General features: G+C 34.5%; 5 protein-coding genes and 2 non-coding genes across 20 annotated transcripts; 2 read left to right on the top strand and 5 right to left on the bottom strand.

The window, feature by feature from the left end:
* Positions 1-2,536: 2,536 nt before the first annotated feature.
* On the bottom strand, positions 2,537-3,011 carry LOC124983464 (60S ribosomal protein L27-like). The gene has a single exon (XM_047550759.1). The coding sequence runs from the start codon at positions 2,990-2,992 to the stop codon at positions 2,582-2,584; it is 411 nt and encodes a 136-aa protein (XP_047406715.1). The 5' UTR covers positions 2,993-3,011; the 3' UTR covers positions 2,537-2,581.
* A 7,651-nt stretch (positions 3,012-10,662) lies between these two features.
* Positions 10,663-134,011, top strand: Slco1a2 (solute carrier organic anion transporter family member 1A2). Of its 14 annotated transcripts, none has more exons than XM_047550884.1 (18): positions 10,663-10,908; positions 25,193-25,350; positions 67,969-68,051; positions 71,516-71,622; positions 72,016-72,136; positions 76,922-77,063; positions 81,410-81,542; positions 85,264-85,370; positions 87,571-87,717; positions 90,944-91,042; positions 91,872-92,093; positions 94,501-94,665; positions 95,888-96,083; positions 100,118-100,283; positions 101,291-101,463; positions 113,679-113,743; positions 114,269-114,386; positions 130,729-134,011. In XM_047550884.1, exons 5-18 carry the CDS (start codon positions 72,077-72,079, stop codon positions 130,946-130,948), a joined length of 2,013 nt encoding a protein of 670 aa, XP_047406840.1. In that variant the 5' UTR covers positions 10,663-10,908; positions 25,193-25,350; positions 67,969-68,051; positions 71,516-71,622; positions 72,016-72,076; the 3' UTR covers positions 130,949-134,011. The 14 variants fall into 14 exon arrangements, with proteins under 14 accessions (XP_047406840.1, XP_047406848.1, XP_047406844.1 ...); XM_047550892.1 differs by having other exon boundaries at positions 71,516-71,707; XM_047550888.1 differs by lacking the exon at positions 67,969-68,051 and having other exon boundaries at positions 10,663-10,896; positions 25,193-25,364.
* Iapp (islet amyloid polypeptide) lies at positions 28,761-33,489 on the bottom strand. Its single transcript, XM_047550897.1, has 2 exons — positions 33,410-33,489; positions 28,761-28,950 (listed from the first exon to the last, which is right to left on the bottom strand). Exons 1-2 carry the CDS (start codon positions 33,487-33,489, stop codon positions 28,761-28,763), a joined length of 270 nt encoding a protein of 89 aa, XP_047406853.1.
* Positions 110,763-110,948, top strand: LOC124984117 (U2 spliceosomal RNA). The gene has a single exon (XR_007108577.1). It is a non-coding gene; the product is annotated as a U2 spliceosomal RNA (small nuclear RNA).
* A 21,833-nt stretch (positions 134,012-155,844) lies between the features above and the next one.
* LOC124983261 (solute carrier organic anion transporter family member 1B3-like) lies at positions 155,845-236,387 on the bottom strand. The gene is made up of 15 exons (XM_047550403.1): positions 236,258-236,387; positions 232,283-232,431; positions 204,616-204,757; positions 201,750-201,882; positions 198,835-198,947; positions 197,567-197,710; positions 197,274-197,372; positions 178,726-178,968; positions 175,576-175,740; positions 174,968-175,163; positions 173,242-173,407; positions 170,784-170,968; positions 165,590-165,654; positions 162,740-162,857; positions 155,845-156,593 (listed from the first exon to the last, which is right to left on the bottom strand). The coding sequence occupies exons 2-15, from the start codon at positions 232,364-232,366 to the stop codon at positions 156,383-156,385; spliced, it is 2,064 nt and encodes a 687-aa protein (XP_047406359.1). The 5' UTR covers positions 232,367-232,431; positions 236,258-236,387; the 3' UTR covers positions 155,845-156,382.
* On the bottom strand, positions 193,961-194,067 carry LOC124984057 (U6 spliceosomal RNA). The gene has a single exon (XR_007108531.1). It is a non-coding gene; the product is annotated as a U6 spliceosomal RNA (small nuclear RNA).
* LOC124982156 (small lysine-rich protein 1-like) lies at positions 214,414-216,981 on the bottom strand. Its single transcript, XM_047548421.1, has 2 exons — positions 216,959-216,981; positions 214,414-214,863 (listed from the first exon to the last, which is right to left on the bottom strand). Exons 1-2 carry the CDS (start codon positions 216,979-216,981, stop codon positions 214,725-214,727), a joined length of 162 nt encoding a protein of 53 aa, XP_047404377.1. The 3' UTR covers positions 214,414-214,724.
* Positions 236,388-243,793: the final 7,406 nt, after the last annotated feature.

The raw sequence follows: 243,793 nt of genomic DNA, 5'->3' as shown, positions 1-243,793 counted from the left end.
TCATTCTGTTCAGGATTTGCTCCCACAAGTCAGTGAAATTGATTTGTCTTGTAATTGTTTATCCCTGGTCAGAAAAATGTCCTCGGCAAGAGCAGCATTGCATGATGGGAGAGAAATGCTGAGAGGAAAGAGAAATGTTGCTCCAAAGTTTTTGGCTTGTGTAACCAGAAGGAATGCCATTCTTTTCACTGAGATGGAGAAACCTATAGATGTAATGAGGAACAGGACCTGTTGTCCTTTTTTCTCTTCCTTATTCCTTCTCTCTTTTCTCCCTTCTTCCTTCCTCACTCTTTTCCTTCCTTTGGAGATGAAAGAAAGGGGCTATCAGTTCTGCTTTTTATGTTGTTTTATATGTCCTTTAAAGATCGATTGGAAACACTGAGTAGGTATGTATCTGAAGTTCAGTAGTAATGTCTGGACTTGATATATCTTTTTGGGAATGGTCAACCTAAAGGTGCTATTTAAAAGTCATTAGACTAAATGAGATCACCAAGGGAGTAAGTATAGATGGAGTAGAGAAGAGGACTAAAAACTGAACCAGTTTTCCAGCGTTAGCAGATCATGTGAAAGAGGAGAGTCTACAAAAAGATTCTGAAAAATATAACCAGTAAGGTAGTAGAAAAACCAAAAGAATACAACATCTTGGAATCCCAGCAATGAAGAATTTCCAGTGGAAGGGAATGATAGACTGTCAAATGCCACTGATAAGTCAAATAGGATAAAACTGAGAAATGTTCATTGGATTTAGTAATGGAGAAGTCATTGCCAGGTTGACCTTTAACTTATCTTCTACTCTTGGCCTTTCTGAAACAGAAATAGAGGTATTAAATATGACATCAGAACAATAAGCATAAGCCATAACTATCCTAGGCAAAACTCAACAAAAGGTCACCCTAGTCATTAGTGACCTTTAAAAGTACATTTCTTTCCCCTTTATAAAAATGTTTCTTCTTTTTTCTTGAATTCGTTATAGTCAGGATTTTGTATCACAATACACAGAAATGAATCAGTTTTGTGATAGTTTATCCTAGAAAGTGTCTTCTGGACCAAAATCACACACACACACACACACACACACACACACACACACTGAATGCTAGAATTATATTTCCTTTGTTTTCTGATTAATTTTAGTCAATAAATTGCTCATGTTTAAATACATATGTATGTATGTGTACATATAAGTATGTGTGCTTTTCTGTTGATCAGTGCTTTTTACTACTTCAAGTGTGAATGTTGGTCTGATTTTATTTAGGTAGGGTAAGCAAACTTTTCTTATTAAGACCCTAAGAGTAAATATATTTTTACTTTGAAGGTCATATGTTCACTTTCATAATTATACAACTCTCATCGAAGCACAAAAGTAGCCATAGACAATAAGTAGATGGAATTCGTATGGCTTTATTCTGAAATAATTTTATTGTGGATGATGAAATATGAATTTCACATAACTTTTTTGTGCTTTTTAAAATTTAGCTTTCTATATTGAGATAATTAAAAAAATTCCTTTGAAGTTATAAGAAGTAATATAGAAAAATCCATGTACTATTTACCCAGTTTTCCTTAATGGTAACATCTTGAAAACCTGTGGTGCAATATCACAGAGAGAATATTGACATCTTACTTGCAAGGTACAGAACGTATTCATTGCCATAAGGAACTCCTCATGTTTCTCTTCTTATTCACACCCACTTCCCTCCCAGTCCTATCCCTTCCTTAATCTCCCTGGTAACTACTAATCTGTTCTCCATTTCTGTAACTCTGTCCTTTAAAGAATGTTATATAAATGGAATCAATTAAGAAGTAACCTTTTGGAGTTGGACTTTTCAGTTGGCATAGTGATCTGGAGATTCAATTGAGCATTGATAGTTAAACCTGTTTTAGCCAGTTTAATTTGATGACTCTTCAGGAGAAGAAAAGATTGTGCCACCTCTTGCCTGCCAGGTGAAGGTGGAAGTCCAAGCTTATCATATGACCTTCACTGGTAGCTGGGATGGAGGCAGGGGCTCTCTTTACTGTTGGGAGAGGATGAGTATTCTGGCTCCCCATATGGTTTCCTCAGTGGAGATTGCCTCATTACCCCTGGGAGATGGTGAAAGTCCTGATTCTTGACTGTTTCTAATGATACCACTTATTAGGGAAAGGAAGGGGCACCTCATTATTCTTGGCTTGGGTGGATGTTTAGACTGTTGATAATCATGGGCACTGACTTGGAAACTTCCTCCAAAGTTTTGGCTCTGTGTGAGTTTCAGGTGAGTTTCCTCTGCTCTCTCTGGCTAAGGTATAATGTCTACCTACTAGTATTTCTCTTCCTTTAAACAACCTAGGTGCAGTGTGGGCATAGGAAAGGGGACATCAAGTTGTAAACTTCTGTGGGAACACATGGTGTGTTTAAAAAAAACATTTTTTTCTTTCCAGAAGCTCTGTATTCTGTGGTGGGAAGGGCTCACCTTGTTCTCCTCTGATCTAACGCTGGAAGCAAAGGTCAGTGTTCTCTCTCTACAAGTTAATTGATTATCCTCACTTTTTTTTTTTGTTTTAAATTTTTATTTTTAATGATGGAAATGACAACAAAAAAAATCTAAAACCGAAGCTTCTGGAAGAACCATTTGTTCTTGCCTGTCTTGTGCCTCTCTTCAAACTTAACCTTGGCCTCCCGACGGGCCTTACGTTTAAGAGCAGGGTCTCTGAAGACATCCTTGTTGACAACAGTTTTGTCCAAGGGGATATCCACCGAGTACCTTGTGGGCATGAGATGATTGTAGTCATAAACTTTCACAAAAGACTTGATCTTTGACCTTTTGGCAATTTTCTTCTTGCCCATGGCAGCTGTCACTTTCCGGGGATAGCTGTCAATTTCAGCCACCAGAGCATGACTGTAGGGACGGTCTGATGTGCCATCATCAATGTTCTTCACAATGACAGCTTTGCGTCCAGAGTAGCGTCCGGCCAGGACCAACACCACCTTCCCGGGTTTCATGAACTTGCCCATTTCGACAGCAAACAGCCCAGCCTACAGCAGAAAGCTATCCTCACATTTTAATACATATATTCATTCTATTTTTCTAATAATGTCTAAAACTTGGAAGTGTTTCCATCATCTTCCCAAAGAGTTTAAGAAATGTAGTGTGATTTATCTTTTTGATATCCTCTGAATCCATCTTCCACGTGTTTTTGTCATTGAGTATATAATTTCTATTTATCATTGTTTTGAATTTATTTTTTTAAAAATCATACATAAACAAATAATCAAATAATTTTTTAAAACTTACAACCAAAATAACACTGTTTCCAATTTCCAAATTCCACTCCTTAGAGTCAACTATTTCAACATTTTTCACAATTTCTCCTGATATTGTCACCTACCTTAAAACACACAAAAAACCCAAAACTCGATGGCCTTCTGTTTTTTATTTTCTTCTGGAAGATGTAACTTTTTGAAATAGTCTATTCTGCATATCTTCATGTACAAACACACACGTCCATGTGCACGCGAGCACACAATTTGTTTTGATATATTCCAGTGGAGCCTAACACAATTTTGATTAAATCAGCATTTGCTATTTAAGAATTTTATTCAATTTGGATCTCTTATTTCCAAAATCCCATGACATCTTTTTTTGGTTTATTCTTTCATATATGTGATGAGTCTTTCCAGTGCAAACTGAAAATGTAGGCCCCCCCTTGTTCAAATTTTGGATACGGACAGCAGACTATTAAACCAAGCACAGGGCCTGTAAGATCATGAGGTCCTTGCTGAACCCAAGAGCTGACTGCATAGGTTGCACATCCATACACTGCCTAGATTGCTCTGTTCTTAGGTTTGGGGAATTATAATCTAAAAAATATCTACCCCAATACTATTTCTTCTGGGGGAACAAATAGAAATGTGACCTGGTACATTATTTTGTGGGAGGGAATTATTTACTGTGTTTCTTATACCTTGGATTCTACATCTGTGATACGTCACTTCTCAATGCTTTAATTGTGACACATAATAAACACAATGTGGTAAAAGAGCAGGATAGATAAATTGACAGGTGGAATTTGGGATTTTGGTATACAGTTGTGGTGGTAAGAGATAGCAGTGGGGAAAAGAGAGATTGTCCAATAAATGGAGCTGGAAAAAAGCATCTCCACATGGAAAGAGGTAATAATGATTTCTTGTGTGTACAAAAATCAACTCCAGATGAATTAAAGATTTACATATCAAAACAAAATTTTAACATATCTTCTATAAAATATAGTATTTTGTTTTTAAAAATCTTTGAGCAGGTACAGTTTCTTAAACAATTCACAGATAAGCATTAGCTATTAAAAAAACTTGAAAAATTTACCATAATGAAAGGAAGAGTTTAGGGCTATTTTAAAAGTCAACCTAAAGAATCAAATGACAAATAACAAAGTAGGAGAAAATATTTATAATATTCACTAACAGAATCAATAATATACAAAATAAATATCCCCTTTAGTGAGAAGAGGACAAGTAACCCAATAGAAAAATAGATAAGAGGAGTGAGCAGGCAGACTAAAGAAGAAGAAATACATATATAGAATAAACAGAAGAAAAATTGCATTCTCTTTAGTAGTCATGGAAATACACATTAAACAATGAGATTTTATTTTATGCCCATCTTTTTGAGAAAGTCTGAAAATACCAATACATTAAAAAAAAAAAAAAAAAAAAACACTGCGCATTGCTGCTGAGAGTGTAAATTGCTTTAGCTACTAGAAAATGGTTTGGATTTATATCCCCAAACTGAACTTTTATATATTTTTCCAATATACCATTCATGTATAAATCTATTCCCAAAAGAAACTTTTTTTTTTGCACTTGTACTAAACAAACCTAATGTTTATCAAAGGGAGTGGATGATTAAACTGTAGTGACTGAATTCAGTCAATGGAATTTTATATAGCACTAAAAGCAAATTAATGATTAAGATATGTGGCAAAGTGGATCAATTATAGCAGTAAGTAAAAAAAAAATTAAGTCCCCTCAAATTATATATAGACCGAAACTCTCTTTATAAAGCTTAAAGCAATTAAATATAGTTTAAAGCAATTAAATATACCCGTGTATGCATTTGCATTCTTTCTGAGTGTACATAAATGCAAATCAAAGCTATAGAAAACTGGAAGAAAGGGAATGATGGCCAAACGATACCTGAGAAAACAGATTCAGGTGGATGGTTACCTGACAAGAGGATGGGCAAACCAAATGGTTAGATGTAATTTATTCACCAAATTCTAAATTGTATAAATAAAATACCATGCATGAACTATGATACATACAAGTCGTGATCCAAGGATTACGATTAATCCAATTCCGTGTTTCTGAGATTCATAAAATAAAATGTTCTCCAAATGAGGATTTCCTAAAACTTTTATCTTCCACGCTTTAAAAATAGCACATAAAAAATTATGAGACCTCACCTGACTAATCAGTGTTTACTGAGAGGAAAGATCTTGTGCAGTGGGATGAAGAGAACACACATAATGTGTTTGATGTTTATAGTGATATAAGCAGTGTGTGCAGATTCTGAAGGAAGCCTGTGTACTGTACAACTCACAGATGTGGTAGTGATCTCAGAAGTTGTTTGTAAGGACGAGATGTGTAATGGTGTCATGATCCACACATGAATTCAGCCCAGTACCTCACATTGTTGCTCATCTCTTGGCTATAAGTCCCAGTTTTTAATAGAACCTCTAAGATTCTACTACAAACTGGCCACTATTGCTTCCAGAAGCATTATTCTACAGCAGGGGTCAGCAAACCCTTTTCTGTAAAGGCCTACATAGTAAATATTTTAGTCTTTTTTTTTTTTTTAGAAGTTTTTACTGGTGCATAATAGTGGGATTCATTGTGATATATTCATATATACATGCAACATAATTTGATCAATTTCATTCCCCAGTACCTCCCTTTTCCATCCCCTTTCCCCAGTCTCCTTCCTTTTCCAGCTATTCAACTCTGTGTACTTCTGTGAAACAGTCATAGACAAAATTTAAATGGATGAATGTGACTGTGTTCCAATAAAACTTTTAATTGCAAAAGAGGTGCCAGGCCAGTTTTGGCCCTATCTTATACTGTCCATCTGTTGATTGACCTGATGTCTATTTTATTCTATCCATCCAAAATTGATCTCTCTACTTTATATTGGGGGAATGAGAATACACCATGCTTCCCAGCATGGTGAGATGGTCTTCATTATATACCCTGGGTTTTAGAAGTGGTCCCATCCTCGTCCAATGAGAAGGAAGAGAGCCCCATGATCCACACTGTAGGGATCCCTACAATGGAATTATCATCAAGTGATATTATCTCCCTAGTTAGCAAATTTGAGATGAGAATTTGAAGGAAAATAAACAATAAAAAAATTTTGAAAGGAAGTATTTTTGTTTTCTTTGTAGAGTGAGATTTAGGAGTACTTTTAGAACCCAGGATACCTTTCTGAGGGTGATGTACACCCTGTCTGTGTACACTTTCACTGCTTCTGTATTTATGAGTTTGAACCAGTTTGAAAACAGTAATAGCCTTTATTTTACCAGTTACTCATTCAGAAGTTCTTTTAGGTGAGCTTTGGAGTTCTTTGGTGGTCTGTGGACATTACTTTCTTCATTCTGTTTTTTAGGATGAATAGCAGGCCCACTTTTGCAGTGATTGTACAAACACACACACACACACACACACACACACACACGTGCACATGTACTTAAAAGGGCAGCCTAATAATCTTCATAGCCTGCTTCCCTGATTCATATGCTTACCTAGAACTTTTATTTGACAGATTACAGAACAGTGCCTTCAACATGATACTGACAAAGGTGTATACACGTGTCTTTGGGTGTACCATTGTATGTGGTAAGACAGTATTGTAAGAAATCACATTGAATATTGGGAGCAGAGCAAGAGACAACAGTGACATGTTAAAGGACTATTTGTTGCACTGTCCGGAGTAAGGGATAATGACCTTGGGTAGACATTTATTCAAAGAGGAAGCATTGTTTCTGATTAAAAAAACAGAGGTAACTGATAAAAACTAAGAAACAGGAGAAGAACTCATTGTTTATGACCAGTGGACAGTTGTCAGTGTTTTAAAGATGATTTCATGATGGTTATTGAATCTATTCATCATACACTAAAAGTTGTTTCTGTGCATTTTGAGCAAGCCCATCACAGGGGAAAATACTTGTCAGAATAACTGAGGCACTAGAAAAAATAATCTGGTGACCTGACTACTGGGAACCCTTGGAGTTGCCACAGAGTTTTCTAGTCATTTCCCTCAAGGAAAGTCTTCTGAAAAACTTCTGTCAATCAATCCTTAAGGTATCTCTCAAATATATTCTGAATGTGTTCAGATCTCTTCATCACCAGTGCCACAATCCTTATCCAAGCCATTAACAATCTCTTTCCTGAACCTTTCCAGTAACTTTCTGGCATTGTACTTCCTTCTGTTAGCCTGCCTTTTCTCTACCTGGCATTATGTAAACCCAAATTTGGTCATGTCATTTTCCTGCTTTGTACTGTCCATGGGCTTCACATTTCCAAAAAAGTACAGTCTAATCTCCTCACTGGCTTAAGAGTTATTTTGGATCTGTCTCTGCTTAGTGCTCCAACTTGTCCCTGTTTGCCCCACTGAATAGAGATCACCTTTCTGCACCTATATCAGTCTTCAAACATGTAATGCTATTTTTCACCTGCCCTGGGGATTTTGCACTTGCTGTTCCCCATGCTTGGGTGACTTTGTCTCTAGATACTTACACAATTGCTCCTTGTTACACTTTGAATTTCCATTTGAGCATTATTTCCTCAGAACCTGTCACGACCATTCCCCACAACATTGACCCTTGCGTGCTTTGAATCCCATCACTCTGTTTGATTTTCTTTAGGGTACTTGTACCTTCCTGAAGTTATTTTTGTTAAAATTAGATGACCCTGGGGGAAGGTGAAATGGAGAAAGGGTTGGGCAGCAGTGAGGATGTCAGTTATGGGACAGGAATACTTCTGGAAAGAGGCAATATGATTATATCTTCTTTTGAGAAAAGATGGACTATATAATTATGTACCATATTTTTAAAGAAGTGTGGTTCTCCAAGACTTTGAATATTCTAAAATTTTATAAAAAGTACAATAAAAGGAAGGAAGAGAACATGCAGTTCTCTGCAAAATTATTTTAATATTCCTATCTGTTTGCTAATTAAAAGTGAACTACAGAGAGGTAGCTCAGTTAAATGTTCTTAAGGTGAACTGATCACCTGCTCTTCTGCTTACCAGCTGTGTGATCTTAGGTTAAAGCCCCTCTGTATTCTCATTTGTTAAAGTGGGTAATAATGGTAGTCAACTTTTTGTAAATTTGTTGGGAGGATAAAAGTATGTAATATATATACTATGCTATTGAAATGGCCAGTAGCACATAAAAAGTACTTATGAATGTCTTCTGTTATGCTTTAGTTCTAGGAATTTCCCCTGAAAATCTCCTGTTTTGAAGGTATGTTCTCCAGCACATCAAAGTCAGAGGTGGGGCTTTGAGACAGTGATTAGGGCTCTGACTTCATTAGTAGATTAATTCATTTGATGGTTTAATAATTTGAAAGGGCTATTGAATGGTAACTATAGGCAATAGATGTGACTGAGAGAGTGAGTCACTGGGAGTATGATCTTGGATTATATCCTGACCCCTTCCTCCCCAGCTTCCCAGCTGCCATGAGCACAGTAGTTTTCTCTGTCTCCCCCTTTCACCACAGGCTAAGTGATGGAATTGGACAACCATGGACTGAGACCTCTGAAACAGCAAAGATGAACTTTTCTTCCTCTAAGTTGTTCTCATCAGGTATTTTTGTCACAGCAATGAAAAGCTGACAAACACACATATCTATCATTACCACAGCATAGAAAACAACCCCTATCCCTTGGATTCCTCTCAAGAGAAGTGAAAGGTTGGAATTTCTATTTCTACTCTGGATAAGGTGATAGGAGGAATTGAGGACTTTTGAAGCAGTTCCCGAGTTTTGTCCACAAAGCTTCACAATGGAGAGTCATTTTTGTATTTCTTCTTCTGGAAACAATGAAGGAGACCTCAACAGCAGTTGCTGAGGAGTGGTGCAAATATGTCATGTCTACCACCCAGTTTTGCCAAGGCAGTGGGATAGGTTGCAGAAAGGAAAAAAAAAAAAAAGTACCCAAGATGGCATGTGATACATATGATTTATTGGGGAAAGCTTACAAGAATCAGTGAGTGCTTCAAGAAAAACACAACAGGCTGAACAAATAGCACTTACATCCCTCATTGTTCTTTGCCAAGTAGCCCCTTCTCTCCCTCACAGTGTTTTATCCAGTGGCAGCTGACTGGATGAGTGACATATCCTTTCCATACAGTGCCTTCAGATCCGCCTTGTATGGTGGACTGTAAAAGCAGTGATGTCATCAGATTAGCTTTCTTAGTTTTCTTGTGTGACCAGCATCCCAAGAAGCAACTTTCTTAATGTATGCAAGAAAGTAGCTTTCCATAGATAACACTAATTTGCCTTAGTTCCCAGTGTGCAAAAGCGAAAGTCAGTGTCCTTCAAGATAATAACTATCTGGACATTGTCTCCTTAACTTGTCTACATTTTTAGGAATGAAAGGGGGGCATTTGGGAACATGATATTCTACTGTTCCCTTTTTATCTAGGGATGATATGAAGGAACATCTGAGAAATACTACACAGTTACTATCAGTTAGAAGAGTGTTCTAACTGATTTGATTAAGTAGACCCACACACTTCACTACCACAGCATCTTAATGTATTCATTAAATAGATGTAGCAAAGTAGAAGAATTCCCTCTCATTATTTTTTTGTTGTTGTTGACTTATTTTCTTTCTTTCTTCAATCAGAACAGACAAAATTCATGAGAAGGAATCTGGACTGTTTTGGTTATTATAATATCTCTAGCACCTCGAAAAGTATTTGACAGAATAGGTACTCATCAGATATTTGTTGAATGAATAATCTCAGCAACCCTTCCAGGTTGGTGTCATAAGTATCCCCTGGTATACATTTAAAAACTGAGACTAATTATCTTGTCCAAGATCACAAGTAGTCACTGCTGGAGCTGGGTTCAATCAGTGCTTTTAAATATCCCATACCATCTTATCACGCTTCCCTTTTAAGATTATGGATCTGTCATTTTCATGATAACCTAAATTCCTCCCAGATATGAATAGCTGATTGCTTGACACAACCCTTACTCTTTCACTCATCCAGTCCAGCTAGCAAATTGGTGGGGGAATGATCTATAAATATGGGTTGTTCTTTATATCATTCTGTTAAAAATGTCAATGACATCCTCTGGAAATGAATATTCCTGCTTACATCAATTCTGTGCTTCCATATTTATTGCTGTTTTGGTATTATTTTTCCTGGTTATTCAGGTACACTGAATTCTCTCTCAATATATACACATCTTAATTTACTAAGTGAGTAATTTTTTGATTCAAGAGAGTTGTTAAATTCTTCTTAATCACAAAAGAAAAAAAATTCAATCACCAAAGTTATGTAGACTTTTGACAAGATATTGTAGTTGGAACAAAGTCCACATAAGAGTTAATTAAAAAAAAAAAAAAAAAAAACAGTAAGGAGGAGCCTCTGGCTCCAAGTGACTGATCTTGGAACCTGTTTCCAAGATTATAACCTGCTTTATGCAACTCTCAGAGCCAAAGAAACTTTACCAAAGGATTAAAACTTATGTAAACAAAGATCCCTTTATTTACAACTCTGCTTCTGCTTCTCTGAAGACCAAGAAGCTCCAGCTTACATATTTGCAGTGGTTTGTTCATATTGGTTACACACTATGTAATTTTTTTAAGAATTTACTAATCTTACAAAATAGAAGCAACAGTGAGCAGAGATACTGGTGCGTGTTAAGGTAAAAATTGTTAATTTACTTGGATTGTTGTGGGTTGCAATCTTATCACTTATGATTAGAAAAATATAAGGTAGATTTAATATTTAGCTAAAAATTGAAGATTCTTTGGGTTTTCTGGTTACATTATCTATACTTTCCTGATAGCAATGGCAACTCTATTTAATTCAGAATTTATTTCATGCAATAATAACGATAATATTGTTAGTACAAAAAAAAAGAGATAGATACTTTGAGTTTTAAATATGTAGTTACAATTTGTTTGGAGTATTAGAAATTAGCCTAAATGATTCTAGATAACATTGTTTTCTTCCTACTTTGTCATTAACCTGAAAGGACCCCCTTTGTTTATTTGTTACTTCCCCATTTAGCCTTCAAATTCAGATCAAGTTCACTTTCTTCACATCTCTCTCTTTCTCCCTTGAAATCCTAGTTATCTATACTTCATGTGTATACACACTTCATTGTAGTTTTCATTCAAAATTCAAAAATGAGAACATATTTAAAAAAAAAACTAATAATATGAAACATAAAAATAAAGAAGTCAATGTGGTGCATATTTTTTATATTTTTCTTTACTCCTGAAAAACACATAAAACAAATATATGTAATTATATACATATGTTCCTCTGAAATTTTATTCACAAGCATATGATCATCCTTATATCCATGACTTGTTGCTATAGTCACTTAATTCTGTCCTATGGAAATCTCTTTAGGTCAGTATGTATACCTAAATCATGCTTGGTCCATCTGTCTTTAAACACCCATTTCTGCAGAGTAGATTTCTAAAGATAGAATCACAGAAGCACTATCTGCTGAAATTCATGAGTCCACTGCATTATTTTGAATCGCATTTGCTTGGCAACTAATAAGATTTAGCATATTTTATAAAAATATTTTCATTCATTTGCATGTTTCCCCTTTTTCAAAACCTGCTTCATACATTTTAGCCATATTTACTTGTTTTTTTTTTGTTTTTTTTTTAGTTTTCAATTTGTAAGTCCTTTTCACATTAGAGTTATAAACATTGCCTTCCATATATGTTGCAAACATTTTTTCCATGACTTTTTAAAACTCTAATTATGTTTTTTTTGGCTTTATGTGATGTATATTACTATATAGTAGACTCTAAACTTCATTCCACTATAGTTTCTTTTTTCTGTTGCAGTCTTTTAAAAGAAAGTTTTCCTCATTCTACCATTTTCCTAATTTAAAAAAAAAATCTTTTAATTTTTTTAAATTAAAGTCTTTAACCCCTTACCCTTTCTATTTTTTAATATGGGGCCAGGAAGAACTATCATTTTTTTTTCTTGCTAAACAGAGATCTAGTTATGATATTAAGATCATTTATTGAATAAGCTATTCTTTCCCACTGAACTTTTATTATTTATCATATATTTTCATTTATAATGATGCCAGTTATGGACTTGGTTTTGTGTCAGCAACTTGTTTGTTTGTGCTCATAACATGCTGTTTGTTTTAATTAGATTAGTGTCACAGAAGTTTTCATATCTCCTATGTAGGTAATACCTAACATCTTTTTCAGTTTTTTAGGCAATTTAATATGTATTGCATATTTATTCTTTCATATAAATTTAAAATGACATTTTTTAATATTAAAGGAAACCCTACATTAATACCTATTATGATTAAAATTGTACTGTATATTTATTTAAGAAAGATAAAGATATTAGTATATTTTTGATACACTAAGCATGGAAATCTAAAATTTTTTTCAGAGGGTCCATTGATATAAAATTTTGCATTCTTTCTTATATAATCACTGCACATTTTTTTCAGTTTTCCAAGGTGTTTTATAGTTTTATTATTATTGTGAATGGAATTTTATTTTAATTTCATTATGATACTACCTTAGTTTTGTACATTTATTTTGCATCAGGTCACTGTGTTAAATCCTTGTCTGAACTATAATATTATACAAACATTTTTGTGTTTTGCAAACATCATCTGCAATTAAGGAAATTTTGTTTTTTAATTTATAATGCGTATTTATTTCATTTTCTTGTCCTAATTAGCTAAAAATACCAAATAATTATATTGGCAGGCAAATATTTATTTGCTCCTGTTTTTAATATGACTGGATTACTTATTTCACAGGACATTTATGGTGCTTAGTAAATTCCCTGCTATGTTACTGCCGTTGTCTTCCTCCCAAGATAAGAGCAATTTCTAGCATATTAGTAAAGGAATTGTTATTTGATGTGAACCAATTTTCTCAGTCAGTAAATATCAGGGGCCTGAATGTACTATTCACTCTCAGGTATTAGAAATATCTAACTATCTGAAGAAAAAAATATTGTGTTATATATGTCTTTTGCTGGGATAATTTACAGTTCCCCAGGGACAGTATTTTAAGCACTTTTTTCTCCTTTGTTCAGAATTGAATTTGTGGAGGTGGCCAGGCCACGTTGTTCAGGTATAACTTGCTCTAGTTGTAGTTTGTCTCCCTGAAGGAAGGTAATAATTTGTGATTTTGCAGAGCCACTAAGACAAATTAATCAAAAAGGGAAGGAAGATTCCTGTAGACTCACTCAGACAGAACTGCTTCAAAAACTCCTAAAGATTGCCTCACTAGGCTTTGAAGCATTGTCCTGTACAGCAGTTTCTGCTTCTCCCTTGAAATGGACTAGTAACTGATCTAGAGAGAGAGCTACTACCTTTAGAAACCCTAGATTCATCTTTTTCTATGATCACTGAGCAACTATTGAGCTATGACTGTGTTCTCTTTATTACTTCATAGATATGAGGTTCATTATCATTTCCTATTATTTTAAAGATGTAAGCACTAAGAAATACTGTTACCATGCAGATGTAGTAGAGGGAAGGAAATTTATTATAGTAATATCATTTTATTGGAACTCTTAGTTGTATGTAAAAAATCAAATAGTAATCAAAATCAAATGAAGTCATGTTTTCTTTTTTAAAATTTGATTCATTGTACACAATTGGGATACAACTTTCATTTCTCTGGTTGTACACGAAGTAGAGTCACATCATTTGTGTAATCATACATGTACATAGGGTAATGATGTTTGTCTCATTCTATTATCTTTCCTTCCCCCCACCCCTCCCCACCCCTCATTTTCCTCTATACAATCCATCCTTCCTCCATTCTTCCTTTCCCCCTGCTGCTGTTATGTATCATCATCCACTTATCAAAGAAATGTTTCAGCCTTTGTTTTTTTGGGATTGGCTTATTTCACTTAGCATGATATTCTCCAACTCCATCCATTTACCTGCAAAAAAAAAAAAAAAAAAAAAAAAAAAAAAGAAAAGAAAAGAAAAATCAACAGTAATCAAAAATTGAAGGTCATCAAAATTTTTACAGAATTTGTTAGTTACTAGAATCATTTACTTTGTTGATTTCTGAGACATTCCTGTCAATTTTATCTAGACTTATAAAAGAATCACACCACCTTTACGCCATGTACAAACAGAGAAACAACATGTATCCCATTTGTTTACAATAAAAAAAAAAAAAAGAATCACACCATATCTTTTTCTCTTTTACTTATTGGCACCTTATTTTTGAGGTCACACTTAGATGACACTAATGATAAAACACAGCAATGATCTATTGCAGGACTTTTTCTATAAACTGAATAAAGATGTATTATCTTTGCCAAATTTTAATTTTTTAATCTGACTGGACTCTAAAAAGTTTAAAAGTTCTTGACAGGTAGATAGAGACAAAGCTTTTTGAGACTGTTATATGTAGATTCATTAGAAATTTCTTTGTGATTGAAAATGGTTGAGTTTCCAATTATGGATTTAATAGAATGTATAAGTCTATCATCCTCTGAACAGGAGTAACTTATTCTAAATAAAGGAAACTTGTTTTCTAAGATTGCCTTTTTAGATTTTTCTATTCTTCATCTGTGTGAAATTGGCCAACAGTGCATAGGAAATGTCTAGAAAGTGTGGTCTCCTGAGATTCTTTCCCTAAGGAATAAATTCTTTGATAATATTAGGGGACAATGGAATGACCATAGTGACATTTCAGATAGGTGAAAGGTAAGCCCGCCTTATATATTGGAAAAGGAAATTATGCAAGAGGTGGTTGGAGAGGACTAACATGATGTCTAAAGTATAGGTACATTTTCAGGTAGATTGGTTTTACAAGAGTTTGTGTGGGTGGTGAAGAATTGAAAATGATTTCTCTTATTCATGTCCATGTACTCATTGGAAAATTTTATGCATCCTAAATATTTCCTTACCTTGGTTTGGAGAACACTGTTCTAGACCATCTATGAACTTGTGAAAAAGATGGGTAAAAACATGTTTATGAAAATGCTCATTGTTAGCATGTCTAACAGGTTGTATTGGTAGAGAAATTCTCTGGAGATAAAAGGGAAATATTTTCGGAGAGAGTTGTGCTGTGAGTCCTTTCCCATCTCCATGAGAAAGAGGGGCATTTCTCCTGACCTCAAGCCCAGTGAGCACAACTTTGAGAAGTTTGCTTTGTGTGCTTTCTATTTATCCTCTACAGATTGAGGCACACAGGGGACTGATGCTTAAGAAATGTAAAAACTAGCTGAATCCGTCTGCCCCTTGAACCAAGGAGGGCTATATTTTAAGAAGGAGCTGTATTCAGTAAGCTCTGGGTTAACCAGAGGTAGTTTTGGGTTGTCTTAGGTCTCAACTGAGTGTATCATATGGAGCAGTGATGAGGCCTTAGTAGAAAGAGTTTAAAGGTGTATGTTGCTTAGCTAAAGTTGCAGGTAGAAATTGTGTAGGACCAGTCAGGAGATGCATTTACCCTAACAGGGTTACTGCAGGTGACAGATGATGAATGAGAGGTGAGCTCTCCAAACAATCCATACAAGTAGCCATGAGAGAGAGAAGGAGAGCGAGAGCGAGCGAGCGAGAGAGAGAGAGAGAGAGAGAGAGAGAGAGAGAGAATGAATTAAATAATCTGCCCTGGCTGAGTTAGGCTACGATGACATTTCCTGCTTCATTAAACCCTCCCCCATAATTTGCAACTCTAGAAGAGATAGAGAAGCTTTGTTCCACTGTGGGGGAGGAATTCAGGATGAAGTGGGTGAGAGAAATGGATAGAGAATAAAGAAACAACCTTGATTCTTTTTCTCCAGTGCAGAATTTGGAGCTACCATAGTGGGAGAGAAGGAGCTTTAATTTCAATAAAGTTCAAAGTAAACTAGATACTTTGATCCAGAACTGAGCCTAATTTTTGAGTACTAAAAGTGACTACAGGACTCTTTTCTTTTGGAAGTCAACATAAAGTAGTGCGGCATGTCTGAGATTTCATTTCATTTTAGAAAAAGAACTAGCACTATAAAAAAAATTTGATATGCAGTGAAGGGAGAAGAATAAGACTATTTTCTAATATCACCACATAAATCCCATTTGTTCAAGGTGGTTGCACTTGCAATCCATTTCTAATGTAAATACTACTTGGAGCACGAGAGTGAATTATTTCAACTTTAAAGTATTTTTAAATAGCATACCTCTTTTAGGGATTATGTTTTTCCTTCCTGCAATTCTCCCTTCTCTTCAGCATCCCATTGCTAGTTTTCCAGCTTATAAGTAAATATTTCACGGTTCCACCTAGAGGTTTTTTTTATGAAACTTGGGAATAAAATTGGTCTCAGAGGCATGGGTAAGGACAGGCAAAACATTTGAGTCAAAGTTGGGCTAGTCTGTATTTTTAAAGTAGAACTTATTGTTTATAGTAATGATACTCAAAATCTTTCAAAAGTTATTTATTTATTGTAAGGCAAGGAATACATGGGATTTTATGTCCCACTTTTGAAATTAGAATAGAAGGTAGAGTATGTCTTAGGGAATTCTTAATATAGCTTCTTAGAGAAGGAACAAAGATAAGACAGAGCTCAAATTGACAAAATTTTCAGTTATTTTGCCTAGCAAAAGGAGCTGCCAATTATTAAAACTTGCAATATATCAGGTTCTCTGAGAAGCACTTAGCATTATTTATTTAATTTTTAAAATTGTTTGTCATGCGAATATTTAATCTTTTGGGGATCTGACAAGAGATTTAGATACCTCTTGTTTGAGTCAGTTCTAGGAAGCCCAATGAGATCAACCTACATGGTTCTGTAGTAATCCCTAAAGCATTAGGCATATTTAAGTTATTTGGACATATGAATAAGGATTAACTCAGATTTGTCAATTTTTGTATGCTTCTTGACCCTCCACATTTCTTTATGAGATTAAAAATTTCTATAAAATTCTAATTACACATAGCTTGATAATATGTGCACCAGTACTTATTGATATTGCATATATATATATATGCCTTTTTTTTGTCTTGCACATTATACATTTTTTATAGTAACAACCTGTGAATTCATCCACTGTTTAAAGAATATAATATGATCATACTGTTGCAACAGGATAAATATTATTTGTGTTTATTTTATTTATTTTATTAAGAAATGCTATGAAAAGCCCATTGGAAGACCTCATTTTTGGCAAAGGAACTGAACAGGTCCTTCACAGAAGAAATACAATTGGTCAACAAATATGTGAAAAAATGTTCAACATCTCTAGCAGTTACAGAAATGCAAATTAAAACTATACATTTAAACAGTAAATCTGGGTTTAGACTAATACAAGTTATAATGGCAATTATCATGAATACAAGTAACAAGTGTGTTGACAAGGATGTGGGGGAAAAGGTACATTCATACATTGCTGTTGGGAGTGCAAATTGGTGCAACCATTCTGGAAAGCAGTATGGAGATTCCTCAGAAAACTTGGAATGGAACCATTTGACCCAGTTATCTCACTCCTTTGTATATACCCAAAGGACTTAAAATCAGTATACTACAGTGACGTGACCACATCAATGTTTATAATAGCTTATAATAGTTCATAATATAATAGTTTATAATTGGTTTGGTCAATGCCATAATATCCCAGAATTTTAGTTAATCATAATCTGAGCTAAAATTTACTAAGTGTTTTATTGCCAAATATTACATACTAAGTACTTTTTCCTGCATTATTTTTTATCATTATATATCTGCAAGACACATATTTTTTTCCATATGTAAGCTAAGAGAAGTTAAGAAATATATACAAAATTTTGTTAACAGCCAGGATCCTAACAAAGGTCTGCCTAATTCCCAAAGCACTCTTTTTCACTGTACCATTGGCCTTACTTGTAATAGTTTTCAGTGTCCTAGTGAGTGTTTACTCTTTAACATCTTGATAGGAAATCCTGATTTTACTTTAATATTATGCAAGTTGAATACATTTAGACAGTAAATCTGGGTATAGACAAATACAAATTATAAAATCAAAATCAGATAAAGCTCTAAAAACTTAGGTTGGATTTCCAGGAGTCAAAGGGTGTGTGGTCCTGTTTCCCAATTGTTTTACTTTGCAGTGGCATTTCTACAGGAAGGGTTCTCAAAAAAAGAGGGTTCCTTAAGCACTTCCTAAGAATCAGTCTGAGGAAGCCTAAGAAGGCTTCAGAGAAACAAATTTGCTTCTATTGTCTTGCTCCTTTCCCTGTCTTATGCTGCCAACCTTTCCTTCCCAGGTTAAAATTTTAGGATCTTCAAGACTAGATTAGGAGAGGGACTTTAAATCCCAATCGTACCTAGTCATCGGAAAGAAACTGCCAATATGTGGGGTCAGAAATCTGACCAGAGACCTTGTAAGGTAAAAAACTCTTTCATGCCTTTATCTTCTATTTCTTCTCCTTTTTATTTTCCTTACAGTTCACCTCTACTCTTCCTCCACCATTTTTCTATTACTAGGTGCCTATCACATTCACTTAGGACTTTGCTCTTAGCTAGATGTTAACTAACTTCAATATTAGTTGATAGGAATTTCTTCTTCAAGAGAGATTTGTCTTTTAGTGAAGGACTCTTGAAACTAAAAAGTCCTATGATACACCAGAATGAAATTCAAATGCTAGAACATTGTGGGAGTTGATTCTGGACAGGGTTTCTGGTCAGGACTTGTTCCTTGATCACATTATTTATATTTATGAAAGTAGTGGCACATGTTCAATAGAATGAAGTGAATTATGAGAAATCAGAGCACAATTTTGTCACGGTTATAGCTGTAGGGGAACATAGGTTTCTAGTCTTCAGGTAAGCTCATACTAATTAATCAGTATTTCAGTTCCAGAAATCCCATATCCATGTGTTTATAAGGGAATTATACCCATGAAGATGAATAGTGTTTCTTGATCTAAGTGTTCACATTTCTGATGGATTTAATTTTCCTTTTCATAATGCCTGTTCATGATTTCAACATTAAAAGTGTTTAGTTTATTGATATTTTGTTTGTTATGTGTATGGTAAGATTTCTGGCAACTTAAATTCTATTCTTTTAGAATTTTAGACTTTCCTCCTACTCTCCTAATCTATTTACAATACAGATTAACTCTACCAGATGTGCAGTTTCTGGTTTGTCTGCTATTTCCTTTTAAGGATTTGTGTGCCTCTTACTGATCACAACCTTTGTTCTAAAGAACAAAAATAATGTTCTCACGGGGAAGAGGTTGGATTTTTAGAACCTGTATCTTGTATGGTTCTGTCAAAATTTTGTAATTCTAGATGCCATTATGTAGTCCAAGTGACTTTGCATCATTTGGTTATTGGAGCAGGGAACAAATCCTATTTAGGATGTGGGTGGATTATTGTCATTATTCTATTTCTGCATTTGTTTATTTTTGAATACTTCCCCACATTGTTTTGTATGCACTTATGTTACCTACTTTTATCCCCCTCCCTTTTTGAATCCTCCCAGTTAATAACAAAAGTACCCATGGCAATACTACACCATTCCTTTGTTGATGAAGTTGTTATCTTGGCTAAAATTGCTATAACTGATGGAACACTAAAAGCATGGCAGGCATTTTGCATATTTTATTCCTATTCTTTAATAAAACTCTACAATGCCTGTGTAACAAAGAGCACAAGATGCCATACTCTATCAAACTAATTGCACTGTATTAAATTACTAAGTTATGTTAAAGTCCACTTATTTATTTGCTTATTCATCATTCATGGAATGCATTTATTCAGTCAATATGTACTGAGCACCTATTATGTGCAAATAATGAACTTAAGTGCTGTGGGAATTACAGAGATGACACATACATTCTTGACCATGGGTAGTTTACAGGCCAGATAAGGAAATAACACCTGAGCATATATAACCAAAATAGAAGGTGGAAACTATTAATTTCTCTGAGGTAGTCTCAAAATGCACCCACTAAACTAATATTAAATACAAAAGTAAGATACATTGACATTTGATCAGTGACTGAGTGAATGTTTGAAAAAAGCAATATTAGAAGAGTTATGCAGATCAGAATATATTCCACAGAGAATGTAGCATTTGAAGGGAACATGGGTATAGAGCTCACAGTGGGGAAAAGACCTTTTTTTTTTTTTAATGGTGCTGGGGATTAAACCCAGGGCCTTGTGCATGTGAGGCAAGCACTCTACCAACTGAGCTATGTCTGCAGTCCAAGACCTTTCTTTTAAAATTTTTTTAATTTGTTCTTTTTAAATACACTTGACAGTAGAGTATATTTTGACATATTATACATATATGGAGTATAACTTATTCTAATTAAGATTCCATTCTTATGGTTTTATATTATATGGAGTTTCACTGGTGGTGTATTCATATATGAACATAGGAAGGTTATGTCCAATTCATTCTACTATCTTTTCTATTCCCATCTCCTCTCCCTTTCCTTCATTCCCCTTTGTCTAATCTAATGAACTTCTATTCCCCCACCCAATGTTGTGTGTTAGCATCCATATATCAAAGAGAACAACCGACCTTTGGTTTTTTGAGATTGGTTTATTTCCCTTAGAATGATAGTCTCCAGATCCATCCATTTACTGGCAAAAGTCATAGAGTCATTTTTTTATGGCTGAGTAATATCCATTGTGTATATATATCACATTTTCTTTATCCATTCATCTGTTAAGCAGCACCTAGGTTGGTTCCATAGCTTAGCTATTGTGAATTGAGCTGCTACAAACATTGATGTGACTGGTCACTGTAGTATGCTGATTTTAAGTCCTTTGGGTATATACAGAGGAGTGAGATAACTGGGTCAAATGGCTCCATTCCAAGTTTTCTGAAGAATCTCCATACTGCTTTCCAGAGTGGTTGCACCAATTTGCATTCCCAACAGCAATATGTGAATATATCTTTTTCCCAACATCCTCGCCAATATTTATTGTTACTTGTATTGATAATTACCATTCTGACTGGAATAAAACTACACTGTGAAAGTATCTTTCAAGTGAGAAAATTGATAGTTTAATAAACAAGGGCAGCAGTAGTGATGCAGATGGAAATGTAGTTTAAAGACCTATGGGAAGGACTTTGAGGGATTAAGTGTAGCATGTGGGCCAATTCATTCAGCAGTTTCCATTGAACCACAGAAGAAAGTTTTCCTAGTTGTATAACAGAACAGAGGAATAAAAGTCTCAACAGAAAACTGAATCCCAGTTGATTTGGGGAGGAGAAAAGTGTATTACCAGCTGTCTTTCAGTGCAGGAAATATTTAATAAGTGTGTTAGAATTTTTTTTCCTCCATCTTTTTCCAGTTGAAACTTAAAAAACAAAATAAAGTTAAACAAAACTATCTCATACTGGTTAGAGTAAAGACTGTTATTTTCAATTTCAGTTTTTCACATTTTGAATAAATATTTTAGTTCCATTATTCTTTTGTCTGACCTATTTGTCCAGTTCCAAGACAAACTAATTTGGCATGGCTCCAGGTATTATAAACCACAATGAACAGTGGAAATAGAAGAAGAATGCTTTAGTTTGAACATGATGTAGAAAAATGACCTGGAGAATTGGTCCAGAATCTGATAAACCTGAGTTTCAATCCTGGATCCATCCTTATTTACTGTGTAACATTTACTAGTAGAAACTAAGGAGTAAAAATGAGCTGTATTAACAATTATGTATATGGATATACATACATATAAAGTACATATAAATGGTACGTAGAAGATAGGAACTATTTTCTTCTAATTGTTCTGATTTCTTGTTCTGCTGAAAATATTTGTGATTTAGTTTATTCAACTAAGAAGGAAGAAGACTAATGTCTTCTAATATATATAATTATATATAATTTTATAATAATATATTATATTATATCTTAGATTGGAGGAAATATTTAAGCATAGTGACTAAGAGTACATCTCTGGTACCTACCTTCACCCCAAACTAGAACATAGCTTCCATGAGGATGGGAGATTTTGTCTGTCTGGTATACTGATGCATCTCAAGTACTTCAATACTATCTGGCTGAGGGTAGGTGCTCAGCAAAGATGGAATGATGAGTATTTGGGTTAATATCTTAACTCTACTATGCTAGCCATTTGACTTTGTGCATATCACTTTGTCTTCTGCCTCAGTTTCTTTTATCCCTACAAAATAGGGATAATACTCGTTTCATAAACTTATGAGAATTAATTCAAGGAGTACATGTGAATGAGTTTAGAACAACATTTGGAAAACATATATAAGCATAGCATAAATATAGCTGTAAGTGAGAAGGTGATGGGTACCAATCACCAAGTATGAGGTGGGTTGGGTAAACATATAGGGACATTCAGGCATAGAATAGAGTCTCTCTCTTTAAAGAGAGTCTCTCTTTAGAGTCTCCCTCATCACCTTCCCAAACTCTGCAGTGAATGGGTACCTCCTCCATATCAGGTATGGCCCAAAGCCATTCTACTATGACAAGGTGTTCCTTGTAAGGCATACAAGGAGAAAGTTTCCTTCCACAAGGGAAAAGGGAAGGAACCAGAATTTATTTCAGGGAAGATTTGCAGCCAGAATCCCAGATATTTTCATTACAGAGATGATCTTGTTTAATCTTCACAATAACTCTCAGTAATTTATTATTATTTTTTATGCCCCATATGGAAAACAGGTTCAGAGTAACTTGATATCTACCCAGATAAGTGTATATCTTGTTATTAGTAGATGCCCAAGTGGCCTTGGAAGCACCGTAGAAGAAAATCGACACTGCATTATAAAGGTTTCCTCTGCAGGTATAATGAAAGACCTTTATTAAATAATTATCAGATAAGTAGAAGCATTTGTCTAATGTCCAAATATTGGTATTTCCCTAAAACCATTCTATGACTTTTCACTAACAGACTTATACTTTTAGATGTTTTTTTCATTATTTAACTGAAAAATGATACCCGTTCCTACCCACCACAAAGATCTTGTGACCTAACTTGTAAACTGTAAAATGCATATTTGTATTCTTATCATCACTTGGTCTTATTACAAAATTCTAACAGAAGGTGTCTGGACAATGGAGCACAGAAATCACTATGCAGAAAATATTTCTAAGTCCCCAGAGGAAAAGTATGAGCTACTATATGAATAACTGTCACAGCACAATTGTTTTTTAAGAATATATTTATTAGTTATATATTAGTTACCCTAATCCCAGTCACTTTATATCCTTAAGCCAAATAAAATACTATTATATTAATTCATTTATTGCTCCACTGAAAAGTTATTTAGCTGTTTCTATGTAAAAATTTTATCTTCTATTTGGCTTTTAATTGATAAATTTACTAAGCACAAACTATTAAACCGTTTCTCTCATGATTGACGGGAGTATTTAGTTTCATTGTCAAAGTCATGTCTGAGCATCATGGATAAATGTCTAGGTGTTTTTGTATTTTTGTTTCTTCTATTAGAATGCCACAGGACTGTGACTCACTATGCTTTTTAACTTTTCATTATGTACTATTAATAAATGTTTCAAAGTAAAGATATTTCAATCAGTATATATATTTTCCAAATAAGCTAAGGAACTGCATGTAAAAGAATGACCTATGTAAACTAGTATGGTTTCACCAAAGTGATACAAAATTAAATAGTTTTCACAATTTAAGCAATATGTAAAGGTGTAAGTTTTACTTATGAAACTTGCTTATGAATTCAATGTATATTTTAAATCAATGATAAGAATAAAGGGAAGCATACTAAGGTATATTATCATTATTCAGATGAAAGAACATTTTTTTCTTCAAATAAATTGAGAAACATGACCATTTTCTCCTGCTTGCCCCATGCCACCAGAAACCCATTTTAGTGAAATGTTTTTAATTATACTTTATTATGGAAATATAAGGTTTTAATTCAATAATTATTTTATGAAATTTAAATATTTAATTTGTAATGCTATGTCTGTTTCATTGGGAGATGGGATTCATTCCATAAAGCATTTAGTAATTCAAATCAATGCAAAAAAAATAATTAATATTCTCTGAGATAATGATACATTATACATATTATATATTATATTAGATTACATATAATTATATATTATATATATACTATAGCGATTTAGTTATTATATTTAGTTACATGGCAAAACAATATCTGCCATAAAATGTTAGGTTCCAGCTTCTTCCATAATGTATATGATGTATTTAGACAGGAAGTTGCTTAATCCACTGTCAACCAAAATATGCTGGTGATAAATGTCAAGTCATTTTCAGAAGATCACTATTAAGCTCTATGCCAGTACAATACAAGGGCAGAAGATGGAAGCTGTTCAAGTAACCTCCAAAATGTGTAGGTAGGATTAAGTTTCTTGATTGTACACCAGGAAATTTGTAGAATGGAGAAATAATTAAATTCTAGTTTCTGCTTCAGGCACCTAGCAACGTTCAAGAGTGGTGCATCAAATACACAAATAATACAGCAATAGTATAACATTATATACAGTACTTTAAATGTAAATAAAATAGTAACAGTATAACTCTCATAAGTACATGAGGTGAAAAGATGTGAGGTAAAACTGGAAAAGAGGACTGGGGTTAATTTTTGGAGGGACTTGAATGTTGGGTTAAACAATTTCACAAATTGCAGTAGGTAGGAATAAGCCTCTGGAAACTTCTGTGTTGAAAACTGACAGTGAGAATTGTGCATTTGGAAACTTTTTCTGCTATTGGTGTACAATTTTGCAGAAAAACTGGAGGTAAGAGGATAATTGGCAGGCTATTTCATTGGTCCTGGCTTGCAGTAAAGAGGGTCAAAGTTACACTTGTAACTTTGGAACGCATGGAACAAAGAGCTTTAGCAATTGGAGATAATTCCTTGATTTCAAGGTTGAATTACAGAGGAAAAGAATGGTTGTGCTATTTTTTTGCAGGGTCTGGGGGGACTGGGTTTTTATCCCAGGGGCATTTTACCACTAAACTATTTTCCCAGCCCTTTGATTATTTTTTTTTTTTTAATTTTGATACAGGATCTCACTAAGATACTGAGAACCTTGCTAAATTGCTGAGGCTGACCTCAAACTTGTGATCCTCCTATCGTAGCTACCCAAGTTGCTGGGATGTGTGCCATGATGCCTGGCTGGTTGTGCTATTCTTAAATGTATTGAACAGTTGGCAGGAGAAGCAGGTGAGGAAGGCAAGGTGAGAAATTTGATTTTGGTTTTAGTATTACGGGTAGGCTGTAGATTGAAACCATGAAGGTTTATTTCTTAGTCATACTGTATGTCTAAACAGATCAATAGGAATATTCTTCATGAAGTTACCCAGGGACCCAGCTTCCTCATCAGAACTACCACAGCACAGGAAAGAGAAAAACCGAAAAAAATACATAGGCACTTTACCAATTTAATCAGACTGGAAGTGACCCACATTATTCCTGCTCATATTCACTGGCCTTTAGCCCCATGTGAGTGCAAAGGGGCTGAGAATTATAATCTCATGCAGGATATTGGTGAGCAATAATATTGCCTATTACAGATGCATAGACTGTAGAATGAATCTTTCTTTAGCTCTGAGTAGGAAGAATTAATGGGCAGGAGGAAAATGCTTTGTCTTACTTTGTGTGAAACTCCCCATTCTGCACTAAGACACATTAACCGAAAGAACTGTGGACCCCTAGGTTTTCCTTCTTTTAAATATTATACTCTGAGTATAATTCTTCTGATGATGTTATACAGAATGTAGAGAAGCAAGAGGTTCATTACATAACATCCTCTTATAGTACTCATGTGACATTCTAGAAGTTTTTTTTATTGTAAACAAATGGGATACATGTTGTTTTTCTGGTTGTACATGAAGTAAAGGCATGCCATTTGTGATATCATACATTTACATAGGGTAATGGTGTTTGATTCATTCTGTTATTTTTTCCTTCCCCCACACCCTTCCCACCCCTCTTTTCCCTCTATATAGTCCCTCCTTCCTCCATTCTTGCCCCCCTCCCACCCTCCATTATGTGTCCTCATCCACTTATCAGTGAGATCATTTGTCCTTTGGTTTTTTGAGATTGGCTTATCTCACTTTGCATGATATTCTCCAATTTCATCCATTTGCCTGCAAATGCCATAATTTTATTATTCTTTATAGCTGAGTAATATTCCATTGTATATGTATACCACAGTTTCATCAATATAGGTTGGTTCCACAATCTGGCTATTGTGAATTGAGCAGCTATGACCACTGATGTGGCTGTATCTCTGTAGTATGCTGATTTTAAGTCCTTTGGGTATAGGCCAAGGAGTGGGATAGCTAGGTCAAATGGTGGTTCCATTCTAAGCTTTCTGAGGAATCTCCATACTACTTTCCAGAGTGGCTGCACTAACTTGCAACCCCACCAGCAATGTATGAGTGTAACTTTTTCCCCACATCCTCGCCAACACCTATTGTTGCTTGTGTTCTTGATAATCGCCATTCTAATTGGGGTGAGATGGAATCTTAGGGTAGTTTTGATTTGCATTTCTCTTATTACTAGAGATGTTGAACATTTTTTCATATATCTTTTGATTGCTTGTACATCTTCTTCTGTGAAGTGTCTGTTCATATCCTTAGCCCATTTGTTGATTGGATTATTTGTATTCTTAGGGTAGAGTTTTTTGAATTCTTTATAGATTCTGGAAATTAGCACTCTATCTGATGTATGAGTGGCAAAGATATTCTCCCACTCTGTAGGCTCTCTCTTCACAATACTGATAGCTTCCTTTGCTGAGAGAAAGCTTTTTAGTTTGAATCTATCCCAGTTGTTGATTCTTGCTTTTATTTCTTGTGCTATGGGAGTCCTGTTAAGGAAGTCTGGATCCTAAGCCAACAAGTTGAAGATTTGGACCTACTTTTTTTTCTATAAGATGCAGGGTCTCTGGTCTGATTCCGAGGTCCTTGATCCATTTTGAGTTGAGTTTTGTGCAGGGGGAGAGATAGGGGTTTAATTTCATTCTGTTGCATTTGGATTTCCAGTTTTCCCAGCACCATTTGTTGAAGAGGCTATCTTTTCTCCATTGCATTTTTTGGCACCTTTGTCTAGTATGAGAAAATTGTATTTATTTGGGTTTGTGTCCATGTCCTCTATTGTGTACCATTAATCTACCTGTCTATTTTGGTACCAATACCATGCTGTTTTTGTTGCTATTTCTTTGTAATAGAGTTGAAGATCTGGTATTGCGATACCCCCTGCTTCACTCTTTCTACTGAGGATTGCTTTAGCTATTCTGGGTTTTTTATTTATTATAGGAAGATTTTTAAATAAACCTAAGAAATTATAACTTAGTTGAACCTTATTCAATTTGAAATGTTGAGCATGAGTCTACTTTGAAAGAACACCAGTTGAACATCACAAGTAGGAATTTATATGCCCATTTATTTGTTTCAAAATGCAATTCATGACATAAAATTCATTACAAATATCTTTTCCTATTTCTACACACTCACTAGAAAAACAACAAAAATCTCAATAATTTATTAATCTAAGGCACACTTCATGAGGGAAATTTTAACATAGAAATCAAGTCAACAAGTCAGATTCTAAGACTGAGATGCTCTTTTTTTCTAAGTGCATTTAGAAATGGCATAATGCAGTATGGTAATTGTTTATACAAATTAATATTTCTTCCAAAGGTCCTGACTCATAGGGGAAAGAGGACAGCCCATAAGATCTGACTTACAGCAAAGCATTTCATTCCATGTCCAATACTGCATTTCCCACCAAAAAAAGTACATCACACTCATAAAACCCTGCTAGAAGCATCCAATTAGTTTAGCCACGAAAATAAGTTGCTATACAACACATAGTTTCCAGAAGTCTCTGGTCTTTTAATTGAAGACATGATTAATAGAACACAAGTTGCTCCTGGAATACCCTGCATAAAAATATGACTGAAGTTTGCTGAAAGTCACTTTTTAAACAGAACAAAGTGATATATATTTTATAAAAACTTACTGCTGACAACATACAATAACTCTCATGGTTACAGATTGCTTTTATACTTTAAAATAACCTTTAGTATTGCCACGTACAACAGATGTTAGAATTTTCAAAAATATTTTGACTGAGTCAGGAGTAGTAATTTCCCACATCTTTCTAATGAGAGGTGAGCAGTAGTTTTTGCACTTATTTTTTAAACTGCAACTTATTTCAGAAATCTAGTGCAAAAAGGGATTGTATAACTAGTATACCTACAATGGCTGGTATTCTAATGCTCACAATCAAAACTTGACTACTAGTTGTTTACACTTTACCAAGTTTCAAACTACCATTTTCTCCTTTGTCATTAAACTCAGATCTTAAAAATTTAGTTTTAAAACAACTTTAAAAAATAAAGCTGTATAGCAAGAACATATTATTTTTAAAGATATTATCTTTTTATTATGGAACCTTAATTAGTACTAAAGCTAAGATAAATCTAAACAATTTGCATGTGCTGCTAATAAGCAAGGGGAACGGTCATACATTCACTCTTGAAATGAAAAAGGCACTCTTAAAGGATACAGGAAATCACAAGAATGTTTATACAAAACACATTGAGAACCATAGAGGTACACTGACCTTTAAAGGGGTAAGTAAATGAGTGGTTCCCTGTTTAAAACCTCATCTGCATTCCTCTTGCCATATGTATTGGATCCCACATTGGTAGGTGAGAGAATGGCACCAAGGTTGTTGCTGGAACGAACTAAGAAATTTGCCAGGCGTTGTGTTGCACATGTGGCCGTGTTGCATTTCCGTTTGTCCACCTGGTGACTGGTAATGCTGAACAAATATAAAAGGTTAGAGGCTTAGAATTGGATTGGATACAGCTATGTGATTCCCAAATAACTCAGACTGATAAAAACAAAAGGAAATATTTTTACAGAAGTAACTCAGTTTTTTTGATTTGCAAACATTTGGATGACAGATCCTTTTGACACCTTGAAGATGTAACAGAATCAATTAATTTTTGACTAGGAAATGATACAGCATCTTTCATTGTTATCAATGTTTCATTTCCCAGTACAATTCTTCCTTTGGAAATTCAGAATACATTTCTAATGATGATGATGATGATAATAATAATAGTCTTTCTTTTATAGTCTTCTAAATCTTATTGATGACTTTCTTTTCTGATATATAAAAGGTATTTAGAATGTAAAATTTATATCTAACCCAGAATATATGAAAACCTGGAATGAAAATAAATATGTATGTTTACAGATATATATACATACAGAATTTTATATTTATATAATTTTTATATACATATAACTTTAATTTCCCACATCTTTCTAATGAGAGGTGAGCAAGATTAGCTAATTTTTGTTAAGTTCCTTGAAATCATGAATCAGAAATGACAAGAAAAAAATGTCAGAATGAAGTTTTGCAATGTGCAACAACATGGATAAATTTTAAGGCTATTATGCTAAGGTGGAATCAACCAGTCACAGAAAAACAAATACTGCATCTTTACATATTTATGAGCTCTCTAAAATACTCAAATTTGGTAATGGGAGGTTGTACTTCATGTATGTATAATATATCAAAATACATTCTATTGTCATGTATAACTAAAAAGAACAAATAAAAAAATAAAATACTCAAATTTTGAGAATCAAATAATGGAATGGTGTTTACCAGGGACTGGGGGATGGAGAAATAGGGAGTTGCTAATCAATGGACATAAAGTCTCTGTTAAGATGAATAAGCTGTAGAGCACTGTGCCCATAGTCAACAATAATGCATTAACACTAAAAAATTAAGTGTTCTTATCACAATAAAATAAAATAAAATGGATAATTTCAGATATTATAAAGTCAGGTGTTATAAAGGGAAATAAAATTGGACACCTCTTCAGGCACTCTTTGCAGTGCGGGAATTTTACTCTTAGCACAAATACCTGAGCATTACCATCTTTTTGGCTACTTACTTAGATCTTATGCTGTCAATAAGTTTAATAAAAGGGCTAGGGTAAATGTTAAAAACAAAATCCCGCTAGGCCCCACCTCTAAAGAGTCTACCACTTCATGATAGCACTGTGGCTTAAGGATCAAGCCTTTATACTTGGGCTTTTGCGGGTACAGTTCCAGATACAGACTATAGCAATGTGCTTTCAAAATGGTATCTTACTTATTTACTTATTTACTTATTTACTTACTTATCATAGTGGTGAGGCTTGAACCCGGGGGTTGCACATGTTGAGCTTTATCCCCAGTCTTTCAAAGTGGTATTTTAAATGGATACAGAATAATAACATTGCTTTGCTCATTTGGGAATCTTTAGAAAAACTATGGAAATGTTTTAGTTTTCAACTCCATAGAAACCAAAGTATTGCTGAAACTTTAGATAATGTGTAGAGTAAAAAGTAATAGTTTTGGGGCTAAAAGTTCAATGTCCAGATGTGAATAAATATGCATAATTTGGACTGAATGCAGTGGATTTATCTCAGTGCATTTACTTTGTATGAGGGAGTACTTCATTATATTTCTTTCTGTACAGAGATAGCCTAAATGTAAACGTTTTAAAATTTCATGTGAAAAAAAAATTATTTTAACTTTTTTACCACCTTATTTCCTTCCAAATATAGAAAATTCTTCAGACAGAATCAGGTGAACTAAATATTTGTTGACTGTAAGTACGCAGACAAAGCAATTACTCAGGCAAAGGAAATCCAGGTTGAGATCTGGTTTTTTGGTCTATTTCTTATTCACACTATTCTATTATTTTTCTTTGAAGGTATAACTTTGGCCAATGTGCATTTGAAAAGAATGGCTTAATGCTTTAAAAAGTTGCCCTGCTATTTCCAGACATTGGACATTAAATTCTAAATAATGATTTTTTTTTTCTTGAAAAACAACAGGAATTGGAATTTGGCCCTGACACCTCCAACTAATAAATTTAAAGCAGTAGGGGAAATTATCAGTCACATTAGGAAATTCAAAGGGGATATCTGTCCCAAGATATGTTTAGCCAGTGCCTAGAGTATGAGTTTACTAAAATGCTGAGCTGAGCTTTGATAATAGGTTGGAAGGTGAGTAATAGAATTTTAAATTATGCTAGGAAAAATGTTGTCTTAATTGAATTAGCTAGAAGGACCACTATTCTCCATAAAACAAATAGTAAGAACTTTCATATTTGTTTCATAATTGTGAACTGTTTTCCTATACTAGACCCTTAATCTAAATATACTGTTTCACATGAACAAAACTATCCAAAACAGTCATTTGGATGGAAAATTATGCCTGAAATAGTCAGTAAAAGGCACGGCACTTCCACACTCAGACATTTTTTCTCATTGACTACTTGGGCAGAGATGACTTGTCTGCCTACCTAGCTACTAACAAAATTAAAAATAAAAAGGTTGGGGATGTGGCCCAGTGGTTGAGGACCCCTGGGTTTAATCCCTGGTACAAAAAATAAAAGTAACCATTTTCTGGTATGGTTTGTAAAGTCAGTTTATTACTTTTTAATCTTATCTCATACCTGTAAAAATGTTGCAAAAGTCTCAAATGAGAATTGAATTTTATGAGGCAATTAACAGTGAGTAAAAAATCTATATGAGCGTCATTTTAAAATGGAGTTTAAAATTTGAGACATTTCTACAAAGGTTTTCTTAGCTTTTTATGAGATTTATGGGTATTATATATTATAATAGCTCAAGATGATAATCATTCACCCTTTAAGAAATGACCAAACATACGGATTTCAGGAAACACATTAAAAAGCAATTTGAAGAATGCCTTATAAGTATACCTAAGAATAATTCAAAGTAAAAGACTGTGAAACCAGTATGATTTAATTTGATAATAAGTAATGTCGTGAATTATTCTAATTCTGAATGAAGTTCACATCATAATAAGCACATTTCCATGAAGGCATATTTGTAAAGGTACTTAGGAAATGTCTGTACCTAATGAAAGGAAATATCAAGATATTAGCAGATACACTAGGTAATACTGTTAATTTTCCTGTCATCATTCTATTGTTCTGCTTATCAGAAACTTTATGTCAGTTTTAAAGTTATTTTTATCCATGAAAAAGCCCTGAAAATTATAGTCAGTTCTGAGAACATTCTGTAAACTAAATAAGCTTTGAAATGACAAAGAAAATCCTCTGATGATTCCTGCTGTTTATTATGAGTAGGTACTGTAGAGACCTTTACATGTTGCAATGAGCCTCCACCCAACAGAAAACACCCCAAAGAAAATAAAGACAAGATGATAATGTTTCTAATGAGAAGAGTTCAAATATGACTAAAGCACACACTTTTCAAAGACAAACTGAATTCTTCTTCTTCTTAAAGAGTGTATATGTTCATTCTCACAAGAATATATAGGCAAAACTGATTTAGACACAAACAAATCCTCATAACATTATTCATGTCAGATGCGTGGATTTGGACTCAAGAATCTTTTAATTAGTGGAGAATTCACTAAGTTTTAAAGGGTTTCCATTCATAACTTTCAATTACTGCTAACCATTTCACCTGACATAGTTTTTAAGCTTCCTTAAAACTACCCTTTAGATGATATATATATTTGAATAATAAGCCTTCCTAGGAGATCTTGATGCACAGGCTATATAATGAAAATATTTCAAGAATTATTATTTTACCTTTATAGCAGCTCAGAAGTAATCCATTCTATAATTGTTTCACTAACAGAATAGCCAGCAATATAAAATGAATCCCAAAATAGCAAATGGCTTTTTAATTAATTTTTTAATTTTTCAACTTCTGAAAAACTTGAATTTGCCCCAATTATTTATATATACTTTAATTTCCAGAAGGAAATGTAGAAGTTTGCATATTTCCAAAACCCTTTAAGAAAAAAAAATCTATGTAAATAGACACAAAATTCTACTTGATATAAAATATATGCTTTACTTAATTTCCAATTTGTTTCAATATCAGGTTAATATAGTAGAAATGACTACCTTTTAGTTTTTCCTACTTCATGTTCTGGCTTTGACCCTCTAAGTTCCAACAGCATATTTCTTGACCAGACTGGAACTATCCATTCCTGTCTGTTAGAGTTCCAGCAGAAAGATTTATCAGTTACTGACATTATTCTTTAAAGAACACAGAATTCAAGGAACAACTGAAAGACTTTAAGTACTGTTTGTAGCATAATTTCACCAGAAATGGCACAAGGGCTGTTAGTTATGTAGCAGTATTAAGTTCTAATTTTTCCACACTCTACAAAAGAAGCAGTATTTTAAAGTTACTAACCTTTCAATGGGGGTAGCTTTCAGATGGTTTAATGCCACAGACAGCACAAGGAGAACTGCTGGCAGCTTTAGGATGAACATGGCTTCTTGAATTTTCTGAAAGAATAATCTAGCAGTGAAATCAGAAAATTTCTTAGAGTTGAGATTGATGCAATTTTAAATTATAGCCTAAATTTAAAATTAAATATTTTAAAACTTAATAATTCTTATTGATAAAGCCCTTAAAATACTATTCAAATTTCAAATATTTTCAAAATGTTCATTTCTCCAATTTTCTTCTCTAAACAATCTAATAATTCACATTATAATACATCAACTTTTAGACTTTCTTTGAAATAAACCATATATTGAACACCAAATCTTGTTTGTTTTTTTTTACTAAATAATACTTTCCCAGAAATAAGAAATTCCTTACCTTTTAATGCTTCAGTGTCAGCAATATCAGAAAATGCCTTTGATAGCAAGAAAGCTGCATGAAAACAAGTCCAAACTTGCATTCACTGGAGTATTTGCCCCCTACTTGCTTACCAGTAATCCAGCTCTTATATACCCTTCACACCTTTCTCAGCTTTGACATCAGACAGCTCAGAGAGACTGTCATTAATTTCCATCCCTATGTAAAAAGTGCTTCATAGACAGCAGAAGCAGATGGGTATATTACATTAACACATTAGTAAATATTAACACAGCAGATACAGAGTGTCTTTATGCAGTTAATGATGTGTAATATATAGCAGAAGTTTGAATTTATCATCTTTGTGAAATGTAAGCGAATTTTCAAGAATTAAATGTAGTCATAATAAGAACTTAATAAAAAATAATTAAGAATAACAATAAATGGGGTTATATGTAAAAGAAAAGACAGAGACAATGAGGAGATATAACTAAATCCAGATGACCCCTATGACTTAATCCCATGGGCATTCAGAAACATATTGAATATAAGGGTGAGGTTTGTTTTTAAAAAAGGAATAAAAACAAGTCATTTACAGTGAGGCGGAGGAGATTTAAGGCATAAAACAATGATTTTTACATCTAAAAATTCATTTGTCCACATGTAAATAGAGTTGTATATATATGTATACATATACACAAACATTATGTGTGTGTGTATATATATATATATATATATATATATATATATATATATATACACATACACACACTCAAGCATTTTTTCAGGGACTTTTTCCATTAATTAGTATATAGAAGTATCACAGTTATTTTGAAAGAAGATAAGTTTTCCCCTTTAACTTCTTGAAAATTATGAATGACTTGGCTCAGCAGAATACTCTTTAGTTTGCCTTTGAAATATTTATTTTTATTTTCTCCAAATGTTCTTCCATTTTTCTCGTATTTCTTTTTTTTTATTATAATTTTTTTAAATTACATGTAGCAGACAGTAGAATGCATTTTGACATATCAAACATACTTGGAGTATAACTTCCCATTTTTGTGGTTGTACATGATGTGGAGTTACACTGACCATGTATACATACATGAACATAGAAAAGTTATGTTCTTTTGTGTTTCTAAATTATATTTAACTTATTTCTATGTTATAAAAAAAAGTATGCACAGCAACTAAAGGAAATTCAAACTGTCAGTGAAACTGTGTAAAAAAGATGGAAGTTCTCCAAGTTAAAAAAAAAGTAAGCTTATTGATTTCATGTACTTCTTTAAAGTTTAGAAACACCATTTCAGGGTGTTGGCAGAAATTTCAGGAGAAAAAGACTAACTTGTTTCCAATACTTGTTTTAATATTCTATATAGAGGCCTAGAAATATTAAACATTGTTCAATGTCAGACAACTAGTTAATGCTAAAACCTGGACCAATTCTCAGCTTTTCTTTCTCATAGTTGAGCATTCATTTAGACCCAGATCCCTGCCTCTAACCTACATATTTATTTATTTTACTTTCATAACTCTTTTTCACTCTGAGAAGTTAAGAGTGCCAGGACTAATATGTGTCAGGCATAGTTATTTAATTGATACGTGATACCTCCCTCATCTTCACATCTTTAAGGTGGGCATAATTTTTTTCCAATTTATAGTTAATGAAACTGAAAATCAGAGAATATAACTGGTTTGCTTAAGGTTACACGGCTACTGAAGAATCAGAGTGAAGTTCAAATTCTCATCTGTTATCCCATAATATTTATTTCTTTGTTAAAAAGGATCTCTGTTTCCGTAGATTGAATTGCCAATTGCTTTCTCTGGATTGGGTACCTTATTACAATACCTGGAGAGATCTGGTTATAACCAGATGTGGCCTTATGCTGATTGATCTCGTAAAATTTTTAGGAAGATCAACACCTGTCCTGATATCAAATAGCTTCGGGTTTTACATACTTCCTGTATTAATGGGAGTGAAGTTGGTATGTGATCATTTAAATCCTCTTTACCTGACATCTTCATTACTGTATGGAAAGCTCCTTCCTACAGGACAAATACCATCATTGCTCACCTTGTGTCTCCTAGTCAGAATGTGAAAAAGGTGTTGACAACATTGTCCTCCCATGAGAGTTTCTTAAAAATGCAAAACCTCAGACTCACTGCATCAGAAAGTGAAGTTTTAAAACTTTTTGGTTTAATTAATTATACATGATAGTAGAATGCACTTTCATACATCATATGTAATGGAATATAATTTCTCATTCTTCTAGTTATACATAATGTAGAATCCCACTGCTTATATAGTTATAAATGTATACAGGGTAATAATGTCTGATTCATTCTAGTATTCAGAATGTGCATTTATGAAAAAGCATCTTCCCCGAGTGATTGTATATACACTAAGGTTGAGAAAAATTGTCCTGTAATATATTCCATTTATTTATTGATTCAGTAAATGTTTGTTGAGAACCAATTCTGTGGCAGGGATTATTCTGGGTAACAAAGATATTACAGTAAATAAAGCAAATTTCTTCTCTTGCAGCTTAGAGTCTGTGGAAGAAACAGAGTGGCAAGTGAACAGTTAGCTATGCAATTAAAATGCGAGTGCTGTGAAGAAAAATAATATAGTGGTATGAGAAAGAAGAATGGTGACTTTAAGTTGAATCTCAAAACAAAAGAGCTAACCAAAGAAAGAGTGAAGGGAAATTGTCCAGAACCAGCAAAAGAGCATGTGTAAATTCAACTAAATAAGGGCAGAAGTGTTAAAAGATGCTGAGGATGTAAGCAGGAGCCTGAAGGGGCAGGTTGCTGAAAGGCTGACTTAAGAACCTTGGGATTTCTAGGTGGCAATCTGAAGCTACTGAAGGGTCTAAGGAGGGTTGTGAAGTGTTCTGCTTCGCATCTTTAAAACATCACTCTGACTACTGTGTGTGAAATGATCCAGAGGATTGCAAGAATAAAACTGGGAACTCTATTAGGAGACTATGTCAATGTTCCCAATAAGGAACAATAAAGGAAGTCTTAGACTCAGGGGATGCAGCAAAGTTGGAGAATTAAAATGTGTTCAAATTATATTCAGAATAATAACATGATTTGACAATGAACTAAAGGGGAAACATGAGAGCAGAGCATATTAAACTGAGTGTGAGGTTAGGATATAATTCATCATATAGAATAATGGGCTTTATCATATCAAATTTTAAATAGTAAAACATTTTTGTATATCTTTTTAAAAATAACTTTTACTTTCTCATCACATTTGTATATACTCACAGTTTTAAAAAGATCACACAGTATTACAAGACAAATAATTTATTACAGCGTTCTGTCTCACTTCTGCCTACTGCTGTTTTCTTTTCCACAGGCACTCACCTTTGTTTCTCCATATTTCAAAAATATTTACTTCTCTGGATATTCTTGATTTAAAATGTTATAAGTTGATAACCTGTCTTAGAGGATAAAGGTTCAGCACTTAGCACCATACTCACTTTTCTCTACCGCCATTCTAAAATACTTTACTAAATTTTGGATCATATCAATATTAGGTGTATAATTTTTTGGATTTATATTTAAAAATTTTTTAATGACAACTTTTGAATGTGTGTAAAATTTCAACAATTATCACCACATAGTCTATCTTGTTTCCTCTTTATTCCTATCTACTTTCTTTCTACCCTAGACTGAATTACATAGAACAAATCCTAGAGATCATATAATTTTCACACTGACTTTATTTAAAAAAAATCTAGCAAATGTGTAATGTTACTTGTTTATGTTATAAAAGATAAGAATGCCTCAGGATCCTGATGAGAGTACCTTTGGTTGCTCTGTCTCTTCTGACCCCTTTAATATAACTCTCTGTTCTTTCTTATTCTTTACCATTTTTACTTAAATAACTAGGTCATTTATTATGTAGAATTTCTCATTTCCTGGATATTGCCAGTGGCATACTTGTGATATCATTTCACATGTTCCTTTCTCACTTGTATTTCTTCTCTACTGGTAGTTTGTTCCAGAGGCTTGATCCGATTCAGATTTCATTATTTTGGCAAGGATACTTCTCATGTGATGCCATTTGTTTCCTGTTGTGTCATATCAGGGGGCACATAATATCTGCTTGACTCTTTTATGATAGTTAAGAACGATCTGGCTGTTCAGATGGCAGCCAGACTGTTTATTCTGAGTTCTCCATCAGCCTTTCACCTATTGGTTTCATAACCATTGGTGATAATAGTCTGGAATCGTTGTAGTAGGGGTTGCAAGATAATGATAGTCTAGTTATATCATTTGTTTGACATTTATTGGCTGAAATTCTTCAATAAAAGAGAACATCCTGCTTTAACTATTCTATGACCTTTAGGTAGTTTTAAAGACAAGGTAATTATTTTTGTCTTCCCCTATATTTGCCAGTTTTCAGAATGTAATCATGAACTGGTTCCTTAGCATCCTACAAATATTATAAGAGGATTTTTGTTTAGTCTCCTGAACCTATGTACTTTAGTAATATGATTTTTGATTCACTTTGTCTTTTTGACATTCAGATAATCCCATGTTGGACCAATAGGAGTCCCTTCTAGTGTCCCTTTGTGCCTTTCTGACACGACGTCAGTACTTAGGCAACCTCATTGTTTTCTGGTGGGTGTGCATGCTTTCATGTCGGCGTTAGCACTGTTCACTCTGGGACCAAGTAGGATAATATTGATTATGTTTGCTTTCTTATTTATCCTTTTTTTTTCTTCTAATTAATATTTGCCTCCTTTTATTGTTTAGTTTTAGATCTTCAGATTATCTCAGAGAATGGTAAAACCACCTTTAATATAATATTTGCTTTATTCCCAACCTTCTCCCTGTCTACTCCTCTGCAGTCTCTCCCACAGCCTCGGTCCTTCTTTAATCTCTGAACTGGTTGTTCTCTACGTTGCAACACAGTTTTTCCTCCCCTTTTTGTCACGTTGAGAAATACTCCCACCATTCTTCTGCTTTGAACAGCCTGCTCTGGCTTTCTTGGTCTGGTCCCTTATTGTGATGGCACTTGTCCTGCAGTAGCTTCCTGAGAATGGGTATGTGAAAGATTGAGACCTTCTGTTCTGAATATATCCTTATTCTCTCTTCACTCTTGCTTGAAAATGGATCTAGACACATGATTCTGAACATGTAATTCAAGCTCAGAATTATGAAACCATTCATTGTAACCTAATCAATCATGTGGCTATAGAGAAAAGAAATTTTTGATTCTTTGAGTGTGACTTAAAAATCTCTCCTTGGAAGCCCTTAGGGTCTTCTTTATTCCTGGCACATGAAATTTCATGCTAATATACTTTAGTGTGGGTTTTTTCATGAACCAAACTGAAAACTCAATGTATCTTTTAATATATAAACTCTTTGTCCTTCACTTCTGGGAAACATTAGAATATGTCTTAATAATTTTCTCTGCATTCCTTCCAAAATGGCTTTTCAGAATTAGATGTATTAATCTTGTATTTAATTATATTTTCTCACTATTTTTTCATCTCTAATTTTTTAACTTCTTGGAAATTTACTAAACAATCTAACTTTTAAATTAAAAATTAATTTTGATGATCATATTTCAAAATGTCAAGAGCTCTTGCTTTCTGAATGTACTTTCAGAGCATTCTGTTTTTGTTTCACGGATGCAATATCCATCCTTATTTCTAAGTATACTATTTATAACTTTCTTTTTTATTGTTCTTTTAAAAATTATCTTCCCTTTGTGAGTTTCATTTTCTTTAGGTTCTTCTGGCCTTTCCTTAAAAAAAAAAAAAACACAAGATTTGTTTTGTTCTTTTTTTTTTTTTTTTTTTTTTTTTTAATGGTGGTGGGGATCAAACCCAAGGCCTCAGCACATGCTAGGCAAGTGCTCTACCACTGAGATACATCCCCAGCCCGTTTGTTTTATTCTTGATATTTTTTAATTGAAGTTTCCATTAAATGTCTGTTTATCCTTAGCTCCCATTTATTTATTATTCTACTGATGTTGTTTTTACAACTTCATGTAGGGATTATCAAAATACTATAAACGTACATATTTAAAATATACAATTTAAACAGTTTTAACATATGTATGCACCCATGAAACAATCACCATAATCAATATAATGTGCATTTCTATACTCCTAATTTTTTTCTTGTGACCTTTTGTAATGTATCCCTTGCTCCATTCCCCCATCCTCTCCTCTTACCAACCCCCTCCTCTGGCAACCCCCCATTTGCTTTTTTGTTCTTATAAATTTGTTTACATTTTCTAGATTTTTGTACAAATGAGATAATGTAGCCATGTCTGGTTTTGAAAATTCAGCATAATAATTTCTAAAATTTATCTGCATTCTGCATCAATAGATATTTGGGGTTTTTTGGTTGTTTGTTTATTGCTAAGTAATAATATTCCAATTGAATATGCCATAAAATGTTTAGCTGTTGACCTATTAAAGGACTTTTGGGTTTTTCTATTTGAGGTTATTACAAATTAAGTTGCTACACACATTCCTATACAAGTCTTTGTGTTGGCATATACTTTTCTCTTAATTTTTGTTAGTGAGTTACTACAAAGCTGATCAGATGCTAGGTGTGTGGACATGGCTTGCCAACTGGTGGATTCACTGCAAGGTTATTGGGTAGGATTTGATCATTTATCTAGCAGAATCCCAAATTTTACTATTTGTGGTTCTTTTCTCTAAGGACTTTCAGTTTTAAAAATTTCTTATATTTTCCTCAATAAGTGAATATTCTTGGTTGATAATTTGGGAGAGAGGACTAAGAATTTAATTGATTTCTCAATTTTGAATTTGGTGCTTCCCATCTTCCCTTTGGGGTAGCTGTTTTCCACAGATCCAGGGTCTGTTTATATTAATTTATTCAAATATTAAATTGTTGGGGCAAGGAGAGGTATTTACCTGGATGCTTGGAGGGAAATATAGAGGAACCTCTCTCAAAATCCATTGTCTTAAAGCATATAAAATTTTTCTGAGTCCTATACTATTCCCTTATTTCTGAATTATTTTGGAGTCTAGAAATTCCTGGACTTTCAGAGACACTGTAGACTAGTTCAGCTTGTTTCATGTTAACATCATCTTCTTAACCAAGTGTAGGAGTGTGGAAAGTCAGTTCTTATTACTCATATAGACCATTGGATCTTGAAATATCAAGAGCCATGACCCCTTTTCAAACTATGATTGGAAAAAACATTTTTTTTTCTGGAAAATACTCATGTACACATATAATCTAAATTTTGAATACTCTGTTTAGGTGTTTATACTTCCCATGACAACAATCTTTATATGAATTCTCCTACTGTGATCTCAATTAGGGGTTTGCATCATATGATGAGAAGGAGAAAGAAAGACCCATACCTTAAGGAGAGTTTAGGGGTAGTTAGAATAATACATAAGACATATCTGGCACTTACTAACCACATGCTTAATAAACGTTTATTGATTTTTCAGTTGCTGGCAGAACAGAGAGTTTGGAGACAGAAGCCAGAAAGGATAATTGGTGGCATAGTGTTCCCAGAGAACTGGGAGGCTCTGGGATCACAAGTGTCGCAGAGAGGTTATCTTGTAGGGAGGAGGGGAGTTGACAGTGGAATGTATGCTTATTCAGAATCTGCTTGCATCAAGCATTGTGTTAAAACACTTTTGTATAATATTTTAATCTTCAAACAACAGTAAAAAACGTTGCTTTACTGATTAGCACGTGTATGCTTAGAGAGGTTGAGTGACTTCTTTAAATTCATATATGAGTGGTAAAGAGAAAAAATTAACCAACATGTGCCACACTGCAGAGTGGTCCTCAGCTGGAAGAGTTTAAAGAAGTTAAGCAATTGATGATTAAAACTAAGATTGGAGTTCGAAGAGAGGTAGATTTGGGAAATTGAACTGTCAGTTTTCATTGGAAAATGGCAGAAAATAGTCAGCTGAGACTGGCCATTTCCTTCCTCCTCACTTGCCAGCAATGTCCCTCTTCTCACCTGGAGGGATGTCCACATGGATCTGCAGCCTCTTGGGCTTCCTCCTTCCCTCTAGTATTGATGACATTGGAAGCTGGGGTTTGGCCAGGCCTCTGGGAAAGATCCAAGTTGTCCACAGAAGATTTTTCACATATAAGGTAAATGAAAAAGGAGAATAAAAAGAATTTAATCATATCCATCAGAGCAATGGCAAGTCACCTTCTACTAAAGCCACAAAGCTTTGCTTTTTCTTTCTTTCCTGAGGACCATACAGAAAATACAGAAAGAGGTCATGAAACTTCCTTGTATAATAGAAGCCTCAGACTATATTTCACCTTCTATGTAGTATTACTGCTCATTTTGGTTTAGGTTTTAGCTCTTTGAAATCATATTTAAATCTCTCTCTCTCTCTCATATATATATATATATATATATATATATATATATATACATATGTAATTTATCTGTATATTTAAGAACATTTAAAAAATACTGTTTCTGTTGCTTACATTTGAGTTATTTTGCTGTTTAATCTCATACTAAGTAACTTCAACCTAACAAATAAGATAAAATTACATGACTTCAAATACTCATTTCTTTATAAATGCTGGTTAGGAATGCTGTGGTTGGATCTAATCATAGATAGACATTTGAAGTAGTAAGGTGAATAGTCAAAAGAACTCTGATTATGATTTGATTGTTTAAATAGATACTATAATAATTTAAGAATAATTCTCTATGATTATGTTTTGGCATGGTTCAGAGAAGTAGCGCATAATTAAAGTTGAAATCAAACTATTTTTAACTACTGTTAAGAAGTGTATAACAAAAATTACTTTAAAGATTAGTAGTTTCACTTTAAGTATAAATTGTTCAATGAAACTGCCAAACTCACAGAAAGGAGATACTTTTACATGTCCCCTTGTCTTCTTCCCTCAGCTCTGTCAGGGACAAGCAACCAACTCACAAACTAACTGAACAAAAAAGAACATTTTTATTTTAAAATAGTTCAGCATAAGTTGATTAAAAATTTTTGTTGTATTATGTTTTGGGCTATGGTGGTAAAGCCACCAATATTTTGAACAAATATTATGAGTTTCAGAGACTCACAACAATGAAGTTTTATCTACAAACAACAGATTTCAAGCAAAGATGTATCTTCACATATAGGCAATCTTGATTGATGGCTGATATTTTTACACACACGAACACACACTCTTAAGTAACTCTTAAGTAAGTAACTCTCTTAAGGGTTGAATTTAGAAATTCCCTCAATCAAATGACCTCATGAAATCAGGTTTAGGGAGGGAAATATTGTAATCCAATTACCGCAAAAATACAATGTCCTTGGTATTTCACTGACATTGGAATTGGACTTAGAAAACTAAAACCCTACAGGGCTTTTAATGGCTTAGATCTCTTAGAATTTTGTCTAATTGCTACCATATATCCTTCCTAGTCTTTCCTCCCTTTGTGTTTCCAGAAATTGAATCAATTTGGGGAATGAAGGTCTAGACTGAAGTGCTTGGTGAGATTCAATTCCAATATATCAATCTATGAAAAAAAAAAACAGCACATCTTCTGAGGTAGTTCTGATACATTTGGAGGCCTGATATTTTCAACGTGAACTTGATATCTGGAGGCATTTTGAATCCCTCTCAATGGGTCCTTCATATTTATTTCTCAAGATTTTCTTTAGATCACAAATTGACTAGCCTCCTTGGAAACCCAGGAGTACACCTCCAAAGGGCAATTTCAGATCTGTTGCCTACTGGAACCCAAAGGCTCAGCAGATAATGGTGAACTTGTATGGTATTTAACTGACTGGACAGTTAATTTATTCCTTTATCAGTGATTTATTCCCAAGTTTTAAAAATTTTACTAGTAATGTTCAGAAGTTTTGTAAGGCATTAAGAAAAGAAAAAAAGAAAAAAAAAATCAGGCATAGTGACACGTGCCTGTAATTCCTGAGGTTGGGAGGCAGAGGCAGAAAGATCCAAGTTCAAAGTCAGCCTCAGCAACTTAGAGAGGCCCTAAGTAACTCAGAGAGACCCTGTCTCTAAATAAAATCTGAAGAAAAAAAAGGGGGAGATGTGGCTCAGTGGTTAAGTGCCCCAGGGTTCAATCCCCAGTACCAAAAAAAAAAAAAAAAAAAAGGCAAGACAGCAAGTATATGATGCTTTTGGAGATCATTTGAATGCTTCTGAGCTGGGTGGAATTTTTCTTTAGCAAGTCCGTGATTGGGTACAGGAGTATGTTGCAGGTGAGCTATAGACCATGTGTTAAGAAACTATACTAATAAACTGACAGCTTACTTTCTGTTTCCAGAGCATGCTGAAATTTGTGATCCCCATGCTTGTATATCTCATGTAATGGACCACATTTTGCCATATAACAGCCTGTTACACATTTGCAAATTCTGGATATTAAGTATCTAATGCTGTATTTCTTATTTCTTATCTATTGGCTTTTAAACTGCTTCATAGTGAGTACTTTTAGCAGCTAACCTCTTATTCATCTGATGTCTTCTTACAATATCTCATGCATATTTAGGCACCTCATTATTCCAGCATGTGGTTAGAGGTAGGACTTTGGAGGATGACAGATTGGGTTAGAATACAGGCTCTGTGTTGGTGAGCAAATTAATATATCTAAATTTCTAAATATTTCTTCATTTATAATACTGATTTTAAAATTCATTCTCAATTTAGCAAATTCTAACAGGCATCTCTTTTGTTCCAGGCGCTGAATTAAAGAATAGTGGAAAGGGGAAGGTGATTCAGAGATGAGTAAACAGATGGAGTTTCTACTTGGATAGAGCTTCAGGTCTAACAAGTTGATTTAGTTGAACTCTCTTAAATCCATGTTATCATACTACCTAGCATTAAGTATGCAATCCACATTTGGCATTTGACATTACACTAGGAATCATGGTTATAAAAATTAGGTAGAGAAATAGAAGTAGGCCACAGGGAAACTTAAATATTTCTATACTGTTGTATAGGAGAAACACACACTAGAAGCCACACTTACCTGACCTGCTTGAAAACATGAAGTAGCCCAATCAGGCAATTATTGAAAATATTTAGAAAAATAATGAAATAACGTGTTTCCCACCACGTAGGATCCAAATAAGTTGCACTTGAGTAAGTAGATTGACTTGTGCTAATTTATATACCACTGACAATGAAGTTTTAAGCAGTTTTCTTTTAAGTTGTTCCACTTTTGACAATTTCCTTCTCATTCAGGTTACCAGGAGAATGAATGACATCTTCACTTTTTCTTACAACATGCTTCATCTTAAAAAATGATAGTCTTGACAGATAGGCTATAAATACTGGCTTTTTCCCTCTAGTTTGCAATTATGTCTGAACTTAGAATCAGTCATGTTACTAAGAGCTTCACTCAAGGAGGGAAGGAAATGCTGTTCCTTATGTGGGTGAATTTACTTTGGCAATTATCAAAAAACACAAATGAACCTACTATTAATGGCACTATGGCTTGTGAAAACTTGCTAGCTCATCTTGTTTCCAAATAAAGTGCATGGAAAATGTGAGCATTTGTTTCATAATGGGGTAGAGCCATCAGCCTGTTATACATTTGCAAATTCCGGATATTAAGTATCTACTGCTCTTGGAGGTTGGATCACACAACAGGTCAAACAGGTCAATTAAAGAGAAATTGGTTTCTGTAACTAGGTATTTACTGCAGTGAAAGTGACTATGCCAGTGGCTTTTATGGAAGCAAGAAGAAGAGATAATCATTGTTCCACATGTTTTCTTTCTCAGACCTTATCTTCTCAATACAAAGTTACATAGATGGCAATTATAGTTTGATGTGACCTGTGTCTACTCTCAATGTAAATTCTTCTGAACACAATAGTCCACCCTTTATCTGTATCCTGTGCTCAGCAAAAATTCATGTGTTTGACCTATCTTTAACACAACTCTCTCACTACATTTCTGTAGAAACAGATAAATTCTTCAAAGATCAGAGCACTAAAAGCCGTTCATGGATAGCCTATTCACTAAATTTACTAGTTTACCAGAAATATTGCTTAAATGACTCATCTATTTGCATGAGCATATTAAATGATTCTGTGTACGGTTTCCTATAAACATACTTGATTCAACTCTATTAAATGAATAGGAATATTTTCTTCTTGAGAAAAATCAAGAACCTATTGAAGAGTATATTCTATGTGAATATATTCTCTATGAATGCATTCTTCCTAATTGTATTCCTCATGAATATATTTTTCACAAATAAAATAAATTTATTCTTTTTTGTATTCATAATATTATCCTATTAGAACTTCTTTACTACTACGTTTATACTCTAGAATATATTAAAATACATGCTTTTATACATGTTAGAAAATAATCTTTGAAAGACTAATAAGCCCAGAAACCAGGTTTGACAAACTGAACATTGTTTAAAATGTATTTAATGAGAATATGTATCTTATAATATAATATATACATATTAAATCAATATAATCATGTAATATGTAAATATTAAATCATTTTAACACAATAAATACATGAAATGTTTTAGTAAATTTGCAAATTTGATAAATTTAACAAGTTTTTCATTTGGTAAATTGATGTGACTGACCTCAGGTATGATTCTTTCATCAATTTATTTATTTAAGAAAGTATAATTTGTGTTGGTCTTTCAAGATTTGAGATGGAAAATGCTTTTTAATTTTACAACTTTCATTCAGCCTTGTCTGCTTGGCTTCTGTTGTGATATAATAAACACTAATTGAAAGTCAATTATATTTTTTAAATGATGCTATGAATGCACTCCCACAAATTGATAATGATCCTGGATTTTTCATGATTACCTCTTTACATAAGATAAATTAGCAGCATTATTACTTTCCGTGCCCAAAGCAAATGAAGATATCGAGGCCCTGAATTCAGATGAACGCCCTTTCTCTGGTTCTAGCATTTTAGACTAGTCTGGACCAATCTTAGTGTCTAGACTATTTTGATCACATCATGAACATTGATTTACAGATTTATACCTTTCTTATTGCAAGAAGGAGGAGAATTCCATATGAATATGCTACTTTTATTTATATTTGGTCTTTTTTTTTTTTTTTTTTTTTTTTTTTTTTTTTTTTTTAAATTCAAGAATCACATGATTATTTCAATACATGCAGAAAAATCATTTGATAATATACAGCACCCCTTCATGCTCAAAACACTCGAAAAAATAGGGATAGTGGGAACATTCCTTATCTTTCTAAATGTTATCTATGCTAAGCCCATGGCTTATATCATTGTAAATGGTATAAAACTGAAAGCATTCCCCCTAAAAACTGCAACAAGGCAGGGATGCCCTCTTTCACCGCTTCTTTTTTTTTTTTTTTTTTTTTTTAAATTTATTTATTTATTTTTTTTACGTTTACATAGGGTAATGATGTTTATTATATTTTTCCCCTCCCCCCCACCCCTCCCACCCCTCCCACCCCTCTTTCCCTCTACACAGTCCTTCTTTCCTTCATTCTTACCGCTCTCCTTAGCCTAACTCTAAACCTAACCCTAAACCTAATGCTAGCCCCTCCCACCCCCCATTATATGTCCTCATCCGCTTATCAGCGAGATCATTCGTCCTTTAGTTTTGGTCTTAATTATCTGATATTCAAGTGAAGAATGAATTAAATTTGTATTGTGAAAAATCAGTGTTAGAAAATTTTTCAGTTTTAATTAATAAAACCAAACATAAAACATATCAAAATCAAAGCAAAATTTTCAAAACATGAAGATTTAAAATTAAACTTCTTCTTTGAGTATGTGGTCATAACTTTCAAGTTGCTTTTTTTTTTTTTTTTTTAATGAAAAGTTCCACTTAGTAGTCACTTTCTTCTGTGGAGTTCCCACTTTCTCCTCTGGAGTTTAAGTTAATAGACACTTTCCCTATAGTTATATGAATATGGAGTAGGAAAATTGTTCTGTACGTATGAGCTAGGGATTTTGAAGAGTGTTTATTCTCAACATTGACTTTACTAAGAAATACTACAAGCAGTATTGCAGCTAGTTATTTAAATAATAGGAGATAAAATTTAGTAATGTGAATTCAGTGTAAAGAAAAACTCATTCTAAAACTATAAAATCTCAAACTTCTCTTTTTTTAAAAAATAAAATCTTATATTAATTTAACTTGATGAATTAAATGGATTGTTAGTTTTTCATGGGGTAGCCTTTAATTAATTTGCTCACTTTCTCTTTTCTCTTATGTATATCATTTTCTGCTACATTTATTCAGATGAAAAATTACAATATTTTATGAAAGACCTTAAAACCTCTCCCAAAGCAAATATATTTATACCTTTGACTTTTAATGTGTTAAAATCCTAATGAGTGAGCCAGTTGGTTCTTTTAAAAAACTAGTAAAAGGCTCCTTTTAAAATATGTTTCTGTCTGAGAGGGGCAGATTACATTCAAAATTAAAAGGTAGTATAAAATATTGGTATTAACTTATTAAATAGTTTATCTTTTGGACAACTAGAAAAAATAGAAACAGAGCATGAGAAGCTGTGGAATGTGTGTCAGGCAGAGCTCTGAATCAGACCTCTGTGAAACCAAGTAGTGGATATACCATGGATTTATCGTCTGGTCAATGAGGGATCACACCTTCTGTCAGCCTTCTTAAAATGCTAAAGTTTTATGGTTCTGTCATTATAAAACTTCCTAAGAGTCAGCACATACAATTTTTAACATCAATGCTCTATGCAAATGATCATTTAATAAGTGAAGTTTATCTAATTTTTGAAAATACATGACTTCATTTATGAAAGTGCCAGTGTTAACTACACAGCAGTAAAATTATCATATTTAAAGGACATTGCTCACCAGGAACAAATTTGATACATATGGTTCCTTTCCTTTTCTTCAGCCATTACTAGAATTCCTCACACCTTCTATGTAGGAACCAGTCGAGGGTAGACAGAATAAGGTCCACCTAGTGGATGGGGTTTAAAAGAGATTACAAAATTTTTTTCTGTTTTACCGTATGTGCTTGTCAATGGAAATGTCTATTATTAATATTTCCCCCTTACATAAGATAACCAAATTCAAGCCTCTCTCTTGTGTTTTATAAACACATTTTTTTTTCTAAGAAGGATGAAGAGTTATGCTTTAGTCAGAAGGGTGTCTTAGGTTAACTGGTGTTGCTTTGAAAAGAAGAAAAGTGAGACTCTCATAGGATATGTCTGAGAAGACAGGGAGTGAAGAGGAAAAGAGAAAATATGATTGAAAAAGTGTGTTCATAGCAGTCAGTCGCCTGTTGTGTATCTTACACATTAAGGAGAGAAAAATAAATGATGAGAACAATTTGACTCTTTGAAGATGACAGGCATATATCATGTGGGACTGTGCATGCACATGTGCTTGTGGTTTTCTCCTGGTGAATGTATTTGGGTGTCTTAGCCTGATTAGAGATACAGGATGCCGACTTCACCAAGTGTCTTGCTATGCAGAAGGTAATATGATTGTGTCCTGTATGATGTTAGCCAATCTACACATATTTATTGAGCCTCTTTTATATATAAAAGTACATTTTTAACAGGAACTGTTCAGTGCCTTTAAACAGAGGATGCAGGAAATGTTAACCTTTTGAGGGTGATATTTTGGAGATGGTTTAATTAAAATGTCATTAGGTAGACAATTCCTTAACCGTAGCCCAATTGTAACCAAAGCATTAACAGACACCAACAGATGCTTAATTAATTCTGTATGTTGTCAAGGTCAATGTTATTTCAAACAAAAAGTATATGAGTAGGTTACATCTATTTGCTAGTCTTCTAACCCAGAAACTTTTTGTCATTGTTTGATGAATATGAAGATAGACACCCTTCCACAAACTCAGAATTATGGCCTGGTGAGTAATAAAAGTAAAATATTATCTAGTTAAAGAAGCCAGTGGTTGATGAATCATAATAGTTAGTGACCTTTTGTGAAAAGCTCAAGGAAAATCAACCCTTCAAGCTGTAGCCAACCTGCCTCACATTTCTTTCTTTCAGTTGTGCTGATCAAAACCTTTTCTCTAAGATAACTAATTTGCAAGCAACAAAATGATTAAATGAACACAGAAGAGTTTCAATTCATGTTTTAACATACAATAATATGGCAAAAAGGGGCTAATTTAACATTTTTTTAATGAACTTGCCATAATACTTTGACTACTTTAGATATTGATATCAACTCTGTGCACTTCAAAGTTAAAGGCAAAATTGGCAACTATCTACCAACCTAAAGGTACAGATAGTTGGTTTGAATATTTCAGAGGTAATTATTTTTCTAATTGAAATGCTCACTTGGCTTTCTCTGTAGTCAAGCACTGTTAACTGGTTTATTTGCCTCATTTTTGGGTGCAGTCTGATCTTTCATCAACTCTGATTTCTCTTTTATGCTGATAGTATTATCCACAATTGGATCACATGAAAGAATTCTTTGTGGCTCTACAGCTATTCTAAAACGATGGCTTTCATAGGAAGCGACAGGACCACTTTCTTCTATTAGTGTCACAGAGACAAAACAAGGCAGCATCTCTCTAGGACCAAATATGAGATACAGCACAACCCATTCCCTACACTTTAATCATATTTTCTGATTTCCATCTTTGTCACAGGAAGAATCAGATCACTGGAGATTCAGGTTCAGATAAATGGACACATGGAAATTAGTTTGTATCATAACTTAACTTGTCATGTTTTCATCAGTCCTAAGAAAATATCATTTTCTTCTGACCTGAAAAAATGAGTTAGATAGTTTTTCTTAGGAAAACTTATGTTTGTTACCATCTGACATATTTATGTTGGTTGAATGTTAATATATCCAAAACAGGAAAGAGTTAGCAAAATTGCCTTTTTTGCATGTTATTCAAGCATGTTGTTTTTATATAACTTTCACAATATATATTTTTCTATGAATTAAAATCATAATTGAGAAATTCAGCAATAGCTAATTTTATTTCTGTATCCTGAACTCCAAAAAAGTGTGACTTACACTGACATGTAGTATATTTTGAATATAGATATTTGCTTATCAGTGTATGATTTTAAAGCGATAATTTATTTCAGAAAGGATATTGTTCATTCATGTATTCAATGAGCATGAAGTAATTATTTACCAACAGAGCAATGCTTTCCTAGGTGCTTTGGAACTTTTCTGTGGCACAAGTAGAAAAGAACTACTTGTATTTCATACTGAAATAAACAAAAGTTTATCTGTTGCTCTTAAGGGAAGGTGAACAATCTAGGGGCTCTGGTTGGTAGGCTTAGATTGGTCATCCTTTGGCTTTGATATTAATAACCACAGTTTAATCTACTCAGTGAATGAGTAGCACACAATTTCGGAAGCTCGGTTGTAGAGGTGAACAGTGAACAAAATATCATATCTTCCCTCTACAAGAAAATAACTTTGTTAGACATGTCTATGTATTTATAGCAGCTATGCTACAATGATAAGCAAGAAGTTATGTAAATTCAAGGGCAAATGAAGCTGAGATGGGAGGAACTTCAAAGAGCATGCTTTTAGTGTTTGATCATCAAGAGTAAGTGGGATTATAGCAGAGAAAGCAGAAAGGCATTCTAGTAAGATGGAAGAGCATGGGGGAAGATGTACACAGATGAGGTTGAAGAGTAATTAGTGGGTATAGGAATGAATATGTGGTTGATGATTAGGGTCATGTGATCTTGCAGAGTCTGTGACTGTGGGCAAATATATTTCTTTTTGCACACCAATAATTGACTTGGCTTTTTGGCATGCTTTGGCCAGAACAAACATCATGTAGTTGTGACATGAAGCACAAAGGGAATTTCATATTTCTACTTGTTTCACTTTTACTCCTCTAATGCAATAGGAGCAGAATAACTTGCGTCCCTCAAAGGAAAACATATGGAATAGAATCAGACCTTGCTAGAAGTCTGGTGTTTAACCTGACCAGGTAAACACAGTCTCTTTTTGACCCACTGTCAAACAACAGAGCTGTAAAAATACTTGTTTTAAGGCTGTTGAGATTACTGGGGTTGTTTGTCCCATAGGATTATTGTACCAGAAACTCATAAAAACAGAAATTGTTACTTTATATGTGTTTTTTCCTGCAATGAAAGTATGAAATACATGTCATTGGTTTTGGAACCAGATAGCAAGAAACTATAATGTGAACTAGAAAAACAATGACCCACATTTATATGGTGGTTAAACATTGGTCAAACAGTTTATCTGAGATAACCTAGAAAATAAACAAACAAAATGATCTAATGAGCTTGTGGCAATAGCAAGGAGGCATTTTTTTATGCTTGTTTATTTTTTAATTGAAGCATAGTATTTGTGCATCTTTATGGATTCATTATATATTTCAATACATATATACAATGTACAATAATCAAGTCAGGGTAATAAGCATTTCTGTTTTTTCAAAGATTAATCATTTTTATGTGTTGGGAATTTTGTATTTTTCTAGTCATTTTGAAATACAGGTAGATTGTTCTAATCTGTAGTTACCTTACTGCACCAAAGAAGAACCATAAGTAACTCCTCCATTTTAACTGTTTTGGTGCCTCTTTTTGAACTTCTTTCTACCCTCCAACCCCCTGCCCTTCCCATTCTCAAGAGACCAGTATTCCCTTCTATTCTCCTCCAAGATTGACTTATTAGTTTCCACAAATGAATGAGAACATGTAGACTTTTCTTCCTGTGTCTAGCTTAGTTGTCTTAACCTCCAATTTCATCCACGTCACTGTAAATGATAGAATTTCATTATTTTTATGACCAAAAATATTCTATTATGTGTATATACCACATTTTCTTACTATGTCGATCTGCTGCAGGGTATCTAGACTGAAACCATATTTAGCTATTATGAATAGTGTTACAATATATGTGGGAGTGCAAGTATCTTTTTGGTGTACTGATTTCATCTCCTTTGGGTATATATACCCCATAGTAGAATTGCTGTATCAAATGGTGGTTCTATTTTTATTTTTCTGAGAAATCTCCATACTATTTTCCATGATGACTATACTAATTTACATTTTGACCAACAGTTGAGTTCCCTTTTCTCAGCATCTTTATCAGCATTTGTTTGTTTATGTTGTTTGTCTTTTTGAAGATAACCATTATAACTGGGGTGAGATTATATCATATGGTGGTTTTGATTTGTACTTCCCTGATGATTAGTGATATGGAGCATTTTTTTCATGTACTTGTTGTCCATTTGTATGTCTTCTGTTGAGAAATGTTTAGCCCACTTTTTACTTTTTATTGTTGTTGTTGTTGTTCAACTTTTTGAATGCCTTATGTATTCTGGATATTAATTCCTGTTTGGATTAATATTTTGCAAATATTTTCTACCATTCTTGTAGGTTGTGTCTTAATTCTATGGTTATTTTCTTTGCTGTGTATAAGCTGCTTAATTTGATATAATTCCCATTGCTTGTTTTTACTTTGTTGCTTGTACCTTTGGGGTCCCATCTTAAAAAAAAAAAAAAAAATCACTGCTTACACTAATGTCTTGAAGTGTTTTCCCTATTTTTTTGGTAGGAATTTCATAGTTTCAGGTTTAACACTTGGTCTTTGATCCATTTTGAGTTGATTTTTATGTCCAGCAAGAAGAAGAGAATCTAGTTTTATTTTTCTACATGTGTACATGCAATTATACCAGCACCATTTATGCAAGATACTATTTTTTTTCCATTGTATGACCTTGGTGCTTTTATCAAAAATCAATTGGCTGTATGAACATGGATTAATTTAATTTTTTCCTTTCTAATTTGAATGCCTTTTCTTTTTTCTTTTCCTTAATTTCTTTTGGTAAGACTTCTAGTACTATAATAAATAAATGTGTTGAAAGTGTACATCCTTGTCTTGTTTCCAGTCTTGAAACAATTTCTGCTTTTTCCTATTCAGTATGATATTGGCTATGGGTTTCCCATATAAAGCATTAAGTATTTTGAGGTATAATCCTTCTGTAATTTGTTGTGAGTTTTTATCACAAAGTGATATTGAATCTTATCAAATGATTTTTCTCTATTGAAATAATCACGTTTTTTTGTCCTTCATTATGTGGACATGTTGTATCACATTTATTGTTTTGCATATGTTGAACCATCCTTGCATCCTTTGGATGAATCCCACTTGATCATGGTGCATGATCTTGATGTGTTGTTGAATTTTATTTGCTAGTATTTTATTTTTACATGTGTATTCATGAAGGATATGTGTCTGCACTTGTTTTGTTATATTTGTCTGGTTTGGGTATCAGGGTAATGTAGCCCTCATGAAAAGTTTGGCAGTTTCTTCCATTTCAGTTTTTTAAAATAGTTTAAGAAGAATTGGAATTAACTCTTCATTAAATATTCTATAGAATTTAATAGTAAGTCCATCAAGTCCTGGACTTCTTTGATGGAAGATTCTCAATTACTGCTTCAATATTATTATTCATCATTGATCTATTCAGATTTCTTATTCTTAGTTCAGTTTTAATATGTTGTATGTTTTCAGGAATTTATCCATTTCTTCTAGGTTTTCATTTTTTAGCATATAATTGTTCATAATAGTTTCTTGCAATCTTTTGTATTATTGTAGTATCCGTTTTATGTTTCCTTTTTCATCTCTGATTCTCTTTAAAGGTTAGTATTTTTAAAAGTTTGTCAGTTTTCTTTATTCTTTCAAAAAACTCTTTCATTGATCTTTTCTGTTTTTTTTTTAGTTTCAATTTTATTTCCACTCTGACTTGTATTATTTCTTCTACTAATTTTGAATTTGGTTCATTCTAAGTCTCTGAGTTGCATTGTTAGCTTATTTATCTAAGGTCTATTTTTTAAGTATGTATTTATTGCTATAAGCTTCCTTCTCAGTACTGCTTTGACAATATCTCACATATTTTGGTATGTTTTGTTGTTATTTTCATTTGTTTGTAGAATTTTTTGTATTTCTCTTTTATTTCTCATTGCTCAGTGATGAGCATGTTACTCAGTTTACATGTATTTTTTATATTCTTATTTTTGATTTTCAGTTGTATTCCATTGTGGCCTGGGAAGATATATAATATGATTTTCAATTTAAAAAAAAATTTGTGAGACTTGATTTGTGGCCTAACGTATGATCTCTCTTGGAGAATTTTCCATCTGCTGATGAGAGGAAATTATTTTTCTGCTGTTAGATGAAGTGTTCTGTTAATGTCTTTTAGGTTCATTTGCTCTACAGTATGGTTCAAGTTAGATGTTTCTTTGTTGATTTTCTGTCTGAATGATCTATCCATTGGGGAAAGTGGGTATTAGTGTCCCCCACTATTATTGTTTTAGAGTCCCTTTAGATCTAATACTATTTGCTTTATATATTTGGGTTGTCTTGTGCTGGGTACGTATACATTTATAATTGCTATATCTTCTTTTTAAATCATGATTATTAACATATTAATTGTGCAGATTAATGAATTTCTCCATGACATTTCCATACATGCATATATTGTGTTTTGCTGAATCTATCCTTTTACTAATATTTAATGCACTTCTTCAGTTCTTTTTCCAGTTTTTTTAATTTAAAGTCTGCTTTATCTGATATGAGTATAGCTAATCCTGTTCGCTTTTAGTTTCCATTTGTGATACATCTTTTTTTCAACCCTTTACTTTTAGTCTATGTGTATATTTACCAAAAAAGTGAATTTCTTGTAGGCAGATATAGTTAGATCTTGTTTTTTATCCACTCAGCCAGTCTATGTCTTTTGATTGGTGAATTAATCCATTTATACTTACAATTATTATGGATAGGTGTGATTTTCCTTCTGTCATTTTGTAATTGTGTTCTGCTTATATTGTATATTTTTATTCTTTTCTACCTTTCTTATTAATTAGTTTTGTGACTTGGTAGTTTTCTATCATGCAAATTGTTGGTTTTCTTCTCTTTTTCTTTCACTTATCTGTTTTTCTAGTTAGTTTTATATATTCATTTTTTTGTATATTCATGTAGTTAACTTTTTTGTTTTTAATGTAGGCTTCCCTTAAGTATTTCTTTTAGAGCTGTTCTGGTGGTGATGAATTCCATATTTCTATTTATCTGGGAAAGATTTTATTTTTCTTTCAGTTTTCAAGGATAATTTGGGTATAATATTCCTGGTTGGATGATTTTTTCTTTTAGTATTTTGATCATATCATCCCATTCTATTCTGATCTGTAAGGTTTCTGCTGAGTTATCTTCTGCAAGTCCAATGGGTATTCCCTTATATGTGACTTGACACTTTTTTCTTGATGCTTTTTGAGTTTTCTTTGTCTTGTACATTTGACATTTTTGTCAAATTATGCCTTTTTGCAGTTATTTTGGCTGATTCAAGTTGGGGGTTTCTTTGAGCTTCTTGTATCTTGTGTGTCTCTTTGAGGATTTGAGAAGTTTATGGCTCTTCCTTCATGAAATAGGTTTTTTATACCTTTTCTTCACCTTCTAGAATTTCCATAATGTGACTATTTCTTTGAGTAACTATGTACCACAAGTCTTATAAGCTTTCTTCAGTCTTTTAAGTTCTCTTCTCTCTCTCTCTCTCTCTCTCTCTCTCTCTCTCTCTCTCTCTCTCTCTCTCTCTCCCTCCCCCCCACTCTCTCTTCTACTGGGTTTATTGAAAAGATCAGTTCTCGAGTTCAGAAATTATTTCTTCTGCTTGTTCTAGTCTTCTGTAGAAGTTCTCCGTTGCATTTTTTATTTCATTGATTGAAGTTTTAAGTTCTAAGATTTCTGATACTGATTCTTTTTTATGATTTCCATCCCTGTTGAATTTCTCATTCTTATCCTGAATAGTTTTTCTCATATTTATGCATTGTTATTATTAATTAATTAATTATCTGTATTCTCATGCATCTCACAGGTTTTCCTTAGGATCATTATTTTAAATTCATTTTCAGGCACCTTATAGATTTTCTTCAAATTGAGATCAATTTCAGGACAAATACTTTCTCTTTTGGAGATTTTGTTTCCTTTCATGTTTCTTGCATTCTAATTTTGATGCCTACAAATCTGGTGTGATACATTTTTTCCACCTTTATGAAGTAACTTTTGTAGGAAAAATATTTTTTTTCCCTTTTAGATGGGATATAGGATATCAATTGGATAGATGCTTTGGGTTTAGTTATAGGGCACTCAAAAGTATATTCTTTCGGGGTGCAGTGGCGCATGCCTCTAATTCCAGCTACTTGGGAGGCTGAAGAAGGGGGATAGCAAGTTTGAGGCCAGCTTCAGAAACTTATTGAGAACCTGTCTCACAATGATAAAAGATAAAAAGGGGTTGGGGATGTAGCTCAGTGGTAAAGCACCCATGGTCTCAATCACCAGGAACCACAAAAAAAAAAAAAAAAAAAAAAGAAAAAGAAAAAGAAAAAAGAAAAAAAATGTGTATTCTCTGTATGATTTCTTCATTTTTAATTGATGTCAGCAGTATCTATAAGTACTGCAATAGTTTAGATTGCAACAGTTCATGAAGATAGTTGTATGATTGTGCAGTGGATGTATATTTCCAAAAACCTGTGTTTTCAGGCTCCACAGAGTTGAGCCCTGAGGGCACTGGAACTTGTGGTGGCAGCTGCCACAGTCTTGATAGTGTGGAATGTGGACAATACACCCTGCAGTTCCCTAAAGGCAAGCACAGGGGATGCCAAGGGTTGTGACACCAGCAGCCATAGTCCCTAAGCCACCTTCTCTAGGACTCTTAGAATGAATGCAGGAGACATTCGGGTCAGTGACACTTGCAGCAACAGTTTGGGAGCCACAAATGGGAAGGGGCCTTTCGCAAATTCCATAGGATGAGCCCAGATCGTGCTAGGGAATATGGCACTGGTAACCATGGTCTTAAGGTTTTAACCTTCCCCAGGTTCTATGAGGTGATTACAGACGGTACTTGTAGAACTGGTAGACGTTTTTGTGGAGCTGTAGGACTGGTTGATACCTTCTCCAGGTCTTGGGGAACAAACACAAGTTGTACCAGGGCTTTAGGCACCGGCAACTGTGATCTGAAGTCTTTGGGTTATGGAGAAGATGTTTCCTAGGTCTTCTGGGGCATATGGTTAACTTTGGGGCTTGTGGCACTGGTATCCACACTCCTGGAAGTGTATGATGTCAGGGAGATCATCCCTAGGTTCCACAGTTTGAGCACAGGTGGTGCTGGGGCTCATGACTTAGGTATCTGCAGTCTGGGAGCTATAGGGCATGGATGGGAATGTCTCTAGGTCACACAGGCACTCTACATACGATTAGATAATGGCCCAAGCCCTGCGAGGAGGTAAGGCATTTTCACATATAGTACATATCAGTTACAGTGTACATGAATCAATACCTTTTTCAGGGTGGAAAGGGTGCAGTGTAATCAATTTCCCATCAAATTACTGAATATTTTTCTCAAATGAACTATGTTGGGGCTCAGAGTTGGTCTCTGTTCTTAAAAAAATGGGCAAATATCGTGACGGTAGTTGGATTAGCCTTGGTTTGTAGGAATCCTTTCTATTTCTCCTAGTCATTACCTCCTTGCTTCCTTATCATTATTGTGTTTTACATGCTCAATATATCTGCCCTAGGGCAACCCCACCGAGTAATACCAACTGGTTGGATCATTCTGTTTATTTTTGTTAGCATTTCTTACATGGTAGATGCTCTCTTATAGGCATTAACATGCCATACAAAGATCTTCATGTTATGTGTGAATTCCTATAAATCCATCCACTTATCTCAGACCTTCTCTTAAAAGTTCGAAACAATGCCACTTCCCTTGAATTTGCATATATTTGGACTACTTCTTTTTTCATGTGAAGTAGATGACCAGATATACCTTATGAAGCTCTGGTAACTAGAAAGATTGCCTGTCATCAATGTCTCTCAGGTAATCACTGAGTGGGGCTGTAGAGCAACAACAGTTCATTTTGGTCTTGTACCTTTGAATTGAACTCTTATCTATGAACCAAGCTCAGTCTTTTTCTGCTTCCTCTGTCAGCTGATATTGAGGAACTTTGCGGATGCTATTGATGTGATCTGAAGGAAAGATGCAGATAACAACCTTCCTGGATGACTTGGAGTCTGGCCCATCTACTGCCACTGCTTACATGTGCCCTCACCCTGTTTGTGCCTAATCCAGAATATGAATATATTACTACTTCTTAGATATGCAAGGCCTACACATTCTATGACTTGGAGAGTCTGAAGGAACCTAGAACATTGTGGGCATCTCTCACCATATGATCACTTGATGTACCCTGATCTGTACTCCATTTTTTCCAGGACCTAGTAGCTACAGACTGTATTGACCTTACATCCCTATGGATCTCTGTTGTGATTCTTATTTTGGGACTTGCCATAACCTTCACATACTGTCTTTTCCCATCATAGATATCTCTATGTATTCTGTTTTCCTCCCACATAAATATGAATAACTTCTGGTTCCTTTTTTCACTGATTAGTGTAGAAATGAATACATTTTCCATATCAAGGTTGTATAACATGTATCTGAAGTCATGTTAATATCTCCTAGAAAAGATATCATATTTTTCACAACAACTGCAAAGGGGGTAGATTGAGTCTGTAGTAATGTACTGTCATCTTTCAGGGTTTGTCTATTTATTGCAGGGTACATTAAATGGAGGGTAGTAAAGTAACACTTCATCTTTTGGTCTGTTAGGGTAGCTTTAATCTCTGATGCTCTGTATTTATCACCATGATAGTTCTTACCTCACAAATTAAGGAACAAACCATTCTAATTATTGGGAACCGCAATGATCATTGTGTGTGTGTGTATGAACCTATTGAATTCACTGTGAGCTACACCTAGAATAGGACATTTATTATTTGCTCACATATGGCCTCAGAGTCACAAGGAGCTATAGTAACTAATACGGTTTCCAGGTATCTGTTCAACTCATAGCCTGTGTACCAGTCCTTGAGATATTTCTGTATAAGATTTATCCCACTATATTACCCTAGTATAGGAACATACAGCTCTGTGCAAGGAGTGGAGGAAACCACGTAACCTGTTAAGATGTCATCTTCTCTTCCACTTGGGGACATGGTCCTTCCTTCAGTCAGTAGGTTCCAATATGAAAAATGATTCATACTGAGAAACTGAACAAGGTATTGCAACATTTTATTAGAGAAAGTTCTCAGCCTTCTGATAATCTATTCTTGGTGTCTTTTGGTTATGTGGATTGAATAATAACTTTGTTAGGTACCCATCTATCTTGCATCTAAAGATGTCATGGTTTGTTAACTATATTCAGAACTTTCTGTAGTTCAGATCCTGCTGGTTGCTACCCTAACTGCTATGGTTTGGATTGTTTTGTCCCTTCCAAAACCCATGCGAAAATGTAATCATCGTTATGAGGTTTTAAGAGGTGAAACCAGGTGGGATCCTTTAGAGGTGATTAGGACCCTGTCCTCATGAATGGATTAATTCATTCATTTGATTAATGGGTAAATGGGTTAAGTGTGGTTCTACTATAAAAAATAGTTTGGCTAGGTTTCTTGCGCCATCCCTATCTCTTGCATGTGGTGCCCTGTGCTGCCTCAGGACCTGGCAGCAAGAAGGACATCACTAGTTGTGAGCCTTTGCCCTTGGACAAAATAAACCTCTTTTCTTTATAACTTACCCAATCTGTGATATTGTATTATTAAGAATAAAAAAAATGGACTAAGACTTGATGTTTATTATAATAACTGTACTCATTTTACTTGTATTCAAGTGTTACCAAATTGACCTCTACTGTTTTGCAGTCTTAAGACCCCTGTCCTGAAGTAGCATCTCTTAATGTTATCCATGGCCCACCAAGAGCTTGGTTCACTGAGATTCTCAACAATGCTCACCAGTAAATTCCATATTGCTCTCAGAGAGGACTATCCTCTGGACTCTTTTATGACACAGATGGTGGGGTTCTGGCTTATGTGTTGTATCAGGGAAACATATATACATATTTTTACAATGTTGGCCAGGGGAATTTTTAATTTCTTATTTTTTTTTAATGACAGAAGATTCCACAATCTTGTCTAACTATACAACATGTTGGAAATTTTTCGGAATGATAAACTAGAAAAACTGTTTTGCTTAGTCTCAATAAGTTTCATAACCCTGAATAAGGGTTTATGGGTCAACTAGTTGAACCCTGGTATTGCCTTTCTGAGCACTCTTGCACTCTTGCATTTCAGTGATTTACACTTAAATGAATAGTCTAGATATGTGACTGTTCAGTAGCCTTGTAACCTCAAGAAGCTACTTCCCATCTATTGTCTTCCACCAGGAAATCCTTGAGTATTTTCTCTTTGACAGTACTGTTTTATTTATCTAATTCTTTAATCTTTTTAATGACTCAACTTTTCACGTGCATTATATTACTCATCACTTGACCCTCCCTGTGATTTTAGTATCACTTCCTTTATTCTTCCTTCCTTTCTGTCTACATACTTGACTTCATGGTCCAGAATTTCAATTATACTTACTGGCCTCATACGTAGATACCTTTATTCCATTACCCCATGTTGAATACACAGTGCTAACTCTCAGTTCTAGGTAAGCACAAATACCTACTTATTTCCTTTTTCTTTCTTGCCTATTAAATATTTCTGTCATAAATCACATAATGCTATTGATAAACATCTTTAGAAATTCTTATTATTTAATCTTGTCTAGTCTAGCAGTCAATGCTATTCACCAGTTCCTTATTCTCTTCCTTTCAACTTTTTATTTTAATTTTCATGATAACTATTTTTAATTTTTTCATTCTTCTTGGGTCTGTTGAACCCAGTCTGTAAACTAACCTACTAGAATAAAAACACAACCTAAAACAAATAAACAATAGCAACTAAAAAGTACAAGAAGAGTTTTCCAATGCTACAGTTTAGAGAACACAGCATCTGGTCAGAGGACAGAGTGCTCAGAACAGATACACATGAGCAAATCCCAAGGCAATTTCAAATACAGGTAATTGCCTTCCTTGACTAATATTTAAAAGTAGCAAAAGATCTTTTACAAGATTAGTTTTATTTTAATGAATTAAGAAAGGGCATGAATTTATTGATAGGTGCATGGAAAGATAACACAATGTTGTTTTAGATTTGAAAGGCAAATATACCAGAGAAAAACAAAATCTTTTTGATATAAGAACCCAATATCCAAAAATTATCTGAAGTTGATAATAAAGAGGAAAAAGATTTTTTTCAAAAAGGGGAAAAGATTATTTTAGTGCAGATCAATATGGGTTGCCAAGAAAGGTGATTGAAATAATCTATAAGAAACATAATCCATATGGGACCTTAATTTACAGGCTAAGGTAACAAAGGCTAAGGTTTCATTTCTTCCTTATTTTCTCACTTTTGGAAAATGAACACATAACCTTGTCACAAATTGTTTTTAACTAATTGTGTGTATATTCCACTGTGTGTTCAGTCATTCTTAATTAACTTTTTTTTTTTTTAAGTTCTAAGTTAAAGCATTCCTAGATACTACTAAAAAATCTACTCTGATAAAAAAAAAAAAAAAAACCCAAATGACTTCAGCATTCAAAACTGTGGTATCCTTTCTGGCATGATTGAAATATTCTGTATCTTGATAAGATAGGAACTATACAGGTATATTCTATTGTCAGTACTTGTTGAACTGTGTATTTACAATTTTTATGTTTTACTATATGTTAATTTTATCTGCAAATCTGTAAACAAATGCTGAATTCTTGTTAGTAGGTTTGCTTTTCAAAGTGGTTTGGATTAACAATTCTGAAAAGTGTTTTCTATATAATTTAACTTTGAGCAAATAAATCAATATGTTAATGATAATGGGAAGCAAAGTTTTCATAGATAGAAATTATAGTTACAGGTATGGAAAAAGGGAAGGCTGGATGTACTCTAGCACTGAATTGGAACTGGAGGCATCAGTGTGAACTCATGTATAATATTTGTATATTTACCTATGTCAATCTGTATTTATTGATACACATGTGCATTTCCTAGGTGTACAAATGTATATACTCATATCTCTCTTAGTCTCATTAATTGAATGTATGAAGCAGGTATGCCTAAGTGTAAAGGGTCAAGCTTTTATCACAATGGAAATTCATTATCTAATGTAATTGTGGAAATCTAAGACAGAAAACACATCTTCCCTTATTCTATATTTGTTGATCATATCAACAAATTCAGAGAATATTATCTCCTTTTCTTGCTTGGGTCCTATATAATAAATGTTATAATAAATGTTATAATCCTATATAATAAATGTTATAATCCTATATAATAAATGTTACAATCTGGTGATTTTTCAAGAGAAGTCCTAGAACTTCAGTGATCTTTAAAAATGATATTCTACTTCCATTCCGAGAGCAATTGGATTTTATTCCAGTAACAAATCTTTCAGGCTTGGTGATTCTTCTACACACACATACACACACACACACACACACACACACACACACACACAACACTGCTAAACCACTCGACAGGAACAAAGCCTAGTTTGTTCTCATTTTTAGTGACTCTTCTGCACCTATTTTTCAAATAAGCAAAATGTGAAATTCAACCTCTATCACCAGCTGGAATCAGGAATTAGTCACGCCAGATACTATAATCCTAACCCTCTATGAAACCTCAGCTGGATAAACTCCATGGTCTTCCCTAAGATGAGAAATTGATGTTTTCAAATCCTGCAATAACTAAAATATGTAGTGATGATGAAAGAAATGATTCAGTCTTGATGATGCATGGGAGATAATTACCTATTAAGTACTGCTGACATATTTTAAAATTAGTCTTCAAGTAGTCTTTGGAATTTTTAAGTTCAACTTGAAAAGCAAAAATGAAATTCTTGCAGGAAGCATAAGTTAATTTTTTATACAGAGATTTAGATGACTTTAAATAATAGAAATGAACATCTATTAATCAACTGCTATGTACATGATCTTGCCATGTCTGCTATTATGTAAAGAGATAGTATGTGCCATACATAATCAGTTCTCAGTGCAGGAAGAAATAATCATAAAACTAGGATTATTTAGTTTAGCAAATGTTCTAAGGAACTATGAAAGAAATATCTCAGAGGCCTGAGAAAATAGGGACTTGATAGGATAAAAAGGTTATCTATAGAACCCTAAAGATGCAGGTCAATGAAATTGCTCCCCATTCAGATTCATTGTCTCTACCTTTCTGCACCTGGATTACAGAGTCCTTTGTCATGCTGATGACCTGCAAATGCATTACTCTAACCTCTGACTGTCCACTGAACACATCTACCTGGATATGGCCTATAGGTACCTCACACGTCAAATTCGGAGATTGAATTTGCTCTTTTCCCATAGTACTGCTCTTTCTTTGTTCTCTGTCTCAATTACTTTTACCACCAAGATAGAAACCTAGGAGTCATTGTTAGTTCCTCTTTCTTCTTTATTCCATATATTACTAAGTTTCTAAAGATTGGTGTTAATTATAAATATTGATTAAATTTTTAAAAGTTTATTTCAAAATAGATGATTCTATCTAAAATGCTTTATTTTAGATCAATATGTAAGCAATTATGAAGTTTATTTTAGCATGGTATTAAGTAATAATATTATGAATACAAATTTCTTGTCTTTTGTGTATCATTTTAATATGTGCTATGTGCTCGTTTTAAATTGATATTCTGAGAGAAAGTATGACCTGATAAGAAATAAATTTAAAAATGACATTATGTTGAATTAGTCTTTGGAAAGTCATACATTAAAGTGTAGATTGGAGTTTGTTATGTTAAATTGTTAAAATCTGGGAAAACCGATGTGATGGTTTTGGAATTTTTACACTTAAATATTTTTATAATTTTAAAAATAAACTTTTATAATATTTAAGTTTTCTTTAAAATTGAGAAAATAACAGAGTAGATTTTGTATCATTATTTGTAGATATTCTCTGAGTATAAAAAGCCCATCTGGAAAATTTTTTCTGCTATTATTTATTTTCAAAAGTTGTTTTTGGAACCATAAAATGAGGTATTAGTTACAAATTATAACTAGAAATATGAAATATCCTGATCACATGAAAGTAATCTCAAAGGAAGTTTATAACATGATTCTTATTCTCCTCATTAGGTTATACTTTAACATCAGTGTTCTTTATGCTTCCTGTCTTTACCTAATGACCCACCAGAAGTAAAAATAAAACATTGTATGACCTCAAGTAAAAGTTTAAAATTGTCTAATGACCCAAACCACCATGCTGACTAATGATATTCAGCTGAGTGGTAAACAGAGAGGTGAATTGTAAACACACACTGATTAAAACTAGACCCCGAACATCTCATTTAATATTTATTCAGAGCTCCAAATGGTTCCCTTTGCAAAATTTAAACAATTATCTTATTTACCAATCCCAAAGTAGAAATCTGGATAGATATTCTGACATTTAAACATATGCAGTCAGTTGGGAAGATCAGAACAGCAACTCTAGTTGCCTCCCAGCTGTAACATCCATTGGTTCCCTTGAGGAAGGTTATAGCTGCCCTAGGCTTGATTTGCTGAATTAAGCTCTGAGTCGTCAGAGAAGGAAGAGGAGACTGACAAAAGTTCCTCATTAAAGCAAAATAATTAGAGAAACATGAGAAAAAAAAAAACCCTCAAAAGTAATTAAGAACAGCATTAATGTAGATCAGAAGTGTGATATATTCTTGTAACATATTTAAAGATTCAGTTCCCATGATGCTAGTTCTTTTTCCCTTTGTCCTTTTTAACTGGAAGAAATGACCCTTGTAGAAAACAGTACATAAATTTATAAAGGAAAATCAAAACAAGATCAACCATAGTCCCATTCAGAGATAACCATTCTTAAGATTCTGGATCTGGTACTCTAGTATTTGGCTTAAGTTCTCCATACACACACATACCTGTGGAGGGGAGATTAGGAATGAATAATAATAATAATATCATCATTATCATCATTATTATCTTTTATTCTTTTACTTCTTCCACCATAGAAACATTTACTGTTTACTTTTATGTACCATTTTTAAGTCTGTCTGTTTAAGCATTCTAACAAAGCACTTAGGGGTAACCGAGAACATGTATATACCATCAATTTGGTTCTTTGAACACTTTACTCACATACATAACTTAAATAAGAAAACCATATATACCTTGCTGTGTGAAGATTTGGTGACTATGGTGTTCATATGATGTAAATGTGTTCAGTTCATATATTCAGGTCAGCTGAAAATCCATTGATCTGATGACAAAGATTTCTTTTTATTTGGTATTGCACAGAGATTACACATATGTGAAGTGGAGAGCTGGCTAAATAAACAATAGTTAAGTTTCCTGAATGTTTTATTACTGAGAGTAAAAAGAATATTGAGAACTTAATTTATATTATTCAATAATATAAATCGCTATTTATTGAATGCTCATTGTGTGCTAATTTTATATTAGACATTTAATATATCTTATTGAATTCTACTGCAAGGATTATGGTTGTGTTGGTAATTGTTATTCTGGTCTCACATGCATTCTCCCCCATCTTCTGGTCTTCTCTGTATCCCAAGAGACGAACTTCTGAAAACTAAGTTTCCCAGGCTCCATTGACATCTGACTTCCTGTTAAGTTGTCTTATTGGGAAATGTTTGTGTGACATTGGAATTGTAGACAAGAGAAAGGCACATGTGGCCTCTGATAGTGGCTTGTGTTCTCAAGGACTCAAGCTTCTGTAGCTGAGCGCTTTCTCCTTCTGGTACAACCTTTGGTTTGGGAGCGACTTTCCAGTGTTATAAATCTCTGAACTGCCCACTGTTCACAGTTTGACTTTTTGACTTCTTTTGACACCTTTGTAACTAGTTCCCAATATTAAATTCCTTTATTACCTGTTTATTACCTGTCTGGACATTGAAAAGATAGATGCTATCTTCATTTTATAGATTTAAGTTACTTGTACAAAGCTCATAACTAGTTTAAAAAAAAAGCTTTCAAACTTATGCCTAATTTCAAAACCCAAGTCTTTAAATGACTCTGCTGCATACAAATGACAGCCCAATTGAATTATACAAGTGAAGAGTTTTCATTAATCTCCTCTTCCTACTACTGAGCTAAAATTGTATTATGGCAATAGCTAGCTATTATCATCATTTAATTATCTCTCCCAATAGTTTATGAGGGGCTGGGAAGATAGCTCAGTCGGTAGAGTGCTTGCCTTGTAAGCACAAGGCCCTCGGTTCAATCCCCAGCAACACCCCCCCCCCCAAAGAAAAAGAATAGTTTATGAGACTTCTTAGGAGCAAGCACATGGTATTCATCTTTGTATCCCTAGCACCTACTACTGTGCTTGGAATGTAGTAGAGCTTAATAAATATTTGTGGAATGAATGAATAATAATCACTATCATTGACTGAGTGACTGTTTTATTTCAGCACCACACTAGGGAGCTGATGTGAATTTTATAACCCAATCTTCATAACAGTCTTGCAAGGTAGACATAAATATTCTAACATCACAAATAAAGAAAAATAGGCTGAAAGAGTTTATAAACAACTCACTGCTAATCAGGGATTAAACCCAGGTTAACTAATTCCAATGTGACATTCTGACTCTAGCTAGCTACCTCCCTGTATTCATTAATGTGAATGAAAAAAAAAAATACATCAATAAGTAGATTGGGAAAAAGTCAAAACATTTTATTAATTTTCATTCATTTTTGGAGTTTCAGAAACAGATAAAAGTCTTTATGAGAAAAAGTTCAGTATTTGCTTGCAGAAAATTAAATGGAAATACATATTTTGGATCTAAAAATGTGTGCAGATAAAGGAAGAGAAGATTTGAGATCATAATCTGAAGAAATTAAACAGTTTCTGTCTCTCTCAGAAGAAAACCAGAGCTGACAGTAAAGTGGTAAAAACAGATTTTGTTTGGATAATAGAAAAGCAACTTCCATATAGAACTAGGTTTAATTTTGAATGCAGCACAGAGCAGTGGGACTTTATAGACAAGAAGAGTGAGGGTCAGTGGAAGGAAAATTACGAACAGGAAATATCAAGACTATGGCAGGGAGTGCAGATTCTGGTTAAATCAAACCACAGAATTCTTGTTGAAGAAAGGTCAGAGTGATCAGATAACACCTGGGGACGGTGGGGGATAAAAAATTTGATCACATATTCAGACAATCAGGTATTAATTGTGAGGGATTCTCTAAACCGACTTCAAGATTCTTGTTCTAACTGGAAAATGCAGGATTGGACATCAAGGTCAGCATGTGGAGGATTTAAAGGAGCCTCAGAACACTTAGGTCAAAGAGGATGTCTCGTTATCACAAGGTGAGAAACTGGTTATTCCCATAATTATCCAATCATTCTCTAGAATTGCTGGGTATGGGATATAACATTAATGTTATTCACAACCTTTTCAGTTTGACTTTTCTGTTTCATGATCTGTTATCTAGAGGTAGTACATAAACAGAGCAACAAAACAGGTGTTTTTACTAGTAAACTGATTGCTGATGAAGAATTTTGCTTGTGTTCTAGCCTTTGTTTTGCATGGTGAGATCATCTGTATGAATAATATTCTAATGCCAAGTTCAGTTTCTTCCTTAGTTTTTCCTAGAATTATGCATTATTGATTCCTCCTCTGAAGGTAGAAAATAAAATATTACCTACATTTCTGAGGTCAAAGAGCAGGGTCCATTATTTTCTTCTTCATTTTCTGATGAAAATGAACAAAATAGAAGTAAAACAATTTGCTAGGCATCATACAAAAAGTCATTGTTGATTCTACACATACTTCCTTGGCATGCACTTGCTTGGTTTGGTATTGGTTGAAATTGTTTCAACTGGATACCACCCAAGAGGCTGTTCTCAGAGAGCTAAAGGCTATTTGTAGATCCTGGAAATATGTGATTTTCGTAAGATTTTTGCTGGTTTGATTCTCTTTTTTTCCCATGGAAAGGATCATCTCCTAAGGCTTCTTCATGTATGTACTTTGCCATGATAAAGTCTTTATTTCATTAATTCAGTAGTAAAGAATAAGGTGAAATCAAATGCATGCATTTTTCCCCAGCTGGTTTCTGATATCACAAACTATGTCAACATAGAGCATAAATGAGTTGTATTTATTTTTAAGAAGCGTATTTTCTTGTAATTGAGACATGTCATTAAGGGCTGGCAACCAAAAGGTGTCAAAAACCCCAGAGTGTTGCTGTTCAGTGGCAGGTAGAGTGTCAATCATGCAAGATAGAAAAAGTTCCAGAGATCTGCTATATAACAATGTGTATACACATAGTTAACAATTCTGTACCATATTCTTAGAATTTTGCAAGAGGTTACATTTTGTGTGTGTGTGTGTGTGTGTGTGTGTGTGTGTGTAACTACAATACAACAAACAAAACAACTCAGAGTTGTGACTGGCTGCCAGAAGAAACTCAATCACATTTGACTGAGAAGGTATTACCTGTTCCATTACTTGATTCTATTACCTGTTCCCATTTGAATGCTGAAGAGTTAGAGAAATAAAATAATTGCCACTTAATAAAACTTCAGCAAGTTGTTTTTGTTAACAGTGATGATTGATAGGGATTTGTCAGTGACACTCTGTGATCCTGGAAGCAGAAGTCACCATGTAAACAACTGTGCTAACAAAAGGGGACTATTCACATGGCTGAAACTTGCTCTAAATGCATTCCTGATTGAGGGTCAAAGTGCTTAACTGTGATTGTGAATTAAGAATTGGATTTCATGAGTTTTGTTGAAAAAAAGAGATAGATTTTGTTCATTTATTTTCCTCCAGGAAAATGTTTAAAATGTATCTGAAAGGATAAAACATTTTCATGATACAAGTTGGAAAATTAGAGAAAGTTTAGGGTTAATTTATCTACATTGAATTATTTCCATGTGTTTAACTTTATTTTTTTTAAATATTTTTTGGTTGTAGATGGACACAATATCTTTATTTATTCATTTATTTTCATGTGGTACTGAGGATCAAACCCACTGCCTCGCACATTCAAGGCGAACACTCTACCATTGAGCTATAGCCCCAGCCTCTCCATGTTTAACTTTAATTATTACCTCTTATCCCATTCCAGACAATTGTTCATAAAACTTTTCTCAATACCATAAAAGCATTTTGAATCAAATCTTCAAGGTATTGTGGAAAAAAAACAAAACAAAACAAAACAAAAAAACCTGTTCTATATGGTTAGGTAGTGACATAATTCATGGAAGGAACTACAAAATTCCCTGTGTGAGGATTTTCTGGGCACCAACTCCAGCTTCTGTGCCCCTCAGCTACAATATGAAAAATAGACCTTTAGAATAGTCATGACTTTAGCCATTTAAAAAAGTGAAGACAACTTTGACATGGAAGAGAAATAAATTCTCTATCTCATTGTTTGGTAGAGTAACTATATTGGGGTCAAATATTGTTAAATAGGGTCAGAAGGCAAAAAAGTCAGGTGAGAGAGATTGGATTCTAAATGCACAAGAAGAGATGGGGAAAGTTGAGAGGCTTATGATTAAATCATATTTGGTACATGATTAAATCACATCAGTTTCTATTCTGTTGAAAATTATCTCTTCCTATCATTTTTTCAATACCAGCGTTGCATTACAGTTAAGGTGATTTGAAATATTTTGTGATTTAGAAATTTCAGCATGGTTTCATTTTTATGGCCATTCAGATTACCAAGAGCATTTCTATAACTTTCATCTATAACCTATTTTTAACTATTTCTAAACCAACAAGTTGTAGTTCATCATATCATGATTTTATTCCAATGTTTTATTTAAATTTTATTTTCCTAATAAAAGTAAAAGCTCCTAAGAATCTGGGCCCAAGTGCCTTCCCCAAAGACTTATACCTCTTTAACTGGTTTATATTTTCCATGGGTCAACTTGCCTGTCTTGTTCACTGCTGAATTGCAGTGCTTTTGTCTGTGAGGGTATGAAAAAAGAGAACTAAGCTCATACATAATTGCTCAGTGGTGATTGTTTTATGTGTGTGTTTGGGATTCAGCAAATTTAGAGAGGTAAAACACAGATTTGTTAAAGTAAGTACCATTCAGAATCACTTATTAAATGAACATTATTCTGAGAATTTTAATATATTAATGCTGGGGATACTGTTAAGATATTTTTCTTGTAAGTTGATATCAATTACTAGAATAAATATTATTGAAGTAAAATATTTTCCTTTTGGTACAAAATATTGTCCTTTCTAAACATCAAATAAATAAAATCTTTGATAAAAGTTATTACAAATTAATAGTTTAAGTCCTCTTCCTTTACTACATATAAAAATCTATGCACAGTTGGTCATGGTGGTGCATGCCTACTCTGGAGGCGGAAGCAATAAAATTGTAAACTCAAGGCCAACCCGGGAAATTTAGGGAGATCTTGTCTCAAAATAAAAAATAAGAGGGGCTGAAGATGTAGCTAAGTGGTAGAATACCCCTGAATTCAATCCCCAGTATTGAAAAAAAAAATCCGTGCCTGTATATTATGTATACATGTAGATACACATTTATCTATCTATACCTATTACACATATGTCATATATATAATGTTATGTTATTCATGTGTATCTCACACACACACATTCGCGCGCATGCACACGCGCACACACACACACACACACACACACACACAAACACACACCTCCATTTATTTCTGGTCTCTATCACACCTTACATCTTCCATTGGAATTGTAGTATTCTTTCCCGGATTGTAGAACTATTTGTTATTTTTATTGAGGCTATTTCCATGATTAAAATTCCTTGTCTCCCCAGGTTTCTGTGAGTCAACAGTGCCCCAGAAAGCATTTCTCTTCCTGAGACTCCAGGGAAGTCTTGGAATGCAAAGAACTTGAGGAGGAAGCCTGGCCAAGTAGAGATTTGTAAGCCTTTGTGTGCTTGCTGAAGCAGGTTTTTGGCATTAACACAAACCAAAGTGTTTGTATTATTAAAAGCAGCACTTTTCAAGTGAGTCCAGGGAGATCACTTTGGTTCTGTTGGTTTTGGCTAAAGAAGAGAAAAAGCTTTATTTTAACCACATAGTCATTATTTGCAAGGGACCATAACACATTATGCAAATAAAGAATGATTGTAGTTAAAGTAACTTTTTCAATAGAAATCAAAAACTATATCTTCTCTAATCCTACTATTTTCTAGATCTGAATCAAAAACTTCCTAGGTAGATTCCAAGTATGTTGTTCAAATTTAGTGCTTTTTCAAAAGAATGATGGCATGATTTTGTCAGTAATTTAGTAAGTTTCTGTTTTCTTAAAAAGGTAGAACTAAGACATATCAAGATTTAAAACTTAAATATCTTGGAATAATCAGAAGAACAACATGGGAGAAACTGAGAAAAGGATGGAAACCAACAGAGTAAAATGTCTTTCAAAGGTGAAGGTATGGTTTGCTTGGTTTTTGTCTTTTAACATATGTATCTGTATATGTAAAGTGTTTTTCTTAAACTTAGTTGGTTTTATAACCAAGGGTATGTCTAAACAGAATTATTGATATAGGCAATTTAATCAGAAATGGTTTTGAGGAACTTAAATAAGGACAGGATTTTTAAAACTTTGAGGCACACATTATATTTTTCCAGGAATTATTTTCTGGAATCAGGCACTGATATAATGCTCAACCTTCAGGGGTTTCTATTACAGAGAAGTGTGTGGGTTCAGCACTAGAAAATAGTTCATTGGACAGAAATGCTTTGTTGATTAGTATGCTAAGATTAGTTCACAATGACCCAGTAAAACAAATGTTTTCTTCAAGCTTTGGCATTATAACATCATTGTCTACAAGAAAAATACTCATTTTGTTAGCTGTTCTGATGGTTTTGACTATTTCAGAGCAAATTCTTTCTTTTAAGCGCCAAAAGCATCTTATATTCACTACATTTTGAATTTATCTTCAACCTGGGGATTTGAGCATTTGTCTTAATTCCACAGCTATTGCCTGAAAGTGGTTTCCCAACTAAGAAACTGGTACTCATTTTCTCCCTATCAAAAGCTCATTTTCCCTTTATATGTGTGTGGGTCAAATCTCTGTAAGTGCACAACAGTGGAGAGTAATAAAATAGATCTAGAAAACTACTTTTGCCTGAAATGCCATGTTAACTATAAAAATATCCTCTTAAATTATTCCTCAATTCTCATGATCTTGTGTAATTGCATGGTTAAAAAGAAGAATCTGAGTCTGAATTCTCTAGGTTCCTTTCTGCATCCAGATGCTATTTTCTGTATAAAGTTGTATAACTTATTTAACCTCTTTTGCTTAGTTTTTCTCATCTGAAAAGGATAATAACAATCATCCTATATTTATTATTACTACCATTTGTGAAGAAAAGTGGTCAGGCTTATTTATAAACCATAGGTCTTAAATTTTATTTTTGATTACTTTGGAGTTTAGCAAGATCATATACTGATGTGAATGTTATGGCAAAATATTGCAACCAAATGTATATCAAGTACAAATGATAGGCAAATGCTTAATAATCCATTAGATTTCTCTACTTTTCTGAACTTTGAAATATGTTCATTAAACAAAATTTTTTAGGAAGCATCAAAGGACTGTCGTTAACAAATTTGCTTCAAACAGAACATTGTTGTTGAAAGTAGGAATACACACACACACACACACATACACATACACACACTAGGACTAGCTGTATATACAGGTTAACACTAGACTTAGAATGCCATTACTACTTGTTTCTTTCACTCTGTGAATAGAATCAATTTAGCGAACCGATCTAATTGTTTTAGGGAAAGAACACTAGGATCATGATCCATCTAGTTTTCTTTTTTAAAATAAAAAAATTATTTTCCCAAGTTAGATTTGTACTTGATTTGGTAGACCTTGATTTTAAATATGAGTCATGTGAAAATTGTATAGTCTCAGTAATATGGTCTGCAAAGATTTATAATGAGAAGAGAGAATTTCCACAAATGATACTTAATATTAAAAGATAAATAGCTAGAGACATAGCCACATTATTTTGCAGCTATATAATAGTTGGGGTTTATACTAAGCTTGATATTCATATTTCCCAGGTCTTTTTTACCTTAATTTCTATTCAGATTTCACCAAACTAATTGGTACAGGTACCTTTTGGCCTAGGTGTATGCTGTGATCCGAATGTTTGTGATTCCTAAATTCACATGTTGAGATCCTACTCCCAAGGTGATAATGGTAAGAAGTGGGGCCTGTGGGAGTTAATTACATCACATGGGTGGAGTCCTCATGAGTGGAATCAGGGCCCTTATAAAAGAGACCTTTTTCCCCTTCCACCATTTAAAGACATAATGAAAAGATAGCCATCCTTCAATCAGTAAGTGGATCTTTTCCAGACAGCATATTTTCAAGTGCCTTGATCTTGGACTTCCTAGGTTCTAAGACTGTGAGAAATAAAGTTCTAGAGTCTATAAAAGCCATCAAGTTTATGATATTTTGTTATAGCACTTGAAATGGATTAAGACAATGTGTTTGACTCTTAAGAGTTCATCTTGCTTTCAGTCAGTACTGACTGCTTCTTTGGGATGTTTTTGATATTCTGTTATTAATTCAAGAAGCATGTCTTAGGTGCTTACACCAGTCACTTAATAGGCATAAAATATACAAAAGTAAGTAAAACATGACTCTTATCTCTGTATTATTCACAATACAATGAGGGAAGAAGTTATGGACATCCAAACGGATAAAATGCACAGTGATAGCAGCTCTAATAGAGGTAGGCACACAGTTGGAGCTCTGGAGTTAATATTTCTTGGAAAAGCATGCATGGTGGAAGGAGTAGAAAGTATAAGACTAAAGTTTGAAAGTTTTAGCCAAAGAGAAGACCAAATAGAATCTAGCAGGTAAGCAGAGATTTAGGTATGTGTGGGAAGAGGGAATTTTGGGAATAAAAGAGAGATTAATGGTAACAACTTGGAGACATCAAATAAGTCAATGATTGAGAAGCATCTACTGAATTGGGAAATTAGGAAGTTGCTTCTGATTTTTTACATAGTACTTTCAGGAGACACCAGACTATCGTAGCCTGAAAGCTAGATGAAGGATAAATAACGTATGCACTGAGTATTTATTATTCTTTTAAACAACTGTCATCAGGCATGAGGGAAGGTATTTATTTTTAAAACACAAAAGTACCTTCAATACATTATTAAGCTACAGGGGACAGAGGCAGTAATAAGTGAGAAGAGAGGGGGCAATAATTGATGAATCAGGAGTTCAGAAGTGGGAAAAATGGATTTAAGAGCATGAATGGAAGGATGCTATTTTATAGGAGAAAGAATACTTATTCTAGAACTAGAACTAGAAGAAAATTAGAAGGGATAGGGATAGAGCTAAGTTTTCCAGTAGAGTTGCTATAATTATTTTCTGTTGGTGAAGAACATGTGACTGGGTTGGATCCTGAAAAACAAAATAAAGTTGTAAGTAATTTTGAAGGGAAAGCAGGAGACAGCAGATAATTTGTAGTTTGACTCAAGAGTGGGTGTGTCTAGCAAGGATTTTAGGTATTTGAAAGTGATGGTTAGAGTGGGTCAGTGCTGTCTGAGAATGGAAATGTTATCAGGTAGTAACTTTAAATATGGTCAAGGAAAGAGTCCGATGGCATGTGACTGGAAACCACCTTTTGACTTGACAGAAATATAGCCATATTCTGTTGATTTTGATGCAGGAATTAATCTTTCTAACCATAATAGTACCCATGATACAATGCTTCCATTTTCAAATCCTTGCTAAAAACTGTCTTCTTCATTTTGATTTAATAAATCTATCAGAAATTTAATACATTTTAAATAGAATTGTTCTAGCTCTGTTAATCACAATGGTTCGAATTTTGAAGTTATCCTCAATGTTGTATTAAAGGCATCAATCCCACTCCCTACCTCCTCAGGCATGGTGACACACACCTGTAATCCCAGTAACTAGGGAGACTGAGGCAGGAGGATGGCAGTTTTGAGACCAGCCTGGGCAACTTAATGAGACACTGTCTGAAAATAAGATAAAAAAGGGTTGAGGATGTGGCTCAGTGGTACAGCATTTCCCTAGTGTGTGTGAAGCCTTGGGTTTGATCCCCAACACTGAAAAACAAAAAAAGCATCAACCTCACTTCCTTTTGGAACTAAATATGTAGAAGATATGATTGATTCAGTATGTAGAAATTTGTAGTATGCACATTTGTTTATCATAACAGGCACCTGTTCAATTTAGAGACATTTATATATGGTTTGTAATTAAAATATTACTTTAAAAAATTTACTACCAGTAAGTAGAAATCTAACATCATATAATTTGCATATTACTTTGAATAAGAGGCTACAAAAGTTCCTAACTCTGTCAGGAAGTTTTGCACAAATCCAGCTGCTGGAGTTGAGTTGGTGTGAAGAACACTCAGATAACACATCAGGAAAAGCAAATTTATTACTCACACGTAGGTAGTAAGAATAAACAGAAGCCTAGGACCTGTAGTGAGCTGTTCCCCAATACCCAGAAAACCACCCAGAGCAGATGGAGTCTCATCTCTGCATAGGTCTCTCTTTGTGCCACACCTGAGAGACCCCAAAAGTGCTCGACCTTGGGATTATATACTATGGACAACACTTGGTTTGCTGAGCTCAAGTACTATAGAACATCCTGTGCTGGGGAAAATGAAGGTATACTTCAGATTGTCCTGGACATTTCCTGTGTTACTGAGTTGCAATAATTCTGCCCCAAAATTTCAAACAAGATAAGAGGAAGAGCTGGATTGGCCAAGGTCATCTGGGAACCTATACTGCTGCAGGGAAAACTTGAGCAGATTTGCTACATTGACAGTGTCTTTGTTTGATTCTGTATTTCTTCCTTTCACCAAAGTATGTGTATCCATTTGTACAATAGATAGCATTGTAGTGCTGAAGACATTTAAATCAACAGTTGTGTCTTAGAATAACTGCTTGTGCCTATGAAATAATGAGACTATAACTACTACAAAATTCAGTGTCACATGTCAATTAGTCCCACTTTGAAGTTTTAGAGAGAAAACATGCCATGACAGACCAGAACAAACCAGATTTTAAAGTTTTTTGCAAGCTTAAGGATTACTTAAATTGGAAATAATCTAATGACAGAGGACTTTTTCTCAATAGACGATGAACATACAATTTAAAAATGTTATCTGTTATCTTATTTGTTTCTTTCTAGATGTTTCTGTTGGCATTAACTTGTGCATATGTATCCAAAACACTATCTGGATCTTATATGAATTCCATGCTCACCCAAATAGAGAGACAATTCAATATCCCGACATCTCTAGTTGGATTTATTAATGGAAGCTTTGAGATTGGTAATGGATTATTTTTGCATTACTTCTTTTTATATTTTGTTTTATCTGTGGAGCTGGTCTGAATTTTATTCTCCTTATGTACTGTTTTAAGTCATTTAATCTGATTGAGTTATATGTTTTCTAAAACCGAATAGCCTGGGTAAGTTTATAATATGCTTAGAAACAATCCATTTAAATACTATCTCACTTTACCACCTAAATATTGCCACATATTGCACCACTGTCTTTTTCTAATAGTTTCTTGGCTCTCTGGCATGAGTAGTGGAGTATTTATATTTAAATCTATCATTTGATAATCCTAAGGGAAACAAGGTTGTCATCTTTGTATTTAGAATGTATTGTGGGAGACCAAAGGAATTTGTTTTCCAAAGGAAAACACAAATATTTTTTCTTTTCCTTTTATGTCAGGGAGGTTGACAGTTCTCCTAAGTTCAAAAGGAAGAAGAAACTAGTTTCCTGTCTCGCTCTAAATTTATTTTAGAAACAGACCCTGGGGAAGAATGCAGTTTACTTTTAGGTTCTAATTTTTGGGATGATTGGGAATTTGTGAGAACAGAGATAAGGGAGAGAAAGATTTCTGTAAACAAAGCTACATAGACATATTCATGCCACTCTTTTCTAGTTTTATAATAGCTTCTTCTTCTTTCAAGATAAAAAATTACCTTTAACAGATTTAGCCAAAATGGAAATAAAAACCAAGGTTGAGGAGAAGCAAAATGGAAATCACTGATGATTGTTTCCTGTGGTCAGGTCCTTCAGATCTTACTCTGAATCTCCTGTGTCCTAGTTCCTGGCAAAAGAGTTAAAACTAACCTCTGCATAGATTTCTGGCATAGGCTCCTTACATAGACTCAGCTCACAGTCTAATGGAGGGCCTAGGTACAAATTAATAATTTTGAAAGTAATAAATGCTGTTCATAGGTATATGCATAGTCTGATAGAAACAGGAAAGGGGACACAACCTCATTTGGGGAAGACAGGCTTTTGAGGGATAAGTAAAAGTTTTCCAGGTGAAGAAATGGTATTAGGTAAATGTGAAGGGAGTTTCAATAGAAGAAGCAGCACAAAGGTGAAGCAGTACAATAGCTTGTGTGGGGAGTAACCTTCAGCCCAGTATTATTGGTTAGTCAAGTTTAAGGTGGAAATTGTTAGGATGCGAATCTGGAGAAATGGATAAGGGTGAGAAATGGGGAGAGACTTGTGAGCTTGTTACGAGTATATCTTTTAATCTTGGGTGAGAAAAGTCAATAAAGATCAGAAAAGGTGTTGTTGGTCTTCTTCCATGTTAAGCATCGTGTTAGCAATCTGATGAATAATATTGTAATTCCACAAAATAAACTATAGTAGTAGAAATGAAGCCAAATATATTGAAATAGCATTATATCAAAATATGAAAACAACTTATTAAGTAATGGTCCTGGCTTTTAACACATTAAATAATATCTAGCACTAATTTTCAAGTAATTATTAGTGTTACTAACATTTTGGGTATCTGCAAACAACTGTAATGTTACATGGAAATATCTGTACTTTTGATGGTGACAAAATCATAAGAACTGTTAGTACTACATTTTGTTATTGCCTGCTTTTTACCATCAGTGGAAAAACTAATGGAGATTAGTGAAAATAAAGATGCAACTTTTTTTTTTCCTCACTCAAGTTCATGTAATCTGTGATTTCTACCCATGAACTCCTTGGAGGTTTATAGACTGCAGGTTAAGAATCCCTGTTTAAAGCCAGGGTCAGATTCACTTTTTAGAAGGGCCATGCTTGTGGCTGTGTTAAGATAGATCTGAAGGTATAAAATCAGACAGAGGATAGAGAAGTTCCAGGAGGCTGATGCTGAAGCCCAGGGAGAAGTATCTGGGCCTGAGCCAGGATCATACTGATAGGAATAAAGAGAAGAAGAGTGACTTAAAGTAATCTAGGAGTTAAATTCCAGGGAACCTGACAACATATAAGAGGTAGGTGAGGGCAAGGACTTCTGCAGGTTACAACTTGGACAATGAAAAGGATAATAGTGTCAGGGCTGAGAATACAGGAAGAGGAGCAAGATAATAGTGGTGATTGTGGAGATGGTGATGATCTCTATTTAGGCAAATTTTTTGTGGTGGTATCTGTAAGACCTTTGGGTATTGAGTGATATTTACAATGCTGTTGCAAGTCTAAAGCACTGGGAAACTCGTGGATTGGAGCTATTGATAAGTGAGTAAGTAAATGCTTAAGACTAGAGAGTAGATGAGGGGATTCAAGGAAAGGATGTAGGATAAGAACAGTGGACAGGGGCTGGGGATGTGGCTTAGTGATAGAATGCTTGTCTGGCATACATGAGTCCCTGGGTTCCATCTCCAGCACTGTAAAACGAAAGCACCAAATGAATAAGTACAATGAACAAAGAATGGATCCTGTAGGTGTACCAATGTTTAAGGCAGAGATGGGAGAAAAAGAATCCATGAAAGTGTTAAGAGAAGGAATGGTCCAAGAAATAACAGAGGAACCAAGAAAGAATTGGTACTATAGAGGCCCAGGGAGTAGTAATTTCCAGAAGAAAGAAAGTCTTTCAGTTTCATGTGAAAAGATGTGTCAACAGTGTTGAAATCATTGGAAATATCCAATTAGGATGGAGAACTGTTTCCAGGGTTTCAAAGTACTGAAGTAATTAATGACATTTGCCAAGTACTTTTAGTTGGATAGAAGATTTAGCAACTAAAAAGTAAGACTGGGGATGTAGCTCAGTGGTAATAAAAAAGCACTTGCCTAGCATGTGTGAGGCCTTGAGTTCAATCCCCAACACCTCCAAAAAAAAAAAAAAAAAAAAAAAAGAAGAAGCTAAAAAGTAGTGGGGACAGCAGTGACTTCAGGAAAAAATGGGAGGAGGGAAATGGAATCTGTAACTATAGATGAATGTTCTTGGAAAGTTTGGAGAGAAACTAGAAGACATCTGTAGACTAAAGTTCAGTGAGAGGGAGAGGTTTAAAAGACATGAGAGAGATTTTAAGTGTTGGTATGAATTGCTGGAGAAAATGAATGTTGTGCTTGGACTGGGATGGTCAGATGGGCACCAATACCTTTGAAACTGAAGGAAGGCACTAAGGCCCCAGGATGGGAAAAACAGATACTGTTACATTTTTATTGCCCCAAATTTCTTGACAAAGTAGAAAATATTAACTATTTCTACCACTAATAGGTGCTGATAAGTGATTTGAGAATGATGAAGACCCAAGATATATTGCTGGGGGGTGGAGATATTTTACAGATGCCTGTAGAAGTTGACTTCACTTACATTCCCCATTGGTTATTTTTACAAGCACCATTCTCCATAGCCTTGTCCACAACTTTTGTCCTATGTCCTCATGGCAATTATTTTACTGACAGAGCAAGGCCATGAGCAAAGTCGAACTCAACCTTAAGTGTGGAGGGAAAGTTCTTCTTTTACAAAAAAAAAAGAAAGTTCTTCTTTTACAAAAACAACAGATTTCAGTGAGCTTCCAGAGACATTACCTGTAACTAGGATAGCATTTGTGCTGGAAATTTTAGAAATGTGGAGAGACCACTGTGGCTGATGTGGCTGTAGATGTGGGGCACTCTCAATATAAAATATTGTAGATACTAATTCTCTTCTTTGTACAAGGCAGACTTGAGAGAAACAGAAATCCAAAGAAAAGTCTTCAAAATATTCAACACTACTTAGAAAATTAACTCCTTGAGGAATTTTTTTTTGAAACTTTTATAATCCTTAACCTCATTATAGAGGTTTTCTTTTTTTTTTATTTTTTATGTTTACAAACTGCATTTTGATTCATTGTACACAAATGGGGTATAACTTTTCATTTCTATGGTTAGAGGTTTTCTTTATACATAGTGGAGTAAATGTTCATTGAATTAAAAATGTGTGGTTTGCCAAGAACCTATATTTATATTTTGTTCTTTCAACTTTTAACTCCGTACTCGTTTTGTGGAACAGGCATGAAAGGAGAGGCCAGAGATCACACATAAACTGTCACCTACTTTTATGTCCCATTTCCCAAGGTCGGATAATCACAGAGCTATAAAATTACCTAGAACTATTCTTCAGTTCCTTTCACTGACTTCTTTTCCTCTGCCCTCTTTAAATGGTGATGTTCCACAGAGATCTGTTTATGTATCTGTCTTAATTGTGAAATGGAATCCTCCTTTAGGACAGAAGTTTTGTCTTATTCATTTAAAAGTTTTATGCATCCTGAGCACCAATCCCAGTAGTTTAGATGGTTGCTATATAGTCAATACTAGTGTATAAATGATTGGGTGAAGCTGTTAAGATTTTGTTAATACCTGTTTAAATAAGCATTCTCAATTTTTCTCCCTAGGAAATCTTTTGTTGATTATATTTGTGAGTTATTTTGGAACTAAACTACATAGACCTATAATGATTGGTGTCGGATGTGTGGTTATGGGATTAGGGTGTTTCTTAATATCGCTACCTCATTTCCTCATGAACCGGTAAGTAGTCCAGTCTTTGATGATATTTTAGGTCCAATTTTTATCTGCAAGAACTGAGGCTTGGAATTACCCCTCTGGGAGTGATACTTCCTAAAAAGCACAGAGCACTAAAGTAGGAACTGGAAGAAATGGATTCTGTTCCACCAGTCTGTCCTGTGCTCTTGGCTTGCCTCACTTCCACTCACACAGTCACACATTGTCAATCTGTGAAATAGGGATTTGGGACACCTCTTCCGTGAAGTTGGATCTGATGAAAAGATACTTAGGACCTGCCAGAATTTGGATTACTCCTTCCTCAGGACTATTTAGACACTTCTGATTGCAATAAGGTTCTGTTTAATTGTATGTCACAAAGAGAACAGTCTAAATGTTGATTTTTATTTTAATTTTTACCTAAATAGTTTATATACAAGATTGTAAAAATAAAATTATATTGGAAGATTTGTCCCCTGCCCCTGATTCCTGCTTTCCAGGATAACCTCTCTAACCTTGTAACTGCCTTAACTCTTTTGAGGGTTTGCCTTTGTATCTTGTTAGTTTTTAATACCTCAGTGTTCTGGATGTATATTGAATTCCTATTATAAATTCATATTCAGTATTTACATTTGTATGATTTGAAAATACTTTTCACCACTGGATCATGCTGTTATTTTTTTCTGTTACATAACTTTTATTTTTCCCGAATTTAATAATTGACTCATTTTTTTCTTTTGATTAGCTTTCTTTATATCTCTCACTAATTCCTTTCCATTTGATAGAGCAACCGTCCTCTCAGGGCAAGTCAGAGGGTTCCATTTTTGTCTGGGAGATACTTTCCTAGCACCATCTGTACTGCTGTTACCCACTGCATTCTAACTGGAAACGGCATTGCTGTTCCCTTGGAATTGTCCACCATTTTTATCCTTGGGCATTTGCTTTCCTCTTTCTTATGTTCAGTTACTCATTCTCTGGTATCATGGCTTCTACTTTCCTTTTTACTCTCTTCCTTTCTGTAGAGAAAGTAATTTAGTAACTTTCTGAAAAAGTATAAAATTTAAAACCTTGTACATCTGAATATGATCTTTTTTATATTTTTATTTTTATTTTTTGATTCATTGTACACAAATGGGATACAACTTTCATTTCTCTGGTTGTACATGAAGTAGAGTCACACTGTTTGTATAATCATATTCTTATTTTACTTCCACTTTGATTGATAGTTTGGACACCATTCCAAAGTGTGTTTTTATTTTTTGTTTTCAGTGTTATTATTATTGAGAATACTGTGCAATTTTAATCCATGTGACCAGATTCTTTTCTCTGTTAAATATTGAGTTTTTTTAAGCTCTAGAGTCAGAAAAATTCATAATTATCTTGACATAAGTTCTTTTCCTCCTCTGTGCTAGGTGCTTTCAGTATGGACATTTGGGAAAATTACTTGCATTTTTTTCTCTTAGATAATATCTTCCTTCCCTTACCCTTCTATTTTCTCCTTCTAGAACTTCCACTATTTGAATATTGGCTATCCTGGATTAAATTCATGTTTTTCTCATCTTCTTTCTCTAATTTTATGGCTTATCTTCTTCTACTTTTGGGAGATTAGTCTTCCAAACCTTCAAATGGGTTTCTAACTTGCACTATCATACTTTTCATTTTCAAGGACTCCTTCATTCTTTGAATATCTCTTTTTGAGGGACATCTTATTCTTTCAAGAAGGCAGTATCTTTTCCCATCTAGCTTTTCTTCATCTTTGCTGTCTCTGGCTCCTCCAAGTACAGTTTTATGTTTGTCTCTGTTTTCACCATTATAGGTGTCCCTCGTATATCTTGTTCTTGGTTATTCATATTTAAGAAAGAGGAATAACAGCAACAATAAACTAATTAGAAATTCCATGTTTGTGTTTAGGACCTGGTTAATGGATGACTTTTTCATAGAATGATTAGGCAAGGATTGGCTGTTTTCAGATGACTCAGAACTGGGCATCATCTATTAATTTTCCTAGGCAAGGATTCTACTTTCTGGGCTTGGGAGGTAGAAGCTTGGCTACCAGCCAGTGGGGATGGTAACCTCATTTTTTAGTATGCAATCTTTCTATTTTCTTTAATACTCAGTTTTTAGTATGGACTCCCTGTCCTCAGTATGTCTAGAGCTAAACGCACTAGACTCAATGGACATTTTCAGTGCGAGAGGCAGGGGATGTCTTTGTAGGTTGAACTCATCCTTATGTATACTTAAAACCATAGTGTGTAAGTCATTTGGAATTTGGATCACGCCCATTCTACATTTTAAGGAATCTTGCCTGAAGCTTTCTGGGGATATAGAGCATGTGTTTGGGTGCTTCTTGTAGACACTTATGACTATGTTTTTCATTCTCCAATTTAGTCACCATCAACATATCTTCTTTCTTTCCCACTTTCAATATTTCCTCAAACTCCGCCTTATTGTCAGATCTCCCAGTCTTTTTACCCTTGTGGAATTATGCCTTTTCATTTTTCATTTTAAAATCCTTTTACTGTCATTTGGTTGGTGTGTTATAATAAGTGGACTTTGAATAAGAGACTCAATTTTAAATGTATAAATTAAATGAATAAAAATTATTTTATCTTCTCAGGTATTTTTGAAGGGATCAAACATTTTTAGGCAAAGAGGTTTTACTGCTCTTTTATTTTTTATCTTATCCAAGGCAATATCAAGTAATATCCAACTATTATTTACATTTATTCCACCCTCTGCCAAAGGTGTTAATTCTTTGAAGCTGTTATGTGTGTGGGCTCATGAGTAGGGAAATAGAAACCTTTGTTCACAGTTCACAGTCATGTTCTATGGGCATGACTAAGCAATTGTTCTAAGGAGAGGGCATTTCAACTCTTTATATTATATCCTGTAGCATACAAATTAAGACTATTGAGGGTATCCAAGCATAACACTTGAGCTCATATACAACTAAGAAGGACAAGTTTTCTTTTGGCTTTCTCTTATCTAATATACACATAGAAAGAAACCCAGAATAATTTCTAACAAAGAGAGACTCAGTTAGATATAATTTCCTATAATCTTATAGCCTGTAATTCATTTTCTGAGAAAGGACATTTGGATCCTGTAGTAATTTGCCTAAATTAAATGACCACAGTCTATTAACCCTTTTGTTCTTGTGAGAAGAGGAAAAACCATTACTTTAAGCTGTTCTGATAGTCAGTATTCTCTCAAGGCCCTTCATTATGATGGGCAAATTTTTTTTCTTTTTTTGTAGTTAATGAACATGTTGGGTAATTATTTTTGGATTCTCAGAAAGGCATGGTTATGCTTCTTATGAGCAAACTTCAGAGAATCCAAAGTTAGAGATTGTCTCCTTCCCAACAAAGCCTTTATCTTCTTAATTACATGTTAAGTCTCTTATTTTATTTTAGTTCAGTTTTCGTTCCTTGTTCCACATTAATTATTTCTAGGAAATGGTCACTTAAAAACCACAGATGGTTGATGTGAGATCATCTAAAAGGCATGTCATTAACATGTAGAGACTTGAAAGCTAACTGTAAAGGAAGTCTACATTTTCAATGTGTAGCTGATTGTTTTGATGATATTAATTTATGGTGATTAGAGTAACAAAGTTGAAAAGACATCTTTATAGAATTTGGATGTTGTGACTTAAGTGAAGCAGGAATCAATAATCTGCAAAATGCCCACATTGTCCTCAATAGTTCTTTAACATAAATATGTTTTCCCCATCTATATCTTCATATAGATATGAATATGAATCTACAGTTTCAGTTTCAAGCAACTTGTCCTCAAACAGTTTCTTATGTATGGAAAATGGTACCCAGACTTCAAGACCAACACAAGATCCATCAGGTTGTCTACTTCATTTTATTGTATTCTGTCCAGTGAATTTGTAACTGAACACTTTCTGCTGAAAAGCTTTTGAAGAAAATATTGGATTTAGTTAAGTGACTTTGGTAAATGAACAGAAGATATTTTTTCTCTTCTAGGATCTTTGAGAGGACACAAGAGAGGAATAGGAATGTCTAATAATATAGAATATTATCCCTCATTCAATGTATTTATTAAGATTTCCTTGTCTGTTTCTTAAAATGGTTATTTTAAAACAAGTCAAAGAAGGGTGAATATGTCGCTCAGTGGTAGAGAGCTTGCCTAGCTTGCACAAAGCCCTGGGTTCAATCCCCAGTATGAACAGGAAAAAAACAAACAACAACAAAAATAAGTCAAAGATAACCATCCCAGAACCATGGTAGAGTTAATCCCACAAATAAAAATGACTCTGAAGGATGGGTTTATGCTTATTATTTGTTCTGAACAATTACATAAATAGCAAATAGGAAAAAGTTCAAAATGTTTGTATTATATCCCTGATATTCTATAGCCAGGAAAGCAGCAAGTATACTAAAGTTTGGAATTACTTTATTCCCTTTCTATTAATAGGGACTTGTTTTTCTGTCTCCTTTTCCCTCTCTAACAGACTTGACTTTACAGTTTAGCACAATAATGGTGCTTCCTCTAGTTTCCTGTTGGTCCAGGCAACAACATAGTGACCTCTGCTCCTTCATATGCTAAGGGATCTAAATAATCTTCTAGTGATATTTAGTCTGGAGGTGGCTCTGCTGACTTACCTCAGGCCAGAACTTCTCCTGTGATGGGGACATTTTTATGCTGGATTCTTGACAGTACTGCCATTATGGAATTAGCAGGAACCAAAATAGTTTCAGACTATGTGTCTCAGAAGAGCTAAGTCAAAGAAGTCACTCAGGGGAAAAGGGGGAAACATCAGCAGTAGCCTGAATTCACTTCTTGAGCTGGCTTCGCAGAAGGCTTGTGCAGGCACTAGTCTGCATTGCAGTGGGTACAGTAAAACCTCCCTTCTCTCGGGCAATTCCAGGAAAGTGCATTCATTTTTTCATCACCTCACATTTTCAGTTTTGCCCTAGAGTAGGCCTAGGATTTGTTTGTGATCTCTAGACACAAATCATTGTGCTCATCATTGGGAAAAACAAAACAAAACAAAACAAAACAAAAAAACACTAAAAAACAAAACAAAAAAAACCCTCCAGAAATGGAAACTATGATGTTTTTATACTGGGAACGACTGTGAGATACACTTCGCAAGAAACTGCTGGACTCAGCTGTGCTCAGCACCTCACATTTGTGGGCAACACCTGGCCAATTTACAGGAGGTGAAAATACCTTGTTTTTCACTGCCCTGAAACATGATCCCACAGTGTTTCCTTAAGGTTTGACAGTTTTTTTTTGTCACAGAACAAAAATGGCAAAGAGGTAGATATGTCTTCAGAGAGCTCTCTTTTTTCCTTTCAATTTCCTTAGGCCTGGTCCTTATTATTCTAATAAGAAGCTGTTGCTCCAAGGATTGGGGTGGTTTTATTAAAAGTTTTTTATTTTTATTTATTTATTTTTTGATGGTTTCAGTATACAACAGGCCCTATAGAAAATAAAGTGATTATTATGCAGTTAAATATTTTTAGTTTTTATAAAGTAATTAACTATAGAGAATTCAACCTTGAATGGAACTTGGGTTTAAATCTTATAAATGTGATATGAATTATGGGGAGATATATTTATGTATGTGTGTTTTTTCTCGCCCCAAAGTTGTGTAGGAATGGGGTAGTACTCACAGCTGTTAACTGGGACCAGTAGTTACTGGTAACCTAAATTTTTTTGGATAGGGGTAAGCCTGATATTCAGTGTTTGCCAAATTCTATGATGTAAATGCTCCCATCAAACTTACCAAAAGAATTGCCACTACATATTGAATTGGGAAGAGGTACATAGTGTCTTCTCTCCCAGTCCAGCAGAACTGGTTCCAGCACACCACTTATACTTGTCTATACCTAAGCCCTGTCTCAAAAAAATGAAAGAAGGGTGACCCAATGATTCATTGCTGGCAAAGTAAGATAAATTATTGACCAGATGTCATGGGTATATAAAAACTATGAAATGCTTAGAGAAAACTTTGAATTAAGTGTCACTAACTCTTTCAGAGCACTAATGCAAATTTTTTTGTTTGTTCATTTTAATGCAGAGTGTGTGAAGGAAGTTAAGTCATTAATGTGGGTATATGTACTGGTAGGAAATATTATACGTGGAATGGGTGAAACCCCCATCATGCCTTTGGGTATTTCCTATATAGAAGATTTTTCCAAATCTGAAAATTCTCCTTTGTATATTGGTAAGTTTAAAAATCTGCCTTAACTCCTTTTCAGGACAGTAAGTTCCCTGAGGTTAAAAATTATTTGTCTACATAGAATCTTAGTGATTTCCAGAATGATGAGCAGAGTGTCTTGGCATAGTTAGCCATAAGGTTTTTGAATGTAGCAATCAATTATATACTAACTTCAAGTAAGCCACCTTGTAAAATCTGCCTTTTCTTTTTTTTAACGTACTGAGGATTGAACCCAGGGGCATTATAGCACTGAGTTACATCCCTGGTCTTTTTTAATTTTTTATTTTGAGAAAGGGTTTTTCTAAGTTACCCAGTCTGGTCTTGAACTTGCAATCCTCCTGCCTCACCTTCCCTGAGTCATTGGGATTACAGGTGTGTGCGTTTGCCCAGCTGCAAAATCTGCTTTCCACTATTAAAAATACTACTATTCTAGTGCCCCTAAAATCCTCTGAATTCTCTATTTCTCTGACACTACATTCTTTCCAATCTGTTAAGAGATTTACCAATATTTTCTCTAAAATTTTGCTTAGATTCAAAATCTTCTTTGCTATTTATGTTTTTGTTCAGGTTCTCATTACTTCATAATTTATTATAACTTCTTTTTTGGTCATTTGTTTCTATATGTTCTTTTATCAATTTCTTATAAGCATTCTTGCAGTATAATCTTTCTGAAATATTGTTTTAATCAGGTCTTTTTTACCATGTTCATGACACCTGCTGACTTCTTGTTTATTAACTCTGATCTCTTACTTATCAATCATGACTCTGATACCCTATGTATAATATTTAATTTCCTTAATAGTTTCCCTTCATCACAGTCTCAACCTACTAGTCAGGATTCTTCACATTTTTCACAAAAGCAGTTTTCATAATTACCTTTTAAAATTCATGCATTACCTGGTATAATAGTCAACCCAAGAACCACTTTCTTATATTATCTCCCAATCTTCTAACTAGTCTTATTATGTGACTTGCTTATATTCCTTAGCTGCTCTATCTATAGTTGGCCAAAAACTCATAACTTTAATATAGGTATATTTTCCTATTAATGTATACATATCTTTTAGAAAATTTGAAGAGAGTGAGAGAAAATAAGAACAGACCTATACATAATCAAGATGGACTAAAAATTTAAAAACTATTGAAATAACTTTTGGCACTTTTTGGAGACTCACTGATTTTGCAATAATCTCTTGAAGTGTTTTTCTTTTCAGTTCTTTTAAATTTCATCACATACTTTTATTGAAAGAATGCATACACATTTCTAAAATAAATTAGCAAACAGTTTGCTACAATATGTATTTTGAGATTCATGAAATACTGTGGTACTGGTTTAGTTAGCCTTTACATCACTGTGACCAAAAGATCTGACAGTAGCAGCTTAGAGAAGGAAAAGTTTATTTTAACTCACAGTTTTACAGGTTCAGTCTATGTTCAGTCTGCTATTCCATAACTCTGGGTCCAAAGTAAGGCAGAGGAAAGCAGCTAAGGATCTGGCAACCAGGAGAGAGAGAGACAGAGAGAGAGAGAGAGCAAGAGAGTGCAAGTGCTCTGCTCACCTGAGACAAAATATAAACCCTAAAGTAATACCTATCTGCCTACATTTACTACCCAGTTAATCCATATTAGTGGATGCTTTGCACATTCTTGCACTATCTCACACGTGAGTTTTTGGGGCACACTTCAGCTCTAAACCATAACATTCCTCCTCTGCTCCCCCAAAATTCATGTCTATCTCATAATGAAAAATACATTTAGTCCAATTCTAAGAGTTTCCATTGTCTTAACAGTTACAGCATTGCTCAAAGTCCAAGTCCAAAATCTCATTTGAAACTCATAGCAACAATGGCACAAAGTAAGTATTTCCATTTAACAATAGAGAAATGGGGGCATAGAAAGAAGAGAAGGAACCAAAATAAACTAAAATTCAACTGGACAAACAAGTCCTATAACTCCACAACTAGTATCTAGGGAACATGGCATCATGATGTTACCTTCAAAGGACTTGTGTGACTCTGCCCCTAAGGCCTTGCTGGTCACAGTCCCTGTGGTCTCCCTCTTAGGCTAGCTCTGTTAAATTCCTGCAGCTCCCTTGGCAGATGTCATATGTTACTGGCATCTCTTAATTTCAGGGGTGTCTCCTTTGTAGCTTTGGCTTCTTTCTTACATCTTCATGTATCACCTTTCAGGGACAGCCCACAGGGACTCTGATCCTGCTACACTTTTCCTAATCTCCCAAGTCTTCCTATGAAATCTTAGTGGAAAAGTCCTTGTCCCCCAACTTCAGCATCTTACATTCCTGCAAAATCAAGGCCATGTGGTTGATGCCAAGGTCTACCACCATCTTGAGCAGTAACCAAGCCTCTTGGGACCATGGCTGCAGCAGCCTCTGAGTACCTGGATGACTGAATATAGTGAAACAACTTCCTAGGCCCCGCTGTGCAACCAAGGTGCCCCCATGGTCGCTTCTCAAAGCAATTTTTACTTTTACACCCTTAAGCCTGTGATGGGCATTGTCTTGCCCATTCATGAAATGCCTTCAAGCCATTGTTTCTGGGTAAGGTACTTAGCACTTAGCATCTCTTTAGTGGCTATAATGAATAATCACAACTTCCTTGGCTCTAGTTTTATTCACAATTTTCTGGTCAAACTGCAAGTTTTTCAAATGTTTCTACTCTGCTTTCTGCTCCTGATTACCATGCTAAACTTAGCTAAAAGCTGCCAGAAATGGCCATGCCACCTTCTGAATTCTTTGCTGCCTTGAAATTTCCTCCACCAAATTAATTAGTTTGACATCTTTATATTCATTCTCACAGAATGTCTCAGGACATGGGAAAATTGTAGATGACAACTTTGCCAGGATATAACATAAGTGGCCTCTAGTCCAATTTCCAATTTAGTCCTCTTTCTCCTCTGACAACCTTATGATCTCAGTCTTTACTATCCACAGCAAGATTTTTACTCAGCATGAAAGATAATTTGGAAGTATTGAGAAAATGACTTTAAATTATGAGACTTCGATGTTAGTCAACTTTGTACTACTTTAACAAGTACCTAAAATAATCAATGTTTTGGTAAGCGTTTTTGTCCCTGTGACCAAAAGACCTGACAAAAAACAATCTGGAGGAGAAGTTTATTTTGTTTCACAGTTAAGTCTTTTTAAAAACTTAAGTCTTTTCACAGAACCAGAACTCTCTGTGAGTATATAACTTTATGTTTTGTTTATTTTTAGGGTTTATAGAAACAGGAGCTATCATCGGTCCTTTGATTGGACTTTTGTTAGCGTCATTCTGTGCAAACATTTATGTAGATACTGGATCTGTAAGCACAGGTAATTCAACAAAACTATTTGAACAGTATCTAGAGTATGCAAAGTATCTTATGTATGTAGTCACATGTAATCATTGCCCTATTTGACCTTCACATTGATAGATTAATTCCACTTTACATAAGCCAACCAAAGTGGAGTAAATAGTAGAGAAAGACAAAGTGCTGATCTTCTGACGAAAATCCATTATGCCTTCTATTGTATCCCAACCATGTTTTGGTTTCAAAAGATTTAAACACATAAGTTTTACTTTCTTTTAGTCAAGCAATCACTTGTGGATAATGAAATAGACCTTTCAGTTATTTATTAAGTACCTTGTTATAAATTCTTTATGTGATAGGATAGATAATCAAGGCTAATTTATTGCTGAATAATATCATAACTCTACACATTGTCAGATAAATCTTTTTAAATTAAACTTGTAACTGATAGATAAATACAAAAAATTATACACATTAATGGGATTCCATGTGATATTTTGATACATGTGTACATTGTATAATATTCACATCAGGCTAAGTGTGTCTATTTCTCAAACATTTATCCTTTCTTTATGAGGAAAACTTTCAAAATCCTTTCTTTTAGGTTTTTGAAATGTATAGTACACAATTGTTATTTATAATCATCCCACAGTACAAGAACTCACCAAGTCTTCTTGCTCCTAACTTTAACGTCATACCCATTGATCAACCACAGACAAGTTTATAAATGTCTAGATTGTATGAAATTTTTCTATTTGAATAAAATCTGAGAACTATAGTTTTAATAATTTTCTCTATTTTGTACAGGAAATATGACATAAGCTAATACAAATGTGTACATTTCTTTGCAGATGATCTGACCATAACTCCCACTGATACTCGTTGGGTTGGTGCCTGGTGGTTTGGCTTTTTGATCTGTGCAGGAGTGAATATCCTCACTGCCATTCCTTTTTTCTTTTTGCCCAAAACGCTTCCAAAGGAAGGACTAGAGGAAAATGCTGACATCATTAAAAATGACAAAGAAGAGAAACAGAGCGGAGAGGTCAAGGAGGAAAAACATGGAATCACTAAAGGCAAATATGAAATTTTAAACACTCTATAATTTACCTTTTATTTTATATAGATGTATCTGTATTTTAGCTTAGCACTATACTATATTATGCTGTTGATATATGCTATTAAGTTTGTTCCTACTAGTCATTAGTCAATAATATCTAACTATTATTCTAATAATATTCAAATAATATCTAACTATCCTGTGCTACTCCTTGGAAACAAATGGTACAATTTGAAAACTAATTTATCTCATCCTTTATATAAAAATTGAAGTCATTCTTAGCATTACAAATAAAGTGAATATATTTGGTCCCATCTGCTTTAAAACAATCTGTTCTACAGAAAACATAGGTCTAATTAAAAAAATGAGCAAGTAGAAATTCAAACTGAGAACAACAGAAAGAAAAATATACACTAATCATAATAGGTAGTATAGTTCTATAACCAAAATTTTAGCTTAACTGTGAGCTTCCTGGAAGTTAAGGCAGAAAAAGGAAACATAGTAGGTAATATGATTCTTTATATTTGATAAAGGGGTGATAAAGGGGTGATAATTTTTAAATAGAAATTGTTCCCTGAGTAACAAAGTGTAAACATGTAGAAAAAATTATCATCATATGATGTATGATAGAAGTAACATTGAGCCACATAGTGAATTTCCAACAAATGCAGGGACATAATTCATGTAGCATTTTTTAAATATAGTTCTTTAATTTAAGTTCAAGGCAAAGTTTGCAAGAAGATTTTTTGGTGGGAAGCTCAGTGAAGACAGTGTTAGTATTTAGTTTTGTATCCCAAATGTGGCATGCATTGGAATTAGTTAAGAATTTTAAAAGTTACTGATGCTTGAAAGTTCAGTAGTATTTTCAAGAAGTCTGGGTTAATTCTTAAGGAACGTGCCCTGGGCATTAGAATTCTTAAAGAGTATTTATTTGGAAGATGGGGAGAGGTAAAATGGGAATAATAATAGTACTTTATTATAGGGTTATTGTGTGAAGGTAAAAGGAATTCTGGCATATATTACTATTATTATTTCTATTAATACTAATATTTTCATTGTTGATGTTGCTATTCTACCATTATTCACAAGTTCCATACCACTTACCACAGAATTTTTATTAACAATTACAAATTCACTTAAAGCACGATTAAACACAATTTAATACTTCTTGGAAGATTAGGTTTAGTTCAGAATCTTGAAAATTCTCAGAATCATGATTATAGTAACAATTCTTCTAAAAGGGCTAATATGGACTGGTAGAGAATATTAACACAGAATATTTTTTATAATCTGCAAGATCAACTTTCAAATTTAGGGAAAAGCTTAGCACAGGATAAAACATAAGTTCCAATAAGTTGGAACTACCAAGACTCATCTATTAGGATAGATATGTTAACAAACATAGGTAATTTAAAAAGTGCCAAAGAGTTCTGACCACATCTCCCTCCTCTACATGAACCTTATTCCTAAGCAGGAACTGCGCGAACCTTATTCCTAAGCAGAAATTCTACAAGTGGAATTCATTTCTTTGCATTACGCTGTGCTTCCTTCTCTACCAAATGGTTTATTTCTTGATACTTCATTCTCAAGTAAGTTTCAGGCAGTTAATATTAAGTAAACTGGAATAGTACAAAATGAGGAAATTGAGACAGAGAACATGAAGATAGGAAAGGTGAAAAGAAATTAGAAATAAGAATTTGAGCCAAAATAGCTATAGTGTTACTCAACTTACTTACCATAGATAGGCCACAAATTTGGCTCTGAGATTTTTTTAAACAGGGAAAAAATTTGGTCAAATCATTTATAAAGTCTTTATTATGTACCAAATGAATTAAAATCTCTGTGAGTGGAACTTATATATGATTTAAAAAATATCTCCAGGTGGTTCTAAAGTACATCATGTTGTGAACTATTGACAGAACCACTGAAATTTGTGTTCTGAAGAAGTAGAAAAATTCCTGGTACTTAAGCAAATTTTTATCCCATGAATTCCCACATCTTCATTTTAAATATTTGGGGAGTGATAGTTTCGATATTTGAGTGCATTCTTCTTTATCAAAGTAATTTCTTTCTAGACTATAAAGAACAAGGATCTTCCATTCTAGGTGATCTATAGAGAAGAGAGGATATTAATAGAAGAAAAAAGAAATGGTGTGGACCCAGATGCTGTACTTGTCTCTTTATAGTTTTGCTTAAGTAGTGACTTAGGGAAGGTAAAACTATTGTTTTCTAATTCTACCCAGTCAGGTATATTACTGATTTCCAGAAGTGATATATAACTTTAGCTTTCAGGCAGTAAAAATGATTAACAGGCACATATGCATTACAAAACATAATTGGGGAAGGAGGTTGATGTTTCAGGAAAACACTTGCTACAAAATGCAAAGCCAAGTTGGTTTGACACTGTCGTTCTTTCATTTCAGATTTTTTACCATTCATGAAAAGTCTCTCCTGCAATTCAATTTACATGCTTTTCATACTTATAAGTGTATTACAGTTCAATGCATTTGCTAACATGTTCTCCTTTATGCCTAAATATTTGGAACAACAATATGGAAAATCAACTTCTGATGCAATCTTTCTCATTGGTATGTTTGTTTTTCTCTACTTTATTGGCACACATTTTTCCCCCATGAAATGGTGAACAATGTGACGATGGGATTAGGAAACTCCTAAATTGAAGTCTTTTAGGATATTCCTGTCTCTGCTAAATATTCTCTTTCTACTCTCCAAGGAAATCGAGGAAGTGTATGAAGGGAAAGAGGTCAGAAATTGTTTTTTTTTCCTCTCTTCTGCCCTCTCTCAGAATGGAAATTCATAATGTTTATGGAAATCTTGGGAAATGCAGACAATAAATTTTCAGATAGGTAGTTCACTAATATATAAGGGATTAGAGTTAATATATTAGGATTCTGTGTTTTGCTGCCATATTTTACTCTTTTGCCTTAAATTCTTGGATTCCCTATTCCTCCTAATGTAGTTCCCTGGTCCCGCTTATGACTTTAGATATTTCTGCATCTACATACATTCTGTCTTTCCCGTAACTACCCTAACTCCAATGATTCTACCCTGCCTGGGTTTTTCCCTGAGATCTTTTTATTCTTCTGAAAAATGACTGTCCCAGGCTATGTTCGCCTACATGCCCTGAGTTTTAACAGGTTCCCTCAAGAGCATGATTCAGTGAGCTGGATACAGATAATATACAAAGAGGGCTGTCTTGACCTTTTGCTTTTTCCTTTTTGGGTGGTGGGAGAGGGGTGAAAAGCTGGGAAAGAAGAATGCTGGTTAGCACAGTAAAATATGATATATAACTATACTCAACAGTCACAGTTTCAGCAGAATGACTTTCTGAAATACCTTTAACTGAGTCAAATTCTTAATAATCAAAGTGGGAATAAATAACTGAACTGTCATATATATGATACATATATATACATATTTGAGACATATATATGTATATATTCCCATCCCACACACTGGAGAGTAATATAATGCATTAATAAATTACTGATCAACTCTGACCTACCTATATCTTAATAAAAGAGATATTGACCATAATACCTGATCACAAGAAATTGACAACCTATTGTGAATAATTAAATGAATGATAATAACAGTTTTTTAAAAATATATTCAACATTATGAGTCATTTTGAAATCTCCCTATATATGATGTGTAACTAAGTAGGGTTAAAATCACCACTACTTGAACTCAAATACTTTCTTATGTAAGACGTATTAGACAAAAGTGATAACATATTTGTTCTTTGCTGTTGTTAATTTGTAAATAACATTTTACTTGCATTTATAGGTATTTATAACTTACCTCCAATATGCATTGGATATATTGCTGGTGGTTTAATTATGAAGAAGTTCAAGATTACCGTTAAACAAGCTGCCCACATAGGATGTTGGTTATCTGTGATTGAGTACCTTCTCTATTTTTTATGTTTTCTTGCGACCTGTGATAATTCTCCAGTTGCTGGCATAACTACCTCTTATGAAGGGTATGTTATTTTCTACTAAATGCCATATTCTTTCAACAGATTGTTAATAGTATATTTTCTCTAATGGTTGTACAAAACCAAATCATTTGCTTAGGAGTTAATGGTAGTGATCCATTGTCATCCTGTATCTTTCCTTTACCCGTCAATCATATACCAATCCATTCAAACTCTTTAAAAAGTTGAGAACATCACAGGGTGAATGAGTTTATGATTGTGTGCGTGTATGTATAGTTGGCTGTCTTTGTGATATCCTAATGAACATTAAAAAGTACAAGAAGGAAGCGACCTATAATTGTAGATTAGGATATGTTATCCATATATTTAATACCCTTGTAAATGTTAAAATTAAGAGTTGACTATGCAATCTAAATATCCTTTAGATGATTCCATGGTGGGCTTAAATTTAGCATCATTGAATCCTAATTCATGCTAAATGAATATATATATTTATGTACTTCACTGATATAGTTATGTCTAAAGTATTGAATAGTTTTAGATTTTACATTTTGAGGGTTATTTGGGTTTACAGAAAGATTTTTCAATAGTGATGTGAAATTTAAAAAATTACTTCAAGTCATCAGTTAAAATGAAATGAAAGACATCCTAAAATGCTCCTTTTAAAACCATCAAAGATGTTGAATAGAAGTGGTGAAAGCAGGCATCCCTGCCTTGTTCCAGTTTTTAGGGGGAACGCTTTCAGTTTTTCACCATTTAGAATGATATTGGCCATGGGCTTAGCGTAGATGGCCTTTATAATGTTAAGGAATGTTCCCACTATCCCTATTTTTTCTAGTGTTTTGAGCATGAAGGGATGCTGTATTTTATCGAATGCTTTTTCTGCATCTATTGAAATAATCATGTGATTCTTAACTTTAAGTCTGTTGATATGGTGAATGACATTTATTGATTTCCGAATGTTGAACCAACCTTGCATCCCTGGGATAAAACCCACTTGATCATGGTGCACTATCTTTTTAATATATATTTGTATGCGATTTGCTAAAATTTTGTTGAGAATTTTTGCGTCGATGTTCATTAAGGATATTGGTCTGAAATTTTCTTTCCTCGCCAGAGCAATTAGACAAACCAAAGAAATTAAAGGGATATAAATAGGAAAAGAAGAACTCAAACTATCCCTGTTCGCTGATGACATGATTATATATTTAGAGGAACCTGGAAATTCCACCAGAAAACTTTTAGAACTCATAAGTGAATTCAGTAAGATAGCAGGTTACAAGATCAATGCTCATAAATCCAATGCATTTTTATACACAAGTGATGAATCTTCAGATAGAGAAATTAGGAAAACTACCCCATTCACAATAGCATCGAAAAAAATAAAATACTTGGGTATCAATCTCGCAAAAGAGGTGAAAGACCTCTTCAATGAGAACTACAGAACACTAAAGAAAGAAATTAAAGAAAACCTTAGAAGATGGAAAGATCTCCCATGTTCCTGGATAGGCAGAATAATATTGTCAAAATGGCTATACTACCTAAAGTACTATACAGATTCAATGCAATTCCAATTGAAATCCCAATGATGTACCTTGCAGAAATAGAGCAAGCAATTACGAAATTCATCTGGAAGAATAAAAAACCTAGAATAGCTAAAGCAATCCTCAGTAGCAAGAGTGAAGCAGTGGGTATTGCAATACCAGATCTTCAACTCTACTACAAAGCAATAGTAACAAAAACGGCATTGTATTGGTACCAAAATAGACAGTAGATCAATGGTACAGAATAGAGGACACAGACACAAACCCAAATAAATACAATTTTCTCATACTAGACAAAGGTTCCAACAATATGCAATGGAGAAAAGATAGCCTCTTCAACAAATGGTGCTTGGAAAACTGGAAAACCATATGCAATAGAATGAAATTAAACCCCTATCTCTCACCCTACACAAAACTCAACTCAAAATGGATCAAGGACCTCGGAATCAGACCAGAGACCCTGCATCTTATAGAAGAAAAAGTAGGTCCAAATCTTCAACTTGTTGGCTTAGGATCAGACTTCCTTAACAGGACTCCCATAGCACAAGAAATAAAAGCAAGAATCAACAACTGGGATAGATTCAAACTAAAAAGCTTTCTCTCAGCAAAGGAAACTATCAGCAATGTGAAGAGAGAGCCTACAGAGTGGGAGAATATCTTTGCCAACCATACTTCAGATAGAGCGCTAATTTCCAGAATCTATAAAGAACTCAAAAAACTCTACATGAAGAATAGAAATAATCCAATCAACAAATGGGCTAAGGAAATGAACAGACACTTCACAGAAGATGATGTACAAGTAATCAATAGATATATGAAAAAATGTTCAACATCCCTAGTAATAAGGGAACTGCAAATCAAAACTACCCTAAGATTTCATCTCACCCCAATTAGAATGGCGATTATCAAGAACACAAGCAACAATAGGTGTTGGCGAGGATGTGGTGAAAAAGGAACACTCATACATTGCTGGTGGGGTTGCAAATTAGTGCAGCCACTCTGGAAAGCAGTATGGAGATTCCTCAGAAAGCTTGGAATGGAAACACCATTTGACCCAGCTATCCCACTCCTTGGCCTATACCCAAAGGACTTAAAATCAGCATACTACAGAGATACAGCCACATCAATGTTCATTGCTGCTCAATTCACCATAGCCAGATTGTGGAACCAACCTAGATGCCCTTCAGTTGATGAATGGATAAAGAAACTGTGGCATATATATACAATGGAATATTACTCCGCAATGAATAATGATAAAATTATGGCATTTGCAGGCAAATGGATGAAATTGGAGAATATCATGCTAAGTGAGATAAGCCAATCTCAAAAAACTAAAGGACGAATGATCTCGCTGATAAGCGGATGAGGGCATATAATGGGGGGTGGGAGGGGTTAGCATTAGGTTTAGGGTTAGGTTTAGGGTTAGGGATAAGGAGAGCGGTAAGAATGAAGGAAAGAAGGACTGTATAGAGGGAAAAGAGGGGTGGGAGGGGTGGGGGGAAGGGAAAAAAATAATCAAACATCATTGCCCTATGTAAACGTATGATTACACAAATGGTATGCCTTGACTCTATGTACAAATAGAGAAACAACATGTCTTCCATTTGTATACAATAAAAAAAAACCATCAAAGATTATAAGATTGAAATCATTTCAAATATAAAATCATAAAGTAATTTTTGTATACTTTATCTGATTTAAGTCTTGCAGGCTCCTTTTAATATAGGCATTATTATTTCCTTTTTATAGATGAAGAAATGGAAGATTAGAGAAATTCAAAAAACCTCTTCAACCATATCAATATAGAAACATGGGTGGTTTTATTTATTTATTTTTTGAAAATATTTTTTAATTGTGGTTGTCAATGAACTTTTATTTTTTTATTTGTTCTTTTAATGTCATGCTGAGGATTGAGCTTAGTTTTAAAATTGGAAAGAATCTTAAAGATTGTCTCCATCTCCAATCATGCTGATTCCCAGAGAGAATGAGTGGAAGGCCACATTGTGGTCTAGTCACAGTTAGGATTTGAATTCATTCTTTAAACTCTTATACTAGTTAATGTGTGATCACAATTATAAGTACTTGGTACTAAACTAGAAGAATTAATTTGTTTACTCCAGTGACTGTTTCTGAAGCTAAAAGTATTATCTACATTAAAAATGGAAATAGCAGCTTTTGATTTTCAAGTTAGCTCTCTCATTACCTTCTGCCACATGGATCAACCTCAGAGATTAGGACATCTTCGTTTTTTAGTTCTAATAGTATCTGGAAAAATGCATCCCACTTGGTAGGCACTTAGTGCTTGTTTATTGACTGTTTTCTAAAATGTCATTGAAAAAGGGGTTTTGTGACACTAAACCTGGTTATCTTTTACACCAGAACTTTTTACCTACAATGTGTAGGCAAACCACACATTGATAGAAAATTTGTTTCTATTTTTTTTTTTTTGGGGGGGGATACTTAATTGGTAATTAAGACAGAAAGAAGAAAAACAAATCTTGAATAGTGCTTCAATATTATTTTAAATCCTTTCAGAATCCAACAAGATTTATATGTGGGAAATAAGATCCTTGCTGACTGCAATACAGATTGCAACTGTCCAACTAAAACGTGGGATCCTGTATGTGGTGACAATGGTTTATCATATATGTCAGCTTGTCTTGCTGGTTGTGAGACATCCTCTGGAACTGGACTGAACATGGTAACACATCCCATTGGATTTTTGACAGAACTTCTGTATACTGTATTATCATTGTCTAACTTTGAACTGAATCTATACCTGATAAAAGCAAAATTAGTCTTTTCTTAAAACCAGATTAATTTTTTGTGTGGATAACTTACTCTCTATATGCATACTTTGTTCCCTTTTCGTTTCTCAGATCTATGTAAAGCCTTCACAGTGTCTGAGTACTGGTTTGTAATTTTAAACCAGTTTATATTATTATTCAAATAATTTTGGTTAAAAATATGCTGGACAGAAGAAAAATTACCATTGAGATAAAAGTTGGCAGTTTTGATCTCACTTATCAATTAACAGCTGTGTTTTTTCTTCCCTTTTCTCTGTATATGTATGTATGTGCTTTTGTGTGTTTTCACATGAATATAGCTTTTTAACAAGATAGACAGAGTTAGGCATGTCTTCTTGCCTCAAAAATGTTCAACCTCACCAAGTTGGTTGGTGATCAAAGTAAAATACAAATTTTATTCTTAATGAGATCTGGAAACATAATAAATCAAAAAGGGATGATTTTTATTGAAATAAACTATATTTTGGGAGGATGCAGTTTTGTTTACATGTAAGCATCTGAACAGTCGAATAGATTTTTGTTCATACTTTGTGTTGTGGCGGATAAGTATTTTTTTAAAGTATGCATTTAGAATAGCTGAGCTATTGAAGATTTACTCTATGTATTTACATAAAAATGCCATTTTTTTTGAAACTACATTTCTATGCTTTGTTTTATCTACAATCCTGAAAGACAACATAAAGGAGATGGGAATATAGGAATAAGCATTCTCCATCCTTTTTTCCCTTGGTGTGTGTGTGTGAATAATGCACAGTCTCACACATGCTAGTCAAATGCTCTACCATTGAGCTAAACCCCCAGCCCCAGAGATCTCCATCTGGATCCAACTGACTATGTAAAAAAATTTGAGATTTGTGTTCAAAATTCTTGTTACTTAAATAGTATCTATTATTTTTGACAGGTGTTCCAAAATTGTAGCTGCATTCGAACATCAGGAAATTCATCTGCAGTTCTTGGGCTGTGTGATAAAGGCCATGACTGCTCCATGATGCTCCAGTACTTCCTAATCTTGTCGACAATTAGCAGTTTCATTTATTCTTTAGCTGCCATACCTGGATATATGGTTCTCCTGAGGTACAATAATTATTCTCTCTCTTTTTTTTTTTTAATAATTATTCTCTTTATTTAGATTTCTTTCTGGTAATTTATTATTGTAACTTTTTCCAAGTAATTTGGAGCTTATAATATCTAAGAACTCTTGTGTTTCTATATACGTTTATTAAGGGTCTTGTATTAAACATTGTTGAATCTTATGAAATTTTAAAGTTATAATATGAATGTTCAGCTGTTGGTGTTTCCCTCCCTATTCTTTGCTATTTTCCTTCCTTATTTCTTAGAATTGAATGAGTGAATCTCTCATCGTGTAATGCCCATTTCAGGGTTAGCCTTATGAAATATTTGTTTTGATAGGTAAAGAGTGGTTGTCTAGCAGCCACTTCATCTGGTTCAGCTTATAGGACAACAGAATATAAAACTATCAGAAGCCCCCCTTTCACCAGAGTCCCTGGATCTTTCTGAGCTCAATTTTTCTTTAATAAAAAAATGGGCATAATAGTAAATGCCCAACTCTTTTACAAGGCTACTGTGAGACACAAGTAATGGTTTTCTAAAACCAGGAGATTGGCGAGCCGCGTTCCACACTTAGGTATATGAAACATGTGCTCTTTCAGTTACAGCACTCTTCATGCCTAGTAAACAGTCCTGAACACAGTTAGCCACCTGCTCTCTTTTCTTCTTGTCTCATTGTAACTTAGAAGCAGAGTTAAGTTAATCATAGTTCATGACCGTATATCATTATGGGCTGGGGCAAGCTTTCTCTCTTGGTTTACTTTATTTATTTATTCATTTGTCTTAAATTTCATTGCCTACTTTCACTCACCATAGGCACCCACTTAAGTAGAATAGATATGTTTCCTTCAATATGCTTTTTCCTTTGGGTGTGTTTATATTCACACAGATGCGGTGCTCTATGCCTTAGTCTAGTTTTTTAAGGTTCATGCATAGATAAAGTAAGTCACCAAGTACTGCTAGTGCTTAAGAGTTGTTCTTATACCATCACTGCCTCAATGTCCTGCCCCCACTTTATAGCCTCCATAACACTTGGAATTATCTAACTTTCTAATGTAGACTGTTCCAGCTGGTGTAAAATGGTGGCTCATTGATGTTTTGTGTAATTTTTCTGGTGAGCAAAGTTAAGCATCTCAACTAATTTTTAGTTATTTGAATTTCTATATCAAGATGCTTATTCTTTGTTTTCCCCACTTCCTATTTGCCTTGTCTCCCTTTTGCTGATTTGGATGATTACCATATAAATTATAGATATGTAATAAATGATATAATGATATAATAATATAATGTAATAAACAATGATATAATTGAAACAATGGTATAATTATAATTCATATAATGATATGAACATGATTGATATAATGACATAATTATCTTCTGGTCTTTTATGTTTCTTTTAACTTTCTATAGTATTTATGAAATGAAATCCTAACAATTGCACTTAAGAATAACAATTTTTTGCCTTATGGTTTGGCTCTATGGTGGTGAGTGGTTACATTTAAAAGGCATTTCCAAATTCTAAATTTATAAAAATATTCCCCTAAATTTTATCCTAATAGCATTTCAGTTTATTTTTTGCATGTAGTTCTTAAAACCATCTTAACTCTATTTTTATATGTGGTATAAGAGAGAAAGATGTCCAATGCTATTTATCTTCATATAATGAAGTAATTTTATCAGTATCATAACCTAAATTACAGGTTCTTTGGTGGTGGTGCCACCTTTAGCATATCTTAAGTTTTCACATGGGTCTATTTTTCATATTTTTGTATTTCACAAATTTGTCTATTCTTAAATGTGTCATATTGATTTAATTACTTCAGCATTGCAAATGTTAAAATATCATATAGTAACTTCCTTGCCCACTCATCTTGTCACCTTTATTTTGCCTTAATCTCTGCCCAAATTGATTTAGCTATTTATGGATCTTTATACTTACATATGAATTTTGATTTGGTTTATATGGGTTCTGCAGATCAGGTGGAGAAAACTGGACATGAAATATTGGTGAAACTGCAATATCCATATCTTTTATGTACTTGAATAGAATTTTAAAAGATTCTCCATGTAGGTGATATTTCATTAGGTTGCTTCCTACATACACACACATACGTACATATGTATACATGCATACATACTCTGAGAAAAAGTTTCTCTATTCACAGAGAAGTCTTCTGATACCAGACTGTGTTTTATTTCACCACAATCATCGATTCTCTGGCATTCATTTCTGACAGTATCAACCTAGAGTTAGCATCAGATCCCAAAAGTTAAAGGACTCAGTTTCCACAAGACTTCCATTACCTTTGATGAGAGTGGGAAAGCTGGGGCTTTTGACCACTAATGATAGTTTGGAGATTCCCACAAACCTTCAGGTTAGGATATTTGCTATAATGGCTTATAGAACTCAGGGAGGCACTTTTATTACATTTACTGGTTTATCATAAAGTTTACCATTCAACCCCGGTGCTGCAAGAACCCTGAGACTGTTTACCGGTCTCATAAAAAATACTTGGAGAATTAAGAAGAGAGGGTTCGGCCATTTTATTACTCACACCTTGGCAGCAGCAGGCTGAGAGACTATGTAGGTCTACCCCATGGTGACAAGAACAGGGAATATATAGAATGGTAGCATGCCCATTGGGCAGACGGAGTTCTTCAGATGTTTTATTAGTATATTCTTTTACTTTCAACCAAGGTCACTCTTCTTTGATCCCTACCTAAAGATTGGAGATAAGGGAAGTGGCTGGTTTCCCTTCTCTGCTTCCTTCATGATTGTATTCCTTATTGTTCTTCTATCTCACCACCACGAACAAGTCTTCTAAGGCACTGATTAGTGTTTACCCCAACGCTCCATCTCTTCAGTGCCTTGGAAGCCCCTTAATGTCCCTCGCAATCTTATACTACCCCCTGTCTTCCACAAAGCCCTCAGGACAGGGCTCTGGAGGCACATTGTTTTCATATCCTACAAAAGCAGTGCAAGGAGCAAAAGTCTTTCAGCAATTATGCTAAGGTTATTAAGATAACATAAAAGGTAAGGCGCCATGTCAAAGGAAGGGAAGTTAACCAGAGAATGAGTCAACTGAAAGACATCAATGGCATTTTCTTTTAGACACTTGGGGTGAAATATGGGCAATATTGTGTTCATTACCAGGAATATACACACAGCATTCTGTCTCCAAGTCTGCACATAGTTCAGCTTGGGCAGTCATAAGCCTAACTGGTACTATCCTATTTTGTAAAACCACCTTTATAAAAAAAAATCTGAGTAGTTTTCTCAGTTTTTAAGGATATGACATGTTTAGTCTGACTGAGAGCTTGAGCAGTATGGGGGGCTAAAGCTGAGATCTGAGTCTTTCCATAATCATTGCAGCTTGTGGGGAAAGAAGAGCTAATGGATAGAACCACCAGGAGGCACAGCATAGCACTGCCTTGTGTGATGCACCTGGATGCTATCCCAGACACTAGGTATGCATACTAAAAGAGACAGAACTAGGGATGGGCTATTAGTCTGCCCCCGTGTACATCATCCTATCCAATGGGAAGGAAGGCAAGGTCATCCACAGGCCCACATATCCATAGTGCACCCCATGGCAGGGGGAAAGTCCATGAGTTGCATGGGATGATGGGGTGAGGGTATCTGCTGCATTCACTGTTCTTACCAGAGTAAGGCATAAAGCTCAGTGTCTGGTTATCGTTAATACATTGGGTGACACAATGGAAAGCTGTCTTTTTAACTGTAACCTGAATTGCGACATCCCCTGAAGCCCATTCCATACATAAGTATGCCAGGTACTTGAGAAGTATTCAGTGTCTCTCTAAGTAAAGCAAAATTCTTGTTTAGTGTAATCATATGATGGTCATTTTGGTAAGTATTTTCAGTGCAGTTATTTTAACCAAGTCCTTTCTATCTCATTTGTAGGTTGTATTACCCAGGGAAGTCTTTGTGCTGCAGTCACAGGGAGTTCTGAGCAGATCTAACAGTCTGTTGGCATGATATGCAATTTCTGTGGCCCAGTCCAGGAAAACTTGTTGCTAACCTATGGAGAATATGACAAGTGTTTAATAGGCACCGGAAATGGCAACATAGCTCCATGAGGCAGTATACAGGCCACTGTACTATATTGTGTTAGTTAAGTAACTGGCACAATAGGCTTGCCAATCCGTTTGCACTGTGTGGGCATAGGAAGAATAAGACACCTCTGAAATACATAACTGTCATAACTGATACAAGTGCTCCTCAGTTGGTGACACCTGAGGGTAATACCACTTGTACTTGTGAGGGCCAGGTTCCCATCACAGTAGGCTTTACTTGTAAATTTAGATGTTCCCTCTCCCCTCAAGGTGTCAGTAAACTGAACTACTGGGTGCCTACTTATACAATCCATGACCAACTAATGCTTCCTTCTGAGATGTGATGTCTTGAGTTGGCAACAGTAAATTGTTGCTCATGCCCCAAGCAAGTTTAAGAATATGTCCAGTAGATGTGTCATTTATTTGTAATATTAATACTGGCAGCCACAGGGTGTGGGAACATAAGAAATGACTGCAGGCAAGTGATGTCTGGGTTTTTCATATAATGTCCTCAGTGACTCAGGCACATGAATATTCCACCTCTGTATAGAGTTATTTTTGATCTTTGTTTTAGTCAGCTTTTTCATCACTGTGACCAAAAGACCTGACCAGAACAATTAGTGGAGGAAAAGTTTATTTGGGGCTCATGGTTTCTAAGGTCTCAGTCCATATTTGGCTGACTTCATTGCCCTGGACCCAAGTGAGGCAGAACATCATGGCAGAAGTGAGTGGTGGAGAAAAGCAACTCAGACATGGCAATCAGCAAGCAGAGATCTCCACTCACAAGGGAAAAAATATAAACTCCAAAGTATGTCCTCAGCGACCTATCTTCTCTAGCCACACCATACCTGCCTATAGTTACCACCCAGTTAATCCATTCAAGTGGATTAATGCTTTCATAACCAAATCCTTTCACCTCTAACTTTTTTTGCATTGTCTCACACATGAACTTTTGGGGGATACATCATATCTAAGCCTTAACAGTCTTTAACCCTTATTTTAGCAAACCATTCATTATTTTAAATTAACCCAGCTCTTGTTGCACCGTATGGTAGGTAGAAAATCCATCATGTGCCCTGGTCTTTAGTCCACTATTACATGCCATGGCCTGTGAAATTGTTCCTTGGTCAATCTCAATTACCTGTAGTGTGCAATATATGTTACTCAATTGGATCAGTCACTGAAACAGCCTCTTAATAGCAGTCCTTTGGTTGACTTTCTTGCAGAGTAATGCTTGCATTAAGCCTACAACTGTATCCATACAAATCAAAGTATATTTGGTTTCTTAAGATAACGGAAGAGGGTTAATGTAATCTATCTGCCATCTCTAAAGAGTGTCACCTTGTTTGACATGACCCCTGGTGACATCCAGTCATTATGGGTAACGCTGAGAGCAGGAAAGACAGTTCTTGCATGCAGCAATGATATCGAACATCTTTGTGGGCAGTTCCCTGCATGTTGTAGCTACCCACATATGCTTTTGACCTGTACGCTTTAACCTATGCTGAAAATAAGTAGCAATTTTCTGTTGGAGCTTCCTTGAATTATCTTATCTTCAGTTGTTGAACAGCCTCATCACTGCCTGGAAATTGGGGAGGGCAGTAGACAATCATATGGTGCGTTGTGATGACTTAGGCTTGGACACAACACCAAATGCCTTCCCATAGCTGTTTTCCACTATTTTTGCCACTGGACAGCCACACTGCAAGTCCTCTGAATATGGCCCAGATTTTGGTACAGATAGTTAATGTCTCACTTTAATGAGCAATAACCATCCATACCATTCACAATTAAGCCCAATGACTGTTGTGTTCTTGTCCTTTGATGATCCAGTCCCTGGATGATAGACTGTAGTCACCAGGAATCTATCAGTATTAGTCACTAGCTCTTTAGCTGTAGCTCTGGGGGTTTCTTCTTCTGATATTTCAGTGTACCAGGCTGACTATGGTATTGGAGGCTGTCCTTCATGTATGGTTGAAGGGAGCAAACATGTGTCTTCTGGCCTTTTGTCCTTTCCTGCTCCGTATGTGATTGGTCCCAAGAGCTGTTGACATTCTAAGTGAGAGGTGCGGTGGCATTTATTTCTTGCTGTCAAGGTGTTTTTCCCATTCCATAGTGGTTGCCATCGGAACTAGGCCTTGGCCATTTGCTGTTGCCATCTGCTGATGGTGTAGGTGGTCACAACCTTTACTGCTGCTTCTCTGGTGACGAACTCCATGGTAGGTAGGGCAACATCAGTAGCACACAATTGTTTTCCAACAGGCTATGACATTCCTTCACCCCCCTTCCATAGCTGTGACCAAAATCCAGTGGGGGTCTTATGACCCTTAATCCATGGCCATAAACCCCATCTAGAGCCTTCTGGAGTGACATGGACAATAAGCTCAGCAGGTTTTGATGGTCATCCCCAGGGCTTGTACCTGTTTCACTGCTCATTTGACCTGTGTTAAATGCCTCAGTATGCTAGTCAGTCCAGTCCTGTACTGAATCCTCCTATACAAATTATGTAGGGATTGTAGTGTCCAAGCCAGATAAGAGATGAAAGTCCTCCAATATCCCAGTAGCTCCACAGTTTCTCATATTTGCTACTATATTGGAAAGCAGAAAACTTGAACTTTTTATCTATTATAGCCTGAGGCATAAGCTTTGTCTTTCCTAACCAGACAACATTCAAGAATTTCTCTCGTAAGCCAGGGCCCTACAATTTGTCAGGTTCATAGCCCATCCTCTCCCTTGCAAATAAGTCAAAAGCATGGGTGCAGCCTCATTGAGTACTGAAAGATAATCGGAAGCATCAATATAATGAAACATGTTCACCAGTGGAGGGCAGGACCAGGTTTCTAACTCTTAACATTATCATACTGTGACACATGGTGGGATTTATGGAGAGATCCTTTGAGGTAGGTAACATGGTAAAAGTTCATTGTCTGCTTTCCTACCTGAAGGCACATGGGTCTTGACTCTCAAAGGTTATATCTATGCTAGAGAAGACATTAACAAGCTCTAGAACAAAATGGTATGTTCCCAATTGAATACTAAGCTCTTCCAGATTGGTGCCTTTGCTGGGAATGACTGCATAAAATAGAGAGATCACCATATTTCCCTATTATATATTGTCATGTGCCACATTCCATATGACTTTCTTACCAGCCTTTTTAACAGGGAAGTTAGAAGAATTATGGGTTAGATGAATTATGTTTGCTTTAGCCAATTCATATATGGTCTCTGTTACTTTTTGTGTCCACTGGAGAGCTGGTAAATTTTGGTGGTGACTCTCCAGCCAATGGGAAGGTGTTCTCTATGCCCCCTAATATTGCCTTAAAGCTGGCACATGCTTAATCTCCCAGCAATGTAAATTGAACTCCCCTATTGTAGTTGTGGACATTTACCTCATAAGATATCAACACCATAATATATTCAGGAATGGAGCTATGAATATCAAGTAGTGGGTGAGTGGCAGGCATCCCAGCAGTGTGAGTGTTACAACTTGAATGCTCACTGATTTTCCCCCAGATCCATCAATAGCAGTTAACCTGCTTAGTAATTTGTCAGGATTACCTTATATCAATGTGCATTTAGCTCCGGTGTCCACCAGTGCTTTTACTCTATGAATATTTTTTGAAGACCAGTCTATTGCTAGTTCTATATACAACCTCCTGTCGGAGACATGGCTCAGGCCCTGGTTTCTCAACCTTCCTCTAGTCATTCCACAACCATGAGCTGCAAGACTCAAGGGAAACCATGGGCTTTGCTTTTATTATGTCTCCTAATAGGAAAGGTTTGTCTTTACCTCTTTTTGGAGCAGGAGTCCATTCTGTATTTCTCACTGTATCCTTTTCCTTTTTGTTCTTGGGAAGTAAAGGCTGAAATCTTTTGTCCTTTGGCAATTGCTTTTATGATTGTACCAGAGCATCACTAAGGTGTTTATCTATTTTACTTTCATCTACTCCTACTGCTACTAAATCCACCTATATCTGTTTATGGGAAATTTGAAGAGGCCCTTCCAGCTTTGGTTGGGTTTTAATCTCCCCTTTTCAGCGGTATTATTTCCTTCTCCCCTAAATCTGTTATAATTTGCTCTGCTGACTGAAGGTGCTGCCCTGCCAATGGGGATAATATTAATACCAGGGCACCATAAATGGATGGATGGGCTGGGGCTGTGGATAGCACTGTGTCCCTCATTCTGGCAGTGAAGGTCATACTGTCTAATTCTGTAAAAGACTGCTTGTAAACAGCATGTTTCATCCCCAGTTCCTGAAAATAGGTCTGTAATTCTTCCATAGAGGTCCAGGTGCCTTAGAGCATAAGGAATGTCTCCTGAATTTGGTCACATATAGCAAGTAGTGAGAAGCAGCCAACCCTGCTAAGGACCCCACACTTCCCCTAGCTGCTTTGGAGTAAAGGGACTGATGTAAGGTAGGGTGAGCAGTTACTGAAGCCATTTTAGGCAATTCTGTAACATTCAACGTTATCGCATCTGCTCCAGTGTCCCACAGGTGGAAGACATCCCAATATACTTCCTTTCATTTTCTACCTGAACTTGAACCCCAGCTCTATCAACTCTGCTGAGGTACATGGTGATTGTAACTGTCTCTCTGGGACAGTGAACAGAATTGGATCAGTTCCCTTATGCCACTCCTGCTGGGTCTTTCGTTTTGGACATTACTGGTCTAGCTTCCGTTGTACTTTTGTCCTCTACCTCCACCTCATACACTGGAGCTAGTTGTCTCCAAGTGGGTCCCACATCTGAGAGTTTTGCTGGGATTTCTATGTAAATTTTCCATGTTTAAGTATGAAGTTTTCTCTTCTCACTTCCGGATTTTACTCATCTCAGCCTTAAAATCTTATGGCATCAGCAAGGACCCCCCAAACTATACTGAACAATAGTTTAATGAGTATTCTTAGTGAATATTCTTACTGTTTTCCAAACCTTATCAAACTACTTCATTGAGTATAATGCTTGCTCTAGACTTTTAATATGTAGTTTTCATCTAGTTCTGATAATAAAATAGGTGGTAAACTTTATCAAATATATTTTTCTACATCTCTGAAAATGAAATACGTGATGTTTAAATTCAGGACATTTGCTTAGTGAGGTAAAGTGATATATTTTTTATGTTGAAATTTATTTGCTTATCTGATGAAACACCATTTATTCACAATGTATTTTAAAATATGATTTAATTTGTCCAAATATTTTTTTTTGAATTTTTCTTAAAATTCTTGTAGTTATTGCTTCTTGGCATTTTTGCTAAGTTCAAATGCACTATCTGTTCTTATCAGTTTAATTTCTGATACATTCTCTATCTGAGGAAAACATGTTAAATAAATTTTGGGGACAGGAAGCCATCATAGACAATGCTCTGTCCATTCTACACATTGATCTGGTATTGACCTCCAAGAACAGTGCACCTCTTCAAATAATTGTCACATCTGTGTTCATAAGTAAAATAGATTTATTATTTTTTATTCTTTTTCTGACTGAGATCATGGCTCACAAAAAGAACTAATAAATGCTTTAGTTTTTCAATTCTACGATTACTTTTGTTAAATATCTGACTGTTGCTTTCATCACCCAGTTTGTTTGCATGTACAGATATGTAAAAAAATAATTATCCTATTATGTACAATTATAATGCACTCATTTGTAAAAGCTCTGAGAAGTCTTTTTAAAGGATTAATTTTTGTTTTAAAAATATCTGATTGTTGAAAACTTTATAAACTCACCTGTTAAAATATTTGTACTTTGGGCTTATTTTTATGGTGGGATTTTCTTTTCTTTATTTACTTTTTATTTTCTTTTCATATATTTTTATTTCTGCTTATGCATGTTGTATGTTTATTAGTATATGTGTTTATAATATTCCTATTATTTATTATTTATAATATTCCTAATATTTATTATTTTCACATTCTCTGATGTGTCTAAAAGACAATTTCTTCTTACTCTGTATTTTACTTATCTGTGTCTGCATCTAGTTTCTTGAACCATATTGCCAGAGGCTTGTCTAACTTTCTTTTTTTAAATAATCAGTTTATGGTTTAGTTAATAATCTTTATTTAATGTATTTCTGCTCTTTTATTATTCCCCAACCCTTTTGAGCTTTCTCTGTTGTTCTTTGGCCAACTATTTGAACTTAACACTTGAATCATTTGTTTACTTTGATCATTATACTTCTATTGTACTGACATTTATTCTTTATCATTTAGTCTTTTAGGGAATTCAATTTTTTCTTTTTAAAATTATAGTTCTAGCTTTCTTATGGTTCATGTCATACCTACTATGTCTTTTATCTTCTCTTTATTTTCAATCTTACATTTTACTTCTTACACAACTTGCTAGATTTGCTTTTCTGAGATTGGTGAATTTAACTCATTCGTATTTATTATAATTATTGTGGTAGGACTCTGCACATTTTTGTTTTTTCTTCCCTTTGTATTGATTGGATTTCTTTCTGCTCCTTTGGAAGTTATATAAATCGTGTGTGTGTGTGTGTGTGTGTGTGCACACGAGCACTTGTGTGTGTGCATGCACGTGCACGTGTGTGTACAGGGAATTGAACCCAGGGTTTCATGAATGCTAAGCACATGCTGTACCACAGAGTGCTGAAAGTTACACTTTTCAAACAGTTGACCTGAATATTGAGATTCTTAACTGTATTTATTCTTTGCTCATCAATTTAAAAACTTTTAATTATTAATATCTACTCTCTGATAAAACAAGTACTTAATCATGCTTTCATGATTTCTTTGTTTCTACTCTTCTGTCATCTCTTGCCAAGATCATATTATGAAGTTTAACTCCTGGATTTTTTAAATGACACATTTATACCTGTTTTCTATTATTTTCTATTAGAGGATTTTGGAATCCTCTACAGTGATGGTGAAGGGATGCATTCTCTACATTAGTTTGCCATTTTAAAATAAAAATTTAAATTTCTTTCAGCATTTTCTCCAAAATTTACATTCTAATTTTTTCTTTTTCCTGGACTCTAGAAAATGATGCTCTTATCAATGTCAAGTAATAATAAAATTTGGAGAACATTTTAAACTGCTTTAACTTCTCCATCAGATAGATGATCTCTTGATCAATGACATCTCATTTTTTAAGGTTGTAGAATTATTGTATCTAGTATAATATCTGTACCAAGAAAATACCAATAAAATGTGGTTTTTTGCTAAAAATCTGTTATATTCTATTGTGAAGGAAGAAGCTTTTATATTTTTCAACTTTGAGTTAATCAGAAAAGGAAACATAGCACAGGAGAGTTCTTAAAGTGAATTTTTTGAGCACATAGCCATGTTAATGCAGAGGTGAGTGGGACATCAAAAATACCTTTGGAGTATAGTCTTCATTTACCCTCCAATGTTGTCCAGAGTGTAAATTTCCACAAATGGGTATTTCAGATGACAATGAAAAGGTGAAGAAATTTTTTCAGAGAATGGAGAAATCTCTATTCAACTCTTGGAATTATGCCAAATCACTTAGAATATATTTGCTTTGAGGTTTTTAAAATCCCTTTCTTTGGAAAGTTTTTATTATTGCTTTTTTTCTTTCTTATATTTACTCACATAAGTTGTATTTCCTTTATCTTAAATTTCCTATATTTTATTAATGCAAATAATTTTAATAAAGCTAGGGATGCACTGTTTTTGCTTTAGGCTTATGGTTAACCTTTCAAATCAAGAACTACTACTATCAATATGAAGATACTGGGATGAAAATTAATTGAAATGAAATATATTCTTCTGAGAGTGAATGAGCAAGTTAGGTATGGTGGCACAGGCCTGTAATCCAAGCTACTCAGAGGCTGAGGCAGAAGGATTTTAAGTTCAAGTACAGTCTTGATTACATAGTGAGAACCTATCTCAAATTTAAAAAGGACCAAGAATGTAGCTCACTAATAAAGTGTCCCTCCACACATCTGAATGAGCAAAAAGTGATGGGTGATATTCCAGTGGCCAGAAATGGGGCTCCTATTTGGGTACAAGCTGAATAATCAGACCCTAAATAACCAAGGCATGAGCATGCAAGTACATTTTTCAAATATTCCGTGTTTGTTAGTAGCAGTCATAATCTTTTTCAGAAACTATAATAGGCTTAAAATCTTTACTTTTGCTTATTTATGAATTTCTTTTTTTATTAGGTGTATCAAGTCTGAAGAGAAGTCTCTTGGTGTGGGATTACATGCATTTTGCACAAGAATATTTGGTAGGATTAGTTATTTTTCCTAGCATCATACATAGTAATAAACAATAAATGAAATAATTCTCTCAGAATAACAGTCTAGGAATATGCCTTCTGTTTATGAGCAATTCTTAATTAGAGTTGAGAATGAAGTATATAAGAAGATAAATTCTCCCTTTCATTTGAAAGGATCCCATCTGAACTTAATTACACCTTTCTTCATTAATATTTGAAAATAAATAGGAAATGTTTTGTTAAAATGAAATGTACACAAGATTGACCCAAAACATTTCAGAAAATACAATTCACTTTAATTTACTGTCTTATTCTATCAATAATTTTGTTGCATTTTATTCATCCTGGCTTATCTTCTATAATCTAGAAACTATAGTATAAGTAACTGAACATTTCTAAAAATAAAATTTAGAGTATTTGATTTATATTTTTATACCATGTTTGTTATTCATATAGGGAGAATTGAAATAATTCCCTAAAAATAATGTTTCTTAAGTCTTTGTTGATGAATTTTTCTTTCTCTGATAATTGTAGCTGGCATTCCAGCACCTATATATTTTGGAGCTTTAGTGGACTCTACCTGTTTACATTGGGGAACTTTGAAATGTGGTAAGCCAGGAGCATGCAGAATATATGATTCAACAAACTTCAGGTAAAGATTATTTATTTTTTTAAGTGTACATATTTTTAATATAAATGTTAATTTGTTAATTATACAAATTAATCAGCTTAACTGTGACATTTCCATATATGCATATATTGTGCTTTAATTTTATCTTCTTTCCCTATTACCCTCACTTCCCCTCCACCTTCTGTAATAGTTCCTTTTTTAAGATTTCCACATATGAAAGAAAACATGCCATACTTTTTTTTTTTTTTTTTGGTGGTTTTGGGAATTGAAACATGCCATACATGAATTTTTGTTTTCAGCTGATTTCACTTAACATGATGACCTCCAGTTTCATCTGTTTTCCTAAAAAAATGACATGATTTCATTCTTCACGGCTGAATAATATTCCATTGTGTATATATCTTATATTTTCTTTATCCATTCATCTGTTTATAGGCACCTAGTTCAGTTCTATAACTTGGCTATTGTGAATACTGGTGCAATAATAGGTATGCATGTATTTCTTATGTATACCCAAAAGTGGCATAACTGGCTCATACAGTAGTTCTATTTTTAGTTTTTTTAAGGAACCTCATACCATTGCCCTAGTGATTGTACTAGTTTACATTGCCACATTCCCATCAACAGTGTACAAGGGTTCTTTTTTCTCCATATCCATATTAGAAGAGTTCTTTGTTTTTTGCTAATAGCCATTCTGATTGGGGTAAGGTAGAATCTTAATGTAGGTTTAATGTGCATTTCCACAATGGCTGAGGATATTGAGCATTTTTTCAACATATTTATTTGACCATTCAGCCTTCATCTGAGAAGTGACGGTGTTCAGATTATTTGCCCATTTTTTTCAGGTACTGAGGAATCAACCCAGGGCTGCACACATGTGAGGCAAAGCCCTCTACTGGTGAACTATACCCTTGCCCTTGTGTATTTTGAGACAGTGTCCAATTAAGGTGCCCAGATAGGCTTTGAGTTTGAGAGTCTTCTCCCTCAGTGTCTTGAGAGGCAGAGATTATGGCCATTTGCCTTGTTTTGTTTTGTTTTTTTAACTCTGTGACTTGATTTTTTTTTAGTTCATTATATTAATTTGGTCAGATGAACAGCTAGAAAAGATTTTCTTCTATATGTTGTCTCTTCATTCTGTTGATTCCTTTGCTGTGCAGAAGCTGTTTAATTTATGTAATCCTATTTATCAACACTTGCTTTTATTTCTCGAGCTACTTGAACCCTATTCAGGAAATTGTTACCTGTGTCTAGATCTTTAAATCTTTCCCCTATGTTTTCCTCTAATAGTCTCAGATGTTCAGGACTCACATTAAGGTCTTTGACCCATTTTGAATTGATTTTTGTATAGAGTGTGAGAGAGTGATATAGTTGCAGTCTTCTACATGTGGACATTCAGTTTTCCTAGCATTATTTACTAAAGAAGCTGTCTGTTCTTCAATGTGTTTCGATGCCAATTTTGAGGACTGCATGGTTAGAGATGCTTCGGTTTATTTATGGGTCCTCTTGTCCATTCCCTTGGTCTGCATTGTTGTTTTTATTACTCTCTCTCTCTGTAGTATATTTTGAAATTGATTACTGTGGTGTCTCAAACATTGCTGTTTTTGCTCAGGATTGTTTTGGCTATTGGAATCTTTTTTGCTTCATTCGAATTTTAGGATTATTTTTTCTAGTTCTTCAAAGAATAGCATTTGGTATTTTAATGGGGATTGTATTTAATCTGTAGATTTCTTTCAGGAATATGGCAATGTTACCAATGTTAATTCTCCCAATCTATAAACATGGAGATTTCTTCATCTTCTAGTGTCTTCTTCCATTTCTTTCTTCAGTGTTTTATAATTTTCATTGTAGACTTCTTTTGCTTCCTTGATTAGGTTTGTTCCTAGGTTTTCTTTTAGGCTATTGTTCATGGGATTGTTGTGCTGATTTCTTTCCCAGTGAGTTATTTATTGATGTACAAAAAACCTACTAATTTTCGTATGTTAATCTTGTAGCCTGCTACTTTGCTGAATTTGTTTATCAGTTTTAAGTTTTTGGTGGAATCTCTAAGTACTTTCTAAGTATAGAATCATGTCATCTATAAACAGGTGATTTGATGACTTCTTTTTCTATTTATATCTCTTTTATTTCTTTTTCTTGCCTGATTGCTCTGAAAAAAATTTTTCAAATACTATATTGAATGGGGTGGTGAGAGTGGATACATTGCCTCATTCCTGATTTTGGGGGAAATGCTTTGTTTCCCCCCATGCAGTGTGATGTTGGCTATGGGTTTGTCATATAGAACCATTATGTTGACTTGTGATCCTTATATACCTACTTTGTTCAGGACTTACCATGAAGAGATATTGAATTTTATCGAAGACTTTTTCTGCATCTTTTGAGGTGATCTTGCAGTTTTTATCTTTGATTCTATTTAAATTGTATATTATGTTTATTGATTTGTGTGTATTGAATCATCCTTGCATCCTGGAATGAAACCAATTTGATCATAGTGTCTGATCTTTTAAATAGATTGTTGAACTTCTTTTCTAAGTATATGACTGAGGATATTTGAATCTATGTTTATCAAGAATATTTGTCCTCAGTTTTCTTCAGGATTTGATAGCAGAGTAATACTGGTTTTATAGAATGAGTTTGGAAGGGTTCATTCCATTTCCATTTTAAAGAACAGTTTGAAGAGCATTAATGTTAGTTCTTTAAAAGTCTGGTAAAATTCAACAAGAATTCAACCAGTCCTCTGATTTTTCTTTTTTGAGGAATATTTTATTACTGATTCAGTCTTATCACTTGTCATTTTTATGTTTAGGTTTTTAATATCCTCTTGGTTCAATTTGGTAGGTCATACATATATAGAAATTAGTCAATTTCTTTTAGATTTTGCATTTTATTGGAATATATTTTTTCAAAATAGTCCCTCATTATATACCCCATGGTATTTCAGTGATATCTGTTGTAATATCCATTTTTGTCTCTAATTTTATTTATTTTGGTTACTTTGGCTAAGAGTTTGTAGATCTTGTTCATCTTTGCAAAGAACCAACTTTTTGTTTCATTGATCCTTTGTATTGTTCTATTTAGTTTATTTATGATCTTTTCTATTTATTTCTTTCTATTCTGTTTGGTTTTGTTTTATTCTTGCTTTCTAAGACCTTAAGGTTGCATTATTAGGTTATTTATTTGAAAGATAACTCACAGTTGTTTGTTTTTTTTAAGTACACACCCATAGGTAAAATTAGCCCTCTTGGTACTGTTTTAATTGTATTCCATATATTCTGATATGTTATGTTTTCATTTTCATCCAATTCTAGGAATTTTTACATTTCCCCTGATTCTTCAATGACTCAGTTTTTGATCAAAAGCATATTCTTTAATCTCCATGTTTTTATATAGTTTCTATAGTTTATCTTGCTATTAATATCTAGTTTATCCCAGTATAATCTGGAAGGTTGAAGGAAATTATTTTTGTTTTTTGTTGGTTTTTGTATGTGTTAAGACCTGCCTTATGGTTTAATGTATGATCTACTTTGGAAAAGGTTCTAGGAGCTGATGAAAAGAACATGAATATGGTAGTTGTTGCATGGTATATTCTGTTGATGTCTGTTAAATCAATTTAATCTATGGTGCAATCTAGCTCTGATGTTTCTTTGTTAATATTTTTGTATGGATGATCTATCTATTGATGAAAGTACCATATTAAAACCATGGTATATCATTGTATTGAGGTCTATTTCTCCCATTGTGTGTAGTAGTGTTTCTTTTATAAAATCAGGTGCTTCAAAGGTCATTACATATATATTTACATTTGTTACATCTTCTTATGGATTGTATCTTTTATCAATATATAGTGATCTTCTTTGTCTCTTATGGCTATTTTGACTCAAACTCAGTTTTTTCAATCTGAGTGTAACTACTCCTGCTTGCTTTTGAATTCCATTTGCTTGAGATATCATTTGGATCCTTTCACTTTCAGTCTGTGCATCTTTGCCAAAGTGAGGTGAGTTTCTTGCAGGAAGAAAATTGTTGAATCTTTGTTTTAAATCTAATCAGCCAGTTTGCATCTTTAATTAGAGAATTAAGACCATTTACATTCAAGATTATTATCAAAAGGTATGTACTAATTCCTGTCATCTTGTTGTTTTTCTTCTGGTTTTTTTGAATACTATATGTTCTTATCTTTCTTCTATATCCATCTTAGAGTTTTGATGGTTTACTGAATTACTAATGTTTATTTCCTAACTCTCATTTGCTTTTCAACTCTTCTAGAATAGAAACTAAATCTTCTAGTGAGATTTATTCTTTCCTGTGTTTTTGTGATTTTGTTTATCATGCTTCATCTTCTGGGTACAGAATTTCTTTAAGTATATTCTTTAATGCTAGTTTAGTGGTCGTGAATTTCTTTAGTTAATGCTGATCTTGGAAGATCTTTATCTAGTTTTTCATTCTGAAGGATAATTTTGCTGGAGGCAATAATTTAGGTTAGAAGTTGTTTTCTTTCAGGCTTGATACATATCATCCCATGTCTTCTTGGCCTTTAGCATTTCTGTTGAGAAATCTGCTGTTATTCTGGTGGGTTGGCCTTCATACATGATCTGGAACTTTCTCTCTTGCAGTTTTCAATATTCTTTTTTTTTATTTTGTACTTTTGGCATTTACATTATATTATAATGTTGAGAGGTTTTTTCCTCATCATTTTTATTTGGGGTTCTAGATGCCTTCTGTTCCCAGGTGTCCATATCCATCCCAAGATTTCAGAAATTTTCTATTATTTCACTGAATAAATTGTGTATGTTTTTAACCTTTACCTCTGCTCCTTCATCTCTACATGTGATTAATACATTAGTTCTTTTAATCATAACCCCTTTGTCTTTTGTGTTCTGTGTATTCTTTCTTATATTTTTTTCCTGATTACTGTCTGAATGTGATAATTTATCAACTTTGTCTTCAAGCCTTAATATCCTTTATAACACTTGATCTAGTCTGTCGTTGAGGCTTCCAACTAAATTTTTTATTTTTTAATTTGTTCTAACAAGTTATATATGACAGTAGAATGCATTTTGACACATCATACATACGTGGAGTGTAATTTCTCATTTATCTGGTTGTACATGACGTAGTTATACAGGTCATGTAATAAAATATGCACATAAGGTAATAAAGTCCTATTAATTCTGTCATTTCTTCCCCCATGCCCCTTTCCCTCCCTTCATTCCTCTGCATCTAGTCCAAAATACTCTATTCTCCCCACCCCCTTATTGTTAATCAGCAAATGCATATCAGAAAAAACATTCAGCCTTTGGTTCTTTGGGATTGGCTTATTTCGCTTAGCATAATATTCTCTAGTTCCATGCATTTATGAACAAGTGTCATAATCATTCTTCTTTAAGACTGAGTAATATTCCATTGTGTATATATACCACATTCCTTATCCATTCATCTGTCGAAGGGCACCTAGCTTGGTTTCATAGTTTAGCTATTGTGAATTGAGCTGCTATAAACATTGATGTGACAGCCTCACTGTAGTTTGCTGATTTTAAGTTCTTTGGGTATAAACTGAGGAGTGGGATAGCTGGGTCAAATGGTGGTTCCATTCCAAGTTTTCTGAGGAATCTCCGTCCTGTTTTCCATAGTGGTTACATCAATTTGCAGTCCCACCAGCAATGTATGAGTGAACCTTTTTCCCCACATCCTTGCCAGCATTGTTGCTTATATTCTTGATTGACATTCTGACTGGAGTGAGATGGAATCTCAGTGTACTTTTGATTTGCATTTCTCTAATTGCTAGACATGTTGAACATTTTTTCATATATTTGTTGACCAATTGTATTTTCTTCTGTGAAGTGTCTGTTCAGTTCCTTAGCCCATTTATTGATTAGGTTTTTTTTGTTTTCTTGGTGTTAACTTTTTGAGTTCTTTATATGTCCTGGAGATTAATGTCAACTAAAATTTTTTGTTTGGCTTTTGACACTTTACCTTTCTACAGTTTCTGTTTTTTTTTTTTTTTCAGAATCTCTATCTCTTTTTTTAAATTGCTCTTTCATATCCTGCATTCTCTTCTTTAATTTGTTAACGTGTTTATTGATATCTTATTTGAATTCAATTATCATTTTAACATCATTTTTTAGATTCTCTGCCATTTCCTATACTTCAGTATCTTTAGACTCAATTAGAGAGTTACCAGATTTTGGAAAAGTCATGATGTCTCATTTTCTCATGTTTCATGTATATCTAAGTTAATATTTACTTACTATTGGAATTTATTTATTTTTTAAGATGCAGTTGTAGTTATTTTTGAAAATATTTTTAAAGATGTTGATAGACTTTTATTTTACTCATTTATATATATGCAGTGCTGAAAATCAAATCCGGTGCCTCACACATGCTAGGCAAGTGCTCTACCACTGAGCCACAACCCCAGCCCTCTTTTGGGATTTATATATCTTCTATTTTTATGTGAGGGCCTTCTTAGAGAATAACCTTCTCTTAATCATGTGTCCTGGGTTATCAGTTTGTTGTGTACTATTGAATTTTATTACAAATGGATTTAGTAGTGTAGTTTTCCTGTGGCTTATCTGTGATGGGTGAGTTTTAACACAGTGCCTGCTATTGGAGCTTGTAGGACCTGCTTCCTCTGTAGGTCTTGAAAGAATAAGGGTCCCTCCAGTAATATAGATAGCATAGTATATAAGGTATGCCTTCTGTGGTAATTCCTCTTGTCTTATCAACTATATGGTGTCCATAACAATTGTGTCATTATTCTCTACTGTTGCTAGAGGATTGAATTTCCAAAAGTGGGACCTCAGTGTCCTTCTCGTTATATATACAAGAGGCTGAGTCATTGGCTCTGGGGTTTATATCTCTCCTGGTTTTTTAGTTTAAAGTATTCATTAAGGTTTGAAGGCATCTAGGTCATGGTTGGAGTAAGGCACAATTTCTCTCAACTGTGCTCTGACCATATGACAGAGACAAAACACTCACCCACATGCTTGGGATGCCATACCTGATTCACAGCTCCACTCACAAGGAAGAAAACAAACAATAGTAATACCCGCAATATAAAAACAGACCAAATATCAAAATACAGTGATAATAAATTGAAAACAACTACAATACCAGTAATCATAGAAAAGAAAGGGACAAAAATACTATAGAATAAACTGAAAAGTTAAAAAATAAAAGAAAATTTGAAAAGAGGGAAAAGGAGAGAGTAGAAGACAAGGGAAAGAGAAAATCCTATTAAATATAATAAAAATAAGATTAAAAAGAAAATGAAAAACATCTAAATAATACAATATAGAATAGACAGAGGAGAAAATATGAGTGAAAAATTCCTCCTAACAGAGATGTGTATTTGGATTGGATAGATTTCTAGACATGTGCCTACTCTCTCCAGAGGCCCTTATCCTTCGTGCCTGGTGGCATGGTTGATGCCTGAGCCATAGAAAGCCTTTCTTATAAGCTAAGCTTTGGCATTATATGGGCCATGCCAAGTGGGTGTATATTTAGCCCCATGGTTTAGTCTTTGCTCCCAACAGCATGGGAAATGTCCAAGGCATGGTGTACATCCAGGATGCTTCAGGGTATAAGCAGGGAATAGTCAAACTAGCAAGTTCTGCACTGGAGGTGGAGCCACAGAAATTGAGCGGTTTGCCACCATTGGTCTCCATTAGCACTCTCAGACCTGATTCCTTCATGACACCACTTATTACTGGTCTAATTTCTTATCACAAAGGATAGGACCATTAACCACTAGGCACTCTATTCTCCATCTCAGCCTGTATTCCCCATTGCTCAAAGTACTTGATGGATTCATGTCCATAACTCCCTCCAATACTGACTGTCCTATTAATTGTGGCAGAATGCCTGCATGAAGCATGAATTGTGAGTGCAGAGTCTTCTACTTCCTAAGAGCAGTTAGTTTCTAACAATAGGACTTCCTTCAGGATGGCTCCTGGCTATAATATGTATTTGTGGAACAAGGTATTGAATCTCTTCTCTAAAGTTAGCTTGCTGTGCAAGAGAAATCACTCTCAGAGCAAATCCCCAAACTGGTTTCTGAGTTTGTATGAACCATGGCTTTCTCCTGCAGTTAAGTTTACCAGTGAGCAGTTATTATTGGGGTTGATTTTGCTTCACCTTACATTATGTGTATGGTGTCTGGTTTTCCTCACTTTGCTGGGGCGCCCAGTGGTTGTGACCTGCTTTGTTTTGCCTTTCTGATTCTCTGTGATACTTCAATTTCCCATCACTTCCTTACTGATTATCAGTTTTTCCTTAGTTTCTCTCCTTAGAATATAGTGCCTCCTTTGTCTCCCTGACTCTTCTTACTTGCAGAGTTGCACATATACCTCCTTCCTCAAAATAATTTAGAACTACCTTTTAAATATAGACCGGGTATAAAATAGCACCACTCCTATCTAGCATTTCCTTTGACAATTGAAAAAAAGTACCTTCTGCTTTATTTTCACAACATATAGTGATGTTTTAACTCCATTCCTCATTTATGCACTATAATTCTATTTTCCCATTATTTCTAACTGCTTGATAATTAGAAGCATGAATGAATTCCCTAGTCTGGCCTTTTGAAATGTTTGTTAAGAAAGGGAGCAAGATATGTAAATAAAAGCACTCAGCACTTACCTCCTCCTCCACAAAGGACAAAAGCATTTGGTATATAACTGCTAATTGAGGTGAGTGGCATGGAAGAACACTGGAAATCAACAGGAGAAAAATGTAAACCTTGTAAGATCCAGAGAACCGAGAGAACAGCATAGTAGGAGAAACAGACTATCCCAGGCCCTGGCACCCTGGCTCTCAGCCTGGGAGGGTGAATCTCCCCTCTCAGAGGTACAAATGGAAGAGTCCCAGCAAATTCAGTGCAGAGACTGACAAATCCTAGCTACTTGAAAGTTTCATAACTGTTACAGGCTTACAGCCTAACTATATAAGTAACAAGAATATGCACAGTATATTGCTTTGGGAAAGGAATTCACATTATCTCCCACTGAACCCCCAAGGTGCTCTAACTAGAATATCTCTTAAGGAGAGACCTGTCATCTGAGACCTGTCATCTGACTTTTGTTCACTCTCGAAGTCAGAATCCTCTGCATAGACTCACCTTTAGGAACGCACAAACGTTTCAATGCACTAGCTCAATGGGTAACTGCCCCAGAAACTAAGGTTGGCTGAATGATTCTGACTAAAACCTGCTGAGAGTGCTTCACCATAGGTGTCCCTGGAGTCCAGAGGCATGAGCAGCCATGAGCAGTTTCACACTGGTTCTGGGACTAAAGGCAATTTACCCATTAGGTTCCTGCCATCCCTTCCCATCAGTGCTGTATACGGGCATCTATCAGTAACAGAAAAAGAACTCTGTGGTTCCTCTGCTGTCACACCTACAGAGGCAAGCCATGTGATCTTGAGTATTACCTTGTTCTGACTGTTATCATCAGTACATACAGCCTAAGAAGATATTTAACTAGTATGTTTTCGAAGCACCAAAAATGTTCAAGTCTTGCTCATTCTCACAAGCATTACAGTTGAGAGGAATTTCTCCCAGCTCTTGCCAATAGCCACCTGTCTGATTCCTGGTGGACGCTACAGCTGGCAAAATTCTCTAGCCTTTGCTGCACTCTGAGATATGGATGGCTGGGAGGGTGGCTGAGGTTCTGCTCCTGGGTGGGCATGCCATCAGTAGCAGCAGAAAAGAATGCAGTTACTGTTGCCACCATACCTATGTGGGTCCCTACTATTGGTTGCAGTGTCTTTTCTGATAATGCATTGCTGAAAAGACTGGTATGAGTACCACATATGGGGCACTATGATTGTTATCCTCATTCTTCCCCACAAAGAATCTGTGCCTGCACTGCTCCTTAGTCAGAGGTCAATAATTTTAGGTCTCCACTATACTGGTACAACCAGTGCTAGAGATTCTTACAAATAACAGAACCAGTATCAATAGTACAGAAGCAAACTCTCATCATCTGATAGGATCCTTCACTCCCATTGTAGCAGTAACCATACAGGGTAAACCTCACTCTGCTGTCTATATATACCATACCTTCCCCAAGTGATACACTGTCCCTACTTTTGCATGATCCACAGTGGGCCTTTCTGATTTGGATATGTTATACATTATCCCCAAACTCACTAAGCACAGCCAAGGAAGCAACAGATTACACTATGATGCCCACAGAGATTACACTATGGTGCCCAAGTGGAACTAAACTCAACATTCATAACAAATGGATATCCCAATGCACATCTTCAGAAGACGACCTCTTACTAAGAGGGCAATACCATAAAAGTTGCATAGATATACAAATATACAAATGTATAGATATATTTGTATACAGATATTTTGTATATAGATATACAAAAGTACAAATCTCAATGTAGGATCATAAGAAAGAGGAAAATCCAAGGTACTGTGACACCTCCAAGAGATCATCTCTCTCTAGTTACAGATTCCAAACATGTAGAAATGGATGAAATGCCTGACAAAGAATTCAAAGAATGATTTTTAAAAATCTCAGTAAGATTCAAGAGAATACAGACAAATGGTTCAGTGAAATTTGGAAGATATGAATGTTAAATTGAATAAAGAGAGATGATGAAAAAGAATCTAAGAGAAATCTTAGAAACAAGGAACTCAATAAACCAAATAAAAAGTTTAGGTGAGAACCTTAACAACATAATGGAGAAGTGGATGAGCAAATATTGAAGCTTGAAGACAGATCTTTTAAAATATCCTGTTCAGATAGAAAAAAAAAAAAAAAGAAAAGAAAAGGAGAAAGCATTTACCTTTGTTAGGACACCATGAAGTGATCAAACTTTCACATTACTGGCATACCTGAAGGGAAGAACATAAAGTGTAAGAATAAAGAAAACCTATGTGAAATAATATGAGAAAAAAAAAAAAAAACAGTCTTAGGAAAGATGTGAATGTCCATGTACAGTATGCTTACAGGACCCCAAACAGACTTGAGCAGAAAAGATCTTCACCACAACATATTATAGTTTAGCTGTCAAAAGTTCAGGAAAAGAAAGAATTTAAAAATTTACAAGAGGAAAGTGCCAAGTCACACATAATGGCAATCCAATAGATTAATAGAAGATTTCTCAGCAGAAACCCTGTATATCAGTAGGGAATGGAATGTCTTATTTCAAATAATGAAAGAAGTAATTGCCAACCAAGGTCAGTATATGTGGAAATGAAGAAGAGAGAAATACTTTCCAATATTAGCAAAAACTAAGGAAATTCATGACCACCAGACTAGAGTTATAAAAGATGCTACAGCCAGAAGGGAAGTAAGATAACTATCATGATAATATTTTGTGAAAGTACAAATCATACTAGAAGAATAGATCCCCAAAATAATAGAATAAAATATTATCAGCACAGTAAATCAGCAAACATCAAAGATGCTGTGGTTTAGGTGTGCAATGTTCCCCCAAAACTTGTGTTTCGAAAACATGATCCCCAGTGCAGCAAGGTTCAGAGGTGGGTCTTCTAAGTAATGATTAGGGCTTGGACCTCATCATTATATTAATCCACTTACTGGATTAATCCATTAATAACTGATTAGGTTATTGGGTGGTAATTTAAGGCAAGTGGAACATGGCTGAAGGAAGCAGGTCACTGAGAGTGTGGTCTTGAGGAATGTTTCTATCTCTGTTCCTTCCTCTCTCACTGCATCCTGGTTTCTAGGAACTGAGAAGTTTTCCTCTACCACTCTTCTGCCTAATATTTCTACCTTGGAGCCAACTGACTATGTAATGAGATTTCTGAAATTATGAACCAAAATAAACTTTTCCTCCTCTAAGTTGTTCTTATCTGGCATTTTGATCACAGTGACAAAACATTGACTAACACAAAGAATAATAAAAAGGAAAAAACAAAGAATATTCAAAGCAACTTAAAAAAATCAACAAAATTACAGACATAAGCTTGTACCTTAATAATAACTCAATGTAAATGGACCAAAATCACCAATTTAAAGATACTGACTTTCTGAATGGATTTAAAAAATAATACCCAACAATATGATGCCTATAATAATCACATCCCATCAGTAAACATGTGCTATTAGCTTTCCATCACTGTGACAAAATAACTAAGAAAATCAACTTTGCTCATCTCCATGTTTGGGAAGAGAGTCTTTGCACATGAAATTAGTTAAGATGAGGTCAGACTGAATTATAGTGGGCCAAAATCCAGTTACTGCTCTCTTTTATTCTGCATTATTGAAATGTTTCACGAAAGAAAATTTTAGAAGTAGAAAGATGAAAATAAAGAGAAAAAATTTGTAATAAGCCTATGCACTTCAGAGAAAATTAAAAAATAAAAAGTTGTGTTTTCGAAGTGATGAAAATATAATGATAACAATAACTTGGAAAGGTAAATAAAGAGGCACAAATAAGCACTATTAACTATATAAAAGGGATATAAGTATAGATAATTATAGATTTCAGATATCAAATATAGAAATATTAAATATAGAATATTCTAGAGACATATAGATTGCCAAATTACTAATAAACATTTAGAAAACATGAATATTTTTATAGCTATTTACAAACATTAAAAATGTATATCTCCCCAAGGCACAAAGTCCAGATATTTTCAGGTAAGTTTTATCAAATGTATAATGAATTGATAATTTCAACATTATAAAAAGTATTCCAAGAAATGGCAATAAACACCATTACCCTATGTACATGTATGATTACATGAATGGTATGAATCTACATCATGCAAAACCATAGAGATGAAATGATGCACCCCATTTGTGTACAACGAATCAAAATGCAGTCTGTAAAAAATAAAAAAATAAAATAAAATAAAATAAATGGGATACTCCAACAAAATAGAAAATCTCGAAGACATCAACAGGTTTCTAAAGACATATGAATTACCTAAACTGAACCAGGAGGACATACATAATTTAAATAGATCAATTTCAAGTAATGAAATAGAAGAAGCCATCAAAAGCCTACCAACAAAGAAAAGTCCAGGACCAGATGGGTTCTCAGCCGAGTTCTACAAAACCTTTAAAGAAGAGCTCATTCCAATACTTCTTAAATTATTCCATGAAATAGAAGAGGAGGGAACCTTTCCAAACTCATTCTATGGCACCAATATCACCCTGATACCTAAACCAGATAGAGACACATCAAGGAAAGAAAATTTCAGACCAATATCCCTAATGAACATTGATGCAAAAATTCTCAACAAAATATTAGCAAATCACATACAAAAGTATATTTAAAAGATAGTGCACCACGATCAAGTGGGTTTTATCCCAGGGATGCAATGTTGGTTCAACATCCGGAAATCAATAAATGTAATTCACCATATCAATAGACTTAAAGTCAAGAATCACATGATTATTCCGATAGATGCAGAAAAAGCATTTGATAAAATACAGCATCCCTTCATGCTCAAAACACTAGAAAAAATAGGGATAATGGGAATATTTCTTAACATTGTAAAGGCCATCTATGCTAAGCCCATGACCAATATCATTCTAAATGGTGAAAAACTGAAAGCATTCCCTCTAAAAACTGGAACAAGGCAGGGATGCCCTCTTTCACCACTTCTATTCAACATTGTCCTTGAAACACTAGCCAGAAAAATTAGAGAGACCAAAGAAATTAAAGGGATATGAATAGGAAAAGAAGAACTCTAACTATCCCTATTTGCTGATGACATGTTTATATATTTAGAGGAACCGGGAAATTCCACCAGAAAACTTTTAGAACTCATAAGTGAATTCAGTAAAGTAGCAGGGTATAAGATCAATGCTAATAAATTGAATACATTTTTATACATAAGTGATGTATCTTCAGAAAGAAAAGTTAGGAAAACTACCCCATTCGCAATAGCCTCAAAAAAAAAAAAATAAAATACTTGGGAATCAATCTAACAAAAGAGGTGAAAGACCTCTACAATGAGAACTACAGAACACTGAAGAAAGAAATTTAAAAAAACCTTAGAAGATGGAAAGAGCTCCCTTGTTCTTGGATAGGCAGAATTAATATTGTCAAAATGGCCATACTACCAAAAGTGCTATACAGATTCAGTGCAATTCCAATTAAAATCCCAATGACGTACCTTACAGAAATAGAGCAAGCAATCATAAATTCATCTGGAAGTTTAAGAAACCCAGAATAGCTAAAGCAATCCTTAGCAGGAAGAGTGAAGCAGGGGGTATCGCAATACCAGAACTTCAACTATACTGCAAAGCAATAGTAACAAAAACAGCATGGTATTGGTACCAAAATAGACAAGTAGATCAATGGTACAGAATAGAGGACATGGACACAAACCCAAATAAATACAATTTTCCATACTAGAAAAGGGGCCAAAAATATGCAATGGAGAAAAGATAGCCTCTTCAACAAATGGTGCTTGGAAAACTGGAAATCCAAATGCAACAGAATGAAATTAAACCCCTATCTCTCACCCTGCACAAAACTCAACTCAAAATGGATCAAGGACCTCAGAATCAGACCAGAGACCCTGCATCTTATAGAAGAAAAAGTAGGTCCAAATCTTCAACTTGTTGGCTTAGGATCAGACTTCCTTAACAGGACTCCCATAGCACAAGAAGTAAAAGCAAGAATCAATAACTGGGATAGATTCAAACTAAAAAGCTTTCTCTCACCAATGATCAGCAATGTGAAGAGAGAGCCTACAGAAGAGGAGAAAATCTTTGCCATTCATACTTCAGATAGAGCACTAATCTCCAGAATATATAAAGAATTCAAAAAACTCTACACCAAGAATACAAATAACCCAATCAACAAATGGGCTAAGGAAATGAACAGACACTTCCCTGAAGAAGATCTACAAGCAATCAACAGATATATGAAAAAGTGTTCAACATCTTTAGTAATAAGAGAAATGCAAATCAAAACTACCGTAAGATTCCATTTCACCCCAATTAGAATGGCAATTATCAAGAATACAAGCAACAACAGGTGTTGGCGAGGATGTGGGGAAAAAGATACACTCATACATTGCACTAATTTGCAACCACTCTGGAAAGCAGTGTGGAGATTCCTTAGAAAACTTGGAGTGGAACCACCATTTGACCCATCTATTCCACTCCTTGGCCTATACCCAAAGGACTTAAAATCAGCATACTACAGAGATACAGCCACATCAATGTTCATAGCTGCTCAATTCACAATAGCCAGATTGTGGAACTGACCTAGATACCCTTCAATTTGATGAATGGATAAAGAAACTGTTGTATATATATACAATGGAATATTTCTCAGCCATAAAGAATAATAAAATTATGGCATTTGCAGGCAAATGGATGGAATTGGAGAATATCATGCTAAGTGAGATAAGCCAATCTTAAAAAAATCAAAGGACAAATGATCTTGCTGATAAGCAAATGATGACACATAATGGGGGGTAGGAGGGGGGCAAGAATGGAGGAAGGAGGGACTGTATAGAGGGAAAAGAGGGGTGGGAGGGGTGGGAGGGGGGGGGGGAAGGAAAAAAATAACAGAATGAATCAAAAACTATTAATCTATGTAAATGTATGATTACACAAATGGTATGCTCTACTTCATGTACAGAGAAACAAGATGTATCCCATTTGTTTACAATATAAATTAAAAAAAAAGAAAGAAATGGGAAAAAGGAAAATTTCCCAACTTTATGAAACCAGTACAATCACACTAGACAAACTGAATGTGAAAAAGAATTATGGTCTCTTCTTATAAATATACATGCAAAAATTGTACATGAAAATTAACAAATTGAATCTATTAATAAAGTGACTAATAGAGTTTATTTTAGGTATGCAAGGGTGATTCAATGTCAGAAAAATCTATTGGTGAAGCAAGACTATACATATATAATAAAGAAAGGGAAATAATTAGATACTCCTCTATGTACGGAAATGTGGTTTAGTTTATACATTAATAATTTAAACTTTGATCAAAATCAGAATAGAAAAGAGATTCCTTAACCTGAAAAAGATTACCTAAAAACTCCCCTAAGAGAGTATATCATAATTAGTGATTCTATGGAAGTGTTCTTATTAAATACTAGAATAAAACTGCTATTACTCTGAGTATTACATTTAAATTGGAGGTTTTATTAAATGTGAAAAATAATAATGAAAATAACAAATGATTAGATATGAAGAAAATAAGTTTGGACTTTGCTGGAAAATTTAAAAACTTAAACATTGGAATTAATAGAAAAATTGCTTCTATAACATTGACATGTAAAACAATTTTTATTTTTAGGGTAATAAAATATCTATAATATTAAACAAAATTAGTTAGAGCTAATCACATTGTCTGTGTAAGATTTAATATGAATTAATATTTCTTTAAATAGGCACATCTACCTTGGATTGCCAGCAGCATTAAGAGGATCAAGTTTTATTCCTGCCTTTTTGATCCTAATTCTTTTGAGAAAGCATCATCTACCTGGTGAAAATGACCCTTCGGGAACTGAGCTTGCAGTGATGAAGGTTACAGAGAAAGAAAAAGAGTGCAAAGATGTTCACCAAAATTCCAAGGTTTTGAATGATGAAGAAATGAAAGCTAAACTATAATGTCCTATTCTACCAGCCTTCCCAGAGGTGGAAAACACAGTATAAAACTTAATTTTTTAAAAATCATTAGAGGTACTTCAGGTAACTTTTTCTTGTCTCTAAGAATCTGCTCATGATGAAAGTGTCCACTGTATGTCTGAAGTATCAGAATGGCAGTTGAGATTTTCTAGAGGAGACATTTATAACAACCACTACACAGGATTTTAAAGCCGGCTTTACTTTTTATGTTAAAGCAACAATTTCTTTTTTAACTCATTCAAAGAAAGGGTCTATTTCTTACATCTCCTTTTCCAAATAGTTCTAAAATTTTTCTATTCTAAAAATCTATTTAATGCTATCAAATTTGTATATTGGGGTTATTCAGAGATTGAAATTTTTTTCCTTCTCATGTGAACTTGAAATTTTTTATTCATATTGATTACTTCTATGTGAAAGAAGCCTATATGTTCTTATTCTATTCAGTAATTGTTCTTTGATACTCCTATTCACTCCAGACATGAATTTTTAAAACTAGATTGCTCATTAATATGTCATCTCTTGTTATCAATTCTCTCCTTTATTACTGATGTCATATATTTGCTCATTTTGTTCAGGACACTGACAAACTTAATCAGGTTATTAAAAATCACGTAGCAAAGATGGTTGGAAATTTTTTCAGCAATTTAAATCCAATAACTCCAGTCTTTCTTAAAAACAAGTATATGAATCAAAGGATAGAAGGACAATATGAGAGAGACAGCTCTTACAGACCACTTGTAGTGTCAGATATTATCAAAGGACCATTTTCCCAGGTTCAGGAGGCCTCTGTAGATCATTGTTTATGTTATCCATTTGGTCCTAAGTTAGAACACAAATACTAATTTCCCAAAAATCATCTTGGAGAATGATACTTTTGAAAAGTAGCCTCTGTTATGAAACTGAAGTCAATAAAATTCAAGATACGTATGAAAAACTAAATCTATTAATATTATTTTAAATTTTTGAGTAAAAATAATCAAAAGAGTTTAGAGGTACATGAAAACTTATTATAATATAGAGTTCTGGTTCAGGACAGTAGAATGCTCATATTTGTCTACTCATTCTTCCTCCATTTGAAATGAAAGTCAATATATAAAAATCATATAAATCCCTAATGGTAGAGGAAAGAAGGGTGGGAGAAGTGGTCAATACACTATGATCATTTGTGTGCCATATAAAGGAAATGAGAGTGTTCAGAAGGACAAAATAGAGCAGAAGAAGGTCTAAGAATCTTAAATGCACTTAGAAGGAAACTGGAACTTAGGTGGGAGATTCTGAGATGGTAGCTGGACAGTGTGTTAGTCAGGTTTCTGTTACTATAACAAATATCTGAATAAGCAAACTTAAAAGGATGGAAGGTTTGATTCACAGAATCAGGGATTTCAGTCCAGTTTCAACTGATGCTGTTGTTATGGGCCTGTGGCAAGGAATACCTCAGGGAGCATGTTGAAAAGAAGCTACTTACCTTGTGTTAGCTAGGAAACAGAGAGGCAGGAAGGGTTTAGGGTCCTAATAGCTCCTCCAAAGGCACAGCTTCAGTGACCTAACTTCCTCCCACTAAGACCCACCTCTTTAAGGTTCTACCATTTACTAACAGTATTGCATTCAGGACCACATCTTTCACACATGGGCCTCTGTGGGGCATTCCAGATCCAACTATAGCAGACAGAAAACAAGCCTCTTAATTGAAGGACTTTCTATAGAAATTTGTAGGCCAATATGAGTCCTTGAATGATTAAGTGTGTCCTTTAGAAAGAAAGAAGTTGAGATGAGAAAGACTGAGTAGAAAAGGTTAAGAGTTAAAGTTTAAGCGTGTGATTTCAGAGACTTCACACACCTGATGTATTAAAAGTGCCCAAGATTCAAGACAGGGATAGTGTTGAAACATGAGAGAGGAGCTAACATTATTGGAGAAGAGGTGTGTAATCTGGGGTTTGTATGACTACAGCAGTAAAGTGTACTCTTTCAGGCTTATGACATGAAATCTGGAGTAGCTTCTTTTGTGTGGGGGAAAATGGTCTGGAAGCTGAAATGAAGAGTAAGGACTTTTACCCTTTTAATCTAGAGAGTTGTGAGAAAAAGGGAATAGCCACTGCATGAGGTTTTGAAGGGAGAAAATTTTGCTTACTGTGGTCTGGTAAAGAGAGCATTCATTCACAAGTCTGAGGACATACAGGACTGTGAGATCCTGAGGATACAGTGAATATGAACTGATATCAGGACCTGGAGTCTTATAGAAAAAGTGAAGACTATGAGGCATATGGAAATTAGACTTAGGGAAAACAGGAGTGAGTACTTAGAATTCTGGTTGTTTATTTTTTTAGTTGAGTCACATGAACAGAAACAAAGAATAAAATGAGATTAATTTTGACGGATTCAAGGCAGATAGTGTTGGTGACACCATGAGTGTCAAAATTGGGAGGAGTGGTGTCTGGGCTCCCTCATGACCCTTCATCATGGAGGCAAACTGAAGAATCAGAAATTTACTGGGAACACCTTGACCCCTATTGAGAAGTTTGACATGATCAAAGAAAGCTGAAGCTTACTCTGCCTCACAGTTCACCCACTTGAACATCTTCATGGGGAATCTCAGAGAGACATGAATCTAGACTTAGTGCTTTGGGTTCCTTCCTAACCCCTCATGTGGGAGACATAATTCCACTTTTAGAGCACAGGGTTCTCCTTGACACTCCTGTGACACTTCTCTCTTTGTGGGAGAAAGCAGGCCAGAGAGAGTGGATGTAGGAGTGCTTGGGGATCTCTCATGACCTTTGCTATGGCATCTCTGAGGCCTCAGGAGACTAGTTCTTGTCCTAAAAACTGACACTCTCCTGTAAGGACAGAGACTATGTCACAGCAGACATATATGGGGTAGAGCTACAAGAGATCAGGCTATGAGAAGTCTAGGGTCATAATTCTTTTATTTAATATTGTAGAAAAATCTAAGCTTAAATAGAATTAGAATTAGTATTTTAATGTATCTATCATCTATCACCTATCTATCTATCTACATATCTATCATCTTTCTATCATTTATTGGTACTGGGGACTGAATTTAGGGGTGCTTTACCACTGGGCTATATCCCCAGCCCTTTTCATTTTTTGTTTTGAGGCACAGTCTCACTAGATTGCTGAGGCTGACCTTGAATTGGCAATCCTCCTGCTTTAGCCTCCCAAGTCTCTGGGATTACAGATGTCTGATTAATGTTTTATTTATAATTCTAAATGTAATATAACCAATATTTACAGGATCTTGAAAAATTCACTTTGAAAACAAAAGTTATGAAAGGAAATACAAAAGGAAGAAGGAATAACCATTCCTCATAATTTATAGCATGGAGTTAAATGTTTCCTGACAAATTAAAATTTAATGGGTACACATGTTAGAGTTATGGAGTTCACTAGTAGAGGAATTAAAAACAAAACTACTTATAAGTGGTGTCTTTGGACCATTGGACTCATCATGAAGAGGGTCAAAGAATAAAGCCTTTATCTTTCAATTTAGTTTCCTATAGGCTCTTTGATGTTTTGAAATAATATTTCAAGAAGAAGTACACAGAGTGAAAACAATAATAATAAAATGAAATTGAGTCCCCAAATTATTAGATTTTGAGGATCTCTGATGAGTGTTTAGGGAACAATTACTTTCTCATTTCAATACTTGGATCTAGAGGATGTGTGTTTTAATGGTGTGTACATGAGGAATGTAGTAACCATGCTTCAGGCCATAAAGTTCAAGTACAATTCAAGTTGGTGTCATTTCATTAGTGTCAATAAATATACATTGAAAACAGCCACAAAAAAAAAAAAAAGGACTAGGTAATTTCATACACTATGTACATGTGGTGAGTTACTGCTTTTGCATAAGCTACCAATGCAAGTCTTGATGGGAGGTGATGGAGAGAAAGAAAAAACTCCACATCTTTTTGAGGGAATAATAGAAGAAAATACAAAATGTTTTCTTGGCTGGTGACTGTAGTTATAGTGTTTATAGTTGATGCCAATGAGATATTGGCTGAAGTTTGCTAATCGGGAAGGGATTTCTTTCTAATCTAAAAAGATTAAGCTTTCTGAGGACATATTTTGGCATTTTTCCTTCTTCTTTCCTGAACTGTGGATGTTAGCCTTTTAGGAGCAGCAACCACTTTGCAACCAGGAAGCAATAAATGCAGGTATGAGAGAACAACCTGAGGAGGAGGTACAGGGAGACAGCCAGAGACTGGATACCCAATGCAGCTCTAAACTCTTGCACCAAGGCAGTACTAACTATTGTGGCATTTTAGGTTTATAAAATTTGAAGGGAGAACTTATACAAGAAAACAATTCAAATTATGAATATAAAATGGAGTTAAAAAGCAAATATTAACTTAGAATGAGAAAAAAATGTAACAAATTCCATGTGATATGTTTCAGGACCTGATCATGACAAAAAAAAAATCCTACAGCAAACTTAAATAGGCTGTATTAGAAACTCCTATTGATATGAGAGAGAGTATCTGCTATACATTTCCAATGTATATGTTATACAGGATATCCTAACCAGGAACCAAAAGGGAAAGGTATTAAAATTTGTGAGGAAAAAAAAAGAAAAAGTAAAATATCAGTGACATTACAGTTTGAGTATGTAGAAAATTGAAAGAATGCTACAGATAAACGATCACAATCAGTAAGTTAATTTTAACAAGTTAACTAGATACAAAGGCATACAAAATGAAATATACTTTTGTCACATATCAACACTTAGAAAATGATATTAGTAAATCATACTACTTATGTAGTATTAAAAAAATATCCCCCCCCAGAAACATCAAAATACAATGGATAAATCTCACAACAGGTGTATAGTAAGTCTATCATCAAACTATAAAACATCATTCAGAGAAATCAAGACCTATATCATGTTCCTTAGTTGAGTAACCAACATATTGAAAGGATATCTGTTCTTCAAATATTCATTGATGGGTTCAGTGAAATTTCAAATAAAACTCTATTTTTTTAAATTTGTTACAACTGATATTAACATATTTTCACTGAAAAAAAAATCTGTAGGTTAGATTAGAATTCCCCCTTGGAATTATACATTCTGTGGGTTTGTACAAATTTATAATCATACATATCCACTATTACAGAATCATAAAGAAAAGTTTCACTGCCCTAAAAATACTCTGTGCCATGACTATCATTTTTCCTTCCCAGAGTCCCTGGCAAGTACTAATATTTTTATGGGCTCCTTAGTTTTACCTTTTTCATAATGTCTCATGGTTGAAGTTAGTAGTCTTTATAGATGAACTTTTTAAAGTTTGTTCTAATGAGTTATACATGACATTAGAATGCACTTTGACACATCACACATAAATGGAGTATAATTTCTCATTCTTCTGGTTGTACATGATGTAGAATCACGTTGGTCATGTAGTCATATATGCACATAGGGTAATAATGTCAGATTTATTCTACTAACCTTCCTACCCCCATTCCCCCTCCCCTCTTCACTTCCCTCTGCCTAATCCAAAGTATCTCTATTTTTCTCTAGTTAACCCACCCCTATTGTGAATTAGCATCAGCATGTCAGAGAAAACATTGGCTTTTGGTTTTTTGGGATTGGCTTATTTTGCTTAGCATGATATTCTCCAACTCTATTCATTTAGCGGCAAATGCCATCATTTCATTCTTCTTTAAGGCTGAGTACATATACCATAGTTTCTTTATCCATTCATCTGTTGAAGGACATCTAGTTTGGTTACATAGTTTAGCTATTGTGAATTGAGCTACTGTAAACATTGATGTGACTGCATCACTGTAGTTTGCTGATTTTAAGTCCTTTAGGTATAAACTGAGGAGTGGGATAGCTGGGTCAAAAGGTGGGTTCATTCCAAGTTTTCTAAGGAATCTCCATACTGCTTTCCATAGTGGTTGCACCAATTTGCAGTCCCACCAGCAATGTATGAATGAACCTTGTTCCCCACATCCTCACCAACATTTATTGTTGCTTGTACTCTTGATAATTGCCATTCTGACTAGAGTGTGATGAAATCTTAGTTTTGATTTGTATTTCTCTAATTGCTAGAGATGATGAACATTTTTTCACATATTTGTTGATCAGTTGTATTACTTCTTCTGTGAAGTGTCTGTTCAGTTCCTTAACTCATTTATTAATTGGGTTATTTGTTTTCTTGAGTTCTTTATATATTCTGGAGATTAATGCTCTGAGGTGCATGTGGCAAAGATTTTCTCCCATTCTGTAAGCTTTCTCTTCACATTATTGATTGTTTCCTTTCCTGAGAAGTTTTAGTTTGAATCCATCCATTTTTTGATTCTTGATTTTACTTCTTGTGCTTTAGAAGTCGTTGGGAAGTCAGTTCCTAAGGCTACATGATGAAGATTTAGGCCCACTTTTTCTTGCATTAGGTGCAGGGTTTCTGTTCTAGTGCCTAAATCTTTGATCCACTTTCATATGATCATTTGAATAAATGCAGAAAAAGCATGTGACAAAATACAGCATCCATTCATGTTCAAAACACTAAAAAATTAGGGATTGTAGGAACATACCTCAACATTTCAAAAGCTAACTATGCTAAACCCAAGGCCAAAATCCTTCTAAATGGAGAAAAATTGAAAGCATTCCCTCTAAAGCCTGGAAAAGATAAGAATTCCCTCTTCACCACTTCTATTCAACATCATCCTTGAAACTCTAGTTAGAGCAATTAGGAGAAAGAAATTAAAGAGATATTACTAGGAAAAGAAGAACTCAAACTGTCACTATTTGCTGATGACATCATTCTATATTTAGAAGATCCAAAAACCACCTGAAAACTTCTATAACTAATAAACAAATTCAGCAAAGTAGGAGGATATAAAATCAACACCCATAAATCAAACACATTCCTATACATCAGTGTTGAATCAACTGAAAGAGAAATTAGGAAAACTACCCCATTCACAATAGCCTCAAAAATAAAATGAAATACTTGGGAATCAATGTAACAAAAGAGATGAAAGATGTCACAGTCAAAACTACAGAACACTAAAGAAAGAAATTGAAGAAGACCTTAGAAGATGGAATGATCTCCCATGTTCTTGGATAGCAGAATTAATATTGTCAAAATGGCCATTCTACCAAAAGCACTGTATGATTCAATGCAATTCCTATTAAAATCCCAATGATATGCTTCATAGAACTAGAAAAAGCAATTATGAAATTCATTTGGAAAAATAATAGACCCAGAATAGCAAAAACCCTATTACTTTTTGAAATATGGAAATTGACAAAATTATTTTATCCTTTATATTGAAACATAAAGGGCCAAGAATAACCAATGCAATGTTGAAGAAGTACAAAGGTGATGAAATTCACTTTAAGAAGTTAGGCTCTATAAGCCAAAGTAATGAAGGTAATATGGTATTGGCATCCAGTCTCCCATTCATGTGCTACTCAGCCTTCCATTGCTGGCACCATTCTTTCTTTCTTACAGAGGTCTCATTTAACCTAGACAGAACTAACTTTTTACTGGGTTGCCTTCCCAATAGGATATCATTCTTATTCTGTTTGGGTTCAAGCAGCTCACATTAGGTCTCTGCCCTGAGACCACATCCCTCATACCACAGGGATGTCTTCCTTACCCTCTTCAGGTTCTGATGCTCATCCCAGGATGCTCCACTTGTGGTTATCCTTTTTACATCTAGTGATAGTCAATCCTATGTGTCAACTTAGCTAGGCCACAGTACCCATATTTGGGATCAACCATTATTCTAGATGTTTCTTTGAAAGTATTTATTTTTAGGTGAGATTAGCATCTAAATCAGTAGACTTAAAGTAAAACACTTTACCTTCCATGTTGAAAAAACTGAACTTCTCCAAATAAATTTTTTCAGCAGTCTGTCTCTGGATTTGAAGTGCAGCACCAATTTCCCCAGGCCTCCAGTCTTCAGGGCTAACCTACATATACATGTGTGTATGTGTATATCCTCTGGGTTCAGTTTTTCTGTAAAACTCTCACTGATGCACTTCCTTTGGCTCTGACACTGTGTTGAAGCACTTCCCTCTCATAGACACTCTCCTAATACTGTTTGGGCTTTCATGACACCACCACCACACAAGGGCCTATAATTCCTTTGCACAGCTACTCTCTCCGCACCTTATGTATATACCTACTTGCTTGCCCCATCTCAGGGCTCAGGTGTGCAGAAGGAAATAAGACAAAATGTGAGAAAGGAAAGAGAAAGTAAAGAGAAAGTAAAGAGAAGGTAACAGAAAGGAAGGCAAGGGAAAATGAGAAAAACACACTGGAATATTTGATAAATGTTGGAAAGGAAATACTATATGGAATAATATATATTTAGGGAGTGACTACATATTTTCACTTATGTTTTGCCCTTAGTTCAATCATGTCTAGTATTAGATTAATAAATGCTATTATACAATATTGTGGCCTTGAATCTTAGTTTTATTTCATACTGTTTATTATTCTAGGATGAATAAAAGCAAAGTGTTAATTTTTACTGAGTGTGTATTTTAAATGTTGTTCAATTTGTTCAATAACATAGAGGGCACAGGACATTCTGGAAGTAATTTTTAAATATTGCTTATATCTAATTTCAAAATATATTATTCAAGAGATTTGTAGATCCAAAAGACAACCAAGAAAATAATTTATATACATATATATATATATATATGTATATATATATATATATATATATATGTGTATTTTTTTTTTTTTTTTTGTGGTGCTGGGAATTGAACCCAGGGCCTTGTGCATGCCAGGAAAGCACTCTACCAACTGAGCTATATCCCCAGGCCTATATTATTTTTCTAAGAGAAGGAAAACTTTATTTCAGGTCACAGTTTCAAAAGTTCAGTCCATTGTCAGCCATCTCCATACTTAAGGTCTGAGATGAGGCAGAACATCATGGGCAAAGGGCATGGTGGAGGAAGGCAGTTCAGGACATGGTAACCAGCTAGCAAAGAGAGTGCTCCATTTATGAGGGACAAAATGACAAAATATAAACTCTAAAGTAAAAAACCCAGTGACATACTTCCTCCAGCCACAGTCTACCTGTCTAAAATTACTGTCCAGTTAATCCATCAGTAGATTATTAGGTTGCATGTCTCAAATTCTAATGATTTCACCTCTGAAAATTATTACATTGTCTCAGATATGAACTTTTGGGGGACATGTCATATTTAAACCATAACATTCCAACCCTGCCCTCCCAAATTCATGCCCATCTCATAAAGCAAAATACATTTAGTCCATTTCCAAGAGTCCCCGTCATCTTAATAGTTCCAGTATTGGTCAAAAGTTCAAATCCAGAATCTTGTCTGAAACTAAGGTGAACTCATGAACATTGTCCCTTGTAAAGATCATTGTCCCTTGTAAAGCAAGTCATATATCCAATATAAAATGATACAGAGTAAATATTTCCATTTCACAAGGGAGAAATAGGGGCATAGAAGGGATGGGACCAAAGCAAGACCAAAATTCAGCTGCACACACAAAATCCAGTTGGACATCCTGTAGTTCCATATCTAGCATCTGGGGCACATGGCATTGTGATATTCTTTTCAAAAGGACTGTGAAGCTCTACTCCCATGGCCTTGATGGTTGCAATAACATGGCTTCTCCCTTGGCTTGTCTCTGTTTGATTCCCACAGCTTTCCATGGCAGATGTCCCTTGTTACTGAATTTCCATTAATCTCAGAGGATCTCCACTGTAGCTTTGACTTCCTTCTCACAACTTCATGCATCAATCTCTCAGAGACAGCCCATAGGAACTCTGACCCTGTTACACTTTTCCTGGCCTCTCAGGCCTTCCTTTGAAATCTCAATGGCATCTCTGTGACTCCCAAACTACAGCAACCTTCATTCCTGCAAAACCAGGACCACATGGTTGATGCCAAGGTCTGCTGCCACCTTGAGTCAAGCCTTCTGGGACTACAGTGCAGCAGTCTCTAAGTGCCTGGGTGTCTGTGCATGGTGGAAAAAAAGCTTCTGAGGCCTCCCCTTGTGTAAGCAGTATGCCCCCATATTCTCTTTTCAAAGGAATTTTTACTTTTACACCTTTGGGCCTGAGATGGGTATGGTCTTACAATACCTGAGATGCCTTCAAACCATCTTTCCTATTGTTTCTGGGTAACATATGTAGCATTTACTTAGTAGCTATATTGTCTTTAATAACCACAACTTCCTTAACCCAGTTTTACTCAAACTTTTCTAGCCAAAGTTCAAGTTTTTCAGATCTTTTTGCTCCTGATTATCACAGTAAACTTGGCTAAAAGTCACCAGCAATATCCATCCACCCCTGAATAATGTGCTGCCTTGAAAATCCTTCTTCCTGATTACTTACTACATCACTTTAAATTCAGCATTATGAAAAGTCTCAGGTCATGGGCAAAATGTAGGCAACTTCTTTGCCAAAGCGTAACAAAATGGCCCCCAGTTCAATTTCCAGGAGAGTTCTCCTTCTCCTCTGAAACTTCATGAGCCCAGTCTTTACCGTCCACAGTCCTACCAGCATTCTTCTCTTCTGAGTTTCTACCAGAATCACTCATTAAGCATACAACATTCTAAAGCTGCTCCAGCTTGCATCTCTAAAGTTTCCAAAATTTCTTTGTGACAAATCAGCTCCAAAGACCTTTAAACCACATGGTCAGTCTAGTCACAGCAACAACCCCACTTCTTAGTAACAATTTTTGTTTTAGGTAGCTTTTTCTTTGTTGTAAGAAGAACAATATAGAGGAGGAAATGTTTATTCCAGGTCATAGTTTCAGAGGTTTAATTTATTATGACTTGACTTCATAGCTCTGGGCCCACAGTGAGGCAGAATATCATGACAGAAGGGCATGGCAGAGAAAAGCAGCTCAGGACAGGGTAACCAGGAAGTAGAAAGCTATTTTTAGGGGTATTTTCAAGGTGGCAGATTAGAGACAGTCACTTTCCTGGCTGTTCTGTGGCATGAAACCAAGAAAACAGGCAGCTTCTCAGCAAGGTGGGTGAACAAAAAGAGGTGGGGGGACTTTACTGAAATTTAAAACTGAATGTTCAAGGCAGATCAGAGACAGGAGGTTGAATATAATAAAATAAGGAAGAAATCCTCAGCAGCACAGGTGCTGCCTTGGTCAGACTGGAAGCACCAGCCAGAGCAGTCCCTCCAGGAGCAAAATGAAGTGAAAGGGAATTAAAGGAACCCACATTTTTAGGAGGCCTGAGGTATGTCTGGGTATGGAGCATTTAGATATCAAGGACATTGTCCAACTAAACCGGAAAGTGTGCTGCACAATATCCTAGTACAGGAAAGAAGCCACCACCTCCCCAAGTGGCATGCAGAAGACAAAGGAAGGAACCATTTTTCAGCTGTTGCACAGGTGCCAGCAACTGAGGGAGACAATTCCTGACAAACCTGAATTTGGCCTGAAATATAGCTCAGTAAACATGCACTGCACAACGTAGAGTGTTCTTAAGTGACCAAGACAAAATCAAACATGGAGAAAGGTTTACATAAGGACCAACTGGTCATAGAAACCCACCTGGCTCTACCCCTACTCCTCCAATCTGGCTGCTTGCAGAACTGACTGGGAGAGATATATCTGGTTGGGAATATGGAAGAGCAGAGCCGAAGAGATTGAATTTGGAGACAGAACTCAGTATCAGGAAATGTGGGGGCAGATGACATACAGAACTAAGAATTGGCTCCTCCAGCACGTGAGTGGAACCCAGGTGAGCTCTCTGGAGTACAGTCTTCCAGGGTGGATGGGCAATTACTGGATCCTGGAGGTGCACTAATTTAAAATCTGCAGACAAAATGGCATTCAGCAAAGAGCCGGAAGCCCACCTAAGCCTAAACCCTCCCTCCAGCAATCTGGAGGGTACAGCATCATACTCCACATGACCCCACTTAAAAATTCTGAGAAGAGAGGCTGAGAATATTTGAACTCCAAAGAAAAGAATTCTTTAACTTTTCAGTGAGACTTTTTTCTCATTTTTTTAACCACCCCCACTTTTTTTTTTTCTGTTTAATTATGACCTTAATTGTACATGGACATTTATACATACCCATAAGTGTTTTTTTTTCCCCATTTCTAGCATTTTGGAAGCCAGTTATTTTTTATGGATCAGTTTTCTGAAGAGTAGGATGTTTGATTAGTATATTTTAGTTTTGTTTTATACTTTTATTTTTATTTTTTTATTTTTTAAAATTTTACTGTATTTTTTTCTCTTACCTATTTCCCTTGGTTCTTTTCCCCTCTTTTTTCCTACTATCAATCTATTTCTATTGGTATGTCTTTCACTCTTCCTTTTTTTTATTTCCTTCTTTTCTCCGCCTCTCTCATAATCATCCCACCTGTCACATCTGTTCTTTACCTGTTCACCTTTTGCAAACTTGCTGTTTTTTTTTTATTGTAGGCAATAACTGATCATATCATTTCTGTTTTATTGTGATAACTTACATTGTATACTTCATAGTAGGAATTATTTGGTTTAATGCTATATAGTGTTTGCATTTGTGTTGTTATTATTTGTCTCCCCCTAAACAGTGAGGTACTCAAAACCTTCAGGGACACTCTAAGTCCACGGATAGAAACTCTACTGCCTTAGATCCATACTGTTAGATGGGTAAACACACAAACAACATGAAACAGCAAGGGAATGAATTGCCCCAAACAAATCAAGATGCTCCAATAACATAATCCATTGACACCACAGTAGAAGAAATATCAGAGAAGGAGTTTAAGATGTACATAGTTAAACTGATCTGTGAAGTGAAGCATGGTGTAAGGAAAGAAATCAGTAAAGACAGGAAGTGAAAGATCACTTCAGTAAAGAAGTAGAGATTCTGGAGGAAAAACAAGCAGAAATCCTCAAATGAAGGAATCAATAAACCAAATTAAAAATTCAACTGAAAACATCACCAACAGACTAGATCACTTGGAAGACAGTTTCAGGCAATGAAAACAAAATATATAACCTTGAAAACAAAGTTGACCATGGATAAAAGATGTTAAGTGACCATGAACAAAACTTCTAGGAAATATAGGATAACCTGAAAAGACCAAATTTAAGATTTACTGGGATAGATGAAGGCTCAGAGATAAAAACAAAAGGAATGCACAGTCTTGTCAACGAAATATCATAAAATTTCCTAAGCCAAAAGAATGAAAGAGAAAATCAAACATTGAAGGCTTACAGAACCCCAAATGTACAAAATTACAAAAGACCCACACCAAGGCACATTTTGAAAATGCCTAACATAAAGAAAAAGACAGAATTTTAAAGGCTGCTGGAGGAAAAAAAAATGATAGGCACCATTTAGAGGGAAATCAATCTGGATCTCAGCTGTTCTCTCAACCCAGAGCTAGGAAGTCTTAGAATAATATATATCAAGCTCTGAAAGAAAATGGATGCCAGCCAGGAATACTATTCCCAGAAAAATTAAGCTTCAGAATTGACAATGAAATAAAAACCTTACATGATAAACAAAAAAGAATTCATGACTAGAAATTCTGTACAACAAAACATAATTATTTCATGAAAAAGAAATGAAAAATAAAAGTAAAAATCAGCAAAGGGAGTAAGTACACTTAAAGAACAGTGAATCCATCTATTGGCCTTAAAGAAGAATGGAATTATGGCATATGCAGGTAAATGGATGGAACTGGAGTGTATCATGCTAAGTGAAATAAGCCAATCCAAAAATCCAAAGCCTGAATGTTTTCTCTGATAAGCAGATGCTGATCCATAGTGGGGAGTGGATAGGGAAGAATGAAGGAACTTTGGATTGTGCAGAGAGGAGTGAGGGGAGGGGTGGAGTGGTGGGGATGGGAAGGATGGTAGAATGAGGCAGACATTATTACCCTATATACATGTATGGAAAATTTGTTTTAAAAATATTTATCACTATCAAAAAAATGAGAATGAAAAAAAATTTTCAATACCACGTATTATTTTTCTGAAATTACTCTGAAGTGTTCGCATTTTTCCTGTTCCCAAAATGAAATTGATGTGCACTTACTAAGAATAAAAAAAAATACAAAAAAAAAGAACAGTGAATCAATGGAGAAAGAAATTCAAATTAAAATGCAGAAATAAATCAAAATGACAGGGAATAAAAATCATATCTCAGTAATAACACTGAATATAAATGGCCTAGGGGCGGGCCAAGATGGCGGACTAGAGGGCAGCTGCATTTCACGCTGCTCCAGGACGCAAGATTCAAAAGAGGAGATAGTGAGAGACTTGGGACCAACTCAAAGCTGCCGGGTGAGTCTCTCCTGTTGGGGAGGCGTCCCGTATGGGGCGGTAGCCCCGGAACGCAGGGAATTTGTGAAGTGGAGTTGCCCGGCGAGACGCCCCTCCCCCCGCTGGAGCGGTAAACACGGACAACTGGGATCATCGTAGAGGAGGCGGCTCAGCATAGCGCTTGGACTCGAGCAGCCGCTGGGGCTCCGGGTGGCTGCCAGAGGAGGAGCTGCATGGTGAGCTGTTTGAACTCAGAGTGGGCGCTCCTGAGCGCCGGGGGACTGCCCAGAGGAAGAGGAGGAGCGTGGCGGGACGCTTGGTCTGGGAGTGACTGCATCAGAACCACAGGCGGTTGCCAGAAGAGGAGCTGCGTGGTAAACTGTTTGAACCCAGAGCGAGCGCTCCTGAGTGCCGGGAGGTTGCCCGGAGGAGGAGGAGGAGAGCGGCGTGTTGCTTGACCTGGGAGTGACTGCATCAGAGCTGCGGGCGGTTGCCGAAGGAGGAGCTGCGTGACGAGCTGTTTGAACTCGGAGCAGCTGCTCCAGAACACTGGTGGCCTGCCTGGAGGAGGAGAGCGGTGGGACGCTTAGTCTGTGAGTGACTGCATCAGAACCACAGGCGGTTGCCAGAGGAGGAGGCGAGTGGTGAGCTGATTGGACTAAAAGCAACTGCTCCTGAACACCGGTGGCCTGCCTGGAGAAAGAGCGTGGTGAGTCACCTGGTCTCGGAGCCACCGTTCCTGAACACCTGGGGGGCTACCCCAAGGAGGAGGAGGAAGAACAGGGCGGGTCACTTGACTTGGAGTGACTGCCTAGGGCTACGGGTGGTTGGCGGGAGGAGGAGACCCGAAGTGAGTTGTTTGGATTCCTAGTGACTGCGTCGGAAACTGGGCGGCTGTCCGGAGGAGGAGGTGTGTGGCGGGTCTCTGTGTCTCGGAGTTATTGTACGGGGCTCCAGGTGGTGGCTCAGGGGAGGGGCTGCATAGCCAGGCGATTGGTGCAGAGCAGGGTCCCAAGAGCTAGGTGGCTTCTTGCTGGAAGAGCCGCACAGAGACACACCTAGGGGCGGAGCGAAGTTTCCAGGGCGGCGGGCAGATTCTCTGGGAGAGGCAGCCTAAGGAGACTCGCCTGCGAAGGGTGAGGCTCCCAGGCCCAGGACGTAGGTCCGGGCCCCTGGGATCGTTGCAGAAGAAGACAGCCCAGCCCAGGTGGTAGTTGTAGATTGAGGGGAACCTCTAGGAGGGCAACTGACCAGCGAGACGTCCCCACCGAGTGACTCTTCCCGGCCGGGGGAGGTTGTCCCACAGGGACGGTAAAGCCAGAGACACAGACACAAACAGGCCTTGCCTCAGCCCGCAGCCTACTTCCCCGTTGGATGACCATTGGTCAACAAGTGGAGACACCTCTGCCCACTAGCAGGGAATATACGCCACCTGAGGGTCACCACCCTAGAGAGGCAGCTTCTTCGTGGAGCTCTGCATTATCAACCTCCTCCAAGACTTCAGGCTACTGAAGGATAAGAGGGGATATACTAACAATCTTCAGGGACATTATAAGTTGATAGAGGAAATCTGCAATATCTTAATGACCCACTGATCCCTGAACAATATGAGAAAACAAGGGAAGAAAATGCCCCAAACAAATCTAGATGTTACATCAATAAAATCCAACGACAGCATGGCAGAAGAAATGACAGAAAGGGAGTTCAGAATGTACATAATTAAAATGATTAGGGAAGCAAACGATGAGATGAAAGAGCAAATGCAGGCATTGAACGATCGCACCAATCGACAGTTAACAGAGCAAATTCAGGAAGCAAAAGATCATTTCAATAAAGAGTTAGAGATATTGAAAAAAAAACAAACAGAAATCCTTGAAATGAAGGAAACAATAAACCAAATTAAGAACTCCATAGAAAGCATAACCAATAGGATAGAACAGCTGGAAGACAGAACTTCAGATATTGAAGACAAAATATTTAACCTCGAAAACAAAGTTGAACAAACAGAGAAGATGGTGAGAAATCATGAACAGAATCTCCAAGAACTATGGGATATCACGAAAAGGCCAAATTTGAGAATTATTGGGATTGAGGAAGGCTTAGAGAAACAAACCAAAGGAATGAACAATCTATTTGAAGAAATAATATCAGAAAATTTCCCAAATCTGAAGAATGAAATGGAAAATCAAGTCCAAGAGGCTTATAGGACTCCAAATACACAAAATTACAACAGACCCACACCAAGGCACATTATAATGAAAATACCTAACATACAAAATAAAGACAGAATTTTAAAGGCTGTGAGAGAAAAGAACCAAATTACATTCAGGGGGAAGCCAATACGGATATCAGCAGATTTTTCAATCCAGACCCTAAAAGCTAGAAGGGCCTGGAACAACATTTTTCAAGCTCTGAAAGAAAATGGATGCCAACCAAGAATCTTATACCCAGCAAAACTTACCTTCAAATTTGACGATGAAATAAGATCATTCCACGATAAACAAAAGCTAAAAGAATTTACAAAAAGAAAGCCAGCATTACAGAACATTCTCAGCAAAATATTCCATGAGGAAGAGATTAAAAACAAAGAAGCAAATCAGCAAAGGGAGGAATTATCCTAAAGGAACTGTCAAATAAAGGAGGAACCAAGATGTGTCAAAAATTTTAAATATGAACCAAATGACTGGGAATACAAATCATATCTCAATAATAACCCTGAATGTTAATGGCCTGAATTCATCAATCAAAAGACATAGACTGGCAGATTGGATTAAAAAGAAAGATCCAACAATATGTTGCCTGCAAGAGACTCACCTCATAGAAAGAGATACCCATAGACTAAAGGTGAAAGGATGGGGAAAAACATACCATGCACATGGACTCAGCAAAAAAGCTGGAGTATCCATCCTCATTTCAGATAAAGTGGACTTCAAGCCAATGTTAGTTAGAAGGGATAAAGAAGGACATTTCATACTGCTTAAGGGAAGCATAAATCAGCAAGATATAACAATCATAAACATCTATGCCCCAAATAGTGGCTCATCCATATATGTTAAACAAATCCTTCTCAATTTTAGAAACCAAATAGACCATAACACAATAATACTAGGTGATTTTAACACGCCTCTTTCACCACTGGACAGATCTTCCAAACAAAAATTGAACAAAGAAACCATAGATCTCAATAACACAATCAATAATTTAGACTTAACAGACATTTATAGAATATACCATCCAACGAAGAGTGAATACACTTTCTTCTCAGCAGCACATGGATCCTTCTCTAAAATAGACCATATATTATGCCACAAAGCTAATGTCAGCAAATACAAGAAGATAGAGACACTACCTTGTATTCTATCAGATCATAATGGATTGAAGTTAGAAATAAATGAAAGAGTAAAAAACAGAAACTACTCCAACACCTGGAGATTAAACAATATGCTACTATATGATGAATGGATAACAGAAGATATTAGGAAGGAAATTAAAAAATTCTTAGAGGTAAACGAGAACAAAGAAACAACATATCAAAATCTCTGGGACACTATGAAAGCGGTACTTAGAGGAAGATTTATTTCATGGAGCGCATTTAATAAAAGAAGTAAAACTCAAAAAATAAATGACCTAACACTACAGCTCAAAGCCCTAGAAAAAGAAGAACAGACCAACACCAAAAGTAGTAGAAGACAGGAAATAGTTAAACTGAGAGCTGAAATCAATGAAATTGAAACGAAAGAAACAATACAAAGAATTGACAAAATAAATAGTTGGTTCTTCGAAAAAATAAACAAAATTGATAAACCTTTAGCCACACTAACAAAGAGAAGACGAGAGAAAACCCAAATCACTAAAATTCGGAATGAACAAGGAAATATCACAACAGACACGACCGAAATACAAAAGATAATTAGAAGCTATTTTGAAAATCTATACTCCAACAAAATAGAAAATTTCGAAGACATCAACAGGTTTCTAGAGACATATGAATTGCCTAAACTGAACGAGGAGGACATACACAATTTAAATAGACCAATTTCAAGTAATGAAATAGAAGAAGTCATCAAAAGCCTTCCAACAAAGAAAAGTCCAGGACCAGATGGGTTCTCAGCCGAGTTCTACAAAACTTTTAAAGAAGAACTCATTCCAATACTTCTCAAAGTATTCCAGAAAATAGAAGAGGAGGGAACTCTCCCAAACTCATTCTATGAAGCCAATATTACCCTGATTCCTAAACCAGACAGAGACACATCGAGGAAAGAAAATTTCAGACCAATATCCTTAATGAACATCGACGCAAAAATTCTCAACAAAATTTTAGCAAATCGCATACAAAAACATATTAAAAAGATAGTGCACCATGATCAAGTGGGTTTCATCCCAGGGATGCAAGGTTGGTTCAACATCAGAAAATCAATAAATGTCATTCACCATATCAATAGACTTAAAGTCAAGAATCACATGATTATTTCGATAGATGCAGAAAAAGCATTTGATAAAATACAGCACCCCTTCATGCTCAAAACACTAGAAAAAATAGGGATAGTGGGAACATTCCTTAACATTGTAAAGGCCATCTACGCTAAACCCATTGCTAATATCATTCTAAATAGTGAAAAACTGAAAGCATTCCCTCTAAAAACTGGAACAAGGCAGGGATGCCCTCTTTCACCACTTCTATTCAATATCGTCCTTGAAACTCTAGCCAGAGCAATTAGACAGACCAAAGAAATTAAAGGGATACGAATAGGAAAAGAAGAACTCAAACTATCCCTATTTGCTGATGATATGATGGTATACTTAGAGGAACCAGGAAATTCCACCAGAAAACTTTTAGATCTCATAAGTGAATTCAGTAAAGTAGTGGGATATAAGATCAATGCACATAAATTGAAGGCATTTTTATATATAAGCGATGAATCTTCAGAAAGAGAAATTAGGAAAACTACCCCATTCACAATAGCTTCGAAAAAAATAAAGTATTTGGGAATCAATCTCACAAAAGAGGTGAAAGACCTCTACAATGAGAACTACAGAACACTAAAGAAAGAAATTCAAGAAAACCTTAGAAGATGGAAAGATCTCCCATGTTCTTGGATAGGAAGAATTAATATTGTCAAAATGGCCATACTACCAAAAGTGCTATACAGATTCAATGCAATTCCAATTAAAATCCCAATGATGTACCTTACAGAAATAGAGCAAGCAATTATGAAATTCATCTGGAAGAATAAAAAACCCAGAATAGCTAAAGCAATCCTTGGTAGAAAGAGTGAAGCAGGGGGTATCGCAATACCAGATCTTCAACTCTACTACAAAGCAATAGTAACAAAAACGGCATGGTATTGGTACCAAAATAGAAAGGTGGATCAATGGTACAGAATAGAGGACACGGACACAAACCCAAATAAATACAATTTTCTCATACTAGACAAAGGTTCCAACAATATGCAATGGAGAAAAGATAGCCTCTTCAACAAATGGTGCTGGGAGAATTGGAAATCCATATGCAACAGAATGAAACTAAACCCATATCTCTCACTATGCACGAAACTCAACTCAAAATGGATTAAGGATCTCGGAATCAGACCAGAGACCTTGCATCTTATAGAAGAAAAAGTAGGTCCAGAGCTTCAACATGTCGGCTTTGGACCAGACTTCCTCAACAGGACTCCCATAGCACAAGAAATAAAAGCAAGAATTAATAACTGGGATAGATTCAAACTAAAAAGCTTTCTCTCAGCAAAGGAAACTATCAGCAATGCAAAGAAAGAGCCTACAGAGTGGGAAAAAATCTTTGCCAATCATACTTCAGATAGAGCACTAATCTCCAGAATCTATAAAGAACTCAAAAAACTCTACACCAAGAATGTAAATAATCCAATCGACAAATGGGCTAAGGAAATGAATAGACACTTCACAGAAGAAGATATACAAGCAATCAACAAACATATGGAAAAATGTTCAACATCTCTAGTAATAAGAGAAATGCAAATCAAAACCACCCTAAGATTCCATCTCACCCCAATTAGAATGGCAATTATCAAGAATACAACCAACAACAGGTGTTGGCGAGGATGTGGGGAGAAAGGTACACTCTTACATTGCTGGTGGGGCTGCAAATTAGTGCAGCCACTCTGGAAAGCAGTGTGGAGATTCCTTAGAAAACTTGGAATGGAAACACCATTTGACCCAGCTATCCCACTCCTTGGCCTATACCCAAAGGACTTAAAATCAGCATATTACAGAGATACAGCCACATCAATGTTCATAGCTGCTCAGTTCACAATAGCCAGATTGTGGAACCAACCTAGATGTCCTTCAATTGATGAATGGATAAAGAAAATGTGGTATATATATACAATGGAATATTACTCAGCCATAAAGAATGATAAAATTATGGCATTTGCAGGCAAATGGATGAAACTGGAGAATATCATGCTAAGTGAGATAAGCCAATCTCAAAAAACCAAAGGAAGAATGATATCGCTAATAAGTGGATGATGACACATAATGGGGGGTGGGAAGGGTTAGTGTTGGGGTTGGAGTTGGGTTTAGGGAGGGGGGCAGGAATGGAGGAAGGAAGGACTGTATAGATGGAGGGGAAGGGTGGGAGGGGAGGGGGGAAAGGGAAAAAATGGCAGAATGAATCAAACAACATTACCCTATGTAGATTTATGATTACACAAATGGTATGCCTTTACGCCATGTACAGACAGAGAAACAACATGTATCCCATTTGTTTACAATTTTATAATAAAAAAAAAAAATGGCCTAAACTCATCAATCAAAAGACATAGACTGGCTAGGCATGGTAGCACATGCCTGTAATCCCAGTGGCTCAGGAGGCTGAAGCAGGAGGATCACAAGTTCAAAGCCAGTCTCATCAACAGTGAGGCACTAAGCAACTTAATGAGACCCTGACTAAATAAAATACAAAAAAGACCTGGTGATGTGGCTCAGTGGTTGAGTGACCCTGAATTCAATCCCCAGTATCCCCCTTCCCTGAAAAAAAAAAAAAAAAAGACTGGCAGATTGGACTAAAAACCAAGACCAAACAATATGCTCTCTCCAAGAGACTTACCTCATAGGCAGAAGACATTGACAGACTGAAGGGAAAAAGATGGGAAAAAACATGTCATTCACATGGATCTCATAAATAAGCATGGATTTCTATCCTCATATCAGATAAAGTGGATTCCAAGTCAAAGTTAATCAGAAGGGACAAAGACAGACATTTCATACTGCTTAAGGTAATTATACATCACTGAGACACAACAATTGTAAATGTGTATGCCCCAAACAATGAAGCATCTACACACATCAAACCCTTCCAATTTCAAGAAGTAAATAGACTACAACACCATAATACTGGGTGACACTAACACACCTCTTTGACCACTGGATAGATTCTCCAAACAAAAACTAAATAAATAAGCTATAGAACTAAAAAATACAATTAATAATTTAGGTGTAACAGACATATAGAAAATACTTCATCCATCAGTGAGACTGAATACACTCCCTTCTCACCAGTACATGGATCTTTCTCTAAAATAGACCATATCCTAGGCCACAAAGCAACTCTTAGCAAATATAAAAAAACAGAGATAATACCTTGCATTCTATCAGATCATAACAGAATAAAATCAGAGATCAATGATAAAATAAAAAATACAAACTACTGTAACTCCTGGAGACTAAATATGCTATTGAATGATGAATGGATAGCAGAAGAAATCAGGGATGAAATAAAAAAATACTTAGAGGTAAATGAGAATAGCAGTACAACATATTAAAATCTCTTGAATGTCTGGGACACTATGAAGGCAGTGCTAAGAGGAAAGTTCATTGCACTGAGCTCAATCACGCAAAGAACAGAAAGTCAACAAATAAATGACCTACCATTACGTCTCAAAGCTCTAGAAAAACATCTTTTGAAACACCTGAAACAATCACCCCTATCCCACAACATTAATGTCACTATTTAAATTTTTGCATGTTGTCCTCAGTTCTTATTTGTCAAATTTATATTTTATAAGGCTGGTACTTTTGGAATTTGCTTACTCCTTCCTTCATCAAAAATAATTAATAAAACACCTGCCATTTGTCACACACCAAACTAGATATTGGGAATTAAACAGGGGTATGATAATTAATTTTAGTTGTTGACTTGACTGGACTAACAGAACCTAGAGATCTAGCAAAGTATTATTTCTGGGTGAGTCTCTAAGGGTGTTTCAAGATTAAGACTTGCATGTGAGTTTGTGAACTGAGCAGGGAAGATCTACTCTTGATGTGGGTGGGCACCATCCAAATGGTTAGGGGCCAGGAAAGAAAAAAATGCAAAGGAAAGACAAATTTTCTCTCCCTCTCTTCTTCTGGAACTGGCTACCATTCTCCCGCCCTATGACATCAGAATTCCTGGTCTTTGGACTCTGGGGCTTGCATCAGAGGCCTTCTGGGGTTTCTCAGGCCTTAGACCTTCAACTGAAAGTTATTAAATGAGCTCTCCTGTTCAGAGGCCTTTGAGTTGGAGCTAAACCATGTCACTGGTCTCCCTAGGTCTCCAGCTTATAGATGACTTTTCTGTGGCCTCTCAGCCTGCATCATTGCTTGAGTCAGTTCACTTAATAAATTCCCTCTCAGCATGTATGCTCTCTAGATAGACAAATGGAATATCAATTTATCTATCTAGAGAGGAAGAGAGAAAATGAGAGAGCCTCTGTATATAGAAAGAGTCTCTGAAGAGTTATGACTCATACAGTAGCCCAAAATGAATTCAATTCCTGTTTTCCTGGAGCTTATGATCAGTGGGAGAAACTGATAGTTACCAAATATTCATGAATAAATATAAAATTATCTTTTTACCAAATTACCATTTGTTGAGGATTACATTGCTGTGGATATAATCAGAAATTTTTAACAAGTGAAGATATTAGAAATGTTGAAGAAAAGATAATCCAAACACTGAACAGGAGGAAACACTGAGCAAGTGGAAACAAAGCATTTCGGGAGAGAGAAGTATTTTGGTCAAAGGTCCATTGCATGAAAATGGATAGAAGTGTGAAGACATGGTGCAAATGAAGAGACTTCAATCTATATGTTCATCTTTCTTCATAGTAGGATAGAAGGTATGCCATTATTTCTTTGATTAGTGCTTCTTTTCCAATTCTGATTTTCTCAAGAATATCAGATTTGTTAGGCTGGTGCTTTAATGTCTCTTCTAACTTCTTCTTTCACAATCTGTGTCTGACTTTATCTTCCACATTTTCAGAGAATTTCAAATATAACTTCTTCCTCAATTATTTGATTTTTTGGTCATCATTCACCTTATTCATTATACATTTAAATTATACACTTACCTTATTTTACTTCCTTGAAAACTTTCCTTATTTATCTCTCTACTGAATTTATGGTATTTTTCCCCCTATGGTTTACATTTCTATTTTTAAAATATCATTGGATTAAGGATTAGCATTTATTCTGGATTTTTGGATTCTGTAGTAGATCAAATAAAATGAGATATTTTAATGTTCCTTTTGCCTTTATTGTACATATCACATTTGTAAAACTTATACCTACAATTTATTAAATTTTATAGTTTATGAATGAAATAATTTTTATAATTCAAATTTTCATGCTAATAATCCCATTGAAAGTGTAAATTAATAAAAGAATGTCCTCTTTTGTTTTTACTTATTCTTGAATTTCATTTGGTCTGACAAATAGTTGACAGTAAATAATTATTAAATAAACATTCAAAATGTTGTCCTTGATTTTCTATGCTGTATTTGAAAGATAACTCCATTTTTTCCCTTTATTTTTATTGAGACTAATTATACTGTATTCATCAATGTACGACTTGCTCTACAGTACTCACTAGCATGTTGTTTTTCCCACATTTCTGCTTAATGTATCTTTTCTTAGGTCTACAGTCTACAGATAGGTAAATAGATATATATTTGAGACCAATTCATAGCTTCTAGAAAACATTCATATTGTATGATATTTGTGTTGCATGATGCATCTTCTGTTCTGTGCTTTGTCTTCTGTTTATCAAGAGTTTCTATCATTACAAATTGAAGTTTTTAAAAGGGAATGTCCAGACCGCATCAGATATTATGAATAAGAATCTTTGGAGCAAGTGTATGATTGTGTTTTTAAAAAAATTCACATGTGTTTCTAAGGCAAACAAACAAAACCTTTTAACCAATGACAATTTTTTAAAACTACAGTACGTCTCTAGCATTCATTATACTAGAGCCAATGTCACCAAAAAATACAATATTCAAGTATTTGTTCTCATTCATTCTACTTCTTGGCCTGCTTATAGAAAAGTGAAAGATAATTTTCCATGCATCAAAAACAAATTAAAGAACAAACAAAAAGTCATGTAATTGTGATAACTTATATGTTATCTGGAAGTTTTCACTTCTGCCAAAGAAAAGATCAGTAAAATGAAGATACATATATTAAATGATCTTTGCTTTCTCAAGTCAGTTTTTCTTACAACACTTCCATGGACTCAATAGCAACCTACATTCTGTATTGTTTTCTGACAATTAGAGCTTATAAACTTTTTAACATCTCTATTTTCAGCAGTATTTTAGAGGAAAATAGGAAGAAGATGCATCAGGATTGTTCATCAAACCAATTTCAAAATTTTAATTAATGAAGTCTGTGAAATACATGACTTAACATGAATAACAAATGTCATGATTGCATAAATCCTCCATGAGGATAGACTTCAGCCTTGGGTGACATCATCCAAACTGTTATTTTTTTTTTAAGATTCCAGACTTTTATAATTATTGAAGCTACTAATTTCCCTCCTCCTTTTTTCACATCCACACATTTTTAGCCACTTTATTAAGAGTTACAATTAACCTGAACAAATACATTTTGTTCTATTGTATAGTAACAAAACCTCTTACTCTAAATCTATATGGATCATATATTCAAATCTTAACCACAAATGCATAGCTATGTCCTAACCATGAGTCCTTCCATTCCTTTTTATTTACAATTTGTTTGATTCAAATTCATATACTTATTCAATTTTACATCATATGTCAAGTGTAGGAATTCTCAGCGAAAGAACCAGGCACTCAAAAATAGCATCTTACTGCATCAATACAATGTTGTTTGGAAACACAGTAGAAGTCTTTTTCTTCCCTTAAATGTGTGTTTCCTTGACTATTCCAGAAGGTGCAAAGCATCCATTGTTATTTAAAGATTCTAAGTTTGCTTCTTCCATGGTTTTTCGTCCATTTTCTGATGCCTTGGTATCTTTTCCATCATATTTTCTCTTCATGGCATAAAGTAATACAATATATAAAAGAACTGCTAGAAATTTTAACACTCCTGATAAGCCCAAGTAGGCATATCTATGAAAAGAGATAAAAAAGAGTAGATTGTCATTTTACGTTGTATAAAATAGTTTATATTTCTCTCTAGAATGCACACCTTAAAGGGAAAATGTTTTCTTTGCATAAAAACACAAAAGCAGGGCTGGGGAGATAGCTCATTGGTAGAGTGCTTGTCTTGCAAGTTCAAGGCCCTGGGTTCAATCACCAGCAACAAAAATAAATAAATAAATAAATAAATAAAAAACACAAAAAGGCATTGTGGAAGGAAGAAAAATACCCAAATCCATCCCCCCGATACCATCCTGTCCCACCTAAGAGAAGGGGGAGGTACTAACAAACATGCTTGAAGTTCACAATCTAGAGACACAGACCCACTAAAAGCCTGGAAGTTCTTCATAGCACTATATAATGCACCCCTCTTCCTGTACCTTATAGCACATTCCTAAAGAATTATTTACACAGTTTCTTTTACCCAATGTGTTATGTTTGACTATCAAGAAAAAAAATCAGAAGTCTATCCCAAAGGCAAAATACAATTTGAAGAGCATGAGCAAGTCTGAAAACTAGCTATAGATTTGTCAGGGATTTTGGAATTGTCAGAATGGGAATTCAAGATAACAATGATTAACACACTATGGAGTCTAATAGATAAAGTAGCAGAATGCAAGAACAGGTGAGTGATGTATGCAGAGTGATGGAAATTCTCCTAAGAACCAAAGGAAAAAATGCTAGGGGTCAATAACTCTGAAACAGAAAATGAAAAATAACCTTTGATGGACATAGCTAAGACAAGAATCTCTGAGTCTGAAGGTATTTCAATAGAAACCTCAAAACTGAAAAGCAAAGAGAAAAAAAAGACAAAGAAAAAAAAAATCCCTAGAGTATCCAAGAACTTTCACCCCTTCTATTCAACATAGTCCTTGAAACTTTAGCCAGAGCAATTAGAAGAAATTAAAGAGATAAAAAGAGGAAAAGATAAACTCAAACTATCCCTATTTACCGGTGGCATGATTCTATATTTAGAAAAGCCAAAAAACTCCACCAGAAAACGTCTATAACTTATAAATGAATTCAGCGAAGTAGTTAAGATATAAAAATAACACCTATAAGTTAATTGTGTTCCTATACATCAGTAATGAATCAACTGAAGGAGAAATTATGAAAACTATCCCATTCACAATAGCCTCAAAGAATATAAACTATTTGAAAATCAATCTAAAAAAGAGGTGAAAGACTTCTGCAATGAAAACTACAGAACACTAAAGAAAGAAATTAAAGAAGACCGTAGAAGATGGAAAGATCCCCCATGTTTGTAGATGGGCAGAATTAATATTGTCAAAATGGCCATACTACCAAAGTGCTAAACAGATTTAATGCAATTCCTATTAAGGCTCTGATGATGTTCTTCATAGAAACAGAAAAAGCAGTCGTGAAATTCATTTGGAAAAATAAGAGCCCCAGAAGAGCCAAAACAATCCTTAGCAAGAAAAGAGAAGTAGGAGGCATCACAATACCAGACCTTAAATTATGCTACAGAAATACAGTAACAACTATGGCACAGTATGAACACCAAAAGAGACAGGAAGCCCAGTGGTATAGAAAAGAAGACAGACAAACTCACACAAATCCAGTTGTCTCATATTAGACAAAGGTGCCTTAAACATACACTGGAGAAAAAATAGCCCATTCAACAAATGGTGCTGGGAAAATTGTAAATCCGTATGTAGCAATATGAAATTAAGCCCTATCTCTCACCCTGCACAAAACTCAACTCAAAGTTAATTAAGAGCCTGGGCGTTAGACCAGAGAGACCCTGTGCCTACTAGAAGAAAAAGGAGGCCCAACTCTCCACCATGTTGGCCTAAGAACTGACTTCCCCAAGAGATCTCTAAAGTACAAGAGGTAAAATCAAGAATCGATAAATGGGTGGGAAGGTATCAAAGTAAAAGTTTCTCCACAGCAAAAGGAACAATCAAGAATGTGAAGAAAGAACCCACAGGATGGGAGAAAATCTTTACCACATGCACCTCAGAGCATTAATCTCTAGGATATATAAAGAACTTGCAAAACTTAACACCAAAAATAAATAAATAACCCAATCAATAAATGGGCTAAAGAACTGAACAGGCACTTCACAGAAGAAACAAGATCAGTCAACAAATATATGAAAAAATACTCAACATCTCTAGTAATTAGAGAAAAGCAAATTAAAACTACATTGAGATTTCATCTCAGTCCAGTCAGAATGGCCATTTTCAAGAATACAATTAATAATAAATGTTGATGAGGAAAATGTGGGAAACAAGGTACACCCATACATTGCTGGTGGGACTGCAAATTGATGCAACCACTCTGGAATGCAGTATGAAGAGTCCTCAGAAAACGTGGAATGGAACCACCATTTGACGCAGTTATCCCACTCCTCAGTTTATACCCAAAGGACTTAATATCAGTATACTACGGTGATGCAGTCACATCAATGTTAATAGCAGCTCAACTCACAATAGCTAAACTATGGAACCAACCCACATGCTCTTCAATAGATGAATGAATAAAGAAAATGTGGCATATATACACAATGGAATATTACTGAGCCATAAAGAAGAATAAAATTATGGCATTTGCTGGTAAATGGATGGAACTGGAGACTATCATGCTAAGTGAAATAAGCCAATTTCAAAAATCCAAAGACCAAATGTTCTCTCTGATATGCAGATGCTGACTCACAATAGGTGGGGCGGAGGGAGGAGTCAACATTCACCAGATTAGACCCCGGGGGAATGGAGGGAAAGGAAGGGGAATGGAAGTGGGAAAGAAGGTAGAATGAATTGGACATAACATTCCTATGTTTATATATGAATACATGACCAGTATAACTCCACATCATGTACAACTCCAAGAATGGGAAGTCATACAGCATGAGTGTATAACTTTTCAAAATACATTCTACTGTCATGTATACCTAAAAAGAAAAAATAAAAATTTAAAAAAGAACTTTGGAACAACTACATGAGTATGTATAAAGGTAATACTAGAAGGAGAAGAGAAAGAAACAATAGTTTGAAACCATAATAACCATGATAGTTTTCCCTAGATTATTGTCACACACTAAACCACAGATCAACTAAACTCAGAGAACACCAAGAAGGATAAATTTAAGTAAACTACAGCTAATTATAACATCTTCAAATTACAGAAAATCAAAACCAAAGAAAAGATCCTGAAAGAAAACAGGGGGAAAACTACTTACCTCTACAGGACTAAAGATTACTTTTCCCTTTTATTCAGAAATCATGTGAACAAGGGGAAAATGAAGTGAAATATTTAAAGTTTGGGGAAGAAAAAAACTCTTCAATTTAAGATCCTATGCCTTGTGAAATTATCCTTCAAAAGTGAAGTAGAGGGCCAGATGTGGTGGCATGCACTTACAGTCCTACCACTTGGGAGGCTGAGGCAGGAAGATCACTTGAGCCCAGGAGTTTAAGACAACCCTGCTGCTGGTAGACCTACTTTGCAAAAATGTTAAACAAAGTTCTTTTTTGAGAAGGAAAATTATATGCAGGTAGTCCTTTACTCAAGATGGTTTGGCCTACTATTTTTCTACTTTTCAATAATGCTAAAGCAATATACATTCAGCAGAAATTGCATTTTGAAGTTTTATCTTTTCCTGGGCTAGTGATATGTGGCGTGATACTGTCTTATGATGCTGAACAGCAGCACTAAGCTGTCACTCCTGGTCAGCCACACAATTGTGAGAGTAAACAACCAATACCATACAGTGTACTATATTGCTAGGTTTTTTTTGGATATTGCATTTTATATATAAAGAGACCATCTGTGTACATCTGTGTACATACATGAGCTATTCGATATTTTATAATAAAATGGATTTGATGTTAAATAATTCTGTTCAACTGTAGGCTAATATAAATTTTCTGAACACCACTAAGGTAAGCTGGGCTAAGCTATGATGTGTGGGAGATTAGGTAAGATGTATTAAATGCATTAAATGAAATGAAATGTAAATTAAATTAAATTAAATGTAAATTTCAACTTACAATATTTTCAATTTACAATGAGTTTATCAGGATGTACTCCACTGTAAGTCAAAGTACATCTAGAGGTCAAAAACTTGGATATATATAAAGAAAGAAAGAACATCAAAAAAAAGTAAATGAAAGTAAAAGGAAAACATTTTTCTTTTTCTTATTCTAATTGATCTAACAGATAATGGTTTATTCAGAATAGTAGCAACAATGTATTTGATTTTGTATGTAATATATATGTGCATACATATACTCATGCATGCTTATATGTAAGTGAAATAAATGAAAACTTGCCACCAAGTCAGGAATAAGGAAAGTGAGCTTTTTCACCACTGCCTTTTCAGTCTTATACTGAAAGTTCTAGTTAATGTGATAAATAAAACAAAACAAAACACAAGCAGCAAATAAAATGTATACAGATCAGGAAGGAAGAAAAAAAGCTGTCTTTGTTTGAGATGACATGATTGTTTATGTAGAAAGTCTCAAAGAATAGATAAAAACTCTCCTGAAGTAATAAATAATTATAGTAAGGTTGTAGGATACCACATTAACATGCCAATATTTTTCTACATATCATCAATGAACGAATGGAATTTAGAAATTTAAAACATGTTACCAGTTATATAAGCAGTTCCCAAATGAAGTACTAGTGCAAATCTAATAAAGTGTATACAATATCTGTATGAAGAAAACTATAAAACCCTAATGAAAGAAATAGATGAACTAAATAAATGGGGAGATATCCCATGTTCTTGTATAGGAATACTCAATACGGTCAAGATGCCTAATCCTCCTAATTTATTCTATAGATTCAAGACAAACCCATCAAACTCCCAGTAAGCTACTTTGTGAATGTCAACAAATTAATTTCTAAGTTTATAGAAGGGCAAAAACCCAGAATAGCCAAAATAATACTGAAGAACGAAGTTGGAGGGTTGACAATACTTGACCTCAAGACCTAAACATAAAGCTACAGGAATCAAGACAGTGTGGTACTGGTGAAAGAATAGACAAATCAAAGGAAAGAGAGCTCAGAAACAGATAGCTGATCTTTGACAAAGGAGCAAAGGTACTATGATAGAATGAAGACAGTCTTTTCAATAAATAGTGCTGGAACAACTAGACATCCACATGAGAAATAATGAATGTAGACACACAAAAAAAAATGGTTTTAAGAACTCTTTATGTATTTAGGACATTTTTCCTGTGTCTTTATTACTTCTGCAATTTCTTCCAATTAATCTTTTTTTCCCTTTAAACTTTGCTTTAAAAAAAAGTTTTGTTATGCAGAGTTTTAAAAATATTTTATCATTTTTTTCTATTATGGTTTAGGGAGTTTGGGTCATACTTAGAACATAATCCAGCTTCCTATATAATTTTAAAATAAATTGCCATGAGTTCTTCTAATACTTGTAGTTTATAATTAGTCAATATGTAAATTTGCAACTAATTTTATTTAAGGCTTAAGATATCATTGCAAGTTGTTTTCCCAGATTACCATTCCAGTTGTTCTCATAGCACTTACAAAACAGCTCTTCCAGTGAATAGAAAAGCTATAGAGAATTTTTTTCCCTTTTTGCCCCATTGGCATGAACAGAGTCCCAGTTATCCATTATATGTCTTCCTACAGAAGCCAGATGCAGTGGAATATATTTCGTTTTCCAAGAGAGTTTTTTTAAAAACAACAACAAAAAAGCAAAATTCCTAACTTTCTTTCATCTGTTTGATTTTTGGCACATTACTTTTTACTCTTGCACCTTAATTTCTTCATATTTACTTTGTGTGTGTGTGTGTGTGTGTGTGTGTGTGTGTGTGTGTGGTGCTGGGGATTGAACCCAGGGCCTTCTGCATGCAAGGCAAGTAGTCTACCAACTGAGCTATATTCCCAGCCCAATTGCTTTATATTTAAGGGGAAAAGTATGAAACATCAATTTCCTACAGTTACTATGGACATTAAAATTACAAGCCAGATCACCTAATACAGTACTGAAAACAATGTAAGGATTCATTAAATGGTGGTTCATTTAATTATTAATTTACCATTATACTAAAAATTATATACCTTAGAAACTAAGATAGTGAAAGGAAAAGTCATGAAATATATTTATGACAACTTACCCAAGTAATGTGGTATCATAAACCCTACAGCTCCCTTGCGCTCCACAGCTGTTGATGGACCACTTCAAACATGTTCTATCAATCAGGGCCCCAAAATATATTGGAGCTAAAATTCCTCCTGCAACATGAGATGAGAAGTTATTAATTCAAGGAACATGTTTCAAATGTAGCTATGTGGTACTCACATTGATCCATTTTGGAGTAAGTAAAAGTTAAAAAAAAAAAAATCGTAGGACTCTTCCATTGATGTTGTCTAAATATATGCAACAATCAAGATTATTAGGAATCTCAAAGAGTCACACCATAAAGTAACACAGTAGACATCTTTTGTCTGTCCTCGCCCTTCCAACACACAATAAAAAAGAAGAAACATTATGCACCTGCAAAGTGTTATCATACCAATCAACTGAAGTCTGGTAAAGGGGAGAAGGTTGTTAGTAAAACACAGAAGTTATGTTGGTTCATATGAAATTTTTCTTAGGCAAAAATTGCTGAAACAGTGGGAACAGAATCATTACTGGGAATGTGTAAAGCACTCAACTCAACTGCTTCAAAGGCAAGAGTTTTTTAACTCTATTTTAATAAATTAAAAGATGGGTGCTTATACCAGGACTCCTGGTGAAGGCCCAGAGAAGTGAAGATCCAGCTTCACAGAGTACCTGGGTTCTGGCATGTTATACTTGTTTCTGGGCTCGGGTTCCATTTTCCCCTTTCTTAGTGTTATAAAAGGCCACAAGCCAGTATTTCCTCTCCATCGATTGTATGCGTTTTTAAGTGCCTCCTGAAGTGATATAGGCTGTCCCAGTGAGGGCCTGTGTGGGTAAGTTTTGTCTGTGTGCGGGCTCTGATCACAATGATGCTTAAGTCTTCATCGGTCTGCCTCTAACCCTGTTTGAATTTGTAGTGCATAATTTTGCAGAATACAAGGCATTTCAGGAACACATAAGCTGTTTATTGTAGAAGTATCCATCTATTCTTCCTGCTATTTTAATAAACTCTGAGACTGACTCAGTTCTAAGCATGAGTAATTTGATCAAAAAATTTCAAGTAGACATCTAAGCCTCAGATAGTAGAACTGAGTTTTTTTGATTTTGCTTTTTTTTTTTTTTGCATGTTGATTAATGATTTTCAGATATTATTTGGTCATGTAAGAAATAACAGTGGTCATACATCACACTTTTACTTTTGACCTGTCTCAATTTCTGAGAGTGAGAAATCTTAGAAAGACAAGAACTGGTATCTGAGGCCAATGTTTCTGAGGAAAAGTGATCCTAAGAAAGTGGGTGAAAAATTTATAGGTTTCAAAAACGTGCAGCCATCCTTTGAAAATGAAAAAAATATATGCCAACCATCTATTTTTCCCATGTGATGCCACTGTTGTGAACAAACTTAATGAATTAGATGTTTAAGGCAACAAACATGGTCTTAATCATGATTAGAATTTAAAATTTTCTAGCTTACTTTCTAAATAACTTTTTGGATTTAATACACTATATAGGTCTGTCACAATTAACACATATATTGTATTCAAGACAATGTTTGGGAATTCTAAGTGTGGTATTTAGTATATATATTTTTTTCCCATAGTAGCATGTAGGTTTCAATGTACCTTATTTTGGATGAATCAAAAGAGATAGGATGGCAAAATTCCTTTTACTCCCTATTTTATGTTGCTAGAATTTCTTCTATTTATTTCAGTATATTAGAAGGAGTACTAACTATTTAGAGTCCATGTTCAGATCCTTTGGCCTGGGTTCTAGGAGTGAGGCATCTCTCTTGGATCTGAAGATAGAGAACTGCCTGGTGGTACAGACTGCCAGATTAGGGATGCACTAAATAAAATGCCTTAGAAAGAGTTGGAATGGACTTCTGCAGCACCCTTTTCTTCTCCTTTCATTCTCTCTATAGTTCATTTTAACTTTGAGGATCTGTGACATTTTTCTCAAATATACTTGGACAAGTTGTCCCTTTTAATTTGAAATTACACTTCTTTCCTTTGATTCAAAAGTTCGAAGGATTGGCCCCTCCCACTTCCTTTTCCTTTTGCCATCGGTGGCTTCCTCTTGTTGGTGGCTGGTCTTCTGCCCCAATCCCTAGATGAATGATTTTCTTTTCCTATTTCTTATAAGAATATAATGTCTGTAAATCATACAATGGGGTTAGGCAATATTAAAATAATGATAGGCATGTGGGGGTAAAATTGGCTTATGGCAATAAGATGATTTCCTACATCTCTGAGGAATCACTTTATTTGAATATTCAGAAATAGACCTTTAACCTCTGGAGCTTAGGGTCCTACTCTTTGCCAGTAAAGGTCATAATTTTCTGAATTTTTGTTATTTAGAACACTTTTAACCCAAGACACCCAATTTTAGAGTCTGAGTTCATTCTTTTGCCTTTTTAACTTGTAAAGGTTTACTGCTCAGCCTTACAGACCTGTGCAGTCAATGTCAATTTCTGTTGTTTCATACAAACTCAGCTTGACCAAATTTTCAGAACTCCTAAAATGCTTTAGGCATTACCTACATAATTTTAGAAGGTAGACCCTCCACTTTGCCTACCTGGAAGAAATATTTTTAGGCAGCAAAACTTTGGAAACTACTTACCTTTGTTTCATTCTGTGTGATACAAATATGACTTAAAGATTGACTTTAACTAGAATTAGCAATAAAATTCTCATTTAGATCAGTTGGCTTTCTTCTATTTCTTATTCTTTTCATTTACCATAAAAATAGAAATGATTCCTACTGAGACCTTTTAAAAACTTTTTTATAATTGGAGATTAATTACATTTAGTTTTTGAACTTTTACACAAATATTTATATCCTGAATTTAATATATTTCTCATACCTAGTGTTCGCATAATCAGTGAATGGCAACCCATAGCAAGTGATTTCAGTTCAGGTTGAACATTTCTGAAATAAGATAAAGAAACATTAAAAATCCTTAAAATATCAAATCGAGTTCAATATGAAAATGTTTCTCAGTGCATTTTTCTTCACCATTGAATGAAAAACCCTCAAGTGAATGGCCCATATTATATTATGTATTATTACATTTGCAGTTTTTTAAATATGAGGCAAACACCTAAGTCATAATAATTGTTATTCCCTAATTATTTAACGTGCTAGGGTATGGAGGCAGTTTGGCAAACAGTTTGACATTCAGTCCTTATGAAATTCCTATGAGAAAGTGGCAGTAACAGTAACAGTAGGGTGCCCACGAAGACAAATCATTTTGCGGGGTCTATTCAGCCAACACAGCCCAGAGGAAAAGAGCAGATCCTTCTATCTACGTACACCTCAGGAGACCTCTTTTCTCCCTTACTTCTGTCATTAATATTAACAGAAAATTTTACTAATATATTTTACAAATTATATAATGTAACTTGAAGAGTCAAAAAAAGTTATCTGTATTCCAGAGTCTAGTGTATTTAACTATCATCTTAAAAGTAGAGAGACCATTTGTTTCCTACATTAGAATTTCACTCACTCTTGCCTTTAGGAAGTTATTTCCATAATTCCATTGATCTGTGTTCAGTGAGCTGTTGATACCACCATCCATGATAACCTAATATGTATTAAATAAAATAAGACTATCTGGCAGCATTTAAGTGGTGGACTGACTTAGGAGAAGTGAGGGTATTTAAAAAATCTCACTTTTAACTGAAATATTGAATAATACAAAAAATGTTGCCTTGAACTATTTGTTCAGAGACCTAAGTAGACATTATCATTTTACAAACATTAAGTACCTCCCAGGAGATGTCATGTTAGTTCTTTTTCTTGACAATAAAGAGATAAATGACATTTTATACCAATTAAGTAACCTGGAGAAATCATTTAACCTCTCTTTGTCCCAGTTTCCTTTATTTGCAAAATTGGGATAATAATGCTTATTATTAATAATGTGAAAATCTTGCAATACAATGAACTAGCACCTGGAACCTCAATTTTCTTTATATGTACTTAATCCATGTGGGAGAGCTACTATTTGTTGACTTTCTCAAAGTATTAGAGAAAACCGGGTGCAGTGGCACACATCTATAGTCATAGTTATTCAAGAGGCAAGAGGCTAGCTTGAGCCCAGGAGATGAAGATCAGCCTGGGTAATAGAGTGAGATCTTATCTTTAAAAAAAAAAAGTATTTGCAAGAACTTATAAAGTTAACCAGGGTAAAAATTAAACCTAGCATAATAGAAAATAAACATAGCAAACATATATATTAAGAAAAAATAAATGAAAAGTAATTTTGGCTATGTTAAAAAGGCTATGATGCTTTGCTAGTTCTGCTATGGGCATGGAAGCTATGTCGGTTATTTAAGGAGGTGTTCTCATGCATAAGGGAAAAGAGAAAGTCAGTAGGAAGGGGAAGTTAACTTGTCCACCAAAATATCTCTCTCAAATACCAAATTTCTCAAGGGCGATTTTGGAAAGGGAGAAATTGCAGTTCATTCCTGCCTTAGGTCTCTGATAAGTGCCTGAAATGCCTTTTGCCACTATTGTTGATTTTCAAAGGGTGTACTTGGTTTACATACTAGAAACACAAAAGGCAAATGGATAGGTTATCAACTTAGAATTTCACCCAGAGAGAATAAGAGCAGGCAGAAGTGATATGACCTAGAGATAGGGATGTATTTTCCTAACGGTAGACTTGAAAGCTTCAACAATTCAGAGGAAATGATAAATGTCTGTGATACACTGACATGCATGCACCAGCCACACACAGTCCTGCATTCACCTGCATGTACACTGACACCTAGCCACATACTGATGTTCCTGATCCCCATACTCCATATTCACATGCACACGTCATTATCATGTAATTTGTCACTGCATTGTGACCTCACATCTGATATTAAACATCTCAGTACTTTGATGGTCCTCTTTTAGGATGAATTTTCAAGAAAAGCACCTGAAGAAGCTAAAAGTGTTATTTTTATTTAATGATTGAAGAATGTCTTCTAAATACAACAAATATAATTTGAATTGATCCTCTGTTGTTCTAATGATAGTCAGTCATCAGGACTTACTGTTTCCGGAGATAGTTATCAGTAAGACCTGAAAATCCTATCAATTGACAGCATAGATAAAGAATGCTTGTCTTCCTGTTTGCAAAAGACTGAAGCAAAGCTCTGTTTATTCCTAAATAAATTCAAATCATTTAAATGTATGTTAAAAAGCAACAACAACACTGCCCTCGTCTGGTCCATTTAGAGTTGATATTTTGCTAGTCAAGCTTACATGATGCCTCACATCCCTGTGTCACCAGCTGAATTCCAACACTCATATCTTCTCCAGATACCATGACTTTCACTGTCTCAGCCTTAATCCCACCCAGTATCCTACTTCTTTTTCATTACTCAAGTCTTTCCATTTTGCCCACTAAAATTCATAGTCTTTGGTTAGCAAAATGGTTAGATCTAATGTACTTTACAGTCCTTTCACTTTCTTGTTCTAAAGAAAGCCTGACTGTCTCCCTATGACTCTTTCCATGCAACCCTCTCCAGTGATGGTTGTTCTTCTCCCACACCTTCCCATGAATTTTACCCCTTGCAGATCCAAACTCGTCCTCTGAAAGACATCTAGCTCCCCTAAAGAGGTGTGATATCCTAACATAGGATTCCCAACCTCCTCGTTGAAGGTATCAGTTGCCTTGTACACCACCACTCCCATCTTTCCTCGACAATTTTAGTTTTAGGCTCTCTTTCATATTTTTCCAAAGCTCTCTGCCACTTTACTAGTTACTTTCATACCCACACAGACTATCCTCCCAAAGATCTGGCCTTCCACTTTCTTAACCTATTCTCTCCATGATCTTGTCTGCCTCCTCCATCCCAGTCAACTAACCAGTACACTTTCCTAATTCCCAGTTCTGAGCATCCCTCTCCTCATAACCACCCCCAACTTTAAATTCACTCCATGTAATGTACCACCTTCAATAAGCCCGAACCCCATAGGGCTCTTCAGACCCTTGACTCCCCCAACAGTTTCATGGGCAATCTCCATTTCAGCGCTTCACTTCTTTCCTCACCATGATCTTTTCTTTGTATACATGCTGGACATTTTTGTCTTTCTCATTCTTTTTTGTACAATAAATATTTTCATTTACCTTCTGCCTTTCCTACAGCACTGTCTGGAGGAAATAATTTTAAAATGCTGACTGGGCTAATTTTAAATTCATAAGCACAAATCCCTGGTGGGACCCCCACACAATCCTATTATATTTTATTTGTCTATTTTCTCTCACAGTTTTTCTACAGTCTTCAAGATTACTTGCTCAAATTTTCTGATCTTATCTTAAGCTTTTTCTTCTTCATGCTCAGCTGATTACCTTGCTTTTTATTTAACAGAAAAAAGAGAAGTAAACAGAAAAGGATTCTAGTATTCTTACACCACTAAAACCACATATTTACTTGTCTTTACCAATATGAACTATCTTCCCTTCTATTGTCCAATTAAACAGTGTTCTTGTTCATATTTGCCTCTTCTTTTCTCTGTAATAGGTCTCCCTCTTTCTTGTATAATCATCTATCTTCACCTCTCTCTCTGGTTAACATCATCAGCATGCAATCATGCTATTATATCTAGTTTTAAATATAAACGAAACTCTTGATGCCACAGTTCTGCTATCTACCACACCTTTTTTTCTGCTTCTTTTTATAACACTGCTCCTAGAAGAGATTTCACTACTGGCTAAGTACATTTTCCTTTCTTGCATTTTCTCTTGATGCTTTTCAAAAAGCCCTTAACCTTCCTATTTTCATAAATTATTTTTGCTAAGGCTAACAGTTACCAGCATGCCATGAAATACAGAGGTCACTTCCTAGTCCCTAACTCCATGATTTCTCAGTAGCTCTGGACACAGTGGTTCACACCCTCCTTTTTGATACTTTCTTCATCTGGCTTCTGGGTCATGGCCCTCTCCTAGTGTTTCTCATGCCCCATGAAACTTCCTTCTCAATTTCCTTCACTGGTTTCTTTTCCTGTTCTTCGTCTCTGAAGTTAAAATGCCTGGGTCTTGGGTCTTAGGATCTTCTTTCTATCTGAATTCAGTCCCTAAAAGATCTCAATGGTGTCGTAGTTTTAAATACCCTCTGTATGTTCCTGCTTCTAAATGTATCTCTGTTTCCACTGTTTTTTTTTTTTTTTTTTTCCTGAATGTCAGATTATGTATGTGACATTGTCTTCAGGTATCTAACAGGTTTCTCAGATTTACAGAGCTAGCCATCATATGTGTCCTTGCTTCTCCACTTCCTCCAACCTGTGCCTCCCTAGTCTTTCCCTTCTTGTTCAATAGTATCAGGAGCCTCCCAGAGATCAGACAGAACCTTGGAATCATCCCCCATATTCTCTATGTGTCATCCAAACCATCACCCAATTGTACTGGCTTTGTCTAAAAATAAATAAATAAGTAAATAATAAGAAAACAAAGAAAGAAAGAGAAAGAAAAAATTTATTGTGTTTCAAATCACTTTTCACTTTCCACTTCCTTTACCATCACCATCCTCAATCAATCCCCATCTTGTGGACAACTGGCATAGCCTTCCATTATCCCTGATTGCATTCTTGCCTCTCTCAAATTATTCTTTATACAGCAGCCACAGTCATTAGGAATGTCAGAGTAATTAGGTTTAGAATGTTATTACCACAGGCTTAAATCTATATCTAGTGCCCAAATGTTTTCTTCCAATTAAATCAATAGATGATTCACACTGACAGGCCTACCAGGATGCAGGGAAATGCAAAATGAAGAGTTCTTTTAGAATCATGGAGAGATTCTTTTACAATTGAAGCAAAAATCAATCATTCTGTGTTACTATTCTTAGCAAGAGGAGAAAGTATGGAATCTAGATGTCAGAATCCAAGGCAAAAATCATTATTAATTATGGCACCACAGTATCACAATAATCCTAAGAATATGCATTCTGAAATAATTAACAAGTTATAAACGTGGGTCCCAAATATTTTATGAAAAATGTATATATTATTAGGTGTCTTTATAGTCTAGTATATATGAAAATGCTTTAAAGAGTCATACTCACCTCATAAGCATCATAAAAAATGAGGCACCTCCCAATGAATGGCAAAAAGAACTTATGAGACTTGCACTTAAATAAATATAATATTTTGTTTTACAGTTTTCGGTTCTTGGGCATTCACCCAAACGGGCTGAATAATTTGTGTACTGAAAATTAGACCCTTCGATACAAGTACAGTTATGAAAGACCTAAAAAACAGTTTTTGAAACATTACAGAAAACATTTGAAAAATATGACAATGCTATAGATGCACTTCATTATATTTAAGAAATCTTACCCATTCAAACTAAAATATTTACAGTTTTAAAAAATTCTAAAAATATTGTTGCTTAATAGTTGAAGTCAAAATAGTTTCCTGGATTTTTTTCTAGATAAGAAAATGCAACTCACAATTAAAACTTAATTCATTTCTAATTTTAAAGTTAGGAAAGAATTGAAGAAATTAATGCTTGAAACTGTATATAAGTTCCTGTATTTAGTTTTCTCTGTATGCAATTTCATCATTCACATAAATTCTTCTAAATACTTCTCTTTCACCCAATTTTGCTTTCTTATAATATGACTACTCACTCTCTTTGACAATATCTACAAAGTGTCCCTGAAAAGGGATTACCTAGAGAATACAGAAATATAATAACTTTGGAAGGGGCCAAAAATTGAAATAGAGTTACCCATGAGAATGGGAAAAGTCCAAAGGAATGAAGCCAAGCAGGGGTTCTGGAATTTCATTTTGGCAAGCAAAATTGACATGTAAGAGTATAGTGACAGGTAATGAAACAGAAGATGTTATGACCAGAGATATTCAACACAATGGAATGGCCTAACGGTTGGGTTACAGAAAGGGAATACTTAGAAATACATGATTTTAGAAATTTTATCAGGCAGGTCATTGTCATAGATAGGTTGTTTTAGTAAGTTCTTTCTGATTCTAGACTAAACTAAAGTTGAAAAGAAGTTAACCTTGAATCTAATGCTAAGTCCAATTACTAAAGGAGGAATTGAGAAAGAATTTGAATCTATACTTGCATGATTCAACCAAACTTTACTTTCCTACTTTTTTGCTTTCTTTTTTTTTCAACTAGGAATAAAATGCAGGACTCCTCTACTGAGCAAGTATATTGGTTGATAAAATAAAACTTTGGCATAAATATTCTTACTTTAGAAGAGATGGGACAAATTAAAAAAAAAAACTCTTCTAAAATAAAAAGTTAATTAAAAGTAAAGAGAGAGAGAGAGGGAGATGGGTAATTATTACTAAGAAATTTAGTAGAAGACCTTGGTAGTAACTCTGAAAAGAGAAAATTATGTGACCATGATAGGCAGAACTCTCTTGAGTGTTCTAATATGCCTCCTCAAGGCTTTTACCAAATAGACAAAATGAGACCATGGGTTAAATAGGAACCCTCTTATTGAAGGGCACTATAGCCACAAATGTGAAATGTACGCTTTTAAGGATAGTATTTGGGCCGTATTTGTCCAAGTTTTTTAAACTGTGGCCCAGCTTCAGAGAATCTAGGGTGCTTAATTCTTCAAAGTTTGCCAGACTTTTCCATAATATAATTGTTAGGATTATATATAAGAGAATGGCAAAAAAAATTAAAAAGCAGTCACAGAGAGATATGGCAGAAAGAAATGATCTTAGCTGGTTATGTTGCTTATATTATTGATAAGAAAAGGGCCTAGGAAGAGATTCTCCAAATTTGTGAGATGTTGAGTGGATTAGAAGTATGAGAAATTTTGTAAATGATCTCAAACTATTGGAGAGTTGCCCAGGGAGCTGGGAAGAACAAATAGTTCACATGGAAAGGAATATTTTGAGTGAAGAAGAAAATGGTATTTTTATAGGACATGTTGGCAAAACATAAGTAGGATACTAAATAATCCTGGGTAGGAGAAGTACAAGCTTTGGTAAGTTCCTAATTAGAAAATTCAACCTTTGGTTTTGGGGAACTTCTAATTAGAAGATAAGAAATGTGCAGTCATGTGAGCATGAAGCTATGATGATTTCTTGGAAAGTCAAAAGAGTAATGAGTCCAGAGTTAAACACATAAGAATCTATATACAAAATTGTACAGAGATTATTGTTCCAGTAAGACAGAGAGTGCTGAAAAATGAGCTAACTCAGGACTTTTCCCTAATTTCTGAAAAATAAAGTAATTCTAACTTAATGAAAATCATATGCTTCAGTAAAATGAGATGCTTCCTAGAGACCCTAAATATATTAATATCCCAAAAGGTCATATTCTTACAATCTCAAGGCAAAAAAAGTGAGGTAATTTCAAATTAGAGTTCAAGTAACAAAAAGAACTGAGTGTGTTCCAAGCAAGATTTTCTATGAAGCTTTGTGTACACAGGCATCATAAAGACAGATAATATTGGAATCTTTTTCTTATATCCTTTGTTAAATTTAATCTGTGATTTTGATTAGGAAGAGGAGAGAAAGTTAAAAACTAATACTCACTATAGACTTTTTTTGGCCACTTGAAGACATGCATCCTGCTTGACAAGGTGAAATGTAAGTTATTCCATTGTCCCCACAGATTGGTTCCCATTGACTTTCATCACAATTGCAGTCTGAGTTGCAATAAGAAAGTGGTACATCTATATGAGATGCCACTGGATTAATTCTGGAAATATATGATAGATACATATCAAAAAGAGAGAGAAAAGAAGAGGAGGAAGGAGGAGGAAGTGAAGATTATGAGGGGGAGGAAAAAGGAAGTGGCAGAGAAGAAAAAGGAGGAAAGAGAACAAGAGAAAAAGAATTAGAGAATGAGTTTTCATTTTTTTGTTGTTGCTTTTTTTTTTTTTTTTTTTTTTTTTTAAGTTAGAGAAAGTTAATTGGGTTATGCCAAACCAAAATTTGTGGGGTTTTTTGTTAATGCTTATTCACTTTTTCACCCTCCATTTCTATCAAGACATGACTTATGAACTAGAAAAAGTAAAACTTAAAAAAGAAACCAGAAAGAATATGAGACTTAGGCAAAAGATCATGTATTCCAACTAGGAAATTTCACATTAGATAAATCACTTCATTTTTCTGAAACTTGGTTGTTCTTCAGTAAGATAATGGCAATAAACTGAGATTCCTCCCAGTTCACTGTAAAGTCACATAAATCTGTACATGTTATTTAACTAGGTTGAATTTTTTAAAAAAAAATCTGTTTCAAAGCTCTAGGTGCACTGTGTTTTGGTTTGCTATTAATAGTAGGTATTGGTGGATGGGAATGGTTGAAAGTCAGGATCAGGAGCAAGTGGGAACAAAATTCAAGATTACTTTGCCAAACCTCTGAGAATGGGGTGGTGTTTATGTAAGGAAATATGGGAAGATTTGATGAGTTAAAATTGACACTTCAAGAATCCAGTTTGAAAACTCAGAACCAACAGAAAGTAGCATGGTTACTCAACTATGATCCAAGGATCTTGTTGCTTGAATGTGAACCTTTCTAACCTTAAATTGTTAGCTATATTCATGAGATAGTAAGTCTGCACAGGAATTTTTCTCTTGATTTGGGGTGGACTGAAGTACTAAGAATACTTGACATTGTGTGATAATAATGGTAGCGGTTCTTCAACATTTAATATGCAATTATATGTGGGATAACTATAAATTCTACTTACAGTGAAAACACTACTAGAAGATACAGTTTCAGCTTGCAGAAAGCAAGAATTCAGTACAATGTAAGGAAGGTTCTCTTTGTAAGGTTGTTGACTATCAAAGTGTAATGTAGATAAAGGTTGTTAAGTCACTTTTGGAGAATGTCATTTGTATTACACTCACAATCCATCCAAGTGTGGAGTGGTTAAGACTATTTTGGAGCCCAAATCCTCAAATTTGACCCAGTGACAATCAGTGAAATCAGGTTAAGACATCGCTAGACATATAGTCTGTGTGTGTCTCCAAGCCTTACTTTCCACATCTATAAAACGGAAATAAAAGTATCCATCCTGCATTGTAAGCATCCCATAAATTATAATTATTATTATTACAACCTATGTAGCTTTTCTTTAAGGAAGAAATAGAAACAGTTTTTTGAGATCTTAAGAAATGTACATTTTAAGAATTTCTAAGTTGAAATTTCTCTCAACTAAAACAAAGTTTAGTTAAAACTGATTTCTGCTCTATTTTCCTCAATCTTTTCATTGGATAGTTACATTATGCAGTTGATATAGTGATATATACAAACCCATCATAGGTCAAGGTTATGCCGGCAATTGATTTGCTTTCACAGATTAGACCAACTTGTAATAGAGAAAAAAATATAGACATTAAATAAGTATAAAATGAAAGTTTTGCTATTCCAATCAAGGTCAATTTGAGTCTTTTAATGATATATCCTCCTGAAAACATTCCAGTTGCAACAGCTGGTAAGGTTATGAGTCCTAGAAATAAAAGAAAAAAGTTATAATTACATAAATATGTTTTTTATGTCTTTATGTCCTGGTTTTTGTACAATTAATCCTGGTTTCAGAGTCCATGAATTATATTATTATATTATATTATTGCACTACAAAATGATTTGTCTCAATATCTCAGCACAAAATTATAAGATCTAATTATTCAGGTACCACATCTAAATGTTCCATTCATATACAACTTTTACTTTAGGAGCTCTGTAACATGAGATATAACTTTAAGTACAGAAAGATTAATGAATTTAATAAGGTTTGAGAGAGAATAAATGGAAATTATTCACTGAAATATGAAGTTGCATTCACAATAAAACATCACTTGAAATAAAACTATTCAGTAGTACACAACTCATCAAGCAAACAGATAAACAATATGTCTTACCCATCATAATGTTAGTTTGAGATGCTGATTGACCATACTGCTGCTCTATGTATTTGAACAAATAAGTAATATGACCAACAAAGCTGCTTATCTGTAGCAATGTCACAATCAAGTATATAACATAGAGGTGATTGCTAAAGAGGGTTTTCAAAGACTGTAAAAAACCTTAAAATTATGAAAATAAAGAAAATATTACAATACAACTTAAATATAAGTATCTTATAAATATACTATATAAGATTTAAAATTACTTAAATACATAATAAATAAGAGTACCCTGGAACCCCACTGTCATGAGTTGTTTGCTTGTTTTGGGGTGGTTCTAGGATCAAACCCAGGGCCTCATACATGCTACACAAGACCTCTGCTAGTAAGATACACCTGCGACTCTCAATAATTTTTTTTATAGTTTTTTAAAAAACTTTATTTATCTTTATTTTTGCAGACTGCATTTTGATTCAATTTTAAAAACATAATTCTTCAATATTTCTGGAACATGTATTAATATTTATTTGTTTAGTTCATTTTAGTACCAAAATTAAATCATACATGTTCGCTTGTTTGTAACCTGCTTTGTTCACTTTATATTTGGTTGTTCTGGGTACTCTACCAATATATTACATACATTTTTATATATACACATATATTTATATATACATGTATTTACATATATAAATATATGTAATATATTCATATATATAAATATATAAATACATGTAATATATACATTCATTCAACAAATATTTGGTTTTCAATTCAATTAGGTATCAGATAATACATTGTGTTCAATAAGAATATGACATGTAATGTCTCTTATTTATCAGCACTTAATAATATAATCATTACATCAATAATATAATTATTCAACAGAAATTTAAATGATAGCATAATCCAAAACTTGATAACAGTAAGATTTAAAAATATTAAATATTAATTTAGTATGAGAATTCAGACATCTTGTTACCTGGTATACAGCTTCTCTATCATAAAATACTGACCCAGTAAATCTGGAAGTACCAAATATCATGTTGTCTAAAGATACAAGGAGAGACAGGATATAATGATGTTGTGTTTCACATCACATTATGACACGAATAACACAACCTCTGCATACAGTCAGGTGTGTAACCAAGTTATAACTTCCATTCACAGCAGAAATTATGGGATATATGTCTGTGATTACCAGGTGAACCAGCTGTAACAGTAGTTAAATGTAGGAAGAACTACATAGGAAAGCAGTAGGAAGTATTAGAGTTAAGTAAGATCAAACTAGATATTGTTATTGAGAAATGTATGAGATGGGCTTTAAAAGGCCAAAACTTAGACCAAAATGTTCAACTGCTCTCTTACCACTGCCCAGTCCAGAAAGACCATCACTGATTTGTGAGGCATTCTAAATACGCTGTGACCTTTGATTAAAAGAAACAGTACATAAATTCATCAGATCCACTGTATTTTGGAGGTGGCTGGGAACATAGATCCCTTCTAGATTGAACTTTCACACAATCAGATTCAATAAGTATCTTTACTCAACGGATCAATAAGTAGATCAAGTGACATTAAGCTGATTGCCTCAGAAAGCAACTGCTTTCTTTTGGATTGTTCTCATTGTGTACGTACTGTTTTGGGGTGAACTGAAATCTTGCTTTCTTTCCTTCTAACCAATCAATCTTAGTTCTACTTAAGAATACGTAGAATAAATACAATGATTTTTCTCTTGACTTTGTATTCTTAGTTACTTCTTCCATTCCTTATAGGTACATAATTAAGGCCCTCTTTACTATTTGGGTTACCATCCTCCAAATACAGTTGATAATATAACTGATGATTGTAATTGTCCTATTTTTGCAGCTTTATTATCTTCTGTCCTTTTTGGAAGGAAGGCAGTCAAACCTAGTTTCTATAGGTTTAGACAATCCATGAATATTTATTTGATGTGGTAGAGTAGAAACAGCATTTGCAAGTGGAAATTTTCTTGATATGCTATCAATGTGCATATTAAGTTTCAAAAACTTCCAAATCAGGTGTGCTGAATATGAATAATGAATAATGAACTCTTTGGGAAGCAAGGCCCAATTTGTAGTATTTCCCAATTTCCAAGGGAAAAAAACAAATTCTCCTGCTATGGCCAATTCAAGCTACCAGTGTAGTTGGAATTTTAACAGTGTTTCATGAGCCAATACAACCTGGCATACCACTGTTGTTAGGTTAAAGTGATGGAAAGAAGGAAATAACAAATGCGTAAGTAGAACTGATGACAGGAAGAGCTTGGGCTACACTTGAGAATTTGTAATTCCATCTCAATGTCAACTTGAAAAGGTTTCCAAGGGTTGCATTGCTTTGGATTTTACTATTTCACTAATTCCTTCCAATCTGAAAAATGCTGTCAACACTTCATCGTTTCATCTATTTTTCTTTGACCATTCTCTTGGTAATGGCTTCTCAGTGGTCCTCTATTAACCCCTAGGATTTATGTTTGAAAGAGAAGACATGTATCAAATAGTGGAGGATCCCAATTCACATTACTTATTCCAATGATTTCAGCTACTGCTGTTTCATTTTGATGAGCATTTTCAATACCTAGTCTGATCACTAGGCAGAAATCTTTCCTAAGTTCCTTCTCCTTACTCCATGTCTCTACCTGAGAATAGTTAAGTTTAACCAAGCCAAAGTACTTAATTAGAATTGTCTGTATAATTCTCATTATTGAGTAAATTCTTGGAAATAATTATACATTTTTGGAAAATGGAGGCAGGTCAATCACTAGGGCATAGTCTGGTGCCTAGAACCATTTGTTGAATGAATGAATGAGTGAATTAATGAAATATTATAAAAATTTTAACTTATTCATAGACTACACTGTATAATTTTGAAATGAACATATATTCTTTGGTTTATAAGGAACAGATGTTTTAGTTTTTGACTGTTTTCTCCATGCTAATGGCCATAAATCTGATCCTATTCAGTTTTTCATATGCTCAGAAAGTATTTACTAATTTTAATAGGAGTTTTATAAAAATAACAGCTAAATCTAGTGTACAAGAAAACAAACTCCATCTGATTTAGATATGAATTATTATTTTGGAATATTCACTCTTCCCTTTCAATGGTTTAATAATTCCAAATTGACTAGGAATGTGAAGTACTTACCAGCTGTATTTATAGTAGTCTTTTGCTCATGGTTAGTCAAATTAACTGTTTGATTCCTTTCTTCATTTGTTTTAAGTACACGTAAAGATGTTGAAACTTTCCTTTCTTTCTTTGATTTATTTGGATTTTTGGGTAAAAAAAAGAATGGTATGGAGGAAATAATGGCTAGTAGTCCAGACACAAGGAAACTGAGCCACCAAGCACCAACCCAACGAGAGTCCATAGGAGTTATTCTGACACTGCCTAGAATAAATAATTTAAAGAACACAGTAAAAAATAATTTTGAAAGATAATAATATCTAAGCAATAATTATAATGATTACTGTCCTCCAGAGATGAAGTAAACTGTATTCCATCAATTCAAAGAGGCAATCAAACAACATTACCCTTTGTAAATTTATGATTACACAAGTGGTATGCCTTTACTCCATGTACAAACAGAGAAACAACATGTATCCCATTTGTTTACAATAAAAAAAAAAGTTAAAAAAAAACAAAGAGGCTGTTTTCTTCTTTCATATTTTTTAAATTTATTTTTATTGTAAACAAATGGGATACATCTTGTTTCTCTGTACATGAAGTAGAGGCACACCATTTGTGTAATCATACATTTACACAGGGTAATGGTGTTTGATTCGTTCTGTTATTTTTCCTCCCACCCCACTCCTCCCACCCCTCTTTCCTCTCTATACAATCCCTCCTTCCTCCATTCTTGCCTCCCTCCCACCCTCCATTATGTGTCATCATCCGCTTATCAGCGAGATCATTTGTCCTTTGGTTTTTTTGAGATTGGCTTATCTCACTTAGCATGATATTCTCCAATTTCATCCATTTGCCTGCAAATGCCATAATTTTATTATTCTTTATGCCTGAGTAATATTCCATTGTATATATATATATATATATACCACAGTTTCTTTATCCATTCATCAATTGAAGGGCATCTAGTTCCACAATCTAGTTATTGTGAATTGAGCAGTTATGAACATTGATGTGGCTGTATCTCTGTAGTATGCTGACTTTAAGTCCTTTGGGTATAGGCCAAGGAGTGGGATAACTGGGTTAAATGATGGTTCCATTCCAAGTTTTCTAAGGAATCTCCACACTGCTTTCCAGAGTGCTGCACTAACTTGCAACCCCACCAGCAATGTACGAGTGTACCTTTTCCCCCACATCCTCTCCAACATCTTTTGTTGCTGATATTCTTGATAATCTCAATTTCTGAGATCAAAAAATATGAAAGACAAGAATACAAGCATCAATAGGTCTTTCATATTTTTTGATCTCAGAAATTGAGATAAGTCTAACATTTAATGACATCTTACAATTGCTGTTATTCACAAATCAGTTATTAGACTATTTAATAGCCTGAGCTTGTGTAGACATGGTGACTTTTTGGATGACATGACTGCAAAACTGCCAACATTGGATATTTAAACCTAAAATGACTTAACAAACATGGAGGGAATATGAATGCTCGTTGCCATCTGAAAATATCTAGGTGTACCATCTGCTCAGGTCAAGAAAGCACCAACAATGAAACTTAGAGCAATTTTCAATAAATTCTCATAGCCAATAGAAGAGTTTTTCTCTCTATCCAAAAACCTGCATTCACAACTCTTTTTATAGCACAGAGGATAAGTTTGGTGAAAAAACACATACAATGAAAATCTGAATTTAAAAGTAATCCAGAAAAGTTGTACTTTACATGTTAGAAATAATTCAACCATTTTAATTCAACTATATGTTCCTTTAAGGCATACAGAAGGATTATGGGTTAAAACTATAAATCAAGTGTAAATGAGCTACTTCAGTAAATATAAGATGAGCAGTCTAAGTATTAAGAAAGGACACATAAAGATTATCAGCAAAATGACAGAAAAGGAAGCCATAAATTCTCATACCCCAACAAACGCACTGATTCAATAGCAATAGACGGATCAATTCCACTTTTGAGAAATCCAGAAACTTGTTGAGAAGCACCTATACCCCAATCAAATACTAAATTAGCCACAAGAAAACCAGTAGGAAAATTGGAAATCCCATTTCTTTGTAATTCCCAACTCAGTAGAATCCCATAAGATCAGGAAGAATTAGCAGTTTGAACTAGTTTGTGAATACTTGCCACAATTCTCCTGCCTATCACAGAGTGAATGGGAAGAGAAAAATTTGGACTATACATCCAATATTTCTACTTTTCCTGATCAAGGGACTGAAGGGCATGGTTTCTATCTTACTTAGTTCAGGGTGCTGATAGGACCCAACATATGCTAAACTGAGCACTTGCTGAATCCAACTACTCTATGTTATGTTCACATCTATGAAGTAAACACCCTTATACCATTTTTCAGAGGATACCTGCAAAGATATTAAATCACTTGCCTATGACTCCAGGCTGCAAAAACAAATGGGGCAGTTTGAACAATGTATGCACTCACCACATAATTGAAGAATAACTGAATTGAAAAATTAAATTAAAGAACTTAATAATAGATTACAGTGAACAGAAGAAAGAATAAGTAAACTTGGAGGCAGGCTACTTGAAATTATACAGTCAGAGGAGCAAAAAGAAAAAATGTAAAAGAGTGAAGAAAACTTAAAGAATTTATGGGACATCATCAAAAGAACATTAGAGGATATGAGAAAGAGAAGTGGGAAAAAAGTACCATGAAGATCATTCAAATGACACCTGAAAGCCTCCAAAATCTGGGAAAATAAATTAACAGCCAGATCCAGGAATTATAAGTGATCCCAAAATAAGATGAATGCAAAGAAATTTCCAGCAGAAAACTTGTAGACTAGAGAAGTGGGATGATGTATTCAAAATTCCAAAAGAAAAGTACCTGCCAACCAAGAATACAATACCCATTAAAGAATGTCTTTAAATAATGAATAAGAGATAAATATTTTCCCAAACAAAAGCTCAGGGAGTTCATAACTATTAGTCCTTCTATCCAAGAAAAACTAAAGAGAAGGGATAAAGATGTTGGCTCAGAGGAATCCACTGTGTTGCAGTAGCTCCCGAAGAGTGAATTAGATCATCAGTTCTGCAGTGACAAACTGAGGTAGGGAAATGGGGAAAAAGGAGGGGGGCAACTTAGCTAGTCTCAAGGAAAAACAAACAAACAAAGCCAGCTTCTAGTATGGGAAGACAATGAATAAAAGCAACAGATGGCAGCAAGGTCAGGCATGCTATGGCTCAGCGGGGGAGAAGAAAGCTCATCTCTAACAAGCCAAAAGACCTTCTCCCACCAAGCTCAAGAAAAATAAATGTTGATCAGCATATCCACAATAAGAGCAGATAATAATCTCCAAAAAGATGGACTGTACATGCCAGAGAGAAAGTCAAGCTGTGGAACTCTGAGGCCAGGTAGATAAGTGATAATTCCCAACAGAAATATTGGATTCTCCCTAGAAGAGGTGATCAGAGCAAGGGAAGCACCAACAGCTTGAAGGGATTCATTGATCAGGATTCACCAGTCAGCAGATTCAGAATTCGTGAAACACCCTTGTTTTTCAGAAATCCACTTTTTTCTTGGTTTCTTTCACTCATTATTATCATTGTTGTTGTTGTTGTTATTTTGTCCTTCACCTGATATACTTGCTTTTGATTATCCAAAATCAATAACTTAGGCTACACTTTTCATGGGATCTGTGGGTGCCTATATTCAGAATCTGTGCATAAGAGAGAGACTGGGACCCTTCTGAGTCTTTGCATAATGGACAAGAACAAAGGTTCTTCCATTTGAAACTGACAATCTGATCCCTGGAACAAAGAGAGTGACAGATAACAGGCAGGAAACTGAGTATGATCAGAAGGAAAGTTCCACCTCCCTCCTAGTTCAATAGCGTCTGAAAGTTAAAGTGAAGCTTCCACACAACTTTCCATAGCAATGGACAGGGACTCTTGGAATGAGAGATACAGTTCAAGCCTGATAAGGATGAAGCAGGCAAAGAAGTGCCATGGCCAGTTACCTATCACACCTACACTCCCAACCCAACACAACAAGATCATTCTGAGAGAGCAATAATAGACCATATTTTAGGCTACAAAGCAAGTTTTAGGGCAAACACAAAGCCAATATTATTACAGAATGGAGAAAAACTGAAAACATTTTCCCTGAAATCAGGACAAGGATTTCCACTGTCACCACTCCTATCCAATATAATACTTGGAACTCTAACCAAAATAGTTAGTCAAGAGAAGGAAAATAAAGGTACACAAATAGGAAAGGAAGAAGTCAAACTATGTGGGTTGATGACATGATTCTATACTTAGAAGACCCAAAGAACTCCACCAGAAAATGTCTAGAGCTGATAAAGAAATTCAGCAAAATTATAGTATGCAAGATCAACATCCAAAGATCAAGAACCTTACTATACACTAATAATGAACCTGAGAAAGAAATAGGGAAAATAATTCCTTTCACAGTAGCCTCAAAACAAAACAAAAATGGGAATAATCTGACCATGAAGGCAAAAAACTTCTACAATGCAATTTATAGAACACCATAAAAATAAATTGAAGAACTTAGAAGACTGAAACATCTCCCATGTTTTTTAATAGGCAGAGATAATATTTTCAAAATGGCCATATTATCAAAAGCAATCTACAGATTCAATGCAATCCCTACCAAAATACCAATGACATTCTTCACAGAACTAAAAAAAAATTCATACGGAAGAATAAAAGACCCAGAATAGCCAAAACAATTCTAAGCAATAATAGTAATGCTGGAAACATCACAATATCTGATCCAAAATTATACTACATAGCTATAGTCATAAAAATGAGATAGTATTTGCAATATAAACAAACATAAAGACCAATGGAGTGGAGAAGACACAGGGACAAATTCATATGATACAGTTGACTGATCTTTGATAAAGTGCCAAAAGCATACATGGAAGAAAAGATAGCTTTTTTAACAAAGGGTGCTGAAAATATTGGCTATCCACATGTAGAAGAATTAAACTATATTCCTATTTCTCCCCTTGCATAGCAATCAATTCGATGTGAACACTTTCATATCAAATTGTTTTAGAACTAGACAAGAATCATGTCAAGAGCTAGAAGAAAACTTAGGTAGGGTCAGCACACCAATATGTTGGCACAGGCATCAACTTCCTTAATAGACTCCTAAATTTCAAGAAATAAACCCAAGAATTAATACAAGGGATGGCAACAAACTAAAAAACTTCTGTACAGCAAAGGAAACAAGAGCATAAAGAGAGGACCTACTGAATGGGAAGAAATCTTCGCCAGCTACTCTTCTGACTGGGGATTAATATCCAGAATACATAAAAAACTCAACACCAGAGAAACAACCCAATCAATAAATTGGCAAATGATCTAAATAGATACCTCTCAAAACAAGAAATCTAAATGACCAAGAAATATATGAAAAAATGTTGAATATTCTTAGCAATCAGGGAAATACAAATCAAAGGGAAGAACTAAAGCCAATCCTCAATAATTTTTTCTCACTCCCGTTAGAATACAAATGACAATAAATTCTGGTGAGGACATGAGGAAAAATGTACACTTCTACAGTGTTTGCAAGTGAGTGACACCACTTTGAAAATCAGTATAGAGATTCTTCAAAAGACAAGGAATAGAACCATCATATGACCAAGCTATTCCACTCCTTGGTATTTATGCAAAAGAACTAAAATCAGCATACTATAGCAATAGACACACTCCAATGTTTATAGCAGTGCAATTCACAATATCCAAATTATGGAATCAGTCTAGGTATCTGTAAATAGATGAATGGATAAAGAAAATTGTGGTGTATGTACACAATGAAGTTCTACTCAATCATAAAGAAGAATGAAATTATGCCATTTGCTGGTAAATGGATGGAACTGGAGATCACCATGCCTAGTAAAATAAGCCAGCCTCTCAAAGTCAAGGGTCAAATGTTCTCTCTCATATGTTGAAGCTGGAGAGGGAAAAAAAAAAAAAAAGAAATAAAAGATGGATCTCACAAAAAAACAGAAGGTAAACCAAGAGAAGAAAGGAAGGGGATTGAGTGGAAGAGAGGAGGAGAGGGTCTGGGGAAGTACTGGGGAGTGAAGTGCACTACAGTATGCTATGTCCATATACAAATATATACCACAATGAATCCTATATTTATATATATTTATGCACTAATTAAAAATAATAATATAAGGGATACCAGCAGGGTAGAGCAATGGGAGTGGAGCAGAGAGGAGGAAAGAAAAGGGGAGGGACTGGGGAATGAGAGAGATTATATTATGTTATATAAATGTATGAATATGGCTTTAAGGAGTCACATTCTTACATATAATTATAATGCATTAATAAAAATGGGAAAAAAAAGAAAAACTAAGAAATTTTTCAACTTGAAACAAAGGGACACTAAACACCAACATGATAGTATAAAAATGTATAGCACTCATTGTGTACATACATATGTGCACTTACATGTGTACATGTGTAAACATATATATATATATACAAAATACATGTACATATGTAGACAAATATAAAATACTATATTACTGTATTGGTAGTGGGTAAATCACTTAATTCTAGAATAAATGTTAGAAGACAAAGACATTAAAATAATACACTTAAATATGTTAATAGATACATAGTGTAAATAGATTGTGAAATATTAAAATAAAGTGTGTGAATGAGTAGTAAAATCATAGTTTTTATAGGTATTTGAAGTTACTATAAGCCTAAAATATACTGTTATAAGTATAGTATATTTTATATGTTTCATGATAGCCATAAAAAGGTTTATAGAAGTTATAAAAAGGAAAAAAATGAACCAAAGCATATCATTACAAAAAATAAATCACCAGAAAAGGAGCAAGCGAAGAAATGGACAAAGGTACCACAATATAAGCAGAGAATGACTGACAAAGGAACAATTGTAAATTCATCCTTATTAATAATTACTTGAAGTATAAGTGGATTAAACTCACCAACCAAAAGACATAGAGTGACTGAATGGATAAAATAAGACATAGCTACATGTTGTCTATAAGAAAGTCACATTTAAGGATATACAGTCTGAAAATGAAGGGTTAGATGGAGACATTCATGCAAATGGTAGGGAATGGGGTAACTATTTAAAATAAACTTGTTTTCTCTGATAGGTAGAAGTTAACCCACAATAAGGGGGGTGGTGAGGATAAGAACCAAAGTGCAGTAGAGTACACAATGGAAAAGGGAGGGAAGGGAGGGGGATGAGCAAGCGAAAGACAGTGGAATGAATCTGACCTAGTTTTCCCATGTACTTACATGAAGACAACGCAGAGAATCCCAATACCATATACATCCATAAAAGTGGGACTCTAACTAGAATAAGATATATTCCATGTTTATAGAATTATATCAAAATGGATTCTGCTGTCATATATAATTGAAAAGAACCAATAAAAAACTGTGGTTTATATGAAAAAAATAAAGAACTTAAAAATCAGTAAAAGAATATTGTTTTCATGAAACATTTTATTAATGAATATTTATTTATGACAAGGAGTATAGGCTAAATTAAAATAAATTATATGCGACTCAAAATAAAATAAACTTGTAAGTCAAAAACTGTCTCGAGGGCAATTTACCAGGAAGATTAAACAATTATAAACATATATGCACCTAACACTGGAATATTTAAATATATATGGTGAACAGTGACAGAACAAGGAGAAACAGAGAGGAATGCAATAATAATAGGACACCTCAATACTACCTTTTCAGTTATCAATAGAATAACCAGAGAGAACATCAAGAAGGAAACAGAGGACTTTAACAACAGTATAGAACAATTAGAACCTACCAACACATAGAGAACACTCTATCAAGAATAGCAAAATACAAATTCTTCTTAAGAATAAATAGAACATTCTCCAAAACAGACCACATACACATCAGGTCATTAAACAAGAGTTAATGAATTTTTAAAGATTGAAATGATATACAAACCAATTATCTTTTCCTCCTACAATGGATGAAACTAGAAATTAATAGCATAGGAAAACTGAAAAATTCACAAGTATGTGGATATTAAACAACATACTTTGGACAATGGGTTGAAGAAAAAAATCTAAAGAGAAATTAGCAAACACTTTGAGACACACAAAACTAAGAATACAATATATGTGGGATGCAGCAAGAACAGTATCAAGAGAGAAATTTATAATGTCTACCTTGATGGAGTAAATTTTATTCTTATAATCCAAGAAGTTATAATCCAAGAGGTTATTTTCTTTAAGTTATGGTCACTAGCAGCAACTGGCATTTTGCTGACTCTCAATAAAACTAATAAAAGTTGTTATTATAACAATTAAGATTGGGGAAAAAAAAACAGACAATAAAAGTAAAAATAGATAAGGAGGACTCCACTCAAACTAAAAAGCTTCTGCACAGCAAGGGAAATAGTGAATAGAGTGAGAAAGCAACCTATAGAATAGGAGGAGATATTTGTAAGTCATATATCTGATAAGGAGTCATTTTCAAAATATACAAAGAAGTCCTACAACTCAATAACAAAAGAATAACCTGATTTTTAAATGTGATAAGTACTTAAATAGACGTTTCTCCAGAGGAGATGTACAAATGAGCGACAGTATATGAAAAGACACCAAGTGTCACTCCCAGGGAAATGCAAATCAAAAGCACAATGAGATAGCACTTCACACTCATTAAAATAACTATTATAGAAACAACACCAAGAACATCAAACAAATGTTGGTAAGGATGTGGAGACATCAGAAACTCTCTATCCTGTTGGTAGAAAGCAAATGGTGGAAACACTATGAAAAACAGAGACCCAGTCCCAGGCTAGCCCGGCTCCAGCTGGTGGTCTAGCACCCGTGCTGCAGTTCATCAACTATCAACAGGTGGGGGTGCCTCTGCCCACTAGTATGAATTATACCCCACCTGGAGGCCACCATCCCTAGAGGGGCAGCACCCTTCTTGGGATACAGCATTTTCAAGTTCCTCCCAGGCATCAGGCTAATAAAGGCAAGGAGGTTTGAACAGTACAGTATAGTCTTACTGTAGATTTTTTTTGGTAGTAGTAATATTACAATCACTCCTATTATACCTACTATTATTCCTACTTTTCTTTTATTAATATTTTTCTCACCCTCTCTATTTTCCTCTTATCTACCTGTCTCCTTGGAGACTCTCTCACTTTTCTCATGCCAACAACCAATTTCTTTTAATTCTGCTTTCACTACTGCTATGACATAGTACCTCTATAGACTCACTTCTTATCTCATTAACGTTGTATCCTACACCCTTCCCATCCTCTCTGTCCACGATTAGAGACTGTGGTCCTTATTGCAAACCAATTGGCTAAACTGTAGATAATAATCGAACTCATAATCTCTGCTTACCAAGACAATATGGTTAATATCTTAAAAGAGACTATTTGAGTTAAGGATGCATATTGTTTGTATGGTGTGCTGCTAATATTGATCTCTCACTTCAAGGTGAGGTACTGGAAACCTGCAGGGACATATAAGTCTATAGGGGGGGGAACTGCAATACCTTAGATTTGCACTGCTAGAGGGGAAGATGCATGAACAACATGAGAAAACAAGGGAAGAAAGTGTCCAAAATAAACCTAGATGCTACATAAATAGACTCCAATAACAGCATGACAGAAGAAATGTCAGAAGGGGAGTTCAGAATGTACATAATTAAAATGATCAGAGAAGCAAACGATGAGGTAAGAGAGCAAATGCAGGCAATGAATAATTGCACCAATCCACAGTTAAAAGAGCAAATGCAGGAAGCAAAAGATCATTTCAATAAAGAAATAGAGATTCTGAAAAAAAAAAAAAAACAGAAATCCTTGAAATGAAGGAAACAATAAATCAAATTAAACACTCAATGGAAAGCATAACCAACAGGCTGGATCACTTGGAAGACAGAACCTCAGACATTGAAGACAAAATATTTAATCTTGAAAACAAAGTTGACCAACTAGAGAAGATGGTAGGAAATCATGAATAAAACCTACAATAATTATGGGATATCATGAAAAGACCAAATTTAAGAATTATTGAGATTAAGAGATAAAACCAAAGGAATGGATAATCTATTCAATGAAATAATATCAGAAAATTTCCCGAATCTGAAGAATGAAATGGAAAATCAAATACAAGAGAGGCTTACGGGACACCAAATGTACAAAATTACAACAGATCCACACCAAGTCAGAGTATAATGAAAATATCTAACATATAAAATAAAGATAGAATTTTAAAGGCTGTCAGAGAAAAGAATCAGATTACATTCAGGGGGAAACAAATATGGATATCAGTAGATTTCTCAACCCAGACCCCAAAAGCTAGAAGGAAATGGAAAAACATATTTCAAGCTCTGAAAGAAAATGGATGCCAACCAAGAATCTTATACCCAGCAAAACTTAACTACAGATTGGACAACAAAATAAAATCCTTCCATGATAAACAAAAGTTAAAAGAATTTACAAATAGAAAGCCAGCACTACAGAACATTCTCAGCAAAATATTCCATGAGAAAGAAATGAAAAACAACAATGTAAGTCAGCACAGGGAGGAACTACCCTGAAGGAATAACCAAATAAAGGAGAAAACAAGTCAAATTAAAAACCAAAAACAAGTCAAAATGACTGGGGATACAAATCATATCTCAATAATAACACTGAATGTTAAGGCCCTGCACTCATCAATCAAAAGATACAGACTGGCAGATTGGATTAAAAAGAAAGATCCAACAATATGCTGCCCTTAAGAGACTCATCTCATAGAAAGAGATACCCACAGACTAAAGGTGGAAGGATGGGAAAAAAACATACCACGCACATGAACTCAGTAAAAGAGCAGTGGTATCCATCCTCCTATCAGATAAAATGGACTTCAAGCCAAAATTAGTTAGAAGGGATAAAAAAGGACATTTCATACTACTTACAGGAAGCATAAATCAGCAAGACATAACAATCATAAATATCCATGCCCCAAACAATGGCACGTCCATGTACATTAAACAAATCCTTCTCAATTCCAGGAACCAAATAGACTAAAATACAATCATAATTGGTGACTTTAACACACCTCTCTCACCACTGGACAGATCTTCCAAACAAAAATTGAACAAAGAAACCATAGAACTTGATAACACAGTTGATATTTAGACTGAACAGACATATAGAATATTCCATCCAAAATAGACCACATGTTATGCCACAAAATTACTCTTAGCAAATACAAAAAAATAGAGATACTACCTTGTATGCTATTGGATCATAATGGAATGAAATTAGAAATCAATGATAAAATAAAAAACAGAAATTTAATTTCCAACACCTGGAAATTAAATAATACACTATTGAATGATTCATGGATAACAGAAGATGTTAGGGGAAATAGAAAAAAATTCTTAGAGGTAAATGAGAACAAACATACAACATATCAAAATCTCTGGAACACTATGAAAGTACTACTAAGAGGAAAATTCGTTGCATGGAGCGCATTCAATAAAAGAAGGAAAAATCAACAAATAAATGACCTAACATTACAGCTCAAAGCCCTAGAAAAAGAAGAACAGATCAATACCAAAAGTAGTAGAAGACAGGAAATAATTAAAAGAGCTGAAGTCAATGAAATTGAAACAAAAGAAATAATCGAAAAAATTGACAAAACAAAAAGTTGGTTCTTTGAAAACAAAATGAATAAACCTTTAGCCACACTAACAAAGAGAAGGAGAAAGAAAATTCAAATTACTAAAATTCGTGATGAAAAAGAAAATATAATCACAGACACTATTGAAATACAAAGAATAATTAGAAGCTATTCTGAAAATCTGTACTCCAACAAACTAGAAAATCTCAAAGACATCAACAGGTTTCTAGAGACATATAATCCACCAAAACTGAATCTGGAGGACATACACAATTTAAATAGAACAATTTCAAGTAATGAAATAGAAGTCATCAAAAGCCTACCAACAAAGAAAAGTCTGGGACCAGATGGATCCTCTGTCGATTTCTATAAGACCTTCAAAGAAGAGCTCATTCCAATACTATTCAAAGTATTCCATGAAATAGAAGAGGAGGGAACCCTTCCAAATGCATTCTATGAAGCTAATATCATCCTGATACTAAAATCAGACAAAGACACATCGAGGAAAGAAAATTTCAGACCAATATTCCTAATAAATATATATGCAAAAATTCTTAACAAAATTTTAGCAAATCGCATACAAAAACATATTTAAAAGATGGTGCACCATGATCAAGTGGATTTCATCCCAGGGGTGCAAGGTTGGTTCAACATCAGGGAATCAATAAATGTAATTCACCATATCAACAGACTTAAAGTTAAGAATCACATGATTATTTCAATAGATGCAGAAAAAGCATTTGGTAAAATACAGCATCCCTTCATGCTCAAAACACTAGAAAAAATAGGGATAATAGGAACATTTCTCAACATTGTAAAGGCTATCTATGCTAAGCCCATGGCCAACATCATTCTAAAGAAGAAAAACTGAAAGCATTCTCTCTAAAAACTGCAACAAGGCAGGGATGCCCTCTTTCACCACTTCTATTCAACATCATCCTTGAAACTCTAGCCAGAGCAATTAGACAGACCAAAGAAATTAAGGGGATTTGAATAGAAAAAGAAGAACTCAAACTATCCCTATTTGCCAATGACATGATTCTCTATTTAGAGGAGCCGAAAAATTCCACCAGAAAACTTCTAGAACTCATAAATGAATTCAGCAAAGTAGCAGGATATAAAATCAATGCTCATAAATTGAATACATTTTTATACATAAGTGATGAATCTTCTGACAGAGAAATTAGGAAAACTATCCCATTCACAATTGCTGAAAAAAAAAATAACTTGGGAATCAATCGAACAAAAAAGGTGAAAGACCTCTACAATGAGAACTACAGAACACTAAAGAATGAAATTGAAGAAAACCTTAGAAAATGGAAAGATCTCCCATGTTCTTGGATAGGCAGAATTAATATTGTCAAAATGGCCATACTACCAACAGCACTATACAAATTCAATGCAATTTCAATTAAAATCCCAATGATGTAACTCATAGAAATAGATCAAACAATCATGAAATTCATTTGGAAGAATAAAAGACCCAGAATAGCTAAAGCAATCCTTAGCAGGAAGAGTGAAGCAGGAGGTCTCACAATACCAGACCTTCAACTGTACTACAGAGGAATAGTAACAAATGGTATTGGCACAAAAATAGACAGGTAGATCAATGGTACAGAATAGAGGACACAGAGACAAACCCACATAAATACAGTTTTCTCACACTAGAAAAAGGTGCCAAAAACATACAATGGAGAAAAGATAGCCTCTTCAACAAATGGTGCTGAGAAAACTGGAAATCCGTATGCGGCAAAATGAAACTAAACCCCTATCTCTCACCCTGCACAAAACTCAACTCAAAATGGATCAGGAACCTAGGAATGAGACCAGAGACCCTGCACCTAATAGAAGAAAAAATAGGTTCAAATCTTCATCATGTCGACTTAGAATCAGACTTCCTTAACATGAATCCCAAAGCACATGAACTAAAAGCAGGAATCAATAATTGGGATAGACTCAAACTAAAAAGTTTTTTCTCAGCAAAGGAAACAATCAACAATGTGAAGAGAGAGCCTACAGAGTGGGAGAAAATCTTTGCCACACATACTTCAGATAGAGTACTAATCTCCAGAATCTATAAAGAACTCAAAAAACTCTACACCAAGAATACAAATAACCCAATCAATAAATGGGCTAAGGAAATGAGCAAACACTTCACAGAAGAAGATCTATAAGCAATCAACAGATATATGAAAAAAAGTTCAATATCTCTAGTAATAAGAGAAATGCAAATCAAAACTAACCTAAGATTTCATCTCACTCCAACTAGAATATCTATCAAGAATACAAGTAACAATAGGTATTGATGAGGATGTGGGGAAAAAGGTACACTCATACATTGCTGGTGGAGTTGCAAATTAGTGCAGCCACTCCGGAAAGCAGTGTGGAGATTCCTAGAAAACTTGGAATGGAACCACTCCAGCTATCCCACTCCTTGGCCTATACCCAAAGGACTTAAAATCAGCAACTACAGTGATGCAGCCACATTAATGTTCATAGCTGCTCAATTCACAATAACTAGATTGTGGAACCAACCTAAATGCCCTTCAATTGATGAATGGATAAAGAAACTGTGGTATATATACAGAAGGAAATATTACTCAGTCATAAAAAAGAATAAAATTATGGCATTTGCAGGTAAATGGATGGAGTTGGAGAACATCATGCTGTGAGATAAGCCAAAACCAAAAAACCAAAGGCTGAATGATCTAATAAGTTCTGATGATGTGTAAGGTAGGGTGGGAGGGAGGCAAGAATGGAGGAAGGATGGATTGTATAGAGGAAATGAGGGGTGGGAAAGTTGTGGGGGAAGGAAAAATAACAGAATAAGACAAACATCATTACCCTATGTACATATATGATTACACAAATGCTGTGACTTTCTTTTGTGTACAACCAGAGAAACAACAGTTGTACCCCATTTGTGTATAATGAAGCAAAAAAAAAAAAAAAAACAGTATGAGGGTTCCTTGAAGAATTATTGAACTACCATATGCCCATCCCACTTCTGGGTATACATCCCAAAGAAAAGTATGATCTCAGAGGTGTTTGGACTTGCATGTCCATTGTGGTACCATTCACAATAGTCTAGATGTGGAAACAACCTAATGCCATCAATGGAGAATAAAAAATGCAACACACACACACCCCAAACCACACAATGGAATAATATTCAATCTTAAAAAAAGAAAATCCTGCAGTATATGAATAACATAGATGAGCTTTGTAGGCATTATGCTAAGAAAAACAAATTAGTCACAAGACACATATTGCACAATGACATTTCCATGATGTATCTAAAAAAGTCAAACTCATAAAAACAGAGTAGAATGGTGGTTTCCAGGGGCTCTGGGAAGGGGAAATAAGGAGTTGCTAGTTAATGGGTATGAAATTTCAGTTATATAAGATGAATATGATTTTGAGATCTGGTGTATAACATTGTGCTTGTAGTTAACAATACTGTGTTGTACTTTTAAAAAATCTATTAAGATCTCATGTTAAGTGTTACATGATCTTACCATAATAAAATAAAGTTAATAAATGAATAAAAAGTACATGTGTGTATACACACTCTGTAGAATTTTTAAGTATGGAATGCTTCACAAATTTGCATGCCATCCTTACATAGGGACCTTGCTAATCTTCTCTGTATCCTTCCAATTTTAGTACATATGCTGCCAAAGTGAGTACCACACCCTTAAGAAGTTTGAAGCACAATTTAATACCATTACTCTTTGGCCTATAAAAATGTCATTGACATGAGAAAATATTTATTTATTTATTTATTTATTTTGATTCATTGTACACAAATGGAGTACAACTGTTGTTTCTCTGGTTGTACATGAAGTAGAGTCGCACCATTTGTGTAATCATACATGTACATAGGGTAATGATGTTTGTCTCATTCAGAAAATATTGTGTTGACTACTACCACAAGTATGTAAATGTAAATTATTTTCAAGTAAACAGATCTGGATTTAAAATTGATTTACAGGATCTTATTTTTCATAATCAACCACTCAGACAGACTTCTGTAAATGATTGGTTAAATCAGTGATTTTATCTACATGATAAATATTTTTTCTTACTCAACATCTGTCAAATATATGATTTTAGTTAATTTTCTATTCTCTCATTGGCCTATATAATAGAAAAAAAGTCATATCTTAAGTAGATCTGGCCTGCCAAAGTGTTTTCCTTAATTTAAACACCATCTTAAAAGTCAAAAAACTATACATGAATTTGTCCAGAAAGCAATCAAAATATCTCATCAATGCTGGGACAAAATTTCTACATGAAAAGAACAGTACAGATGATTTTGGGTAGATGGTAAACGTAGAAAATCATCACCAATTCTTCCCAGACTGCCCACCATATCCTAACTTCCTGTACCAGAACCTGTATCTCTTTATTCATTTCTGTTATCTCTTTGGTTCCTGTAGGTATTAGCATTTGCCAAGGATACTTTATAATGAGTTCACTTTATATTCATTACTGAAGAAAAGATACAATAAAGTCTGAACATTCCATTTTATAAATTGAATTACCATGAATCCTAAAATTTTTATAAATATTTCTAAATATCATGGGGAGTTTTAAAAAACTGTCATCTTAAAGAACTTCGCAACCATACTCTAAATGATAAAAACAATAATGAGCCTGGAAGTGAATAAGTAAAAAATGGACAGAATGTGAGCCTACTCTAAGTCTCATGATTAAAATGGAAGACATGAAACATTTCATCAGCTACTTGTTTTAGTATTGTATTAGCAAACACTTTCAAGTTTGTGCCTACCGTTAGCCTACTGTGAGATCTACTCCATTTTGGAAGTAAATCTTTTGCTCTCCTTAGAATAATCTATTGAAGTACTGATGAGATAAAAAATTAAATATGTTTGTTCACAGGCACTAATTATTTATATGTTAAAACAGCTACCAATCTGTCATTTTCTAAGAGATGACAGGGGCTTGGGGATGTAACTCAGTGTTAAAGCATTTGCCTAGAATGTGCGAGGTTATGTGTTCAATACCCAGCACCAAAAAAAAAAAAAAAAAAAAAAAAAAAAAAAAAAAAAGTCAGATATCAGATAAGTAAAGAAATGTCTATGGCTTATGTCATAGGGGCTACAACACAGGCATGCTCTTGGTTATGAATAGGAAGACTTGACTTTGGGCCCATGGAAGGTTGTGACATTAAGACTTCTCTAAAGAAGAGCCACATTTTGGATGAGACTTTAAGAACCATGCAAACAGAAAAATGAAAAAACCTTTCCCAAGTGTAAATACAGGAAAGGGTGAGATTACAGGGCACATTGAAATTCCTGCACTTCAAGTGGCATGGCTAGTATATATAAGGTATATGTTAGAGAAGGAATAGAGAGGTAAAAAGTAAAACTTCTTAAAAAAGGAAAAAAAAAAAAAAAAAGAAAGAAAGAAAGAAAGAAAGAAAGAAAGAAAGAGAAGAGAGAAAGGAAAGGAAAAGAAAAGAAAAAAAAAGTCACATTCTAAGGAATTCGACTTCAATCCTTAAGTCCAATATGAAGCCACTGAAGGAACTTAAACAGGGAATGACATGGATCAGATTTGTTTAAAAAGATAATTCTGGAAACATTATGCCTACCCTACATTATGCCTAAGAACATGTGAGACCAGAGGCAGAGAGTTCAGGTGAAAGGTTATTCAGTAATTCAGTCAATAATTGAATTAAGGTTAGGTTATTTATAAAGGGAGGGAACATAGGAAATAGAAATGGGTATGGGGGTAAGATGATGAGCCAGATTTGGACACATTGAGTTTTAGGTGTTCATAAGACATCTATAAAGGGAAAAAAAATGAGCAAGTACTAAAAATATAAATTTTAAAAGTTGTAAAAACATATCCATTAGAAGTACATTGGATAGAAACTGTGTTTCATGAGTAATAAAAGTCAGATTACAGTTAGAAAGTCAATGGGAGATAAGTGAGTCATCTAAATTTAGATTACTTCTTCCGGGTGCTTGACTCTGAAGGAAAATAGAAAAACACAAAATCAGCTAAAAAGTTGTTTGATGGATAAAAAAATGTTGGATGTGTAAAAAAAATGGGAGACACTTGAGTGTGTTTTCTGAAGGAAAAGAGAGAGTAGCAATGGAGGGTAGAAGATGCAGACTGGATCAGATAAAGTGGTTGATGGAATCAGATCTTGGAAGACATGGCAAGAGAGTCTAAACCACAGGTGAATTTATTAATACCATCTGAAGATGGATGCCTTTCCCACTGAGCTGGGAAAAAAGGACGAAGATAAATGGTATAAGAACTTGAGGCTGAGGAAGTTTCCACACCTTCCACATTATTTCTTCTCTGAATTATGAAGTAAAGCATGCTCTGAGAGTGAAGAGGAAGGTCACAGATGTTATTTATGTGTGCATTCTTTCATTCATTTATTCCACAAGCACTTATCGGATGTTGCCATATGCCAAGCCCTCTGCCAGGAGCAGGAAACGGGGCCAGAAGCAAAGTGCTTTAAACCACCCCACCCATAAGACAAACCAGCAGCCCCACGGCAGCTTCAGCAAAGCAACCTATGAGTTCTGCACTTCAACATCCCAACCACCAGCAGCCAAAAAATGAAATTGACTTGACTAGGTGGTCAGTCCTGGAAGGAGAATGTTTTAAGTTCGTTTTGGATCACATAATATAGAATAAGATTTTATACATTTTTCTCATTTTATACTTAGTTGTAAAAGCACAGTTAATTTTACTAAATTAGTAAATTATAATTACTAATGTACTTTTTCCTATTTGTAACTTTCGAAAAATAGCAAGCAAAGGACCATAAAAGAGTAAATTTAATTATATTGAAGAAGAGTATCCTTTATGTGAAGGAAATTGTCCTGTTACCTTGTGATTATACTTACTTAGATCTACATATCCAATGTCCACATACATTTTTAAAAACAGAGATCCCATTAAAAAGCCAGTGATTGGACCAATCATTCCTACTGCACTCAAACCACCTGAAAACATGATGAAACAACTTTATCAGATTCTAGGAATACACTGTTCGTAACCAGTATGTTTTTAAAAGTAACATTACACAATATATTTGTCTAAATTTTTTCCAGCTAAAAGAATTAATTCAGTGACACTATTATTTCGAGTATAAATATAGACAAAGTAATCTTTCAATTTCATGTTTTCTGTACTTTACCTATGTAAACAGAGGAATGTCCTTCTTTAGCAAAATCATCAATGTAAGAAATCCCCAGTGGCATGATAGGAGTTTCTCCTATTCCACGAAGCATGTTACCCATTAGGACATATATCCACATGTATGATGATTCCTTTTCACAACCTAGGTAGACAAGAGAGAGTTTTACTTTAAACATTAACTTCAGCATTTCTATCAGAAAGTGAACCAATTTAGACAATTATTACCGTGAGGATTTTGGTTTTTTTGCTTTTTTTCTAATTTTAAGAGATTTATTTTCACTTTGTGAAGTTTGAAATATAGAAAAACACAAACACACACACACAAAATAAAAATTAGCTGAGATCCCACTATACAGAGAAAATCAATTCTGATGTTTGTTAGATACCTTCCATACTTCAGTTTCACATAAAAATATGCATAATATGCATCATAGATTTATATATCCAGTTCATATTATAATCCGTGTACACAATTAACACTGTATTATTGACACTTTCCCTATGTGGCTTTCTCTATGCTATCATTCATATCAGGACTTTAATGATGGCACAGTACTGTGCTAAATAACAGTTTCATGAACTATTTAGTCAATCTTACATTCTTTAATTGTAAGATATAATTATAATTTTATTGTAAGAATAAAAATTAGATTTTTATTCTATTAAATAAGGATACCTTAGATATAATTGTAAATAAGTCCTTGTGCCCATGCCTAATTATTTCCTTAAGATTAATCATTAACAGTAGGATGACTGTTAAGTATATTTTTGTTCTTTAACACATAGTGAAAATTAACCTCCAGAGTTACGAATTTATATACTCCTAACAATACTCAAAATCTAAAATCTTTTTTCTTCCTCTATTTCATTTCTCCATTATTTTCCTAATAGTTAGAAACTTTAGTATTATTATTTATAATTATATTTTGTAATAAGTTATAATTTATAGTAGGTAAAAATATTTTCTTGGCATAATAATTTACATATTCATAAAGAACACGTTTCTGTTTTTCACATACTTGGGCCAGTTCCTATTGTTTTATTTTAAATGTAGATGTTCTTTGCCAGTTTCCTACTGGCATTGTCTTCTTATCTACTTCTAAAAGTTCTTTATATGTAATACATATTTACACTAAGGTTTTTGTCTGTATGTAAAGGTCAAAATTTTTTCCAATAATTAATTTTACCAATAAATATCACATTTTCATAGATGTAAGTAATTTCACAAATTTTAAAACAGTTTTCACTGTCACTATTAATTCTTACCTTCTTTCATTATCTCAGGTGGTGTTCCAGTGGGTGATAAAGTTTTATTAATTAAACAGGTTAATGTTGAATTCTCTGATGGATTAATAATGGCTTCAGTGGAATACTTGTAACTGTAAGAATATCAGGACATAAAATTTTTGCTCATCTAGTGAATATTTTCACTTTTCCCAGAAACATAGAGGAATTTTACCCTATGTTTGTATCTCTCTCTTCTCCAAATTACCAGAATCCTCCATGTCAATTTTCTGACCTGTATTTTAGAAGAGATTATGGGTAAATGTGAAGTGGGAGCATCCACTAAGAAAGGTCATTTGTACTCCCCAGGCGAGGTGGATTAAGGCCTCTCTGTCAGTCCAAGACTAATTGTTTTCTGGTCAAGATATGAAATATCCTGGTTTCACCTTTTTGTTTTTAAACTTCTAACTATAAACTTCCTGATAACTTATGACAACATTTAATAAATTTTAGAGCAGTGTTTTCTAAATCAATCTATAGTGCATGCCAGTTCATCTACATTTTCTGTTAACAACCTGTTTTTCTTTCACATGCTCACATATGCACTCTCCCTCTCTTTCTTTCTCTCTAATGCCTGTGTCTCCAAAACTTAAAATAATTATAATGCACCTCAATTTGATAAGAGAGAACTTCATAAGAACAACATAAATAGAGTTAGAATAGGAACAAATGCTGATCCTCAAAACAGTGAAGTACCCTGTAGCTCTGTGGGCAGCCTACTCTAGGTCGGACATTATGCTCTGCTGCAAAAACAGCGTTTTTACCTTGGGAATTTCACAATAAGATCAACACATATGATAAGTGACGTAAGTTTCATATACAAGGTTCTGAGTTGCCATAAAGGGAAAGGGGATGATCAGAGTTGCTTGAAGTTGGGAAATAGAGTGGATTAGAGAAGACCTCACCGTAAGGACAGCATGGGAGAAGAATCTTAGTAAGGAATAGGAGCTCAAAAAATAGACAAAGGAGGAAATGCACTTAAGGCTATTGGAAGAGTATAGCAAAAGTTTGATATACTGTGGCACATTTAATGAACTGCAGCTTTAGAATGTAGTCCTCAATTATGGGGGGCAGTGGAAGATGAACCTAGAAGGTAATCAACAATCAAATTAGTGAGCACTGTGCATGTGCAAATGAGTATAGATATTAACCCACAGGCAAGGGGCTTTCAATATTTTGACTGTCACTAACAATAAGAAATACATCTTACATCACAACCACAATACACACACATAAACACGCATGCTCACAAATATATGTACAGGTAAAATGTAAGTTTCACAGTTAAGTATTTATCCCCATTTACATTGCAATTATTCTATTCTGGCCTATGGGAAAAAAATGTTAGTTTCAATAATCTGAATTGCTTTATGGGTACAGAATCTGAAGTTTGAAAGAACTGCTCTAAGAAATTGAGTTTTAAATAGGAGTAAAATAATTAGATATGCATTTTAAAGTATTGAATGTGAGTTAGAATAGATGAAATTGGAAGCAAAAAGTTCAGACCAGAGATATTGAAGCCTCAGCTGGGTCCAACTTTGACAGATTGGAGGTAAAAGAAGATTTGGGTGATTACCAGGTATTCATGTTTCAGTAAATAGACAGTCTAGAACAAGGCCCTTGATTTTAAGTTCCTTTTTGAATAAAAGAATCATTACTGAAAGAATGAATGTGAAAAATCTAAACTGGTCTTGGAAATATATGAATGGGAGTATATGGATGGAAATTGCTTGTGGGACATTAAGTTGGAAATATTCACAAGCACACAGATCTTGAGTGCTAGAAAATGTCACCATAGATTGATGATAGTTTTATTTAAAGCATATACTCCATACAAATCATGTAGAATGAGAAGTTGAAAAGACTAGTGATGGAGTTAGGAGATGCTGAAATGATGATGTCAGTCATGAAAGAAAATGACAGGCATGATAAGAGGGCACAGAGACAGGAACTAAATCCAGAGAGTGCAATGTGATAGAAATAGGAAGGAGCAGAATCTCAAGGAAGAAAAGTCTTCTCAGAGGCAATGTAGAGAAAAAATGAGTTAATGTGGTGACCAGAAGGTATGACTGCTGGATTTGGCAATGAGTCAGTAATTGCTGTGACAAATGGCAACATGACTCACTATTTCTCAATACCCCTTTTTCTCTTTTTTCCTGAGTAATTTAAGTTGAAACTTTTAGTTGGGAACATGGAACAACTGTGCATGATAGGTATCTAAGTTCTGCCCAATGTGATATTAGGAGAAGCATCATTCTTCTGAAAATATTTCTTAAGTAGCTTCCTCTGTGTACTTTTCACTGCCTCTTCTTCCCGCTCTTCTCTTCTGATATCCGGTTGCCTGGAACAACACTGACACAGTCTGGGCCATGAGAACAAGACCATGAAAGGCAAAGCGATATTGTGCTTCCTTGGACTGACTACATTAATTTTTAAGTGAAAAATAAACTTTGATCTTCTTTAAATCGTTGCTATTTTCAGTTGTCTCTCATGAGCATCTGACTCCAACCGTAACTACACGGTAATCTTAGAAAAATTGCCTCAGTGAAAAGATGGTGGGAAAGCCCACAATGCAATGGGTCGAGCAAAAAAGTCTTACTGAGTGTAATCCTAATCTTATGTGCAAAGATGTGAACTATGCATATTGTACTTAAAAGGCATTTAAAACTTATTTCAAATTAAACTGGGCAACTTATTTAGTGCTATGTATATCTCAAAGACAATGAAAACGATGGCAAATAAAGCTGTTGTTTCGTAGAAAAAAAATATCAATTTCTATACATAGTGGGTAATCTTTTCAAAAGGTAGGACTAACTCTTTAAAAGAAAAAAAAACAATATCATACTAATAATTTACAAGTTAATGAAATTAACAGCACAGGGTTTTTTAACACTCACTATCCCATGAAGAAATGTGGTAAAGCTGTCATAATACTTCCAGTCCCCATAATGAAAGTACCAATTCCAATAATCTTCGGTCTGTGTAGTTTGGATCCATAGTAACTTACGAATACAATCACAAGCAAATTTCCTAGGAAGAGAACAAAATTATGTTGATATGATTCATCACAACAAATACTGACTGAGTCCAATTTTGTGTCCAATATAACTGAAGGACCCAGAATGGATGCAAACAGAATACAAGATATGGTACCTTTCCCCAGATTCATTTAATTGATAAGATAAAACTCACCTACATGAAGCCAGTCAGTGGAAAGTTGTAGAGTTATATAAAACTAAGTTTTAGAAAAAAAGTATTTGGCAATATTAGTGAAACAGAATTTTATTGAAGAATTTAGAGTTAACTTGGATTGCACTGGAATGGAGAAATGTAGAGAAAAATATTCCTGATCTGAGGAAAAGGTATTTGTTAATGCATTTATTCATTCATTCCTAAAAATAAAAAGGGGGATATGAAAATGAAAGAGAGATCAGTGGAACAGAGGAAGAGGATTGAGGGGGAGAGAGAAGGGACTGAAGAGGAAAGAGAGATGGAATGAATCAGAGCAAACTTTCCTATGTACATATATGAATATATCACAATGAATTTCACCTTTATGCATATTCATAATGAGCTAACTTTAAAAACACTATAAATAGAAGAAAGATCAGTAGATTAGAGGAAAGGGAACAGGGGGAGGGAGGAGAAAAAGGAAAGGGGAGTACTGGGGACTGAATTGGAGCAAATTATATTCCATGCTTTCATACTTATGTCAAAATGAATCCTAATATTATGTATATATATAATGAACTAATAAATATGTGTAAGAAATTTATATTATGTGCCTGCCATGGTGCTTGGTGCCAGAAATAATAGATAGATGATAGATAGATACATACATACATACACATAGATAATCTTGGTACCTGTCCTTAAGCAATTCACATCCTAGTGATAAAAATTGGTAGATGAATGGAGGTACTATTAGACCACAGGAAGAGAGATTTTATGTTAATTAAGAGCCTCAAGAAAATTTCCAGGAGAAGAGCTCACTGGAGATTTAATGTTCAACATTTCTATTATTTAGTTTTTTAGTTTTAAAAGGGGAAAAAGAGTATTCCAAGTGGAGGGAGTCGCCATCAATCCTGGCCATCTGGAGCTATATGTATAACAAAGAGCAGACAGCAACCAAGAATTACTGTGCATTTGGTAGAAAAGAAAAGCTTGACAGAAAAGCACTAAAATGAACCAGTAGATAGCATAACACATGAAGAAACAGTAAGGATAAATCTAAAAAGAGGAGAAACTCAGAAAGTCCAATTAATATTTCTAGAGGTACAAGAGCACATTTACCCATAAAATCAATGAGAGGCTAAAAATAATAGAGAACAATAAAGTACTGTTGTAACTTTAAAAAATAGAAAAATGTACGAATTATGACTTTATATGATAAGATGGAAGATATAAGCATATGAAACATACAGCAAAAGAAGTAGAAATTTAGAAAGAAAAATGTAAAGAGAAAACCATCCAGAAAATTTAATAATTATGTCATAGATGTTTCGAAAGGAAATAAGAAAATAGAGGAGAAACAAATAAGAAAGAGAAAGTAAATTTCTTGAAAAAGTAAGACTTTAGCCTTTAGATTAAAAGTTCTTCCATTTCTTCAGCAGAGATAATGTAAAAAGAGACAGTCTTCAATACATACTTGTAAAATTTCTGAGATTCAAGGATAAAAAAGAGATCATATTAGTGCATGAGAATCATACTGGTAATGATTTATAACATATTATTGAATTTTATAAAACAGTACATTAATGTTATAATGCTCTAATAAAAACATTTTGATTGTTTAGGTCCATACTCAAATTATCACTTATATATGATAGTAAAATAAACACATTTCTAACAAGAAAGGGATCAAAAAATACATGCTCATTTTTTTTTTTTCTGGAAAAAAATAACCCCTTGAAGATATACTCCAGAGAAACTAAGGATGAAACTTGAAGTCACAAGATTTGAGGATCAAAGGTAAGCAAATTTCTAATGCTGTTCAAATAAATGCTGATAGATATGTCTTCCTTTATACAGTTATTTTTAAAATACTATCAAGAATGTTTTACATAATGTTTAAAAACAGCAAACTTGTAAGAAATATTTGCAATCTATATGATATACATAATTTGGGGGTTCTCCAAATAATTTAAAAAGTAAGAAGAAAAAGGAAAATTGAGCAGAAGTAACAAACTCCCAATTCACAAGATAAGAAAAATGTTTAATAATTACATAAAGCTTCATTATTATAAGAGAAGACATTAAAATTAAAACAACAAAGCAATATCTTCAATTGTTAAAAAAAGGACTTTTAACCTTAGTTAAAGAGGAGTTTTGTTTCAAAACATAGTTTTGTTTCAAAGTTGTCCTTTTATCCACAAATCATATGAATCATAGTCCTCTCTCAACCTTTTTTCACACTTGGTTAAATGGAGGGCAGGTTAAGCTTCCCAGAGTGTGAATTTGAAAGCAGTGAGTTTTTATGAGAGCAGTCTTCCAACACTCTAATAACCAGTATTTTGAACTAAGTGATTCTTTGTTGTTGGGGGTCATTCTGTGCATTTTGGGTGTTTAGCAGCATCCTTGGCCTCTACCCCTAGATACTAGTAGCAGCCCCCTCCCTAAGTTTCAACAAACCAAAATGTGTCCAGATGTTTTCAAGTGGTCCTTGAAGAATTAGTTTTCACCTACTTGAGAACCAGAGTTGTAATTCATGTAGGAAGTGTTTTACCTCTGTAAGTCCAGTTATTCAAACAGAAATAAAATTACCAATTTCAAAGCCTCCATCAATTACACCAGCAACAGAAGAGGATATGTCGAATCTCTTTTCTATTTGAGTAATGGAAGATTTCATAACGGCTACACCCAGTCCTTTGCAAATGAAGCATAATGACATAGCTCCCAAGAAAACCTAAAAAAAAAAAAAAAAAAAAAAGCAGGAAGAGGAAAAACTGGTTAATCAAAGGACTATATAATGTTTATATGAATATGGAATTAATATAGTTCTTCTTCTTTACTTGAAAACATTATTTCATTATAAAAAGCATACTTATCTTTCCCAATAGCAATCAGTACATCTCAGCCATTTTAATGTTGTCAACTCTACGCAGATAAAGCACCATTTTCCAACTTGGTTACAATATCAGGTTACAATTAAAGTTGTTATTTTTCAATAAATGCCATTAACTGATTTATTAGAAGTTAGTATTCTCAATTCGCCGTGATGGTAAGGCATTCTTTGTTTCCAAGTGGATACCACAGGCCAGCTAAGGGGAGTGGCAGGACATGCTCAAAGGTAGTATTTTCAGGAAGCCAGTTGGGAAATGGAACTTTGAGGAGACAAAGAAAAATTTAATGAACAACAAAATTGACATTCTATCTAAAATGTAGTGGCTATAGACTTTTCGAAGTTTCAGTTTCACTAGGACAAAATCGATTGATTCATCCTTTCTCTTACAGCCCACATTCATATCCATAAGCAAATTTCTTTTTGCTCTTTTGATAAAATGTGGAACACATGCTCGCGACTACTACTACTGTGTGTCTTATAGGCCATGCTTGGCAGTTAGAGATAAAAGGCCGAACAAACACTTGCATAGCCTACAAGATGTATGTATGTTCTTTCCTGCATAACAATCTTTCAGATTACACATGCTATCAATGAAGATAGCAAAATTGAGAAGAACTGTCAAATAATACCACTTATTAGATACAACTAAAAAGTAGATAAAATAAAGAAATCATCTAAAAATGGAACATCAAATGGAAGGATATCGAAACTAGTTTAAGTTGATGGTGGGAAGAATAAAATTCATAAGACAAACATCCTAAGTTGATTCAATGGTGTTAGACAAAAATTATGAAGTTTTATTCCTGGACAGTCATTTCCTGACATCTTGTAGAAAAAACATACAATCTTTATATCACAGAAGAGTAGTGAACATTGTTCAGGGCCAAATAATTTTTTAAAATCATGTAATTAATCCTAGAGGGAAATAAAAGAGAGAGAAAGAGAGACAACTGGGAGGCAAGGACATCAGCAAGATGGTAGGATAGGAATACTGGAACTTCTTTTCCACAAGACAGCAAGATGGTAGGATAGGAATCCTGGAGCCTTCTCTTCCACAAGACACAAATTTAATAACAAATGGACCAAAAATCCTTTAAGAATCCAGAAACAATTTAGGAGTTTCATATAATCCATACTAGCCTAGACAGAAACACAGGGAAACCTGGAAGGAAAATCTATGACTCTCCACTCTCTCTCCCTTGCACCATAGTCCTTATCACCCAATACTGCACAGTGCTGGTGGGAGAAAACATTCAAATCCCCTACTTCCAGTATTTGGACTTTTAGTGGGGCCTTCCCAAGAACTGGTTTCTCTCTTGCCTGAGTGCTCACGACTGGAACACCAGATTGGGGCTCTCTCAGAACAAAGACAATGGATTATGCATCAGTCTGCAGTACCACAGAACGACAGCAGGTGGGGCACCATCGCCACAATTTGCCACACCACTGAAGATACTTGGGAAAGGTACCAGGACCTTAACAGGGAATGGTTCTAAGTAGAAACCAGCAAATTTTTTCAAATAAGCGACTATACATACACGCCTAGAGGGATTAGAAAAGAAAGCACACCCAGAAAAAGCTTGAGAAGGATTCATAATCTAGTAAGACTGAGTAGAGAAAGTTTCCCCTATAGAAAATCAGATTACAGTGTTTGGAAGAGTTGGTTGATTCTCTGAATACTAAAATCCCAACAAACAAACAAACAAACAAACAATGACATACAAAGAAATGGAGTATGGACACATTTCAATAAACAAATTAAATCTCCAGGAACTGGCCCCAACAAAGTAAAAAGATAGAAATTGTCAAAGATTTCAAAATTCCTGTGAAAAATGCTCAATAAAATAAAAAGAGCACAGATAGACAACTAAATGAAATCAGAAACATGATACATAAACAAAATGACAATATCAATGATACAGAAATTACAAATGACCAAATAGGCATTCTGGAAATAAAGAATATAATAACTGAACTGAAAAATTTGCCAGGGGGTACTCAAAAGTTGACTTGGTCAGGCAGAAGAATCAGCGAATTCAAGAACAGGACTTTGAAAATTACTGAGGCAGAGAACAAAAGAAGGAAGAAGAAGAGGAGGAGGAGGTGGAGGAAGGAGAATAAGGAAGAATCTAAGGGAATCGTGGGACAAAATCAAGCAGAACAAACACACAGAGAAGGATAGGAGGAAAGGGCAGAGAATTTTTAAAGAAATAATGACCTCAAATTTCACAAATCTGAGGAGAGAAATGGACATAAAATTCAAGAAGCTCAAAAATATTTGAACTAGGATAAATCTAAAGATATCTATCTCTTGGCACATCTTAAACAAATTGCTGAAAGTCACAGGAAAGAGAAATAATCTTGAAAATATTTTCAACCAAAAAGAAAAGTGAAATTATGTCATTTATATGACAATGGATGGAACTAGAGGCCATTATATTAAGCAAAATTAGCCAAACCCAGAATGTCAGGGGTCATATGTTGTCTCTCATATGTGGTATTAAACAAAAAAATGCAAGATGATTCAATATATGAAAACCACTCACTATAACATCTTTTAAAAATTAAGGACAAAAGACTCATGATTACCTAATAAATGCAGAAATGTTGTTTTTGTAAACATTAACGTCTGTCGACAATAAAAGTACTGAATGAAGTAGGAAGTGGGGAGTGACCTCAACATAATAAAAGCCATATATGGAAAGCTCACAACTACCATCATACTCAAGGGGAGACTGGTAGTATTTCCCATAAGATCAGAAATATCAGTCTCACCACTAATATTCAACATAGTGCTGGAAGCTCTAGCCAGAGCAATTAGATATTAAAAAAAAAAAGAATGATGAAACAAATCAAAGTCATCCAAATCAGAAACAATAAAAATTAGCAACATTGCAGGACACAAAATCAACATTAAAAAATCAGCTGTTTGTATATACTACCAATGAACAATCTGAAAAGGAAATTAGAAAACAATCCCACTTAGTACAGCATCAAAATATATACAATACTTATAATACTTAGGGTAAACTTAAGTGACAGATTTGTTCACTAAAACTAAAATATTGATGAAAGACATTAAAGATACCCATAAGTGGAAAAATATTCCCTGCTCATGGATTGGAAGAGCTAATGTTAAAATGTTCATATTACCCAAAAACCATATACAAATATAATACAATACCTATCAAAATTCTCATTGTATTTTTTTTAGCAGAAAAACCTGAAATTCATTCAGAACCCAAAGGCAGCCTGAATAGCCAAAATAATCTTGATGCAGAAGTTAATGCCTCATATTTCCTTATTTCAAAATACACTATGAAGTAGTAATTACAAAGCAAGAGTAATTAAGATGGTGTTTCACTGGCATAATGATAAATCTATAGACCAGTTGGACAAAGCACGGACCCTAGAAGTAAACCAAATGATTTTCAACAAGGATGCCAAGACTACACAATGAAGAAAGACCAGTCTTTTCAACAAATGGTTCTGGGAAAACTTAATTACCAATATACAAAAGAATGAAGTTGCATCCTTACACTTTATACCATATAAAAACAAACTCAAATGTATTAAAGATGTAACTACAAGATCTAAAACTCTTAAACTCCTAGAAGAAAACACAGGGGGAAATCTGAGGGGCTTTGGATTTATCAATGATTTCTTAGAAAGGACACTAAAAATGTAGACAACAATGAGAAATAGACAAATGGAATTACCTTGAACTTAAAAACTCTGCACACAGAAGGAAAAAATTAACAAAGTGAAAAAATAACCTATGGAGTGGTAGAAAATAACATAATTTATATATCTGATAGAGGGTGAGTATCTAAACTATATAAAGAAATTGTATGATCCGACAACAACAAAAAACCAAATAAGCAATTTTTTAAAAATGAGAAAAGGACTTAAATAGATATTTATCCAAAGAAAATTATACAAATAGCCAATAAGCACATGAAAAGATGCTCAGCATCAATCATCAGGGAAATGCAAATCAAAACCACGATGAGATACTATCTCATATTCTTCAGGATAGCGCTAACCAAAGAATAGAAAGTATCAAGTATTGGTAAGGATGTGGAGAGGATAGTGCTTGTTGGTATAAATGTAAAATGGTGTAGCCATCTTGGAAAGGAGTATGGAGGCTTCTCAAAAAACTTATCATATGATCCAGCAATCCTTCTAGGTATATTCAAAAGTATACACAGCAGAATCTTGGAAAGAGATGTCATGCTCATTGCAGTATTACTTACAAGAGACAAGAGGCAGAAGCAGCTCAAATGTCCATTCACAGAAAAATGAGTAAAGAAAATGTAATATATACATACAATGTAATATTATGTAGCTTAAAAAAAGAAGGAAATCCTACCGCATCCTATAATATGGATGAACCTTGAGGTCATTACGTTAAACCAAATGTCAGTCAAAACAGGGCAGACAGTATATGGATCTACTCATAAGAAGTATCTAAAATATTCAGAAACTTAGAAAGTAGAAAGGTGTTTAGAAAGGGCCAGAGGTGGGGGAGAAGAGGAATTGTGGTAAGTGGGTGTAGAGTTTCAATGTTGGAAGATGAAAATGTTCTAGAGATTTGTTGCACCTCAGTGTGAATTTGCTTAACATGACTGAGTTACACATTCAGAAACCATGTGAAATAGTAAGTTTAATGTTATGCCTGAGTTTGTTTTTTGTTTGCTTGCTTGTTTGGTTTTTGGCTACAATTTTTAAAAACACATTTTTCCAGAAAATAAGAAATATGGGTGACTTTCTGCTGAAAGACATACGGATCCCACTGGGTTTCATACAGAGCCAGGCGGTGACAGAATTGTGGTATACTTCTGAAATCTTCTCATTTGTCTCCACTACTGCTTTTCACCATGTTGCCATCTCCCAACCTATCAAGTTTTGTATAAACTTAAAACTTCTCAATAAGCATCCCAACTCTATTCTTCTCCACGCTCTATAATTCAGTTTTTTTTCAACACAAGAGCTACATTTGAATTATCACATTCCATCAGATTTCATCAATTTGTAACTAAAATGTCATATGCTTTTATTAAAACTTTCATGATCTATTCAGTTACAATGTTTATCAAAGTTTTTTTGTTTATTTATTTATTTATTTATTTATTTTTTGCCGGGGGGACACAGGGGATTGAACTCAGAGGCACTTAACCATTGAGTCATATCCCCAGTCCTTTTTTGTATTTTATTTAGAGACAGGGTCTTACTGAGTTGCTTAGGGCCTCACTAAGTTGCTGAGGCTGATTTTGAACTCTTCATCCTCCTGCTTCAGCCTCCAGAGCTGCTCGGATTACAGGCTTGAGCCACCACACCCCGCCGTTATCAAAGTTTTACAAAACCATGAAAATCATGTTCTCAGTGAATATTTGTTTTTTTCTTCTGTGACATCCAAACATTTTTAACAAATAATTTTTACATAAAAGACATGACATAAATTTGCCATTTTAACTATTTTAAGTGGGCAACTCATTGACATTATTGATATTTACCATCACCACTATCTGTTTCTAAGACTTTTTTATTACCCCAAACAGAAACTGTAACCATTAAGCAATAACTTGTCATTCTCCATTCCCCTGGTTCCTGGTAATCTCCAATTTACTTTCTGTCTCAATTCATTTGCCTATTCTAGATATCTGTGGGGCTGGGGAGATATCTCAGTCAGTAGAGTACTTGCCTTGCAAGCACAAGGCCCTGGGTTCGATCCCCAGCACCATAAAAAAAAAAAAAAAAAAAAAAAAAACAAGGCAATAGATATCTGTTAAAGGGGAATAATACAATATTTTTTTCATTTGCTTCTTGTTTATTAATAGCATAATAGTTTCAAGTTTAACCATGTTGTACTATGTATCAGAAATTCATTCTTTTTAAAGGTTGGATAGTATCCCACTGCAAGAATATGCTGCATTTTGCCCATTCATTTGTTGTTGAATATTTGGGTTTTTCCACCAATTATAAATGCTGCAATGAATATTGTGTGCAAGTATCTGTTTGAGTCTTTGTTTATAATTCTTCAGGGTGTGTACCCAGGAGTGGAATTTTGGGGACAAATGACTGTTTCTATGTTTAGCTCTTTGAAGAACTGCCAAACTCTTTCCCATAGCATCTGTGCCTTTTTATTTTTCCATCAGCAGTATATGAAGGTTGCATTTTCTCACATCTTCACCAACATTTACTTTCCATTTAAAAATTGTAGTCATCCTAGCAGGTGTGAACTGCTAATTCATCATTGTTTTAATTTGCATTTCCCTTTTAAGAAATATCTATGCATGCAAACCCTTGCACATTTTTAAAAATTGGATTATTTGTCTTGTTGAGTTGTAGGTGTTCTCAATATATTTTGGATTTTAATGATGTATCCAGAATATGGTTAGCAAATATTTTATCTTTCAGTTCATTCTATAGAATCTTTTCACTTTCTTGATAATTTATTTTTGCTCAAAAATTTTAAAATATGACCTAGTCCAATATATATAGTCTTTCTTTCTCCTTTCTTTCTTTCTTTCTTTCTTCCTTTCTTTCTTTCTTTCTTTCTTTCTTTCTTTCTTTCTTTCTTTCTTTCTTTCTTTCTTTCTTTTTCTCATGCTGTTGATATATCTAAGAATCCATTACTAAGGTCAATAAGACTTACCTCATATTTTTGCCTAAGAGGTTTGGGGATTTCATTCTTAAGTTTAGATCTATGATCTATTTGAGATAATTATATGTGCCATGAGGTATGAGTGTCTGCCTTCATTCTTTTCATATGAAAATCCAGTTATCCCAGTCCAATTTGTTGAAGAGACTATTCTTGCCCCACTGAATTGACCTAGTGCCTCTGTCAAAAATCAATTGGCCATAGATGTATGGGACTATTTCTGGACTCCTGGGTATATTCCATTAGTTTGTGTGTTTATCTTAATGCTAGCACCATACAATTTTGATTACTGTAGCTTCCAAATCTGCTTGAAATTGAGAAATGTGAGTCCTCCAACTTTTTTCACTTTTTTCAATATGATTCTGAGTATTTGGACACTTTGAGAATTCCACATGAATTTGAGGATTGGCTTTTCCATTTCTGGGGTAGCAAAAGCTATTGAAGTTTTGATAGGGACTGTAGTGAATCTGTGGAATAATTTGTGTAATAGTAACATTTTGATAATAACATCTTCCAATCCATGAACACTGGTCATCTTTCCATTTAGGTCTTCTTAATTTTTTTCAGCAATGCTTTGTGGTTTGCAGTGTACTTTTTATTACTTCCTTGTTTAAACTCATTTTTAGATTTTTTTTTCTTAGAGATGTTATTTAACTTGATTTACTTTATTATTTTTCAGATATTCCATGACTGGTGGGTAGAAACAGTATTGTGTGATTTTTGTACCATGCAGTACTGCTTAGTTCATTTATTATTACCTCTAATAGGTTGTGTGTGCGTGTGTGTGTGTATTCTTTGGGGTTTTCTCTATATAGGAACATTTCATTGGCAAATAGAGATAGTTTTCCTTCTTTCTTTCTAATTTAGATGCTTTATTTATTTTTATGATGTAAAGGCTCTGGATAGAAGTTCCAATGCAATATTGAATGGTAAATGATAAAAGTGAGCATTATTTTCTTCTTCTGATCTTGGGAAAGCTTTCAGATTTTCAATATTTAGTATGATATCAGTGGTAACTTTTTATAAATGCCTTTATGTTGAGAAAAATTCCTTATATTACTGGTTTTATGCATTTTTATCATTAACAGGTATTAGATTTTTGTTAAATGTCTTTTCAGCATTTGCTGAGATGATCATGTGTTTGTCTTTGTTTGATTAATGAATTATATTTCATTGATTAATTTTCGGTTTAACCATACTTGCATGTCCAGGACAAATCTTGCTTTGTCATGATGTACGATTATTTTAGTGTGTTGCTGGATTTGGTTTGATACTAATTGGTTAAATATTGTTTTTAAAATTTAATTAATAGACTTTAATTCTTTAGAGCAATTTTATGTTGACAGAAAAATAGACCATAAAGTACAGAGTTTCCACAAACTCCTTTACTCCATACATAGTTTTACTTATTATTTAGTCTTGTGTTGGTATGGCACATTTGTTTATATTGATAAATCAAAAATATTGATATGTTAATAATAACTGAAGCCCCTACTTTACATTAGGATTCACTCTGTGTTGTACATCTTATAGATTTTGACAAATAGATGATGGTCTGTATCCTTCAATACTGTGTCATGCTGAATAGTTTTCCTTTCCTAAAAACATCAGTGTCATGTCTATTTGTGCCTCTTCTTTGAACAACCACTGAACTTTTTGTTTTCAGAGATTTTCTTTTTTTCAGAATGTCATACAGTTGGAATCATACAGTATGTAATATTTTAAGAATGGTGTTATCACTTAAACTATGCTTTTAATGTTCTACCATGTCTTTTTCATGGCTTGATTTCTTTATAGCCAATGAAAAATACTCCATTGTAAAAATGTATCATCATTTGCTTACCTATTTGCCTATTGGAGGACATCTTGGTTGTTTCCAAGTTAAGGATAGTGCTGCTGTGGACATTTACGTGCAGGTTTTGTGTGCACATAGGTTGTCAATTCATTTAAGTAAATACTGAAGGCTGTGACTACTAGATTGTGTTGTGAGCCTGTCTTTACATTTGCAACAAACTATCGGAAATCTTCCAAAGTGTTTATGCCAGTTTACATTCCCACCATCAACAAATGGAAGTTCTTACTACTCCATTTATGGCCAGCATTAGGTATTGTCTATGTTTTGAATTTTAGACATTCTAGTAAGTATGTAGTGGTAAATAATTGTTTAATTTAAAATGTCTTAATGATTTATGATGTTAAGCATCTTTTTAGTGTGATTATTTGCCATTTAAGTATCTCTTTGAATCTTTTTTCCAATTTTATAATTTGTTTGCTTATTTTATTTTTATTGACTTTTAGGGTTTTCTGTACATTGGGGATAGCAGTCCTTTATTATACATCTCACTGTCTTCTTGACTCCATGATTTCTGATGAATGGTTATTACTTTTTCTTTTTTTTTTTTGGTGCTAGGAAGTGAATCCAGGGGTGCTTAACCACTGAGCCACATCCCCAGCCCTTTCTTGTATTTTGTTTAGACACAGGGTCTCACTGAGTTACTTAGAACCTCGCTAAGTTGCTGAGGCTGGCTTTGAACTCATGATCCTCCTGCCTCAACCTCCTGAGCTGCTGGAATTACAGGGCCACCAAGGCTGGCAGTTATTACGCTTAATGAAAAACTCTTACACATGATGAGCTGCTTCTCTTGCTACTTTCAAGAGCTTCTCTCTCTCTCTTTTTTTTTTTTTTTTTTTTTTTTTTTTTTTTTTTTTTTGCTGCTGTGCTGGGGATTGAACCCAGGGCCTTGTGCTTGCAAGGCAAGCACTCTACCAACTGAGCTATATTCCCAGCCCTCTTTGCCTTTTTTTTTTTTTTTTTTTTTTTTTTTGCCTTTTGAGAGCAAGGTTTAATTTGTAGCCCGGAATTATGATAATAAATTTTTTTTAAAGTACTATCGATCCCACTACACTGGGTAAGAATTGTTCAGGCTTTCCCCCTTAACTTCTGAAAATCCAAAGTGGCTAACCATGCCTAGCTTAGCTGAGGAAGTTAAAGGCATTTCTTCCTCATTATTTACCACAGAAAAGCACACTGAGCTTGCATTTCAAGTTGTTTTCGGTAAAGTCTATTTTGCCTGCCGTTGTCGCGTTATCCTGATTTCTCTTCCCCAAGTTGTTTGTGACGGAGATGTGCTGGGAACTCGTCTCCTAAGTCTTGTTCTTCCCTTTTTTCCCTTTGGGAGCACCCGGCCAGCGGAAGCCTCGCAGCTGCAGGCAGTCGGCCACGTTGTGGGCGATGTAGTAGAGGTTCAGCATGGCGGCGGGGCTGAAGATGTCCCCTCTTTGCCTTTTAATAGGTTGATTATAAGTGTCTCAGAGTGGATCTCTGAATTTATTTTACATGAAATTCCTTGAGCTTCTAAGGTATTAAATTCATGTCTCTTATGTCTCTTATCAAATTGAAGAAGTCAGCCATTATTTCTTCAAATATTCTTTATTGCATTTTTTTTTTCTCTTCCACTTCTGAGACATTCATAATTATTGGTTCACTTGAAAGTAAAGAAGGTTCTTACCTTTGTTTATTTTTGTCTTTTTTCCTTTCTGCTTCTTATACTTGATAATTTCAATTGTCCTATCTTCAAGTTTACTGATTCTGCTTGTTCAAATCTGCTGTTAAATCCTTGTCTCGATAAGTTCAAGCTGATAGAACAAATTACCATAGACTATATAGTTTAAAATACAAGAATTTACGAGTCTTGGTGCCCGTTAATAGACAAATGAATAAAGAAAATGTAGTATGTTTACACAACAGAGCTCTGCTCAGCTATCATGAAGAGTAAAATAAAATATGTCATTTGCTGGTAAATGGATGGAACAGGAGAACATCATGCTAAGTAAAATAAGCCAGACTCAGAAAGTCAAGGTTGAATGTTTTGTCTTAAAAGTGGAAGCTGGAGAGAAAAAAGGCATAAATAAATGGGATCTCATAAAAGTAGAAGGGATATCAGTAAATCAGTAAAGTACAAGCAGGGCGAAGGAGGAGGAGAGGAAAAGGAGAAAAATTGCAGAAAGAAATTAATCAAATTATGCTAGGTGTATACATGAATATGCCACAATGTATTCTAAGTTTACATAATGCATCAGCTAAACAACAAATAATTAATAAATAAACAAAAGGCCAATGGAGTAGAGTAAGCAGATCAGGGGAGGGAAGAGAGAAAGAAAGTTGGTAGTGCTAGAAATTGAAATGAATTAAACTATGTTATATGCAATGATAAATATATAAAAATGAGTCCCATTATGTATAACTGAAGTGAACTAAAAAGTCTAAAAAAAAAACATTTAAAAATTTAAATGTACAACATTTATTTCTAATAGTTCTACAGGCTGATAAGTCTAAGTTCACGGTGTTAGCATGGTTAGCTTTGTTGAGAGCTCTCTCCACTTGCAATCAACTGCTTCTTATATTCTCACATGGGGAAAAACTAGTTAATTCTCTGGCCTTTTCTCATAAGAGTACTAAACCCATCATGAGAACCCCAGTCTCTTGTCTTATTTACCTACCAAAAGCCCCACTCCAAATAACATCACATTATTTCTTGGGTTTCAACACATGAGTTTTTAGCAGGACACAAACATTCAGTTCATAGTGCCCTTCCTGTGAATTTTTCGGCTCCTTCAACCTTTAGCCAGACTTGCACTGAGTCTGGTGGTTAGCCTGAGGTGAAAGCTTAGGGTCTTCTCAGTTCTCTTATGACAGTGTGTCTTGTACTGGACACACACATAGCTTTCTAAATACCTCCATGTATGTGATTGCTTTTGAAGATCTTTTTTTTCCAAAGAAACTCTTCCCCGGCCTGCTTCGCTCCTCTGAAACTAGAGACCAGGGTCCTACACTGAGATTGTGCTTCTGTCTTTGAGACTACTGATGATTCAGGAGAATGTGGCAAAAATGAGCAAAATCTCAAAGTTTCTCTCTCATTTTTAAGTTGTCTTTTCCTTGACAGTGTTCTCTTAATTGCTATAAAACGGTTTTCCAGAGTTCTGAAAAACTTAGTTCTGATGGCTTCTGACAGTTTTCCATGTTTCCGTAAGACGACAGAAAATTTCCTACTCTGTTGTTATTCTGAGATCGCCCCTCCAAAAACATTTTTAAAATAATTTAACCTTGATCAAACCCTGGTTAAAAAATTGTCAGTAGATTGAAAATCTGGAAAAAAAACAATGTTCAGTTTTTTTCAGCAAGTTCTGGCACTTGCTGAAAAATTATCCTTCTGTAATTATATTCACAAATGCCTCTCGCCTCCTAGAGTAAGCAGAACAATGTTTTATTGCAAAGGTATTCTTGTTCTAATTCTTACAATTTGTGAATATGTTATTTACATTGTAAAAGGAACTTTGCGAGATGTGATTATGTTAAGGCCCTTGCAGTGAGCGATTACCCTGAATTATCTGAGTGTATCATTGCCATCACAAGGGTCCTTATTGTGGAAAAAAGGAAGACAGGAGAATCAGAGTAAAAGAAGATGTGACAATGGAATCAGAGGTTGGAGTGATGACAATGCTAGAAAGGGACAATGCATTAAACACAGTGGAAATCTCTGAAGACTGAAGCACCAAGGACCAGATTCTCCCCCAGAGCATCTGGAAGGAACCTGCTCTGCTGGCACCTTGGATTTTAACCGCAGGACTCATGTTTGGATTTTAGGCATTCAGAGCTGTTCTGTAAACTTGTGTTATTTTAAGCCACCAACTTTCCGGTAATTTATTTCAACAGCAGTAGGAAGCCAATACATTTCCCGAAGTGAAATGTATTGTGAATTGTGAATTGTGTTTCACACTATAATTGGTTGTTTTTAAGTCTTCTTTCTTTCCGAAACATTGCTCCACTAAGAAGACAATGTGACCTTTGTTTTCTTACTCAGATCAACAAGCTTCAGGTCTTTAATATAGTATGTGGAATGAAGAAGTCACTGAAGATACTCTTAAGTTTCTTTTCATCAATTCAAAATACCACTTTTTGTCCCTTCAGTAATTTTGATCTTGAATTCTATATAGGCAATAGTTTACTAGTGTTGCTATACTTGTTTTATTTGCACTGATATTTGCCCAGGATACTGTATCTCAATATCTTTCTTTCTTATTTTTAATTAACTTCCTCTGTCATTGTGTTCTAGGCATACCTGTTATAATTGTATATATCATTTTTTTTGGATTGAGACTCTTCATTTTGTTGCTTTTTCTTTTAACTGCTAAATTTAATCAACGCACTTTACGTGCTCACTGAAAGATTTGAAATTATTTCTCCAAACTTGTCTGCATTTTTGAAAAATCATTATCTTTTATTATTTCCCTTTTCCATTCTTAGGTCTTTACTCCTTCAGAATGATGTTGATATTCAATACTTACATAGTATTTTGTGCCAAGTTCTTCACATATGCAAATTTACTTAATCCTCACAACCAATGAGGTAAATTGCATTATCATCATTTTGAAGACTATGAAAATTGAAGTTTTTAGAGGCTGTAATTTGCCCAGGAACTTATAACTAGTAAATAGCCAAGCCAAGATTTAAATCTGGGCGATTTTACTTTAGAATTATAATTCTAAATTACTTTTTAATTGCAACACTTATAATTCTTGTACTTTCCTCTGCTGCTTCTCTTTCTCAACTGTTTATCTATTAATATTATTTTAGATTTTAATGTTGACTTGCTTTTTTTTTTTTTTTTTTTTTTTACAGGAGATAAATTTTTGATACACTAACAATTTTACCTGATCTTTGGGTTACTATTATTTATTGCGTTACTTCTCCCCTTAGGATTATTTATTCTTGTTAATAGAGAGCATCAATTAACAATTCTTTTACAAAAGGGTTCTCAGTGATAAAATTTTTTCAACCTTTATTCCTGGAGATATTTTACATGAAAGAGAATTTGGTTGAATGTGTACTTATACATTCAATTCTCTGGAAGATATAGTTCTATTGCTTTCTTGCCTCCAGGGTTGCAAATGAAAATTTCCATTTCTTTGTAGAACATATAGGGCTAATTCATCATCTGATTTTTTCTTTCTTTTTCTTATTTTTTCCTTCCTTGCTTTGCTTCTCCCTCTCCCTCTCCCCACCCTTATTTTATTTTATTTTTGAGACTGCATCTCCCTGTGTTGCCCAGATGGCTTTGACCTCCTGGACTCAAGTGAACTGCCAGCGTTGGCCTCCCAAGTAACTGGGACTACACGCGTGTGCCACTGTGCCAAGCTCTACTTTTTCTCTTTTTAAAATGATTTTATTTTGCCTTTTAATTTTTGATATTGAAATTTTGACTGAAATTTTATAGCAAAATCTCTCCTACCACAATTCCTGGTGGATGCTTACTCTCTTAATAAAAAATAATATTTCCAATCAAATTATTTAATTCACATAGTTTCAAATTTATATACTTTTATATTAAAATACATTTGATTATGTGCATAGTTATTAAAGTATGCACTTTTTTCCTTTTTCTTTCTTTCTTTACTACCTCCATGTCACCCAAATTATCTTGCCCCTACTTAATTTGGCAATACAGTATTTTCTCCACATTCTTGATATTTGTATCATCTCATTAAGCATTTACATATTACTCATACAGATTCATATTCATCCTAATCCTTTGTACTATATTCTAAGAGAATAAATATTACAGCTTGAACCTACAGATTATTGATTCGGTTTTTGAAATTTTTGTCATGCTCAACAGCCCATAAGATGTATTTTATTTGTCAACAATCAAGTTTTTGATGTCTCTTAACCATTTGTATGTTTCTCTTACATCTCTTTGAGAAATAATGAACAGATTAACATTAAAGCCCTGTTCTTTTCTTTTTCTTTCTTTCTTTTCTATTTTTTGGCCATGGGTGAATTCTTCATCTGATGTAAGTTCATTCACATAACAATATGACTTCTGATGATTTAGCCAAATATAGTTCATGCCAGCCACTAAGATAAGTACCTACAGGAATCAGTGATGAGTATGCTAACAATATGATTTGTTGTGTGAAAGAAACACAGAGAAGACTCTGACTTAAATGCTACCCACAGGAGCACTGATTGGTGAGCTCAAAGGAAAAGGAATTTCAGAAATCAACAATATATCTTATTAAAGCTGACACAAGCATAATCAAAGGTAAGTCCTAGCTAAGAGGAGCTTCCAAAAAGTTCAGAGAAAGCTTTTATACCATCCATGATTTCAATCTTAAAAACAATATAAGTTCAAGATAAGAGACTCAAAAAGTCAAAATTCTCACAGTAAAATCCTAAATTGGTTCCACAAAGAAAGAAGTAAGAGACATAAAACCCAGAAGAGGTTATCTCCAATGAGCTGGGATCCTAAGAGGACATGAAATGAGTTAATATAGTTAGATTAATTATTTGTTTACTTTTATTATTGCCATAATTCTGTGAATTGGGCATTACTAACCCTGTTTTTAACATAAGACTTAAGTTCAGAGAAAAAAAATGATATGATGACTTTATCAAAATTTTACAAAGTTACTAAAAGGAAAGAAAGCTAAAATCACCAGTGAAAAACACTGGAAGGTCAGTAGCAAGAGAACAGAGAAGTTTTGATTGAGAAGTTTCGAAACAGGTACAAATGTTCAGAATCATCTAACAGATCTTAAAAGTGTCACTGGCAGCAAAAGATAAGCTGACACTGGAATGAGAGGTAAAGTCTGTATTTACCTGCAGCCGTGGCAGGGCTTATTTACTTATTATGACAAAAATTCTGGACTTGAAGTCAGATGACAGTTCAAGTTTCCACATGTACGATTCTGATGAACCCAATGAACTTACTTGACTTGCTCAGCAAACATTTATTGAGTAATTGCAATATGGCAGTTATTCTGCCGAGTTTTGGAGTCAAGACAGGAATAGAACAACTAGGACAGTAAAATCAAAGAAGACATCATCTTCTGGGGCTATGAATAACAGAAGGATGACAACACAATATGTATTAATTGCTGTCCTTGCAAAAGTTTGTAATGTTATGAGTTACACAGGTAAAAGTGATTAATTTGTTTGTACAGGTTAAAGTATTTATAGATGTGATAATATCTGAGCTAAGTCTTCAGGGGGTAATAGAATTTTATAAACTGAAGAAGAAATAAGACTTTAAAACAAAATAGAAAGCCCATAAAAAAGGCTTTGATAGACAAAGTATACAGAGAATTTGAAAAAACAAAGGAATGTCTGGGTAAGTAGAGCAAGAGTGAAATATGTTAACCATTAGGGGGTTAATCTGCATATTTAAATATGACAAAAAGATGAAATGTTACGGGTTTATTCTGATAGCCATGATAAAAATGAACTTATGGCATAGAAATCTCTTAGGAAGATGAGTTCAGAAAACATTAAGAAAAAAAAAAAGATGAGTAGAGTTGGAAAGAGAAATGTTAGACACATTTGGGAGAAATTTAAGAGGAAAACCAAAAGAATGTAGCAATAATGGAAAACAAGGATTCTGACTTTGTTTTTCAGGTTTCTAGTCAGGGTAACTAGATGTAGCAATGTTGATATTTGGGGTGAGAAATATAAGAAAAAGAGAAAAGTCTTGGTCTTAAAGAAAATGAAATCATTTCAAAGTCAAACTTGAGACAACTAAAAATAAACATGTTGATCCAGTTGATAAAACTAAGGCAGATGCAGAGCTCTAGTGAGATTTACTTAAAGAGAATTTTGATATTGGCCAAGCAAATCTTTTATGGTTCATTTCTTTTAGATCTTTACAGTGTTTGTCACTTTTTCTTTCTGTGCATGTCTGTGCTTTCTTATTTGATTCATTTCAGCCAGAATGTATGTATTCACTTGTCACGATCCCTATCCTTTGGTGATATCTCAGCAGTTGTCTATGTCATCAGCTTTAGTTGCGTCTGATTTTTACAGAGCTTTATGTAAAAGATGAACTTTTTCTGTCATAAATTGTTTTCCTTAATATGATCATTTTATCAGAGTATTTAAAAATATATTAGAATTTTAAATTGGCAGATTTGGACATAATATTTTAATCATCCACCAGTACTGTGCTATAAGAAGGGAGAGGAAAGCTCCCAGGCTCTGAAACCTTCATAAACCCATCTTCAACTTCACCTTCATCCCTAGGATCCAAAACTTTGGAGTTAGATCTCATTTTCTCTCCGAAGCTACTGTATTACTCTATTAAAATTCACAGTTACGATACAATTGGGTGTTGTCTTCAGTATAGCTACATGATACTGGTCAGCTTCTGACAGCCCAGAATTCAGCTGCAAGGGCTTCCAGGGTAAAACCACAGTGACTCAGAAGTCCTGCCCAAAAGATCAGGTAGGGAGAGGGGAGAGACTTGGGATTAGACTTTGGAATTCTCTCTCAGAGGTAATCCCCTCAACATTCCTGCAGTATTAAAACAGGTTCTCCAGAGTAGTGTCTCCCTCAGGGCACTGGCTAGAGGCTATTGGCTCAGTGCAGAGTGACAGGTGGTTTACTGGTGCCTGGTGCTCACCCTCAGCTCCGCTCCCTCTTCTTTCTGGGCTCTTGGTTCTCATACTGACAAGGTTCTGTCCTTCAGTCCTTCCCTGTCCTATTACTAGGAAGAGTAACCCCACCAGGGATAGGAGAACTATCCTGGAAAAGGCGGGAAAAGGCAGCAGGATCTTGGAGGAAGAGACATCCCTTCAAAAGAGAGAAACAAAGAAACCAAACTGGGATGTGGTTATTATACATGGAAGATGTTTCAGAGGACTCTCACCAAAAGTTTAAAGTCTAATAAATACACAAAATACATACGAGAAGTATCAGCAAAATGAAATAATGACATGTTTTAAAAGAGCAGAAAATATGAGATATAAAATATAATAGTTTAAAAAATATATGAAATAAAAAAGAAAAAGGATAAGTTGGAAAATCAAATTGTGATGTTCACAAAAATATTTGGATATATACATAATATTGATATACAAAGATTTTACATAAATTGATCATAACTGATTAAAAGTGGAAAAAATTGAAGATGAGAAATATTTAAAGAAATAATCAATTCAAGATACATAATATTCAACAAAGATTAAAACAAAACTAACTCAAGTTGAGAAGGCCATTGAGATCTAACAAGAGAGAGGAGGAAGAACCCACACTTGGATGTGGAGACACGACAAGAAGTAAGGTAAAATTTAAGAATACCCAAGAAAAAAAGTTTGAATTGTTTCAGGAGAAAGAGCAGATCGATTTTTAAAAACAAGAATGGATGTAAGACAGACAAAAAAATATTTCTTTTAAAGTATTGAAGAGTACGTTGAACCTAGAATGTCATATTTAGCAAAATAGTCATTCAGCTATAAGAATATATATTCTCAAGTATATAAGGTTTCAGAAAAATCGGCACATAAAATGTCACATTTAAAATAGCTTGGGGAAAATTACTTAAATAAAATAAACTAATCCTAAAGATGTTGCATGAGATTTATAAAACCAGATGGATAAAATATTTGATAAATTTTATTGTTGTCCTTAAAAAATAATAAAAATAGGAGGGAAATAGTCATGATGCTATCTATAATTAAAAATTCAAACAATTTCAGATGATCTAGAGGTTCAGGAGGCATATCAATGGACATGAGGGCATGTGTCTTAGTCTACTTGAGCTGCTATAACAAAATATTATATATAACAAAACTAGGTACTTACAAATAATGGAATATTATTTCTCACCATTCTGGAAGCTGAGAAAGTCAAGATCAGGGCACCAGCAGATATGGTATCTGGTGAGGGCTGTCTTCTCACCATAACCTCAAGAGGTAGAAGGGGCAAGGGATTTCTTTGGGGCCTTTTTTGTAAGAGCACTATTCCCTTTCATATAGGCTTGGCCCTCAGACCAAATCACTGACTAAAGTCCCCATCTTGATACAATTGTTTCGGTGATTATTATTCAACATACAAATTTGGGGGGAAATATAAATATTTGATCATAGCAAAATGCTATAGTGTTTTTCTTATTATGGAAAATATATCAGTTTAAAAGTGCAAGAAAGCATTAAAAATGAGCATAGAAAGGAATAAATTATCATAATAAACTCAGTAGGAACAAGTACATCTATGTATCTGTTTGTATATAGATATATATGTTTATATAATATAAACAGATAAACTAGAGATTTTTCAGTGGGGATTTCAAAAACTCAACTCTAAGCTCCTTATTAGAAAGTACTAATTCTTAAGAAAATGCTAATAATAAAAGGATAAGAAAATACAAACATTTGAAGAAAGCTCTTATAACTGTATAAATAATAACACAAATAGAATTAAAGAAACAATTAGGAAAAATAGAAGTTCTATACGTACTGCTATAAGTATATATCAACCTAGAAGATAATGGTTAAAATAATACACTTAAATATGTAAAGAAAAATTAATAACACTACTATCATAAAGTAAATTTTAATGTATCTTTGCCATTTGTGATAGGTCAGTCAAAATATTAGCAAGAATACAAGAAGAGTTAAATAACATAAACAAAACTGATGTCTTAGACATATGTAGAATTCTGTACCAAACATTTCAAAGAAAATACAGTTTCCTCAAGTACATAAGGGGACCTTACAACAATTGATGATGTATTGGGACATAAAGAAGTAGTGACAAATTTCGAAAAGTAGATATCCTCCAGACAATCTTTGCTACAATAAATTATGATTGAAATTAGTAGCAAAACTTTAAGAAAATCCTCATATATTTAGAAACAAGAAACTTAATTTCTAAATAAGTTGTATACTGAATGTTATGTGATGTGTCCCCCCCAAAAGCTCATATGTGAGACCATGCAAGAAGGTTTACAGGAGAAATTATTGGATTATGAGAACCTTAACCTGATCAGTGAATTAATACCTGTCAGGATTAACTGAATAGTAACTGAAGGCTGGTAGGGTGTGGCTGGAGGAGGTGGGTCATTGGAGGTGTGCCTTTCGGGTGTATATTTTATATTTGGCAAATGGAGTCTTTCTCTGCTTGATTAGCACGGGAGCCACTTTCCTCTTTCCACACTTTTCGGCCATGATGTTCTGCCTCCCCTCAAGCCCAAGGAAGGAAACCAGCTGAAACCAGCTGTCTGTGAACTGAGACCTCTGAAACTGTGATTGCCCAAATAAACTTTTTCTCCTTTACAATTGTTGTTGACAGTTCTTTTTAGTCACAGCAGTGAAAAAGCTGAATAAAACAAAATCCGAAGTAAAAGTCTACAACTAACACGATATAAGTGAATACTATTTTTAAAAGTTTGGGACTTCCAGTTTCTGGTACTGTATGAAAGGAACTGGGACATTGCCCTTTGGTCCTAACAAGGAGGAAAAACCTGAAAATGTTGAAAAATCAAGAACTCTTTATGGGTCCCTAAGAACGATGAGAGTTTATGGCAAGTCATTTTCTCTCCCCATTAATGGAGGGACAGACTGGTAAATACAGGGAGTCACAGCTTATCAAAGCTGAGAATCAGAAACAGAAACCACATATGAACCTATGCAAGAGCAAGAAAATCTCAGGTGTGACTGATGATTTGCTGGGGCCTTAGTGTGGACAAACTGTGCATTAAGAACTCCAGAGGATCCATTCAAGGACCCCTTCCTTTTGTGAGCCTTCTCTACAGGAGTTTGACAAGATTCTCAGAGTAAACACTGGAGAGAAATCCTCTTATCCTTTCATCAGAATGAGCAGGGAAAGAACCATTTTGAAATAAACCAGAGCACTCACTCTGTTCTTAATATGACTTGTCTTCAGGAGAAACTATTTAATCAAAGTCATGAGCTTGGACGAACCACAAACCTGCAACTCCAGCCAGTTCTAGCCTTCTGTGTGACTGAAGGAAAATACACAACTCCAGCCCACTCTAGCCATCCTGGCCCACCTAAAGGAGGGGTGGGTAGAAAAAACAGATTAACACTTGCAAAATTCCCAATCCAGGGGCAAAAGCTCACTAAAAGATTGAAACCTAATTATAGAACATAGAATGCTTCCCCTCCCCTGCACCTTACCACCAGATTATTAATGACCTATTTACAACAGCTCCTTTTACTCAAGACATCATATATGGCCATCTAGGAAAAAAATAAATAAGTATAAAGTACCTAAAAGGTAAAACACAATTTGAAAAGAAAGAATTAGGACCAGATTCTGATATGGCAGGGATATTAGAATTATCAGAGGGCACTTAAAACAAATGTGATTAATACGCTAAGGGTTCTAATGGTACAGTAGAGAACATGTAAGAATAGATGATCGATGTAAGCAGAGAGATTAGAATTCTAAGAAAGAACTAAAAATACATTCTAAAGCATTCTAAACATCAAAAACTTAACAGAAATGAGAATGCCTTGCCTTTGAGGGACTTCTTAGTAAACTGGACATGAATAATTAAAGAATTTGAGTTTCCAGATACATGAACAAAAATCCTGTAAAACTAAAAAGTAAAAAGAACAAAGCTTGAAAAATCAGAATAGACAATTCAAGGACCTTGGGACCACCACAAAAGTATAACATACATGCAATGGGGACTCTAGATACAGATGAGAGGGAGGAAAGAACAGAAGAAATATTTGAAACAATAATGACTGAGAATTTCCCCAAATTAATGTGAAGCAACAAATCATAGGTTCTGGAATCTCAAAGAATACCAAGCAGGATAAAGGCAAAAAATAAATAAATAAATAATAAGATTAAAACTACACTTATGCATATCATTTTCAATTACAAAAAAAATCAAAGTTAAAGAAAAAATTACTGACAGAAGCCAAAAGGGAAAACAAAGTATAGATAAGGATTATATATGACTTCCTCTCAGAAACTGAGCAAACGAGGAGAGTAAAATGAATTATGTAAAGCGCACGTATACACACACATACACACACACACATACACACACACACAAATAAGCCTACCAACCTAGAATTCTGTTCTCTGTGAAATAATCTATCTTAAGTGAAGAACAAATAGACTTTCTTAAACAAAAATGGAGGGAATCTGTTGCAAGTAGATCTGCCTTGAAATATGTTGAAAGCAGTTTTTTAGAGAGAGGAAAACAAATACAGATCAGAAACACAGATCTACACAAAGCAAGGAGAAACACTGAATAAGGAATGAGTGAAGATAAAATAAAAACAATTTTCTTAATTGGTCACAATAGTAATAGCAGTAAAGTATTTGCCTATGTATCCTTATGAATGTCTTTTCGTTTTATTTTGTTTTAATTAGTTATACTTGACAATAGAATGAATGCACTTTGATACATCATATACAATGGAGTAAATTTCTCTTTCTTCCGGTTATACATGATGTAGAATCTCACCAGTCATAATGTTACATATGTACATAGGGTAATAATGTCTAATTCATTCTACTGTCCTTCCTATCCCCAAATCCCCTCCCCTCCCTTGATTCCCTCTACCTAATCTAAAGTATGTTTCCTTAGCCTCCCCCATTGTGAATTAGCATCCAGAGAAAACAATGAATGTATCTTATGCATATGCTTTTTATGTGTACAAATATGTGAAATAAATGACAACAATGATAAAAGGAACAGGGAGGGAATTAGGAATGTTTTGTTATTATAAGGTACCCATATGATCTATGAAGTAATATGGTGTTGACAGTGGACTTGAATTAAAGTTAGTTTTAATTGTATATTGCAAGTACTATGGCAACCACCATAAAAGTAAAGAAGAAATGTAATGAATATGCTAAGAAAGGAGAGACAATCAAAATATGTAAAATGCTCAATAAGAACTGTTAAAGGCAAAAAAGTAAAGGAAGACACAACCAGGAATAAAGAACATGGGCAACAAATCAAAAACAGTAGTAAATATGGTAGTATTAATCTAACTATATCAGTAATCACTTTAATTTCACAATCTGTAAGTTTGAATTAAAAGGCTGAGTTTGTCATAGTAGATCAAAAAATAAGACTATGTGCTCTTTTCAAGAGACCCTCTTTAAGTTTAAAAATACATACGAAACAAAAGTAAATGGAAAAATTGTATGCTAGCATTAATTAAAAGAAAGCAAGACCAACTAAATTAATTTCACACAGAGAAGAGCTTAAAGTAAGGAAAATTTTTAAAAAGTGTGTTACATAATATACTTGCAAAAGCATATTTGATAATCCTTAATGTATTTATGTCTAACAGAGAACTCGAACTACATGAAGAAAAATGATAGCACTATAAGGAGAAATGAATGAATCCACTATCATAGTGGAAGACTTTAAAATTCCTTTATCAGAAGTAGATTCATCAGGCAGAAACTAAAAGGACATAGTTGATTTGAACATAGTTTAACTAACTGGATAGAATCAATGTCTATAGAACACTTCACCATCAACAACAGCATAGACATTCTTCTTCAGCTCACATGGAACATTCATCGATGTAGACCACATTCTGAGTCCCAAAACATATCTTAACAAATTTTAAAAAATAGAAGTTATCAAGTGTCAACTCTTAGACCACAATGAATTAAATAAGAAATCAATAACATGAAGATAACTGGAAAATTTTAAATTATGTGAGGATTAAACAGCACATTTCTAAATAACATATACATCAGAGAAGAATTTTGAAGAGAAAATTCAAAGTATTTTGAACTAAATAAAACAACTTATCAAAATGTATGGGATATAGTGAAAAGAATACTTAGAATTTATAACATTGGATGCACATATTTAAAAAGAAGAAAATCTGAAGTCAATATTTAAGATTCTACCTTAGGAAACTTGGAAACAAAGAATAAGCTAAGTCCAAAATAAACAGATGAAAATAATAAAAAACTAAAAGAGGAATCAATGAAATTAAAAATAGTACATCAACAAAATCAAAAAGCCTATTCTTTAGAAATTCTACCCAGGTTGACTCGGAATAAAAAAGATGATTTACTAGTATCAGAAATGAAGGAAAAGACATGATTACAGACCCAAAGGACATTAAATGATAATAAAGGAATACAAAGAATAACAATATGTCTGCAATTTTAATAGCATAGATAAAATTGACCAATTTCTTATAAGACACAGTCTACCCAAATTCACATAAGAAGAAATAGATAATCTGTATAGGCCTATATGTATTTTAGAAATTGAATCAATAATTAATAAAATTTCAAAAGAGAAACAACTGGGTGTGGATGTTTTCACTACTGACAACGTCCAAATATTTAAGGAAGAAACTATACAGTTCTAGAAGATAGAAACAATGGGAATGCTTCCTATGTCATTCTATGAAGCCAGCATTGTCCCCACACTAAAACAGTAAAAGATGTTGCACAAAAAGAAAGACCAATATTGTTTATGAAAATAGATGCCAAAATACTTAACAAATTCAAATAAATTGAATCCAGTAATATGTTAAAAAAAAAAATTAAACATCATGAACAAATCAAATTTATCCCAGGTATGCAAGACTGTTATCCATCCCAACAATAGGTTAAAAAAGAAAAAAAAATATGATCAAATCAATGGATGTAGAAGCATTAGATAAAACCCCAAAAATATTTGTAAAAAACATATCTGATAAAGAACTTCTTTCAAAATATACATAGAACTCTTGAAACTCAAATAAGAAAACAGATTATTTGAGTTTGGACCCAAGAACTTAACAGATACTTCTCCAAAGAAGATATGTAGATGACAAATAGATATGTTGTATGCATAGACAAACAGGACATAACAAAATCCACAATTCTGCACAATTAATACACACTAATAAAAATATTTCCCCACAGACCAAATGGACCTAACACACATTTGCAGAAAATTCCATCCAACAGCTTCAGAATACACAGCACATGAAACACTCTGTTGTACAGATCACATATAGGCCATAGAATAAGTCTCAACAATTTTTTTTTAAAAATTAAAATAATATTGAGTATTTTTTCTGACCACAGGTCAATAAAAATATAAATCAAAAACAAGAAAACCTTAGGAAATTATGTAAACAAACAAACCAAGTGCTCCCCTTGTAATATCACTAGAGAATACAAATTAAAATGACAATAAGATAGCACTTAAAACTATTAAATTAGTCAAAATGTAGAACACTGAAAAGACAAAATGTTAGTGAGGATGTGAAACACAGGAGTTCTTATCCCTCGCTGGTGGGGATGAATGGTACAGACACTTTGGAAGAGGGCTTGTTGGTTTCTTATAAAACTATACATATTCTTACCATATAATGCAGCAATCACACTCCTTGGTTTTTTACACAAAAGAAGTGGAAACTTATTTTCACACAAAAACCTGCATATGGATGTTTGTAGCAGTTTTATTCACAATTGCCAAAATGCAAAAATAACCAGACTGTCCTTCAGTAGGTGCACATTTAAATAAATGGTAGAATACCCAAGTGATGGAATGGTATGGACTGTTAAAAAAAGCGAGCTATCAAATCATGACAAAACATGAAGGAAACGTAAGAGCATGTCACTAAGTGAAAAAGGCCAGTCCAATAAGGCTGATTTCAATTATACGCCTTTCTATAAAAGGCAAAACTATGGAGACTGTTAAAGGATTAGTGGTTGCCAAGGATTGGGTAAGTGGCTGACTAAGCAGAGAACAGAGTATTTTTAAGGCAATGAAACTACTTTGTATAGTACTATAATGACGAATACATGTCACTATTCAGCTGTCTCAACTCACAGAAGGCACAACACCAAGAGTGAAACTTGATGGAAATTACAGAGTTCAACTGGAAAAAGTGAGTTAGGTGGAAAACAGGGATATACAGTTGGTAGTTACCTTCAGGGTTGTTTATTCTGGAAGGAATCAGGCACAAAGGGAAAAAGTTTACCTTTGCTGTATTATTTATGTTTTGGGGTGATAATTCATTGCTTTCGTGCTGTTAAAAGAATTTTCGTTAGAGGCACAAACATATTGAGTAGAAATGGCAAGTGTAAAGGTGAAGTATATACTGGCACATTCTCTATCACCTCATTGGTCCAATACAAAAATGGAAGAAAAAGGGTCACAGAAGATAGAAGTATATTGTTGTTACTTAAATGCGTTCATTATCCATTCATCCTTTTATACATTTACACCTGCTAAGTCTATGTGAAAATCAATAACGTGTATTTGTGTGTGTGCATACACGCAAGCAAATATAGAAATCCCATGTTTGCTAGATACTGAATAATAATTTGATCTGATGGTGAAATTTTAGAGGGGTAGAATAAGGAAATCATTAAATAATCCATTTGTGAATCCTAGGTTGGCATAATACTTGAGGGTATTAATATGAAAATCCACAGTTACTTTAGCAGTATAGAATGGAGCTGAGAGCATGGAGTCTGGAATCCAACTGTCCCAGATCAGACCTTGCTCCACCACCTACCAACTTTGAAGCTAGGGAAAGTTATTTGTCCTGTGTATACATAAGTTTTGTTTTTTTAATAAGTAAAACGGAGACGATAAAATCTGATTGATAGAATTGTGATAAGGAATAAATCCATTAACAGAAATAAAATACTAGATCAGCGTCTGGCAGATTTTAAGTGTTCAGTAAATGTCAGCTACTATTATTTTGTGTCTTCTCTTCTTTATTGGACTGCAGGTAATGTACTTTGACACACACTGCTAACGGCCAACTCCCAGCCTCTTCTCTGAATATGATGTAAGAGATCACTCCGAAAATCATATTGCAATCAATTTGCTGTCACTTTGCTAGGCATATACAAGTGAAATCATTGTAACATAGTATATTACCCCAAGAAACTGCATTAACCTTTTCCTCATGACTATCATTCTGCTTAAACTTTATTCAAACATTTCATCAGAACAGACTTTAGCAGATATGTCTGAAAACAAACAGATTTCATGTTCTCTGGACAAAGTTAAAAGGACTTTATATAACATTACTGCAATTGAATATGATCTCTGTGGTCTTCATTCAGCTGGATAAGATTACAACTTCAACTAAGAAAAACGAAATTTAATGTTGAAAAATGGCTGTGACTGATTTCCTGACTTCTGCAAGATTTCCTTTATGAGGTTTAAAGGCTTGGTCCTGGTTTAAAGGGTTTTCAGTTTACAAGGTAGGCAACTTCAGGCAAATTTCTGAACTTTGCTGAGTTTGGTTTCCTCATGTTGCACTGTGCTCAAGGAGGACTTTCTCCTATTTATGAAAATGTCAATATTATATAATGCCCAGAGTTTTGTGACAAAAGCAAAAAGTGGAATTATCATTATACTTGCTAACTTGCAAATGGAAAAATCAACTGGTTTTCCTAAGTCATCAACTAGGTCTCTGGGTCAGGTTTTTGATTATTATAGATTTCTTCTCCATCAGACTATACTACTTAAAGTTATCAGAATAACAAATGTTGTTCTCTAAGAAAGAAACATTTAAATACACCAAGATGGCAAAATGATTCACAAGAAATTAATCTTCTAGGTTTATAGATTATCTCTAGGAATATAATGAATGTTAAACACTATATAACATCTTTTATTTTAATTACATTTATAAGTCTCTCTTGGTCATCAGTATTTCTAATTTTTCAATAATAATTAATACTTAAAAATCAAAATATCACCAAAGAAAGACTTTAACCAGATTTAAGAACAATTAAATTGAGATATGTATCATTTTGCTAATATTTTGATGTATGCTTCAATTGAAACGCTAATATGAAATATAGTGTTTTTTTAACAACTGGTTATCTTTTCTATAAATAAAAATTCCCCACTTATTTTAGTTTGGAAACATGACATTCATTCCACCTTGAATCCATCGCAGCGTCTTGTTTTTCTTTTCTCTGAAGATTGTGCCTCTGTTGTTTTATTCAAATGCTGATTTTGGTCCATGATTATACCACAGATATTATGTGAATGTTTTCAGTTGTCGTTGATGCTTGGTTTAAAATGATCACCTAACCAGGGAGAAAAAAATTAATTTATTTCATCCAAACAATATACAATTTAGAAGTAAGAAAAGCTATAAGATCAGCATCAACCAATCAATCAGTGATATTTATTCTGAGCCTATTACATCCAACCACTTAGCTAGGAATATGGTAGATACAAACACAGGAAAGAAAAAAGTACAATGTTTTAGCCTTGAGAAGATTGTGCTTAAGTTATTGAGATATTTGAAAAAATAAACAGAAAAAAAATGACAGAAATTTGAAAAAAAGTAAATTGGATAGTATAGAATCAATTATATAAACAAAAGCTACTCATTTTGGGGGAGTACTGGGAATGTCATCAGGCACTCTACCACTGAGCTATATTCCTAGTCCCCAAAACTTTTTAAATTATACAAATTAAGATTTTAATGTTTTCAACATAGATTATAAAACTTATGAAAGCAAATATATTTAATTCATATTTATAGTTTTACATAGTGACAAATAGTGCCTTGCAAATTATAGGTATTGAAAATGAAAAGAATTATGTTATTGAATTGTAACTAGAATGGTCTAACATGGTTTCATAGAGGAGGTAACTCTGGAACCAGGCTCAGAAAGCAGGTAGAGTTTGAACTTGTTTAAAAGCACAAAAGTGTACTCCAGGTACCTATCAGAGACAATGACCATATTTAGTGTACCACTCTCATCATCTTACTTTAATTTGTTCTTTTATTTTTCAAGGAAAATATATGCATGCAGTTGAAAATGTAAAATATTAAAAATACAAAGATTCTTCTTCTCACCCTTGCCCCTTATGGAGAAACTTGAAATGCATAGCATATTGTCAACAATGTCTACCTTTTTACTCTGCAGTATATGCTTTGTATTAAAAAAGGGACTCATTTTTCTTATGGTTACAGTGTTGCATTATGCATAATACACTTAACTAGTTTCATGTTAACAAGCAATTTATATCTAATTATTTCACATTAGAAAATTATCTTAATGTATCATTCCATTTTACTTATATATGATCATATCTGTAGAATTAAATCCCTGTAAGTGGAATCTGGGGGTCAAAGTCTAAGAGAACTTATAATTTTGAAAGTTATTAAGTCCCCTACTTTAAAGAATAGAAAAATGAATCGAATTCTGCCTTTGATTTGCTCTTTTATGTAGAATAATGTGTTTTTCACTAAGGTTTACAAGATGTATTCTTATTCATAGACATTTATGTATCTGAAATATCTATATATGCAGACACATAGAAGTACAAATATTAAATGATTTTAATAACATACTAATTACACTATGTTTAATAAATGTTATAGTTACAGGTGATTCTCACTATTGGTGATAGTTATGTTCTATAAAGTTACTGAGAACATGGAATTGGCAAATGCTAAAAAATTATTTCTAGAGGAAATACAGGGTTAGATTTCTGTACACCTCTGAACACGTTTTCATCAACTGATCAATACATTAGCCTTCTTTTGTGTTTATTTCCCTTTAAAGTCATTTTGTTTAATATATACTCTTGCTTCATTAGCACTGAGTTGGTAACCACTAGTAATATTTAAGCTGAGGGAAGGTTATAACACACGTGTTTTTTCTGTCAGACACTCTTGCACATAAGAACACTGGGTAGCACTTTGGCACATTTTAAACAGTAAAGTGAGCAACATAAAGCGCCAAATTGCAAAAAAAAAAAAAAAAGTTTCAATAAATACACTATGAAAAGGACATTTGTTTACACTATGTGCACTGAAGCAAAAGGTAAAACAGGAACTCAAACTTTTCAGCACTCTGCATGCATGTTAATGACCGTGAAAGCCCAGCAGAATTAATGTTGGGGTTCCAAATAAATAGTAGTGAATACAGAAATTTGCTAATTCAGAATTTATGATTAATGAAGATCAACTGTAGATACTACTCATTAAGTCAACAAGGATTTATTGATTATCAAAACTATATAAAACACATATATAATACATATTGAATGAGAAATAGATAAGTAAATAAAAAATATCCAAGATATTATAAGTTATGTATATGTGAGTATAATATAAACATATGCATTACAACAGAAACCCATACCTATGCATTTCTAAGTGAACTCCACTTATGATACTTTTCACATGTGTTCCATGTTGCTGTACCTTGGTATGTTCAGTTTCTGGGTAGAGTGGTTTGAGCACTAAAATCAATAGATTGGTGGTCTCAAGGTCACAGGCAGCCCTTTGATAAATTTTATGCCATTTTTTTTTCCCATGAATATCTCTATTTCTGTGCCCAGAATGTAAATATTAGCAAAGCAGTTTTTATCACTTCATCCTACATTTGAAAATCTTTCTGAATTAAAGGTGAATGCTACTCCTTTACCTTGAGACTTTTTCTTTTTATTAAGGAGTTATTCCTAAAGGCTTGAAGGCTATTGTCCCCCACCCCTACCCTTGCTTAAGTTTCGATTAACTTCTGCTTGTCCAGTCTCCTGGCCTGCAGTTCATCCTATGCATACCAGGTCTACCCTCAGATTCTTTCAGGGAGGCCTCATACCATACAAAGTACAGATTGCACTTCCTATTGGAGGTCTCCGCAACCTAAACCCAGCCCTTGTTTTGGTCTCATTTCCCAGTGCACCCATAAGCACCATGACATGTGAAACCAGTGTCCCCAGAAGAAAGCTCTCAGCCCTCCCGCATGTTTCTTCCCAAACTGGAATGTCCTTCCTAACTGCTTAGTTGTAATTCTGCCCCAGATTGGCTCTCTTCCATATTGTCCCAGTTACGCCCACTTGAAGGAATCTCCCACACTGTTGCTTCAAGGGAGAATATATCTCTCTTAGACATTATTTTTCTCTGTATTTCCCCTTCTTTTCCAGACAGCAACTAGCACACTCCTCTCTCTTAGATCTTGGGATGAAACAGCAAAAAGTTTGTTAGGGAGGAACTTTGCTCCTCATTTCTCCCAAAGGTGAAATTGTAACATGGAACTTCACAGACTTAACTAAATTCCACACTTTATATTGGTAAGCCTGATTTAGAGGTAATTAACATTTTTTCTGAGCATGTTTTTTTTTCTGGGTTGAAATTAACTAACATTTAAGTCCATGAATATTTGGGACATAATATTCTTTAAGACAGGGCCACAGGCATCGAACATAGCAAGGCAGCTCTTTCTGAAGACAACAGCCAGTTCTTCCCCACTGAGGTGGGGAAGGGAGGGCAGAATGACTTCCACTTATCTGTGGCAAGTTTTGACTATCTCAGGGGTCATAGCAAAGTAGTGCAGGCCAAGTGCCTGGTTGCAAGCGTGTGCCTGTGGCAGTAAGGAGGAAAAGGGAAACACAGCACTTCCTAACTTCTCAGACCCTTCGTGGGGTCCGCCCATCCCAACTTCCATTGACAATAGCAACAACTGTCTTTAAGGACAGTCACAAGATAAGGTAAAATCAAAGAAACAGGGAGTCTACTCCAATAACTCTATGCAATTGGTGAAAATAAATGTCTAATAGCACATTTTAAGAAGGCAATCAGAAATCCATTTTTTCAGACTTGAAGTTCCCTTAGTCTAGAAAGTAATGGGAATAGAACTTCAAATTTTATTTCAGAATTATAATTATGTGACTTTCTACAATTTAAGACTCCCTTACCCTGAGGCACTTTTCTCTCCAGAAAGGAGAGTTAATTGGTTTTGAGGGTTTAGAACATAAGGGTATAAAAGACAACATAAAATTTATAGTATGTATCATGACCACTAAATCTTTTTTTTTTTTTTTTTTTGCAATTTGTAGAAATTTCTTATATAGAAGAAATGTTGAAATTCAAAAAAAATCAAATGTTCCTACCTGAATGTAGAATCCTACTGCAAATGCAACAAGTGATCCTTCATCTAATGTTCAGGGCCCTCTTTAAATACTTTGTTGGTTTTTTTTTTTTTATCAGTTCAGTGATGATTAACCATGTTAGGTCGTTGTGCTAAGCAAATAGAAGAAAATACAGAGTTTTTTCTAGGTGTTCACCCAGATTATATTTTAAAGGTTATAGTAATAAAATCTGAGAATTTATACATTTTGTTATTATTATTTTGTAAGATTTTGTCTCTGGGAATGACTTATAATTGTTTATTCAATTTACTTGGTTACATAAGACTTTTTTCTTTAGAAATAAATCCATCATATTATTTAAGGTATTTAAACTTTTTCCACATATAAAATAATTCAAGGCAATGTTTAAAATGTGTTTACAGGGGCTGGGGTTGTGGCTTAGTGGTAGAATACTTGCCTGGCATGTGTGAGGCACTGGGTTCCATCCTTAGTTCCACATATAAATAAACAAATAAATAAATAAAGTGTCTATTAACAACTTAACAAAATTTAAAAATAAAAATAAAAAATGTGTCTACAGGTCAAACTAGCATTCAAAAAATAAAATATACTCTCTATGCTTACACATGGAGAGGGTTATAACATGATGTGAAAGGACACTAATACTATTCTCATGGAATAGTAAGGTGCCCATTAATTATCAACTGGTTCTCCTAAGTGACACAATCAATACTATTTTGCAGGAAATATTCCTCACCCGAAAGCCTAAGGAAAGAATTGGTTTTTAAAATTGAAGAGCTTTTTTTTCTTTTAATAGAGATGAAGCTCATATAATTAATTCAATAGCTCAAACATTTTTGATTCCCTAGTAGGCCTCAGGCATAGGGCTCTGTTTTGGAAATATACTCATTTCCAAATAACATGTACAGACCCTTCTTTCACATATGTATGAGTGGTCTGTAAAAATAGATCATTATACAGATATATAGATTCATACATGAAACATAGTTAACTTTCATTCTGGCAGGAATATCGTTGGTATAGCTGCATTAATGTGTACTTAATTTCTTTGTTTTAGTTATTCGATAGATCACTTTTTTAGTTTTATATGTATATAAATCATAGAAAGATTCAAATAGTGTGGAGGAGAAGAATTTGGGAATGTGAAGGACTGAGAAGTAGATACTTGGACCTAGGAAAATTGGGGTACAGACTCCAAAATACTCCTCTGCTCAGTCCAGGTCTCCTAGAGGGTCTGTCAAAATAAACTCGAGCCCCAGATTCAAGATTCAGATTTGGTAGACAAGAACAGTGCTTTGTAAAATAAGCACTTTAGTTAATTTTTATGCTCTGCCAGATTCTCAGAACCATCATAGCAAAGACCCAAAATATTTTTATTTTTATGGAATTACTTTCATTCAACTGAGTCTGCATTTTGGGTGCTCTCAGGATGCTTTGTCTTCTCAAACATACACCCATCCAAGGCATATCAACTTGTTTTGGACAAATACATGTACAGAATGTTGATTAACAGTACAAATAAACTGAGGACCTAAGGTTGTCAGTGATGAAATTCCAGAATGTTTTCAGAGGTCAAAGAGCATTTGCCTCGTACTTCTCTCATTCTACCTCTTTAAGTAATTAGGCTGCTCTTCTTGTGTGACCTGTGATAAAGTAAGTGTGATCAGAGGAAAAACACTGCAAGGGTTCCCTCAGGATCAATATTATGCAAATAACCATGGATCGATAGAGTTGCAAAATTTGCTTAAAGGTCTATTAATATTTATTTTAGAGATAATCATCACAGTTCTGAAGAAATATCATGGTCTTTGAAGTCTGATAAATTAATGCCAAGTTGACTCTACTGCTTGCTAGCGGTATAATATTGATGAATTCTAACTTTTCTGAACATCAACATCCACATTTACAAAGTGATAAGTCAAAATATAGGGTAAGGATTTGATGTAAAGTGCCTTAGAGAGTCCCTGGCACATTGTAGACTCAACCCCTAATTAGATGCATTCTATACAATGCTTAACTTTATGCATTATAAATTATAAAGTAATTAATTTACATTAAATAAAAGTAAAATATCTGATATTAGTGCTCAGCCGGTATTTTCCAGTGGTTTTCAGCCTTGAGTTTTCTGGTGAGCACCTCTGGCATGTCTCAAGAGGGAGGCTTCAAGCTTAGCTCAAACCTGCCCCTTCCTGTCCCTTGGTGGTGGTCTAGAGCAGCTCCAGAAAGCTAGAAACTCCTGGAAGTAAGCCCCATGTCTCTTTCCCCACTGATGCTCAACTCTTTTGCATCATCATGGTTTAATTTATTATGATAATTCTTTCTCTCACATCAGTCACGCCACCGTAAGGTAGGGGCTACTGGATCACTCATGGTCTCCTGTCTAATCCTTTGGTCCTGTTTTTGTCCCTTGTCTCCATCATAACTAACCATAGTAAAATTACCCTTACCTTCAGTCGCTTCTCAGAATTTTTCTGCTTTACTTTCTTGCTGTTACTTAAACTTGGCCCTTCCCTGAAGACATGGCCTCTTCTAAAGCTGTAACAAATGGGAGCTGCCTTATCTTTCCCAGATATTGCTCCAAACCTGATGCACTTCTAATTTTCTTTACTTAGCTACTTCCTTTTCATTTTCTCATAGTTTTTCTTCAGAATCCACACTTTTGAATGTCATGTCAAAAGACTCCCTCACTTATCCCTCTCCTTGGTGGAATCACCTAACAATCCAGAAATCAATTCCACTCATTTCCTAACAATTTTATTTTTATTTATTTATTTATTTATGGCACCAGGGATTGAACCTAGGGGCACTGAATCACTAATACCCCCAGTCCTTTTTATTTTTTATTTTGATACAGAGTCTTGCTAAGTTGCTGAGGGTCTCCCTAAATTGCTGAGGCTGACCTTGAACTTGTGATCCTCCTGGGTCAGCCTCCAGAGCTGTTGCGATTACAGATGTGTCTACCACACCCAACTCACTTCCTAACAATTTTAAATCTTGGTTCAAAGGCAATCTCTCCAAACACTACTCCTATCATGATTTTCCATGATTTCAATGACCTCAAAGGGAATTCTTCCAGTACACAGTCTTCTTGGCTTTATTTTGTTTTGCTTTTCTTTTCCTTCCTTCCCCTCTTTAACTTTCTCTTCTCCAATGATCTTGGCTTCTACTCATTCCAACGAGCTTATCTTGGACTTCGTCACACCAACTACAAGCTCTCCATTATATCAGTTCCAGAATTCCATAACCAGTTCCACCAGTAACCTGGATCAAACAGTGCTTCCCTGGACAGGATTTATAATCCATAAAATGATTTACCAGGCATTTCACCATTCCTTATCTCTCGCCTGCCATTTCCCTCTGTACTACATTAAATTTCGTGGTCATGGTAATTACTATTAGGTGTCTTCAAGTCACTTTGATTCTCTTGCTTCTTTTTAATTTCTTAACAAACTATAACTCTGATTATATCCAACTTTTAGATGACTCTGCCCATTTTTGCATGAAAATATGGGTGAAGAAAAATCCTCAACTATGTTGACTTTAAATTTACATCTTGAAGCTCCAATGTATCTTTTATTTTGCCTTGCAATCATTGTGTACTTTCATAACCTACATCATATTGCTTTCTGAATAACTATTTTGTACCTTCATCACTTTCTTTAAAACTCTAACATATTTTTCCCTATTTTCATCTACAACTGATGACCTGCTTCACTGATAAATAGGAAAAAAAAAAGAAGGAAAGGAAGGAAGGAAGGAAGGAAGGAAGGAAGGAAGGAAGGAAGGAAAGAAGGAAGGAAGGAAGGAAGGAAAAAAGAAAGAAAGAAAGAAAGAAAGAAAGAAAAGAAAGAAAGAAAGAAAGAAAGAAAGAAAGAAAGAAAGAAAGAAAGAAAGAAAGAAAGAAAGAAAGAAAGAAAGAAAGAAAGAGGGAAGCATTGCAATGGCTCCCTCCATCTGTCCACTTTCAGGACCAGTCCCACCTCCCCACCTGGATGAACTGTCAGCTGCCCTCCATTGTGTGCCGGAGGGCCTCCTTTTCCTGTGTTTGTGAGGAGATAATCGTCCCCTTCTAAAGGCTTCCTACTAAACGTTCCCTTCATATGTAGGCATTCTGTCACTTTCTCACCTTCAAAACTCTCTGCTTTGATCCCAATCCCTTGGTAGGTTATTTTCCTATTTCTGCGCTATTTTGCCAGGGATTGGGGGAAGCCTCTTGAAAGATTCATTTATAATCATCATTTTAAGTTTCTTTCCTCACATTCTCTCTCAGTCTAATCAGGGTTTCTCCCCACCTTTCCACCTAAACTGCTTCCCACCTATATCATAAATTACCCAGACAGTGTCTGTAATTGTCTTCATGTGATCGGAACTGTTGGCAGCATTTTTCAGAGTTGCTCATTTCCTTTTCCTGGAAATACTTTCCAGGACACTATCCTTTGTACTTTTCGCCTAACTCACTGACTATTCCATTTGCATCTCCTTTAGTAAATAAACCCTTTACGTATCTATGGCCTCTTAATTGGAGCATCTCAGAATTCAGCCAATGTATTTTGGTAATTTCATCTATTCTCGTGACTTCAAATACTATCTACATGTTAATAATTCCAAAGTTTTTATCTCTGGTCAGAACCTTCTCTTGCAGTCTAGGTCTATCCATGGCATGACCATCATCTCCTTGTATTTATGGAATAGCTAGTTCATATTAATATTTTCTTTTCCATACTTCCCCTCCTAGGGTAGTCCCATCACAGTGAATTGTAGTTCTATCCTACCACTAGCAAACACACACAAAATGTCAGAATCATCCTTAACTCCTCTCTTACACTTATCTTAGGCTCTAATTTCAAAACACTATCCAGAATTTGACTACTTCTCACCACTGTCCCAGCTATCAGCCTAGTTCTGAATTACTGTGGTCTTATCACTCACTCCTTCCTGTAAATCTCAAAACAGCAGCCAGAGTCATCATGTAAAAACAGGTCATATGGCAGCCACATCAATGTTTAGAAAAGCTTAACTCACAATAGTTAAACTATGGAACCAAACTTGGTGCCCTTCAACAGATGAATGGAAAAAGAAATTGTGGTTTATATACACAATGGGCTATTACTCAGTCTTAAAGAAGTATGAAATTATGCCTTTTGCTGGTAAATGGATGGAGCGGAAGACTCTCATGCTAAGTGAAATAAACTAGTCCCAAAGAACCAAAGGCCGAATGTTTTCTCTGATATGTGTATGTTTATTCACAATAAGGGGTGGCTAGAGAAGAATAGAGATATTTTGAATTAGACAGAGGGGAGTGAAGGGATGGGAGGGGTACGTGGGTAAGAATGATAGTAGAATGAATCAGACACTATTACTCTATGTGCATATATGATTATGTGACCTGTGTAACTTTACAACCAGAAGAATGAGAAGTTATACTCCACTTATGTATAATGTGTCAAAATGCATTCTATTGTCATGCATAACTGATTACAACAAAGTGTTAAAGATCAAGTCATATTATGCTGCTTCTGTGCTTAAATTCTCTAATGGCTTCCCACATCACTCAGCATAAAATCCAAAGAATAGGATAAGAAATAAATTATATTTCTTAAATTCCTGTAAAAATAGAACCCATACTCACATATTTCTTTCTGAATATTCTCAAGATATCTCCATAGCTCACTGCCTCACCATCTTCTATTACCCACACAAATGATACTTCCACAGACAGGTCCTTACTGACCATTCCTTCTTATTATGCCCTCTGAAACTCAATATAGCTTTTTTGCTACTGTATTTTTCTCTCATTTTCCATCAAAGTACAAGTTTTACTCACAAGTTTTGTTTATTGTTGGTTTTTCCATGTCTCAGAGACCATAAATTAACAATACATAAATGTCAGAGGATCAAGGACAGGTTTTTGTCTGTTGTGTTCCTTGCTCTATCCTCTGTGCCTAGAATAGTGCCTGATCCCTAGTAGATACACCATAATATTTTTTGAATAAACAAATGAGTAAATGAAAATTTCCATTTAAAGAAAACGTGTAAACAATGAAGTGATGGTTAAAGCAAAGACTTAAGCAGGAAAAATATTTAAAGATGGTAAGGAAGCTGTCTAAATTGTATATGAAGCAGTCATTCAATCATCAATGGACGTGATGAAAATGTTGGAAACGATCAACAGCTCATTTTGGTTAAAGAGCCAGCATGGCACTGATGGACACAACATGATATGTCTATGAAAATTATACTCCAAGTCTTCCAATGGCTTCCTTGCTTACTTAGAACATATATTCAAGTTCTTCCCACATCCCACGAGAATCTATAGAATCTGTTCCCTGGTTCCCTAACATTATTTCCTGTGATCTTTCTACTCATTTATTACTTCCTCGTAACACAGGCCTCCTTGATATTCCATAAACATTCTAATCATACCTCTGCCTCAGGGCCTTTGCACTTATTCTTTCCTCTACTTGAAATTTTTGGTCTCCAGGTGTCCATTTTTCACTTCAATCATTTTTCTGCTCAATCATTGCAGTTCCACCAATGTCTGTCCTGACCTGTTTAAAACTGTAGCATTCATAATCCTCTATTCCCTGGCTCTACTTCCTCCTTAATATCTCTTACAACCACCTGATTTAATAAATTACATTTATATATTGTCTTCTCCTTACCAAAATATGAGCAACTAAAAGGCAAGCATCTTATCTCTTTTGTTCAGTCAGCATCTGGTACAGTGCTTGGTATACTGTAGACACCTAATAATGATTTTGGATAAATTAATCAACCACACCTTCAAGAACTCTCCATCGTCAACTGTGTGAAGACTGAACATGTCCAGCAGACAGAGATATAGCATCTCTTTTTCTATCTTATCTTTTAATCTTCTAGTCCAATGGTCTTCAATCTGAGATGTGCTATTCTCAGGGAAAAAGAGACTTTACAGAGGGTGTAAAAGCACAGATAATGTTTTGAAAACAATTAACAGTTCCATCAAAGATTAATTAGCACACCATAAGCTACATATACATAAAGTACACCACAATGAGTTTTTACATACACATTCACCCTTGAGACAAAGATAAGGAATAGGTCACTCCCCATCTCATACCAAGCTGCTGAAGTGCTGTAATTACAATAAATTTACATGGTACATAATTCAGCTTACATGGTACAGATTTTTATATTAAGGTAATCAAACTATAGTTATTTCTTTTTGTCTTCCTTCTTCTATCCAACATAATTGAGAGTCTACCATGTGATTGTATCGAGGGTTCATTCTTTTCTCTATGTGAATGAATATATCAAAATTTCCTTATTCACCTGTTTATGTAGACATTTGGATTGTTTCCAATGTTTGGCTATTACAAATAAGTGGCATAAACATTCGTTTAGAAGTATTTGTATAGAATAGGCTTTCAATTATCTTGAGAAAATTCTCAAGAGTAGTGGAAAACCTGGGTTTTATGGGAGTATATGCTCAAGTTTTTAAGAGGATGTCAAATTGCTTACTAAGGTAATCATGCCATTTTACATGCCCACAGCACA

This window comes from Sciurus carolinensis, chromosome 4 (genome assembly GCF_902686445.1).
Source record: "Sciurus carolinensis chromosome 4, mSciCar1.2, whole genome shotgun sequence".
NCBI lineage: Eukaryota > Metazoa > Chordata > Mammalia > Rodentia > Sciuridae > Sciurus > Sciurus carolinensis.
Note: the sequence above shows the minus strand (reverse complement) of the source record. Positions and strands in the feature narration are given on the sequence as shown.

Bases quoted from the DNA above. Each gene is read 5' to 3' on its own strand.
- LOC124983464 (XM_047550759.1), bottom strand. From the start codon at position 2,992: ATGGGCAAGTTCATGAAACCCGGGAAGGTGGTGTTGGTCCTGGCCGGA.
- Iapp (XM_047550897.1), bottom strand. From the start codon at position 33,489: ATGTTCATCCTAAAGCTGCCAGCAGTTCTCCTTGTGCTGTCTGTGGCA. The intron at 28,951-33,409 runs GTTAGTAACTTT...CAGCATTACCAG, and splicing joins AAAGCTACCCCCATTGAAAG to TCACCAGGTGGACAAACGGA.
- Slco1a2 (XM_047550893.1), top strand. From the start codon at position 72,077: ATGGGAGAAACTGAGAAAAGGATGGAAACCAACAGAGTAAAATGTCTT. The intron at 96,084-100,117 runs GTATGTTATTTT...AAATCCTTTCAG, and splicing joins ATAACTACCTCTTATGAAGG to AATCCAACAAGATTTATATG. The intron at 113,744-114,268 runs GTAGGATTAGTT...TGATAATTGTAG, and splicing joins ATTTTGCACAAGAATATTTG to CTGGCATTCCAGCACCTATA.
- LOC124982156 (XM_047548421.1), bottom strand. From the start codon at position 216,981: ATGATACACTCAGATAATTCAGG. The intron at 214,864-216,958 runs GTAATCGCTCAC...ACCTATTAAAAG, and splicing joins ATACACTCAGATAATTCAGG to GCAAAGAGGGGACATCTTCA.
- LOC124983261 (XM_047550403.1), bottom strand. From the start codon at position 232,366: ATGGACCAAAATCAGCATTTGAATAAAACAACAGAGGCACAATCTTCA. The intron at 201,883-204,615 runs GTAATTTTATTT...TTCTCTTCCTAG, and splicing joins TGATGGAGGCTTTGAAATTG to GAAATTTGCTTGTGATTGTA. The intron at 175,741-178,725 runs GTAAGTACTTCA...CATAATTTTAAG, and splicing joins GACTACTATAAATACAGCTG to GTTTTTTACAGTCTTTGAAA.